At 38.8% G+C, this 287,496-nt stretch overlaps 11 protein-coding genes and 1 long non-coding RNA gene across 21 annotated transcripts; 4 read left to right on the top strand and 8 right to left on the bottom strand.

Annotated features, from left to right (window-relative positions):
* The first annotated feature begins 18,523 nt into the window (after nt 1–18,523).
* On the top strand, nt 18,524–75,858 carry LOC147177137 (uncharacterized). Its single transcript, XR_015094390.1, has 5 exons — nt 18,524–18,914; nt 21,238–21,279; nt 26,909–27,033; nt 50,953–51,078; nt 69,781–75,858. It is a non-coding gene; the product is annotated as an uncharacterized LOC147177137 (long non-coding RNA).
* Nucleotides 75,859–81,357: 5,499 nt separating this feature from the next.
* On the bottom strand, nt 81,358–98,402 carry dhx38 (DEAH (Asp-Glu-Ala-His) box polypeptide 38). Of its 3 annotated transcripts, XR_015094399.1 has the most exons (28): nt 98,133–98,402; nt 97,665–98,011; nt 97,253–97,431; nt 97,032–97,169; nt 96,575–96,728; nt 96,291–96,409; nt 96,106–96,179; nt 95,433–95,588; nt 95,194–95,355; nt 94,997–95,104; nt 94,744–94,862; nt 94,485–94,622; nt 94,211–94,397; nt 93,383–93,568; nt 93,150–93,290; nt 92,931–93,041; nt 92,392–92,508; nt 92,205–92,312; nt 92,016–92,128; nt 91,726–91,934; nt 90,815–90,969; nt 90,234–90,389; nt 89,874–90,008; nt 89,586–89,711; nt 89,393–89,488; nt 88,210–88,328; nt 85,550–85,734; nt 81,358–81,619 (listed from the first exon to the last, which is right to left on the bottom strand). XR_015094399.1 is itself a non-coding variant. In XM_086071741.1 (27 exons), the coding sequence occupies exons 2-27, from the start codon at nt 98,006–98,008 to the stop codon at nt 85,653–85,655; spliced, it is 3,729 nt and encodes a 1,242-aa protein (XP_085927867.1). In that variant the 5' UTR covers nt 98,009–98,011; nt 98,133–98,402; the 3' UTR covers nt 84,973–85,652. The 3 variants fall into 3 exon arrangements, 2 of the variants coding, with proteins under 2 accessions (XP_085927867.1, XP_085927866.1); XM_086071741.1 differs by lacking the exon at nt 81,358–81,619 and having other exon boundaries at nt 84,973–85,734; nt 97,253–97,428; XM_086071740.1 differs by lacking the exon at nt 81,358–81,619 and having other exon boundaries at nt 84,973–85,734.
* A 1,460-nt stretch (nt 98,403–99,862) lies between these two features.
* Nucleotides 99,863–104,950, top strand: cyb5b (cytochrome b5 type B). Of its 2 annotated transcripts, none has more exons than XM_086072227.1 (5): nt 99,863–100,330; nt 101,338–101,466; nt 102,933–102,955; nt 103,047–103,075; nt 103,191–104,950. In XM_086072227.1, the coding sequence occupies exons 1-4, from the start codon at nt 99,998–100,000 to the stop codon at nt 103,051–103,053; spliced, it is 492 nt and encodes a 163-aa protein (XP_085928353.1). In that variant the 5' UTR covers nt 99,863–99,997; the 3' UTR covers nt 103,054–103,075; nt 103,191–104,950. The 2 variants fall into 2 exon arrangements, with proteins under 2 accessions (XP_085928353.1, XP_085928352.1); XM_086072226.1 differs by having other exon boundaries at nt 99,866–100,330; nt 102,929–102,955.
* Nucleotides 104,951–110,831: 5,881 nt separating this feature from the next.
* LOC147177140 (histamine H2 receptor) lies at nt 110,832–116,172 on the bottom strand. Its single transcript, XM_086071908.1, has 2 exons — nt 115,394–116,172; nt 110,832–111,369 (listed from the first exon to the last, which is right to left on the bottom strand). The coding sequence occupies exons 1-2, from the start codon at nt 116,151–116,153 to the stop codon at nt 111,074–111,076; spliced, it is 1,056 nt and encodes a 351-aa protein (XP_085928034.1). The 5' UTR covers nt 116,154–116,172; the 3' UTR covers nt 110,832–111,073.
* Nucleotides 116,173–144,946: 28,774 nt separating this feature from the next.
* Nucleotides 144,947–178,436, bottom strand: cpne7 (copine VII). Its single transcript, XM_086070942.1, has 16 exons — nt 178,295–178,436; nt 176,595–176,833; nt 172,933–173,115; nt 172,749–172,823; nt 171,231–171,305; nt 168,540–168,623; nt 168,365–168,454; nt 166,082–166,180; nt 165,838–165,924; nt 165,320–165,379; nt 164,691–164,824; nt 157,590–157,644; nt 155,703–155,754; nt 153,209–153,342; nt 152,426–152,662; nt 144,947–149,027 (listed from the first exon to the last, which is right to left on the bottom strand). The coding sequence occupies exons 2-16, from the start codon at nt 176,766–176,768 to the stop codon at nt 148,878–148,880; spliced, it is 1,689 nt and encodes a 562-aa protein (XP_085927068.1). The 5' UTR covers nt 176,769–176,833; nt 178,295–178,436; the 3' UTR covers nt 144,947–148,877.
* Nucleotides 178,437–182,218: 3,782 nt separating this feature from the next.
* Nucleotides 182,219–185,427, bottom strand: rpl13 (ribosomal protein L13). Of its 4 annotated transcripts, none has more exons than XM_086072268.1 (6): nt 185,362–185,427; nt 184,771–184,888; nt 184,219–184,360; nt 183,509–183,682; nt 182,519–182,575; nt 182,219–182,430 (listed from the first exon to the last, which is right to left on the bottom strand). In XM_086072268.1, the coding sequence occupies exons 2-6, from the start codon at nt 184,872–184,874 to the stop codon at nt 182,272–182,274; spliced, it is 636 nt and encodes a 211-aa protein (XP_085928394.1). In that variant the 5' UTR covers nt 184,875–184,888; nt 185,362–185,427; the 3' UTR covers nt 182,219–182,271. The 4 variants fall into 4 exon arrangements, with proteins under 4 accessions (XP_085928394.1, XP_085928396.1, XP_085928395.1 ...); XM_086072270.1 differs by having other exon boundaries at nt 184,771–184,884; nt 185,362–185,404; XM_086072269.1 differs by having other exon boundaries at nt 185,295–185,400.
* Nucleotides 185,428–186,864: 1,437 nt separating this feature from the next.
* gcshb (glycine cleavage system protein H (aminomethyl carrier), b) lies at nt 186,865–190,960 on the bottom strand. The gene is made up of 5 exons (XM_086071587.1): nt 190,751–190,960; nt 188,950–189,029; nt 187,545–187,608; nt 187,331–187,462; nt 186,865–187,261 (listed from the first exon to the last, which is right to left on the bottom strand). The coding sequence occupies exons 1-5, from the start codon at nt 190,890–190,892 to the stop codon at nt 187,167–187,169; spliced, it is 513 nt and encodes a 170-aa protein (XP_085927713.1). The 5' UTR covers nt 190,893–190,960; the 3' UTR covers nt 186,865–187,166.
* An 844-nt stretch (nt 190,961–191,804) lies between these two features.
* kars1 (lysyl-tRNA synthetase 1) lies at nt 191,805–201,872 on the bottom strand. Of its 3 annotated transcripts, none has more exons than XM_086072173.1 (15): nt 201,758–201,872; nt 198,673–198,838; nt 196,987–197,131; nt 196,750–196,915; nt 195,870–195,963; nt 195,192–195,378; nt 194,444–194,569; nt 194,211–194,330; nt 193,936–194,098; nt 193,574–193,747; nt 193,366–193,451; nt 193,212–193,297; nt 193,000–193,126; nt 192,667–192,810; nt 191,805–192,457 (listed from the first exon to the last, which is right to left on the bottom strand). In XM_086072173.1, exons 2-15 carry the CDS (start codon nt 198,810–198,812, stop codon nt 192,383–192,385), a joined length of 1,833 nt encoding a protein of 610 aa, XP_085928299.1. In that variant the 5' UTR covers nt 198,813–198,838; nt 201,758–201,872; the 3' UTR covers nt 191,805–192,382. The 3 variants fall into 3 exon arrangements, with proteins under 3 accessions (XP_085928299.1, XP_085928300.1, XP_085928301.1); XM_086072174.1 differs by lacking the exon at nt 201,758–201,872 and adding an exon at nt 201,445–201,489; XM_086072175.1 differs by lacking the exon at nt 198,673–198,838 and having other exon boundaries at nt 201,758–201,858.
* An 825-nt stretch (nt 201,873–202,697) lies between these two features.
* nfat5b (nuclear factor of activated T cells 5b) lies at nt 202,698–243,078 on the bottom strand. 2 transcript variants are annotated; one of them, XM_086071922.1, is made up of 13 exons: nt 242,802–243,078; nt 225,745–225,867; nt 219,039–219,666; nt 217,478–217,664; nt 215,497–215,687; nt 214,976–215,148; nt 213,779–213,913; nt 213,639–213,691; nt 212,474–212,606; nt 212,205–212,273; nt 211,532–211,623; nt 209,835–211,434; nt 202,698–208,407 (listed from the first exon to the last, which is right to left on the bottom strand). In XM_086071922.1, exons 1-13 carry the CDS (start codon nt 242,872–242,874, stop codon nt 208,172–208,174), a joined length of 3,693 nt encoding a protein of 1,230 aa, XP_085928048.1. In that variant the 5' UTR covers nt 242,875–243,078; the 3' UTR covers nt 202,698–208,171. The 2 variants fall into 2 exon arrangements, with proteins under 2 accessions (XP_085928048.1, XP_085928047.1); XM_086071921.1 differs by having other exon boundaries at nt 209,835–211,437.
* Nucleotides 243,079–244,350: 1,272 nt separating this feature from the next.
* Nucleotides 244,351–266,984, bottom strand: LOC147177146 (polycystin-1-like protein 2). The gene is made up of 41 exons (XM_086071287.1): nt 266,448–266,984; nt 265,701–265,859; nt 265,429–265,617; nt 264,996–265,106; nt 264,715–264,862; nt 263,888–264,120; nt 263,396–263,806; nt 263,174–263,286; nt 262,345–262,480; nt 261,576–261,774; nt 261,332–261,443; nt 261,117–261,258; nt 260,247–260,435; nt 260,020–260,162; nt 259,483–259,662; nt 259,269–259,406; nt 259,042–259,191; nt 258,837–258,961; nt 258,609–258,729; nt 258,362–258,490; nt 257,415–257,640; nt 257,057–257,247; nt 256,747–256,977; nt 256,514–256,615; nt 256,262–256,440; nt 254,578–254,724; nt 254,283–254,482; nt 253,977–254,203; nt 252,682–252,895; nt 252,116–252,588; nt 251,662–251,758; nt 251,451–251,591; nt 250,350–250,535; nt 249,405–249,735; nt 249,182–249,315; nt 248,983–249,110; nt 247,071–247,231; nt 246,603–246,813; nt 245,244–245,345; nt 245,015–245,146; nt 244,351–244,942 (listed from the first exon to the last, which is right to left on the bottom strand). Exons 1-41 carry the CDS (start codon nt 266,785–266,787, stop codon nt 244,754–244,756), a joined length of 7,470 nt encoding a protein of 2,489 aa, XP_085927413.1. The 5' UTR covers nt 266,788–266,984; the 3' UTR covers nt 244,351–244,753.
* Nucleotides 266,985–267,660: 676 nt separating this feature from the next.
* Nucleotides 267,661–269,671, top strand: bola3 (bolA family member 3). The gene is made up of 4 exons (XM_086071646.1): nt 267,661–267,812; nt 267,889–268,012; nt 268,417–268,505; nt 268,718–269,671. The coding sequence occupies exons 1-4, from the start codon at nt 267,741–267,743 to the stop codon at nt 268,781–268,783; spliced, it is 351 nt and encodes a 116-aa protein (XP_085927772.1). The 5' UTR covers nt 267,661–267,740; the 3' UTR covers nt 268,784–269,671.
* Nucleotides 269,672–270,561: 890 nt separating this feature from the next.
* Nucleotides 270,562–285,638, top strand: vat1l (vesicle amine transport 1-like). The gene is made up of 9 exons (XM_086071542.1): nt 270,562–271,016; nt 272,851–272,980; nt 273,914–274,129; nt 275,531–275,673; nt 276,629–276,732; nt 277,859–277,914; nt 278,047–278,241; nt 282,838–282,921; nt 284,144–285,638. Exons 1-9 carry the CDS (start codon nt 270,802–270,804, stop codon nt 284,240–284,242), a joined length of 1,242 nt encoding a protein of 413 aa, XP_085927668.1. The 5' UTR covers nt 270,562–270,801; the 3' UTR covers nt 284,243–285,638.
* The last annotated feature ends 1,858 nt before the right edge of the window (nt 285,639–287,496 follow it).

The raw sequence follows: 287,496 nt of genomic DNA on the forward strand, positions 1-287,496 counted from the left end.
AAAGTTTTTAAATTAATTAATTAATTTATTTATTTATTTATTTATTTGTTTATTTATTCTTATTTATGTATTATTATTATTTTTATATGTATTTATTTATTTATTTATTTTAGACACACTTCTGAAATAACACATTTGCCCAAATGACTATTAATTATATGTTCTTATCAGTAATTAATAAATCATATTTTTGTAGTGAAGACACTGACCATGTTAATGAATTCTCACAGTAACTATTCGCAATGATTAAACAAGATAGGAATTAGATTCATTATGCAACACTAGTTTATTTCTATAAATCTTTGCAAGTGTTTTTTTTTATTTTTATGATGACTGATGACCCATATAACACTACTAGGTAATCACAATGTCCCAAAATAGGTAAGTTATTTTTAGAACACGCCCATAGGGTACTCATGGTCCATGGCGGCTACCTGGTGCCTCCAGGCACAATGCTGGTGACCCCTGCTCTACTACAACTCAAAATGGTGTCTATGGTGGCATTGGAGAGTTGCAGATTTGAATTCACCTGAAAGTGTAAGTTGGTCTCGTACCAACCCTTAGAAACTGGTCTATTGTTTGGAATGTGTGTGCGGGGGGGAAAAAAGTCAAAGAAAACTGAACAAGCAAAAGATGCAGTTAACCTCTTTTGTGCTTGCTGAGCTGAGGTCTTGCAAAGTCCGCCTGCAGGATCTTGCACAAGAAGTGTTTGGTGACAACAGCAGTTTGCATGACTTTAGAGGCATATTTTCTCAAAACAATTTCTGTCTGATATTGAATTGTATCTAAGAAGTTTTGCACTGAATGTTCTTGACGAAGGTAGCAGAATAGCACTACATCATACTGAAACTGATTATGGATGCAGTATTTTCAACATGTGGGCCAAAATATGACTAAAAACAGCAACATCTGAGATGGAAATGGAAAACAAAAAAGGTGTAGGTTGAACCTTCAGTTGAGAAAAGAATTGGTCTACAGATTGAATTCCATGTGTTTCATTGAATGTCGGCATTATTTTTAAACAATAGAACAGATGTCATAGAAATCAAGAAGCACGTTTAGAAATGCTTGTTCGACGTCTTATTCCCGCCTAGGGAAAGACAACAAGCTAATTATTCATATGTCAGAATTCTAGTCAGCATCTTTTTCTTCCCGTAGAATAGATTTTTGAGCATATGTCAGACGTGTTTTAAAAAGTGTTTGATGTTTACAGATAAAACATAAACCCAGCTGTAGCATCTCGCCACACCCAACCCATCCTTGTGTGCACAAGTCTCAAAAGCACAAATGTTTACTGTTATTATGAAGCAGCCATTGTTGTGATCGCTCGTGCGGTCTGTCCTCTGCTCCTAGTTTCTGGCTTTCGCTCATTTTGTGCCGCACGGGCAGGGGTGGGGTTGGGGGGGGGGGGGTGGGGTTGGGGGGGGGGGGGACTGATGCAGCCCGTCGCCTCTGCAGCCTTGTGATTACAAAAGCAGGGAGGGAGAGTGGTTCTCAGCAGGGCTCTGTTTTATATTCATCAAAAGAGCTGCCTTTGATTTGCTCCCTCTTTGACGTGTGACAGCATGGACTGCAGCACCACACCGCTGCTAAGGAAATCGTGCACTTTGCGCCCTCTCCCTCCCGACCCCCTTCACCCTTTCCCCCTTCTTGCCTTGCACCCACACCCCCCGAACCCAATCATCCCCAATACTGCAGACCGCCACTGCCCTGCGCCCCCACCTCCAACCTTGTAGCCAATCCCTCAGGCCAATGCAACCTTACCTTATTAATTTCTCCATTATTATCAGTATTGCCAATCTACACAAATCATCAGACATTTTCCAAGGTCATCCATTGCCTCCGCCTTTTCCATGCACCTCGCATCTTGAAAGCAAAAAAAACCAGACATGCTGGAAAATATTGAAGATAAAGACAGACAGTCTAGCTGATTTCAAGTCACAAAGAAAGACACACAAGGAACGCACAATCGAGCAGGATGATGACAATAACTACGGTAAATGTTACGGTAAAACTATTAATGCCTTGCACTGATATTTCATATGTTTTCTGTAGACACTTTGAGTGTAGTCATACTTTTGTCTATACGCCAACCAGCCATTACAAATGCTGTATCCAGTGCATGTTAAATAATAAAAGAAAAGAAAAAGGTAGGCCTACTTTTTTTTTTGTTTCTTTGATTCACACTGACAGAGAGAAAAGTTTTGGAACATTGAGGCCAAGCACTAATTTTTGCTGTAGATAAATATGAGATGCAAGATTGCCATGTGAGCTTTTATTTTAAGGCGTTTACATCTAGTTCTGACATACGTTTTTACTTTCGTAATACACCCTCTGTTCATGTGAGCTAATTTGTTTAAACATGTTTTATGTTTTGTTGCCCAGGTCTATAAAATTACATTGATGATTCAAACATTGAATAGTGCTGAAAATCTAAGCCCACTTTAGAAATAGTTTTGGCCTGTAAAGATTACAATTAGATAAGTTTAAGTGTAACCAACATTAAAACCAGAGAGCAGTCGAAATGTACTAGAAAGGCAAGCATTTGTGAATCTAAGACAAGACAGAAACCTATAGAACCAAAAAAAATCACAGCCAATATAAGAAATGGCCTTAAGAAGAAAGAAGCACATGGTGCACTATGTAACGGATCTTGAACGGTTAGATCAAATACAACAACGACAGTTGATGACAGAAACATTTTGAGAGCTGCAAAGAAAACCCCTCTAACAACTGTTAGATGCATCAGCAAAAATCTACAGACGATACAAGTGAAGGTCAGGATCATGGACAGAAGTACATTACGCTACACTAGATAATGAAAACAACTCTTTATCCAGAGAAATAGGACAGCCAAACTGGAATTGGCCAAAAAGTCCAATGCTAGTAATATGATGGCAGCAGAAAATGAACTTGGAAGATTACAGAAACATTTTCTCTGTCAATTTAATAAAAGATGCAACCAAATTGAATGTGTGGGATATCATTATGCAACAAAAAAACCGTCCCAAAACACACTGCCAAAAGAACTAATGAGTTCATGATGGCCAAGAAGTACAAGGTTTTAGACTGATCAAGTCAGTAACCAGACTTAAAGCCAATAGAGTATGCATTTTCCTTTCTGAACACTGACGCTGATGGGTGTTGTTCACTTTAATCGATTTAAATCTGGCCCAATAATTTTTGCTCAAAATGTTCCGTTACAAATAATATTAGTTAGTTGAGTATCATATCTCGGTCTAAATATCTGGAAATCAATGCTGAAATATTGATTGTCTTGTCTCATAATCGTATCTTGATGCCAAACCTAATCTCAGTTAAAAGGAAAAAAATTATTGACCTTACTGTTCCAATTCTTTTGGAGGGGAGTGGAGTGTATGTGTAGAGTGACCTTGAGTTTGACAAAACCTGTGTACCTTTTATGTTGACACAGAAGCCCATCCTATAACCACCCTCAAGTAGCATATCAGTCAATTCAGCTCAGTCTGTAATAACTCATGCTGCGATCACATACACATTCTACATACACACTCACCTCACTGTTCAAACATTGCCCTCAATTTCATTTTCACACACACACACACACACACGCTACAATATTTGAACAGGGCTACTCTGTACCACAGAGACTCAGCTGGTTATTAAGAGCATGAATAATTTAACAATTATTCAACTCTGCAAACACTGGTCAAAAGACTATGAGATACAAGTGGGACAGAATGTGTGAGCAAATGTGTGTGTATAGGATGGTGCGTGGTTTGGGTGTGTGCATATGTGTGTGTGTGCTTTTGATACATGAGGGGAAAAACTAAGGGCATTGGCTCTCTTATTCTTTATCCTTGCAGTGTTGGAGCTAACAAGGTTACACATAACCAAGGTTAGATCTAGTGCCTGTGACAATGAAGGCTGCATGGTGAACAAGTAACAAACAGCAGTAAAAAAAAAATAAAAAATAAAAAAGTGATTGTGCTGGTTGTGAATTTGTACTGTTCAGGCATAGGATGTAGGAGGGAGGTATTTTTTAATAAAGTAGTACACTACATTTAACTCCCCCCAAACCTTACATTCTCATGCTGTCCAGCAGATGTCCTCAGACATACCCTCATTTTGCCATGGGGTATGCAGTGGTAAGCAAGTTCGGTGGGGCAGTGTTTCAAATTTGCAGTGGATGTCCACAAATCATTGGGCCTCTTCACCCGGAGTAAATAACAAGTAATGCAACCAAAATGATATGAAAAAAAAAATGCATTATAAAATACGGGCGAGACTCACTTAGGTATGGGATCATACGCTGGCCTAAAAGCTTTTTGTTTGAAAAATACTCTGATGACTGAGTCAGTTTCAGTTGCCACACTTACACGGTCTGTATAGTTAATGAACAACAATTTGTCATACTTGCATGTAGTCTACAATGCAAAAATCTACTAGATTGCAGTCTCACAAGCACTACAAATAAATAATATAAATATAAAATGTTACATACCATTAAGATGGCCTGGGCTGACTCTTGTGTGCCTGGCAGATAGGACCAATGCTTTTCACAGTATAGCTCTAATTGCAGTGGCGGAGATTTGGCAGTGAATCATCGACACTCTTCCATATATTATCACAATAATGTCCCACAGGATATCTCATTTTTCCTTCACTGTCTGACAGATCCACTTATAAGTGTAGTTACTGTTACGTCAATTATATTGAGAGGTGGAGGCAAAGGTTTGCTTTGTGAATTTTTTAAAAGTGCACTGTATATTGTTTTATGCATGATAGGTCTGTATTATACGGTCATATTTTTGTACATCACTACTATGTCAGGGGTTTGCATTTCTCCATAGCCTCTTCTTTCTGCTGTTGACTTTGAGTATTTGATATGTTGTTTTTTGTTTGTCAAGGTTTTTTTTTTTTTTTTAACAAAGCTGAGTCTCTGAATCTCATCATAGGAGGGGACGCCAAATTCAATAGAAGGCAAATGGAAAAGGCTTTACAGTCAGTACATATTATCTGATGTAGTAACAGACATTTGTAGACTTGGCAGACATTTATATTAATATTCAGAATGCTGGTGGGAGTAAGTTTATCCTTGCCTCATCTTGGGCTGTACAACTTGTACTGTCCAGGGGTCCAGGTAGAAATAATGAAAAGCTACATTGTACTCACTTGGATATACCGGTACTCTTAAGCAATTTGAAAAATATAGTAATATACAGAATTTGAACAGTGGTGACTGGAGATTTGACTGTAAAGTGAATTGCTCAGAACCCAAACCGTCGATCGGCCGATGTTTTTTTTGGGGATTTGCGAGCACAAACTTGGGATATGAGAGCTGTCTGGTGGCAGGTCACTCGACTTACGAGTAAATATTCTTCACAAAAGAGGCTCCAAAATTGCCACTCTAAGTTGAAGGTAACTGTCAAACTAGACATTAGACAAAAAGACTTGCACGATACGTATTTAAATCAACCACAATTTCTCCACTATCTGATTGCATATGTGGAGGTGTTGTTACCCTTTAATTAAACAACAAATATCTGACCACAAACGTTGCTGGAACAACATATAGACAGACCATATAAGAATACTCACAGGCATATATTCTTTATCCCCTACAAAGAGCGACTAATTTTAACTGCCATACTGAGTAGCCAAGATGAACTGAGCCTCCATTACAGTACAGTACTCCAGTACAGTCGTGTCAGTATTGTAATGCCCCTAGGTGGCAAAGGCATACCCACCAGAATAAGCAGCATAATTGAAAAGGCGTGGCAGGAACAATTGAAATCTTATTAATTGTATTTAATTATGTCATTACTGTATGTTTTTATAATGTGTGATGCAATACAGTGCTATGTTTCTCATTTAAAATATGTTGCTGTTTTTTGGGGGGAAGCTGGAATGGATTGGTTGCATTTCCATTCATTTCAATAGGGAAATATGAATGTTTTGAGTTACAAGTGTGGTCAAGGAACAAATTAAATACATATCTCAAGGCACCACTGTATATGGATTAATGTAAAGTTTGTAGCTAAAAATATGTTCCATTATTTGATAGTAACATTTCCACATTCCTAACTGCCAAAAATTTATGAACCAATGCTATTCCTAAATGTAACATTTTGTGATATCATTAATTGCGGGTATAGAAGGAGGAAAGTTTAGTGCAAATTTAGAGGTGCAGTATATTTTTGCCAAAATACATTGGTAGAATTCTGCACTGTACTACAAGAGGTTACACTTTAAACTCAAGGCAACATGTTGGTTTCATATGCCTTGTCCCACTTTAGAATGTTGGATAATTTTAAATAGAAATCGAATGGACTGCTTGTGCCCACGTGTGACTGCATGTTAATCACTTTCTGTGAGTCTGTGCATGGTTATGTACAGATTTGTGAAAATGAAATGGAGAGACAAGCCGTTTTCTGGGCTGTGAGTGATAGCAGAGAGAATGGGTGTACAGATGCCGGCCTATGTACATCTGTTCTGGCAGTGAACGTGATTGTGTTTTGATTAGCTCTCAGTGGTGCACCAAGTTCAGGTCTTCCTGCAGATATCACATCCACATCGTTTTCCCAATTTGACAGCTGATGGGATTGCAGATGGAATGGGTGTGTATGAATGGGCCGCAATATACATAAACAAATTTATTTTCTAAGCCTTTCAACCTTTTTCTCTCTCTTTGGCTCACTCTCGTTTTCATTCCATTCCTCCGCCGCTTTTATAGTCAGCCACTGTGCTGAGACATTTTCGTTGCTTGACAACATTTTCTTGCGCATTTTCTACAAAATACTGTACAGCACTCAAATCCAGTACCATCCCATTTCTTCTCACCATTCCAAAAATTAATATCCATCCTGATAAATCCTGTACATTTTAGAGCCATTGAAGTGCATTATTGTGTGCAAACAACAATCACTATTGTTTATTATGGGTAAACTAAGTAGGCTATAGTTGTGTGAAATCATTTAGCATTTGAACACATATTTCACGTAAAATATTTTAAAATGTTTATATGTCTGACTTATGTCAAATCTAAACTGATCATGTTATATATTGTGTTCATGTAGGCTTTCAGTCATGCTTTTTGCAGAAACTTTTTTTTTTTAAGTTTTGGCAGAAGTTCAGGCACTCTGATCTCACATTATATAAAATTTGCAGCACAGATAGCTACCTCATGTTATCTGCAGAATAGTGTCCAGTTGATTGTTGTCTTTTGTATTTATAACAACCATCATAACAGCAGTCTGACACCAACACCAAATTGCTTTGATTTGTGACCAGAATGTAGAGCGCTACTGTCTTTTGTGGCCACGGTTGTGTTTTATCACCATTTTGCTCATTTTGGTGAGATTGTGTTTTCCAATCAAATAATTAGTATAATATTGGTTGGGTGACATTATTTCATTTAATGGGTCGTATTGCTTTGTTTTTGGAGGCCCAGAGGATGTGCTTTGAACATAATGGCGATAACGATAACGGTTTCCCTTTCATTAAAGAAGAAGGCAGTGAAATGTTTACTGTGCTGTAATTGGTTCCATCAGCATGCTTTGAAACGGAGGATTTAATCAATACTTCTAATTGCTCGTCCTTGACCATCAATCAAGGTCCCATTTCCCTCTTTTTTCACCTTTGTAAAACTTTTTGGGGAAACCTTTCATAGAAATTGTTTAATACAGCTTTGTCAACAATGGTCAAATTGATGAACCTTGCTGTGTGGCAAGTTTAATCTTAAAAGTACAGCTTCTGGTCTTTTGCTGTTTAGCTTTAACCTCAAGATAGCTGGGAATTAAGACACACAAAAAGCATTCACACCTTAGACAATTTAGAGTCTTCAATTAATCCACCATCCATGTTTCTGGAGTGTGAGAGGAAACTGCAGTACCAGAAGAAAAACCATGCTGGCACTGGACAACATGCCTGCATCGGATTTGAGCACACGACCTCTGAACTGAAGGCCAATTAATAATGTTAATTCCATTCAAAAGTGTACAGTAGTACAAATGATAGTCTGAGTCCTTCTACATTGATGACATAGCCTTACAGGTATATGCTAATAAAATTACTAAAGTTGACCTTAATTGATTTGGTAAGCAGCTGAGAAAAAAAGTTCATGGTTAAATAGCTAGCTACATCCGAACTCAACATGAGCCTTGTCAATATAAAATACTACTTCAGTAGGTAACACCAAACAGACAATGCAAATTATAAATATAGTGTCCACAAAATCATTAATTTACCTTACGATCAGGATCAAGTTCTCCAGGTAGTAATTTGCACCCTCAAGGAGCTCGGCAAGGTGTGGAGACTTCAGATTGAATGACTGGATGGGAAAAAAATGATGACGCAATGACCTCATGATAACCTCACAAACCAAATTGATAATTTGATAAAATAAAATATTAAACTTCACTTGGCAGATCCGTTTGGGAAAGGAGGAACATTCTGTACAATACTTCAAGGTGACTGGACGATGCGGCATCTTGTTTTGACCAATCACGGCAACGGATGAAAATGTCGTCTTCGGTCTCGTCTTAGGAAAAAAAGAAAAAAAACCTTCTTTATTAGATAAAAATGCACGAAGCGCGAAACGGTGAGTAAGTCTGCGAGAACAGAATTAATTAGTTAGTTAGGTTTGTTTGTCCCCGTAGTATTTGTGAACAAATACCGCAACAATTCAGGTTGCTGGCAAGGTTAACGTCATGATGTTTGAAACAAAGCAACTCATCTGCTGGGCCAATGCCATCTATACAGTTACAGTAAATAACAAATAACAGGTAAAACATTTGATAATCCAGCCGTCGAGTAGTTAAATAACCCATCTTGAATTGTGGGGTTTGAGCTAAAAAAAACAAAAAAAAAAAACAGGCAAAATATTCACAACACAGCACTTGGGTAGCTTAAACAACCCAACATTTTTTTTTAGTATGTATGCTACACTGAAGACTAAGAGAATTCATTAACACTATTTAATTAAGTTATCATATAGACAAATATATTATTATACACTGTACTGTATGTAGTGCTGCCTCACTACCCATAACGTCCAATACCAATTCAAAAGGATATATAACATAGTCAGTTAAGTCAGAGTATTAACATCTTTGTGTATTCAGCAGTTGAAAAGAAATGTCCATGTCAGATAGTGATGTAAATGTTATCCATTATATGATGGAGAGAAAATTAATTTTTCTTTCTTTTCAGCCCAGGCTCGTCACAAATGCAATTTCCACTTCTTTATAACATTCCTTTTACCATACCTTACAAGATCGAGGAAATGAACTAAGCAGAGAGTAGACCTACAGTATGCATTTTACTTCAATAGGAAAAGATGTCTGCTTTTGTTTGTTTATAAGAAAGAAGCGGGGTTACTATGCTGCTATTAATAAAAAATTCTATGGAGGTGTGACATTCATAGCTGTAGCTGAACTCCCTACTATTGCTTTGTAAATGCCTTTTCATTTGAAGATTATCCATCACCATTCTGTCAAACGTGCAAGTAGATGCGTAGGAAATGTTCTTTAAAGTATTTCTTGGAAATTAGAAAATAAAGCACTAACATCTCTTAATGTTATATGACTCATATAACCTCTATGCAACTGTTATATCAGAAATGTGCTTTATGTTAATGCCCATTTTTATGTTATTGTTTACTGCAGTGTATCAAGACAAGCAGAAAAGAGGATATCCTGTTGTAGAAGGCAAAAAAAATAATCTGTGCGGGAGCACTAGTCAGGTGACAGCACGTTCTCCTCATAGCTCGTAAAAGTTAATTAAAGAAAAAAAGATTTTTTATTGTGCTCTGTAGCTCAAGCGCTGTAGGCTCTTGGCATCTGCTTAATAACGGCCACTCCTGAAGCTACTGTCAAGAGAAGACCACAGCTGAGTAATGGCTGACTACAGATGTGTGTACTGCGGGAATGTGTGCCTTGGTCACTGAAAAATGTGTTTGTTATCTGTGATTCAACGTTTGAATTTCACTGTCACTTATTCACTCATGAAGCAACTGAAACACAAGCTAGGCTAGGAGCTAGCAGGCTATGTTGTCAAAATGGCCCTGTAAATAACACACACATGAAAACTACGCTGGCACTTGCAAACTAAATGTAAAAGCTTTATTTATTTGTTACTTACCATTTTGGTGTTTGCTATGGGTTTTTCTGATCACTTTTAGTACAATGTGTTGCTGAAGCTTCCAGTTTGAGTGTCAACTCTTAGTGGCCCAGCCCAGCAAGACCTTCCCTGCTGGTAATATATTGTATATACTGTGTGTGACATTACCAGAATTATGAGTACATATTTCTAATTAATATCTATTCAAGTGTTCCTCTTATTCTTATCACTTCTTTTCAGAGCTTTAAGATGGGCTGCACTCATGTTATTGCTTCCATCCAATCCGTTTTCAGCTTTGTGTTGCCAGGTAGAAAAAAAAAATCTTGTTTAATGGTAAATGGCATGGCAGTGAAAATGTCACTGTAAATTGTTAAATCTGTTCCCCCTCTCCCACCTTTTTTTTTTAATATAAAATAATAATTTAACCTCCTTTCCTCCATACTTTTACAGTCATTAAAATAATTTTTTAACATGCCGTAACACGTTTCTATGAGCTACTGTTGAATGCATCATTACTAGTCGCTGGGCACAAGATAAATTTACAGTATTTTAGTGGAGATAGGAATATTATGGTAACATTTAAGAAGTATTTGAGTACATCTAGGAGTGTTAAGGTATCATAGAAGTATTTGAGTGAATCCAGGTGGTTCACTATTAGGGAGTCTTTCTGTAAAATTTAAGAGTACTGTATTTAAATTACTTTTCTGGGAATATTTCAGTAGGTTTAGAAATATTTAGGTAACTTTTGGGAGTATTTCGATAGATTTAGGAATATTTTGGTACTTTAGGAATAATTTCAGTAGGTTTAACCGAGTTTGAACAATCCAAAAAATATATTTTTTTAAATATATTTTTATTTAACATCATTTGGTTAAGTTTATTTATATAGCCCACAAAAGATTCTCAAAGGGCTTCACACAACCACAGTTGATAAATATTAACGACATCCCTTGATCTTACCACAAGGAAAAAAATACAAAAAACATCAGGGGAAAAATAGGAAACATTGAGTAGGGGTGCAAATGTGGAAATCCCCCTTCCAGGCTCAGATGAGTATTTATGTCACTTTTAGGGCGTATTTCAATCGATTTACAGAGTACATACAGATATGGAACTTTTGGGGAGTATTTCAATAGATATAGGGAATGGATATCTAATGTGTGTGTGTTATTTTTCATTTACTGTATAAGAAAATGGATGGATGGATGTATTTGTCAGATGTCAAACACTGAATCCGGCATGATTAAGTTTATTTGTTAGTTGGCAATGATGCTAGCGTGATCTTAAATCTACAAGTCCTGCAAATAGGAAAGCACAAATGGGATTTAAAAAAAAATCTCCCACATCTTAAAAATAAATGTTCTTTCTTACACTGTAAAATGATAAAGAAACCCTTTGTGGATGTTCAGCTTGAAGCTGTAAATGCAGTTCTATCTCCGATATTCTCTCTTCTTCCTTTCTGTCTCCTTTACGGCAGGTCTCTCCAGCCCTCATTAATGCTAATTTATGCAGCCTGGCTGGCACAACACTCGCAGGGAGGGGTCCTCTTCCTTGATTACCAGCGGTAAGGGTAGGGCTATGTGAAGCTGGGGTGAGGGTGACCTGGACAGACACCTCATTTAATTTAATACATTGGAGCATGCAGAAGCGGGGGAGTTGAGGCGAGGGAGGGAGATAATCAAGAGGCTGGGTCCTTATAAATGTGCTCTGAGATGACAGAAGAGATTGGATTTGGAAACGAAGAGCAAAGCCAAGCGGAACACAGTTGATTGATTCCATTCAAGTGATTGTACTCACTGATGGGGAATGAGTTATTTTATGTATTTTTTTCTTCAGGGAGCAGGATCTGATGAAGACCCCCCCCCCCCCACCCCCCTTCTTTTCTTTTATAAATTCATCAGAAGCATTTTCATTACCTATTCCTTATTCAGCAAACATTCACCTTTAGGGCGCACCTTCACATACATAGCACATATTATGTTTCTCTTTTGCAGTGAAATTAAAACATTGTTACTTGTTTGTATTTATTTCGTTTAACACAATTGACAATTCCCTGTTTAATTCCACAAAAACTGCCAAATCATTGTCCACTAAAAGATGTCTAAAAATGTTGCACAGCCCAGGAAAGCCACATAAATTACCACAGATCCAGGATTTGTTATTATTTTTTGGGGTCCTAACTGACTCGATATGCTTAGCAGGTGGTTGGCAACGGACTTTTAATACGCTTCACTACCATCTAGAGGACTGGAGTGGAATATTAAAAATGTGATTTAGGGTTACCTTTTTTTTTGTTTACAGCAGCACGTTCGCTAATGGATATTCCACTTCCCACAATACTCAGCTTTGTCCTCTTCGCTTCATCTTATGTATCAGTGTCCTCTACTGAGTTATTTTCTTTCGTGCAAAATGTGTAAGATTTGTGTCACTAAATGCTCAGTAACAGGCAAAATAAAACATCTGCACTGTACAATATGAAATGAAAACAGCTGTTAACTAAAGCTGTGCTTCCACCAAGGGACACGGCACACTTCAGTTCACAAGATGGTACAGTTCGGATCAATAAACCTGATCACACTGGAATTTGGGTACTATAAGAAGTTTAAGCAGCAAGGTGATAGCTGTGTCAACTACAGTGGGTATAAAAAGTCTACACACCCTTGTTCAAATGCTAGGTTTTTGTGATATAAATAAGCTTCTTTTTTCTTTTCTTTTTTTTTTGCAGCAATGTGAACTACACACATTCAAACTCATGTTAAATGGCCACAGGATTTTAATGCCAGAGAAACAAAAGAAAGCTTATAAAGGAAAGGTTAACATGTTGCAAATAACCATTGTCTCAGATGTCATTTCCTCAGCATGCAGTCCCATGAGCTCAAGGTCTCAAGTGGTGGTGGTGCGGAACTGCATCACTCTCAGGTTAGATGAATGGCTCATATACAGTATAGCCCGACACTTGTGCTCCCAATTGTACATACCAATGCAAAATTAATGAAACCTTAACATTTTTTTGAAAACATGACTGATGGCAGACGAGAACCATCTCGTTTTTGTTTTCTTTATTGCTATGTTTGTTTAATGATTATGCTATTGAAGTGATTTGTGCACTTCACACTGTGACAAATGTCAGGAAATCAAATGGTGGCCATAACAGATAGATTATGAAATCCCCTGCCTGCTTAATTTAGCCTTGTCTCTGCCTCTTAATGGTTTAATGTGATTAAAGCAAACAAACTAAGCATTATTAGATTAGTCAAGAGGACTTGGAGACTTTGTTTCCGATAATCTTTTTTTTTTTTTTATGAAATGCTGCTTGAAATTAACATTGCTTTCACTAATTTGATTTTGTATTGCCACAAGAAATGCCAGACCACTCCAGTTTGCCTTTTGAGCTAAATGCTGGCGCAAGGTAAACATTATCATTCCTCTGCAAAGTTCACTGCATCTGATTGAGAGGCTGCTTTCGCATTATTTGTGGTTGCAGGTTGGGGGGGGGGGGGGGTGAATAGGAGAAACAAAGCATGTAAAACAAACTCAAACGAACACTGAATGTAATCTAAAACTGCATTGCAGACAATACATGTATTTTAGGGCAACAGAGATGAAAGAAGTCGTACTTTGACTTGAGAAGCGCCAGTGAGCGCGTCTTACTGGCAGTGTTTACTGCTTTGTTGTTGTAAAAATAAATCCTGTCAGCATAAACCGCCTTTGTGAGCTTCATTAATTGCATTTAAGAACGGACGCAATCTAGCTGAATCAGAACTTGCTTTCCTCAGCGCTCACAATACAAAGGCCCTGACGCCTCAAAGGCTAATGGAGGGTATAAACATTCCTGTTTTTCATTTACCTTTGAAAGTTTGGCCACATTGTGAATTAGTATAAAAACATTTAGCACCTTGCATTTTCCAGTCAGATTGAGTTTCTATTCACATTCTTGAATATTACATTTTGAATGGTAATCATAATATTGATAGATATTCTATAGATGGATGATAGGTTCTGCCAATGACAATGGAAAAAGTACCAGATATTTACTGCATGGGAGGACTGTTTTTTTTGTCTTGTATTACTCTTTTGATATAGGGCTACCTTTGCATGATGTATTATGTTTTTGCTGCAGTTTTTACAATATAATATTGTAATATGCTAACAAAATTCAATTAAGATGCCCCTGCCTGGAACAAAGCCTTTTGTCAGGCTGTCTTGTCTCTGAATTCCAGAATGAAACTTTAGGAAATCCATTTAACATGGCCTCTGCAGCTTTGGCTCTCAGAAAAACGCTTAAAACTGGAGGTTACTTCCACGCTTGTTTAATAACTACTCAGAGTACTTTAGTGAGTGTACTTCTGCCCTGGCTGCCAATAAACACTGAAGGACCAGGAAAGGTTTATCCTTTCTCATTTTGAAAGGATGGTTTCATTTTCAAATTGTTTAATGCAGTGAAATCTCCTATGCATAGCCTTTATTGTCAAACCTGAATAGTCAGTTCTGGTAAAAGGCTAAGCTTTTTATTATTATTATTATACAAGTTGTGGGATCTGTATTACCATTGGCCAATAAACACTTTAGGTCTTTATATTTCAGAAGTAATGTCACAAAAAAAAAAAAATCTCTCAAACAGCCTGCAGAATATATACTGTATAACCTTGTCAAAGTAATTCTATACTATTGCTGTTCGCTATTGGGTGGATGTCACACAATCATTTTAGGTTATCAATACAGTGGGGGATAGTGTTTGTGTACTGAATGCACTTGTCTTCTGTGTAACATTTAATACAGTTATTTCAGGAATATCTGCCTCTCTCTTACAGTTTTTTTTTTCCCAACCAAAGCCCCTTTTCCTCTGCCTAGTGGCAGGAGGGAACTTGCCATGCATTTCACGTTCATCCTCAAGTTCAGCCGTTGCTATGGTGGTTGCTAGGGATTTAGTCGAGAGTGACGTGACAGGTCCAAATGTTGAAGGTGTCCTCTTTCAGGAGGCGATGGAGGAGGAATGAGCAATCACCTCACAGTGATTCTCATTTATCTTTTGAAATATTGGAAGTGATTTCAAAAAGACAACACAGACGCAGCACACCGGAGCTGTAATTAAAAAGGGCAAGCCTTGGACAATTTTTAGAAGTGCACCTTTTCTACAAAATGTCATGCTTGTTCATTCAGTTTTCATCCACAGTATTTTCATTCCAACAATTCAATTCATTAAAAAATAAAATAAAAGAGTACAGGTAGTCCTCTAGTTACGAACAGCTGTATTTTGCGTGCAAGTTAATATTTAAGTGTGCGCCACATCATACATTATGGTACAGTATTGTACTGTAGTGCCCCTCTCTGCCACAACCGCGCCGAGCAGCACCGCGCCATTTGCGCCTTTCAACGACCTCTCTGTCCGGCGATGAACAGTTAAGGCACAACCTGGAGCCACGGGCCAGTGGCCATGGCGCACGCACTCTTCATGCACTCGATATTGGCACCACACTGTGAGTGCAGAGGCTCTCTTCGAGGAAGGATATTCATGAAAAGCAGCCCTCAGTCATCTTCTTTATCGGCCTAGTAGGAAAATATCTCTTCAGCTTCGAAATCAATTCAATCTGACTCGGCGGTCGCCATCTTGACTCGTCATACGCGCCAATCACATTCATGTGCACTTCAGGGACAGTCGGAAAACATATTTTCCTGAGACCATTGCACCCAATACGTAATGCATTCCACTTCAGCAGCCTCAAATGTACTCAACTCAATAACTCCTCCACCATGTACAGAAAGCATATTTATGCTGTGTAAAAATTTAATGTAGGAAAAGTGGTTCAGATAATGGATGATGGATGATGTCATTTAATGTATGTTTTTTTAAATGTAATTTACTGTATGTACTGTATAGAAAGTATATATCATAATAATGTTTTTTACATATTTTTATTATTGTATTATTAGTTTTTAAATTGATAAAATTTTAATTTACAAACAAATTCGACTTACAAACAACTAGGACTACCTGTGGTGATGTTTTTTAGTTAATTTTTTTTTTTTAACCTTGGCTAAACCTCGATTTACAGTAACTGAAAAATTGGGTGGTAGGGGTCATCCGTTAGAGTAAAGAGTGGGTAGTAACTTACTAGATTTACTCCGTTACAGTTACTCAAGTAACTTTTTGTAAAAAAAATTATACTTACAACGTAATTTTAATGCAACATACTTTTCTGGGCTCTCAGTTGGAGATAGGGTGAGAAACTTGGCCATCCGGCAAGGGCTCAGAGTAGAGCCAGATGAGGTGGCTCGGGTATCTGGTTAGGATGCCTCTTGGGCGCCTCCATGGTGAGGTGTTCCAGGCACGTCCTACCAGGAGGAAGCAGGACATACTGGACTATGTCTCTTGGCAGGCCTGGAACGCTTTGGGATTCTCCAAGAAGAGCTAGATGAAGTGGCTGGGGAGAGGAAAGTCGGGGCTTCCCTGTTAAAGCTGCTGCCCCCAAGATCCTACCCCAGATAAGTGGAAGAAAACGGATGGATGGATGGTTTCTGAGTGAATGAGATGAGTCACTGGGGCCCTGCCTTTGGATCCAGGCCTGAAAGTGAGGCTCATTGCCTGGTGACTGAGCCTGTGACGGAACCAAGCCTAAAGAGGTCTGACTCCCCGTGTTGGTCATTGTTTTTTATGTCTCTTGGAAAACGTAGCCTTAGATTTGTCACAAGGTTACTGGCCTCCAGGAGAATAAGAACTGTCCAGTGGTTCGTATAGGCGATTTTTATGAGTTCAGTACACACAAAACAGGATTTTAGGGAGATCGCTGTTGTCATGAAAACAAAGCTTTCAATCGTAATCATAAGCCTGAAACAGCAACAACAGCTGACTCAGCAGTACATTCAGACACCTCTGCCATGCTAGATGTGATTCGTGTTTAAAATTCTGGGCATGTCTATACGGAGCCCAGGAGATGAAGTGAATATATTTTTAGTCAGCTTATTCGTGCGATGAACGTCACACAGTATGCCATTGCACAGAATGAAATCAGCACACATTAGGCATTGGCATCATTGGACATGTTCTATTGTAAAATAAAGTGTCAAAACATTAGATCTTGTTGCACATTTCAAATGGCACAAGCTAAAAAGCTCAGTTTTTCCCATCTATGCTCAAAAAATGAAGTTGCATTTGTGTGTGGGCAAAAGACCAAAACAATGAAACATTCTGTATACAGGACTGTTTCTTTTTGACAACATACACGGATACTACGTATGTTCATGGCCTAAGTCTGCTGCAATCAATGACAGCCGACCGGCCAATAATGCCCACAACCCATTTCAAGAGCTCAAGGCCTGGGAGAGAAAGACCTGCCCTTCCTCCTGCTTCCTCTTCTACTGCCTTTCTCTCTTTTTTAGCTGCAGCAGCCATCACACAACCTTCGGCAGCCTTTTTAGCCCCGAGAAAAAAACCTGAAACCAGGATCAATAACTTAAGTCTTGTCTTCCTAATTGCTCATTGGTCGACATTGCCGCCAGACCATTTGTAAGTGCATGTTCCGCAGCGTAATCTTCGTCTTTGCCTCCATTTTGTAACACTTTCGACCCGGTGTTTGGCTTGCTCTCTTCTGTCTATGCCTTGTTCTTGCCACCATTTGTCTGTGTCCGCAATGGAAAAAACCTGACTTTACAAGGATCTGTTCAGTTATCTTGATGGGATGAGATTCCAATGAGATGCGGCTCTCTCGCGCAGGCCCGTGACTGCCAGGCTCCTCAGGTAAATATACGGATTTAATGACGAGCGGGGAGATTAGCTAGTTTCGCTCGCTGGCAATTTCGCTGAGCGCCAAGAAATTAGCTGGTCTCGTCTGGGTTTTTCTGAACGGCTTATTATATGATCTAATGCAGACACACTTTATGAGTGTGGAGCATGGCGTATGGAGAGGGCAGTATTGATTGTGCTCATTGTGAATTATGTGAATAGATAAAAGTGTGAGCGTGCATATATATTAGCCAATTATGAGCCCAGGTGCTAATGTAAAAATTCTGCTGAATAAATATGAAATATGCTTCTATCAGCATCCAACTTGTGTCTGCCCGACACCAGTCATTTGAGATGATAATTGGGATGGCGTGTTTGCCTTTTTTCCTGATGAGACGAGATATTGCGGTCGCTCTCCACCGCCTGGATTTAAATGTGTATTGATCAGTCAGAGTCTCAGGAGCTCAAATCAAAACAGCAGTGGAGCCTCCCCACACTTGTATATAGTTGTGCCTTGTTATTTCCCCCACATCATATTTTCGTGAAATCTCACAACCCACTGCCATAAAACACCCATTCTTGTGTCACCTAATTCTGCACATTTGCTGGTATTTGTTTTCGCCTCCTTTGTCCGTTATTAGCGCGCTAATGTCAGGATTTAAATGAAGTATTGATCAGTTGGGGAGCATAGAGAGAGAGCGAGCGATTGTGAGGCAAAGACAGCAAGACCAGGGTTATCGTGTGGATCGCACACAGAAAGAGAGCGCTAACGGATGAGACACGTTTTAAGTGAATCCGCAAAATAGCTTTTTGCATAATCTTTAATCATAATTCAGGAATAAGCACCAGGCTCTTTTGTTTGACTTGGAACACCTGTGATGCTTTTAACAGGACACAGATGGAAAGCGTCTCCATTTCTTTTTTTATTCAGGATTTTTATTAATTCCATGGAATACTTGCCAAGCCTGTAAGCAGAAGCTGAAAAGTATTTTTTCTTCCAGTTTGAGTCTCCATTTTGTTTGGCCGTCATTTCGTCGACGATGCCGCAGCCTCGGACGCACCGGGCAGAGGGTCCAAGGGAAGCCGAATCTAGGTCTGTTTGCCGTTCTCTTGCTGCCATCCTTTCCGTTTTCCCTCCCTGCTCTTCCTCTCTCTCTCTCTCTCATCATCTTTGGCTCTCTCTCTCCTCCTTCCATCCCATCCTCTCGTGTGATTGAATAGAGCATCATTGTCTTAATTAGTAGCCTGTTTATGTTTATTGTTGTTGACGCACCCGCTGGATTGGCTACTGGATGCCGTGTAGCTTGCCATAGACAACAACCTTATTCATAGCTGTGCGATTACATTTACGTAGATTCCTTCAAATTGTTTATAACATTGGTTTCCATATTATTGCTTTGCAATTTTTTTTTTTTTGTTACTCAAGATTTCTAAGCTGTATCTAAGTCCATCATAACTGAATTAGAAATTGCAGTCAGATCAAAGACACTAATCTTCTGTTTCATCAGCATTTTCTACAGCCCCCCCCCCCCCCCCCGACACAAACCAAGCAGCTCCAGGCCTGTACTTAATATACTGGCATTTTTTTAATCTCCAAAAAGATGTATGCATCCACGCCGCAGTGTGAGCAGGCTTTCTGCACAGAGAGGATAGGTTTGGTGGATTGATTTTCCACCTCCTCTCGCTGCTTTGCCTCCTTTTGTGGCTCAATAGGTTGGACAACCAGGAGCAGGGATGTCTCAGTATTATTCTGGAGAATGAAGAACAAACATGAACTCTAGAGGAACATAGTTGATTGCAGCTTTACCAATGGTAGCTTCAGAGCCAGGCCACCAGGTGCGGGAATTCAACGGGCAGGTACAGTGCTCTCTGCAAGGCCCGGGTTTTTCCTGTAGGCCTCAGAACCATCATGTTTCATTTTCGCATCTTTATAAGTGTGTTCTGAGCAAAGCAATGTTCCCCCCCCCCCCCCCCCCTGTGATAGTTACGTGTTCACTGAACGTGCTCTTTGATAGATATAATGCATCAATGGTGTGTTTTAATCAAATGATATACAAAATTCTTAAAAGATAATGATACTCAATTGTTTAATTGAAATTGTCAGGATGTTTTGTAAAATTGGGTTATTATAATTATAGTGGTGCTTTGAAGCTAGTTTGTGCTAATAGTTTTAGTTGACTTATTTAGCAGCATGAGAGGGAAAAAATCTGTGATAGACTAATTAGATACTTATTTAGTCACTGTTTGGTATCCATTATGCATAGGATTTATGAAATGATTACATTATAATTGAATGATTTGTTTATTTATTTATTTAACCTTTGCTTAGTCAGGCTAAGGCAATTGAGAATGGGGATATAGTTACCGTCCCTAACATCCCAAATGATCACATCATAGCACATGGTGAATAAAAAGCTCAAAACAGGCTCAAAACAGGTGCAGTGATCATTTATGGTATTGCTCACTAATTAAACGAAGATGTGCTGAATGAATGAGCTGAGTTTTATTATTTGTCACAGAGTGTGCCATTCATTTGGGGCAGGAACCTGAAAAGATGACCCAAAGTAGTGCAAACGTTGGCAATGAATATAGTGTGAACTGATGTTGAGCAGAGAATAGGAAGAAAAAGTTTGGAATTTACTAATATATGTTTTGACCACTATTTGATAAAAATACAGTTGCATTATGGTTCACAGTCATCTAACTACCTCATATGCATGTTCAATACATTTGATTTAAAAATGTTCCTCATTCAGTTAAACCATTCTTCCTGCATCGCTCCAAAATGCCTTTGTACAAAGGCCACACTTTAATCCTTCCATCTTTTATAGCACGCTACATATGCTTATTTCTCCAGAAACTACCGTGCCCTCTGTGTGATGTGTTGTCCCAGAGGCATCTGAGCACAGAGAAGTCAATAGTGCTCCAGGGCACAGTAAACCTAAAAGCTTCCTTCTGGCACTGTGAAGTTTGAGCTGACATTTAGGGGTGTTGCAACTTAGTGTAGGGTTTGAGAAAAGGTTCAATCGAGTGATCTTGAGCCCATGTGGTCAGCATTAACATCATGTTGGTTCTTGAGGAAGTGTCTTCTGAGGGACACTTGTTTTATTGCAACATTTTAGGATGACATTTACAAGATGAACATCAATATAAAAACACAAAAAATATATATTTTGGATGTTTTTTGTGTGTTTTATTTTGCATTGAACACCTTCATGTGCTTTCAAACATCATTGTTTGCACCGTGCTCCATGAAAAAATACAATACATCTAGACCTAACCTTTTATGATTTGCCTTGTCACACAAAAAAAATTAATAGAAGATCATCTGGGAGCTCATGGTGCAGCCCCATCTGTCTGCCATGTGTTATGCACATTTCCTTCTAACGATATGCTTGTCTCTTTCTTTACTCCAGGTGTAGCCTTTGTGCTACAGAGCTCAACTAGTAAGAACCCAGGTAAGATGGATCAAAATATTGGCCTTTAATTAACTGTCATAATAATATAATTAATTTATAATATGTTATTTTGTGGTTGTGGTTCTGCCCTCTGACAGTTCTTAATATTTTAGCTGCCTATAATATTTTGGTGGCTAGAGTAAACTATAGTATTGGCCCTTCCATATTATAGCACGTATTACAGCTTTTCTCTATAGGTTTGGCACATTTCTTGAAACTGAAATGACATTTTCAAAACTGCAAGCTCATTTGACTTACATTTGTGCACAACCTATACGTTCATTAGCAAAAGGATATATCTATCGCGAAACTGGTCACGCATGCTTCACTCCGAGTCAGTACTGTCACAACTGCAAAGATCCTTCTTAATTGCTTTGGCTCATCTGCATTCACTTAGTGCTTTTGCCAAAAAATAACTTGTATGATTTTGCACAACACTGTGGATCATCTGCAAGAGCTCATATTTCTCCCAAAACAGCCTATGTGTTAAAATCAAATGTCTATGTCATACAAGTAGTCAGTGCCCCCGCAATGCATCGTCCCTTTTGGCATTTTTGTTGTTTTGCCACAATAGCACTTGACTTCATGGGACTGTATTTTTTTAAATTCAACTCAACTCTCAACTCAACTTTATTCATATACATTGATTACTCGGGTAATTCCCCGCACCCCAAGTAGTGATGGGACCTATAGTGTGCAAAGCTGTTATTTCCTTCAAGCAACAGACATCTGCCAAATGGCGGCTGACTCGTCATTGTCACGTGAAACGCATTCCTGCGTTGCCATCTCCAAACTCAGTCACCTCCACTTTGCAGTAATTCCATCAACTTGTGCTACTTTTGCATTTCAACTGACTCCAAACCTTAGGCATCTTTTTCATTTTTGAGAATGACTCCATTGGAAGGAAGTAAATTGTAAATGGTCCGTCAGCAACAAATGTTTGTGCAGAAACACCTTGGCCAAACATGTGTTCCCAGTGTCGCAAATATGGTTTTAAATTTTAACATAATAATTGTAGTTTCAAGGCAGAAATTGTTGTGTCGATCAATTTTTGTGGTCGACCTAACCAAGTTACCAGGATGGAGTCTGGTCATTTCTGAGGCGGGGCAAACCTGAACAAACAGACAGTTGAATGGACCACTCGGCGAAAAGCGGATGTGACGTCAGAAAAAGCGACTTGTGCAAGTCATGGGAAGCGAGGTGAAACGCGACTTATTTTTGTAAATAAATGCTTCCAATGCCGTCAGCTGCTGGGTTTTAACGAATCTATGTGGTCATTTAAAACAGAGTTTAATGTTTAAGAATGTAATGCTTAAGAAACATTATTATCTCCGAATGTTTTGAGGTTGGACTTTCGCTGTTGTAGAGTGAGGTTTGTTCCGGAGAATATGTCACAGCAAATAAACTAATTTAATTGCACGGTTGTAATGTCATTTTCAGACAAAATGGCCGCCCACTGAGAGTGATAAAGACCTGTGGATTTTGCTGCTTAGCTCATTTTCCACAAACACAATAATAATCAGAAATCAGAATGTCGTTTTTAGACCAGTCAGGGTGTATACAATATATTGCAAAGAAAATGTTTGACTTGACTTCCTCTTTCAATAATTTTCATGAGAAATTCAGCAAGGTCAAGTAAATTCATGTGTGAAGTTTTGTAGAGATATGTTGAGAAATAATAAAGTTATACACTAATATTAATAAAATTATTAATATTAATAATAATAATAATAATTTGAAGTTGTTTCTTGACCAGATTTTTAGGAAACATATGGCAAAAGCATTCCCCAAAAGGTCATTTTTCCCCCACACAAAAAAAAGCTTAATTTCTCCAGAACGCGTCATTTGATTTTCAAAATTCTAGTTGCATTGTACTCAGGTTTAAGTGACATTTTCAACCAGACTTTCCATTTTGACAGATTTCCTTCATTTTTTTTCAATTAATTAGGGAATCCTGTCACGTTGTTACATTTCAAAAATGTTTTTCTAGATGAGATGGAGAAAATAAGGTAGTCACTTTTCTAATGATTTTTGCTTCTCTTTCTTTGACCTTTTGTTGACTTGAACTTGTGCACAGCCTTCTCTCTGCTTTAACGATGCATATATCCTATCTGCAGTCATTGGCTAATCCCAACAGTGCTAGCTCAGGAGAAGATTACTTCTTCCAGACAGAAAACAGAGAAGCAATGCTACAGTAGGGGGGATGGAGTTTAGAAAGAGATGCCTCAATATAATAATATCCAGACACATTTTGGAGGTCAGCACCATATAGGCCTATACAAAATATACTGTTTGTTATTGATGTCAATATTTCCTCTGTAGGAGGATATTACATATTTTACATTTATAGTGTAGCCTATTTTAGACTTTGTACAAAAGTAATATGTAAGTAAAGTTTCAAGACACAACTAATGGCACACAATGTATTATAAAGTCTGTATATATTACTGGATAGCCAATTGCCCACAAACACCCGTGCAAGTCGTTGAAGCCATAGGGCAGCCATCTTACTCCTCCCATCTCGCGAGCAGACTACTAAACTATATGTATACGTACAGATTCCATGCATACAGATGCCATCATATAGCCTACACATTGTAGGCTCTTAGTATCGGGCAAGGGGGCGGGGGTGTGGGGGTGGTTGGCGGGATGCTCACTATTTTTAAACAAGTGGACAGTATGTGCTGCTTTAAAAACTCCCTTTTTCTTTCAGTTCTTCAAACCTCCAATATTCTATTTGGCAGAGGCATCTTTTGTTGAATGACAGATATAATTATTTCATAAAAAATTATACAAGTTTCATTCTGTAAACATCATTAAGCATATAATTTATACATGTATTTAAGGGAAGTTGTAAAATGTCTGAGGTCCTCTTGTTTATGTTTAACAAATTTAAAACATCTTAAATCATGCTGTTTCTACAAAGTACCGTCTCTAATTTCGATGTTGTGAATGTATAGAATCGTATGCCGAGAAGCGTTTCTTGGGAGTGGTAATATGGTGGCCTCTCGGTTTTAAAAGTCATGTTCTATCGGCTATCCAGTAATATATACAGATCAATGTATAAAGTGAACAAACCTACAGCCATCACATTATGTAGGTGTAAAAAGCAGGATTACAGTGGATGACATTCAATAATTTTCAACAAAAACTTGCCTGTGCTGAAATGCTTCCTGATTCGTTCTTCTTTCACACTATCACAAACTACCAGTAAATTGATGTGCTGCCATCTAGTGGTCAATATTGGAATCAGACCCAATATAAACGAGAGACCAAAATAGAGTGTTCTGCCAACCAAAGTAGCAGGACCATGAACTTGGAACCTGCAATAGAGTGGGATTTACTTTTTATAGATATATATTCTCTCCAATAATGAATAATTAATAGTTTCCATGGTGATGATAATAATGATTTTTTATTTTTTGTAAGCCTAGTTGTAATATATCTTACCAGCAGCAACATGTCTCCACCAGCAAAAAATGTTAAATTTAAAATTATAGCCACCATTGAAAATAATAATTACATACAGATTATCCTGTGCAATTGTGTGGAGAAGCTGGTCGGATCACAAGCTTAAGTACTTTCTTCCGAAAAAGATTCTCAAGGGCTTGATTGGATCTTCTTGGCGATGGAAGGCTTCAGGTGTGAGTAAATGCAAGTGCTACGTGCAAGCTAAGTCCAGCAAGTGTTGTCATCATGCTGGTGGCCTGCCGAAAAGCCTGACTTTTAGGGCCGAATGATTGCTAATAAAACATGTGATTGAGAGGAGAAGAGAGTGAGAACCATAAACAAGCAGGATTGTGCCCTTTAATTTCAGCGTCTCCAGAGAATTGCTTTTGCTGTGCCTCAGAATGAGTCCCACACACAAGCAGTTTAGTTGTCTGCCCAAGGACTGAAATTTAATTTAGCTGCTGTGTTGTCAGTGAGCGTGGGTGTGTGTGTGTGTGTGTGTGCGTGCACAAAATGCATATGTCTGTCTGTCTGTCTGTCTGTCTGTCTGTCTGTCTGTCTTTGTTTGCATGAGTCAGTTTGGAACACAAAACTTGCTTTGCATGAACTGTAACAGTTTTTTTCCCCCTGTAGCTTGTGTGCAAGCTGCATTGTGTGTGTTTTGATTCTCTTGTGACTTAATCATTTTACACGGGTTGTTACAATACTGTCTCACGCTTCGGATGCACAACAGTGTTTGTTTGCTCTCTACTCTGCTCTGTTGCTTTTGGATTTTAATGTTTCTTCTGCATTTGAGCACTCGATGTGTTATCATTATGCTAACCTGTAAACTTGAAAAATGGCCCTTAGTGCTGTTGGCAGTTTGTTGCAGAACGTTCGGCAGCAATCTGTGCATGCTAATTGCATGTTGGAAAATACAGCCGAATTGTTCAGGGGTGGTTGCCTTGGTTTTTCACAATGGCTTGCAAGTTTTTTGTGTGTTTATAGTACAGGTTCCTGATGAAAGCCTGGAGCGTAGGCATATATCAGAGCTCCAGCACTAATAAAAGGCCAGCAAGCTGTGCTCCTCTCCTTCTGGGAACTGTACAGCTTTTTTCCCCTTTTTTTTTAACAGCTTGTCTGACAGCAAGATAAAGTGCCCTCCCAATTAGAAAAATATTTGGCCACATACCTACCAACAGCACTTGTAGGTATTTATTTTCCATGCCATTTGATTAGGAATACTCGCTATTTTTACAAGGAGCTTTCTTTCTTGTCGCCGAATCTTGGCTATGCACATGTTAATGTGGTCCCCATCACTTCACCCCGATGTGGTATAAAGAAACATCCCCAGTATTATTTTGGTGTCTTTCTTCTTTTTTTCGTCTAAGGTTTGGGCTGCACCCATATTGTGTTTTGGCACGAGTTTGGGAGCGATGTGGTGTTTGTTTTATATTTCATTCAGCAAGAAGGGAATCATATTATTCCCTCTCTCTTTCACTGTGCGTGTGTGAGTGAGTGTACGTTTGGGTTGATGTCATCCTAGTTGCCCTTGTCATCCATGTATGCCTCAGATATGTGTGCATGTGCATACGTATACTTAGTTGCTGATGCTATATAGTCCTCGTATCTGGTTAAGAACATTGTAGATGTTTTTCCTCCCCTTTTTTCCTGTGAGTGCATTAAAATTAAATTCTCTCTTTTTGTTGTGAAAAGAGGCACACGTAAAAAATAATTGGCTGGAGGAGAGAACAAAGGGCTGGCTCCTCTCTTCTCGCTGCACACCCCAGCTAGGCATTAATACCAAGCGTGCTGTATTGTTCCGCTGTCTGCAGCCAGACACTCAGCTCTGGAGAAGTCACTTTTAATGTCTGATAATCAAGGTGAATTTTCAAAAAGCTGCCATTTTCAAATGATGCTGTATATATTATGTGGAGATGGGAGTTCAGGAGCAGAGAGCTCCACTTAGAGGCTTGGGTCAAGCCTTGCAAAGTGAAAGAGAGACACCTAATGTTCACTGCGTGAACTGCAGGGTGATTATGGCTCCGTGGGGCCGGCTAGAACACTGCTGCCTTTTACCTATACTGTAATTAGAATATGATTTGTCTGCTTTGGAGCTTTCTAACTACCTCACTGATTAACTGTACAATATGGACAATATTGCAGCCTATCTGTGTGTGTCTCCTTTGTCTCCACACAGAATGGAGCATTATTGGGGGAACCATGCAGTCAGCAGCAGAGCAGTAGAGCTCCATTTCCCCGCCACAGGCCAAAGACTCATCTTCTTCTCGCCCCTCCCACTGCTCCTCATCCCCCCACCTCACGGTATGATTATTTCTCCTCCGCTCCACCGCCCCATTATATTCCAGGTCCGCAGTTATCCCACTCTCTTGTCATTTTTCATGGTATGTATTTCCCCGTGTGCAGCAATGCACATTTGCTCTCAGCCTGTGCAATATGTTAAGTATGTGGAAATATGCAGTGTGTAGAATGTAATGAGTGTATATTTATTTTCTTTGAGGAAAAAGCGGAGACTCTCACCATGTATCTTAACAAACATGACTGCTGTGCATGCACTCACCTCCAAGGCTTTTTACTCACCCGGGAAACCAAATTATAAATCTGAGGCAGACACACTTGTTTTTTCGTGCAGTGACTTGCATTGTGCTTCTACAAATATGCAGGTGTTTTGTTTCTACAGTATTTGGCCAAGCAGTATTTTCAGATATTTGTGTGTGCTGTACTGTTGCTTAGCTTTACGCCATGTACGCGCATGCGCCAAAGTGCGGAATCCATCCATCCATGCATCAGTTTTGAGTGCTAGTTGTCCTCATTAGGGTTGGGAGTCTGGTCTCCAGTCAATCACAGAGCTGAAGCATCTCATTACCTCCAAATAGTACACAACAATAACACATGTTAAAATTTCATCCACTGCAATAATAGTATCAAAAATCGGGCTTTACAGAAATCGTAATCAATGGTAGTTCCTGGTATGTGCGAAATGTGCGGGCCACACAGGGCAGCATTCCTCTACTACTCTCCTAAAAATGCTATGTTAAATTGTTTACTCTTAGCATCATGATGAGTAAATCATTGACGTTTTTATGGGGAATTTGTGGACGTCTTCAAGATTTTGCTAATAAACAATAAAATTAGAGGTTAATAGTTAAGTCAAGGAAGTATGGCATATTTGTTGTATTAAAAATCTATGTTTTGGGGAGGAGCTATGGTTAACTCAAAAGTCTCTGTTGAGTGCGGGCATGGGGTGATGCGCCAAATAGGGGTATTGTTGCACAGGGTGTCATTTAAGCTGAGCTCACCAGAGATCCAAATGTTCAGTTTTGACAGACATGGCATGACAGGAAAAGTCCTATCCATCTATGTGTCTTCTATACTGCTTAAGGTCGCGAGGAGCTGGAGCCTATCACAGGGGACTTTTGTCGAAAGGCGGACTGCAAACTGGACTCGTCGCCAGTCAGTCGCAGCACACAATATAGAGACAGACAAACATCCAGGGCCCTATTTTCGTGCCCAACTCAAGTCTAGCGCAATGCGGAGTCTGAGTGGAGTTTGCTTTATTTTGGTAATTTGCTTGACTAGCAAATTATCAACGTAATTTTTAAAGGCAGAATTGTGGATACTGCACTCAAATATGGACCCAATTAGACTGTGAAAGTGTGACAAATGTTTCAGCCAATGAGTGGAAATGCACTACAACGCTGTAGAATAGACTAACAGGATTTCAATTAAATGTGTGCTCTAACATACACTTAAATATCACCAGATTAAAAACAAAAAAAAGCTTATTCACTAATTTTTTTGGGAGTGTGTCTTGCTGTGAAAGAGTGCAAAGGCGTCAAAAGGTTATTATGGAACAACAAAATAGTAATGATGACAAAAACAAAATTTTCAATACTTTTCAAGTAGTTTTTGTACTCGTTGAAAGTTTTAAGATCAGTGATTGCAGCTTCAATAAAGCACATCTACCATAGTTGTAGGCTGTAACAAAGATCAAATAATACTGTACCTCCTACAAGTTTGAATGTGCCGCTGGCAGGGTTCCTGTCATGTCTGTGTAAATACTGCCAAACAACAACATGAAACTCAATTTCCATCCTTTTGTGTTGATTCATAAAAATGTGCAAAACTGAATTCATCTCCACGCACACAGCGTGGGTTCGCACCCAAGCATTTGCACCTGCTACACCTGGTATCCTGCCTTGATGTAACATTGTTTATGAATAACTTGCCTTCAGTGTGATTGCATAATAATCGAGCAAATCAAATGTGCGAGCGCTCTATTTGTTCCCAATAGCAGAGATTGTGTTATTTTTCCCTGAGTGGTTGGAGGGCATGCTTTCAAAGTGTTGATCTCAGCTGTGGTGCGGAATAAAGACAGAGGAAGGAGCCACAGGCAGTCTGATGTAAGGATGTAACGAGAGAGAAGATGGTGTTACTGATGTGGCTCGCTGCCAGGCTGGGCACTGTGCCCACGAGGAGGCAGCACCGACTGTGGCAAAGAGAACCGCAGACAGTAACAGGGCCCCGAATTCCAAGTGTTTGAGGAGAGGCAGGAGAGGGTTGAAGCTGACTTGCAGGTTTAGTCGGCATTTACATGTGAAGTAGTCAGGTTAAGACGCAGTCAGTGCGCAGTGAGGACATCAGTGGAAAGTGGCAGTCACCATCCCAGTTTTGGGTCAATGCAAATGAAATGATATGACTTCATTTAAATTAACCCATCAAGGGAGAGACAAGACAAACAGGTTGCACATTGATCTGCATGGGTTTGTCATCCTTTTTTTTTTTATATGTGAGCTTTCCGTTTGATATTTTATTGTGAGTTATACACTATTCTGCCTGTCAATGCACTTAGTAAACATGTTTTCAAAGGTGCTCCATAAAATAAGGTGCTACTTTTGTGTAAATAGTGCTGTTAGCTTGTATGCGTCTTCAAATCATGTACATTCGATCAAAGTAAGAATTTACTTTACCTTTTATTACAGTAACAGAGTTGCTAATCAGTAATTGTTCGTGTTTTTGCTCGTGTCCATGCTAGCTGTGTTAGCCGCTATGCTAACTCATCAAAAACAAACCACCTAGCTTTAAAATAAATAATAATAAATAATAAATAAACATATTTTACATGAGTAAAGGTTAAAATAGTTATAACTGAAAACATTTTAAAAATATGAATGAATAGAAGAGAGGACTTGCCTTTGCCTTGCAGTTAGCTTGAGCGTGGATTAGGCTATTTGAAATTTTATGGAAGGGACAGAAAATGCCCTCCAATAGTAGAATGACCTTCATATAAAGTCAAAGTATGCCCTGTTCTTAAGAGTTGATGATACTATTAGCACAGTTATTTAATCAGCTACAGTATCTGCTTTTTTTTCTTCTTTTTTTTTTGCACTTTACTGTTCCGGTCTATTGTTTCTTTGTGCACTGCTTGAGTAAATACTTATTCAACGCAACACAAATGTGATCTTTCAACTTCGTTTTCATTTACATAATGTCTGCCTTACCATACTGTATTATCGTTAGCACACTCTTTCTCTCTGTTCTTTAAATATTCCACACTCCCCTCAGCATAGTTCCGCATTGTAGACAGGCCGTCAGGATAAAATAAATAGTCTGCAGTTAATTATGGAAAGCCAGCTCCAGCTTTGCCCTGGTGATTTATGAAGTGTGTGCACACATTTTTCAACGCATTTTTCTTAATTTATTTTAAATCTGCCTTTCAGTTAATTTCACCACAAACGTCTTAATGATGTGAAAGACGGCTTAGTTAATGAGGCCACTGAGGTGAAACGAAAAGGCAGTACAAGGTATTTTCCAGGTCCTAGTCCCAACCTGAGTATGGATCCAATACAACCTGTTCCCAGATGACATCCGTGAAACTGATTTCCAGACACAATGGAAAATTTAATCCATTGCAGAGTCCAACTGTTGGTGTCCTAAAACGTTAAGTTAATTGTACCAGCAATATTCCCTAGGCGGTATTGTGACCCATTTTTGGCTTTTTGATGGTTCTGACCAAGCCATAATATTCTTAATGACATACAAGTGTAAAAATAGCTTGTATGATAAAACTACCCATATATAGCCTACAGTGAACTAAAATGAAACTTACCATTTACCAAAACTACTCACCCTTTGACATATAGAAGTAGAAAAGGATGATTGCCAAAGGCAAGTTAACCTCAATGCAGCATGTTTATTTTAACATTCGGAACTGTCATACAACTGTAAAAAATAAGAAATCAGCTGTAAAAAACAACAACAAAAAAACAACAACAACAACTTTAAAACAGGGCATGTTTACATCATGAACACTGATATCCTATCCTATGAGATACAAGTGACCCAAGTTACAAGTTTTTAGAGATACATGTTGTCATTCAGCCATTTTTTTTCTTTCTTGCTTTTGCTTGCCGTTGATAGAGAGAGTCTAGCGGCAACTCGGTTTCAGCAGGGTAAAAAGATAGCGTTCATATGTCATGTGACCAGCAGTTGACCAATCACAGCACTGTGATTGGTCAACAGCTGATTACTTATTTTTTACACTTGTATGACAGATCCGAATGTTAAAATAAACATGCTGCTTTGAGGTTAACTTGCAGTTGACCAATCACAGCGCTGTGATTGGTCAACTGCTGCTCACATGACATATGAACGCCATCTTGCATACCAGAAGGAGCAACACAATGCTTATTGAATTTAAATACCCATGCTAGTACTGCTTGTTTTTGTTCTCGTTTATCTCAGAAAAAAACATGCCGAGTAAACACTGCTGCTATGGAACTTGCAAAAACAACTCCAGACACAACAACCGTCCACATATGAAGGATGTAATTGTTTGTATTCGTTTCCCAAAGCCAAAAAGGGATAAATGTGAACGAGGGTCAAGTTGTGCGGACGTCCAAAAGACCCTTTTAACGCCAGCAAAGTGAAGCCTTTCACCTTCATACAGTATGTAGTAAACATTTTGTTGGGGGCCATGCATGCTCCTACAGATGACAATCCTGATCCCTTGCTGGCCACCACCGTCCCAAAGAGGTAAGCTTTCTTTTTTTTTTTTTTGCATTTGGCCCTACCCCGACTGCCAGACGACAATAATAATAAATTACTAGGAAAAATGCTCAAATGTTTTTGCCACTGTTGTTTACATGTGTCTAGCATAAGGTCATGAATATTAATTAAGTGTGGTGACGTGTATCGCGCGGCACGCTATTGAAGCACCAAAAAAAGCTAGGAAAAACGTTTTCATTCTTTACATTTAATTTGATTATGTAGTTACTGTTTGTTTTTCTAAAGTAAAATATTATAGAGTGCTATTTTTCTTCCATTAAAAAATACATTAGAATTTTTTTTGTGGCCCCCATATATTCGTGATTTGCTACTAGGGACTCACCTGTTTTTGTGCTCAGCCCCCCAAATCTATATTTAAAGGTCTTGCTTTGGTGCCATGTTGCGGCCAAGAAACTATTTTGAAGTGAATTTGGGAGCTTCATGTTGTGCTAGCCGCTAGTGATGGCAAAATGAAGCTTCATGAAGCATTTGCGATATTTTTTGACTCCTCTCGATGGCACTCATGATTCAAAGATGCAATGCAAATGTAATCCATTTTCATTGCACTTGCCTTTATCTTTAAACCAAGAGCACCATCTAGAGGAGTCAAAAAATATTGCAAATCCTTCATGAAGCTTCATTCATTCATTTCATTTTGCCATCACTACTAGCCGCCATCTACAGGAAATTATTAACCTTTAATGCATAAAAAACAAATAGCAAATGCAATTATATCCTCTCCCCAAACTCTTATTTTAAAGGTCTAAGAGCCATGAGAGACACAATAACTGACTAAACAACCAGTTAGTAAAATGCACACAAACTTACCTTTTGCAACAAAGCATTGCATCAATTTTTAGCAAAGCAGTCCTACTAAATTGGATCAAACCTTACTATGTTCACTTCATATTGTATTATAAGCATCCAGACTTTTCAATCTTGAAACAACATAATGCGGCAAGGCTCCCCCGCAGTGAAGAAGTGGTGAAATGACAGAGTCGAAGTGCCAAGAGAAATAATGGATTTGTTCTCAAGCTATTTTATACACTTTAAATGAGCAAATAATGTGTGCAAAAAAAGTAAAAAAAACAAACAAAAAAAACCAGATGACATAAAGAAACATTTGGACATGCATGGTTTTGCCTGGCAACGACGATATGTGATCATTCGTACTGTATTTCACCTGCATCAGCCGAAGGTGTTGTTGTGCTGTGGCTAACACAATGCAGGGTCACTAATTGGCATCCTCACACCCACCCACCATTTCTTCCATTTTATCTGGTTCACTGAGCATTTAGAGTGGAAGTGTCACTCGGTAGGACTGTCTAATTCACAAACATCACACCGCTCACAAATTAAGCCCGTAGTTCACGTTCACAGTCACAGAGTGACTGAATTAGCCATTGTTTTGTTACATTTGTGACAAATGTCCATACAGGAAAAACAGCCATAAAAGCCTCTGTGTTGCACAATGCGTGTGTGTAAGATAAACTGCAGTGGAGGTTTGTTGCTCTCTAGAGGCAGGGGGAGGCCTCTGGCTGGCAGGCTCGAAAATACCTCGTATGATTAGAAGCATTTCATCCATCGTTTCACCCGCTTTCAAATGAGGCCTATATCTCCTCTGTGTTTGTTATGCATCGTCGTTTTTGGCCAATTAGCATGAAGTGTGGTTATCTCACTGCTGCGACGACCCAGTGTGGGCTATCGGAAAAGCAAGGTTGTGCGCAAGCATAGTGGTCAGCTCACACCAGCCTTTCCCTATTAGGGACATCCGCTCACAGCTCTTTGCATCAAGATGCTCTCATTTACCACCTTCACATACAGCCATTTATCTCCCTTTCCTCCTTTCGCTCTCTCCTTGCTCTCGTTTTAATTTCCTTCTCAAAAACAGAGCCGGCATTAAGCAGCCAAGCATGGCTAGCTGCAATGTGTCTCTCCTCAAGGAGCGAAGCAATGATTTAATTCCTTCCTTCCTTCTCCGTCTCTGTGGTCTTCTCTCCCTGCTCATGCACACATCATTACACACCAAGGTCTCATTTTCATCTACCTGTGAGGGCACATGCAGGGCTTTAAGTCGTCGCCACGCCACGGCCATTGCTGACAATCAATACCTGTGGTCAGGACGGAGCACGCGGGGCTTCCTAAATAGGCCCTGAAGGTCCAGCCATAAAACACCTTAGAGGCCATACATGCCGCACCATAAGTCACCTTTTTACTTTGTCTCCCGTGACAGAATGAGCAGGGCTGAAAACATTGCAGACAGGTCAGCCATTGAGTCAGGAAGATAAGTAAGGGGTCAGAACAATCCAGCAATTCCTCTGTTCACTCAAACTGCTTAACTTTGGTAGTTTTATTTATTTATTTTGGCCTGCCTGAAGTACACATAACACATGTTTGAGGGCGGCACGTTGGGTGACTGGTTAGCACGTCCGCCTCCCAGGGCAGAGGACGTGGGATCGAGTCCAGGCTTCCGTGCTTGCGTTGGTTTTCTCCGGGTACTGTGGTTTCCTCTCACATTCCAAAGACATGCGTGGCAGGTTAATTGAACACTCCAAGTTGTCCCTAGGTGTGATCGTGAGTGTGGATGGTTGTTCATCTCTGTGTGCCCTGCGATTGGCTGGCAACCAATTCAGGGTGTACCCCACCTACTGCCCGAAGCCAGCTGGGATAGGCTTCAGCACCCCCCGCGACCCTTATGAGGACAATCGGTTACGAAAATGGATGGATGAAAGGATGTTCCGTTTGAGACACACTGTACAGTAGAAAGTGCTTCCAAAATGGCAGCCACTTGGAAGCCTTGCTATTATTTTAAATGAAGAAAATCAGGGCAATTCTGAAATGTGAACTTTTAAGCTGTGGATCTTTTTACTGAGAGTGCACTAATTTATAGTCACACGTTTTACAATGGAGTGCTTCAACAAAGGTCTTTCTCCACTGAAAGTCATTGTAGTTTCTTGACAAGAAGCGTAGAAGAAAAAAAAACATCCATCTTCTTGAATTTTAGATATGCAGCAGCTTGGCAGATGGTAAACACATTTTCAAGAAAGAAATACGTTGTCGGTTATAAGGTTAACCCTATGAAGTCTGAACCATAAAATAAAAACATATTAGTATTTCCAAAAATCAGAAAATACATATCCCACTATTAATTCATTTGCTCCCAAAAACGTATCAATACGCTCTCTTTTAAATGTTTTAAGCGTCCCAAAGACGTATGTATACATTATTATTATTATTTTATGCTAGAGCATACAGAAGGCTTTGATGCCGCCTCTGAAATGCAGAGAACGGGTGAAGCAATGGTAGTAATTACAAAAACGGTCAGCATGTGGCAGCAGAGTATAAGAGATCACCTATGGCCATGTTGCAAACAAGTTAATTTACCCACAGTTCTAAACAGATTTGTGAAAAATGATGAAACTTAGCTATATTCTAATGCTAATTGCAGCAAAACGGAAACAGATAGAAATGTACTTATTTTCCTGATGAAAATAGAGACTCTATAGGTTCCATATTTTTATAGCAATAGAACCCAATATTCTGTGGGCCTTGCAAAATCGGTCAAAATCCAGTAAAACAGCCGGGAGCGAAGGAATTGCTTCTGGGAGTGAATGAGTTAATAAGTATAGTATAAGTATAAGATATAAGTATCTCCTTTCTCAACTGGGGTGATCTTGCAAGGTCGCTGGAAAAGCCAACAGCTGGGTGATACTGCCCTCTAATGGATCATCTGTGCAATGCATGTGTCAGATCATATACGTCAGGGTTTCAATAGGAAAAAAATATTATGCTCATGAAATAGAGGGCTCAAAATGTCTTGTATTTAATATGATACGTTTGGAGGGTTAATCAACATATTTTTACACAAGTAAAATGTAGACAGACGCCAAACGGTCAATGTTTGCCAATTATTTTAACCTTTATGTACTCTAACCATTACAACAGTTGTAGTTGGGGGTCACATTGCAAGAATATGTTATACCTAGCAAGTTTTATAAGGTGAAAAAGTAGACAATCTGTGAAAATCCTTAGGCCTGTCGGATCTTTTAAGTGATCAGTACGAAAAAAACTGATAATGCAATTGGACTCGGTTCGCCAGATAAGGCCAAAGAAATCGCCAGATTAAATTTTTCATTTAGTTCCCTATTTAGTTTTTAAATTGTGGGAGAGGAATAAGTGATGTATAGGCCTGCACAGGGTTAGCCTGTGGCTTGTTGACAGAGACAGAACAATGAGCATGTTTCTCATCTTGCTTCGCCTCCAGCCGGCCTGTAGCCGACATTAAACAAACCGATAGCGAGCACTTTAATTACCTTTGCATTCACGTGCGCTCACGTTCCGCCATTTCCCACTTTGCTTGTGCAGATGGAGGGTAAAAAAGCCAGATAGAAGGTAGAGAAGCATAATTACTTATTTCACTAGAGTGCAGCAGAATGCTTGTTGGCAAATGACTCTAATTCCAAATGGTTAACAAGATTTTTCTTTTTAATAGAGCCGAATCCACGCAACGGCGAATGGTTTTCTTATTTGGAACCTTAATGACTTTTCATACGTTGCATTTCCAATAAGCAGTAAACTCGGGAATTAATATTGCACACTGTGTTATGAATGATGCAAATAGCAGCCAGATAGGAGAACTGTACCTTCATGTTGGCCTACAGTATATTTACTGTCACGTTATTACTGTTAGAAAGTCAGTGCCACTACAGTATATGTTGACATTCACTTTGGAATGGCTTTGATAAATTGTATAAAAATATATGTATAATAAAACATTTAGTGCTTCTAAAATGTGACTGTTGATGACAAATCTTAGTTGTATTTGCTTACATCTCATATACATACAGAACAAAGCTGTTTTGTTTCATTAGAATGCAAACATCCAATGATCAAAAATTATATCACATTTTTCTATATCTGACATCATATTTCCTTTCTTGCTAATATTCTCCCACCACATATACTGCTAGGCCCAATGGCAGCCCCCCCCCCCCCCCACCAAAACGAAACTTTGCATACCATATTTAAAGGGTTTTGCATTGAGTCAACTTTGACTATAATATACCATAGTTCCAACTTTGTTTCATTTTTTTTCTTCCAATTAACTTAGAGCTTTCCGTTAAGGATCCCCCCAATTGGTGGGCAAATGGCCAAAGTTGAATTGACTGTTGTTGTTGTTTTTTGTCAACATACAATGGCAACTTTTTTAAAAACTTTTTTTAACAGCGTTTTTCTCATTTAACCTGTCATTCTGGTAATGGTCTCTGATCCTATCTACATATCTGTAGGGGAAAAAATGTGATGATCATTACAAGACATAATATTTGCAAACCAAACACCAGCAGATAAGTGCAAGGGAATTGGAAGGGGGTGACTGCTTTCATTAGGGTGGAATATTAATGCAGCGAGTCTTTTCAGGTACCGATGGAGCTTGTTCTCCTTGTATTCTTGCTCATTGTGTGCAGCACTTACTTTGATGAGTGAGTCTGAGCTTCAAGTTGATTTTAATTGGGTCACCGTCTCGTCTCTGCTGTTGTGCTTGTGCTGTGTCTGTTGAACTCTTGATTAATTAGTTACAAAAAAAATGTCAGAGAGGTTTTATATGTTTCATATGTGCTCTTCCGATGTTCTACTTTTAGAAGCATTGATACCAAGCAATGAGAGGACATGCAATTAGGGATGGAAATTGCAAAGTACGTCATGATCTTATTATCAAAACAGGGACTGTGAAATAAATGAATGAAGAAAATCTATAGTTACACCTTGAGTCTTCATAAAAACAAACTGAAGCAGCAGGGCAGTGAATTTTGTTTTGTTTTTTTAAAGACAGACATGGATAAAATTTAATTGAAGAGGAGCTAAAGCACGTGTAAAATTTTCACACATTGATATATTTTGATTTTAACTCATTGGCTGCCATTGACAGCTATAGACATAAAAAAATTCATTTGAACTATTTCTATTAGTTTCACATTTTTTCCCACTTTTGTTAACAAGAGTATGAAAACCTAGAAAAAAATGTTATTGTACATTTAGAACAGATATAAAATGTGTGATTAATCGTGAGTTAACTATTGAAGTCATGCGATTAATTACAATTAAAAATGTGAATCGCCTACGCGACTAAAAAATAATAAAAAATTCGGAGTGTCAGGTGATTAAAATTTGTCATCGTAATTAATCGCATGACTTCACTAATTAACTCACAATTAATCACAAATTTTATATATGTTCTAAATGTACAATAAAAAAATACTCTTGTTAACAAAAGTAGAAAAAAATGTTAAACTAATAGAAATAGTCTATAGCCGTCAATGGCAGTGAATGAGTTAATATTTAATTATAATTACTTCATTTAGTTTCTTCAGGGTGAATCATCTGAGCAGTGTTGCGGCGCCCTAGTGACCTATATTGATGAGCCGCCACAGGCTATCGCACTATTTGTTGAAAAAGTTAAGGCAGTCTTAACATCTGTCATATCTGAATGGTTTTAGTTCAAATCCGATGTGGTGTGACCCAGTGACAATGCATGTTGAATGATTTTCCCAACTGAGTCCATGTCAATCCCCCCCCCATATGCATCAGAAGAATGTATTATTACAGATAAAGCCTCAGTGGATTCCATAAGACCCCCAATCCCTATCACGGTCCGACACAGACCGGTAGTTTATGGATATATTATTCCGACTCCTCATCTTCTTTATCTTCCCTCCCAGATTACCACCTTCTCATGTGTACGCTCACAAGCACACAACCACTGCTCGTCGCCCCCTGGAGGGCTCCTGTGTTTTCAAAGTAAAGACCACTTAGAGAATAGCCCCAGGCATTTGAATACCAAAGTGTGCTGTGTTACATATTAGAAGGCACTCTACAAGTCAGGAACATAAACACTCAGTAGCTCATCTCTTCTCCCAAGAATACACCAAATACCTCAAAACAGTGGGGAGAAAGAGGCGATATGGAACAGATAGTCTGTGGGGACGTGACCACATTAAGAAGCACTCATTGAGATGTGCCGATCATCAGACTGTAACAGTATGAGAGTAGAGGCTGTTTTAATATTTTATTAGTAAAAAGTCAGAAAATATCCTTCCAGGGTATTACCACAAAAGTAACAACATTTTGGAATATAACCGTATAGTCAGTTACTAATAGAGATGGTTAAAATGTCCGTAAAATCATTGCTTGCATATAGTTTAAAAAAAAAATATTACATAAATAAATAAATAAATGGAAACAGTTTGACCCACAAACAAATTCATTCTATTAGCTTTAATTAACAACTTAGAGGTCAACTAGTGCTTATACTGTCAGTTTATTTTTAATTCATACGTAAATATGTTGCTAAGGCTTATTAATCTTAATTAGATAGCAGCGAGAGTGACCTCCTGTTTTGCAAATAGTTATTCCACATGTAGTGCTAATAATATGCGGTCTATGTTAGTTATAAATGGTTAAGTGCATTTACATTTCACAATAAGGCTTCTTTTTACTTGTCACGAATCACTAGACGTAATGAAAAAATAACATTTTCAGGAAGCACTTTTTCTTTAGTATAATATTGTGACTGTAAGTTAAAAATGGTAAAAGCTTACAGTGACTTTTATCTTAAACAAGCCAGTTAGAGAGCCAACCCGCGATTATTAAATAGTTTTTTCATGTACAACTGGTTATTAGTGATTAATATTGATTGTATTTCATTATTAAGCTATTAATAACCTGGATTTTTTTTGTTTTTTATGTATTACAACTGCAACATTAGCTAAGAAGACGTTAGTGCTATGAGACAGCGTCAAGACTTTGATAGGAAATGTACACCATATTCTTGCTTTAAGTTTCTTAAAGATGTATTTGGGTTCACTGAATGACAACATGGAAAAGAGCAGCGTCAAGTGAGATGAAAATGTGTTGGTAGCAAACATCCGGACCTCCTTTTATAGGCAGACATCTTGTTAATGATCACAAGCTACATTCAATCTCTCAGTCAAGTAAATGAGGTTTGATCAGATACGCAAGCAGGCAGCTGGCTCACTATCTGTCACCACCAGCATGTTAATATTGGAAGAAAAACAACGTTATTAACAAACAGAGAAAGACAATTCTTTCTCACAGGCAGGAGGAGGAAGCTGTAATCTCAATTTTTAATGACCGCTCCTGTGTGACGACTTTGTCATTGTGTTTGGTGAAGGAAGCGAGCCAGGGCTGTCACTCTTATGTCAGGCTACACCCACTTTAAAAATAATAATAATAATCTATTGCTTCTGTAAATAGCTCCTGGAGACATTTCAGCATTTTAATAGATATTGTTGCTTGCTTCTTTTCAAAATGTGATGCATACATATATTAGAGGAATGGCATTATTAAAGTAATGTGTTCAGGAAGCCAGCGAGTTGTGATGTGTTCTAACCTCTGGAGGCTTATTATTGTATGTTAATATGCGAGATATATGTACAAAAGCATAAATGTATACCCCACATAAAAGTTATGCTTTAACACTATAATGTGAAATATTAGCTACAGCTCTTAAGCCATTTAATGGTTGAAGGATCTTGTGGAAGAACTTTGGAATGAAGTAAAAATGCAACTAGCTTTTATGTCCCGACAGTGGGTATAAAAAGTCTACACACCCCTGTTGAATAAAAAGATGACACCAAGATAAATCCATTCAAAACATTTTGCCCATTATTGTGACCTGTAACCTGTACAATTAATTTGGGGGGGAAACTGGAATCGGTTTGTGCAAAAATAAACTGAGATAATGTGGTTTGCACAAGTGTGCACACCCTCCTGTGTTCAGAATTAACAAATTGCATTAAAATTCATGTTAAATGGGATTCAGCTTTCCACTATTTAAAGCATCTCCTGATAAACCACAGATTAATTTCAGATGTTCTAGTAGAATCTTTAAATGGTGGCAGGTGTTTGCACACTCCCATTTACCATGATTTTGAATGTGATTGGCTAATTCTGACCACAGCCATATCCCTATTTATAAGCGGGTGTGAACACTTGCGCAACCAAAACTATTGCAGCTTATTTTTTCCCCTGTGTATTTTTTTCCCCAATTGACTTTTACAGGTAACAGATCGCAATATCACATTACCTCATTCACTGCCATGAATTCATTTTTTTTTTAATTATAAAAAATTAGGGGCGATAGGCAATTACATTTTTTAACTGTAATTAATCTTATGACTTCACTAGTTAACTCATGATTAATTGCAGATTTTATATCTGTTCTAAATGTACAATGAAAAAACAATCTAGGTTTTCATACTCTTGTTAACAAAAGTGGAAAAAATGTTAAACTAATAGAAATGAGTTCAAATGAATTTTCGACGTTTATAGCCGTCAATGGCAGCGAATGAATTGTTTTGTTGTTGTTTTTTAAAAAGCAGAAAAGATTCTAAAAATTTGGGGCGTCAGGTGATTACAATTTTAATCGTGATTAATCGCATGACTTTATTAATTAACTCACGATTAATCACAAATGTTTATCTGTTCTAAATGTACAATAAAAAAAATCTAGCTTTTCATACTCTAGAAAAAAAATGTTAAACTAATAGAAATAGTTCAAATGTATTTTTGACGTGTTTAGCCGTCAATGGCAGGGAATGAGTTAATGGTGAAAAATAAATTCAAAAAGATTTGCCTTTTTTACAAAAATCTGACATCATGTGTAGTGTGTAGTGTGTTCTAGGAAAAGCCGGTCACACATGCAGGATGTCACTTACAGCTCGAGTCCCTCTTCTATCTATATACAAGCCCACTTTTCTATGTTGCGATTTAGCCATGACCTTTGTATCAGGAAACAAAGCAACAGGGAAAGGAATTTGGACACATGGAAGAGGGAAAGCCAACATTTGCTCTTGTCAGCCCACCAGCAACCCTTTCCCTTCTCATCTGACAGACACACACATCTTCTTAGGGTACAAAGATGAACAGCGGTTTTCTTTGCATTTATCGTGACGAATTTCTCCACACACGTTCCACTTTGGTTGACCAATACATTTTGTGAAAGCGTGGCCTGGTGGTGTTGTTCTTTAATAAGTCCAGAGGTGAGGCAAAGCCGGCATGTGATCAGTCATCCTGTCAGGATCTTAGCCTCTGATTATCACCCAACATATTGGTGGAGGCTTTAATCTGCCACAGCCGCCTATGTCACGGCCCAGTAGACAAGTTGGGGAAAAGGTCACATTTCATGCCTGTTGAAAATGTGTATGAGCCAGAAAATTAGATTAGATTTTTTTTTTTTTCAAATGCAAGTGAACGGTTTTGAATAAGTCACTTTGAAACTTTTTAGGAGGAAAACAGGAGTCGAGAATTCATAGACGTATTAGATATACTGGTGTTGTCTGAGTCTGAGACCACTTGCAAAAACTGGTCCAAATGGTCACACGCTCGCCCATGGGCCTCACTTACAGACTTCAGAATGGATCTTTATTTACAACACAGAACTCGGAAACAGCTGATCAATCCATTTAGCCTTAGGCCACTGATTTGTCCGTATTTACTACAACAGGCAAAGAAAAGCCAGGGTCTTTTTTCCTTTCTCCTTCCTATTGATCTGGCGCTTAGAAAAGCTGCCCTGCTGTCTAAACTCTATTGATCCCTCCCTCTCAACGACAGCCTCTCGCAACTGTGCAGAAAAGGGACTGGATGAATTGAAATTTCATTTCCAGCAACTTGTTCTTGCTATTTTCACCCCTCGCCACCCCCCTGCACTATTTGTGATGTTGACCCCCACCCATCTCCACCAGACTATTGGGATCTTGTGTTGGCTGTCCAGAAGTGTGTGTCCTCACTGGGACTGGTTATTTATATAGCCTTAGCTGTCACAAAGCACTTTACAGAAACACAACACAGAACAAACATTAACAGCAATACAATAGCTACAATACAATATAATACAATCACAACAAACCAACATTTTTTTTTCATTCCTACTACATACGCTTTGATGTTTGAAGCAGTTATAGATGAAAGAGGAGAGAATCAGTCACACACACACACGTCTGCTACAAGCTAAGTTTGCTACAAGCTAGGTCGTAAACAAGCAGCTGCTGCGTCCGTGATGAGCACCATACGCACACACACAAAAAACTGAATGGTCCAATTTTCCAGTCCCATCTAAAGTGCTTTTCTTTTAAGCGCCAAACCTCCATCTCCTCATCCTGCGCACACCACCGACATTCTCGTGGTCATCCCCACCGCCATCCATCCAGCGCACCAGCGTCGACTGTCCTGCAGCGCCGACCTCTCTGCCGAGCAAAAGGGGCTGCGAAAAATGCTGCCTAATGTTTCCTAACACTAGAGTACTCACTGAAGGCACTGAAAAAAAATAACCATACAGTACTCCAATATTGAACATAGTGAAATGCATTATGGGAATATTCAAATTCCCATTCCCTCTGAGGGAGTGACATCGTCGTTTTCAGCACTGACGACTCACGTGTGTATTCAAAACGGCAATGGAGGAAGGAGAGAGATTTGCATTTTCAAGCTGAAAGTGCAGTCACTATTTTGACTTTGTGTCAGCTAAAAACAAAAATGTTAAAGTTTGTTGTACACTGTGCTGTAGAGTGTTTTCTACATTGTTCCAGTAACACCGTCAAAAAACAACAACAAAACTGATCGCAGGGTAGTATGCATTTAGATTGTGTGACTCCAAGACGTCCTCAAGCAATGTGTGTTATAAATGTTGAGTTTTCCCATTGCAACATTCATATTTAAATATGTCGTGTAAAAAAGTTAGCAAATTTATGTTACGTGAAATCCTTGAAAATGCCTTCTTTTTATAAGTCCAAAAGTTGTTTTTAAATTATTTTTAATGAAAACAAACGTTCTTAAATGTCACTGTCACCGGGTCTCTTTTTTTATATATATTTTTTTACTTTAAGCAAGGTTGTAGGTATCTGCTGAATGCAACTATTAAAGTAACTTGTAATCTAAATTAGCTATGTTTAAAGCAAGTAATCAGTAAAGTAGCTAAGTTACTTTTTCAAGGTAAGGTTCAGATCTAAAACCACCACCAGTCAGTTATTTCTGGATCATCAAAATGTACCATTAAGCTAAGTCTATAATGTCACATCAAGCTTATTAGCATATCATGCGCTTTCTGTCATATGTCATTAGAATATTTGCTTCATGTGTCTTATCACAACAACATTTACCTAAAAAGCAGGTTGTGTTTTATTAATTAACATTACAAATCAGCCATCGCCCAATTTCAAGCCCCTAATGTCAATTCTTATTGTAATGCATTCTCATTACTACCATTGTAACTCCTATTATGATAAAGATGATTATTCCATTTATGACGGAATTATGGTCGTGTTCCCCGAAGGCACATATTTGGCTGGGTCGTTGGCCAAACAACATTGAGAGCTGACACTGATAAAGATAAACACACAAACACCCCAGTGTGTCTGCTGTTGTGCCTGTAAAACGCTCCATCTGAATTGCATATCTGCCTCGCCACCACGCTTGTCATAAGCTGTATTAAGAAAAATGGTCACACGGTTTGACACAAATTGGAAAATGACATTTGGAAAACGCGGCTGTGGAAATTAGAGATATTAAAATTATACATCAGTGTCTGCAGTGCAGGGTGGAAAAGCGTGTGCAGGGGTTCCTACTTGTGTTTCCCCAATCGAGCTTCTTCTCCATGTTCATATCCTCAGCTTTATTTCTCTTTTTCTTAATCTCGCACACTTTGTCTTTCTCCGGAGGCGATGTAAGGTCACAGCCCAGGAAAAGTGGTTTTTAAATGCAGCAACACATAAGTTTGCCCCACAGGGACGAACCCACCCAGTGTGTGTGTGGGGGTGTGTGTGTGCGTGTGTGTGCAGCCACTGTTGTGTTTCTTGTCATCTTATTGCTCGGGCTTTCTGGCAGTAACCTGCTAATGTATCATCTCAGAGGTGTGATATGCTTTACGCAAAAGTAAGGTGTGCTTACACTTTTAAAAAATTGAGGTAGATTCATCTGCTGCCTTTTTTTTTTTTTTTTTTGAGGAGGCAAAATGACAACTGTTTTAAAAGTGGAAGTGTTAAAAAAAAAAAAGAAGATATTTTGGATGCATATGAATTTACTAGTATGGTGTTTTCTCATATTTGCGGTAAAGGGCTTTAAAAAAAATGCAATAGCCGCGTTCGTGAGAGTAATTTGTAGAATGGTATACTAATACTCACCTAAGTCAACTCGTGGTTTTCTAACAAATATGTCAAAATGTACTCATTTATGTTGAGTACTGCCCTGTATGTAAACATGTATGGCCTTTGCCTTGGTTTCATTGTTGTTGTTGTTGTTGTTATTTCCATTTTTCACACAGAACAGTGACTTGGAATGTTTTGACCTCCTGACCTCTCCTTTTAAAGGAAAATTAAGTTCCCACTTCAAAAAGAGCTGCCACATACTGTATGTATGTTGCCTTCAGGATGGAGGTCAGAAGCTCTTTTCAAAGCGAGTGCAGGAGGAAAACATTCATTGTCTATGGCCTTGAAGAATGAATGGTATATTCACATATGCTGGTCAAATATTTAGAGAATGGTCCGCAGTAATCCTTCATGGTTGGGAGAAGGCGGGAGGTCATCCATTTTAAGAGCAATCACTTTCTAAGGCCGGCTTCACACACAGTCATTCCAGCTTGAAATTTAATTTCCTTTGCAATAGCAAATTGTGTTCTCTATTGCCCATTCAAGCCTGCAGTCACCTCAGTATAATTTCTTAACACAGTAGCCCCCGAAATGTCAGGGAAAGACTGAAATATCTAATGACCGTTACTCTTGCAGCCTGCGGAATTGGAAATGTGGCCATTAGAGTGCTGACAAAAAAACCTTTGACCCTGTCTCGCTCAACATCTTTGATGGATATCATTCGAGACCAGGGGTCTATTTCACAAAGCAGGTTTAGTGAGAACTCTGGATCAAGAAACCCTGAAATGTGGGAAACTGCATTTTCCGTTTCAGAAAGGGAGGTAAATGAAACAAGAGAAAAAGAGGTAACTCTAGCCTGTTTCATAAAAAGAGGTCATTTAAGCTCTCGGTCATTTACCGTAGTAACAGCGTCCATGAACCAAACCTGGTCGGTTGCAGGTTTTTCACAATGAACCTCGGGGTTTTCTCTGAGGTTTTTAGCCACACACGGCATTAATTTCCTCATTCATAAAGGCAGCTGCAGCGAGTTTTTGCGTAAATACGCCTATAGTCTATAGCGTAAAGTCCACTTTTGTCACAAACATGTCCTTTTGACAACGACCCTATTGATGAAGGTGCCGCATTATTGCGCAGGTAATTAAATATTGGTCGTAAGATTGTTATCAGACCGCGCAGAGATATATGTTGTCATTTCCGGACAGTTTCGATTCATATCACAGTCCATCATCTACATAAATCCGTCCTTACATTTCCAACATTACCAGCCGTAGTCATATGCGCTCACATCCCAGCATATATTGTGTGTTGCGCTCCATTTTTTGAATAATGTTTTTTTATTTCATCTTAAGTCAAGTGCGCTTCCCCTCGGCAGGATTGTACCTAAATGAAATAAATTAATGAGTTACCATTCAAGTAGGTTTCCCCTGTAATATTATTGTGATTGCAAAGGACTACATTTAATTTTACGCATTGAGCCGCGCAGCAACGTTCTCCCACGAACCGCTACGGTGTTGCACTTTTTTTCGAAATTCGCCATGTGATCGCATTAAGATTTTTAGTTGAGGTCTTGAGGTCTCCCTGATTTTTTTTTTTTTGGGGGGGATTTGTTAGAATTGAGATGTTTCTGGGGTTGGGGAAGAATTCTGGTGGGTGGCCCGGTGGGTGGTGTCTCGTCGGTGCTGGATTTCACTTTCCTTCTTTGGTCCCCTTGGGTCTCCTGACGGCGGTGTTCGGTTTAGGTGAACGGTATGGGATTTTTTTTCTAATAGGTTTTTGGTGAGTTAACAAATACACGCACGCACGCACGCACGCACGCACGCACATACACATACTCACCCACATACAAAAAAAAATAATGCATATATATATATATATATATGTATATGTATATATATATATATATATATATATATATATATATATATATATTAAAAAAATAAAAATAAAAGAGCAATGATGATGACATTACCGAATGAACAATACTGAGCTCTTTAAAAAAGAAAAAAAAAGAAAAAACTAATTTTTAGTTGAGAGGGGTATAAAACAAACAAACACGGAAGCAGAGGCGGCACCGCGCTCTGCGCTTCCCCGTTGCCATGGTGACTCGACAAATCGGGCCTCCATTGATGTGGACTTTTTAGTGTAGTGGCAACGCCAGGTGAAATTACTCTGCGTTGATATAACTACCTCAAATCAACTGTCCTGGAACCAAAAATGCTGAGTTTCCTCACTCAACCTGTGTCAACTCGCTGTTCAGGGTTATTCTCGGTTTGTAGAACATGCTTTGTGAAATGGACCCCAGTCATGTTTTGATTATAAGTGAGAATGTTGTTCAATGCACATTGATGATTGAAAACATGGGAACATGAAACTTTCTCCCTATTGTTTGCAGGACTTCAGATTTTTTTTAAAGTCTACATTAATGTGAAAAAGTCAAGTCGAGCTCAACTAATTGCTAGTCAATTGGTCGACTAGTTCGTACTTGTGCATGACCAATGGCAATCAAGATTTATTCATCAGTCAAGGTGGATAATTAAATTCAGCACACTTCTCCGTTGCCTCCAGCCAAAAATGATTAGCGAGTCAACATCATCCTCTAAACATCATTGTGAAGTAGTAAAGTTGACTACCGGTAGTCTGTAAAAAACAATCATATGATGACATCCTCTATTTCAAGTCCTATAGAATGAAGCCCATGAAATGTAAATTATGAATGGAATTTAGAACTGAATATTCTAAAATCGCGTTTATAATAATAACAATAATAACAATAATAATAATAATAATCATATTTTAATAATAATAATGATAAAAATATTTATGTTTAAATAATATTAATAATAATAACAATATTTCTTTTTTAATAATAATATTAACAATAATAATAATAATAATAATTATTATTATTATTATTACTATTACTTTTATATGGAATCAAATGAAGCCATAAAGTCCTAATGTGCAAATCTTAATTTTATTGTCTTACAATTGCAGGTGAGGGTTACGAAACCCTTACAAGAGATCATTTTGATAGGCTAGCCAAATTCGCTGGTGGTTCACAAGGAAAGTATGGCATTTGAGTTGAGGTGTTTTTACAGCGCGCGCGGTAAACCAACGGCCTTCAAAGCACAGCACTTATTGCTGAGTGCCTCTGGGGTGGTTGGCCGAGATTACTCTCAAAACAAAGTGCGGACAGGTTGATTAATTGAAGGGTCCGCAGAGGTGCACAGCACAGTATATTATCACGCCAGCGAACACTCGCTCATTTCATCCGCGGTGGACTTTTATGGGCTGATCTTGCCACTGTGTGAGTTTGTCACTTCATAAAAGTGATGCCACCTCCTCTTTGGGTGTCGGTTTTGCAAAAACTTATCAGCGCTCTGACAGACGTGTTGTTTTAATGAAGTCTCTGCGGCTCTCTCACAACACAATACACAGATGATTGAAGGTCATGGCAGAAGCAATGTTTCCAACGCGATTCTATTTTTGTGGAGAATAGGATGGTGATTACTCCATACACTTGCATTTAGTTTTTTTTTCCCAGATGCAGTATGTGCCAGTTTGAGAACCTTAGCTCCAACGTGTAGTGCAGTTTCCGGGTATGCAGGTTGCTGAGCGTCTTCCACTTAAAGCTTTTGAACATCCTGAAGTCGGTCTGAAGTAAAACTTGATCACTCTCGGAAACATCTGCTGAAATGAGTTTTTGTTGCTGTTGAGTTATAATGCAGACCTCCAGATAGATTTGCCCAAATGCCTGCTGTAGGAATTGGGTGTTTTCATTAGCAGTTGTTGTGGCACGATGTTCAATGGCTTGGTTTGTCAAGATCAGATCCTGTTTGCATGAATTGTATTTTGTACAAAGCATTGGAGCAGTGTTAGGGACGTAAAGCTTCTCAAAGTCAGGGAGAGACAAACGTAATGCCCCCGATGGCAATTTTGCAACACTGCTCAATGTTAATTGGCAAGGCATCGGCTATGGAATAATGTGTCAACAAAAACTGCAAAACTGTCAAATGCCTCACATTTGTTTGAATGATACTTGAAACTGAATAGAAATGTCTCAGTACATATATAGTGACTTTTGGCAGGCTGTATATTGAATTTTGGTCCAATTTTGACATATACAAACATAGGGTTCAAAATTGCAGTGCAGTATCAGTTGAGGATTTGTTTGAAAATGCACATTTCACAGAATGGAACTATACTGCTCCAGATGAACAACCTGGTCTGGTCATGGTCCAAGACTGGCATTCGTTGGTTCAGAACCAGATCCTCGGTCTCTGGAATGGCCGTAAAGGTTGATGACTTCAATTTAGATCGGGACCTTGAATCTACTCAATTCTACAGTAATTATGAACAGGTCGGGGGTGATTGCTGTTGTGGTGGCGAAGGGGGAGGGGAGCTGGTGGCGGCGTGTCATGCGGTCATGCCCCTCATCACATCACATGAAAGGATTCTAATTAACTTCAACACCATATCAGACCGCAATCAACAGAACCACAGAGGAAATTAGTTTTTTTTTTTTCTGTGGCATTCATAAGCAAGGCGTTAAAATGTATACTAGCCTGTTTGTTTTTAATTAACATTTTGTGCTTAGAAGGCGTGTTAACAATATCCCTTAATGAGCTTTGTGCAAAAAGAGCCCAACAGAGGACAAGGGGCAACTACTTCCACTGTTTGTTGATGCGCTCTTCTTTATTCTAATATCATTCCAATCGTAATCAGTGTTTAACTCCTCATTCAGCAGGAACGTCACCTCCAGCACCTCCTTCCCATTTGGGGACGAGCACATTATACAGGCAATCCTTTCTTCATTATCACAAGTGGTAATGAGATCGTTCTTGATGAGGTCGTATAATCTTCATATTAGTGTGAAATTGTTTTAAATCCTTGTGTTGTCCTATCCATGTTGCACAAGATAAGACAAAACATATTCATTACATTTATAATCCAAGTACAAATGCTATACAAAATGGTGTATATGCTCCATTTAAAAAAAAAAAAAATGCTGCTAATTGTGATCACCCCCCTGCCTTCATTGATGGGTTCCGCTATCATTTGTTTTAGTAGTTTTGTCCACCGAGTTTTCTTAAACAGAACCTTGGGCCCATTGAAGACATTTTCCTCACTGCCCTTCTGTCCAAATGTCCCAAAAAGTGTATTTTACTTAGAGCACTGGATTGATCATTTTAATTTATGCCGGCTTTTTGCTGGTTTATTTATTTCCCCTTCCATTTGACTGGTCACTCGTTTGTTTTCCACAGTGTCCTTGTATGTCATAATTTGCACCAACCTGAAACATCATTGCTGAGAATTTTAGCGTTTCTTGAGAGAAGTTTAATCTGGTTTAGAGCTGAAAGGTGAATAATGCATCTCAAAGTGCTACACGTACTGTTTTACCATTAATATGCAGCTCGCGTTATCTACAGAATAGTTATGAGTACCAGCGAAAATGTTTGTGATGTTATTTATTTATGTTGCTCTTTTCAATTATTCATGTGTTTATTTATTCATGGAAGAACTAACTGAAATCTGAAATTGGAAAATTCATTTTTTGCTGAAGGGCGCTTGGCCCCACTCTATCCTGCCAGACACACACACACACACACACCCCCCCCCACACACACACACACACACACACACACCCACACACACACACACACACACACACACACACACACACACAAAATAAATAAATAGTGTGAGGTGGGGTGTAGGCTTTTTATTAATTTCTTATGTAGTATTTACTTAAACTCACCAGATAATGGCTCACTGAAGAAGGAACGAGTTGACAAAAAACAAGAGAGCTGAAGACTATCTGTTGTTGTCTTCCGTGTGTGACATTGGTTGTATCTATGCTTTAACGCCCTCCACTTGTTTTTGTCCATTGTCTTGGAAAACCTGGATATAGTTGAAAGTCAGTCATAAGAATTTAGATGGGGGAAAAAAGTCCATGGTCCCAAAAAATCTGTAGCCCTTACCAATGATTTAATTCGAATATTTTTAATACTCCTTTCAGGGTGATGGGTGAACTGGAAGCTGTGCCGGCTGACTTCAGGCGAAAGGCAGACAAGACAACACAAAGGACTGCTAACCAGCCAATCACAGAGCACGTATAGAGATTTGCTGCCTACACCGAATTAAGGTGATTTACATCATCAGTGTGTTTGAACATTCCTATTTTTCTGTAGTTTAGAGCAAACAGTGAGGCTGTAATGCTGCACACTAGTGATGGCAAAATGAAGCTTCATGAAGCATTTGCGATATTTTTTGACTCCTCTAGATGGTGCTCTTGGTTTAAAGATAAAGGCAAGTGCAATGAAAATGGATTACATTTGCATTGCATCTTTGAATCATGAGTGCCATCTAGAGGAGTCAAAAAATATCGCAAATGCTTCATGAAGCTTCATTTTGCCATCACTACTGCACGCCCAACTAAAAAAATGAAGTTTACATGCAGTTTGAGGTTCATGACTTTTTCAGCAGTCAGTGAACACATCTCCCCTAATATCACATAGAGCCATGCTTTTTGGAGAGAACGCATATACATTGTAACGATCAGTAGTATGGCACCGCACCACAAAGTTTGTTTGTTTTGCCTACGCAGCACTTTTTTTGTGACGCTTGGTAGCGTCAAAAATACTTTTTGCCTTTTAATAAAGTAAGTTACCTGTGGGCTTGCAGCCTATTATTTGTTTTGCACTTCTGCATTTTTTTTTTTTGCTATCGAGCTACGCCGTCTATGGCTGATCAGCCACCGCGCATTACAACATACATTTTCAATTCAGCTCTTTTTCCTTTTAATGATATAAATAGTGTGTTTAACAATACTTAAGGGCCACATTTTTGATAAATGTGTAATCAAGGCGCATGGATGTTTAATAAAATTCATTTTATTCCACCTCTATGTATACATTGCAGCTAAGTGTTTAGTTTAGTCTTATAACTTGTCAGTATGTAATGAATTGTGTTGTTGTGAGCGTCATGACAGTTGATCAAAGGTGTCACAATCTCATCTTTCAAGGTGTCAAAAAACAGCACAGCCTGAAAGTAATATGGAATGACAATTTGTATCTTTTAATTACAGCACACATCTCTGGGCATTGTACATTTATTCAAATCTGTATCCATCTTGATCGCTTTATAATATACTGTAGTTCTTTGGAGGGATGAATGATTAAAATACATTGATTCAGCAGCCTTATTTACATTCACCCCCCTCCGACACTCTTCGTCCTTATTTTTCACAATTAATTGTGGAGCGTGGCAGTTTGGAGGCTGAGGCACCGGTGACAATTTGTAATCAAAGCAGCGGTTCAAATTATTTATGGAGGCAGAGTGACAAGTTTTTGATGAGTTTGTTCTGCCTTGTGAGTTGATAGATACCCGTAGTTGACAGTGAAGCTGCTGACTTCAAGTGCCACGAGATGAAAGATTAAAATGGGCTTTTTTTGTGTGTGCGTGTGTGTTTTAGCCAGATCAAACCAAGCCAATGGTCACCCCTCCTCCACTGCTACCCACCTTCTCCCAACACGACCTTGGCTGCATGTGCATATGTAAGCATGCATGCATGACTGTGTGCTTGCATCATTCCCAACCTAGAGGGTTTATTAATTTTGATTGATGACTCCATTTATCTTTGGAATAACAATTCTCTAATACCCCTCACCGCCATGTCTGCAGCCATCAGAGCTCAGTATGGAAGTGATATTACAAACAAAATGAGAAATTTGCTATTTGACAAGGAGCTTGATAAAATGCTTTCATTGTTGGTCTTGATGTGTGGAAATGTTATGTTAATGATACCACAAGCCAAGCAGTTTTGTTGGAAACTAATCAGGAGACCAGATGCGGGATAGAATAGGAGACCTTTGACCTTAAACAAAAAACAAACTTTTTTTGTTCCATTGATGCAAAATAAAATAACAGCAACATTTAAAAAAAAAAAAGCATCTATCCATCCATCCAGCTAGCCACGAGAGCTAACTAGCTGCTGGTCTCTGTCTCTATCATTTAGATAGGAGAGGAGACTAAAACACTTATACTGTACAAAGTAAGAATCTGTATTGTGTTATTAGAATAAACTACTCTTTAGAGCACAAACATTCCTTAGTTGTCTTTACAGTGGAACCTCTAAGTTCAACAAAGTCTGTTGCAGAATGTTGTTTAGCCTCAGAATTGTCTACATTTATAATACATTTTTTGTTTAGTTTTTGTTTGTTTTTGTTTGTTTTTGTTGAAGTTTTGTGAGGGCTGTTGATTACAATTTTTAAATTGTAATTATTTGCCTGATTTCCTAATTAATAATCACACATTTTATATCTGTTCTAAATGTACAATAAAATATTTGTATCATATTTTTCATGCTCTTGTTAATCAACAAAAGTGGACAAATAGATTTATCTCATAGAAATATTGTTGTATCTTTTATTTCATGTATAAGTACTTTTTATAGTAATTCATAAGTTAAAAAGATACATTACAGTTAAAAGGAGTGTCAAAATTGAGTCAGATTTGTGTGGAGCTAAATGCATAGAATCTTTCTGCTACTAGGTGGCATTAGCGTTTTATGTTGGACGTTGGTGAGAGTAACAGTCTGTTATTCTTTTCAAATTAAGCGTAAATTATTAGAACATGAAATAATCCCAGTCCCCACAAATGTATTATTAAATTTGCAAAATTGTGTTATAGTGACACCTATGTACAACATCGTATGCCTTTATTTTGTTAAGTCTTATACTGATGTGCCTTCTCATTATAGTGATGCCGCTTTCCATCAAATGAGCCAGAAATAAAACCAATGATGCTATATGAGCTATCTTCTGACATTGCTGAATAAAATACTCGTCACGTTCAAAGAGCAAGTGACTTGGAGTATATAATATGTGGAGTTCCACTGTATTAAAAAAAAAAAAGCTTCTAAATTGTTTAAAACAAGCTAAAAAAAATTAAATGTGTCTCCTCTTTCAAACGCTGTGGGTGTGTCCACTGAAAACTTAACTTAAACTTAACCTATGCCCCACTTAATAAGGATGCTACTTTCATCAATTTTCTTAAGGCTATGCATTCCTACTTGTTTGAGACGTAAACGGCCAAGAATGTTAAGGGGGAAAAAAAGTTTTATGTCTATGTATCTCCATACTTAAAATATGTTTAATAATTATGTTCAAAACTGTATATGTAATGTGTTTAGAAACAAATCTCCTTCATTTACAAGGTCTCTATTGCAGTTACAAAATGGAGGAAGCAAAAAACTTTTGTATGAAGTGAAAGAAGGTAAAGAGGAGGGAAGATTGCTCCCTCCCCTTCCCCCCGAGACCCCTCACCTCACCCTTATTCGCCCTTTCGCCAGCTCTGAATTTCATCACAAATAGCCATGGGGTGTAGTCAGTGTGACGGGGGTAAGGAAAGAAATATCCAGTTAGAAAATGACCCCGGAGCTTAGCACTGATTGATGCGGTCATGTAATGTGTGTTGCTGTATTGCAAGCTGCCATGTTATGACTTACACTACAACTCCTCACGCATTCATTTGGAAGTCAACTCATGAAAATACATCTATTTTGCTGTATGTGTTATTTACATTATTGCTCTATCTATATTTCGCGGGTCTTTTCTATGCATTTTATTCAACATTTTAATAGGCTGCACACAAGCACAGGAGTCCAAATACATTATTTTTTCCCAGATAAATTAAAAAAAAAGTGCAATTTACTGTCAATTTTTTAAATGTATGCTCTCTCTCTGTGCTTGTGAACCTAGTCCCGTCTAAAGCTTGTGAGTTGTTATTAGAAAGACACACTAATGAAGTCATTATCAGATTTTGCTCATTTTGCGTAGCGTAATTAGCCAGAACCCTTAATGAGTTTGCAAATTGAATGAAAGCAAGTCTAATGACCCCCTCTACTCTGGAATGAAGAAAATAAATAAAAAGATACAGTGTTTGTTTTTCCACCATGTTACAAGTCTCCGTGATTTATTGTCACCCCAGGAGACATCTGGTAAACTATCCCTTATTTTTATAATGAATCATCAGCCAGGGGGAAAAACAATATTATCCAGTCTGTAATATTGTACTCTGGAGTCTAATAATCTAATGTACACCCGAGTCTGCGTCTTAAAGTGCCATCGGTGCTCTGGGAGAAGGGAGGTGCACATCTGGACAACTCACAATCACTATTTAAAAATGTTTATACTTCATCTTACCCGATGCAAGGACACACACAAGCACAAGCAGAATGCTGGAACAAATACATATATTTCTGATATACTCTCGGCAGCCCCAGTCTTAGGCACAATACACCCGCACAATCAAATACCAAGATTCACTGTGAGAGATATATTGAGAACTGACTTTACGAGAGCCAATATGTGCTTCTTGCGGACTCGTATTGAAACATATAAACACAAATGATTAAAAATATAACTTACCTTTAAATTCAGTTATAATTAGTGTGAGCCCTGTGCATGTTTTTCTCTTCAATGAGCTTCTCATTTTGTGTTCCGTAGCACAGCGTCAAGACGGCAGGCTGCAAAAAAATTGTTCTCATTATCACACAGTTGTTTCCTATGCATTACTGGACATAATAATTTGGCGACGTAGATGGAGTTCCCCAGTCCTGTGCTCGCACTGGAATTAATATTTATAATAATAATAATAATCATCATCATCATCATCATCATCATCATAATAATAATAATAATAATAATAAGAAGAAGAAGAAGAAGAAGAAGAAGAAGAAGAAGAAAAAGAAGAATATAATAAACTAGTGTGCTAGTTTTTAGTTAATTTAAAGTTCCTTTAACGGCAGTATTTTTTTTTTACGCTCGATTAATGACCGCCCCTTACTTGGAAAGCCTGTACACGTCCATGTCAAAATTGAGCAACAATAAATGTAATAATAATGCATACATTTGTGGCGACTGGGGTCAGAATTTCACAAGTTACTACATGTTAAAGATTAGCTGAGCTGTCACCAATGTCTTACAAATGCATTATGCCATCTAGTGGCAGAAAAATGACCTCAACACAAATCGATATAAGCCTCGTTTTGAACTTTAACCCAATTGTATTAATTATTATGAAATTACTGTATCAATGACTAAAAGATGCAGCCATATATTTATTAGTTTAATTTTTTTTCCACTTATATTATAAGTATGAAAACTTAATACATTTTTTATCGTACATTTTATTGTACATTTAGAACAGATATAAAATTTGTGATTAATCGTGAGTTAACTATCGAAGTCATGCAATTAATTATCATGAAAAGTTTTCAATCGCCTGACATCTGTAATTTTTAAGACTAGTGGTGATCAGACTGGCCAAAGCTAACAACAGAGCATGTCAATAGATTGACGAGTCGACTAATCGGTAAACAAGTTGCCATAATAAACTTGAGGGAATTAAAAATAATAATAATAAATACAAATTAAAAACTCCACAATTCACAGTTCAGTTCATTTAAGTTAAATACTTTTCCCTTTGGTGGTGAAAATTACTAGTATATAGAAAATAAAACATATGTGTAAGCTCTTCAGTGAAGGAAACAGTAGCTCCTTGACTGTTACACACTGTGGTAGGACGGAATGTTACACTTTCACTCTCGTCTCTTCTACACAATTACAAACTACAACCACAATAATAAACATGTTGTTAAATGAATACCTGCCTCCGTTACTAAAACTGCACTATGCTGTGAAGTTTTTCAGTATCTGTATTGATTCTCAACTATTGTTTTTTTTCTTTCATTACTGTTTATCAAATTCCCTTTCAGACTCTAGACACTTTCTAAATGAGAGTTGGGAGAATGTATAAGGTTTGTGTTTGTCATCATGGCTAACGAGCACAGTATGGGCTTGCCTTTGCCATTAAAACATACACAATTTTGTACATATCTCCCTTTTGAAGAAGGAGGGGGTTTCAATCAAGCACGGTCAATCAGCCCTTTGTTATATGCTTGCTTATCAAGAGGATGGGCTCGTACTGATTGTCATTGATCAGCAGTTGTGGCTTCCACAGCAGGGGAACGTGGCAATAAAATGTTCCAAAATAATAGCAGCAGAGGCCAGCGTGTCTGCCATTAGGGAATCCTTAGAAGAAGTTGAGATACATTCAATCATGCAAAAGGCATTTTTTCGGTGTTATTAAGTGCTTCAACAACCCGATTCAGTGTGAGAAAAGGAGGAATTGACGTTTTGCTAAAGTGGCAGCTTACTGTATATATACTGTTGTATTTGATAGAGCGAGCCTGTGCATCTGAAAGATTGTTGAGCATATATTTATAGAGCCGAGGATTTATTTTCTACTTTCAGACAAAAAGGACATTGATGGAGTGTAGTCACGCTAAAGGATAAAGAATCTGTGTTTTGATAGAATACAATAGGTAACTTTTGTCTAAAGAGTGGATTGCTACTCCATAAAGACTTCCACACTCATTTTTGACTCAGCTAACGGTCCTGTTGACAAATACGTTCTCAAATCTCTTCTTTTGTCTGATGCCATAGCTCAATATAAACAATAAAAAAAAATCATATGTATTTTCTCACACTCCGTTCCGCTATGTTTGTACTACTCTGAAGGTCCAGTGTCTCTCTTGGCCGTCTGAACTCTGGTCCCCTCTACGTTGAGAGCATAAGTAGGCATGTGTCAAGAGCTACTCTGTCAACTTGCTGGATGGGATAATCATGAAACTTGTTTTGTTTTGGTAGAGGTCATTCTCAAATAATGAATTCTCCCCATCCTGTTATACTACTGCTCATTGTCAAAAGTGTGAATAATCAATCAAAATTAAATTTTAAAAAAAATGTTTGAGTTTTTTTTTGTGGGGGGGGGGGGGGGGGCTATACCGTAAGTAGCTTGTTTTCAGAGCATAATACAAGTAAAAAAAAAAAAAGATAAAAAAAAAAGGAAAACTTTTGTTGCTTGCGTAACACACTTGGATTGGATCGACGTTCATTTTTTTGCACTTTAATGTTTTCTTTGTATCATATTAAAAAATATACATCAAAAAATGTGAGAAAAAGAAACCTTACAAAGGTGCTCGCAATGCAGTGTTTGTGTCATTGTTTGCAATGACCCTGCAGTAAAACATTCCGTCGTGCACATTGCAGCAGTACCGACAATGAGACACACTAGTCATTATAATAAATAACTTCGCCTGACGTTGGTCCAGGGCCAGGCAGAGTGGCTTTAGCTCCCACTCAGTATCTATCGCCAATGTACCTTGTGATTGACAGGTGACCAGTCCAGAGTGTTTGTTGCCCGCCTTTTGTCTAAAATCAAAAATGGCATTGGACACTCTAAGAAAAACAGTTGGGTCAAAAATGGACCGACCCTCTACTTGGGTCTATTTGACCCAACTATGAGTCAAGAAATAGGTCTTTTAAGTGTAAAACAACTCATAAATATTGGTCAGATCCTTTACTTTAAAAAAAAATGGGTCATTTTGTATAAAACAACCCAGAAAGTTGAGTTAAATTGACCCATAAAGTTGATCGGTCCATTTAAAAAAAATCCATAATTAGGTTACTTTTGACCCAACAGTTTTTAGAGTGAACAGGGGTGTGCAGACTTTTTATATCTACCCTATAATAAATAATCTTTCTGTAACTAAAACCCAAAGATTATTATCTTTGTAAAGAAAGACTTTCCGATTCATCTCTTGTTTTAGATCTCATTACTTGAATCCATTTACATACCCAATGTTGTTGCACATAATGTATCTTTTTTTTCTTCTCTTTTTCTTTTTCTCTGTGCCAATGCAACTGCCCATCATCATCTGCCAGGCCTGCGGCATGTTAAGTCGGTACCCACAGCGGTGACTAATTGTTTGTTATGTCAGTGCCTGTCGTACCCGTTTGCCTTAATGGAGTGTACTGTGGCGATCCATCAGGCCCGATGTCACCTGAAGTGGTTGCGTGTCAGCGGGGCGAGCGTGCCCCGCACGTGTGATTTACTGGCTGCCCGTTGTACCGCTCGCTCCTCGCCTCTTAGCCGCGCCGCCTTGCAGCTCACCCCTCTCCTGCACTTTCCTCAGCTTCCCCTCCCAGGCCAGATTGATTACCGGCGCGGCTGGCTCATGACACTCGCCATCTTCTGGCAACCTTTTAGTGCCATTTTATAGATGTTTAGCGCACCTCATTTGGCTATTTATACATCTGTAAGTGGCCATGAAATATAGATTTGTCTTGATGGGTGTCAGCGGCGGCACTGCGGAAGCTGAGCTCTGGCTGGCGCGTCGTTATTTTAATGGTGCGAGATGAAGAGGCCACATGTCGGGAGTCATTTTCAAACATGCATAAATGCTAGTGTTTTTATTTTCATCTAATGCCCACACTCATATTTTACTGAGTGCAATAAGGCAGCTTGTGTTCAAGAAGTGTTTATTGGTGCGGAGAGATGGAAATGGCGAGGTGAAAGCATACGCACACACACTATTAACTATGTGGATGTTCTTATAACAGTAACCTGGTGTGAAAGCTGTCATCCACGCACACGCAAGGTCTCACGGGTAATTAGACGCTGGCACGCGCTCGATGTGATGCGCGGCTTAATTGAATAGTTAACAACTCCATGGCCGGCCTGCGCACATTGGAGGTGGCACCTGCCAGCAAGCTGTTCTATACCAGCCCGTCGCATTGTTCTACTCTGCCTGGGACCGAATGTCAGCGTTGGCGCAGAGCCAAATTAGGGGCAGTGTTGTGCAGCAGGTGGGGAGATTGCTGGAGGGTGATGGCAGGCAGGTGCCCGCTCTGCCCTTCAATGAAGCTCCAGGAGCCCATCTGCACTTCCCCTCAGGCCTTTTTCATGGCCATGTGACAGGGAAGTGACGGTGCGTGCGTGTGTGTGTGGCCTGCGTGTCGGCGTTTGTGTCTGTTGTCCCATCTCAGGACTTAAATATGAAGTGGGTATGCGTGTGTGTGCGTGTACGTGTGCATCCAGGAAGTCCCTCCTCCCTTGGGCTTGAATATGAAGTGGGACTACGGTGTCCACCCCAAAGATAGGTAGGCTGACAATTTTAGCAAAGGAATCTTTTTGTCCCTACAGAAAGTAAACATAGTATATGTCGAAAGCTCAAAATATATATATCATATATGTATATATATGGCCACATTTATCCCAGGCACTTTAGACTCTATTGTGCATGTTTGACAGCAGACATAGACAAGACAATAACACAATAGACACAATAGACAGAGTACACTCAACAAATGAGCAATTGGATTTTATTTGTACATAATCAGATGTTGTTATTTCTATTCACAACAATATATTCTTGTCTCGAAGCAAAGCTAAATTAATTTAAATTATTTTTTATTTTTTTTAACTACCTCCAAAGTCAAAACCAAATCAGGACTTATTGTGAAAAATATTACTGAAAATATAAATATTTTATATTAAGTGTATATTATTCATTCATTCATTCATTTTTTCGACAAATCCCTCAGCTTTAACCCGATTTCAGCCAAATGCCTGTGAAAAATGGACTTGATCACCCCAAGCACTTAATTTCGGCGTTAAACCCGCTAGCGGTGTCGGTGTTAGCCGGTTAGCTTAGCAATAAGTATGGCTTCTCCATCTTTCCTCGCCACACCTTTGCGAAAACTATACTTGTTAGATGTGTAGCTTATTCGCCACCATGAAGGTGATAACTACTGAATCAAGAGTAAGTCCGCAACGTGTTTAGCCACACTAGTGGCCAGTGACGCTTGTTGCTAACTCACTGGTTGTGACTTGACAGTCAACCACATAAATCAGGGGTGTCCAAACTTTTTCCTTAAAGGGCCGCATACAGAAAATTGATGGATGCAAAGGCCACTAAAGACATTATTTGACTTTATTAAACAAAAACCAATCCATCAAGCAATTATGTATTATTTTGAGAAATCGTTTCACACCTTCAGCTTTGTCATGATTTTGGAGAGACCCACAGCCATGTGTCCAACTAGAATAAATCCATCAAGAGCTATATGTATTAAGATAACAATCTTTAAATCAGTTTTTAGTTGAGTTGAGCTTAAAAAAAAAAAAGTATCCTCACCCAATAGCATTGAGTGAGTGAAATGTTATTTTTTTGTATATGCCGTGGGCCGGTAAAAAAAAATGGACAGCGGGTCGCAAACCAGTGAAGCTTTTTGGGAAAGTTTTGGCAGTTTGGAAAAACTTTTAAATCTAATTCTCAGTTTTGCTATTCAATGTTTTAATAAGACAAAAAATCTCAAATTTGACCCACAGACTGCAATGCGAGATCAGCGCTTAAGCGCAGCAAAGCCGTAAAAAAACAAAAACAAAATAAAAAAGAGCAGCAAAGCCACACCACACAGCACGTTGCCAACCTTCACTTACGTATGTTACCAAAGTCTCCTTATACAGTATGTATAAATGACTGTAAGTCATTATAGACCAGAGTTTGCCAACTGCACAAGATTGTCATGAAAGACAGTTAACGCAGTGAATGTAGACACGTGCATAATGATTGCACGAGTTATGCATTGAGTTGTGCATTATGAGCGCATAATTGTCTCACCAGAACAGATTCAGTAGGAGCCGTCAATTTGGTGTCCATGTGGTGAAGCACTTTTGAAGGCTTATTGAGATAACAGCAGCCACATACACAGTATTATTTGCTCGGAGCGTGTGAATTATTACATATGTCATTCGGCTTCTTTATTAAATTTCAAGTGTATCAAATTTTCTTTTTTTTATTCAATTGTCATTTAAAAATTGTCATTTGTCATTTGTCAATTAAAAAAAAATGCTCATAATTTATCTTTCAATTTACTTCATAAGCACATGCATTCAAATCTTAGCATTCAGCTTTTCAGCATTCCCACGCAATTTCTGCAGAAATTGCACTTAGTCCTTTGTAATCTACTCAGTTTAAATAGACCTGGTATTTTCAAAGAAATGCAACTTTTTTGTTGTTGGCACCGCTAGGCTGAAGTCTTGTGCTTTGTTTCCATCGGGTCATTGAGTTTTTAGTCATTTTAGCTTGCGGGTTTCATTTGCGGGCTCATTTCTCAAAACGGTGACAGAGGCAAGCATGGGAAATAAGCACAGATGGAGTTTTGAGGGGACGCTTTTGTCATTTTTTAAAGAAAGGACAGATCATTATCTTTTTTTTTTTTATTCATTATACAGTACATAATTTTTAATCCATTAATACTGCACTCAGCTGTACAGCGTTTATATTTGTTGCATCCATCACACTGCACAGAGAACCAGTACAATATTGCACCCCTGAGCAGCATTTTGATGCTTTGCTTAAAGGCATGTATTCGATGTAGATTCCAGTCTACTAGCAGCCAAAAGTCTACACACTCCTGTTCAAATGCCTTTTTTGGGGGGATATAGAAAAATGAGACTACAATAAATCTTTGTTTTCTTTTTCTTTTTTCTTCTTTTTAATCTCCCATTGATGTGGCCTATAAATTGTACAACCCAATTGGAGAAAAAATATGATGTTTTTGAGAGGGGAAGTAAAAAAATACATAAAATTGAAATAATATGGTTACACAAGTGTGCACACCCCTCTCACTGGGAGATGTGGCTGTTTCAGAATGAACTAATCACATTCACTCTCATGTTAAATGAGAGCCAGCAAACAACTGTTACCATTTAAAGGGCCTCTGATTAACCCTAAATCCATTTCAGATGTTCTAAAAGGCTCTTCCTGACATTTTTTGTTGCTTTCTAGTAGATGCCTGAATGTGTAACCACATTATTTTATTATTTTTCCCCTCTCGAAACATTATTTTTAAATTGGGTTATAGATTACAATAATGTTTTTTAAAATGTTTTTCATGTTGGCCTATTTTTTTTATATCTCAAAAACTTGGTATTTAAACAGGTATGTGCAGATAAAAATGTGGAAAGATTAAGATGTAGAACAAAGAAATGTGTGAATGCGGTGGTGACTATCTGTGTATTGAATCATTCAGAAATCCCTTTAATTTTTAATGAGTGGTTTTGTGTGTGCTTTTGTGGTGAACTTGTGGCCACCAGTGCAAAGCTACATTTCGACACAATATGGACTCACATAAAATTCACTTGTAAATGCCTGAAATGATTTCATCAGGCTAAAAAAAATTCACGCCTGCATGAGCAAAACGTTCAGTGAAAAGAAAAAGCGCTTGTCAGGTCAAGCAAAATAAAAAGTAAAAGTAGGTTTTATACTTTGCAAATATTTTTTTCGAAATGCCTCTACTTTTTTTTTTCTTCAGACACAAATTGTGGTTTATTTTACTTGACAATGTACAAGTATGTTTTGTAGGAGTTATAGGCATTCGGAAGAGTAAGTGGGCCAGCTGATCAATAAGTGAATCATTTCCGTTACACAATTTGGTGTTTAACTTCCCAGCCAAGTGGGACGGGAGCATCTTAACCAGCACCTTGGCAAAGGTCTCGTGTTCGTTCATCCACTGGGGCCCGTGGAAGACCACCCGCCATCTGCCAATAGACATTAGGGAAGATTTAGTAATTAAGTGATAGGCTAAGGACTAAATTGGGTGTTTGAGGTCCCTACAGCCATGCAGATAGGGGATTCTAATTGACCGGAATATTGATTACCCTGGTAAGGGGTGTGCACAGTAAATTCATGAGCTATCGATTAGCTGTTAGACCTCCTCGCTTGTCAATGGAGGAGTATACTTTCCCCGCAGCTACAGTCAAGCGGTTTCGTTCGCATGGCAATAGTTAACAGTAATATTTCCATATTCTCATAATACTGACGATGGAGCCATGTGTAAAATTAAGTGCATTTAACAGATATTGTAGATTCTTCCACTCATGCAAACATTTTCAAAATTGCAAATTTTTACGACATATTATTGAATCAGCAATACAATTTTGGAGCGATTGAATGATCTGAATGAATTGCTATTAGAGCCAATCACAAGAAGGAGTCATGCAATATCAACAATTATGAAACTCTTCTCAACTAAAAAGAGAATTGCTGAACCAATTTAAGATTACAAATTGAATTGTTGACTAACTTAAAAAAAATGCTTCAATTGGTAATACATGATTTAATTAAGTTAATCCAAAGTAAATACATTAAGTATAATTATGAGATCACTAAACTGAATTCAAGTGAATAATAATTAATAATATTAAGTTTAATGAACTAATAATTAATTAAACTTAATATATTCACTTTGGATTAACTTCATTTAATTGTGTATTACCAATTGAAGCGATTTTTTTAAAAGTTGGTCAACAATTTAATTTGTAATCTTAAATTGGTTCAGCAGTTCTCTTTTTAGAGTGTATTTCCATGCGTCTGAGTCTTTTTAGCGCGTTGTAACAATTGGCGCCGGCGTCTCCAAGAGTAGTTTTTCGAGCGGGCTGTTCTAAGTTTCAAATGCAATGTTAAGCAGGTAGGCAACATAATTGAATATTCAATTACCACCCACTTGGGCGAGTGAAATCAAACGAAACATGACTTTTAGGTCGTTTCTGACTACCCTAAAATGGTTGGCACAGTTGATTTTAATTCATACTTTTGTTTGCCTCTTCCGCTAACACTTCCACTTCCATCACTTCAAAGTAAATTTTGCTTACGGTGTGCTCTCAAATTAAAATACATTTAAAAAAACTTTTAAATATTGAATACACGTTGTCAGAACCATCAACGCGGAGATATCGCGTCCTCCGCCTACAGTATACTTGAATTTACCTCAAAAGAAGAATGATCATGTATGACAAATTTCTTCCAAAGAACTGGGCAACTATGTGCTGAAAGTGATTTCGGACCAGTGTGGCGGTTCGCCACACGACAGTCTCTAACCTGAGTCATTTAGAGCCTATTACAAAGTGTCAATATATTGATCCAAACAAGTGTCTCGGTGTACTGCTCTGTAAACACGCCGGCGCTGTTTTTATCTGCTTGAATCTTATCAGGATTCAAATCTTTTTCTCTTCAATTCACTATAATGTGGTCCTACAGATTTGGAGCTAAGCATTTGAATGATTGTACCTTTAGTATAGAGCAGGGCTCCTGGCAACTTATTGTAAGCATTAGTACTTTTTTTGTTATTATTTTTCGGGAGGGGACAGAGAGATGTTTTGCCTCTTCTGCCTTCCCTGAGGAAAATATCATACAGCGTGCCACCCAATGTGCAATATTCCCAAAGTTTCACATTTGTTTTCTGCTGCTATTAATCACACTGGACTGTAAAATGGCAATGTTGTGGTGTCGAGGGCGAAATGAGTGGAATTGCCACGGTCATGTTCCCATCACTAAAAGCGCATCATTGCATGCACTTTTCTTGTGATTGAAGCAAGCTCACGCCATTTTCGCACCACTAAGTGTCACCCTCCAGCCATGCTCGCAAATTGAATTAGTTTCAGTGTGAATTTATGCTTCAAAACTAGTAATTATGTTTTAACCCCAGAGGAAACAAGCAAAATGCGTCATGTCTTCAAAAGTGGTGAAATGCGCTGATCTCTGATTAAACGGCAACCGATGGGACAAAAGTTGGAAGCGCAGCAATTTAGCAGCCATTCATCTGTTGGCAAATTAAATCACATTACACTTGACATCTTTTTGGAAAGTTTCATAAATCTGATGGAAAAAGTTGCTCTCTCAATTACCATGTGAAATTAATCTCCTTAATCCCAATTTGATCTTTTTCATGCGTATTAAGGGGTATCTCTCATCTGCCCACCTATGTGTTTTAAATCTCTGTCACAGTCTGGACGTGACTGTTGAACACCTCAGCAAGATGGAGAACTGATTCAAACAGAATGTCATTAATCTAATGCCTTTTTAAAGATAATCATTTATAATAATAATTTTTGATTGACTGTCAGTTTGTTTAGCACAATGTTTATCATTGTGTATCATTTGCCGTGTCGTGTGAATACGCTTTGAGATGTTTCTAATATTTTGTTTGCCTTATTGATCTGCATGAGTTTGTATTGCTTGCGACTAGGGCTGTGAATTGCCTAGTACCTGGCGATTCGATTTGTATCACGATTCATAGGTCACGATTCGATTCGATACCGATTAATCCCGATGCGAATCTATAAATTGATTATTGCGATTTTTTAACACTCAAATTTACAAAATACTAATCAGTAAACTTGTACGTGTACACTGTAAGATTTGTATGAAAATTTATTTATTTATCTGAAAATTCAGGTTACAGTCTGTTTCATGTTTGAACAGCACTGAAATAAAATATTAAGGCTTAATGTTCCATTAATATAACATTCTTCCATGCTTAATGTGTGAATCCTAACCCTAAGTAAGACGTTTTGTTTAATATTCCCATAAAAAATTGATGTTTAAAAATCGATTCGGCCGCATATCGGATCGATTCGAGAATTGCGCGCTGTAATATCGCGATATATTGCCGAATCGATTTTTTTCTAACACCCCTACTTGCGACCAAAAAGTGACCAACTGGTGGTGCTATCTGCTAGTGATGGCAAAATGAAGCTTCATGAGGCATTTGCGATATTTTTTGACTCCTCTAGATGGCACTCATGATTCAATGATGCAATGCAAATGTAATCCATTTTCATTGCACTTGCCTTTATCTTTAAACCAAGAGCACCATCTAGAGAAGTCAAAAAATATCGCAAATGCTTCATGAAGCTTCATTTTGCCATCACTACTATCTGCTATGATTGTCATGTTGACCAGCCAAAGACAGCAAAAGTGAGTGATAGTGATTTTATTTAACTTTTGTGTACAGAATAGTTTTAAAACAAAATCATTATTTAAGTGCAGTTTTTTTCCCATTTTGAAGAACATTGGTAAAAGTTCAAACTGCATAATGTTTTAGTTTTTTTCAAATTGCTAACTGGCTAAGAGGTCATGCAGTTAACAGCCTAACTAGTCTACTAGGCCATCTGAGCTCATTTCGGGAAAAAAAAAAAAGAGTATAATTGTGTTTGGTTTGTGGGCGTGTATTTGACTTGTTTCATGCAATTGAGTTGTCAGCGGTCAAATTAATGTTGGAAAAACGTTTTTTTAATGATTTATCCTGGTCAGATTTTTTTTAAATCACAAAAACCTATCATTCAACATATCATGGCCAGCCATCAAAAAAAGAAGTAAAAAATGATTGTGATAGATTATGTTTATTTTTTAAGCATAAAAGGCATGTAATAAACAAATATTAGAGACAGATAAAGACAGGACATTTTTATCGTCCTCAGGTAAGACTACACATAGAGTTTGGGGGCCCCCTGGTGGCTTGGGGGTCCTAGGCAGCCGCCTACTTGGCCCTATAGCAAGAAACGGCTGAGTTTAACCTTTACACAGACTACTGAAACACTCTCATACATTCCAATGAAATGCTCTCTCACGTCTTAGTGAAATACTCACAGCGCACTAATGAAAGGTCAGAGACACTACAGAAATACATTCAATTACTGTACTTTTTCTCTCACACGCACACATACACTACATGCCAATACTAAAATGTATTTACATGATACCGATTTTTTCCCCTCGCACTCAACAGAAACACTCTCACAAAATATTGAAACATTCTCAGACGCACACTAGTTTAATCTTCACACAGACTACTGAAATACTCTCATACATTCCAATGAAATGCTCTCTCAATACATTCCATTGGAATGCTCTCACACACCACACAACCACTACTGAAATGCATTCACATACTATGGATTTTTATCCCTCACGCAGGACAGAAACACTCTCACACAACACTGAAACACTCTCATATGCACTGCTGAAATTCTCTCATACACTACTGAAATGCAGTCACACACACTACAGAATGTTTTTGCCACACACTCACCAGGAGCACTCTCACACGCAATTTAAATGCCCTCATACACACTACTACTACTACTACACACTAAAATACTCATGTATTCTATTGAAATGTTCTCACACACTACTGGAATGCATTCACACACTACAGAAACAAACACTCTCATGTATACTATTGAAATGCTCTCACACACATGCGACTGAAATACTCTAACGCACACTACTGAAATGCATTCTCACACTACAGAATTGTTTTCCCTCACACACTATTTAAACACTCTCATACATGCTACGAGAACACTCTCATGTCACTACTAAAAGGGTTTGACTCCTTACTGAAACACACACTACTAAAAAGTCACATACTAATGACATTCTCTCATTCACATTACTGAAATGTGCTGCACACACTAATCCAAACAAAATAATAATGGTAATAAAAATAATTCTGAAACTCCCACACCGTACGGACATGCTTCAGTGTGTGTCAGAGGGGTAATCCTAAATTAGGCGCCTGTATTTGCTCCTTTATTCGTAATCACTTTCCTTCACTATTGCATGCTACAAATGCGAACGTTTGCCTCGTAAAGGCTTCAGTGCTGTATGTGCCCGAATGAATTTCGTGGTTTTCCTCATTCACTTGTGCTGCTTACATTGATGTGTGGTTACTCTTCACCGAAGGACTCCCATGTGTGTGCGTGCGCACAAGCAAGCGGTCGTCTGTCCTTTTGCTGGGATTAGGGCGGCGAATGCTGCAAGAGGATGATCAGACCGGGAGCACACCAGGGTTGCTGTGCGATCACAGAGGGATTATGGGGGATATGGTGCTGTAGTGCATTGCAGGGCTGCCTCCAGTTAGGCTCATCTCCGCCACGCTCCCCTCACACACCCCACTTTAATTGCCTTTGCTTCTTTCATTACTTTTATTGCCTCTCCTCTGCATTGCGTGCTCCCCGCCCGGGCTTGTGGAAAGGTCATTGTGATGGCGGTCGTGCGCGCGCGCGCACACACACGCACATAGACGCACGCACGCACTCCCTGACAAGCAGAAATTGGCTGAGGCGCTAAAGCCGGAGAAACCAGTGACACAATGGGGTGGCCACTAACACGCTGAGCAGATTTTAATCACATCTATAATTCACGACATCATACCAAGGTGGTAAGGAGACCAGACTTATAGTTGTGAATGCCATCTAAAAAAGGCGCATGACACACAGAAGTGACTTCGGGTTATTTTTAGATGCTGCTTATGAGGTTGGTAATCTAAACAAACACAATCTCTCTCTGTGATATTAAGGTGAAGGTGAAACGGCAGTGAGGCCGTGTTTGTTGATGCTATTATTTTGGTTGTTGGGATGACCAAAATGTTCTGGCCCCAATGCCAAGTAATCAGGACACAGTAGTGTTGTTTTGATACCGCTCTTTGGCCCCTGATACCGATTCTGATACCCAGTTTTGACTGATATAAAGTTTTTTTCTTGTTTTAATTGTAATTCTAAACTACTGAAATATTTCCAAATTGGCAACATTTTCTCTCCTTGAGGCATGCTATTTTTAATTTTTTTTTTTTTTTTACTGCGCTGCCATTGGTTCAGAGCATTCAAGGGCCAATAAGATGTCTTGGCTCGGCATGCAGTGAACATGTCACCGGTATCGGAACAACACTAGGATACAGTACTATAACAGTACTAGTAGCAATAATATAACAGTACTAGTAGTGTGCAATGTCAACTAGTGCACAGCTTGTCTCAGTAGTAACAAGTAGTTGTCCTATAGGACAAAAGTAACCCAAATTGGGTCAAGAATGGATCAACACAACTTTTTGAGTTGGCGAGCATACCCACTTTTTTTTTTTTTATTGCTGGACCTCCAAACTTATTCAAGTGTAAATTACTAATTGAATTACTTTTATTGGGTTTATTTCGTACAGAAAAAGAAAAAAGGGCTCGCCTTCAAAGGTGTGCTATTTTTTCCACATGAATTTTAATGACATTTACAAGACTCAGAAAAATTCCTTCTCCATGATTTACAGTCGGCCTCAGAATTCATTGAATCACGCCTATTTGGTGTTTGTGCACTTATTTCCAGGCTACGCTGCGTGGGCTTAAAGTAGAAGACTGGACGGGACCCACCCGAGGCGTGCTGAGAGAGTGAACCCCGGGTCTTCCCTGAAGCCTCCTTTAAGTTGGGAGATGCCGGAAACACCTCATCATCCAGGTGGCATCAGAACAGATGCCCGAGCCACCTCATGTTATGACCTCTCACCCTCACTGTGACATATCATTCTACTGTAGTTTTTAAGAGTTTGCTAACTTTCCATCTCGCCTCCCCTTGGCCAGACACATCCCTACGGAGAGCTACAGCATTTTAAACCTCCTCAATAAAATATGACTTGTCTCGCGGTACTGGGGTGAGGGTCATATGTTGATGGACGGGTGTCTCACAGTTATAAAACCATCTCCACTTGGCCAGCCAGCAGGTCTCAAATGTAAGCCAGCTTTCCGCTACCTGGTATTTGCTTGCATTACACTTCTACCTGACGTCCTCGAGAATGGAAAAGGAGGGAAATGTGGGCTGGTTGAGGGGATGGAGGGGAATTCAGAGGTGGAGAGATGTGAACCCAATCTGCTGTGTGTTGACTGTACTGATGAGGGGCTTGTGCTGAGACCAGCTTCTCCATCCCATCATTCCTTGTGTTTACTTTGAGCTAGACAGGCGACACACAGCGACCTCCCCACTCGTATCCTCTCTGAGATGGCCTGCATCAAGAAGAGACGCGCGAACCATTAGCATAATGCTGTGGTCCAAATGAAAAAAAGATGGCACTAGACAATGGTTCGTTGTAATATTTAATATTATTTTGTACCCCCCAGGCATATGTTTGTTTTTTCACTTTAAAAAAAAATAAAAAATCACAATTTTAACAAACTAGCAAACACAGAATCTATATGAAAACATCCAAAAGATATCCAGTGTGATATTACAACCAACACATTAATGGTTCAGTAAGGTCATGTGATACAAAAGTCAGCAGTGGGCTGAAAGCAAATCAGAGATTTATTGAGAATGATAATAATAATGATTTTTAGTGTGTGGGATTCAGGTTGAAGTCAGCAAAATTGGAAGTAAATTGTTCTTTTGTGTCCTGATTGCTTGATGCAGGAAGTCCCATTTTGAATGCTGGGTGTGGGGGATGCTACTCTCGGAGTACCGCCGCGCAGAGCTTGACCCCGTGCCTCCATTATATGTCATTAGTGGTACTTTCAGAGAAGCTGGCCAGCCTGAGACCTGACAGCCCCTCCTCGGATATTTAGCCATGCATATGGATGGATTTCTGATCCCTCTCATCCACCACCGAGGACGAGGGAATTAGGCCAGTGAGGAGGAGAGTAGGGGGCTTAAAGGGAGCATCCATATCTGACTTTAATGGCAACGATGGAGCTATTACTCCTGCTAAGGGGCGGCGCTCATGCTTCGCTGGTTGTTTGTCTGTTGTGGTGTCACACAGGTGATCAACACTGCGAAAGGGTCACGTTTGATGACCTTTCTGGGTCGTGCGCATTCACACAACCGTGCGTGAAAATAGATTAGATGCTTCCCCGAAGAGCTGTCTTTTAATCCCATGTTGTAATAAAATGTGTACCCATGATGGCATATTAAAATGCGCATTTCGCACTCGGCGGTGTTCATTAGCAGTTTACTCTTCCACATCACTTACGTTGACTGTGGCCCGTGATTGATGGAGGGGCAGGGGCGTTGTTGTTTATTTGTATATCCGAAAATGTAATATTCATGTTGCACGCTTTTGTGAGCAGACGTTTGCTAGATTCAGTGGAATGGTACTTGGGATTAGATTTTCACAGCAGATTGCTATTATTAAAGGGGAAAAAACTCCTTTGAGCAGTCATCTTCCAGGGGAGGCAATCTCTCTCGCTGCCTGAGTGCTGCTCCATGGCTCTTAATGCACTGAAGCAAAAGAGCTTTGGCCCACAACCTTTCACGCCTTCAACTCTCCTTTTTGTGATTGAATAGTTAATAACTATGAGTCGCCTCTAAAAGCCTGCTCTTCTTTTTTGTCTGTTTGGCCACTGCACCTGCCCAGTGGATGTCTGAATTCCTGTAGTCGCGACTCAGATGTTTAAGTCAACTAATAGGCGACCTCTTTCTGCACTAGTCTTACTTCCTCTTCTTATCTGACTCGTGTGTCCGCCATTCCTTTTCTCTAAAGAGAAACTCAGCAGTCTGGTTTGGTTTGTTTCTTCATGGTATTGTTTGAATTGGTAAATCCTGTTTAAGCTTGCATTTCACAGATAGTTGAAGCTAGCCTGGAAAGCCACACCCACTTTCTTTAAAAAGAAAATGGGTTTGGACAGGCGTCCATTGACAGCGATTCGGCACGGCCGGGAAAAAAATGTGTTTATTTGCGTGACGTCGTCTTCGTGATCAACGTCAGTCTTCACTATTCAAGTTTTCCCCGCAACAACGACATTCAACAACGACGTCATTCACTACTGTCTCTCAAGTAGCCATGTTGGCTTTTGGAAAAAAAAAAGACTTCAACGAGTTGCTTTTCTAACTTATCTCATTGGTTCATTACACTGTCTGTTAACTCAGGTGTGACTGATAGGGCGGTCGACCAGACTCACTCTCCGGCAAAGCCGCGAGTAAGTCTAGATTTCAAGGCTAGGTTGTAGCTAGGTATAAAGAGCATGGCCTCATAGCAACTCACCAATAAAATCAACAAAGTAAATAATGATGATAAAAACAAATTCGGGGGTAACAACATTGCCACAACACCAGACTGAGCTAAAAAGATTGGTTAATGTTGAGTGCTTTGACGTTTACGGCACTGTTGAACTGTCAACAACGATAGCATTTAGCATTAGTTAAAGTAATAACACAACCATGGTCACCAGATAGACTGGCAATTAAATTTGTCATGAATAGTGTCCCAGTTTTGAATTGACAAAATCTGGTCACCTTAGGTCAACCTCCATTTTGTTTGGATTTAGAACACCGCTAACCAGTGACGACCAGCTGATCAACGGGGGTTTGTCATTGTTTCAACAAAATGAAGTCTCGAAGAGCGCACATTTTTAGAGTGACAAGGTTCAGAGCGATGTGCCCAAGAACACACTTACGATGGCAAAGAACATTCATCAAAGCATAAACACCATAAATCTAACGTACACAATCATGAACTGAACCAATGAATGGCTGTGTTTAGTAGTTAAATAATTCCACACAAACAAACCACCTTCACATGAGGTTTGTCGATAGCATTAGCTAGCAAACTTTCTTAATTAACACACTAGCACAAGCTGATGTGACCTCAAACAAATGGCGGTAAAGCCCTTAAAGCTACTGAACGCAAAAAAATTCAATTTCAAATCGCTACTGTCTGCCACCTGTTGACGAAAAATGAAACTACACACACAGTTGTATACAATGCGCACAGACGTCACATTCGCAGACAGAGGGCGGGAAATTCGAACCTGAATCCAGTATGAAAACTTTTGGCCAGAGGCTTGCAGGAATACCTTGAAGAACTAAGGTGTCAATCTACTAATTCGAAGATGTTTTCGTCATGAATGGTTAAAATATATATATATATATATATATTCAACACAAACAAACCTTGACATGAGGCTCGTAAATAGTATTGGCAAGCAAAAGGCAAGTGCAATGAAAATGGATTACATTTGCATTGCATCTTTGAATCATGAGTGCCATCTAGAGGAGTCAAAAAATATCGCAAATACTTCATGAAGCTTCATTTTGCCATCACTACAAATTAGCCTAAGTAGCATGTTGGCAAAAACTAACATAAGCATTTCACAAACGGTATTGGTCACAAACTCACCTTTTGAAATGTACATACAATATTAGATGTTAGGAAATAATGCAAGCAAATTGTAATAGTAAAGTAAACTTTACGGTCTATTTGTAGCTGTATTGGGAGAGAAACATACACAAAGTTTTCATTTCAGGTGCTTTCATGGACCGCCAATGAAACAGGACATCTTGAAGGGGGGCACAAATTAAACCTAACAACACCAAGATGGTGGGAATGTAATACTGCCATTGCTTTGGCCTCAGCACAAAAACATTGAATAGGTATGTTTGTCAGTGAATAACAGATTGGTTGGAGAAAAAGAAAAAAAAATCAGCGTGAGAGCTATTGCATTCATCGTGTCTTTTCGTCTCTTCAGAAAAATATTTTTCAGTTAAAGAGAAGTTCTCTTACCTGGCTGACAATTTAGCCTTCATAAAAGAGTCACTTAAAAAATATGTTTTTTAATCAGTGACTTTGCGATTGCTGGACTCCCATAAGAAATAATCACACTATCATCATAAAAAAAGCTTCAATTACATTTTAAGATTCTTAACCATTGTGCAACATGACCTCTACAGCATCAAAAGAGTGCTGAAGACAACCATTAATAATAGAAAATATTCCAAAATATTTCTTCCTCCTACAAAAGACCTTTGTTCATTTGCAACAGCATTAAAAAAAAATAATAATAATCTGCCCACAAGTTAAGACATGTTCTGGCTGTCAAGCACAACTTGGCCAAAGAGAATCCTGGAGAAGCGACTGCCTTGGTGCAGATTTCAAGAACAAAAAGCCAAAAGTGCATTTAAAAAAAATCTGTTTTAAAAATGCCTGTATTCATTTTGGACATAGGCTTTAAAACATCATGTTTTGGGCTATTAAAGAACTTTTTTCATTTTTTTTTTGTGCTTCTGTGGCTTCTTGTATGCATTCAACACACACACACACACACGCACACACACATTCTCACTGGGACAGCTCATTAGCCCATCCTACGCTCACAGCTCTGGCAGAATGTGACCCTGCCTAATTGTGTACCATGCTCATTTGTTCTCCCTGCATGACGTGACGATTGCTTATTTATTCTCCTCAGGGCTCCCATCTCGCAGGAAAAATGATTGGCTCATTTCATTCACTGCACATTTATTCGAGCTTTATTTGATAAGCGCGTTCCCCCTCCGGCATTCAAATCCCTTCATTTACTCGTGCTTTGCAAAGTTTTAATTTCACCCGGGCACATCATTGCTCAGATTGTGTCGTGCGCTAATTATCTGCGATCCAGAAGAACTTTTGCACGTATGATCCTGTTTATTCGGGTAGAATCGAGCAGCACAAAAGGGGGTCGACATTAATGATGCAGTGTGAATGTTTGAGGAGGCAATTGTGTACACAAAGCTGGCAGACGTGCTCAACAAGAAGCTTAAGAGGGATTTGGACACCGCCGAGGCGCCGTCCGAATTAGCAGACCAAATTTGCATTGTGTTCTGATTTGACATCTAGTTAGAGGCCTGTTTCACAAATAAAGCCATTAAGGCTTTTGTTCCAGTCGCGTAATAAGGGAGTGCACAGAAAATAGGATGACAAGACTTGGCTGATTGGGAATTTGGTTAACAGTGTTACATGAGCCTTGGTCAAGTTGACTGGCTGTCTTCTCTCCTTCATGCAATTGTTGAGTACATTTACATTGAGCAAAGTCTTTACTTTCATTTTAGTCACACTTATTCAGCCGTTTAATGCCCCTCCCTGTTGACGTTTACTAAAACAGAGAAAATGACACACTGTGTGTTTAAAACAACCCAACCTTTACTGTAAACCAGCTAGCCTGACGTGCTGAAAAATCTTATTGAAAGTCTTCTCACGAGTGGAAGTTGACTACCAGACCGTTAATACAAATCCAGAATTACAATTAAAGGTGTATTCAAGGATCTTCTCGAAAAGTAGAAGTTAAACGTCCTTTTTTTTTAAATGCGCATGTGGAAGAACATCCTACCTCCTGCTCGTCCGGGGCAAACGCCCACTGTAAAAAGGGGAGTGATATTTACTTGAAAAAGCCTAGTAAAGGTTGATGCACTCAGAAAGTATGCTGTGAGATCATGGACCTACAACAATGAATGGCTGAATCCAAAGCTCAGCAGCTACATGCGAACCTTGCTCTGCAAGCTGAATTCTCGCGGGAGTTCACAAACTCCCGAGAATATATCTTGTAACGAGCCCGCTGATTATCACGGCCAATCACAAGGCGGTATTGTGTTTGGGGGCGGGATATGCAGCCGTGACGAAACCAGGAAGCGCTGACACCGGGGGAAACAAACAACCTGACATAGATGAATGGACGCTGCAATTAACTCATTCACTGCCATTGATGGTTATAGATGTCAAAAAAGCATTTAAACTATTTCTATTAGTTTAAAAAATAATTCTACTTTTGTTACCAAGAGTATGAAAACCTAGATTTTTTTTATTATATATTTAGAACAGATATAAAATGTGTGATTAACTGCCATTGACGGCTATAAACGTCAAAAATTCATTTGAACTATTTCTATTAGTTAAAATTGAAAATGTACATTTAGAACAGATATAACATTTTTGATTAATTGTGAGTTAACTATTGAAGTCTTGCGATTAATTACGAGTAAAAACTTTAATCGCCTGACGCCCCTAATTTTTAATAATCATCTCGTCAGGCAATTAAAATTTGTAATTGTAATTAATCGCATGACTTCACTAGTTAACTCACAATTAATCAAAAATGTTATATCTGTTCTAAATGTACATTTTCATACTCTTGTTAACAAAAGTGGAAAACAATTTTAACTAATAGAAATAGTTCAAATGAATTTTTGACGTTTATAGCCGTCAATGGCAGTGAATGAGTTAACTCACCGTTTCCTTGTTCAATGTTGAACAGCGAGGGCGTGCATTTTTCATCTGGTCATCACTGTAAATTGAATGACAGGATCGAGAACCAATCGTTAAGATGATCCACCCGGAAGACGCAGTGACAAAAGATTCTTGAATTCACCTTTAAAGAAGTCTTTTGTGTTTTTGCGGCTACCTGAGAGAAAAAGACTCACGGAAGTGTCCGCACCTTTCAGTATGACGCAACTCTTGTGTGGAATCGCCTCCTAATTTTGTAGCTCACCTTATTTTTTAAATCTATAGAAAAAGAATTGTTGTTTTCTGTATTCCTTCATTATGAGAATGTATAATAAATGTAAAAATCAGCATTTAATGTAGCTTTTTTTCTCTCTCATCAAGTTATCCTTTGTTGAGTTGCTCGAAAACAAGAAGCGCAGTTGATCAAACTCCTCGAGCCACAAACCCCGACGAGCCAACGCAGCCAAAAACTCTTAATGAATGCGAGGATCGCAGCCAAATAAAAGAATAATAAAGGCGTCTAAAGCTTAACAAGTTTGCCTTTGTTCTTCCACTCCACCCACTAGAATTTGGCTGAGTGAAAGCAGGCGGTTCTGAGGGCAGCTCGGAGAGTTCCATGCCCGTCGGCCTTCAATCACATGGGATGTCTGAGTTTGACAGTATAAAGTATTTCTTGGAGAACAAAATAAGACCCCTAAGCAATGGTGGATGAGCTGTTAGTAAGCACGGGGTCCGCAGGGAGGGAGACTAAGCGTGATAGCTCACTGTACACAAGCGTTGGTTAGGGATGATACAATGGACCAGGAAAAGAAAACATTATGGGATGCCGCAATACTCGTACATTCTTACTTTGACAGAGGCACGTTGGATGGCTATCGTTTGTGGCGTTCAACAACCTGACGCAAATGGCAGGAAAGTTGAGAGTGATGAAAAAACATGAAATGTATCAGCTGAATTGAGACGATTGGACTCTTCTTGGTTGTTCAGCTTTAATTCTCTTAGGCAACGAAAATGAAGTGCGCTGTGAGAGTTCAGCCATTTTTTCCACTCCATATTCAAGTCTTAAGTTTTCTCATGATCTGTCGCGGTATCTATGACAGGCCATTGGGGGGAAAGTCCTTGAGCCATGCGGTAGTGTTAATTTTGTCAACCATTTCTAAACTTACAGTAGTCTCAGTTTTAGTCCAGTTTCAATCACGCTTGTTAGTTTTTATCATAATTAGTCAATCTCATCCCGCTTTTATTTAGTCGACTACAAATCTAGCATTTTAGTCTTTATTTTATCCATCCATCCATTTCCTTGACCGCTTATTCCTCACAAGGGTCGCGGGGGTGCTGGAGCCTATCCCAGCTGCCTTTGGGTACACCCTGAACTGGTTGCCAGCCAATCGCATGGCACACAGAGATGAACAACCATTTACACCTATGGACAATTTAGAGTGTTCAATTGTCTTTGAAACGTGGGAGGAAACCGGAGTAGCCGAAGAAAACCCACACAGGCACGTGGAGAACATGCAAACTCCACCCAGGAAGGCCGAAGCCCGGACTCGATCTCACATCCTCTGGACTGGGAGGCGGACGTGCTAACCAGTCAGCCACGTGGCATGGTCTTTATTTTTAGTCCTAGAAAACATAATTTTATTCATCTAGTTTTAGTCAACAAAATCGTCAACGTTTTGGTCTAGTTTTCGTCAGGGCAATCATTTTTTACCCCTGTATATTTTTTTGACAGCAGATAATGTTGAACATTTAAAATCGAAAACTATTTCACTTACAGTTTTCTCTTATCTCTAACTTCACACACAATTAGAGTAAGTCAACAAGTGGCTACCATCGATCCATGCTGTGAGCTAGTAAGTTAGCCAGCATTAGTTAGCGGTCAGATAAACATTATTGTTGAAATGTTATAGCCGTTGGGTTAATGTTACGTTATAACTATAATTGACTTTATTTATTTATTTTTTAACCTTTCACCGTGAATCCACCTACTGTCTGTCCCGTGTTGCATGTTGCCCTCGCTAGCTGCAGATTTGAAAGGGGAGGTGTCACATGACAGTGTCACATGACAGATTAGCAGAGCCAAGGTTTTACAAAATCATATAAAATTTGTCTCTTTTTTGTTTGTGAACTAAAATGTCCATAGATTTTAGTCCAGTTTATATTAAGTGAAGTAGATTTTCGTCTCGTCTTCAATAGTCGAGAAACATGCATACTGATTTAGTCCCAGTTATTGTTTATTAATAAGGGTTTTAGTCCAGTGAAAAATGTGTGTTGACAAAATTATTTTTGTTTAGTTTCGTTGACAAAAACACTAACGTGCGGTTTATCACAACCGCAAATATGGTTGATAAGTGAGGCATCCCATTGGTTCACTATAAACATGGAGGGATTAATTGCAACCTTTCACTTAGAGGACATTATTGGTTTCCACCCTGGTTAAATCAATAAGACGTAATATGTCTAACATAGCAGTCGATGTGCTACGCTTAAGATGTCATGGGAAACTAAAGAATACCAATAATTGTTGATAATAGGTCCAATGTCCCCAAGCAATGAGCAACACTCAAACAATCAGCTATAATACATGTTTAATAACTTAACATATGCAATGTTTCATGATTCAATCTGGAAAATGTGTTGCCATGGTAGCGTCTCGCCATACGGGCCTTTTCAGATTACTGCTTCCTTGACATGTGCGGGACATCGCTAACTTTCTGTCACGATGTCAAGTCAAGTCTGTCTCTCATTGCTACAACCGTTGACGAGCGTGGTCTGTTTAGAACATGAAACCAGTGATTCTCAAAGTGTGGCACGAGGGCCTCTAGTGGTACATGAGCTCCCTCTGGTGGTACGCAAAAGCATCACTGCCTAAGTAAAGTTCACTACATTTTTTAAAAATTATTTTAAAACATTTTTGTGATTATTTAATGTACATTATTTTGTTAGTAATGTCAGAAAACACAAGGCATTACCGTATTTTGTTATCACTCATGATGGTGGTACTTGAAGATCGAAGTATTTTTTAGGTGATACTTGGTCAAAAAAGTTTGAGAACTACCGACATAAACAATGTACAGCGGCATATTGAATAGGGCTTGCGGTAGGTCTGAAATTCCCTTTTTTGGCAGAAAATAACATTCAAGATACATTTTTAGCATGTTTTAAATTTGAAAGGCGCTCATTGTTATGCAACTTCATATATCGACATAATGACATACTGTAAGTGGCCTGTGAGTTCACATAAGGATTCCTACGAGTCCAACTTCAAAATTGTGCAGCAGTTGATCAAATTCTATATCTTAAACCACCATTTATGTTTTATGATCTTTTTCGAAGCACAAAAAAAAATTGCCTGTAAAATCATTATTATATATATTTTTTAACATTTATGATTAATGGGTTTAATTTTGACCACATTTTAAATGAACTACATGAATGAGAAGGGTCTTTCAGCTTTCCCCTTTAATATGTTTAACACCACTATCAAAGTGCCTCTGGTGTCGTCAGTATATTAAAATGTGTATCCTTCATTTGATACCATTTACTTCCCATTTTTAAAAAAAAAAATAATATTGTAATGATTTCATTTTGTCACAACACATTATTTGATAAAGCAAGTCATTTTGACCATGTATATTCTATTTTCACAATCATGTTGACTATTCAGGTGTCCCTGAAATTGCTGTCCACCCTGTCATGTTGGGGTAACTAACAAACTCTCTGATGTTTCCGGAATTTTGTCTTCCCTCAATTGAGGCTGAAACAGCAGATAGTAGCTGCAGAAAAAAGATTTGCATTCATTTTTTTGTAATGTTCCTCATGTCACGCTTATAAACATGTCCACTCTGTCATAGTGAAAAGTCAATTGATATAAAAACCTTTCCAAAATTCGAAATACTTTTGTTAAACTGTACACAGTCAGCTTGATAGCAAATCATGTTGCTAATTGAAGGTCCACCATGTGCACATTAACTCATTCACTGCCATTGACGGCTATAGACGTAAAAAAATTCATTTAAACTATTTCTATTAGTTAAAAAAAAATAATTCTACTTTAGCTAACAAGAGTATGAAAACCTAGAAAAAAATTATTGTTAATTTAGAACAGATATAAAATTTGTGATTAATCTATAGTTAACTAGTGAAGTCGTGATTAATTACATTTTAAAAAAAATGATCGCCTGACGGGCCTAATTTAAAAAATATATATTAAAAATAAGGGCAGCTTAATCAATAATTTTATATCTGTTATAAATGTACAATAAAAAAAATTCTAGGTTTTCATAAAAAATTTAATGAAATTAAAAAAATTAAAACTAATAGAAATAGTTTACATTTACATTTTTGACATCTATAGTCATCAATGGCAGTGAATGAGTTAAATGCTAACATTAGCCTAAAATGTCCACCCTGTCAGCAAGTTCACATATTTTGATGTTTATATGTACAATAGATTGTCTTTTTTTTTTTTTAATAGAAATGAAAATCAAGTGTGGTAGCTTGACAAATATACATTCCTAACAATTTAACATCCGCTAATACAATGAGCCTGATGAATTTCAATGAAAATTTGCTTTTTTTGGTCAAATTGGGAAGTCTCAAAGACAAAGAAGAGATGGTGATATCTGATGTTGACGCAATAAATACATTTTAATTAACCAGATCAGAAAAATGTCTACTTTATTTCAATGCAACGGGATTCATGACAATAGAAACGTGCTCAGTATGCTGGATTAAAATATGCCATAGTTTGCCCATGCCTTCTTTAAACATTGTGGAAACAAAAGCAGGACGTCGCTGCCTTGTTTAAATTTCAGTCATAAACCACATGTGGGCCTTAACACTAGAGGGTGGGATGTTTTTTTTTGGGGGGGGGGGGGGGGGGTTGTACCTTTGAAAATTCAATCAAGTGAAGGCCGTCTCCTGCTGGGTGACAGGGGGCTGAAGTTTCCATCGGGCTTGCTGTGCACCTAATGCAACCTTGGATTGTAATTGCGTCCCAGAAGGCTCTTCATTTACAGGCAACAAAACCCATGCATGAGCGACAAGACAAGAAAATGTCTCCTTCTCCGCACTGCAGCAGTTAATTAAAACAGCTCTTGATTCCTTGATGTTGTCTCAACAGTCTCACTTGTTCTCTTGCGGGTATTACATTTCGTGGCTGTTGGGCAAAAATCCTCGCATCTCCAAAATCACTACTTCTCAGGAAATCTAAAAAAAACAAAAAAAAACATCTCGCTTAAGTTAACATTATATATTGTTGTAACACCACAACATAAATTTGCTAATATATTAAAACAAGAATGAGGAAGTGGCAGCGTGTTACAATACATCATGTGTGCAGATAACATGAAAACAGGCTGTGGTTATTATAGTTAAGGAAAATAAAGAAAATAACGAAAGGTGACAAAACATTTTCGCAAATAAAAAAAGAGTATGAAAAAAAAAACAATAACTGAAACTACATTACACTAAAATTACACCTTTGCTGTAGTCATTCTCAATTATAGCCATACATAAGCTTTTAAGGTTAATTTTAAATATATTAATTTCACCTCACTATATTGATGTTCATTTGCTTCTTCCTTCCTCTTTCAATGTACAACTTAATTTTATTTTTCTTTCAGTTTGATCTGATTAGTTGTTCTTGTGCTATTTTGAACTGAAGAGTTATAATAACATTTAAAACAATTATATTTGTAATGCTCTGTACATTTCAAGAGTTTATTCATTCATTCACTGCATGTTGTGATGCTTCTTTGTAATCTATTAAACCACAGTAGCATTGTTATGCGCTGCTCTTGTTGCACTTCAAAAATACCCTTGTAAAAAACTAAAACTAATAATAAAGCTATTATAAAACTAACCAAAATAAAATATAAATAAAAAAATAAAAAAATATGAACTAAAAAAAAACTCAATAAAACCAATTGAATTTGAAAAACAAAAGTCATATTTTATCAATCTGAAGCAGAAAAATAGTATTTAATTGTGGAAAAATACAAAATTTACCATATTTGGACAAGCAGTGTGTGCACGTGCATGTACGTTCCTAATTCTTCCTTCAAATCATGTTGTGCGACATCTTGATTGGCGTGGCAGACGAGCCAATTGAAGAGGTGTGGCCTTCCGCCCTAATCCTCGGCTTTCTATCCCGGTCGCCCCCACAGGCCATCTTAATTCCCTCCATCATTACAGGGGGACTCCTTGCGGAGAGCTTTGGGAAAAGGTGACTGCTGACGATGTCATTCACACCGACTATTTCCAAATGTCAGCCCGTAAGCTCACGATTGGCTCATTACAGTTGGCGCAGTCCATTTGATCCTCGCTTTCGCCTGCCATTCTCAATCAAGTCCAGTGGGAGAATGGGAGGAGGCGGCCCCTCATAATCATGCTTATTTGCATGAGCGCAAGCGAGAGACAGTTAATCAGGGGACAACAAGGAAAGGCTGCCGGGAGAAAGACAACTTGAAGGAATGAGGAATGGCAAACGCGCCAGCATTTTTATTTTATTTATTTTTTTGCCTTGCTAGTTAAAAGGTATCAGTCGCGAGACATCAAGAAATGTCAGCGCATCACGCAGGCTTTTTGCTCAACAGTCTTCTGACCTGAAGATTTACATAGAGGCCCACACATGATCCACCACCCACATAGAGGCGAGCACTTCATCTAAAGCGCATCGGCGTCTTTTGCAGCTGAGGGGCTTCAACGGCAAATATCACTCATGTAGATGTGTGACATCTTGGCGGGGAACGGGGGGGGGGGGGGGGGGGAGGTTGACGGACTGAGGCTTTTTGGCTCCCTCTCTGATCTGCTTCACTCACTCACCTCCACGTCATCATCGCATGACAACAGCTAGAGTAACCATTTGACTTGATTGTGATCTTGCAATCATTTCACACATTTCTTAATTCATATTTTGGACAATGCTACACCTTTTTTTTCTTCCAGAAGGCAAGTTTCATTTGTTGCTATCTGGCGGAGTATTCGCATCTAAAAAATAACTACTTTTCAGGAAAAAAATTGCTTGAGTTGTCATCACTGCATCGTTCAAGTTGGTACAGTAGACCCCTGCAGGACTGGACTGGACATCTGGGGTAAAGGGCAGATGCCCGGTGGGCTGGCCTCTTTTGGGGCCGATGCAGTGATTTTTAAATATTATTTTCCTACATTTTACCCCAAGAGACTGGGCCACAATTTAGAGGGATTAGTCTGGTAATCCAGTTCGAATATAGATCACAAACTGAAAAATCATCAGGAAACATCAGTGGTAGAACTACATGTAAGGCAGGAGGGGCCGATGCACCCAAGTCAAAATGTCAGGGCCGATGCCCCTGGTATTTGCGGGGGGGGGGGGGACCAGGCCAGCATGTGACTTGCAGAAATATCCGTATAACTGATGCACATCCATTTGAGATGTTTTGAAAATAAAACATTCCAACAGTGCCCCCAAATACTTTTTTGTAGAGGAATTCCTTTTTTTGTTTTTGGTTGAAAACACATATTGATCGTTTATCGACATTTCCAGAAATGTTTTTGGGGGTTAATCCACCCCCCACCCCCCTTCTCCTTCAATATACAGTAGTTAGTCATTTGGAAATTACCTTTTAGGTAAATTTTACTCCCGGTTGCTATCCCCCAAAAAAGGGGGGAAATGGCTGAAAAAAATGGCTAAAATGGCTGATATGTCCAAGATGCAACTGTCATGATAACACCATTTCCCAAGCTTCGGTCCAGCCTCTTTTTATGGTTATGATTTAAGTTATGATTGGATAGTAGCAGTCAGTCAGCATGTACACTGTCCAACTCCTGATTGGTTTACTTTGACAATTGTAAGGGGGGTCCAAAGTTGAGCGTGAGTGAGAGGGTAGGATCACGCGAATAAAACCATTTTGAGTAAGCACGTGGGGGGCGGGGGGAATGAAAATTTGACTTTAATGCAAAATAACTTGAGTCTGCAAAAAACAAAACTTTTGCACCCACAAAACAAATTCTTGTAGGCTCAATACACATTTTTGTGCTCAAAATTTCACATTTTGTTCGCATGATTCTGGCACAATTCTAACATGATGACAGAGTGTGTTGCTGTGATGCCAGACAATGCATCAAATAAGGACAGGATTTAGCTAGCGGAGTGATTTCCGAGTACTAGCAGCAATAGACCAACCACTAGTAAAACCATTTATACTTCTTCTTGGTAAGCCATAAGCAACCACTTCCAAATATGGGCGAGCACTAGTGATGGCAAAATGAAGCTTCATGAAGCATTTGCGATATTTTTTGACTCCTCTAGATGGCACTCATGATTCAAAGATGCAATGCAAATGTAATCCATTTTCATTGTACTTGCCTTTATCTTTAAACCAAGAGCACCATCTAGAGGAGTCAAAAAATATCGCAAATGCTTCATGAAGCTTCATTTTGCCATCACTAGCGAGCACCATCCCTTCACGCAGCCTGTAGTGAACACCAAAAAAGCAAGTGCAGTGTGAAAAGGCCTTGAATCAGCAATGCTGATCTTGCATGTCAGACATTGTGAGACGCTTACGATAACTCAAACCACCTTGGATTATTAAAAATAGCAACATTTATTGTTCCATTTCACATCAATGATTGAAAGTCCGTCTGTTAATGTCCATGTTAAAAAAAAAAAAGACAAAAAGGCCAGTTCATCTGGATCACTGCAAGTTGAGTTTGCGCGTGTCACATTACCAACAACATACAAAAATGAATGTGGAAAACAACTTTTGAGTGTGAAAAGAACATTGTTGACGCTTAATCTGATGTGGAGGTGTTGCAAAGCTTTTTCATATTGCAGGGGGAAAAAGTAGGCAGGTAAACTGCGTGTGGCGATACAAGTGCGGCCACACTTGAGGCCCAAGTACATTGTGAATAGTACTTAAGTGTGTGGAGGAGCTCTTTATGACAACACGGGACGTGGTCAAAACAAGGGCTACAATCGACATCATTAGACAAATAAAGACATTTAAATGGATGTGCCGCCCTAATGCCCACAAGGACATGGTATTTTTTGTCTTTTTACAATTATTGTAGTCAATATACAGTAAGCTCATACTGTAGCCATCCTATATTTTTCACTGAAGAAGCTCTTTAAAAAAAAAAAAAAAAAACGGGCCTTGCCTTATACAAGTTCTCTCCCTAGTGGCCTATACATGAACTGCAGGTGTGTCTCCAAATGGCTGCGGCGTGCCCGCACCGTGGATGGCCCCTCCCAGTATATCCTTCACAATCCAAATCGGGAAGGGGTGCGTCGGGGTGTCATGGGGGCCTCTTCTCGTCTCCCCGGCGTGCATATTCTCAACGACCTAAAGCGGAGGAAAGACAGAAGTTATGTATTTGCACCTTGACCAATGAGCAAGAAGAGGAAGAGGTGCGAGGATGACTGCAAGAGTAGCCCGAGAAAGATACATGAGCGCGTGATGCCATCAGGGAGCGATGAGGGTGAAAGGAGGAGAGGATGAAGCCTCACTCTGAGAGTGTCATCCATCTTCTTTAATCACAGACGCTTGACAAGCTCACACACACACGAGCCTCTTCTCATGAGACTTTAATAGAATTCCACAGAACAAAAGCCATGAGGAGAACAAAAACATTTGTCACTAAAATGCATGTCATTGACATTGATTCCCACCCCCCTTCCCCCAAATTCAGTATGCTGCAACTACACAGCTAAATACTTGAAATGTATCCACCCATCCATTTTATTAGGGTCAAAGGTGAGCAGAAGCCTATCCCGGATGACTTTGGGTGAGACTGGACTGGTCAACAGCCAATCGCAACCGCTGCTATTTGAGAAAATTCATGAGTAATAGACTCCATCCCAAAAAGTGTTGTAATTCCCCATAAATGCCACAAGATAGCAGAGCAAAGCACTTTTTTTCCTTTTATTCACAGCTATGTTCTCACGAAATAACGCTCTTCCCCAAAGTTCAACATAGTTGCTTGCCACCATGAGACCACTAGATGGTGCCAAAGCAATATTCTTATATTGGACATGATTTTGGACCCATGTTCAATTAAGTGGTCCAAAAATGATTATTTACTGAGGACAAATTATGATTTTTTGTCATCTAGTTATGCCAACATACAGTGGCATGCTAAACTAATACTCTTCCATTACATGCTAGAAGGTACAATTCACCCGTTTATCCACATATTGTCATCCATAGAGCACAATAAGTCAAACAGGCGCAGATTTCACACTGAAGTGAAATTGTGAGCAAATTAAGATTGTCCTTATTTTATAATATCAGCCAATCTAAATAAATGCCATTTTAATGCAACTCATATACACCCCCCCCCACACACACACACACACACACACACACACACGTATACATACATATATGCAGATGTTTAAATATTAGGGTTGTAAGTCCATTTTTAATCGTAATTAATAGCATGATTTCCATAGCTATTGTACTTGCAATTAATTGGAAATTAATCACACATTTTATATCTGTTATAAAATGTACTTAAGGAATATTTTTTTTTCAAGTTTTTCATACTCTTAATTGACAAATACAAATATGGCTGCATCTATTATATAATATTATTAATAATAATATTTTTATATTATATTTGAAGTTAAGACATTCGCCGTTAAAATCCGGATGAAACATTGAGTCAATAGATTTGTGTTGACTGATTAGGTAATTTTTCTGCCACTGAGTGGCATTAGTGTTTCATGTTGGATGTTGGTGACAGGAACAGTACATTTTTCTTTTCAAATTCAGAGAAATTAGCATTTGGAACATGAAGCAACTCATGGACACCAGGCCATTTTGTTCATTGTAAACTAGTCACCAGTCCCCAAAAATATATATTATTATCACAATTGTTATTGCCAAATTGTGTTACAGTGACTCCATTGCACAATGTTGTATGTAAAATAAAGCATGAACAATAATGTCTTTACATCCACTGTATTTAATGCTTTTTTATATGCAATTTAAGGCCTTAATTTTAGCCTAATCTATTGAATGACTCAAATGGTGTGCGGTGGGATTGTTATTGTAAAAAAAATAATAATAATAATACATGTGCGTGGGCACAATGAATGTTAGGAAAGCAGTTTAAGGAACTCAACTCTCCACTACATACGCCCAGTTCTTCTGTAGTGGGCATGAGCACCCAAAACAAAAGGAGTGTGTCACTCAGCCAGTTGATGTGAAGTGTGCTGGTCAGCAGCAGTCGGATGGTGAAGAAGTACAAAGAATTAGGAGGTGGTCCCAATGAAGGCTATCGAGACCACAGCCATTATCACACATCCCACTTGCTACCTAAATCTCATTCTAATCCCTTTCCTCCAGTCTGATTATTTTTCCACAGATTTCACACCCACGTGCTCACACAAATGTAGATAAACCGGTGTTTTAATTAACAATAAAGTTAGTTTTTAAATCTGTCGTTAAAAGCGTATTTCTCTCTGTAAAAGCTCGGGAATGAGTGTGAAATTAATTTTGGGGTCTTATTTGAAAATGAAGGTTCCCCCGCTTTTCTGCGGCCCAATTTAAATTGCTGCAGTAATGGGGGTCAGCCAGGAGTCAATATTATTTCTTTTTGTCTCGTCTGCGGGGACCAGAGGTGAGAAAAGCTCATCATGAAGAGTGAGAGAGTTGGAGATGAGGAAGGGGCGGAGATACGGCCTGGCGCCAAGGTGGCTAAATGAAACGCTTCTATCTGTGCGCTGCATAAAGAATGGAGAGGTGAGTTGTTGCGAGGGAGCGAGGGGGGCACGCAAAAGCGCTGTTGAGGAGGAGGAAGCATCGGCCACTTACTTGACGTTGCCGGTGTTCTTCCTCTCATTTTCCTCGCGACGGCTTCGGAGCTGCTCCTCCGCAAACACCATCTCTTCCTCCATGTTGGTGATTTCCTCCTTGGCACGCCGACGGTTTTCCTGAAGGGGATGCATGCCAGATGAGGAACAATTGGGAGCATTGATAGGGGTGGGGGGTACACGATGGTCAATGTAGTAAATAATTGAGCAAATGTATAAATAAATTAGGGGTGTTAAAATTGATGTGTTAATTTTGAGTTAATTTAAAGTTCCTTTAACGCCAGTCATTTTTTAACGCACGATTAATGATCGCCCCGTACTTGGAAAGCCTGTACTGGGGGAATTTCAGTCACATGTACACGTCAAAATTTAGCAGCAATAAATGTAATAATAATGCATATATTTGTGGAGACTGGGCTCAAGTTGTATTTTACAATTTTAAAAATGTGCAGAATTTCACAAGTTACTTCATGTTAAAAATGAGATAGCTCCTAATATGAGAAGAAAAATGCACTGAGCTGTCAGTCTTAAAAATGCAATTATGCCATCTAGTGGCAGAAAATGACCTCAACACAAATCAATATCAACCCTTTTTTTTTTTACAGTACATCTTTTTAATTTTAACTTAATTTTATGAATTTTTATGAAATGACTGTATCAATGACTAAAAGATGCAGCCATATTACTATTAGTTTAATATTTTTCCCACTTTTATGTTAACAAGAGTATGAAAACTTGTATTGTACATTTAGAACAGACATAAATATTGTGATCAATTATTAGTTCATTATTGAAGCCATGGGATTAATTACGATTACAAATTTTAAACACCTGACACCCCTAAAATAAATATAAATAATATAGGTATAATAAATAAGTAAATATAATTTGAGGTTTTGAAAATGAAGATTTTTGAAGCAATTTACACTATAGATCAGGGTTCGAAGTCCAGAGCCCTGCAAGTTTCCGCCTACCAACACACCTGATACTAAAGATCAGGATCGTTATCAGGCATGCTGATGAGCTGATTATATGAATCAGGTGTGCTAGTGGGCGGAAACATCTAAAACCAGCAGTACTCTGGACCTCGAGGATTGGAATTTGTGAACCCTGCCATATATGAACTTGAAAGTGGCTAGCGCAAACACACGTTTGACAAATCAGAGGCAGCTACAAAACCTCACCTGTCTGCTTCTCCCAGCGTGTTTGATGCTATAAAACATGGGCCCCAGTTCGGCCAGCCACTCGCCATCCACTGCAGTTACACACTGCATGTACTCCTACAAGACAAAACAAGGAGTAAAAAAAAAAAAACATCAGTGATGAGAAAGGCTTTTCATCCATGTCGGTGGTGGTTGTGTCGTTCCGAGGTTTCACCTTGGTAGTCATGACAAGCTCATGGTAGATGATGTAGTCGGGAGTGTATCCCATACCGAACAGGGAGCTGGTCGGGTGAAGGTGACACGGCATGCCTGTCCTCACGTTCACATATTCACCAATGCCCTGGGAGCAAATATGCCTTTGATTAATAATGTGCAAAGTTTTCAACTCCCTCAGACCTTAAAGCTTTTCATTACATGTTTTATCACCATCGTTATGTGGCTGTAAACGTGCCACTACTCCGTACATGTGACATACTACCTCTGGAGCAAACAAGAGCAATACCTTGAGCTTGGCAGCCTGGTGGAAGTAAGCGGCACAGATGCACTTCCTGATGATGTCCCAGTCTGAACCGCACGACATTAAGTTCATCCTCTGCTGCACCATGATGTCTTTTAACTGAGAGCGCACCTCACGCACCTGGCACACCACATCATATGTTCACTTTAGCATACTTCACATAATTGTTCTGTCAACCTTATACAAAACAACTGACATGTTCATCTAGCCTTAGAGGCTATAGTGGCGCTTCTTTTGGAGGAAGTAGCTCAATAAACACTCAATTAAAACGTCAGCTCTTAATACAAATCTTCCAAACAAATAGCACATCATGTTAGCATGTGAGGTCATGGTGCATCCATTAACCTTGCGCATGGCCTTGGTGTGAATGAAGTGATCGTTGCACCAAATGCTGGAGTAATTGTTGTTTTTCCACTGCGTGTAGACGTTAAGGTAGGTCAGGTGGTCACTCTCCGGCACGGAGAACTTCTCCCTGACCTGGTCGCTCTCCTCCTCACGGCCCTGCAGATACACAAACACACGCAACATATTTATATATTATTAAGTAGTCTCTTATGTGTGTTTAAATTGTATTAAATTACAATAAAGTCCAGCATTCAAAAACAATATAATCACTATAAAAGACAAAACAATATCGAAACAAGATCGAAATGCTGGATGAATGTCACAAATATGCGTCCCAATCATTTGAAAGAATGAGGATGACATCAGCGCAATTCATCAAGTACAAAAATCCGTTATTTTAAAAAGTTTGGGATCAGAAATATATATCAAATATAATACTAGCAAAACTTCTCAGGCAATTTTACCTAATAGATTTGTTAACAAGCCAACACTTTAAATTGGTGAATAATGAGTAAAAAAGAGAAGATGACGTGCAGACAGAGCAATAATATCGATTTGTGCAAAAATATCAAACGTCAAACCTTGGGTCTGTAAAAGATGGCCGGCACAGACAGCATGGAAACGATGATGAGGATGTCGGCACTGCAGCCCATGTCGCAGGACACAATTAGCATCTTGGACAACGCCGGATCGAGGGGAAATTCCACCATCATTCGGCCTGTTGGCGTCAAAGAACCTGAAAGCACAAGTGATTATGTCATACGTAAAGAATAATTAAGTGTGTCACGTGTGAGCATGTATAAGAAGTTGATTTATAAGCTTCTTTTCCATCAAACGCTGGCTAGCATGAGGAGAAGCCAGCATAAAGACACATATTTTTCTGTCAGTGTACAAGAAGGGGATGAACTACTGACAGTTAAGAATACTCGAGGGTAGGGAGAAGGAGCAAGATCAAAAAACGTTGCCAGCTCTTGATTTGAATGATTAGACGACAGCGTCTAAGAAGCTTACACTGAGGGAGAAGCAGGGCAGCCGGTTTAGGGCAGGTAAGACTTAATCAGAGATAATCTGCTGTTAACACACCATACAGGGAATCATCAAAAGTCCCTTCTTATCCCCAAATCCTTAAATCCTTGGAATGCGGTTGAGGATGAGATAGAAGTGAGGCTCGACTGGTTGAATCAAACATTGGATCGGTTACCAGGCAATTAATAGCTCATCCAGCAAAGCATGATAAAATGTATAGTACAGTTACAAATCTTCATTTTGTTCTCAAAAACACATCTAAAAATGTAAATTAAGACATTCTTAAATTGTCAAAACACCTTAAGGACAGACGGACAGGACACAAATTGGAAAAAGGAAGGGGATTCAATGCAGTATTTGAGGAACGTATTTGTTGGAAGTAATCTGGAAAGTCACCACTAGATGCCACTAAATCTCTTCACCTTTTTTCAATTAAACCTAGGCAATTACAACCCCTTTCACGCACCAGTGTTATCGAGCGCTCCCAGGATCCAAAGCTGGTACATGGAGTTGAGCATATTGTCTTCGGGGGGCGGGTCCATAAAGTGGAAAAGGAGTAAATCCTGAACACCCAGCGACTTCAGCAACAGAACCACATTGGCCAGGTTGGTCCTCTGAATCTCTGGTATGGTGGTGGTCAGCATCTCATTCTTATAAGCACTCTGAGTGTAGAGCCTGAGTGGAAACACAGGGTTGAATATATGATTAACAAATCCAAATCACAACTTTTCAGTGCGGACAAAACAAATAGAATACCTGTAACACTGCCCTGGTCCTGTACGACCTGCTCTACCCGAACGCTGGTTCGCATTTGCCTGGCTGATGGGATATACTTGCAGGGCATCCATTCCAATGCGAGGATTGAACACCTGCTCATAGATGCGTAAAACAACTTATAACAAGCCTTATTACATGGGAGGAATACTGCTCGAAGAGTATGGTTACCTTAAGTTTGCAGTATCCAGCATCCACAACAAACATGATACCATCCACAGTGAGGGAAGTCTCTGCTATGTTCGTAGCAACGATACATTTCCGAACACCATCTGGGGCCTGAGAGAGTGAAGAAAAACAACCATGTTTAATCACTAGTCTCCATTGCACCAACACATAAGGAAAAATGAAAAGAAACCTTCTGGAAAATTTTGGCCTGCAGGTCAGAGGGCAGCTGGGAGTAAATGGGTAGCACAGCCAGAGCAGGAGCATTGTCCAACTCTTCCAGTCGCTCCACGATCTGATCTGATGTTACCTACGACGACAACAGATACACTTTATATAAATCTGAAGGATTATTATTATCCATCACAACTTCCAATTAGTGGCCACAATATTAGATACACCTGATCCAATACAGGTGTATGGAAAATTCTGCCTTTACAAAGTGTAGTTTTTCATTCCAGAGTTACATATTAATCTAACAACATGATTGTTGTTCCTTACATGATTTACTATTTTCTTGAGATGGAGCATTTTGGGGTTTTCATTAGCTGTAATTTAGCTATCATCATCAAAATTATGACAAAAACAATCCTGAAATATTCCACTCTGTGTGCAGCAAATCTATATAAAATTCCCTTTTTGATCTGAACTATTGAAATAAATAGTTATCCACAATATTGTAATCCGTTTTTTGAGATGCACTTATATATACATAGTTGCCTTGTCTGTCACCTCAATATCCTCCTGACCCGGCATGAAGATGAGGACGTCTCCAATCAAGCCACTGAGGTGGATCTGCAGGGCCTGTTTCACTGCTGCCTCCACGTAGTCTTCCTGAGGAGTCTAAACAGCACAATATATATATATTTTTTTTTTTATCACAAAAACCATGACAATCAATCTTCAATGTACATTTTATAGAACAAAGGCAAAACTCAAAACCATACATACCTTGCTAAATAAAATGTCCACTGGAAATGTTCGTCCTGGAATGTGGAATATAGGTACGTTGCCGAAAAATGCTGCAAATTTGTCCGAGTCCATTGTTGCTGATGTAACAATGAGCTTCAAGTCTGTGCGACGAGAAACAACCTGGTAGAAAGGAGAAAAGAAAAGAGAAAAGAAATGAATCATGACTTCCTCATGTGTTGAAAACCAAGCAATCGTGGCAAAAGGGAACGAACCTCGCGGAGCAGACCAAACAGCACATCAGTGTTCAATGAGCGTTCGTGAGCCTCGTCCATGATGACGGCACTGTAGTGGTCCAGGTCCGACTCCCTCAGTGACTCTCTGAGCAGGATACCGTCCGTCATGTACTTGATCATCGTTTTCTCACATGTGCAGTCCTCAAAACGAATTGCGTAGCCCACCTGCGGGACACAAAAGAATCATTTTTGAGTTTCAATCTGCGAGAACACAATTCCAAAATACATCCATAAATGCATTTAGAGGATTCATTGTCATATTCCTAATACTATGTATTATTTATATACAGTTTCTAATTGCAGCATGGAGTTTGGCCCACCCTTCCCCTCCCCAGCTCATGAAGTGCAGCACCGTTTGCGCGAGCCGTGCACGCTTAGAACTCTTTGCATGCCAGCATGTATGTGACCTCGTTCTCTCTGTGGCGTGCAACTCAAAATATACAAAAGAGTGCAAGATGAATTATTATTTTTTTTTTATGACAAATTAAAAAACCTTGCGTATTTCTGGCTTATTCCACTATGTGGCAGTGTTCTCTTGCTTATGAAACATTAAATGTCCTTCTCCATACTGCATTTCCTCATTATCCCTATTCCCGTAGTGGGTGAGCTATTTGGGGGGGGGGGGGGGGGGGGTCGCAGCTGACCTTGAGTGAGAGTCCATGTTATCTGAAGCAACTCCACTTATCAAAGTTAATATTGGTGGTGGTGGGGGGGATATGTCAGGCGTGGTCTTTCTATCCACACCTCAAAGTCAACAAGGCGTACACATCACATAAATGCCATCTAGTTAGGCTAGTTTGCCATCACCTCTTCTCCTAGGTTGGTGCCTATCTCCTCGCTGACCCTCTTGGCCACACTCATGGCGGCCACTCTGCGGGGCTGAGTACAGCCCACCATGCCGTAGCTGGTGTAGCCATCCTCGTGGAGGTACTGCGTCAGCTGAGTGGTTTTCCCACTACCTGTTTCGCCAACAACAATCACAATGCTGTTGTCCCTGTGGGGGTCAGAAAGACATATTGGTCATATAACTTCAGTAGAAGAACTGAACCAATGAATAAAGTGTCTTTGAATGCGTGTGTACCTTATGATGTTAAGAAGCTGCTGCCTCACAGCAAAGATAGGCAGGTACTGTCTCTGCTCCAGAAAGCTTTTCTTCTTGGCAAAGTCACTGCTGGCAACGCTCTTTTCTTTCATGTGATCTGCGAACTTTTGCTCCGCTCTATAAAATCAAGCAAAAAGAAGATCTCATTGAAATGAATACAACTGGTTGAATAAAATGGAGATTACGCTTCTGCAAGTAAGACATGGTCTCTGCATTATGGAAGGCCAAAAAGACCCACTTGTAGTCTACTTTGCCATCCTCGCCAACCTTTTGGCCTCCAGCATCGTCTTCTTTCTTCCGGATGCCCATGATGTCCCCCAGCTTAGTGCCGGCCAGTTCCCAATGTTTGTGCTGTGCCTGAAAGCATATTTAAGTATTGTGACGCAGATTAAAACATCTTCTCACACACATCATCATCTTCATTATAATAAATAAGCAACCAATATAATAATGACCGCATTCTAGCCTTAAAATCTTTGTTAGCACGCTACCTTTTTGCGTTCTTTCTGCTCACGGTGTTTACGAACAAGCTGACTGCCCTTGCGGGAGATGATGGCCATGTCCGAGGTGGCGTCTTTCACAGGGATGATAGGTTCTGGCTGTGATGACAACGCAAACACGTTGAAGCTAAAACGTTTCAATAACTAGCTCGTTTTCATGTTGTGAAGCTAAGCCAATCTTGCTTTACCTGTTTGGTGAACACTATTCTTCCATCCAGGAAGGGAGGGACCAAATTGTGAACCAGCAAGTGAACCTTCGTAGCATTGTCCTCCTCAAAGTCTTCGTCCACCTCCAACCTCTGCACCACGCCACTTGTCAACATTCGGTTGGTCTCCCATCGCTCATTGTCCTATGAACAGGGAAACATCATCTGTTAGCAAGACATAGCTAAATACACACACGCACAATTCACGAGCGTTAATAAACCTCATTGATTTGACGTTTCTGGGCGGATATTCGTTTCTGTGTCTGCTTCTGAAGAATCTGCTCTCTCTTCTTGACATATTCCTCAGATGTAGTAGTGAAAGGATTGTGGAACTCGTCATAGCCTTCGTCCATCATGTACCAGTCTCTGTCAGCTTGCTGCAAAAAGTGGATGAATCAGAATTACAGATAGAAATAGAAATATATAGATCAGGGATGCACTGATACTGTACGGCTGTACTCATACTCAAAAAAATGCTGTGATGCTACGACAGCAATATCACAAGCCAGACAGCCGTGTGGCAATGGTTTGATGATGCATCACTTCAGTCTTGAAGTTTTATTTTATTTCGCTTTGTTTTAGAACTAAAATACCTTGTGTTAGAGGTTAAGGCAATATTGTTAGAAAACATAGATCTGATGGATGTTAAAATGTTAGTAATGACATGTTACTCTAAAAAGTGTTATAAGTGAGACTTACGACATGTTCAAGAAATGTTTGTGTTTTTGAAAAATGTTATTTGACTATAATGAAGCACATTTTCACCAAAATGGAAAGACAAAATGACATTACCAGGAATATATGGCATTATACTTGGTGTTGTTGCGTACTTAAAAAGGTACTCATAAAGTGGTCTCAGGGCATCCCTAATAATGATAATGTCAATAAACCAACCTTCTGATCTTCTTCCCACTGCTCTTTTTCATCCTCGTTGTCAAATGAAATTCCAGTCCCACCGTCCTTTTTACCTACAATAATCAAAGTAAGGTATTGTTAAAGAAAATTGGTTTGGAAGACACATTTACCATAATATTGCATTTTCAATCTATTAACAATATTGGGGCATGAACATTTGTTACCTTTTCCTTGGGATAAACGAGGTGTGGAACCTAAATGCTTCCTGTCATTGGCCCACTCGTTGTACTTGTAGGATGGGGTGGGGAGGGGCGTGTCGTCAGCGTAACGACCTCTAACTGACCTGGAGTCACAGCAGCGATGACAATGCAAAAGATTTAGGCATCATGTGATAATAATCCTAACCCAAGTGTTAAAATGTTACAAGATGTATCATGACCACCACATCAAATATATATTTAAGAGAGTACTTGCTAAAGTCATTGTATATTTCAAATTAATTGTTCACCTGTCTCTTCTCTCGCTCTCACGGCCAGTGTGCCGACTCCGGTCCGATTCTTTTGCAGAGGGCGCAGGGGAGGGAGACTCCCAGTGGGAATGCCGTGAACTAGCATAACCACTGTCGTCTTCTTCCCAGTTGGAGCGAGAAGGTGTAGAACCATCTGTTTAAAAAAAATATTCATTTGTTTTTAGTATGTAGTTCATAATGAGGAGGCTCATCATTTTAGTCATTTGAGGCTTGTGAATGGAATTTATAAGCCAGTAAATGTATACTCAAAATTGCATGGCATATTGCATTTTTCTATTGTGTCAAAAAATACACCAGTATTATTGTTGACAGTGCGATACAGAACAGCCAAATGGACTTCAAGGTCAAATGAATGCTCATGTACTGTAGCTTTCCATAATCATATGTATTCTACAATTTTGCACACATCTACTGTGAAAAAAGAAAAAGAAAAAACCTCTTGGACGCTGTTGTGGCGTTAGTGGTTCATCCCGCCTGCTACCCCGACTGATGCGATCCGACCAGCCATCTCTCTGTGAGCGCTCGCTGCGATGCGAACGCTCCGAGCGGCTGCTGGAGCTGTCCACTCGGACATCTCGGAAGAATAAGGAATGTTAGCATCACAGCTGAAAGCTGAGAATCAGCTACAAAAACAATACAACATCTCTTTGTAATCACCTCTTTCACTCCGTCGATCTCTGCCCTTATCTTTATCTCGGTTCTTGTCATCCTTGGAGGAGATGTAGACGCCTTGCTCACGTCTGTCTTTTTCTCTCTGCTCGTGTCGGCGACGGAACTCCTCGCTGACTCCTCCGGGACTGGAGGGTGTCTCTGAGCCACTGGAACGGTACTTCCTGCTGGCGTGGAGAAAATAAAAAGATTACAGATACACTTATCTACAGGTTGCACATTCGATGTTCAAAGTTTTCCAAAATATTATTTTGTATATTTCAGATTCAGATTCACTTCAAATTCTCACAAGAATATCCATGTTTTACAAGGTGACTATTTCCTTCATTAAAAATTATGCAAATCCATGAGACAAAGGGTCTCATGTTTAACTATGCCAGTATGTGCTGTGTGCACTTACTTCTCTTTTTTATCCTGTCCATTCTTCTCATCATCTTCATCATCATCATCATCATCATCATCAGAGCCTGAATCACTTTTGCTCTCTTCCCAGTCCTTGTATGAGGAGACCCTGGATTTTTTTCTGGCTCCGTCATCGCCACTTGCGTCACTTTGTTCCTTATTCTCTCGCTCTTTCCTTTTCTGGGCCGCCAGCAGATCCAAGCCCAACAGAGAGGTGCGTGGAGTAGGAGCACGGAAAACATGATGCTCTGCAGCGGCGCTCTTCTTTTTGACTATCAGTCCTCCAACTTGGACATTTGAATCAGTCCCCTCCAATCTATGCATTGAATCATCGTCATCCATTATCTGCGAGGGAAATGTATATGTTTATAAAAGGTATTGCGTACGGTGTAGTCGACGTTAAATTATATATGACATTTTAATTTATACATATAATAACAGCGGTCCAACATGAAACTTAACTTACCAAAACGTGGCGAATGCCTGCTAGCTGGTTAGCTACCTGCCGTGACAGGGAAGAACGTCAAATACTCAAAGCGTGCTTCTTTGCGGCTGAATTCATGTAACTCGCACATAAAATTAGAGGGGGGAACTGGGGTTGTTTAAAAAAAATCCACAAACATGCGTGGTGGTTGCGAGATCAACAATTATTTTGACAGCACGTTCATCAACCGAACGTAACTGTTTACAGACAAGGGAGCCGCCATTGCTATCCTTTCTTCTTCTGCTGCTACAATGTGGGCAGCCTGCGCACGTTTAGTACATTGCTGCCCCTCAGCTGATTTAGTTATCACCCAGTGCTTCGCTCTGAAGTTCTTTAACACTCTTTTGAAGCTCTATGGCCCAATTAATTCAAGGATAATAATAATAATAATAATAATAATAATAATAATAATAATAATAATAATAATAATAATAATAATAATAATAATAATAATAATAATAATAATAATAATAATCTATGCTATGTAACATCGTGATCACAGCGTGCATGACGTCGCTCACATTTGCGACAAGCTGAGTTTGAACATAAAGGGACAACTGTAGTTCTTTAACAGCCGTCTGTTGGCGAGTAGCACATAAAGAAGGCGATTCAATTCTCCTGTCCATAGAGTGTTCTTCTTCTTCTCTCCATATCTCATCCGGGATGCATTCTTCGCCGAGTGGACATCAGTGGATAAAACGGCATCCAGTTGTTTAACCTGCATCCTACCAATACTACTATTTAATTTCCTTTGATATCGACATTGGCCCAGCAAGAACCCCACATCGTACTCACTCATCTCCAATCTGTAAATCATTATAATCATTTAATTTACAATATCTAGCCGTGCCCTACTTCCATCCTGCTTACATAAGCAGCCTCATTTCCTTTGAAGTCATTTTTTTATCACTTTATTTATTATGAACGGGTCAATGTCAGGTTGAGACCACAGCCAAATAAATGGAAGATGAGATTTAGTTGCAGATCTACATATAATCCGACATTGCTATCCCAGTATGAAAGGGGTTGACACAAAGGTAAAACAAACAAAGCTTTAGTTAAATAATCACTGACAACATTGAAAAGTCAAGTCATCTTTATTGTAGTAGATGTTTAGATTATTTCCCTTTAGAAATACACTTGGGGGAAAAGGCACAATGTATATTGTAGTTAAACTGTAATGAGTGAGGTCAAGTGTAAAACACTAAGTGAAAGGTTACAATTTAAGTTTATAGGGGAACATGCCTTGAATATTTTAAAAGGGTGGGATCGGTGTTACCTACAAAAAAACTATCCTATAGGTGAAAGGTTACAACTTAAGTTTATAGGGGAACATGCTTTGAATATTTAAAAAAAAAGGTGGGATCGGTGTTACCTACAAAAAAAAAAACTATGTTCTAAAAAAACAACAACCAGAAAGCTGATTAAATTTTTATTCAGAGGGGGAAAAGGTTTCTGGGGAAAAGGAAAACTATCCATTTGTATGCAAAGGTATTTAGATGTTTTTGCAATGCGGGGCCGAGCAACACAGACATTTTTATTTTTTTCCATCATCAGCAATAAATATTTCGAATACTGTAGTGTATACCTCCTTATACTCGGATCTCGAATTTCAGTATGCGTTGGAGCTGCGCAAGTTTGACAATTTAGATCATGTGATCATCAAGTAGCTGAATTTGATTGGTTCTCACTTCATACGACACAACTTGATTGGCTAGCTGTCAAGGTTGCGCCTGGTTGCCAAATAGTACGGACGTCATTGGTCATATCTCTTATCTGCTGATGTACGGGGGCGTTCGGACTGGGGGTGCTTTTAGTTTACACAATTGCTTTGCAAACTAAAGTTTATGTTGTTATCCTTCTACGATATTTGTCGTTTTTCCGTATTACGAGCCAGTTTTGCTAGCGTTGAGCCAACGTCCGGTTTTCCTGAATCAAACACTAACGAGCCGCTCAGTCGCTATATTGTTTTTCTTGCAGCAAAACAAAAAATAGGTGAGGAAATGACCGGCAACTCTTTAAACGAAGACAGACCTACTAATCGCGAGGAAAATAGCAAAAGCCTTAAAGGCGATGTCAAATACTACACATTAGAAGATATACAAGCCCATAACCTGAGCAACGACACATGGCTCATCATCCACGATAAGGTTTATGACGTCACGTTGTTCCTCGAAGAGGTAAGGCACAGCTTTGAAAAGTTGAGTAATGTATTTTTGGGATAACTGTGTCGTTACTGAGCGTTTTGCTTCTAGTCTCGTAATTTCGGCTATGGCTACTTCCTGGAAGTAGCAGAGGTTCGCTTCGTCATATAATGACGTCAAACACACTGGCCATTCAAAATGCAAACTGCGCATGCGCAGCATGCACGTTGAGCCTCATAACAAGGTTACTTCAGTTTATGGTGCAGGTAAAAGAGCAATTTTCAGAAGTGGACGTAACTGGCGCACTGTTTATTATTCTTTACAACTTGCTTTATTAGTCATAAGACGTTTTACTAAATGTTTTTGTGAATTCATTTGACCACCATTTTGTTTGTAATCTCAATGGTCAGAGCTAGTTAGCGTTGGTTATTTCAAAAGGTGAGACCAAAACATTTATGTATAAAAGTCTGATATTGTTTATTGTAATACAGATTTATTTATTGCTTGTTTGTTAAATAAAAATACATGAGAGAAAATGTTGAAAAAATATGGATCATCTCTTATTAAATTGCTATTGCAATACTGTCGAAAAATAAATAGCAATTATATATATATATTTTTTTTAATTGTCAAGCCCTTGTGGTAAGTCAGTAAATGTTCTCTATATAGCATTTTTCACTGTAAGGACTGACACAGAAAGTGTTTGACATAGTTATAGAATCGTCATACTTATATTTAATACAATCCAAATAAAACCAAATCAAGAGGATCTAATTTTACTGGAATGCCTGCCGAAACAAAAGTATTTGAACTGCCATTTAAAAATGTCCACTGAAGTGGCAGCGAGGTGAAGGGCAAGGCTCAATTACTTTTATTTTTTAATCTTGTGTGATGCTCACTATTTTAAGAAGTAGACCACATTGGCCTAGCATGACAACAGAGTGACACCAAATTTCTTCCTTCTTTTGATCTTAATCAAAAAAGAAAAATGCCTAATTGTGGGTCTGTTTTGTGATGATATTTTATTTGTTCTGTGTCCGTAGCATCCGGGAGGTGAGGAAGTGTTGCTGGAGCAGGCCGGTGCAGATGCAACAGAGAGCTTTGAGGACGTGGGTCACTCCACGGATGCCAGAGAGATGCTGCAGCAGTTCTACATCGGCGAGCTTCACATTGTAAGTTACGACTTGGGCTAGCGTTGACAGTGTTTGCTTTCATTCTGGAAAAAAATAATAATTGTGCTGTATCATATAGCAGTCTATGGGAGTGCACAAGTACAATGTAAATGATTGACAGCTTGTTGGTCACACCTGTCTCTGATAAGTTGGAGTAGGGCTGGGCAATATGGCCCAAAAATAAAATCTCGATTTTTGCAGTCATTCAGGACGATTACAATTTTAATCTAATAAACCCAACAAACTTTTATTTAAAGGTTTCATTTATTCAAAAAGAATTCCTGTGCAAAATGTTAAGACAACAATAATGTATACTGGTTCTAAATGAGTTTTAACATAAATTTAGCATTCTTAGTTTGTGCTTAAATGCCATAATTAAGTTAGTTGGCAGTTATTGTAAACATGTCTTGTAAACCACCCATCCAGCATTCTCTGCCACTTGTGCAAAATTGCAACTCAAAAAACATTTGACTGTAACAGAACATAAGAACAACATCTTTTAACTGCCACACGTTATCAAAAAAAACAACCCAGACAGTGCTAGCCGATTTCGAGTATTTTAATTAATCTTTCCAGGCAAACAGAATATTGTGTATTTTTACCACATAAACATGCTGGGTACCAAATGAAAGATCGCGTTCCATTCTTTCATTAGACATTTTTTTTTCTACCTTATTCCGTTCTTTAGTAATCATCATTTGAAAATAGGTAATTTGAGTGACCCTGAGCGAAAATTGAAAAGGAAAAAATTAGCTTTTTGTGAAAAGATACATTTTCTGCACAACAGTGACTTTGACAGTAATATATATATATTTTTTAGTGATGCTTTGTTTATTAGATTTGATGTGATAAAAGCTTTGATCATTCATGTCATCCTTGAAAACGTTCTATTTCCTAAGATCCGCCATGTTTCACTGCAATTGCATGCACCGGCAGAACATTGAAAAGAGATACAATGCCGCCATCTGCTGGCCATAGTTAGTGTCTGTTTTGTGGTTTTTACACCCATTCACATAAGGAGCGCTGCACAAGACGTTGCACTGCCCATTGAGAGAGAAAAAACATAGTAAACCTCAATTAACGTTTTTGGCAGCATTCATTTGGATTTTAGTAAATGTCATTAAACGTTTTTGGCGGTAAAAGAGTTAATAATCCAGAAGACAAAATACAATTTCACGATTTAGCAAAATTTCAACTATTCAATTTTGAAAATGACGATGTATCGAATTCATTTGATTTATTGCCCAGCCCTAGGTTGGAGCGCGGTGAGTTCTTAAAAAAACTGAAAACCCCCATTTAGATGATTACTTATCCTTTTTGATATATAGGCCTAGCTCTGGTATTTGATCACATTGCATTATGCATTTGTACCTAATATTGTGGCCATATTGTGTGGTGTCTTGTGTACATATTGTGAAGTTGTCTGCCAACAGTGATCTAAACATCCTGATTTTCTTTGCAGGAAGACAGGAACAATGAAAAGCCAGAGGTAAGAAGAACATTTGTAACTTGAGAGTTGCAAACCAAACAACACTTAACGAATTAACGTCTTTGTTTTTATTTTCCGTTTGCTGCTGCAGGATGTAAACGTCTCTTCAGGAGAGTCGAGGTTAGTTATCAAAATCTCCGCCGTACAGCCGTGTCGTTTTCATGACGTTATGACATTATCACCATTGATGAATGTTTAATATTCTGAAGATGTTGATTTTCTTTACCCACCCCAGCAACTCCTGGACCACATGGGTGATACCAGCCATCGTCGCGACCGTCATTGGCGTCTTGTATCGCTTCTACGTCTCCTCTTGAGTGCCCACATTCCCATTTGATCTCATCCGCATCATCTGGAGGCCTTGAAACGTTTGACCAAAACCACCTCGCACAGTTTACCCCTCGAGCCGTCTGACAATAGAGGAGGACGCAAACTGTTCGTCATCCAGCCCAGCAAACCGGCAGTCGAGCAGAGACTATTAAACCCACTGCCTCCAGCTTCTTCATTTCATTATCTTTTTGCCTGTCCTTGTAATTGTTTGTATTTAACTATGCATCTGTTTGACTCAGTTTGGTTTGCGTTAATTTGATTTGGCCGCACAGAAGAAAGAATCAGAAACTTCAAACAGGAGGAAACTAATCAGCATCATAGTATCATTTTACTGATTTGAAAATTTTTGTTTTATAACTGCTACATTTCAACTGCACCAATCTGCTGTCAGACTTGATTGCATCCATCATGGACTGTTTTGTTTTTTAATCATCTGTTTATGCATAAATTAATCATTAACATTACAGTACACAAGTTGTGTTGTTTTCCTATTTCCATGAAAATAGTGAAATAGATTGCAAATCTATACTTGTCAATGAATACTACAATATATAAGCAAGATTTGTCTTACTGTTCTTGTGTCAAAATTGTATTGTATGCATCGCAAAACAATATTTTAGTACTTTAGCATGATGGTAGAAAGCGGGTTATTGTCTTAACTCATTCACTGCCATTGACGACTAGACGTCAAAAATTCATGTGAACTATTTCTGTTAAACTTTTTAATTTCATGTAATTTTTTATGAAAACCTAGAAAAATAATTGTGTTGTACATTTATAACAGATATAAAATATGTGATTAATCGTGAGTCAACTATTGAAGTCATGTGATTATTACAAATTTTAATCTGACGCCCTTCATTTTTTATATTTTTTTAAATTGTAATAATCACATGACTTCACTAGTTAACTAACGATTAATCACAAATTGTATATCTGTACTGAATGTACAATTTAAAGCAATTCTAGGTTTTCATACTCTTGTTAGCAAAAGTGGAAAAATGTTAAACTAATAGAAATAGTTCAAATGAATTTTTTACGTCTATAGCCGTCAATGGCGGTGAATGAGTTAAGCCATGTCTTCAATTTCTGAGTTTGTTCAGTATCATCAATTTGAATTCCTTCTGTCTGCAAAGCTCAGGATATGTTCAACGCTTAAGTGTGAAAAATATCTGGAATCTTGTCATCAATCAGTTTACTGCCAGTTTACTGCCTTTTTTTCATATTACAGCTATACCATTCAATGCATGTTGTTCACCTTTGAAATAGGACATTTGTAATCTGCCTGCTAAATTTCAGAAATTTGGGTTATAACTTGCTGCTGCTTACACACGATCATAGGATTTACAGGAGTCTACATTTACTGTGCTGACGGCTCTTGCATTTTCGTCATCTGCCATCTCATGTCGTTTAAAAGCCTGACTAAAATAAATATTGGGGGAAATAAATATTCTGCACGGGTTTAATACTGTGATAATCTCCAAAAGGCATGTTCGGTTAACTCTAAATTCTCATCGATGTTCATGTGAATAATTGTCTACATGTTCCCTGCAATTAGCTGGTGAATGTCACTGTTGCTCCACATTCCTTTTATTCAGTGACAAGATGTCAATGCCGCCACATCAGTATGTGTGGTCAGATTAAAAGTTTTTTTGACGCCCCGAAGTGGCTGTGTAAATACTATTTGTAAAATTGTGGCTACAAGGCATTGATTAATATCCTCTGTTGTGTTCCCTCTTTCTTTAAAAAAAGAAAAAGAGGATGTCAGTGACTTACGGAAGCGTATTGCATTCACTTGAAAAAAACAGTCCTGTTTTTCTGACAAATTTTTTGGGGGAGCTTTGTTGTTTTGAGTATTTTTTTTCCTGTTTTTTTTAATATATATTTTTTTCTGTTTAAAAAAAAAAATTCCCTTGTTTCACTGAATAATTGTTTTATTTTTTTCTGAGTAATTTTCCCTGTTTTATAAAATAATTATTTTTCAGTTTTTCTGAATATACTTTTTTCAGTTTTTCTGAATATTTTTTTAAAGGGGTTTTCCCTCAGAGATTAGAGAACAAACCACAATACAGTATACACATTCATTCCTTTATTGAGAACCAGTAAGTAAACATCTTATTGCATATGGAGGTATGCGGTAAAGCGTCCGCTTCTCTGCTATTAGCGAGTCTGCAACAAGTCACTTGGAGTTCAGAGGTAAAAAATAAAAATAAAAAATTACTCCGAAAAGCAGAACACCAGCTGTTTTTCGGAATAACTTTTTTTAATACATTTTTTCTGTTTAAAAAAAAAAAAAAATTGACAGAAAAAAATTCAGTAAAACAGAAAAAAAGAAAAATACAAAAAAAACAAAGCTTCCCCCAAAAAAGAGTTGTTTTTTCCGTTTTTTTTTTTCAAGTGAATGCAATACGCTTCCGTAAAGGACAACAATATTGGCACACCTAGAACATGGAACCACTTTGCGGTTGTAGTAACTACACACTGATGAAATAATGGTGTGTGTCTGTAGGTGTTTTCGTCCATTCATCCAAATGAATATTGGTGAGGTCAGAGGTCACCGAGCGCTCACAATCTCTCTTCTAGTTCAAACCACAGGTGTTTGATGGGGTTTAGGATTGATTGATTGATGACCTCTGGTCTTTTGACAGTAATTACCTTTGACCTATGTGACGTGTGGTAAAGGTGAGTTATTATTTTTGTCTACAAACAAATAAATATAAAATAGTCTTTGCTTTCATTGGCTATCTTAAGCACCTGTCCATGGCTAGCTACCTCCTCAGCTCACACTACCACACGTTACAAATTAATATACAGTGATCAAATGCAGTAACTTACATTGAAATCAGCATCTTTTTTTTGTGTGATAAAAAGTGTCTAAAGACCAATTTAAACCAGCACACGTACACATGCACATCAATGTTAAAGACGCCTGGGAGGTTTACGTATTGTTAGCCTAATAGCATAATTGCCTGAGACGTTTTCAAAACAACAAAGTCACCATATAAGAAGAGTCCAGTTGTCTTGATTCAACCTTTACAGATTTTTAGTACCTCGATAGCGGAGAATCTTCAGTCATACTTTTTTTCCCTCCATTGATACTCTGACATTAAATTACAAATGGCTAAGGTAGGGTAGTTATGCTATAAGGCTAACGATATCTTCACACAAAGAAAATCTGTTCTTATGGAGCTCGAGTTGGAGTAGCAAAGGTGTGTACTACTCACAATGCCAAGGCACCTTTTTATAGAGACCAATTAATCATATCAATCCTCATTTGACAGAAATCACACCCGATGTCATTACATCATCAAGGCCAATAATCTTTAATCATTGATTCTATAATTTGACATAATTAGCAACAAATATCATGGAGGTCAATCATTAACATTTAATTGCAATTTGATAGGTTTGTGGTGACGCAAGCAGGAGAATCACTCTTTCATAGAAATGTCAGAAAGGTCTTTAAAAATCGAAATGAAGATGAAGAAAGAATCAGAATTAGAATCAGGGCTAACTAGTCCTATACTTGATTGATAATTAATTAATGATTTATGAGGCGAGACTAAACCTTACATCCAAACCCGTGAGGTTATATTGCATTACTCACTCTGACCACAAGGGGGCACTACTAGCTCAATGTTTTAAGCTTCTCAGTAATGTTAAAATGCTTATGAAACCCACTCAAATGGAGACAGCAGGTAATATCAGTGGGCGTATTACATGCAAAGCCGTCACACATGGTTGAAATTACATTACGACCTGAGGACGAGCAGCAATTGGCACCATTTTATCCTGACCATGTGCAGTGAGATGATACCACCTGTGCTACTGAACGACAACATAATGAACAAAGTGAAACGGAACTCTCACTTTACATTTAAATTATGTTTCCCATTTAGTATCAAATTTGTGCTCATCATCACTTCCATCCATGACAGCAGGGATGACTGTCCAGAATGTTGCACCCCTGTCAGAGAGCACCTGTGGTAGACTTCCATGCCCTCATCTAAACATGAGAGCCTGTCAATTATTTCAACAAGAGGCGAGGCTGCTAATGCACATCAGTCCTGGGAGGCTGGTTGCAGCAAAGCCCACGCCACAAATGACTGGAAAAACACTTAGAGATGCCATGAGGGGTGTGTGTGGGGGTGTGTGTGTGTGCGTGGGGGGGTCCATGATCTTTGAAAGGTCAGCGGATACATGTTCGCCATGATTAGTTTTTGCACAGACCAGTGTTAAGATGATATTTCACATTTGCACTCAGGGACTCGGGAGCTCAAGACACACCCCCACGTCGAAAGGAGCATGACAGATTTTCTGTTCGCTGAGAAAAATCCCTGGCGTATTATAAAAGCTTTGACAACTGCCTAAAAGCTTCACTAAAACAAGCCATTTCTCTCCTGAAGGACTGGGAGGTCATTTAGGAAAATTCAGATGCTGAGTCACCTTTGGTGTCACCCAAGCTGGAAGTTGGCACACTTGAACCGGATGAAAAGTGCAGCTCCCCCTGACATTAACAGGGCAATACATGCTATAATTAAAATTTCCACCATAACCAGTTGGGAGCAGATAACACTCTGTCACACTCCAATCTCAAATAATTATCTTTGAGGCTTAAAAAAATTATTTCATTTTTTTTTTCAATTTTCATTGCCATTGCTAAATTTCTCTCTCATGCACTGTTTTGCATTTGCTAGTTAACAACCAATCAGAATGATTATCACCGACGCCGTTTTTCATACTGCGCTTGGTGGCTTCATCAGATCATATCTAAAAAGCACAATTCTAGACACGGCTTTTTACTTTAGGTTTGTTCCTGCCTGTATACATCATAAATGTGTGTTGAATAAATGTGTTGAGTAATATTCTGGATATGTAGGTTGTATGGTAAACAAGGCTTGCAATGTAAATGTAGTGTAAAGGCACTTAATTTGATTGAAATTGACTGAAGGAATCTAATGATTTAAAAAAAAAACCGTTCTGTTAGAGATGCATTTGATGTGACCCTTGGCCAGTTCCCCTCCTGACTACCATGTACCTCTGCCAATGATGTGGTAGAATGGTCATCTCCCAACCCAAAGGTTGTGGTTCAATCCTCAACCTTGACCATGTCCAAGTATCCTTGAGCAAGATACTGAAAAAACAACGCTATTCGATTTCTTATGTAAAGAACAAATAGCCGGTGGAGGGCAGCATATAGAATTTCATCTCGTCTCGTGCAGCCCACTTGCTTCTGCTGGATTTCATATTTATTGATCTGATCTCTGTCTGTTTTAGTGCAGGTGATGTGACTTTATGTAGAGTAAATGCAGTGTAATGCCTTGGATCTACTGAGCTCCAGTAAAGAAATGGGATGAGAAGCAGAAAAAAAAAGAGCAGCATTCTGTCAAATACCAATGGCAGATAACAGATAGCTCGTTTGTAAAACATACAGCATCGTTTCATATGGGATGATGTCAACTTGACTTCTCAATTTGATGAAACCCAAATTTACCAAATGTATACTACAGAGCAACAAACAGATGTATTTAATGTTGTGATGAGTGTGTAATATTTTGATAGTGAAGAGCACCAGCCAGATAGAGAATCATAAGCTGGTCCCACTTCATATTGCTGCACAGCTGACTTTCTCATTTTCCTCCACCATCGGTGCCCATTAAAACATCATACATTCTTCTTGGGTTATTAAGAATGTCGGCCTACCAGGACGCTTTCAATTTACCTCTAAGAACTTCACAGAAGTGCAATTACAAACTCCTGTATTCATCTTTATGCTTCCGGACGGAACGTTTGCAGTAACAAGAAAGCAATTTTCACTTTACTTTCCTGCAACAAAAACAAACTATTAATAATAGCACTCAGACAGTTCAGAACTCTGCCAAGGCCAAACTGATAAGTAGAGAAAACACATTTTGTTTATTTTGTTGTGTTGAGGATATCGATGAAACTACTTTGCTGATTTCCATAACACTTTGTATTGGGATGGAGCACGGGCCAAGGAAAAAACAATTTAATGTTGGTTTAGCGCCAGTTTTTTTTGGTCTCAGTCTAATAATGTGTTGCGCACAACCTGCATACGGTGCAGTATTTTAAGCAGCTCACACAGTTCAAAAGGCATAATGCTTTATTTATTTGATTATTCAAAACCCATATATTAACAAAATTCAATCCCTTATTTTACAAACAAAATAATTTAAACAAAAATCTCACATGTAACGTTGACATTTGTGAATGCGCACATGATGGTGCGACACTTGCGAAGGCTAAAATACATTGCGTTAAAGAGCTCAAAACGTATGTCCTCTGTTGGACGCCTCCGCTTGCATTACAAGCAGCGTTCACAGCAGATGTCACTATGACGAGGCCCCCGGGTAGCCAAACGTTGGATGGACAGATGAGGAGCTTCACAGGAAAAGCAAACAACCTCAGAAGTTCTCAGAGTTATCTTGTGGCAGCACAGCCGTGGTTGACCTTTCTACAGTGTCACTGCTTAATTACTTTTCTCCTTGCATACGCTCAAACGGTGTGACTTAAAGGTTAACCTCTCCCAGCTGTTATATGTCAACATCTCCCATCCTCGCGTTTAAAAATGAGGACGAGGCGGATGGCACACAAACTGACTGACTTGTTCAGAATGTGACATTAAAATACAAATTTTGTGCAATAAAGTCAGTTGGCCTTCGTGCTGCGCAGGCTGGGATGGAGCATGACTCTAAAACTACTAAAAAGGTGGTTTAAGAGGTGTTCACTGACAGTGCATTCAAATCCTTGCAACACTGTGGGACGGGTTCGGGGAGTAAAACAAAACAAACGGACAAACAAAAAAAATCCACAGGAGTTATAAAGAGAACACAATCTTTTGACTACATGTTCATAAAAGGAAATAAAACAAATAAATGAAATTATATTTCACAGTGCACATCTGCAATTATTTCAATACACTTGTCGTCACAGCCGAGTGCTATGGAGAGCCCAAACTGCCAAAATTTAAAATGAATAAATGACTAAATCAATTATTAAATCACTATCCGTTTTTATTTTAACTTTTAGTAATTTATTTATTTAATTTTAATTTCAGTTTTGGTCCATACTGCCAGGACGAAATGTAATTCAAATGAGGGGACGGTCCCAAGTGGGTCTTGGGTTGGACTCCGTCATTGCAAACTGCCTTTCATTTGTCCAGTGAGCGGGTGGACGAGCAAGGAAGTCTCGCCGACTTGAATGTAGAGCTCCAGCAATGACAAGATAGTCGTCCATTGCTGGAGTTTTCCAATGCAAGCCGGCGAGACTTCCTTGTTCGCCGAGAAAGCAGTTTGCAACGGCGGAGTTCAAACCAAGACACACTTAGGACCGCCCCCTCATTTGAATAACATTTCATCCTGGCAGTATGACCAAAACTGCCAAATAAATAAATAAATAAATATATATATATATATATATATATATATATATATATATACACACACACATATATATATACACACATATATATATATACACACACACACACACACACACACACAGTATATATATTGTTGTTTTTATTTCCATTTGTATTTATTTTGGGGGCTTTAATTTTTCGAATTATATATTTTTTATATCCGTTTTTATTTTCACTTTTAGTCATTTATTTATTTTTGAATTGTGGCCGTTTTGGTCCTCCATATAGTACGAGCATCAAATCATTCGCAACTCAAGTCCACTTTGAATGCATTAACCAGCGAAGTAGCTGCAGTCATTTTAAAACACAAATCCTCTGCCGTGCCCATTTGCCGCTCCTCAAAGCTACTAGGCTATCGTCATCAGCGTGCAGGTGGAGGAAACGCTGGACGAGCGCTCATGAACGCTGTTGTTGTTATCCAGAAAGCCCGATCCAAACGGAATGGAGGGTGGTCTGCAGCATCCCAGAGTGCTGACCAATGCCGGACAGAGAGCGTGAGCCAGTCTGTGCGTGATGAGGTGGAATTTGTGTCGGAAACTTTTGTTGATCCAGAAGTAGAAGATGCAGTTGAGGAAACCATTGGACGTTGGCAGCCAAACCACCACAAATTCAATCCACTCCGGGACAGAACTACCCGACAGAGCTGCGGTACAAAACGATATGAATCAGCACACATGATACGTAAAACATATCACCTTAATTCCTAACATAATGGCCAAGGGATGTTTGTTTCAAACCAATACCAGTATCAGTGCTCAACTATTGAATAACCACAAATACCAATACAAGCACCGATACCACTAGTACATTTAATACATAACATTTCCCAAAAACAAAACAATGACAGATTATTTTAAGGAACGCCTATATATCCCAATAGTTTTCCTTAAAAGGGAAGTCAACCTTAAACATTTCTTGACAATAATGTTATATGTGACCTCACTAGTCTAAATGTGACATTCTGATTAATATTAATTGGTGGAATATGAGTTATGCGGCAAAATCCAGCATTTTTATCCATCTCAGCTGTCGACTGAAGATGATGTCATAGTTTCTCTGGGCTCAGGCAACAACCAATCACTGCTGACCTGTTTTCTGAAGCTGAGCTGTGATTAGTTGTTACCTGAGACCTGAGCAACTATGATGTCATTTTCACTCGACAGAGCAAGTGGCAAAATGGGCGCCAACTGATATTGATAAAAACTGTTGGATTTTGCCGCTTGTCTCATATTCCACTAACGCAATATTAACCAAAATACCGAAAAAAACATATTGTGCAGATTTTTGTATTTATTTATTTTTGGGGGGTTGATTTTCGCTTTTAAATATTGCATGAAATGAATGGCAATTTTCTATTCTTCTAATTTGTCATTTCTAATTCCTGATCGTAAAAGGGCCACAAGAGGGTGACTGATACTGCTATCGGTCGCTGTTGTGAGTACCCATAACTTGAATAAGGCCCGATACAGATACCTGGTATTGGGACTTGCCCATCCCTATAATGACTGAGTGGTTTTTTTTTTTACATAAGCCTAATAATTATTCCTCAACATCTACTTGTGATGCCGTACATCCTCACTTTACTTGACATTACACTTTGTGACAGAAGGGAAGCCCGGCGGCTGTCTCAACCGGTACTTTTTATGAGTAAATCAAGTAATGGACAGATATACAGTAGCGGCACAGGTATTGGTGCATTTCTAATAAAATGTAAATACTATTAAGCACTGGAAATTGGAGGTACCTGTACTGCATAAAAGGTTTACAGTACTTCCTCAATGGTAAATTATATATACTTTGTTTGTGAGACCTTGGAAAGCTACAAGTCTATGTACAACTTTAATTATTTGTATTTATTTGTCCAAATACATCAGGACCTCCCCATAATACGTCAAACATCGTCTAGATCAGAAATTAGCTGTCCATAGTTTCAAATAAGGAGGTGGGGGTAAAAAAGTAATCATTCAGACAGCAGCACATTTAGGACTGATCTTTGCAGGGATTTTCCTGTATATCAGATTAATGGCAAGCGTCTTTGGGAAAAGGTTTTCATTTCTAAAAATACTCAGCACTAAGCCAGTCAGTCTTGATTATGGCACGACAGCAAAATGGCTGAAGTTGATGAGAACATTTCCAAAAAGGCACGACTCATAAAATTGGCCTTAAATCAGTGTATACATGCAGCCCAGGCATCCATAAAAAGGGCCATTCAACCAAGTCTTATAATTGATGGAGAGTGTTGCAGACAGGGCATAAGCATGAAAAGCATGACTTAGTTAAAATCAAGCAATCCAAAGACTACGCGTGTTGAAAAACACTGGATATGACTATTTCTTCAAGGAATTCTAAATTTAAGTTGTGATCATGTCACTATAGCTGGGCTTACTTTTTACTTGCTGCATTTCCTCCTAAAACTTTTACTGGCTATTGTTAAATGAATACCATGTTCCTGTTAAAAGTACAACATTGGTACAGGCTTTAAAAGAATGTTTACTCAAAGATTGCAGCAGAATCTACAAGCAACCCACTCATCAATAACAACCATAAGCTCTTGAAGATAAACTAGGTCTCAAGAGGGACAAGGACAATGAAAGAAAGTAATGCACAAAATATACAAAATGTCAACACGAGCTTAATCACAGAAAACACCAACGTCAGGTAGACTTCTAACATTTTGCCTCAAGACATAATTAATCCCTCAATTGACTAACACGTTTCCTGGTTCGGTTTGGATTGGATTGCTATTTAAAGCAGTCCTCCTCCATCATGCTGACCCAAGACGATTAGCGTTAAACGGGATCTTGTCAAAAAGAACTGAGCTTACAGTGTCACTGACGGTTTTTAATGCTTTGTTAACTTACATTAGTGACATATAAAAGTGTGTTTCAATTTGCGTATAGTAGCAGTTAAATATTTAAAGTTGGGGTGCTCTTTTAATTGGAAAATAACATTATTTTGATATTCTTGCATCAGAAACATTATTACTTTGGTTGAAAACAGACAATGGCATTGAAACAGTCTCTTGCCCGGCCACAAAGTGCCATTGGTGTTTTTATTGCATAATAATCTGGACTGTTAAAACTGTTATGGCTGGCTTGTTCTCCATCTTTTGTTTCCCAAAAAAAAGAAGAGAAACGATTAATGTTGCACTCCCCTTTTTGTACATGTCGTTGTCTTAGGTTCAACTGGTTAAAATATGGCAAATGTTGTTAAAGGCTTTTAAAACGACAACAACAACAATACATTCTCTTTACTCTAACATCTTTTAACTCATTCACTCCCAGCCATTTTCACTGAAACAACCCCCTTTGCTCCCGTCTGTTTTACTGGATTTTGACTGATTTTGCAAGGCCCACAAAATAATGTGTTCTACTGTTATAAAAACATGGAACCTACCAAAAGAAAGATTAGAGTCGCTTCTCATATCAGGAAAAATATATATATTTATATCTGTTTCCGTTTTGCAGCAATTAGCATTAGAATATAGCTAAATTTCATAATTATTCACAAATCAGTTTAAAACTGTGGGTAAATTAGCTTTTTTTAAATTATTATTTTGGCCTTGCTTCAGTTCATTTGCTCTGCTGCCACCCGCTGGCCGTTTTTGTAATAACTACCATTTCTTCAACTGTTGTCTGCAGTTGAGAGGCTGCATCAAAGCCTTCTGTATGCTCTAGCATAAAAAAACATAAAAACGTATACGTAACGTCTTAGGGACACTTAAAACATTTTAAATAGAACGTATTTATACATTTTGGGAGCAAATGAGTTAAAGTGGGTCACAATAGTTGAGAACCAACAGGGGTGTCCAAACGTCTTTATTTGGGGGCTGCATACGAAAAAATGGAAGATGCCATTTAATTTTAATTATTATTCATTTTGGTGTTTACAATATTGTTAATTTAATTTATGTAAATTCATGTTTGTATTTGATATTAATAATTGAAGATGTCATTTTTGCATGTATACAAAACCTCAGGTTATTTCAGAGCGCGCACTTTAATTTCCGGGTTTGTACTTCCAGTTCAAAAGAAGCTGGATTGACCTCGTGTTCATGACTTCAAGAAATCAAGACTAATTCCCTCTTTTGTGGCAGCAGCCAACAAGGTATTTTTTGTTTGTTTTTACTGTGAATTTATTAGCTACTGTGTTGACATGTATTTTTTTTAGTCTTTATACTTATTCATGTGAATATCATTATTTCTGTACAGTTTTCACAGTCCTGTGGAGAATTTGAAGCCTTCATTAAACCCGTCAAAGGAAGCTAATTGAGTTTGTCTTGCCTGAGAGGGAGTTACAGTCACAGTAAAAAATAACGTTTGACATCTGCTATGTGAATGTGCGGTTTAAAAATTTTTTTTTTTAGAAATTGTACCTTGACACATTGCATAAAGTGGAAGTCACAATATTTGCTTCATAAATTAAAAACTTTATTAACCACATGATGACTATTGCTATTATTTAAGTCATAAATGGTTTATTTGTATATTTGCATATCTAGAAACACTCTAAATATACTGGGACCAGTAGCACCCCATTTTTACAAGCTATGGTATACGCCGTGCCACTGAACAATGGATGGCGGTTTGCAAATTGGGGCCCTGGTTTGGACACCCCTGCTTTAGAAAGCATTTTTGACAGCGACCTTTCTACCAGTGCTTACTTACCATTGTAGATCATAGCTGCCATGCACGGCGTCCAGCAAGTAAAGTAAGCCGCCATGACGGGCACCAGCACCCTGGAGGCCACGTTGTGTCTCCTCCGGTGCGCGCGCTCCAACTGGCGCAGTTTGCGGCTCTGTCTGCGGGCGGCGCACCACACTCTCGTGTTGGCGTAGGTCATGACCGCGGAGCACGGAAAGAAGATGACACAGGCCAAGCTCAGCGAGTAGCCCACGTTGGTGGAGTAGGACGGATTGCAGACCAGCGAGGCGGTGGAGAAGTGGACCTCGATGATGCCATCCGGGAAGCATATCGGCGCCAAGAGGCACGGTGGGAAGCACCAGGAGAAGGCGATCAGGAGCAAAGTCCGCCTTCTGGTCATCATGGACGAGTACTTGAGGGGGTAGAGGACAGCGACGTACCTCTCCAGGCTGATAGCGGCCAGCGTGTACATGCACGTGGAGTACACGGTGGCGTTGCAAAAGGCCACCAGGTGACACAGCTGGTCGGGTCCATCGGTGTAGTCCTTGAGGAGACTCACCCACAAGTTCAAGGGCATGACCAGCAGCCCGAAGGCGGAGTCCGCGGCCGTGAGAGAGAGCAGGAAGTAGCGGGAGCTCCTCGACCAGCCGGCCACTGAAGACGTGATCACCAGGAGGACCGCGATGTTCCCCAAAGTGATCATTACCCCCAGAACGATGATGACGCTCACCTTGACGGAGCGGTGGTCAAAGTCCGCGCTGGAGAAGTTAAGTGAGGCGTTCATGGTTTTCCTTCACAGAGACATTTTAGTAGCCAAATTCATCGGTGCGTTCAACGCAGCAAAGCTGCCGGCTGACGTTTGCAGGAAGGTCCGCCCTGCAGCTTCTGGCAGCCATTTGCACAATCAGCTGCACACGTGAAGCAATTAGTGCAGGGCAGGTACAAGCTGCCTCCCAGAATCAGTGGCACTTTCATTTTATTTCTATCCTGTTCAGGTTTGCGCCCCAAAAATATACACGAAAGATGAGAAAACAAACATTCTCATTCTTTACAAAACAATTTGGGATATTGGAATTTCAGGTGGAATTTCAGGACGGGCCTAAAAATCCACTACCACCTTTCTAGCAGAACCAGATTTGAACCTCTAAACTTTTAAATGCCCGTCCAACTTTTTAACAACAAAGTTTTCCATTTTCAAGAACATCCACTTCTATGTTTTTCTGTGAGTCTTCCAGTCTATCACTGTTGCTGTTGCAACCTACTGATGACACTCTAAGCTCAGTGGCTCCCTTGCATCTGAGAACATCCTGTTTCAAGCCTCACAACAGCGAGGGCCATGTTGATCATTAGTTTGGTGTCGTCTTGGTATCATAATGTGAAAAAATTGAACAGCATGATGAAGAGAACTGTTACAAATTGTTGTAAAAATAAATGTTGTAAATATTGTCATTCAGCTTCTTGTTAGGAAACAACAAGCTGTGCAAAAAGTACAGCCACAGTGTTTGAACATGTGTATTGAAAAGCCTGAAATTTTACCTGAAAACTGAATATCCCTAACTATTTATGGGTGGTGGTATAAAGTAGGACCTAATGCAAGTATTTGTAGTGGAACATGAAGTTACCAACTTGGCTGGTTCCATGAGACCATTTGTGACTTGAAACGTTCATAAATTAAGGTAATGTTTCCCACTGAAATGAATAAAAATGCAAGTGATATGTTCCAGCCCCAAAGTTATACTGAACCTTTTTTGGGCTTATTTTTACCAGCGTATTTAAAAATAAATATACTGGAGGGAAATAATAATATTGCCCATTAACTTTAACTGAGGAAAATGGGGAGGGGGATTACAACTCCTCGATTGAAAAATAGTCTTCTTTCATAAACCCATGGGAAATTCTGATCGAAGTGTCTTTTTGTTTTTTTCTGTTTTTAGTTTTCAAAATCATGCCTGTTTCTTTTCATTGATAGATTTTGGCATGCTGATCCAGGGAAATTGGTCTTTTTATGTTTTAAAAAAAACTCATAAAGGTGGATGTGGAATTAAATTAAAATTGAAAAAATTAAGTTCACTAAATTGTGTTCATTTTTATAATTTCCTTTTTCTAAGGAGCCATTCTGACTATTTAGTGCTTTATTTGTTTGGCAAAAGTTCAACGTGTCAACATCGAACCTACTTCTGCATTCATTCAACGCGGCTTCTTCTGGCAGCTGATTGGGTGAATGTATTATACATAGGTAGAACTTCCGCCTCGCGACATGTGGACGGCTCTTTTGATGTGATTACACTAGTCGTTAATTCAAAAGATGGTCCATTTCAATAAATAACATACAGTGTTTTTTGTTTTCGAAAAAAGTGAAATGATTTTCAGACTGCTTTTACCACATGATTCACAAACACAACCGCAATTAGATTTGTGTTTGGGTGATCAAGAATGCGAAGGTGGAACTTCCGCCTACATTTGCAATGGAGGGATACAACTAGTTTTCAGCAGTGTGTATATGCGCGTTGCCAATAATGGTTACGAAGAAACACACGATTCACCCACCCGTCCATATCAAGACCGTTCATATATCGAAAATAGTTTAAAAAAGTACGTAAATAGAGGTCATTTTTTAAATGAAAATGTTGTGGATAATCCAATTTGTTCGTAAAAAGGATGTTCAAAACTCGAGGTTCCACTGTATTGAAGTTGTAGCCAGTTTTGTCAAAGGCTTTAGAACTTTCTTAGAAAAGCTTTTCCTCCCCTAATATACAAAACTTTCATCCATTCCCTGTATAGCCTGATCCTGATTCGAATGTCTTATGAATTGAAGACTATACTGTATATACCTGTACTGTATAGGTAAGAGGTGATGCATGTCAGTATGCTAACCCACTGAAGTATTCCTTGCCGCTTAACTTTTTTTTCCTTTCATGTAGAACTACCACTCAGAAGATAAAGGTCACCCCTGAGTATTCTTTTGCGACCACTTGATTGAGCTACAGGTGCACGACACTGTGACATGATTCATCACAATTTAGCCATCCAACAATAACGGTGAGCCAGTCAACAATAAATCATCGCCGAAAAATAACACAGAGAAAATGGTATGCATGTTGTACAACATCTAAGCAAGCCTGACATTTCCTAACCAATCAATGTCAAGTTTCTGCAATCGCACATCATCAATCAGGTTTGTGTCAAGCTCCAGTTACACAACAACAGGCTTTGGCGCTTGCACTGCTACAGCGGATATTGGATATTTACTCACCCATTTTCAAAAGATTTGATTTGATTTTATTAATTTGAGTTGTACAGTTTATTGGTCACATTAATAGTAAAAAAGAAAAGAAAAAAGTTTTATTTATTTGATGTCATTTTGTATGTCACAAAAACCTGGCATTAGATATAGGGGTGTGTAAACCTTTGATACCCACGGTAAATGGAGGCCGCCACCTGTTCACCTCCAACAATCATGGCACAACAAAGGGAGGAGGAAATATGGTCCCCCACCAAGCAATCTGTTTTACAGTTTGTGACAGCCAGGTGATTAAAGACGATATATGCCGGCTTTCTCTGATCGCTGTCAGCCATTTCCCTGCACCCCCAGGCATGGTAATATAACCCATATACAGCCATGCAGCCCTACATGTGTCACTGTGGCAATTTATATGAGAAATACGAAGAATGACGGTTGTTTTTATGTGTTCACATTTTGACAAACATTGTCAGTTACAGAAGGTCTTATTTGATATAGCAATGTGTTTATTATTGCTGTTGTACAGTAGTTTGGAGTGGAATAAAGCGCAATAACCCAATTAAGCTAATTGTTAGCAGCTCTGAATGGGACTGGTTTTAGCTGTCATCTTTAATACATTTCTCCATTGAAATGAATGGAAATGCCATTAACTTGTTCTTTTGTAATGTGTTTTTAATTGATATGAAAAAATATTGTATTTCGTAAAAACGTATAGCATATTTAAAAAAATATATATAGTACGGTGTATATATACAATATAGGATAGAATGAGTGAGTACCAATATTATACCAGGCATTGGTATCAAATTGATACCAGCCTTTTTTTTTCAGGTATTGGATACTCATGGAGGCTTTCAATACCAGCCACCGGTACTTAAGGCAAAAAAAATAATCTGACATCAAGTACGTCCTTCTCGGCTTAAGATTTACTTTTATATTTCATGCTTTTAAAGCCTCATGGTGTGCTTTGTGTAGGAGTACATTGTGAGTGAAAAAGCTATCAGTATGCATTGTTTATGTTTTTATATCCCGCCTCCGTAAAGAACATCCCGGTTGCCTTTTTCAAAGAAGAATAGTGACGGTATGGAGGGGTATTACTTCTCCCGCATGCCCATAAGGTACTTAATAGCCAGACTTGTTGTCTGTTTTTTGCGTTATTTCCGTTATTTATCTGGTCCTGAATGTCGGGCTGACGCCACAGGTGGTATGCGTCAATCACATTGGCCAACGTCGGATTGATGTATAGAGGCTTTAAGATGTTTCCCATTGTGTGGTAGCATTCAGCAGACTTTAAGGCAAATTGATGTATTTGTTTTAAATACACAATTTTGAATTTGTTGTATTTAAAGTTTGACAGTAAAGTTCAACTAATGAGTTGAATTTAACAGAACTTCAAAGAATTGTTCACTATCTGACAAACTGCTGCTTGTTGTGAAGTGAACTGACTTCACTTTGATCGTACAGCGCTCATATCTATTTCCCCCCCTCCTGGTAAGTTAAAATAAAAAAAATAAAAATAATCAGCCGAACAATTGGTAATATCTCAAAATCCCACTGTGCTGTATATACTGTGTGACTTAAGTAGAATACAGCAGCTGCTATAAGTGTGCCATATAAAAGGGAATACAGTTGACCCAGTATGGACGCTAATGCCCTTTCTGGCAGGATCCCTTTGGGGGGACACTGACAGCTACCTGCATTTTGATGTATTACTTCCTCACTGTTCCAAAGAGTGCCTCATGTCCAACATGATACTGTAGATGTTGGACTTTTGCTCTGGGATTAATATTCTTTTCTCATGTCCCCTCGACCCGATTCCCTTTTTTGATGTTATGAAAGGCTGTGGGAGCATCAGTGATCTGGTGCTACATTGTGTTCCTTGTTACTGAAGGGGCATGTGTGACTGGCCCGAAAATGTACTTTACATCAAAACCAGCATGAGAAGGCAACAGGCTACTTCCTGTTGGTCGCTTAGCAACAAGTGGCAATCTTGTGTCATCGTTCCTGCGGCGCACAAACTGCGGTTAGTAAGCGTCATGATCCATTCATGAATCCATAACTTGGAGGCATTTTGCTGGGTTGCAAACTTGAGTGTTGTTGTTTTTTTCATGGGACAGAGAGAGATCGCATTTTGTGCGTGTTTTTCTGTTGGCAGCATACATGTGGGTGTGCACACAAGTGGGTCTTGCATGTGTAAATATAGTGGATCCCAGGCGAACACGGACACAAAAGGGAGGGAGAGCTGATATATTTGTCCATGCTTGCAATTGAATATCCTGTGAGTGGGCGGACTCCTCCACTGGCCACCCACTGTGTGCAGAGCTTCCCAATGTGGAGGACGGTAGCCATTGATTTGATTTGTCTGTATGTGTGTGTGTGTGTACTTGTGACTGAGCGAGTGTTTGTGTGGGTAGCAACAGTATCTAATTCAGCCAGCGTGGCTTGATGGATGATGTTTAGGAAAGATTGCGAGGCGGCGAGGTTTGATGGACGATTGATGAAAAGCTGACAGGTTGTCTCGCTGATAACAGGCCTCAGCCAACTCGGACAAAACGCTTTTATGTGTCTTTACACCCATCTGTATTCACCTTGGAACTGGAAGTGAAGGCCATCCTGTATTGTTTTTATATGGGAAAAGTTGGTGAGGCACCAACCACCGAAATGCATAGCATCATAACTAAAGTGCTCTTTTTTCTCCCCGATTACTCTTCTAGCTATGCATTCCCCAACATACAAACTCTGAGGGAAAACTCCTTCAGGATATTAGTGCTAAGCAAACAAACAAAAAACTAAAGCGGCCAACCAGAATGCAGTTCCAGACACCCACCACCAGGTGCTCTACCAATAAGAACTGATGGGGAAGGAGACGGACCAGTCTAGCTTTCACCCATAGTCGGTTCGAACATGCTCCAGTTTCCCTACGCCCTTGAACAAGATACGTGTTGCTGTTTAGTATTAATGAATGGGAGGAGACACTACCTGCAGTCACAAAACCTCCACAATGGGGTCATGGCGACTGAAATCTAAAGTGTTTATTCATAGATTTAATGGCTCACAATCAGAAGGATATTTAAAATCTTCTATAATTCAACAAATGACATAAAACAATAGGACAAGAAACAATGGAGTGCTAAAAATGCTGGGAGAGGAAAAAAACAAAATAACACCCGTGGTAATTTAAGCATCCCATATTGATATTGTTACACAATATATGCAATGCCATAATGCCTCTGCTTCCCTCCTGAGTCCAAAAATACCAGTAACAGAGAGTGTACAATTTGTGCCTTGCAAAATAACCTTTCCCAGCTCAATTTGGACAAACCAGGATTGCAAGTATCATTAGAGGTGCAAATGATCACACATTGGTCACTTTGGGGATTCATTTGTTAGTTTAATTTGCCATTCACTTTCAGCATTGATACACTTAAATAAATAAATAAATAAATGCTGCCTTGTTTTCCTAACCCACTCACCGGATAGCTGTGGATTTTGAGCAGATTAGGTTACTTTTTGGTTGGGTTAATTATTTTGACCCAGATTGGATTGAAAATTGGATTTTGGCAGCTAAAGAGCAGAAGCTGGCGAACAGCCATTTTGGAATTTTGTTGTGCGCTGAAGTTGAAATAAATGTAATATAAACTTACAACTGAAGTAATGTAATGATATACAATATATGATGCATAAACTGTTTTACTTCTTTACATTCAAAATAATTGTAATGAAACTATGTTTTTATAAAGTACAACATTTTCTAAACATATTTTTCTCTTGTATATGGTCTGCAGTGAACCACTGCTATCTACAGCTACAATCATGAACATTTTGGAAAATGAGTATCTGTTAGATATTGCCAAATAAATTAACATTACTATATTGTGAATGGAAAAATGTTGATTCCGCTGATACAGTTATTGAATATTTTTAGCTTATGTAAGTGGCCGTAATGTTGTGGCTGATTGGTGTATTAACAAGATGTTGGTTTTCAAACCACAAAAGAATAAAACCGAACACCAGCAACTGAACCCACAAAGCCTGTGACAAGGCTGGCAACCTTGTCTCCTTTGTGATTGCTCCTCGTTCAAAGCCAGGGTCTTCTTCTTTTGTCAGTTTCTAATGATCGCGCCAAGAAATGTTTATCCATTGACGTCATGCCGGCGTGCGTCAAACTCTGGATGCTGAGTAACATGCAGTGACTCAAAATGAGTTGCTGTGTTAAAACCAGAGCTACAAAGGCCGCCTATTGAACAAAACAATCTTCCCTGCAGACTTGCTCTCCTTTGAAAAGGCCAAGTTTATCAGCAGTCTATTCGTGTCGGCATAGAGATACGACAAATGACGCTTTGGTTGGCATTTAAGCATAACATATTTAAGCAGGTCATCTTGTCAAGTATTTGGTGGTCAAGCTAATATCACGTCTGCTCCACAGCAATCATTCGAATGAGAAAGACAAGTATCATACCAAGATTTTACTCTTGAGACGCACAAAAAGGTTGACCTGTGATTGGTATTGTCACAGTGCAAATGAAAATGGTCCTGTTGTTTCTTAGTACATTAGACATATTTGAAGATAATTGCTGAAAACGTGCTAAGAAGGAGAACTATGTACACTCTAAAAAGAGAATTGTTGAACCAACTTTAATTGCTGCAAGTGGTAACACACGATTGAATAAAGTTAATCCCAAATTAATATATTAAGTAAGGGTGTCAGGTGATAAAGATTTGTTTATTGTAATTAATCGCATGACTTCAATAGTTAGCTCATTATTAATGGCTAATTTTTAATCTGTTCTAAATGTACAATAAAATGTCCAATAAAAAGTTGTCATACTCTTGTTAACATAAAAGTGGGAAAAAAACAAAAAAAATATGGCTACATCTTTTAGTCATTGATAAAGTAATTTCATAATAATTCATAAAATTGAGTTAAAATTAAACAGATGTACTGTACTTAAAAAAAAAAGGAGTGTGATATTGATTTGTCTTGCGGTCATTCTTCTGCCACTAGATGGCATAATTGCATTGGTAAGATGGTGACAGCTCAGTGCATTTTTTTTCATATTAAGAGCTGCCTAATCTTTAACATGAAGTAACTTGTGAAATTCTGCACATTTTAAAAATTACAAAATACAACTTGACCTTAGTCTCCACGAATATATGCATTATTGTGTGTCTGCTGCGTTGCGATTGGAATCCCCCAGCACAGGCTTTCCAAGTAAAAAATAAATAAATAGTGGTGTTAAAGGAACTTTAAATTAACTCAAAAGTAACACACTCATTTTGACACCCTTAATATTAAGTTTAATGAACTCAATTAATTTAAACTTAATAACTTCATAATTAATTACATTTTACTTGGATTAACTCAATTCAATTGTGTGTTACCAATTGTGTGAAGCAATTTAATTAAGTTGGTCAACAATTTTCTTTTTAGTCTTAAGTTGGTTCTTTTTAGAGTGTTATAGTCTAATTTTCAGTTGTGGAGATATAGAACACAGTGAATTGACTCTAGCATCAGCAAATTCATTTAACTCGATGATGGTTGAGGATCCTGAATTCTGTGTAAACTCAGCCATGCAGGTCACAGTAACCCAAAAACGTTGAATCATGCTGGTGCTGATGTGTAAATGTTACGTGCACTTGCCTATTGGTCCCTTTTTGCCCTTTTGTCTATTTGAACTACGCTCTCAGATAAACACTGATTTGTGATCTTGTAAGCACATTCTATGGTCATTTAGATTTTTGATCAAGCAGCTTACTAGGAACATCACTGGAGGGAATGATAAGCTATTTTAGACTGATACGCTACAAAGGGGGAATTTGTATATCTTCATTAAAACGTCAAAGTGGGCCAATCTGAGCCATGAAACACGCCAGGGCTGAAAATGACTCCCACTCCGGCCCTTATTCACACAATGACAGCGGTGTAAATTTAACAATGTTTATTCTTGTGTGTATTTCTATTCGTGTCATCGCTTAAAATAAAATTTAAAAGTGAGGCGATCGAGTTGTGGTTTCATCCTGGATTATTAGCTGTCATTATTTTCCGGTCCGTTTCTTATGAGACATTCTCCAAAGGGATTTAGTTGAATGATAAGAGTGCTACACTCACGTGCACTACACACTCTTTGCTCATCTAACACCACCACGCTGCACCGCTTCCTGTTGTGGATCCTCTGCTGTTTATCTGTCGGAGCAGGTGCTTGCCGAAGAATCTCCCGGGATTTCAACTTCGTCCGAGCCTTTTGTTTACCATTCATATTGGTGCCCTGTTCACACAGCCTGTAGCTGCATCCTCAATGTGTCACAGCAAAATAGAAAATATGGATTTCTGGAAACCATACAAAACACTGCTTCTTTTTTTTATCAGCAAAAACAGACATTGGACCATTGTGGTAATTGTTGCATACGGCACACATGGAGCTGTCATTCTATTGATAGTTTTTACATTACCTAACTTGTTGCTTTCATTATGGGTTCATTTGGCTGCTGTATTGTAATTATTCCTTGCCAACATTCTTCCATTTCCACCATGTTTGTGATGCACAAAATTACATAGCGACCTGTTGGAAGGACAAAATGTTTGTCTGTGTGAGTCACAGGATCCTCTCACAGAATTGAATTACTCTTCTTCTCGATATTTTTATTTCTTCATCAATTTTTTTTTTTTAAATCAAGTGAAAAACGGCATCCGAAGTTCCATTTAAAATGATCATACAATCGGAAATGCGGCTTTAAACTTCATATTCTGTACATAATTCATATTTTTAGTGTTACCAAAGACATGGCTGACGTTTACTTCGAGATTGCCGTCTTCGCCGTGCGTGTGCTCTTGAATGGCTGCGGTGTGGGCTGAACATTAAGCCACTCCATGGAGACATACTGTTGTATGTATATGCAATTATTTTCATGTATGAGCACATTTAGAAGGCTTTGCAATTAGGGAATGTACTTAATATTGTTATTCTTATCATTTAAAATTGAGCTCTACAGTGAAAAAATTTAAGCTTTTCAACGACAACCATTGTTTGAATGCCATAAAAAAAAAACATTTGTATATGTACAGAATTAAGTAACTAACTATAATTATAAAAAACTTGTATGAGCTTTTGAGGTTGATTTGGCTTTGGCAGATTTTATGATACAGGCACAACTATGGTCCAATTTACTGTGTATATTTTCACTTAACTCAACCTGTAATGCTTTTTAAAATAACAAATGATCTGGTGTGGGGGGGGGGGGGGGGGTTATACTGTATAATACATAATACAATTTAATTTAAATTTCTGCAAATTAAAATGCAAGCTTTTTCAACTACAGTATCTTCATCTACGTCATCAATCTGCCGAATCTACGTGGGCCTATCTGTCTGTCACGAGACTGTCCTAGCTGTTTTTCAGATGTCTTGAATTTGTTTTTGTTACATAACAAAGCCCATACAGCAAGAATGGTTTTAACCACCTTGGAAGCATGCGCTTATTGCACTTCAAAGTCTGTGGACTGTTATACAGTATTTGATTTGTCAAAGGTCATTCATCTGCTAGTTTGAAGTTAATACATCTTTTTTTAAATGATATATTTTGATGAGTTTTTACTACACAATACTTTTGAGACATACATTTTTTTATCTTGCATCCAATAAATAGCTCGTATTAACCATTAAAAAAAAACAGAAGGTCATACCAAATCTGAAACAAAAAATGCATCATGACGATAGCGTACACATGGAACATCTGCCAAGTTTGTAAGGTGTTCAATGTTGATGTAAATGTGATCGATCGGAAGCAGTCACCAACATTGACTTCATTTAACATAGCATAATCTTAACCTTTCGTTCTGCTCAAGTCTCATGAGAAAACGAGTCACACAAACATTCACAATCAATTCTGCTGCGCTTCTGTTAGCATTTGCGGAAACAGTGTCAATTATCACAAAGAATTACAATGGTGGCAATATGGTTCATAGACCTGTGACTTGTTTGAGCTAAGAAGTCAAGTTTCAATAATACTGTATCTTAGCAATATAAAGGCAGAAATTCTCTACAGAAAGTGGCATTAATGACTTATTAGCAAAGGCATACACGGCAGATAATCTGAGATAAAAGTGGGTGAGGTGCACCTTTGGACTATTTCTAAATTTGACGTTTCACAGAACCGACACGTCATCTAAATAATCTCCATCTACAGTAGTGTAACAATAATTCCCAAGGAAAGTTTGGACAAAAAAACTGCACGTAACCATGAACAGTAACATCATCATCCACCTAGCATAAACACAATTTTGAATCATCCTAATTATCCAAATGAAGTCGTAGATGTCATAGATGATTACATTGGCAATGGAAGAAGCGCACATTTTATTTTGAACAGGCAAAATGAGGTGGGGAGAACTTTTCTGAAATGCCAACAAAAATGATTGCGATAAATCGTATATTAAGCAATGCAATTCTGCCAGTCACAAGAAGGAGTCATGCCATCACATATGACAAAACAAAAAAATGTTGGCTCAGTCATATCTCAAGGCACTATAGCTTACAGGCATTACAGCATTTTGTTTTTATATTGACATTGCATCTCTTTTTACTAAACTATTCCATTTACTCAGCCTGTCAATCATTCGATCTATCTCACGTCTCTGTGACTTGAGCCAAGATTGGAAATGGGCACAATCTTGACACCATCAATTCACATGATATCTGCAACAAACATTTGTAAATGTCAGACATACTGACTTCAGGTGAGATGTTGGCGGAAGTTTGTTTGTGCCGGGGGCGGGGGGCATTCGGATTGACAGAATCTGAGGGAGAAATTTTTCATCTCATCTCAACACATGAATGGGCCTCAGCCCAGATATCGGAGAAGCACGAAACAGATGAAAGGCAGGAGCTAAATAACTTTAATACGATTTTATAAGTTCTGCTATTTTATTGCTTTCTGTTACTCATGCCCCGCAATATTGAATGATTCACCAAAATTATTTTCGTTGTTACAGTGAGCTCATATTTTGTCACTCTGATTTCCTTTGTTTTTTTTATCATACTCGAAGGTCACTGAGTCATAACCCTCTGAGAAGGTGAATCTACTGTTTTGTCATTAAAATTCTGCATAGATCTGAGAAAAAGAGAAATATTGACTACTATAGTGACCTTTTAATGGCTTTGGGAGTGAGCAGAAAGAGCGTTGAAAAGCTTCTGGAACTCTACATGGAACCAAATTCTCCAAATATCAACTGTACCTTTGAGAGCTGAATGACTTTATGTTTGAGTTCTTATTTCTCACCCAAATCTTTTCTTACTGACAATAGAAGGAAAAAAAAGCTTAAGGCTGTTAGTCTATTGAGAATGAGCTGACAGAACAGACGCTTGATGGAGATATGCATTGATAAAAAAAAATATATATATACACTGCATTGCTAATAGCCTGTGCAGCTAGTATATTTCCAAATGAACTCACCTTACACCTGATGCTTGCACAAGCAATGCAAATCATACAAATTCAAACTCTCAAGATAAACTTCTACATTTTAGTATTCATAACAGGTAGTGTGCACCTTCCCCTCGTAGTGTGCGCATGGCCTCCAACAAGCTGCTTGTCAAGAAATAAAAAAAATAATGCATGGTTAAGAAACTTGCTTAGCTGAATAGCAAATAGAAGAAGAGATGCATAATTAATAAGACACAGGTCATTATTTTTGCATATCTTTTTAATTAAATCACCGCTTGCACATTTTGAGTTATCATCTAGCGGAAATGCAAAAGTTGGCTTTAATATAGCATGCAAGACACCGTGTGGATGACAATCACATATGCAGTGGAACCTTGATTTACAAACTTAATTTGTTCAGAAACTCTGCAATCCAAAATATTTGCATTATTAAACCATTTTTACTACTAAAGTCAATTGAAATAGAATTAATCAGTTCATCAAAAACATCTATTTAGGGACAAGTTAACATTTAATTCAGTCATGTTTTAACTATATTATTTTAAATTCCTATAATGCAAGTGCAGTGTTAATGCTCACAATGTGCATCATATATTACATTGATTGAAATCTGTCTCGTTTTAGATGAATGTCTGTTAAAAAAATAAAATAAAATAGTGGCCTCCGCCCTAATGAATTAGTGGCGCATCGCCGAAGAAAGTCTTGTCACCGTTTAGCTAGGGTTACCATGACCCCAATATTCTTAGAAGAGCCGTGCTTGGGGCACAGTATGCTTGCTCACACAAAGTATGGTTTAATTGCTGCAATATTTCAGCTTGCCAGCTACGATAACCACGACTTTGCATAATAGGAATTAGTCGGAATGACTCAAAATAAGTCCAAAAATAATAAATGTGTCAGGAATGTTGCAGTAAGGCAGTGCTGTATAATGAAATTATATATATATATATATATATATAGTAAATGGATGAATGCAGGCCAGCAAGGGACAGGAGTTGGTAAATCATTTTTGGTGTGGATCCAAGATTTAGTCTTTTAATATTGATTTTTTTGGATTTATAGGTCAATTTTGCCACGTTTGTGAGTTTAAAAAAAAAAATGCATGAATTTTAATGACCAAACTTGTAGAATGATGTGATATTTGGTACAGACAATAATTGTGATGTTTTTTGGGGCCATTTGCGGCCATCTGCTCTCCATGGGGTGCCATTGTAGTTATTAAAAAGCACAATAATTATAGTAGTAGTGTTGTTGTTGGCTTAAATATTTTGTTGATTCATAATTCTTGATGGTCAGCAACGTTGTGTTTAATTTAGGCAGGGTAGCCGTAAATGAGGTTATACAGCACATGTGGGATTAAATTGAATCATGCCTCGTGAGTTTTAGCTTCTTGCAGATCGTTAGCCTAATAGCGCTATCAAGTCATATATATATTTTTTTGAATTTCTGGATAAAAAATATGAATAATAATCAAAAAGTAGTTTGCAGTTGTCTCACTTCAAGTTTTGCAGATTACAAAAACCTAGATGAAGACGTTTTTTTGTTTTTTTTAGAAAACATGACTTACAGTTATGCTATTGGGCTAACGCAATGCTAAATACAATCAACAAAACAAACATATAGTTCAGAACACAGGAAGAATGAATGTAGCCGTCCATCTTCCAAAAGTGACAGCTTCTCTAGCACGTGGTGAGAGGAACCATAGAATTGCCATGCCTAAGACGGGCAGGCCAAGGTGTATTGAGCTGGTTTCTCACCCAAGCCCAATCACATACTGTGGAAAATCAATGGCATTGATTGAAGCGTTGTTGAACATGTCATCAAGTAAAGGACACAATCAACAACTGGTCCAAATAAACTGAAAACAAAGCAAACAACAGGAAAGACAATACGTTTAGCTTGTGGACACGGGCCTTTTATGACAGACCGTTCCTCATGTTCATTCACAGTTTGGTCACACCAGTGGTCATGATGTAAGTAAGTACTTTAGTAAAAAGGATTCATCCACACACTGTTCAGTAACAGAACTCTTGCACCGATGGGGCGGTTCTTGTGTCTTCATCACTGTCACTTAACAGTCCTGATTGATTGGCTATGCAATGATGTGATCTTTGTTATCTTCCACAGTGACAATGACAAAAGAAATGTTCACATACGTTGAAAGGCAAGGGAAATCCTCGTTTGACTATCATGCAATGTGTTTCTTTTACTGACGTTTGTGTTATTTGCAGATGGTTTCTGGTGAGGAAATGAAGCATATTTTGGATACAATTACCGCAGAATTTAAGAAAGAAAAACATGGCTTGATAAAAACAAGTTAGCAATAATTTGCTAATAATAAAATAGGGAACTGCGTAAGATTTCAAATTGAAGATGTATATATAGAAAGAGTAAATGAGATTCAATTCCTGGGGGTAATCGTTGACAATAAAATCTGCTGGAAACCACACATTTAACATATTGCATCCAAACTTTGTAAAAGCATCTCCATTTTAGCAATAGTCAAACATTTTCTCAAACAGAAAACATTAAACATTCTCTACTGCTCTCTAGTATTACCATATTTAAATTATTGTTCGAAAGTTTGGGGAAACACTTACAAGACATCATTACAATCTCTGTTTCTTTTGCAAAAAACAGCTATAAGCCCAGGATATTTCCACTGCACCAATACACTGTTTTTACAATCTAAAACTGTAAAATTCTTTGAGCTTGTGGAATTCAATACTATACTTGTTATAGGAAGAGGAAGTGTTTGTGAATGAAAAATAACATTGGTTGTTGTTGTTATTATTATTGTATTATTATTAGTATTGTTGTTATTGACAAGGAAAAAATATGCATGTATAAGTATGAGAATGTATGCATAAGGTACACTGTTTAATGCATTCTACTATTATCACAATTATTATAATAACCTTTGTTGTTATTAATCAAGATACATTAGCTGTATATTTGCAGTTTTTTTTGTTTGTTTACTATTTATTGTGTAACGGATGTTAAAGGGGTAGAACCTGATAAGTTTATACTTCTTCCTACTCCTTTTCGAACATGTATGTGTAAATGTGTAGCTTATGACTGGGTGAACCACTGCAAAGGTTTCTTATGTTGCTTTTGTTGCTTTAATGTTGTGTTTGTTGTTTTATATGGTTTGTACGTTTTGTCTTCACACATGTACTTTTATAACCAGTCTGGGTTTTTTTCATATACATGATCGAAAAAATAAATAAATCTGGTAATAAAAACAAACACATCTGTTAGCTGGTAAGCTAGCATTGCTAATCCTTATCTTGTGCCAGCCCCACACCAAACATTAAATAATAAATAAATTGTCATTGTCTACTACACATCATCAACCATTATAAACAGTTGTACTTTGAAGATATTATATACTCTGGAGGCAATTTAGGTTGTTTGTTAAATTGTTGTTGTTAGCCTAGTAGCATCATTCTCCAAGTAATTTTAAGTTACTGTCACAATATGAATAAGATACAAAATTACCAAAGTATTTGCTATAACTTGTGTTATGTTTGCGAAAAGTCTCAGTCATTCTGATCATGGTATTCCGCAAAGGTTGATTTGAGGCAACTGGACTATTTTTTTGTTGTTGAATTTGTTCTTTTTTGTTGTTTTCAGAACACATTAAAATATGGCAATTATTGGGCTGGGGTAATGACATTTTAATTTGATTTGTTTTTTGCTATCGCCACACTTGACACACGGAATCTGTTTTTTTTTTAATGGTTAGGTGATATTTTCTTATTACTATAACAAACAGCAGCTGAATTAGACTGGTTTTGACGAAGATCAGTGATAAAAAAAATATTTTAAAAAGAGGCTGATTTTAAAAATTTCCAAATGTGACCTTCTGATGGGAAAGGGGGAACAAATAAAATGCAGAATCCTTAATGAATCCCTTAGGAATCCTCCATCTAAAAGTTAGATCCATCGAGCCAGCCATTTTGAATACCACATATACTGTTAGGGGTTCCAGGGTGCTGATGCCAGCTGCATTGTTTGATAGCGCCAGCCAGAGGGAAGGGGCTGCAAAAGATTGTTTGCGGTTTGGGCTAAGTCCATGAAAATTTTTCCTGCCCTTATCATTAGAGCTCACCCAATTATTCGTATTAACGTATTTGCGGGTATGTTCAAATGTATTCGCAAGTAACTTCAAACGTACTCAGCAGCCCAAAATGTTTACTCCACATTGGCAGCTCTACGCTTCCGTACATTAGAGATTACTGTACGACATAGACAATGCATTGAACATAAATTAAAAAAAAAAAAAGCCAATTTCTCTCGCTGTTGTAAATTTAAATACTATAGGTCAACTGTTCTGCCGGCAATTCATATCCATATTTCTGTAAATGACGATTCATAATAATTCATAAATCATTCTGCCAAATATGGAAATTGGACTTAAATAATCCACATCGATGGGGCCCTATACATTTCCTATTTTTTGCAGCTTTCCGTCGCCGTTTTTTTTGGTCCTTCATTGTAGCAGCACCAAACCAGACTGTGATGGATGAACACAGAAGTGACTTAACTGAATGCTGTCAAGACGCGTAGAGTTGGTGTAAATGTCAAGTGACTCGCTTGACTTGGATGCAGGCAGCGTGGGCGCTGCCAGTGTGAAAGTGACTGCAAATGGTGGTCTGTCTATATTTGCACTGTGATTGACTAGCGACCAGTGCGGAGTGGAGCTCGCCCTTCACCCAAAGTCATCTGCGGTTGGCTCCGACACCCCCAACAGGATTTGTGGTTTAGCAAATGGATGCCTAGATAGATATCAAATACAAAACAAATGTTTGTATCAAATTCAATGATTTCCCAAATTGTTTGGATTGTCTTTTGACTTTGCTGTGCAGTATTCTTATTCAACTAGACCAAACAAAAAGCATGACATTGCTTTTCCAGGTTGCGGATTGACTGAAAGCTTTAGTTTAATCATGGGCTTTATAAGCAGATCAAATAAACTGCATACACAGTGTGCTGATGAGCAGCAATGTCAGCCATCGACAGCTGTTGAAAAACTGATATGGAAGGCTTGAACTCACCTTCCAACTAGAACTGCTTGTTTGTTTGTGCACTACAAAAATAAACCGCCAATATTGTTGATTAATCATACTATCCTGTTAAAGCAGTGGCAATAATTACACATTACCATTTGCATGAGGTAAGAATTTTTTTTTTGTTGTTGACTCAAAGCATATTATAATCCACCTCAAGGCCCAAGATGAATTTTTAATTAAAATGGCTACTCGGACCCCGTGTCTCCCTTTGGGACGTTTGCAAAGCAGGGAAGCAGTTCGATGTTCATGAACGTGGCAATGACTGTTAATACAGGTCGCTACCTGCGACAATGGAGTCCGTTTACAATGGGCTAGCATTCCCACAGGAAGCATGACTTGATTGCAGCACTTGCGCACGGGTAAACATTTAATGTGGCAGCAAGTGCATGATGAAGATCCTAATGGGCCTTTCTGCGTTAATCACGACTCGCCCTCGGGTAATTTGGAGTTATTAGCCACTATTTGTTTGCACATGGGAAAGACGGTTTAGGATTGACTTAGAAACACGACCTTATGAAAGGCATTCCGTAGAGATTAATTAAACAAGCACCAAAAATGAAGTACAAGGGATTTTCTTGTAGCATTGTTTACATTGCCATTGACTAAAAGTGAGATGTATGTTAGCTAGCCTCCTCATTTATTTCTCATATTACACAGCTATTTACTGTTACAATTGCCCACATAGGTTTTCTGCAGAGTAAAAAAAAAAAGGGGGGGGGGGGGAAGTCTATTGTGCTATTTTCTGAGGTTCTTATACTGTGCAGGAGGGAAATGAAAAGATGGCTATGTGGTGCACCTTGATAGCTGCGATATTACCGCCATAGTTTCAGTCAATTACTGCACATCACATGATGGCATAGGGCATTGGAGTATAGGCCATTAGGGCCACTTTCAAGCAGTGAAGTCTTGGGAGCGAGGTGTTTGGAACGTTCACTGGACCTAATACCGAGGCTAAAAAAGACAAGAGTCCAGCTGTGTTGGCGTCAATGGGGACGCTCGAGAGCTGAAGAAGAGAAATTGACCTTGAATCAAAGGTCACCAGCCAATGAAATCGTTGCTGTGACCTGTTCTTGTCACAGAAGATCACAGGCTGCCAGAAAATGCGTAATACTGTGGTGCCTTGAGATGTGAGTTTCATTCATTCCATGACCAAGCCTGTAACTCAAAATACTTGTATCTCGAATCATCTTTTTCTATTGAAATGAATGGAAATGCCATTAATTCCTTGCTTGCTTCGTAAGATGTATGACAACGTGGAACAGTTGACGGCTCGCTTTGAAGAAATGATCACTAATTCAAAGCCCATTGAGAGGTCCAGGCAGAGACTCAAGGCTGACTAAAAAATTAAAGTCAGTTTAACCTAAAGGATTTTATATCTCTGTTTAGGCATTTGCGAAGGCAGTCATATGTCCTGGATGTTTATATTGCCCAGAGGGTAACCCACACAACCCCCCCCCCCCCACCTTATCTCCCTTAACCATTCCTTCTCCTACGCTTCGTGCCAATGTCAGGTCTCACAAGGTCGTCTCCACGGCAACCAGTGTTTTGGTGAGATGGCCGGGACCGAGAACACGGACTTACGCACACACGGACATGCTACACCTGACCTTACTAACCTTACGACACTATCCATATGTGCAAGAATTCAAGTGGTTGTTTGATGTGTATTCACGTGGCTGTGTACAAGGCTGTTTTTACCCCTCCCTTTTCCTTATGTTTTTCTTTTATATCTGAGAACTCGGGGCACCTTTTTGGCGACCCGTCAGGCCTCTTGTTTTCTCTCCCGTTGTTGGTCATTTTGTGTAGTGAGCCTGTTTTTTTTTGGGGTCACTAGTGAAATAGGCTAAGTTTGGGTGGACATGTGATTAAGGAAATAACCAAAGACAAATGTACCAAGACAGCTCAAAATTGAATCAGTAAACGTAAAAAGGTAAGCAGGTGAAAGAATTTTGGCATTTAAGAAATTGGCTGGCCAACAAGACCAGGTGAAAACAATGAATTGCAGCAAGTGACTAATTAATTCCATGATTCAAAAATGAATACCAATAAATCCAAAATGGAAAAACACGATTAAGTTGAAATGATAATGAATGTTCGCTGTTGTAAATGCGATACGGCCCTTTTCTCTTTTATTTTGTAAGTTCAGGAGTCTACTTGATGCCTGAAGTGAAATTAAGTCTCTAACTCACCTTCACACCCGGAGAAGCTTAATGGTGCCTATTTGAAAAGTGTCAGGAAAAGCAAAAGAAATCCTCGTTTTAATCAGTAAGGGTCAAAGGAACAAAGAAGCAAGCTCATAATAATCTTTAATTACATTTTTAATAATCAGACGAGGATCAAGACCTGTCTTTAATAGACTTCGTCTTTACACACACTTAAATAGTAACTGAACAGACGCTTATGACAGATTTTTTTTTTTTTTTGATGTTATGTGATAAAAATTACAAAGCTGTATACATACAGCCAGTGAACACGTTCCTTGTCTTGCATTGACAATTTTTAACACCTCTCTTTTAGGGAATACTTTTTGTACTAGCTTAACCGATCTGAATGGATATCCAGTACAACTTGGTCGACATCTGCGCACCGTCGGTTAAACCTCCAATCAATTTTGCTGATTGCTATTATGTGGACACCTGATAATGTTAAGAAAATGTTTCATTTCTTCCATTTGGACAATTAACAAACTCCTCGTTCTTCTCAATGCCAGTGAACCAGCAGGCAGTGAATCAGTAAATAATTCAGGTACTTTGCAAAAGCGATTGTGAATAAGGCTAATTTGAGGTTGGGAGAACAATCCTCCTAATGTTGATTGCAGATAACACACACATGGTATCAGTGTGCGCTGTTAGGAGGCAACCAGTTAGATGCTAAGCACCGAAGAAAATTAAGCCCATTTATCATGGACACAAGCGACCAGTTAGTTGAGGTCGTAAACAAGTCCATCACTTTATTCCCTTCACATTCACCAATCAAGGCGATGGGCAATGATACATGAGGCTGTACATCTTTGAATCTGTCTCATTAATAAATGTCATTGAAGCAGCCATCATTTTTTCTCTGTGTGTTTTTGAGTTAAGTTATTGATGCAGTTATTGATATGGCCGATTAACTGATGCAATACAAAAAAAATCAATAACAACAACTATAAAGTCAACAGTTCTGCTCAGGAGCAGGGGCGGGCATCAGAAATTCTCTCCAGCATGTCCTGCATCTGTGATCTTGTTCTTTCGGTTATGAATTAAAATTGATATTTGAAATATTGCCTTACAAGTAATAAAACATGTTGTAATGGTAACAATTGGTATTATCTCTGCAGTATTATAGTTTAATAAATAATAAACACTGTTTATCAATGAGAATACGTCTATAATGTTACACAAAAGATTGCATCAAATGTTTTGGAATCTTCAGTTTATTTTGAGGATAAAATCGTTTTTCTTTGCTCATGACATATTTTTCAAATAACACTGTTGGCATCTTGGGATATGCATTCCATCATAGCATTTTAGTCTATAACAGATGTTCATTTTCTGATAAGATGGCACACACACACACACACACAGTTATGACCCCTGTGCTGTGGAGCTGACTCACAAAATGGCTGACAGTGTAATGCACACGTGCGCGAGTGCATGTGAGAAAGGCTGCCAAAAGCTGCACTGTGAATCCATATGTGAGCTGTCGCCTACTGTAATTTATACGTCACCACTAAGCATCTTGAATGAGCATGATAATACAAATATCCAACCATCCATCCATTTTCATAACCGCTCATTCCTCACCAGGGTTACAGGTAATATATATATATATATATATATATATATATACATTCATCTAACAAAGCAAATGTAATAATCCATCATCCCACTCGTGAAACCTAAAAGTTGAAGCTCACTGATCCATTCAATACACAATGTACACGTGCGCAGTGACACCAGTGATCAGCCCGTGCACACGCCCAGTGGAACAGCTGAACACATCATTTGCTAATCATCTCTATGCAGCAGTCTCTGAAGACTGGCATTAGCTGCATCCTCTAACCACCACAAAGCATTAGGAACAGCCTTTATATTAGTTCTGTACAGTATTATTATTTTCTTTATGCCGTGCTATGTAAGAATGGCCTTTGTTGGACAGTGGTGTGTCATTTGGAAAGAAGTGGCGGTTTAAGGAGAATTACATAAAAGTGAGGAGTCAAAGGAAAAGTCCCAATCTGCTGCTTGTATTTTGAAATGTTTCACTGATTCATGTTGCTGCCTCCACTGACGGCATCATAAGTTGGAGCCCTTGTTGTCCCTCTACATGCTTTCTACAGGCTTTAAGACTTCGTCATTTCACCCACGCCAAAAAAATGAACAATTTAATTATCCATTGAACATCATTGTATTAAGACTCCCACGCTTAAGTTAAGCAGACATTATGTATTCAAAACACCAAAATATGTGAGCTTGCTGTCAGAAAGGACATTTTGACTAATGCAGCATTAAAGGGCACACGGTGGGTTCTCACATAGCAACACTATTCAGTTAGCAAGTTTAACAAAAGGTTTAACAAATGTATCTTGAATTTCTGCAACAACGAAAATGGTATCAATCGATATTTCACCATGAGTAGACAAATCTTGGGAACATCCAACTATCATTTTACCACTTTTTATAGCCATTTAAGGCTAAATCCACAGACACACACAAAAAGAAAAGAAAAGCCTTAGCAGTTAGCATGCTTATCTGTGACCTCTCCCACTTCCCTTTTTCAACATTTAGTTACTCCTTGACTTCTTATAGTAATGATTTGGAATAATTGTTGTATACCCTAATGGAGGCAAGGATTCAGAAATCGAGACTTTAGCCACGGTAGCTTCATGCTCACATGGTGCCTTTTCCAATTAGCTAACAAGTTAGCTAGCCTAAACCACTGCTAATCAAAGAAGAGAGAGAGAAAGGCTTTTATTCATAACCTGTAGTCTAGACCTGAAGTTCCAATGTAGCCCTACAGTATTTCAAATTGTGTCGTATAAAGGGTTAAAGTTTCTGAGTCCCAGCCGTGTTGTTTAAACAAAACAAAACAAAAATGTTTCGATGACAGAAAGTTCAACACAAGTAAATGCAATTTTCCAGGGAAGCCAGCACACTCGATACTGGGACCTTAAACTAATTGGAATTATTTACCTATTATTGTTTTTGTCTCCATTGTTTTAAGTGGCGCTGTGTGTGTCCTATTGAGTCAACATTTTAGCTCTATGGGGGAAAAAAAGGATAATTCAACGAATTCAGCGGTTAGTACACTGCACAAAAATACTGTTAGGGATTTATGAATATTTGACAAAGAAAATGCTTGTTATGAGCAAACTCATGTTGAATCCTATTAGCGATATTTCATTAGTTTTTTCACAAGCTGACAAGTACAAAGTTGGTGCTTTTAACGTGGGGCTTCAGAAATGCAATACCTGTTGGTCCCATTTTGAGATTAAGAAAATGTCTAGGTTTCGATTTATAAGGTGTATATTTTTTTAATTGTGCAACTGTGGACTTGAGTGGACTCCACAGAAAATCCCTGATCTGTTCAGATTTTTTGTGGTCAATGTGAGGGGAAATAAAGTTAGAACCTAGGAATTTTTGATTCTAGGTGCTTCAAAAGGCCTGAATAGATATTATTTAATATCAATAGGGTTCTAGTTCTGACTCTTTAAAAGAGATCGGTGAAAGATAAGCTTCTTTGGTAATTTTGTTTCAGGTCAATCAGACTTTATTTATAGCACTCATACATTATAATGCAGCACAAAGTGCTTTTAAAGCAAGGACAACAAAACAAACTGAACCCAGTGCCACCCACATACATAAACAGATGCACACCAACACACGCACGCACACACACACACACCACGGTCAGCAGTTTCTAGTTTGCAGTGAGAAAACACCAGAGGCTGGATAAAACCAATATAAGAAGAAGAAGTTAAAAAGTACATAAAATACACAACTAAAATGATTCAATCAACTAAGTAAACTAAAGGACTAAGGGGAAATATACAGTATTATTAAGAAGAAATGTAAATTGAAACTATACTTAGATTTAATCAAAATTGAGTTTTAAGTTAAGCCCCCCCCCCCCACCCCCCAAAAAAAAATCACACTGGAAGCTGCTGTCAGATCTTCAGGGAGGCTGTTCCACACATGTGGAGCATAATAATAAAATGCTTTTTTTTGTAACTTTAGGAATTAATAAATACATAAATAAACTACAACAACTTCTATTTAAAAGCCTGAGACTTGTCTCTTGATGACATTACTGAGTGGCACATACATTCAGTTCACATGAATTATCATACATGAATATTCATTAAAACTTCCAAATATTTGTCTGTTGTTGCTAAAATAGAATTAAACCCAGTTAAATACAGTACCAGATCAACCAAATGAATTTTGTGAATTTATCAGTATTCCATGAATAGCAATACCAAAAATTGCATTTAATTCTAATGAAACCGTGTCATTTGCAACCTAACAAGTGCAGTCTTGGTTACTGTGTTTAGCTCTAAAACCAGAATGGAATTCCTATTTTTGGAAATGAAAATATAAATAAATAAATCCATAATATTAAAACCATTCCCCTTCCAAAGGGGCTTAACCAATACAGTTTTAAGAGCAGTTAGGAAAACACCCGTCTAAAGAGAATATTTTACAATGATCAGTAACTCATCTAAAAAGTCTTCTTCTTTTTTATTATTATTAAGTAGATAAGAACAGAAAGTTAGATGACAAACAATTTCACCAAACTTTACAGCATAAACCAGGACTTGTTATCAGTCAGTGAACAATCTCACTTTTAAGATGATAGGTTGAAATGTTACTTTTTGACCTTTTAATCACAACTAACTATAAGTCATCATTTGCAATTTAAAGTCAACAGGATGCTTGCTGGCAGTTCATAAAAGATGTTTCCTGGCTGAGAGTGACATGTGTTAACTTTTTTTTCATCTCTTATACATTGGCCATTTTATGGGGGAAATGCCATGAAAAAAAACTATACAGTCCTTTCTTAGTATGAAAATAATAATAATAAACAATTTAAAAGACTGAATATTTCGAAGCGCTTCACAGATCAACCTGAAAGATACTATAGGGTCAGATATCCTTTCAAGTGAAGTTTTTAATTGGACAGGGAACATCATAGAACTGGTTGTGAATTGTAACATGGTACATGATGCTGACAGCAAATATGAACTGAGTTGCCATTTGACCTCAGGAAGACGCGCACGCGTTTGTGTCGGAGAGAGTCCTTGATGGATCACCATGGTGAGCTCAGGAGTGCTACGCAAAGCATGGAGGGTGCTTGGACATCAAGGCTCTTTCTTACAAGTGCTACTTCTCAGAGAAAATCTACTCTCTCCTCCTGACATCTCCTCAAAGTCAAGCTCAAGTTCATTCATTTTCAGGCTCGTGTAAATAAAGCATCATTTTGGGGTGAAAAAATGTATTAATGATTCAAAATGATTTCAGATGGGTCCTACGTATCAGTGTTTGTGTTATATTGTGTACAGCGGGGATCCTGCACGAAGAGCGGGGGATAGGATAGGAGTCATGTGAGCGCGAGATCAGTGGAGCTCGCTGGAAGCCTTTCAAAGGTGTGCGACGCTCCCTTGGGGGAAGGGGGAGACAGCTAATTACCGCTGAGATATTCCACTCCCCGCCTCCTATTAGTCATTTCCTCGTTAGTCAGGCAAACAAATGCAGAGGGTGACACTTCTCATTCATCGGGCCCTTCTGGTTTTGCCTCAGAACCAAACAACAGATGGTTTGAAAGCAGTGGCGGAGCCAGACTTTTATAAATGGGAGGGGGGGGGGGGGCAAGGATACTTAGTATATGTATCCAAAGATTATGCCAAATACTTTTTTTTATAAACAATAAATTTCAAATGTTGAAATATATTTAAGTACAAATTATAGACCTTTTGCACGTGACGTCACCGCCCTAATGGGAATGCCCCTTCCGGGACGGCAAAAAGAGCCACTGGCCTGTATTGTAACCATTGAATCTGGTACAGCGTAAAGTCCTTCATCTCGTCAATTATCTCATAAAATGGTTAAATCTTGCTGTGCGGTCGGTTCTACAGATAGACAAGGGGGTAAACCAAATATTGCTTTTTCATCGCATACCCACTAATGTAGACAAAAGACGTTGATGGATAGCAGCAATCAACAGAAAGGACTGGCAGCCCACAAAGTATTCACGGATTTGTAGCGATCATTTTTTTTGCGAGGTTAGTAGATAAATGTTCATACATTTTACTAGTAAACGTCCACTCTAACAACAGAGGTATCGAATTACGTGTTTCAAATCACATTAACGAGCCGGATAGTTAGTGTTAGTTGTAAAACGTACCTTCTTCAAAACTATTAAGTGCATTTGACTGTTTAATAATGGGGGATTTCGTCTTTGTGCTTGGAATCATATTCATGAAATGACTGCATAGCTTGCCACTACGATAATTTTTTTTCTTCCATGCTGGTCAACATAACATCATCACAGCGTTTCAATATAGAACGGAATGTGTCAAAATAAGTCAATTAGCATGATGAACACGTTTTACCTTTGCGTAGCATCTCGTCCCAGAGACCGCCAGCGATGAGCTCCGGTGTAAAACTGCCATTGATTCCATAATGATATAGGTCGTGCGCTGTGAATTTCGGCAAAGTCTGCGATTTGATTAACTTGGTAAAAACAGCATGCAACAGAAGGTAAGGGGCTGTTTTCAAACTAGCGATCTCCAACTTAAGTAAATATGGCGCTCTATGAGTCCCGACTAAATGTGCAACTTCGACTGACGAGCGACCTTCGGTTCAAGTATTAGATTCCATGGCTCGATGGGCAATAATAACTTTTAATTTGTAAAATAGCAGTCGCTAAGTCACTAAGTCGCTCCGGATCACGTCCACTTCCATTCAACAATCATTTCCTTCCGCCGTCCGTCATAGGGCAGTCACGTGGTCACGTGACGTCGGTGCAAATGGTCAGTAGCACATGTAAGCGGTTCAGGAAATGCATGAATGGATTATAGCACACAGGAGATTTTTGCCCATAATGTGCTGGAGAAAACGTGCAATATTCGAACAACAAACAATTAACAGTGTTTAACATGAATAAAATTCGCAATTTGTTTCGTTTAAGGAACAAATCATATTTTCTTGTTTAATTTTCCACACACCCTATGAAAAAAATGTGTTACTCCTAGCACTTTATTTACAACCACATAATGTTACTAATGTTATTGTTTAATAATAATGCTATTAAATCTAGCTATTAAACCCCCCACTTCTAGACCAAAAACATTAGGGCATATATACTAAGTGCTAAGCTGTATTCTTCAAGCTGTTTTGTGTGTGATGTTTAAATCTCTTATTTTGAAATCTATTATTTTAATTTGGAAGGCCGCTCCGTACTTCTGTTTCCTGTTTCACATGTTTTTCATTCAGCTCATGGATTTATTTTTAGCTTGTGCAAAACAACTTTAACTTCGTCCAAACGTTCAAAACAATCTATCTGAATATAAAATATTTTATATATACGGGGAAACCAACACGACATTGCCAAAAACGTGTCATCTTGATGCACTGATCTGAAGTGTCTTGATGGGATTCTTTATTTTACTCTCTTCTAAGTGTATATATTACTCCAAAACTGAGTCAATTTGGTCCCACTCTAAATAGTCAAATTGACTGTATATGAGTACCTTGTTGCAAATATGACACAGTTGGCTTGGACTGCCAGACAACTAAAAGAGATGTATCCATTTTTTGGTGAATCTTCCTTATGTTTAGTCATTTAAAAAATCCTGGATCTGTGCCATCATCTAATGACATTTCCAAATGGAATCCTAAAATATGGCGTGAATGCTTGTCGCAGCACTTATGGACACCTTTTTTTTTAGGTTTTATTGCTAGTACCTGTCATTAAGCTGTGTTTAATTGTCCCCATGAATCAGTCCAAGCAGACCAAAAAAAAAAAAGTAGGGCACAAGATAGGCTGAGGGTGATGAGGTTTCAATCGATCACCTGCGTCTCCGCAGGACAATTAGTGGCCTCGCCGACAACCTCAGCCATGGTATTTAACACTGTCGACTTTTTTTTAAATTTCCCCACAGTCCGTGGCGCATCCTGTATCCGTGTCCCTGAATCTGACAAAAAAAAATGAAGGCCTCCCCACAAGTAGGTGTCGCCATGGAAACAACCGTTTTCCAGTGCGCTCGACAATAGCTGCTACATGAAAGGAGCTGTCTGATGGAAAAAAGACTAGGCTCGGTGCTTCATGCCATCCACTAAGTGCTCACATCATCATCAGCAGCATCCAAAGCGCGCGGGGCCAATGCGCACCGGATACCTAAAACTATGTCATCAAGCACATCAGCACTCCTGTGATTAGCCGTTTGTCAGCGCATGGCGAAAACGGTCTTTTCCCCGCGTTGCACCAGATGTGAGTAAGTATACAAGATAAAGGCATTTAAGTATGGATTTGTCATCGGAATGATGAGACGTGGCTCGTTTCATATGGTCAGGTTTATTTACATAATTGCAAGACAAAGAGCGTCAACTCCACATTTGTGCAAACGTAGGCTTGCAAATCACAAGCACACATTTCATCGAGTCAAAAGACAACATAGCACAGGTTAACAATCAAAATAAGCATGCACAAAGTCCCTTTATTTCCTTTTTAAGAAATCAAATCTGCACAAATGATGCATGGGCTGTTTCGTACCCATGTGGAATGTTGCATTTTTGTGATATGAGCTGTAAACTGTGTTTTGGTCAGTAACAGGGGGGCAAAATGTTTGGAAACGTATTACTGGGAGACTTGTGCAAGGGTAGATAAGCAGCTCAGTGGAAGCCATGCAACTTCTTTGAATCCACATGCTGCTTTTATTGCAGCCACAAATTCACCTCATCGATGTTTGCATCAAAAATTATTCATGACCGTCACACTTTGGATGGACTTTCAATTGCGGAGAACTCACTTGTCATTTTGATGAAGCTACTCATCCAGAAAGCTAAATTAAGGGTCGTTGTAAAAGCTTTGTAAAACGTTTGCAACATTTAATGTATCTCAAAATTCAGAAAATGCTCACCAGTGCAACTCTTGTTGTTGATGTTTGGACTGATAAATGTGTTAAAAACAAATTTTGCACTGAGCAAATGAAGAACTCGCTGTAATTTGAGCAAGGACATCGAATGTTGTTCGGGCTCAACCGCCATCATGCATGATTTAGTTTTGCCATTAATATATTGAGATCCAAACCAATGTATGTGTATATATTATGGATCACAAAAGTCACGGTTCGGATTACGGATTTGAGTCACGGATCGGATCATTTTTCGGATCAGCAAAAAATTTAAGATAAATAGTACTTTGTCTTCATTTATTTTGTTAAACGCTTTTGCCCATTAAAAAAAAAATCTACTCAAAATGTCTAATATGACATTTTAGGATTTATGAACACAACTTTATGTGCAATATGAGGCAGATACATTCTTATTTTATACATGGTCCGTGTGTAAAATAACAAGGTATTAAAGTAATATATATATATTTGATATTTTGAATGATTTTTTTGTTTTTTAATGAGCAAAAGTGTTTTAAAAAATAAATGACAAAAGTTATGTGTGTGTACACATACATGTATAGATATTATACAGTACAGTAGTGATGGCAAAATGAAGCTTCATGAAGCATTTGCGATATTTTTTGACTCCTCTAGATGGTGCTCTTGGTTTAAAGATAAAGGCAAGTGCAATGAAAATGGATTACATTTGCATTGCATCTTTGAAACATGAGTGCCATCTAGAGGAGTCGAAAAATATCGCAAATGCTTCATGAAGCTTCATTTTGCCATCACTACAGTACAGTATATATTATATACATATATGTATAGATATAAACATTGTATACATTGGTATGTGTGTACATTTACAGTACTAACAAGCTCATTTATATATTGTAAAATGACAACAAGAAAGTCATTGCATCATACCCTCTCAAACTGATGTGTACCATATCGAATTAAATTGTAATCCTATAGAATTGAACCAAATTGTTCCACTTTAAAATGAACCATCCTTAGATCGTATTCCAGGTATTGAGATTAGATATACACACCCGTAGTAACCGTTAATCCACTTAATCGCCGTGTTGGTCGTTTTAATGAATTCCAGTCCATATAATCAGAGTCTGACCAGCATGCTGTTGGTTTTCAATCTCAGAGCTTATTTGGACAGATTTGCCCAAAAGAACCCTTGAATATTTGTCAATGTTTACAATCCCTCACCACTAACTTGACGCTAGACGTTTATGAGAGAGCGGCAAGCTGCAAACCGAGATAAAATGTTATACAATATTTTTCACCTTTCTGATGAGCATTTGGAAGTGACACACGCTTGTGAGAATGAATGAAACTTTTTACACAAGGGCAGCAAATTTGCGCTGACATGCTGAGATAAGTCAAGACAACCTCGTTCGATAAATTGCGGTTTACTCCAGCTGGGTTGTTTTTCTTTTTTTTCTTTTTCTTTTTTACCATCCGTCCCATCCTTATTGCACACCAGCCACATGAAGCGTTTTCTTTTTATAGTTACACGGCCAAACTTGCTCCAGGATCATTTACATTGGTACAGGTCCATATCTAGGCCCACCGGATCGATAGTCCTCGCTGTGTGATCCGCTATGACAGGCCAGTGCTCCACAGTTGGCTTCTTCAAAGCAGTCCAACAACACCACATGCTCGTGTATGAGCGTGCTGTGCACCCACCAGTCAATAGCGTGCATCAAGGGAAAGAAAGCTGGGGGAGCTCCAGAGGACAAATCAAAGTCGCTGTAATATTTGTGCGCGTTTGTGCGTGAAAGAGAAGGAGCTGTAAACACAGTGACAGTGTCATTTTTCAAGTTGACTTTTTGAGCAAACGTGCACTGTTGGGGCAAAAGAAAACACTCAGCAGTTATGCAAAGGAATCCCTTGAAGACTTGATGGAGGAAATCCATCCATTTTCTTAACCGCTTGTCCTCACTGAACACAAATATAAACGCAATACTTCTAAAACTGCACAATTAAGTTGGATTGTCTTGGCAAAGTAGAAGTGTTCACTGTCTTAGGCTTAGACAGATTTATGAACAATATGTGAGAAAAGTCATATCTTTTGAGTTCTGGCTCATAAGAAAATGGGAGGAAAAAAAACATAAGTATGATTTTAATATTTGTGTTCAGTGTATGAAGCCACTTAAACAACAAATTCCCCACAAATGAGCCCAGTCATTTTTTTTAAACTAAATCCTACTAAATTCTTATGAGGAAAATGTGAATAATGTTACTTTAATTCAAGTTCAAATGCAAAAAAAACCAAAAAGTTTTTTAAAGTCACAACTGACAAAATATGTAAACATACGGAAGCGTATTGCATTCACTTGAAGAAAAAAAAACAGTTTTTCTGACAAATTTTTTTGGGGAGCTTTGTTTTTGGAGTATTTTTTTCTGTCAAAATAAATATTCAGAAAAACAGGCTGAAAAAAAATATTCAGAAAAACAGGGGACTTTTTTTTTAACATAAAAAAAAAATTAAAAACAGAACCAAAAAAAATTTATTCAAAAAAATTAATTATTCCGAAAAACAGCTGGTATTTTTTACAGTAATTTTTTTTTAACCTCTGAACTCCAAGTGACTTGTTGCAGACTCGCTAATAGCGGAAGCGGATACTTTTCCACATACCTCCATATGCAATAAGATGGTTATGTTTACTTACTGGCTCTCAATAAAGGAATAAATGTGTATACTGTATTGTGGTTTGTTCTCTAATCACTGAGGGAAAACCCCTTTTAAAAAAATATTCAGAAAAACTGAAAAATAATTATTTTATAAAACAGGGAAAATTACACACAAAAAAACTGAAAAAATATATTCAGAAAAACAGAAACAAATATGTTAAACAAAAAAAAATACTCAAATAAACAGGGGGAAAATATTCCATAAAACTGAGAAAAAAAATACTAAAAATATCAAAGCTCCCACCAAAACTTTGTCAGAAAAACAGGACTTTTTTTTTTCAAGTAAATGCAATACGCTTCCGTATAAACAAGCCCAACGTGTTTAAAAAAAAAAAAAAAGGAAAACTTCTTTTTCATGGCGTTTTGCGTGCCGCGGTTGAGGAGGTATGTGTCATTCTGTAGTGAGAGTTTGAGTTAATCCCAGACAACTCACAAGTTCACTATCTTTGCATCTTATAACTGGTGACTAAAGTGGCACCTTGCTTGGCAGCCTATGCTATCATTACGTGATGTTTAGTACAATAATAGAATGAAATTACCTATATATAGCGCATGTAAAAAAATCTACACACCCCTATTCAACTGCTAATTTTTGTGTGTGAAATAAACTGACAACAAAATAATTCGCTTCTTCCATCATTAATGTGACCGACAACCTGAATGACCTATTTTTATTATTAATATTATTATTTGTGATTTGAACAGGGGTGTGTAGACTTGAAATTCTTAACTCATAAACTCTCGTTGTATAGGCACACTACTGACTCTATAAAACAAGTTGCACAAAATAAAAACACCTCCAACATTAAATTATGAGGGAATGTAAACAATACTTGTTGATATTTAGCCACTTGACAAAGTTAGAAAAACTGGGGCCTGTCACATCTTGACGCGAATAGATCAGAAGCAGTTTCACAAACGTAGACGATAATAACCAGAGTTTTTGGTGGTAAATGCTTCATATCCTAATCAACTGGGAAGTAGCTCATCATTATCGAGAAAATAACATCTAATACACGTACAAGCTGTGCCAGGCTGACCGCAAAAGGTCATAAGCGCTGTGAAGTCTTGGGACAAACCTCATATTCCGGTGCTATTGTAGTTCTTCATCTTTCCAAGTCAAATCAGTCATTTTAAGGAAAATCAGTTAAAAAAAATGTCATCCATTGATTCTGACGGCGGAGTATCATACTTGCATTTCCAGTGCTATTTACAATTCCTCGTATACTCTAGAGGACAAACACAACTTGCAGTGTTCCATGATGGATAATCCATGAAGAAACATGAAGGGGGAGTGTAGTTATCCACCAACTGTCTGTGAGAGCATGACGTTTGCGAACCACACATAGTGGGAAATTTCAACATGTGTCATCCTCATGAAGGTTCGATCAATACATAGTGCCCTTAAATGAAGCCAAACACATTCAAGTACCATGTGATGACTGATGGTCCGTGTAGCAAGCCCACAATGGAAAAATGTACAGTCTCGCCTTTCATTGCAGGCCCCTGTGATGAATGTTTCATAGCGCGGTGGCTCGGGTTACTTTTTGACATATATTTTTAAGCTATGATGCTGGAAGAAAATAAAAATAAATAATACAAAAATTAAAATAAACAGAAGAAGTCATTCAGGGCCGGTGAAGATGATCAGTCCTCCGTCTGTGATTAACGGATGACAGATTGGCTGGCATGCACAAAGCCACGGCAAAGAAATATAATCCTTCAAACTTCCATCGCAGAAGCCAGGAGATGCGCTGAATCCACACCGAGCTGAAAAAAACGTAACTCAAAGTCCCAGGTGAAAAGTTGACAAAATCTTTTGTAGGGAGGGGAATAAATGATTAACGAGGACTTGTCTCATCTTATCCCAGGGGGCCGGCATCCCTGCTCCGTCTCAGTTTTGAGGGACAGGTGCTGCTCTCACAGATCAGGGGCTTGTTTGGTGGAGTTACTCTGTCTTGGTGGCAACTGGGCTGATGATGGGCGTGGGCAAGTCCCTGACTGGACGCATTGGGGGGATGGCCTTATGGCTGTAGTACTCCACAACCTGCTTGGGCACCTCTGCCAGGACACATTTGGCCAAGGCTGCTGGTGAAGCCTGCAACACAAGGATTGAACAGCCATGAGACCTACTCAAGTTCATTTATTGTGAAAGCTGCAAACTCTCACCCTTTTTCCAACCCTAAGGGATTTCACCTGTCAATCATCGCACGGATGATGATAGACTGACAGTTAGTCACACTCGTGACTTTCCCACAGCTGAGAGCAACGAGAGAAATTGGCTCATCTAAAATGCAATCGCTGTTATTTTTTTTCCTGATACCATCTGTATTCATCCATTCATTTTCTTTACTGCTTGTGCTGAAAATGGAGCCTATCCCAGTTGACTTTGGGTGAGTCAAGGGTACACCACAGACTGAGCACCTGTCAATCACAGGACTAGCAAAGGAGGTCCTTTATTTCCCTCACTGCAAGGTTGCACGGCTCATATTTATTATTTCTAATTTAAAGTCAATCTAAAACATTTACAGACAATAATATGTAATATGTGACCTCACTCGTCGAAGCATGACATTTTGATGAATATTACATTTGTGGAATATGAGTTATGCAGCAAAATCCAGCCGGGCGGCCATTTTGCCAATTGCTGTCGATTGAAGATGACATCAATGTTACTCAGGGGTCAAGCAATGACCAATCACAGCTCACCTGTTTTCTGAAGCTGCTCTGTGATTGGTTGTTACCTGAGACCTGAGCAACATTGATGTCATCTTCAGTCGACAGCAAGTGTCAAAATGGCTGCCCCCTAAGATAGATAGAAACGGCTGGATTTTGCTGCTTAACTCATATTCCACTAATGCAATATTAACCAGAATACCATATTTAGACTAGTAGGGCTACATAGAACATATTGTTGTAAAAAGGAAAAAAAAGGATGGTTCCTCTTCATGACTCCCTTGAGATTGGGAAACATGAAAAATAATTATATGGAACCAATTCGGTTGACTCATGAGTTTGGTAATGTACGGTGAAATTCTTCTTGGCCAGGAAGTGACAGATGCTCAGGACATTTTGAGCAGTCTGTCGTCTCTTCTCAGGAACTAAACCAAGCAAACACCGCTTGATTTGCGTTTGTGTGGTGGTTGGCCTATATTGGAGGGGAAAACACCCGTCCTGGAACTTTTCTGACATAGCTCATATTACATTAAAATGTGATTTTTAATTGTAAAAACAACTTTTGCACCCTTCTGTGCCTATTCTTATTCAGCAGCAGTCAACCATTAACTGTAGTCAAACCTATGAACAATCTACACACAAATGCCTAAAACAATAACAAAAATGTGTCGCTTTGACTCTTTAATGCAGCAACTTTAGAGACGAACGTCTTCTGCTGATAGCAGCATCACAGTTGATGTTTCTAAAAAACGATTGCGTGCGTCGTCATCTAAGAAAATGACAAATGTATTTTCAAACCCATAGGACATGAGCGGAAATGTCACATTCATTCATGAATGTTGGCGCACACCGCTTTTATCGTGTACGTGTGCGAGTGTGTGCGTGTCGCTCAAGATAATGAGCTTGATAACGCTTCTCCAGTAAATTGCACTTTTACTGTGACCATTGGAAACACATTATTCTCATAACCTGAATATACGTCAAGCAGAATGTTGAAAATACGCTTTTTGAGAAGACTGAAGAGAAGCAGTTGGTGCACTTCTTCGAAGTACTCGCCTGGCATGCAAATGACAGCGAACTGCGATGCTTTTGACTGTTGTCGTCTGTATGTTTTCCAAAAAGGCAAGAATTGCTGTGTTGCCATGTTCCTCCATTTTAGTTTGCCTTTCCTTGTGTATTTACGGTGGCTTGTGTGCCGGTTTGGCCGTAGGGACGGAAAATATTGTGAAAACACCGCAGTGAAATCAATGTATTTAAGTTAGGCTTGTTTAGCGAGTGCCAACGTAAGATGGCCGCTGTACATGTAAGCAGTTCCTATACTTATGCTGCATTCGAGGATGGTCGAAAGTCTGACTTTTCCGAGTTCAAACCAGGAAGTGTGTACAGGAATGCCAACCTTGAACTCGGAAATTCCCCGACTTCACCGGCGGACTACAATGTGACGTCACTCTACATTTGCGACCGTTTTGGAAACACAGACCGTAAATGGTAAAACACAATTTACTCAAGTATAAAACTAGATGGATTTCTTCATTCATAAATATTTGACATAACTTTACGTAACCCAACGTACGACAGTGTGCCGCTATCTCCCTGCATAAAATTATACGGTGAACTACTGAGCTGTATGGAATGCTTATGAAATAAGATAAAAACAATATTGAAGCAAAATTGCGAGAAAGTACGTTTGCTGGAGGTCAAAATTAACTTTGAGGACTACAATAAAAAACAACTTATCACTATCCGCCATTTTGGTTGTTTACTTTCAGGTCGGAACTCGGAAAAACCAATTCGGATATATCCGACTTCCGACCATCCTCGAATGCAGCATTAAAACACGAATATTTCTTGCAAAAAGCGCATGTGCAGAACACAGACCAGTGATCATTTCATACGATATTTATATAACCAACTATTCGGGTTAGAAAAGGGGTGAACCCGAATAAGAGCATATTCTGTTTTTTGCGTGTATTTACATGACCTTTTCAAAACCCATATTGTCAATATTCGTGTTTTGAAGTGGTTATTGACTGCATGAAAACATTGTCACTTGACTGTCGTGATTGTGCTGACTCCACCCCAGACTCATTCGTCCAATCACATTCAGACCCAGTGTTACACACAAACCAGGATAAACCACCCGTTGTCAGTTAATATTTAAATCATTTATTAAATACTGATGTTTATGTAGAATTACCGGGCCATTCTACTCATTTCAAATGTCTTTAGAAAACTGCTAAATTTATATATATATATATATATATATAATAAAGCTTCTTTTTTTTATATTTACTTTGCCCAGTAGTGAGTTACTTTTTCATTATGAAGTAATTCAATTACTACCTCAGTTACTTTTTTGAGTAATGAGTAACTATAACAAATTACTTTTATAGAGTAACATTCCCAACACTGTCTTTTGCTAGCATTAGCTTTTCAGATAGGCATGTATAGGACTTGTGCTTTTTCTAATGGACAAATGTTGCTCGTGACTGTGCTATCAGTCTCATTTTTCGTCAAATATTTCCACGAGCTTGAGGCCCAGCTGCTAGCTTGCTGCACTGACCCACCACCATCCTCAGCTGTTGCTTTTAGCGAGGCCTCCTCTTTGTTCATGCCAAAAACACAGAATCAGACATTTTCGATTTGGTTATTGAACCAAATACACAATCGAGATAAGATATAGGACATCTTTAGAAAACCTGATCATCATCACATGCTGCATAAAAACTGTTTGGCCTGCTGCAAGTGACACGCAAACAAATAAATAGACAGATTAACCTCGTGTGTGAAAACAATTTGTCCTTGACAGAGGTAACTCACCGTCTTGAAGTCCCGGAAGGGCACGAATTGCACGATGTCCCGAAGGACCGGCTCGCCCTTCGGTGAGCGCAGCACACCGTCATCGCCATCTAAAATCTGCATGTCGGTGAAGTCTGCGTTGCCGACTCCAACGATGATGATGGAGAGAGGTTGGTAGGAGGCCCGCACGATGGCTTCGCGCGTGTCTGCCATATCTGTCACCACGCCGTCAGTGAGGATGAGCAGGATGTGGTATCGCTGTTGGGTGATGGAGAGTGTTTATCAAAAGTGTTGTCATCAGCCTCATTACGCAGGATGCGCTTAGGGGTGGTTAAGAGCACTTTGAACTGAGTGGTGTCATCAAAAGAGGGGGAAAAAAAGTCTGATTTGTTGTTTTGTTGTCTGCGTACCAGATTGTAAGCTGAATATTATTTTTCTAAGTAAAAAAAAATAAAAATCCCTGAAGGCCACATGATAAAAAGAAGCATCGACTTTTGCGTAAATAACGAGACAAAAGTTGATGTGAGCTTAACAAACAGTAATATTATAATTTGCTTTTTGCGTCACAAAAAAAATGCCAATAAAAGTCTATGCACCACAAATATTGCATTAGTATGTAAGAGCAGTACGAGATAAGAGAACAATACTGATTTATTTATAAAGGTTTTCTTTCTCATCTACGCTTCTGGCGTCATTACTGTAAAGAGCGAGTTAAACCGCAGGCTGTTCACTTGAGGGACTCAGCGGGAGGCAATATAACAAAGGCCGCATTCCATCCATATGTATGCGTGGAGGGACACTCACAGAGGCGTCTTTAATGTTGCCATCGCCAGCTGACAGCTTGGCTATCCTGTTAATGATGGGAGAAACATTGGTGGGGCCGTACAGCTGGATTTTAGGCAGGCAGTTCTGGTATGCCTCGACCACGCCTTGGATCTCTGATCAAACACAACAACACAAACAAACCTCAGTCAATAATAAGGAGGAAGCTGCAGGGAGCAGCGTGATGAAGATGGGGAATGTTTTCGATGATGACAATTTCACAAGGGCAAAACCCCACAAGGGACCCGAGTCCTTGTGCTGGATGATCCTATGTGGACTCCATGAAAGCATTAGTGGGAGTGGCTCCCTGTTGTGATATCATCAATCAAGGCTTCTATTGGTCAGGAAACATTATTCACCATCAACCATTCTTGTTGAACACTCAAACAATACTCATTGAATGGAATGAATGGAAATGGCATTGGGACCTTCCAACTTTCCCCCATTAGATGAGAAAAAATGTTGGACTGTTTATTTAAATGAGGAAAAATGTCACTCTGTAACAGGGATGGGCAACTTAAATGCTGGAGGGGGCCACAATTATTCATCAGTGCTACCCGGGGCCACATAACACGTACTTCAGAACCAGATGTATGAAAAAAAAAATACAATTTTAAATATGAACAAAATATATGCTCTTAATGCATTGCATTTTTATAATACATTTCTCAATGCATGTATAAAATATCCACTACCCTAACCTAAACAACAAATCAAACTGCAAAATAATCACAGACTGTGACTTGACTTATTTATTAATTGATTTAATCATTTATTTATTTATTTATTTTCCAGTGCGAAGGGCACTCTTGCACACAAATGTCCATTCAAGGAAGGCTCAAAACTGCTGAACAGCAAATCCACTCATGTTGTGCATTTTTTTTTTCATAAAAATCAACTCACTCAAAATTTTAATATTATTGAGGTACTATGTTTCTCCTGAATATTATTCCAAATCCGCAAAAAAATTATTTGGCCTACTCAGGTATATGTAGTATAGACCATCATGTCTGCCATCTAGTGGTGAAGGGTGATATTACAAATTCAAACTACAGTAACATGTTTGGGTGGCGGGTGGATCGGAGCGTGGGAATATCATTTCCATCGGCTCCGGTTCCCCTGCTCCTAATTTTAATGCACCACACACACACACGGGGGTGGATGGGGGGCGGGGGGTCGTGGGGGGTGCGGGGGTTGGGGGCCGGTGGGGTGCCTGGTGGGCCTGCAGTGCCCCGTCCTGCTGCGTTGGGCCGGGGGCGCGGGCCGTGTTGGGGCGGGGGGCGCTCCTGCTCCTGGGTTTGCTCTCCGGCCGGTGGCCCTGGCGGGGCCCGGGGGTCGTCCTTTGGCGTTGCCGCGGCCTGGGGGGCCCTGAGGTGTTGCGCTTGCTCTGTTCCGGCGGGGGTCGACGGCTCCCCTCTTTGGTGGAGATTTTCATGCATGCCAGATCCACCACACCAGCATCTACCGAAACTCAGACACAATCTGTTTCCTCCTCAGGTTATTGAATCGGTGGAGGCTGGTGTCTGCGGATCTCACGCGGCTTCATCTGTCCTTCCTTCCTTTTCTCGGTCTCTCCTTTGGTCTCTTGAGGCCTCCCTGATTTTATGTTTTTTGGATTTGTTGGGGTCTGGATGTATCTTGGGCTGGGGAGGAGTTCTGGTGGGGGGTGTCTGGTCGGTGCTGGATTTCACCTTCCTTGGTTTTCTTTGGTCCCCTCGGGTCTCCTGGTGTTCGGTTTAGGTGAACGGTATGAGATTTTTTCGAATAGGTTTTCTGGTGAGCTAACAAATACACGCACGCACGCACGCACGCACGCACGCACGCACGCACGCACATACACATACTCACCCACACACACACACAAAAAAATAAAATAAAAATAAAAATAAATAAAAGAGCAATGATGATGACATTTCCGAATGAACAATACTGAGCTCTTTAAAAAAAAAAAAAATTCAAACTACCCCTGCATACTCACAGTTTGGCACCAGATTACTATTATTTTATTTATATTTGGGTTATTTTCCGGTTTTTTTGCAGGAATTATTTCCCTCTCCCCATTTTCCATGGGAAACATATATTTAAGGTTTATTAGTGTGTGTGTTTTGGGGAGAATTTTTGTGGTTTACTGTTCTCAGTTAAACTAGAATGACTGGTGATGGATAATAATTATCGCACCATCATCATATAAAAATGGTGTCAAGAGATGATACGTGTAAATGTGGATGCTCTACTGTGCTAGGGATTGGTATAATCACCCATACTAAGTGATTGTTCAGAATATGGTTGACTGTTTGGTAGTGATTTCTTTCTTTCTTTTTCTTCTTTCTTTTTTTAAAACCTTGGAGCAATTAGACATATAAAGAATAAGGTTTCATATAACTCATTGTTTCCCCATAGCCAAAATTCAATCAAATGAATGTTGAAGTACAAATCAGCAATGGGGCATTATTTCCATAAACCAATTCAACCTTACCTTCACATTCATCATCTTCTGGATTGAAATTGATGGCAAAGTCATGAGACACCTGTAGAGAGATACGGTCAATTAAAAATGATTGTGTATTTACTTACAATCTTGTCCGTTTGATAGCAATTGAAGCATGTGTTTGAATGGGATTAATCTTTTGTGAGTATTTTGTCATGTAAAAAGCTAAGCAAAATGTATGAATTTATTAGTTTAATTAATTTATAACTTTAAATTATTTAATATCTGAGAACATTTTTAATTCTTAACATTTGAGTTTGTATTTAAATGAATGAATAAATAAATACATAAATACATAAATAAAACCATTAAAGAGTTATTTCACTTCCACGCAACATTAGTGAGGTGTTCAACATGAGGTTCTTATAGAGATTCTATTTGAAGTGGAGATTTGTTGGCATTGACCTATCATTTTTCTTTTTTTTCTGATAAAGCAGAAAGGGGAAAGGAGAAGTTACTGGCGTCAAAAAATATATATGTATTTTTGAAACATTTCAAAGTTTTAAGGGTGAGTGCAGATTTTTGAAAATTGAAATTTAATTTTGGCCAGGCTCCACAAACATCCACCATTGCCCATAAGCTTCCATTACGTGTTAGAAAAGTAAAAATTTGCAAGGGCAGCAATGTTTTGAAAATGCTGGTTGGTAAAGAAATACATAATAAAATTCTGTATATGTCATAATTTTTTTTCTACTCAAATTTGCATGGCTCGTTATCACAAGAATTACTTTTGTTCACATGATTATTTGTCACTGAACTGAACATAAAACTAATGTATTGAAAGGACGCCATTGCAAACTGCCAACACACAACGCAACACCTGCTCACTATTCTCAACTACAAAAGTGCCACACGGTGAGGTAAACAGGTTCATGTGTGGAAATGATCACTTTAATTCTATCTATAATTCCAACATCTGCATACATTTTCAATATAATCCTTCCTGTCAATAAAGCCCGTTTCTTCCCCCGAAAGCAGCAGCGAGTGTCAGCCAAAGCAAGCAGCTGGCTGCGTACTTGCTCTTTAAATGATTCAAAGCATGAATGTAAAACGCAAATATAGATAGATAGGAGAGGATGCTATTATAATGAATTATGCTTTTCTTCCTTTAGCTGCTACGGTCGTCCTTTATTGCGCACTGCACAGGTGTGACTAATACCATCAGTAATAAAGAGGCGTGACAAATGACATCGGCAATGCACAAGTGTGACTAATGACTTCAGTAATGGCCACTTGTTCAGGTGTTCCACTGTGATGTTTTATTGTGCGGGGAAAAAATCTTATTGTCATTCAAATGCTCCTAATAGTAGCCTATGGCTCCATAAATATCCAAGCAAGGACTCAAACGCAGAACCTTTAACTGTGAGACAGACAATATGCTATAACCATAACCATATGCTTCAATTTGCCCAGAATTAGTTGTTACAGACGGAAATTTCTGTCAACATGAAAAACTATTTGTGTGTGTGTGTGTATGCCTCTCTCGTATCATTCTACTCCCCGGAGCCGGAGTCAATCACGACAGGCCTGCGGTTGCCTAAGTCCAATTTACTTAGAAAAATGCTCTCCCACTTATGAGTTCTTGAATGTAATGAATGTAAATTGAGCATCACCACCAAGGGGTCTATTATTGGAGCCCGACACGTTGTTTTCTCAGAACCAGTTGATATTCCAAGGTAAGGGTTTAATGAATAAAAACAACAACATAATTAGTTTTAAATGAGAAATTGGGATTGCATGACGAATTGTGTTGTCAATAAAAATTTTATGGAAATCATCATGTGCAGGTTGTGGGTATGTGGAAAAGCAGCTGCATATAGAGTGTGCCTGAAGTGAAGGTCAATTGAATGCGGGAGGACAAAGGCAAAAAGTCACCTCATAATTCGGTGGGATTCTGGCACCAAACCCCAAGGCGGAAAATCTTTTGTCACTGGAAAGAAAAAAATGGAAGAGAATCTATCAGGCACATATAGTGGAATTTGCGCAAGCTTTTGACAGTAATCTCAAACATATTCATAGTTTATCCATCTGTTCACATCGCCAAGGTCAAACCTCCTGCTTGTTTGCATTTCATAAATGTTAAAAGCCTGAATTACAATTTGAAATTTCTCCCACGGCCCCCGCAGGCAGCTGCTGCGCCTTCTCTTCTTCGCAGTCTTCATCCTCTCCACTTTCCCTCGTGTGCGCGCTTTAGATGATCTTGATAATAACGTAACATTGGGAGCTCATTGTCATGCCGCCAGGTATTAATGGCAAGATGAAGATTTAAGGCCGGCCAGATGAAATGAAGTGATGCATTCAGGGCTCACTGTCTTACGAGTACCGGCTGCAATTGGTGCGCTCATTTTTGTCAACAGGCTTTATGTCAAACAAATACATCAACAAGGTTTAGTGACTGAGATGCAAAGTTGTAAACAATAACAGGAAGTGAGCATTTTTAATATTCTAATTTCCATATTATAATCCCCTTAAGGGGAAATTCAACGGACTCATTTGTAAACTTGTTGAACACCACACAGAGAACCAGATCACAAAACGAAATTTATTTATGATTTTTTTATGTACCCGTCGCTAAAAAAGCAAAGTGTGAAGAGTCTCTGTTGCTGAATTGTACCAATGCACTCGATAATGCCAAGATCCTTTCAATTATTCAAACTCTCAACATTTTTTCTCCCGTATTTCCTCTCTTTGTATTATTAGACTTTGGCTACGTTGGCAATCTGCTTCTTACTTGACAATCGCACCATGTTGTCTGTGGTTCAATAACAGACAAACCGAAACATAATAATAATAATAATAATACAATACATACTGTATATGTTTATATATAACTTGACTATCCACGTCAAAAGGTCGTCCTTACAGGTTTGTCACCAAATGTCATTAGCGTTTATCACATCTATAGTATCAAAAACAAACCAAAGCTATTCCTGATGCAAAGGATCATTTCAAGGTTTTCTTGACTCATTTCTGTATTTCTTGTAAAATGTGACTTGAATAATTTTTTTCAATGGCTATTATTAATTTACCTCTAACAACCCCCACACCCCTTTCCAAGCAGAAAACTGGCAAGGAACTGGCAAAAAAAAGAAAAGAAGAAAAACTGGTAAAGAGGAAAGTATAAGCAAAACATTTCTATTTGGACGTGTCGCCATCGCACAACCAGCACAGATTTTGACAGATGGAGGCAGTTTTAAAAGTTTTAAGTGACATTGAAATTGAGTCATAAAGTGGATTCCCCGCCCCCACCCCACACTGTTTTTGGTTTGCTTGGTTGGACTTGGCTGTCTGTCTCGCAAGCCATTTGAGTGTAACTTATTTTTATTTCGCAGTTAATGCACTTCGCAACCGACCTCATGCTAACCCATCTTCAGTTCCTACGTGATTGAAATGTCGATAAGAGAAAACATACTCCTCAGTGTGCATTCTTTATAATAGGGTTACTCCATGTTCCGGTTAAAAACAAACAAGTGGGTCAATACCACGACAAAGTCCTCATTAGCATCTTATTAGAAGTGATCTAATATTTGTTATGCTATCTGTGAAATAGCTGGTTAGATGAAAATGGAACCACACCACCGTCATCAAGTTTGTGAAAGATGGTTTCACACAGTCAATGAAATGTTTGGTTTGGTTGTCTTTGAGTAATTTGGCAAAACATAATAGCTAGTATCCTAACTACCATCAGTTTAAGCAGAACTTAATGCTAGTAAGTGTTTCCCCAACTGTAAAACCCCTAGGCGGTATTGTGACCCGTTTTGGCCTTTTTGATGGTTCTGACCAAGGCATTTCCAAATAAAATACTGCCCATGGGTTAGGTCTAACAACCAGTAGTTTTCACTGTAAACTTTAATTTGTTAGCCCTAAATCTATGTCCAAAATTGAAGTTAAAATCTGGTACTGCACTGGATAGTCAATTTTAAGCACACAATTAAATAGCCAATGTCTTTCCGCTCATTATGCTGGTTGTCCAAAACCTGACCCAGACTCATTTATCGCAATCTCCTGAACTAATTAATGGGCCATTTCCTCAATGACCTTGTTAAATATGTCTGAATTTCCACCACGTCTATTTTTGAATGAATTTATCTGTTGATATGCAAATCACGGCTGGAGTTTTGTCTCCCTTCCAAGCAGTTTACCTCAGGTAACATCTTTTCGACTGACACTCATTCAAGATATGGTTGTAGAGAAGATGGCTGAAATCATTCGTTGAAGCGAGTTACACTTTTTTCTCAATCGCGCTGCTTTGGTCAGATGACATAGAAGAGTATCTGACCAATAATATGGATCTTTTCTGACTGGTGTTGTGCAATTGAGTCAATCTGTGTTGTGCTGCTTGACCAGATGGAGCATTGAGTGAAAATGAAGACTGCTAAATTAGCTTATTAGCGCTACATGCTAGCAACTTAGCCATGGAGTGGTTTGCACCCATATCGTTAGCATAATAGCATAAGCCCAAGACAAGTCAGTTTTGACCGTTTTGGAAAACAAGACAAATGATCAAGCGCTTTCCTTTTTTTTTTTTAATCGACATTATGACAGCAAGTAAAAATGACTTACGCCATTAAGCTAACAATACATTTGCCACTTGTAGCCTAATTATAAATTGTTTAATGTATGATGATAAGAAACAATGACCATGATGCTTACTTACTGTATGTTGTTTGAGTTGGTGTATTAAACTTAAATAAATGTTGCAATCGTTTTTCTCCTGACCAAACTTTACTGCAGTATGTTACTCGGTCCCATGAGAACAAAATGATTCAAATGTGTAGCTCGTTTCATAACCTTTAAAGCAGCTGATAATAGCAACCTGCAGAATGTAGTAGTCACCACTGAAAGAATGCTGATTTGTTTGCTGCGATACATTTTTGGGGGGGAGTGAGTCAAGCTGCGCAACCTGTTCCTATTCAGTACAACATATGCTCATTCCAAATGTGAGCACAGTTTTGCAATAATGTCACAAACAAATAGGATTCATTATCCAGCCACGTGATATCATTGCCCACATAACCCTTCAAAATCTATATGTTGTATGTGAACACGCAAATCATTTCTATTATACTATTATACCAAATAGGGTTTGCAGAGAGGTGGTCTTCTTTTTTTTTTTAATCCCACTTTGTCAGCACGTGGAGCATAATGGCACACTCAGCAAGGTAAATGAGCCTGTGCCCACACAGACAAAAGCTTGTCATGTTAGCTCCATCATCCTCTGCAAGGACTCGAAAAACCCACATCACCTCTATTCTCGAAAGGCTAAAAGGTTTGCTTGCCCGCATTTTTGTACCTCTATAGTTTAATATTGCGGTGGAAAGGCTGACTACATCCTTCACTCCGAGACCCTTCAGATGATGAAGATGCTCTTGTGTTTCCATGTAAACACACACGTAGATAAACTAAATGACAAGTATTCATTCACTGTCTCTAGCGTTATCTCTGGGATGCTATAATTAGCCAGACAGTCGTCCCCTGATATTCAATAGGAGGATCTGCATAAATCAGGATCCAGTCTTAATCCTCATCTGGCTTAGTTTCAACAGAGGAGGGAGGTCTCGCTCTAAAACAGGTCATCTGTTCCCATTAATCGACATGTTCCTGATAACTGACATTGTGTGTTTGCAATCATTTGAATATGCATCACCATCTTTCCTCTTCAACGTGGACGTGTCAAACTGAGGCCAAAACAAAAGCAAAACCGATTAAGTATGCTTCTTCCGTGATTCACGATGCGATTCCACTCCCCGGTGCGGTTGTGTTACTTATTATTGTACCACATGTGATGTGTGCGTGGTTGAGGGTAATGAGCCGATGCAAGCAAAAGCGGATGAGCGCTAGTTGTAACAAATGCGGAGAAAAAACCCTTATCACACGGTTATCCACATGAGGAAGCACATGGAGACAGTAACGCTCCATATGAATAGCACGGCGTACCGATCGGTAGTGATGGCAAAATGAAGCTTCATGAAGCATTTGCGATATTTTTTGACTCCTCTAGATGGCACTCATGATTCAAAGATGCAATGCAAATGTAATCCATTTTCATTGCACTTGCCTTTATCTTTAAACCAAGAGCACCATCTAGAGGAGTCAAAAAATATCGCAAATGCTTCATGAAGCTTCATTTTGCCATCACTACCGATCGGAACATACTGTACCATTAGCATAGCTTGTCACAACAACTCAGAAACTAAAATGCTTTTCCAGCATAAAGTTGAGAAAACAACGATTGCTCTCTTTAGATGGAAAAGTGAAAATGATACCGTGCTATTTATCGTTCTCCTCACGGGCAAATGCGTTTCAATAAATAAACGTATTAATTAACATCAGTAGTTCAATTTAAAAAGTGAAACTTAATATAATGTTGATGAGAAAAGAAGAAAGAAACTATCAAGCGTATTCAGCTAAAGGTAGCGTTGCTACACATTGGCCAATCGGCACCATGTTACAAGTGTTTATTAAAAGCTGTCCACTTTCGTCTGGTTTAATGTGTTATTCCATTCAGCAGGCAGGAATTTAAACCAATTTCCTAATGTGATAAATGCACTTCACATTGACTGCACTACTCAGCAACACATCGCTGATTTTTATATATTTAACAATCACACTTTATTGATCTGCCATATGCCCCCTATCATAAATGTAATGCCTCGTGTGTGACAACAAAGATCTGATAAGAATTAACAGTACAAAAGAAATACACTGGTTGCCATTACACGCAAGTTATGCAAGAATGAACCATTAAATGTCAGTGAAATCATTTCGTACAAAGTACTAATAAAATGGGATTTAAATGCCAATGGCTGATCTAAAGGTCAAAATGACATATTTCTAATATATTTTCCCAGAAACACACGATCAAGTGCTACAAGCAGCGTGTACAGAATATTACAACAACGTTCGTGACTCTGCTGGTCTGCAGATTAGCTTCACGGAACCGTGCCAGGCCAGCACAGGACCAAACAGACCTTGTGCACCTCAGACAATAAGTGATTCGCAACCATTCCACAGCACCAAAAGGATTGACGTAGACGCACAAGCCATGCTCAACTGCAAAGTAGCACTTCTGTACAAGAATGAATGAAAGGAAGGTCATGGAGACAAAAGATTTTGCTGTAGGGCTGGGTGTATTAGTCTTTTGGGGGCCCAAGGCAACAAACCCAGTCATTGGGCCCCGTAAAAATCCATAAAGTAAAATGTTGAAATGATCACGATAGGTTAAGCATTTTGATGCGTTTTTAAAAGCATGTGAGTTAAGACTCAAACAACAACAATCCGTTTTTATGAGAAAACTGGGGGCCCCTGGAAACTTTGAGGTCCCAGGAAATTGCTTGTGTTTGCTTAATGATTTTACAAAAACTGTGGATTGTAATCATACTTCATTCTCAGGAAAAGACTCTCCAGGCATATTTTTGTGACCTACAAAAGTTTTTAAAATTGTCACTCATCACAAATTGTTTAGTTGTGTCTTACATTTCTGTTTGTCTTTTTTTTTTTTATGTATAGTACATACATTAACACATTACAACATAAGACATTGATATTTACACACTTCTCCCTAACAAAATAAATTAAAATCAATAAAAAGTTTTAAAATTTTTCTCTCTGTTGTAAAGTTCAGCAAAAACTAAAGGATGAAGTATTGTATAATAGTCAAATGTATTTTGAAAATGATCTGTGTGACATTATTTACGTGTGATTAGCATTTAGCTAAAAATTAGCACGTTAGCTCACGAACATTAGCATGCTAGCTTAACTTATAGCAAACAATTGGGGCACAACATTTGACTGTATTTTATTGTATAACAGCATTTAACTGCTTTTGTGTTTGTTGGTCCAGCTTTACGCATGCTTGAGTCATTTCTAAGGTGAATACAATTGAAAGAATCATCAACAGGTGTTGATAATTGAATGAGTTGTCTGTCTAGCTGTAGCGGGGACATAGCAAGGGCAGAATAGTTGTCTATTTAAGACGTTGAATTAACTTCATACAGTAATTTTGCCCTCCGGGTGAAAAAAAAATTCAGATACATTAATATTGTAATATAATTATCACTTTCAAAGAACCGAAACTTGTATTACGGTAAGCCAACATAAAATATGACATTTTAAGATGTACATTTGCCAACAGCAGTGTTTCCCAGCCATGACCTGGCCAAGGCACATCATTTACGATTTAAGATTTAGCGCACACCCCCAAATGAAAATTTGACCCAAAAAACGATACACTTAAATAGCGATGATCTTGTCTTAACTCATTCACTCCCATTGACGGCTATAATTGTCAAAAATTCATCTGAACTATTTCTATTAGTTTAAAAAAAAAAAAAAACTTTTGTTAACAATAGTATGAAAACTTAGAATTTTTTATTGTACATTTAGAACAGATATAACATTTGTGATTAGTCGTGAGTTAGCTATTGAAGTCAAGCGATTAATTACGATTAAAAATGTTAATTGCCTGACGCAATTTTAAAAAACAAAAGAAAAAATGATTACAAATTAGGGGCATCAGGCGATTAAAATTTGTAATCGTAATTAATCGCATGACTTCAGTAGTTAACCACAAATGTTATATCTGTTCTAAATGTACAATAAAAAAATCTTTGTTTTCATACAATAGTTGACAAAAGTGGGGAAAAAAATGTTAAACTAATAGAAATAGTTCAAATGAATTTTTGACCTCTATAGCCATCATTGGCAGTGAATGAGTTAATATACTCACAAATTTACTTGGTGTAAAATCCTGGCCTGCTTCGTTGGAACACAAAGTAATTATTCCATTGTATGAATGGCAACAGGTAAATATACAAGTTGATTGTTCCTTCGTCTATCAAGCAGATGAGCATTTAATCATTCTGCCTGTCGCTATACGTCGCTGGCATAGTTATATGAACAAATAAACATGATTTATTAATTAATTTTCAGGCTAATTAAATGTTAAATGACAACATAATTAGAAGTGCCTCAAACCTGTCGTAGTCCTGGCAGATCTCACCCACAGCTATCAGAGCCTTCAGGTACTCGTTTGGCTGGTAGGGGTTGATGTAGTGCAAGGAGCAACTGTTCCTGGGGTCTCCGTTGGAAGCTGTGAAGTCAATGGCGACCTGGCGAGGACGAGAATAGTGCGATTTGAAAAGCACAGGGTCAACAACGCAACCGTTTATCGCCAGAAACGATTATGTCAGTTCATGTCAGCGATCCATAAATATGCAGAATAAAAGATGTGATTGGCGCCAAGTTGTTGCTCTTTATGCGCCCACGCAGATTGAGCACAAATTCCCCTCCGTTCGGATTCTGACAAACTTTATGTAACGCGGCGGTGGTCGGTATTAATATTCATTGCTTCGGGAGTCCAACTGATGATGGAAAAGGCGCACAAGAGGGGGCCCACCAAAGGGCACAAGTTGAAGGAGGCTCAACTGAATCCCCGATGCTGCCTACAATAACAATTGTAACCGTGCACAGGGAGGGAAAACGAAGTTGAACAATTCTGACTTTGAACAAAGCACATTGTGTGTGATGCAAGCCTATTGTCAGTTCACACAGCGCAAGCAATTAAAATGGTGGCGACAGCCAGGTGAGAAAACAGCATCATTTACCGTAAAGTGAATCTGGCATCCGCCCATGATGTAATCCAAGAAGGAGTAAACTCGATGGAGCTACGGGAAAAGAATAAATATTTCTTTCAGTGAAAATAAAAAACTTTAAGTGTTGAGTGGGTGCTCGCCATCTGCTTATAACCATCTGTTTAAGGCAAACACTGTCATATTGAATGTTGTAGTTTTGTTAAAAAGAAAAAAAAAGTCAATTTTAATGAGATTTGAAGCACAATGAGAAATGCAGGCTCACTAAAAAAATGCTGGGTTATATACGTGTCTATAGGACCCAGTGGCAATTCTAGCTTGAGTGGCACCACACATATTGCACATACCCAAAACTGCCTGATAGGAATGCATGGGAAAATCCATAGAAACTCAGATGGGATGTTTACTATCATGCATTTGTTTGCTGAATTTGATGCAATCTTGCAGTCCGTTTTTCTAAGTGGTATCATGTGACAAAAAAAAAACCCTGTTTTTTTTAGGCTAGTCAGTGTCAAGTGAAACTCAAATCTTACCTTGACATCATTTAAGATGACAACGCCTGAGTTTTTATAGTTTCTTTTCTTCTGTTTGTACTTGGGATTCACACAATCCCATGTCACCTGAAAGATTAAAAAAAAAAAAAAAAACGACATCATACATACTGTAGGAAATATGCTTTCGCCACTTGTTGAGGCAGTTGTTTGGTCCGTGAGAGGTTTTAACGATGAGATGCTAATAGTGACATAACTGTCTCTCCACCGCCTCTGCTTCACTGACCTTATTTCCGCTGGAGATTTTCTGCATTTCTCTGAAAGTAGCGTAGAACTCTCCGATGAAGTCATGCTTCCCCCTGGAGTCGTAATCCCACACGAGGCACTATAGACACACGCACACACACACACACACAACACTTTTCATCTTCTTTTATTTCTGTTTGTCAGACCCGTACGGCCATACTGTAATATTCATCACTTGTTACACCGACACAATCTAATGACAAGCACTCTATCAAAATGATGCCTTTACAAAGACAATAATTGTTTTGACACTGTTAAAAGGCTCCGGTAACTGCGCTGTGATTGGTCGTTGAGCTCGGAGCAAAATGTGATGTCATTTTCAGTCGACGGCAAGCCGCAAAATGGCTGCGCCCTGAGATGGATAACAAATGAGTGGACTTTGATCCTTAACTCATATTCCACAAATGAAAAATTAACCAGAATGCCATTTTGACTAGTGGAGACACATACAGCATATTATGGGAAACAAATGGGTTTGCTTCCTCTTTAATGCTGTTCAATGCAGGAATTTGAATTTCAAATCGCTACTGCCAAGTGTAGCCAAAAAAATGAAACTGCACACTCCCTTTATCACATACACAATGTACGTATGACTTCACATCCGCAGACAGTGGTTGGGAAAGTTGAAGCCAAATCCAGTCCGAAAACTATTGGGTCTGAAAACTCTAAACTATTAAGTGTTAATCTGCTAATTAGAAGATGTTTGGTCAAATAAAAAGCCTATTGTAAAGATATTTTGGGGCAAATTTCTACACTGAGCAGCTTTAAAGAATATGAATGAATACATTCTAAAAATTGTATAATTTAAATCAAATTAAAAAGATACAAATCCTTAGAAATACAGTATGCCGTGATTCATTTTTCCGTATGTAAAACTGTAGTTATTATTTAAAAACATGAGAACATATTGAAACAGCTGCCAGTATGATGCAGCACCAATATGAACCACTGCAAAAATAAGTCACTTTTACTTCTCTGTATCAACATTTAACTTTTGCAATCGATTCGTCACAAATTGTTTCTATCGGACACTTTACAAAAGACTTTCAACACCTCACAACATCTGATATTGTTGGAAGACTATAACACGTTGTCTTCGTACATCTGCGCGGGTCCGACAATATGAAAATGGGCTGGTAATGGAAGAGCATAGCAGCTAGCCTTGCTAGCTTCGATTATTCCGAGCTAGTCTTAAAGGTTTCAAACCGGTGGTACCTAAATGTTATGTGTGAACTTCATTCATCATAGAAGTTCTAAAAATATACAAGATACACCAACATTGCAGCACTAATGTCACATGACATACACATACTGAAATATATTACCAAAAACGAGACCTGTGGCAAGTCCATCCTCAAATACAATCAAAGCCCAAGTGACATAAAAACAGTGAAAGAGGCATGCTTCATTTTTTTAATCTGCCTATGATGCCTGATCATAAAAGGAAAAACGGTAATATTCCGGCAGATGGGTTGCCAGAAAAATATTGTGAAATAACAGAAAATTACTTTCTCGTAAAAAAATACGGTAATTTTCCGGCAGCTGGAGTGGGCGCCAGAAAAATACTGTGAAATAACAGAAAATTACTTTCTCGTAATTTTATATTTTTTTAACGGTAATTTTCTGGCAGCTGGGGTGACCGCCAGAAAAAATATTGTAAAATAACAGAAAATGACTTTCTCGTGAAAAAACAAACAAACAAAAAACAGCAATTTTCTGGCAGCTGGGGTGACCGCCAGAAAAATATTGTGAAAAAACAGAAAATTACTTTTTTGAAAGATTAATCACATTGTTGTTGTTTTTTTGTCATATACTGTTATATTACATACAATCTTGTTAAAATGATTGTTAAAAACTGTAACTGTAACGGTAATTTTCTGTTATTTCACTGTATTTTTCTGGCGCCCCAGCTGCAGGAAAACAATTTTTTTATTTTTTTTTCTACAGTGCAACGCATTCATTGCGTAGTGACGTAGAATGGCGGCAGGCTCTCTGCCTAGCAATGTGAAATGCCATGACAGTCCTTTAAAAAAACAACAACAACAACAACAAACTTCAACTTGACTTTCATCACATTATAGCCAACAACGAAAAATGTTTTTGACTGTTTGGAGGTTTAGTACTGGCTCATACCCAATATTGTGGCCATTGAACATATAACTATTGTACCACCGGCAGTTGCTATTTCTCATTTCCTCGCTTTTATGATTCCAGCTGAGTCAAAGCATGAAAAGAAATTGCAATATTTTTGGGGGTCGCTCACCTTAAGCTTCCTCTCCTCATCACAGCTGCACAGGGATATAAGAGACACTTTGAAAGGCTCCCAAACAGGATTCAGGTTGTTCTTTATAACCTGTTTGAGGAGGAAGACAAGACATTCAGCCACGTAATTGTCAGGAGGGATGTCAACGACTCAACCATAAAGATGATAGCGTTACCTCCGTTCTGTGAACAAGCTGCTCCGTTTCATCATCGTTGATACGATAGATTTCCAGAAAGGGGTCAGACTTGCTGAAAAGGTCCTGAGGAAGCAGAAAAAGGAGACGTGACTAAAGTGTCTGGCCGAGAAAAAAAGAAGAAGCTGAAAATGAAATTGAACAGTGTCATCTTTTTCATACATCATTTGGCTGCTTTCTTTTCAAACTCATCACGAGGCTGAGGCAACATTACCAAGAAGTGTAAAATAATGATGGGTTATTCCAACAATCATCTCCATGACATTTGCAAGCAAATATCAACGAGAGAGCTTGTTGAGGTTGATTTATGGCCGCTGATTGCGGAGGCAGATGTAATTGTGTCTGTGATTAAAGGTCAGAGAGAAGCAGCACAAACATTGACTGCGCCGCGAGGTGCCTCCACCTTCGGAGAAGCGCGCGAAATGATCGTCGATGGCGGTGTTTTCACACGCGAGCTTCCACATCGCGCTATTCCGCTTCGATATTGCCAATTAAATACGCGGCCACAGATCATTGTCTCCAACAACACACTTCGGCGTATTGCAACTTATAGCTGGTATATTTACAATATGGAAAGCTCACTGAGAGAATTTACATTTCATTATTTTGGAAAATAGCTCCAAAACTGCTAACCCGACTGACATGAGTGGGGAGGGCAAATATTTTATATTATATTTTTTCCTTTCCTGTTTATGGTTCGTGCAAGTGCGTGTGTTGTCTTGTACAACAAATGAGACAGTTAAGGCTGCATTTCCTGCCACATTAGCCCGATACCTCTCCTGAGGGACAAGAGCGTAAGGAGCTGCAGCATCCTGTCTTTGTTGTCATAGCAACGGACAGATCGGACAAGTCCAAATGTAATCTCGGGATAATTACAACGAGCTGAATGAATGATCAACTGGCACAAGTCATTATGTGTAAATAGGATATTTTATTGTTAATTCCCCCGTGACGTTCAGTGTAATTGCCTGAGGGTGTGGGTGTGTGTGTGTGTGTGTGTGATCACTCCAACCTGTTGCCACACACACACACCCCCCCCACACCCCCCCCCCCCACACACACACACACACACACACCTAAAAACAACAGCTCGTCAAGAATAAAACTACTCATTGTAAGTCGGGTCACTTCACGTATCTCAAGGTGCGGAATGGAAAGTGTGAAATCAATCCTGCTTGAGGAGGATCTAGCGCAATGATATAATCGATGAGGACGACAACGAGAGGCTCAAGATCATGAGGTCACGAGCTCTGCTAAAAGTGGCAAAGAAAATTACTTCCATGCGCTGTATATGACTTTAACGTGCAGAAATGGACAGTTTAGATGCTTCTTTTGAGTTTTAACATCGTCATTTGAACAGTTTTAATTTTGTCAAGAAATTTTAATTTATTTCAAGTTATAGTCTTTTGACTTAAATCAATTCATGTTGTTGTCATGATTTACTCATATGATTGTATTTTAGTTTTAATCCAATTAAAAGATACATTTTTACATTTCAACTTCGATATAGAAAATTAGAACACGCCTATTTGTAATTGTAGTTTAACATGCAAGACACATTTAACACGACGTCTTTATTCAACTTTGTTTCAATGAAATATGTTGAACTGACAATAGGTTGTCTTAAAACTTTTTAATCAAAAAATGTTTTGCATAATTGCCTGAGATTAATTTATTTAAAAAAGTGTGTTTCATTCATCCTTATGATTAAATTGTCACTACGTTGTTTTCGTTCTAGTCATTGACAAAAGTGTCAGTCGTTTATTTATCATCATCGTCTCAATCAATGGCTTTTATTTTAGTTTCCCGTTTTATTTTCATCTGGATTTGACGAAAAATATGACGAATTATTACTTTTTTTTTGTATCTTCCCCATGGCCCAGAGTCCCAAAAACATTTTGTGTGTGCAACAACAAACAACATCATGTTAATAATATGCAAGGTGAGCTTGATATTTAGCATCGCATTTTGGAAGCCGCCTATTGTTTGTTCCCACGCTGACAAGCACAACGATTTCAAAACCTAATCATTTTCTTTCCTAAAATAAATTAGGCAGGCGATGATTGAATTAAGTTTCAGTAGCATAAGATTCTATCAAGCAAATATCACATGCAAAAGAGGACGTGATTTCTAATCAAGGCCCTCGATCAGCTCAGTCTCAGGAGCGGCTGTAAAGTGTAATTTTGGATTTTTTTTTTAATCAACACTGTGTGCAAAAAGTTTTTTTTTATCCAGTACTGCCGAGATGCTCTGAGCCGAGCGCACAAGGCTCCTCCGGAGAACATGAAGCACTTTCACAGCATCGCAGTTCAATTGGAAATAAACTCCAGCTGTCTTTTTGATTGAAAAAAAAGAAGAAAAAAAAGAAGAGAACTAAATCTGACAATGTGATGAAGAACAGCTCAGGTCAGCATTGGCCATCTCTGATGTGAAATTAGATGTGATACAATGTGTTGATAGCGGCGCCTTACGATACGAGTGACGTGGGTTACAAGTGTTTTGAGATACGAGCTGCCGTTTGGCTAACACTTTTTTATTTGTTATTTTACAGAATAAACCGAATTAACACAATTGCGACAGAGATTTTGCTACAGCTCTGCCATTGAATCACATTCGATTGTTGAATGATAGATGTGCATGCAAAAAATAAATAAAAATGTGCGCCCCGCTCACCTTATCGTCAAGCTTCTTGGCACAGAAGGACAGCTCCACATAGCCATTATTGCCGGAAATTTCCTCCGCATGCACCTGAGAGGAGATAAGATTTCATTTTACGATGTGACATATTTAAGACCTTCACCACTCATGCAAAAGATACACGTGACCTACGCTTATAAAGTCAACGTCATGCTAAAAATAACAGTCGGTGAAAATATGAAATCTTGTGACACCTTTTATAATCATTGTCACTATTACATCCACACAAGTGACCAGTTCACCCATGCACGACTGGTCGCCAGTCACAAGCAGGGAACGTCAACGAGAATCAACCGCAGTCCGCTTATGGAGCTTCATTTTTCATCAAAAGCGCAACCATAACGGCGGTTTTGTGGTAGACTGCGGATAGTGAAGTGTTTCATTAAACTTTTAATTAAAACTGCTTTGCCGGACACTTAAAACAAGACATGAGAGCACTGAAGGGCTCCGATTTATGAATGTATCTGTCTGTTAAAGGGATGTCGAAGGTACACGCGCGGAAAAACACACTTAATGGGCCATTGCCTAATAGCTGCTGCATTATGGGGACATGAATTCTGTGAGAAATGAGAGTTTTCCGTGACGTGTGGTGTAAAGAGACTTCTATTAACGTCAAATACTGAATACCAAAACTGAATAGCATACACATTATGATTGTCATAAAAGAAAATATTTCAGCCTTTTTGCCTGCTAATATAAAAAGGAAAACTTCAGGATGGAATAAAAAGTAATAAAAGGACTTGGAGCAATTTATGTTTATTTTTTTTAGAAAAGCATTAATTCACCTGCGAATTTGCGTGCGTTTTTAATTGATAAAGCCTTTAAAAATTAAAAATTTACACACCTCACTAGTCTAAACATGACATTTGGATTAATATTACATTTGTGGAATATGAGTTATGCAGCAAAATCCATCTCAACGGGCGACCATTTTGCCACTTGCTGTTGACTGAAGATGACGTCACAGTTGCCCAGAGATCTGGCAACGACCAATCGCAGCTCACCTGTTTTGTGAAGCTGAACTGTGATTGGTTGTTACCAGAGACCTGAGCAAACTGGGATTTCATTTTCACTCGACAGAAAGTGGCAAAATGGCCGCCTTGTGATATTGATAAAAACTGCTGGATTTTGCTGCTTAACTCATATTCCACTAACACAATATTAACCAAAATACCTTATTTAGACTAGTGGGTCTGTACTCTGCAGAAAACATATTACTGTCAATAACTTTTTGCGGGGTTGACTTCTCTTTAATAAGGAGAATCAAACTAAGAGAATTCAGATTAATAACCCAACAAAAGTTAATGAAGACAGATTTGACCATTTGTGTTGATGAACTACTCAAACTTATTTTTATTAGGAGCACCAAAAGTCTAATTTCTGGAGTCGGATGAATGATGATCTTTTGGGTTGAAATGAATGTTGCAACTGTGAAAAATGACAGTGTGTATATCTGCTGACAAAGTAATGTGGTTACAAGTTTAAATGATTTACCGTGATGGTGGATTTGCCAGCATATTTTCCATACTTGAGAAGTAGCGGCTTCACCATCTTCTTTTGGGCCACAATCTGCAGAAAGCACGGAACGATTGGCTCAATTACACATCCCCCCCAAAAAAACAGCGATTCATGTGACGAGCGAATGATTCGACAGGATTTGTGTGTAATTCCCACGTACCTGACCGAGCGTGCACTCCACCCCACCCAAGAAGTCATCATCACGCGTTCCGATGCTGTGAGTGCCGTGGATGTCGTACACTTCGAATCGCAGCTTCTGTACTTCCTCAAAGTAGTAATCCAAGGAGAAAACCTTGGCGAAGACAGGGTTCAAGTTGCTCTTGATCACTTCTGTCCTGTCCAGCTGAGAGAAAATATACCCAATTCAACTTTTGCACGCTGCTGACATTTCCTTTACATCAATCACGACTGAATCGATGTCAGAAGGGAGAGGCAGCCTTTGGTCGACCAAAGGGTCAGTCACAACTTTGCAATTATATTCTCACAAAGGAGAGAGACGTCATCAAACAAATGTGCTATTATTGAGCTGGACCCAATCTCTTATCACGCTCAGTCAAGAGGAAGATATGAGAGAAGATTGGAGGATTCTGACATTTAATCTGAGTACACAGACGACGTCCGTGTCTGACTTCGACTGCCTGACAAGAAAGCTGAGCTATCTGAGGCCCCATCTGCTCGTCCCGGAACATTTTTGCTCTCCCAATGCATAAATATATCCAAACTGTCCAGTGTGATGAAGGTCAAATTCTCTAAACACTAATAGATAGATAGATAGATAGATAGATAGATAGATAGATAGATAGATAGATAGATAGATAGATAGATAGATAGATAGATAGATAGATAGAGAGAGAGAGAGAGAGAGAGAGAGAGAGAGAGGGATGGAGGGAGGGAGGGAGGGCTGGAGGGAGAGAGAGAGAGAGAGAGAGAGAGAGAGAGAGAGAGAGAGAGAGAGAGAGAGAGAGAGAGAGAGAGAGAGAGAGAGAGAGAAAACAAAGACCAACAGAGGAAGATGGAGTGGGAAGCCTGATGGGTCGTCCAAAATGGCAACCTAATTCCATATGACGAAAAAAAGAGAGGAAATAATATGAACGGAACAGAGTATAGAGGTTTTCTCCAGGTACTCCGGTTTCCTCCCACGATCTAAAAACCTGCATGTTAGGTTAATCGAAGTCTCCAAATTGCCCATCGCAGTGAATGTGACTGTGATGTTTGCCTATATGTGCTCTGTGTTTGTATTTGAGGAAAACCGACACATGGTTTAAAATAAATCACAAGGGCCGCGCAAGCCGTGCCCCGCGGCGCCGGCTCGCGGAAGCCATCGGCTCCTCGTGGAAGCCGTTCGTCAGTGAGGCGGGCCATCGAGGGACCTTTGCGAGAGAGAGCGTTGACTGGCTGGTCTCACCGGCGGCTAAGCAGGGACCTCCGCTCTTTCTCTCACGAAGGTCCGCCGCCGCCCATCCGGGGCCCGCCAGCTTCTGCGAGCCAGCAGGCTCCGTGGAAGGACCACCATGTAGGAAGCGGCAACCGATTTTGCCGAGGCGGGCGAGACAGAGAATAATGTCATTAATTATGCCTGTTGTAATGGCATTTTGTACATAAAAGGTACATCTATTGAAACTGAAAAGCAAAAAAGCATGTAGCCTATCAATATTTCTTCAGGTGCAGACATGAAACACAGTGTGTAGACTAAAGCAGGTTGGCCACGCCCAACTCATTTTGTAAACAGAAGCGCTTGGAATCAGGCGAGCTTTGGCCACGCCCACCAAAATCCGTCCGTTTGAAACTGGGCTCACAGTAGTCCATCTTGTGGAGCCTGCATTTGTACAATAAGGCGAAATTTTACCCCAAAAATATTTTGGATACAGTATTAGGGCATCCAGTGGATGGTTGTTGTCGCTGCAAAACTCATGTTAGGACACCTTTGAACATGGCTGTAGACTGAGCATAAAAACAGCAAATAAGTGGGGGGTGGGGGTGGGGGGGTCAGCAAATAACAGAGGATATGTTACCACCACAAAAATCCACAAATGTGTGGAGGATAGCCACGTCTCTTCATCATTTCTTTCCTCACCATCCTCCTCCTCCTCACATTGTGCCATCTGGATGGACAGATTTGGGATGAGTTTGATGAGTCTGTTTGTTGATGACACTTAATCTAGGCAACAGAGGATGGGTTCGTGCCAAAGAATGTGATGTTGTTGTAGGTATGAAGCGTCCGCTACAGACACGTCCCTGCCATGGGAAATTAAAGTTCCTTTTAATCAGTTCTTCTCAAAGACTTTTATCCGGATAGTTTGATCAACCACCAGCGTGGTACCCTTTGACGCACGTCAACATCTGTTTTTTGAACACATTCATTAGCATGGACACATGAAGGTTGTTTACATGCATCGGCTGGTTGGCAACAAATCAAAATGAGCATTTCAGCTGGAAATTAACCGAAAGAAAAAAGTGAGTAGTCTCTGAAGAAAGTTGCATGGTGGCGAATGGTGAAAAAGTCAACACACCCCTGTTCAAATGCCAGGTTTTGTGATATAAACGAATCACTAGTACACTAAAACATGGTGATGACAGCATCATGCTTTGGGGCTGTTTTTCTTCAGATGAACTAGGGCCTTAGTCAAGGTGAAGAGAATTACCAACGGTTCAAAAATAACAGTCAGTGTGAGCACAAATCCTTCATGCGTTTGTGTCAGGAAAGGCCTACTAGAACAGCTGAACTTTATTTAGGGTTAGGTAGAGCAATTTAGTAAATGGCGGCAGGTGCGTGCTGACTCCCATTTAACATGACTTTTGAATGTGACTTGTATACAGTGCAGGTATAAAAAGGTGTGTACACTTGTGCAACCAAAATTTATTGCAGTTTACTGTTACTTCTTGAAAAAAAAAAATCAATTGAGTTGTAAAGGGTTTAAGCCATATTAATGGTGGAAACGTTTTGAAATTATTCATCGTGATCTCATTCTAATATCACAAAAACTTGGCATTTAAACGTGTCGACTTTTTATGTAGACATTCTGCTGTGTTCATGCCACACTGAACTCAGGTCAGTTATTCCATTTGACAAGCGTGTCTCAGATTACAGCCAGAAAAATCCATATCTGCCCTCATTGCTCCCTGCCAAGGTTTTTTTCCCCATCATTCTGAAAATTTGCATCTAAATACACCATATTCATAGGCAGTAATCTAAAGTTAGTTTTGACATCCAATTTCCTTCTTTTCTTTTTTTTTTTATTAAAAGAATGAGAAAGTTGTAACTGAATAACCTCCATTGTTGTTGGCATATGCTCAAAACTTAACAGTGAAATGACAGACTTGCCTCCTACACTCAGCCTGGGAGCAGTCCAAGAAAATAAACGTTGAAGCTGGAGCACAACTTAAGCGCTCTGTATATTAACAAGTCAAAACACTCTTAGTAGGAAATCGTATGAAAAACTGAGCAATTTATGACCTGGACCAGGACACCAACAACGATGGAGAATTTAGATTGAATTGAATTTACACAACGCGCATGTTTTTTTGGAATGTGGAAGCACAAGAACATGTAAACTCAACACAGTAAGGATGGAGGGTTCGAACCTCGAACCAACCAGCAGTGATTTAGACATGCTCATAACTAGTCTAATATACTGCCGGGCCAGAGAAAATATGAATTTACGTAAGATCGATTTAGTATGAAAATGAGTAAAGAGGTATAAAATTGTGGCGAAATCATTTTTTTCAAAAAATTAATTTCTCTGCGGGAAGCCCTACAATCCCACACAATACTGACATTAGCATCCACCAAAACTATGACAAAATAAAATCAAAGTTTTTCACCTCCGTCCACTGTCCGTTGGTCTGTACCATGAGAATCACGCAAGGGTCTGATTTATTCAGAGTGTCTCGGTCCAGTAGAGCTTTACAAGACACCCGCAGCTCTACTTTGGAGACGCATGTTGCCGGACCACCGAGACTGGTGGCGGGGGAGGTGGCCTCCTGAATGTCATTCATCCTGGCCCGGGGACGAAAGGAGCAGCCGAGCAGCAAACAAGTAGTAGGAGATGTGCTCTGTAAAACTGTGAGGGATGAGAACAGGAAGTGGTTATAGGCAAAGGAGGCTGACAGGAGACAACTGAGCAGAGATTCCTATTTGGTCCCAAGGGGGACTTTTGTGGGGCATATTATTTCACCTCTTATGAGGGGTGGTTGGAAGCAGGCTTTTAGGGACTCTCGATTACATTCCTAGATGGATACAGTCGTGTCAAAATTATATACAAATATATATAGAATTTATTTATTTATTTATTTATTTATTTATTTATTTATTAAGAGCGAGTGAGAGAGAGAGAGAGAAAGCAATTATCTGATTAAAAATATATATATACAAGTGCATTTTTAATTAAAATTTAATTTAAATTTAAATAGTATTATATTATATTGCACTCTACAAAAATGTATAATAATTTATAATAATTATGCTAATGTTTTTTTTGCAAGATGTCTTGCTTCAATTCAATAGATATTGTTCCACTCCTTCCGGTGTGCTTGTCTTGGCCACCTAGGGGCAGTATAATACAGTATCTACTCTCAGCTCCTGAGTAAGAAATATTAGTCTAGAATGCATGCCCCTGATTATTGTTATAATATCGATCTATGTGTTGTGCCACGTAAGCCGAGTAGAGTTCACTACCATCATACAGCACTCCTATCTCAAATTGTTGCTTGCAAGTCAAAGCAGAAACAAAATCCGAAAGGCAGCTTGTATCTCAAAAGGTTGTTTCTCAAGACACCGCCGTAGGCGATATGGATTATCGAACAAGTTTATGCATCCAGACGTGATTATTTCCAGCTGATTTCGGGTGCGAGGAGATGGACACCCTGAAGTGACACAGAGTAGACATTCGCATTCACACATTTGCACACTTTAGCAATTCGTGCAAAAGGAAGCCAAAGTGAAGTCACACAGCCACAGCGAGAACATGCACACTCCATACAGCTTTGAACCTGGAACCTGAGGTAACAGTCCTTCTCCACTGCATGACAACTACATTGATTTGCTTTCAGTGCTACTCACATTAATTCTCTGGGGGAAAAAAGGCATACATGTTGCAAACAAATAATAGTATTTTTCCCAACCACAGTACCATCTGCTGGATCTTTTCCCGCACTGCCACATTGAAATATATATAAATATATATATATATATATATATATATATATATATATATATATATATATATATATATATATATATATATATATATATATATATATATTAAGCGTGGACAGTGCCGGGAACCAAATGGTGACCCAAAAACTACTCAGAAGAGCTTTGCAAAAATTCTCAATTAACACGGTGCATCTGTTTCTGCTAAACTGGCAAGCAACACCAAGTGAGTCAAATATATATATATATATATATATATATATATGACTCATAAATAAAAAATATTTTTAAAAAACTCAACATTTACTACTCTGCTTCCAACATATGACACCAATATTTCTAGTAAAGACAATAGAAGACGTCTACTTACTTATTTGTCCAGGGGTTCAAAAATCCAGGCTCCTCATTCCCTCAGTGAGATACATTCATGTCACTCTTCACTCTTTATTTACTCTTCTCGTAGTGTGCCACGTTTGGATGCTCTCCCGTAAAGCAGCAGCTTCATTTGCCGCCCTCATTGGTCGCCACGGTGTGTAGAAAAAAATGGAGAGAGAGAGAGAGAGAGAGAGAGAGAGAGAGAGAGAGAGAGAGAGAGAGAGAGAGAGAGAGAGAGAGAGAGAGAGAGAGAGAGAGAGAGAGAGAGAGAGAGAGAGAGAGAGAGAGAGAGAGAGAGAGAGAGGGGCTGGGCTTGTTCCCTTTTTACACGAAGAGTTGGAGTTTAAAAGCAAGCCTGCATGCTTGGTAAAAACAAATGAGACATGCAAATTCACACTAAATATTCAAATAAAAGGACAGGAGCCAATGATGCTGTGACAAAAACAAAAAAACACTGCAAATTCATATTCCATGCTTTCTACATCTTCACTTGATGTGAATCGTTTTAACTCACGTGTCAATCAAATTTGCATCATGTTGCTTTTACAACAATGAAACTCATGCACAAGCCATACATAATGATGCTGGTATATGTTGAAGAAATCACGTTGCACAGACAAAAAAAAGAAGAAGAAGTACATTAGTGATTTGGGGATGTTATAGCAAAGAGTTCCTCAAATCAAGATTGCCAGGTGCATGTTTCTGCGCGAAACTGTGGATGAGACGTGCATTTCCCGCATTCATGATTTGACCCACTGCGAGGCTCTTTTCTCATTTAACGGCAACATGAGTTGTATAACGCATTGTTTCCACGCAGTGTTGATGTATGCTCCGCAATACACCCACAAATGCATTATTTTCATGAATTTATCTCAACCCGTTGCGTAATATTTTTTAGAGCGTATGGGGGATTGGGAGGGGGGGGGGGGTGAGAGTGGGGGCCGTAGGTGACCAAAGACAAACAAGAAAGTGGCTGCAAATTGAGACAAAAGCACAATTTGGAGATGTGTCACTCAAGCCGGCGTGTGGCGCCGAAGAGAAAGTGGAGACTTAATTGAAAGCACTTTCAAACAAATCCTGTTTTCAGTGGCCTTGTGCGGAGAACATGTTTGTTTGTTCCCTTTGATTTTTCCACTCAGAAGCATTTCGTCTTGAGTGCGGCAGGCAGCGCCGTTGGCTTCATTCCGCTAATCAGTCAAATAAAAACATTGATCCAGCTCCATTTATATCCTTAAAATGGACCAAGGCACACTCAACAGAAGGGGCACAATGTCTAATTTATCAACTAATTTACGTCTTATGTTTAATTTATTTACTTCCTATTTAATTATGTCTGTCAGTATAGTTCTTAAAATACATGATAGTACACGGTACTACTTTTCTTAATAAAAATGTTTGCTTGTTTGTTTTTAGGGATAACGGATTAATGGCATTCCCATTCATTCCAATGGGGAAAGATGATTTGAGAAACAGGTGTTCTGAGTTACGAGCATGGTGACAAAAGGAATAAAACTCGTATCTCAAGGCACCGATACAACACATTTACACTCAACACAAATCTAAAGGGTATGAGAAAAAGTTGAAGATAACGGACTGTTTTGTTTTTGTAAATTACAAATAAAAACGTAAAAAGTTCAATGTTACAATCTATCACACATTTTTTTTTAAATATGTTTTATGTAGATAAATGTTTTTACTTTTTTGCATGAATTTTATTTCAGTGTTACAAGATATCCCACAGTTTTTAAATTGTTTGGATTAGTCAGAATATCAATTGAAAAAACACATGCATACAAAATATTTTAAAGAGGCTTTAACTATTTTTTAAAATCACGCTCCTTACATTTATTAAATACACTTAAGTTGAATTTTACTTTTAAGTTCAATGCAGTTGCATTTTATCTTTTGTGTTGAAAGTATGTATTTATTTAACTTTCAGGTGCAACACATTTTGATTAAGTTATTATTTAAGTGCAGGTTTTGTTTGAATTGACAACCTTTGTGTAATGTTAGGTGTAGGGTTAAATTAATATTAGTATTATTTTAAGGTATAAAACCTCTACTTTATACTGTATGTTTGTACTTGAAGAGCTTTTTTGAGGTGGTGCTTCATGAAAAATGATTGAGAACCACTGTATTAGAAAATGATTTATATACACCAAGATTATTATGGAAAACAATCAAAATACAGTTCACTCATCGTGTGTGCTATTGAAAAAAATACAAGTTAAATTCATTCTAAAACTAATAAAAACTCAACTTGAAGCATTTTCCAAATAAAGCATAAAAAAATGACAAATGCTCTAAAAATGAATGAAAGCTAACTGAATACGAAAATCTAAACAAAATTAAAACGATAAAAACAAATCTCAAAATATTCTAGCCCATGCACACAAACACAGCTTCCATCCCTGCCTCCTCGTTGAGTGAACTGTCTGCTTGGAGGCACACACCTGAGCCCTGCATAAATGAGACCCATCTGAGGCTCCTCACAGGATGTTCTCTGCTCTTCAACATGGTTTATGCACACATGCCCCCTCCCAGGCATGCTCGCGTCCTTGTCGTCACTCCAGCAACCCCGTCTGTCTAATGTTGCGTTTGAGTGGCATCCCACTGCAGTGGCCCCCGCGGTCTCAAAGGGTAGGGCTACATATAAACATGAATGTTTGTAATTAACTCATTCACTGCCATTGACGGCTATAGACGTCAAAAATTCATTTGAACTATTTCTATTGGTTTTAATTATTGTAATTAGTTTAACATTTTCCCCCCACTTTTGTTAACAAGAGTATGAAAACCTAGAATTTTTTATTGTACATTTATAACAGATATAAAATGTGTGATTAATCGTGAGTTAGCTAGTGAATCTATGCGATTAATTACGATTTAAAAAAAACAAATTTTTAGTAATCTTTTTTTTATTTTAATTAATCGCATGACTTCAATAGTTAACTCAAAATTAATCACAAATTTTATATCTGTTATAAATGTACAATAAAAAAATCCTAGGTTTTCATACTCTTAACAAAAGTGGAAAAAAATGTTAAACTAATTAAAATAGTTCAAATGAATTTTTGACATCTATAGCCGTCAATGGCAGTGAATGGGTTAAAAGACTAGTCACACATTGGGCGGAAGCCGCGCCAATGAGATGTTATAATGGCAATCCATTACCAGGCTTGGGTTTTACCAGGACACTATCCGCCTCATTTTATCCGGCAGTCATCAACATCATCAAATACTGTAGCACTCCTGACTCCCAAATACTGTTTCGAGACACCCAAGACAGGATCCAATTGAATATGACACCGCTGAAGCAGCCTCATAGGCTGCACATTATGCAATGCATTCTGAGTGTGACTCCGCATTTGCTGTCAACGATTTACATTATGTACGCCTGCATAAGCAAAGGCCCTTCCTAAAGATGTTAATTATGTGATTGATGCTGTCAGGGAGGTATTGCTTGTACATGACAATGTCTCAATTGCCCTCACTCGATACCGCGCTCGGTCAGGCTGTTATTTGAATGTGAGGGTGCGGTCAAGGTCTGCACTAAAAAAATACCAACCATTCAAAATTTTATTAAAGCCAAAAGCAAAAAAATGAAGACTAGACAACCCTGAGATTGTATCCAATAATGTGCCAAATGCTCCCTTGTCACTCTTACGCCATCTATTGACATAAAACAAGTGTTGCAATGAATGCACATTTTCTTTCTAGACTATTTAACTCTTTCGTCATTATTTATTTTCAAAATTGCATACTTTTAGAGTACTTTTGTGCAGTCCACAGCAACTTTGACTGATGCTGTGAAACCAACTTGTAGGGGAAGCGAGCACAGAGTGCTGCATTCAATGACATGGTTGCCCAGGCCCTTGAAAAACATCTGGCATCAGGAAAAACCTCAATGACAACAGTCTCAGGTTCAACTTTTTCAACACTTTATTTTGCAAAGTTCCAAACGAACAACTTTTACTTTTTCTTCTCCACATCCTGCTCAGCAGCCTCTTTAGCTCTCTTGGCACGGATACCAAAAAGACGGGCATAAGAGCGGGCCATGCGCAGGCTGGCAAAAGCCTTGAAGTTCTTCTCATCTTCTGAGATGACTCGGGCCTTCTCCTTCTTGTGTACCTGGAAGGACAAAAAAAACACTATCAACACCTGGACAATCTGGTTAATGGGCTTAATGGTCATGCTCAAGCTAATGCTTGAAACTCACGGTTTTGATGGGCATCACTGTTCCTTTGTGCTGGGTGGCCATCTTCAGTTCCTCCTCCTGAACACAAGAGTGTTTGTTACTACTTGGTGACAATTACATCTCACACCTACTAAGTACAACTTTCAAACAATCTTATGTAAACCGATACCCAATCCTTACTTCATATACTGTTTGGTTGATTGACATATCTTAGAGTGGTACATTTTGACACAGGTGATATTTTTACTCAGTTATACAGTCAGAATCCAATATCAGCCCATATGTATTTGTATAGCAAAAAAACAACAACTGTTCATTTCAGTGTATGACACCTTTTTTTTAAGTAGGTTTGGGCATTCTTTGAATTTGGATACTTTCGTTTCCGATTCCTCGATTTGATTCCGGTTCCTAACAATTCTCAATTTGATCCTTTAAAAAAATATATATATATATATATATATTTGCATGGCTAACCAGTTATGGAGGGGACGAAATTATTCAAATTTGGGTTGTTGTTTTTTTATGCGCCATTTTTACTGTTTGAACTTTACTATGAATTTCTCAAAATGTTATTTTTAACATTTTTTACATTACTAATCAAACCCATGAACTTGAAATTTTATCAAGAGGGCTTTGTTTTTGAGAACCTCAAAAAAATACAATGCAGCAGGTACTTAAAGCATGCGAAAGGGTGCACATAAAATGTTGGTGCGGTTCTTAAATGAGCACCAGAGTTTGGTGCTATTTTGTTGTTGTTTGGTGCTAAAAAAAACAAATGACAAACACAAAAGATGTATTTGAGGTGGACAACAGCAGAGCTGCTGTGCACCTGCGACACCGCTCAAGCAGTTGAAAGTGCTATGCGCCGCGCTAAAAACGTTTTCTTTTCATTTGTGTTTCTTCCGTGCGGCAAACTAGGAATCGAAACTTTGCACGCAATGTTAGCCTGGTTCCACTCGATTCCAGAAAAATCAACACTACGGAATCATTCACGCCACATGAGGAACTTACAGTGCTGTCTCCCTTCTTAGGAGCAGATGCCTTCCTGGGGAACAGGATAAGTTTGGAGCGGTACTCCTTGAGGCGCTGCACGTTGGCCTGAAGAGACTCCGTGGACCTGTTACGGCGACGGTGGTCCACAGAGATTCCAATGGTGCGGGCTGTCTTCTTGTGGACGCCGGCAGCCTACAAGGTGGAGCAGGGAGCATTCAGAATGATAAAGTAAAGTTTAAGTACCACTGATTGTCACACCCGCCTAAATGGGGCGAAATTTGTTCTCGTCATTTGGTGATCTAACCCTCCAATTCCCACCCTTAATGCAGAGTGTCAAGCAGGGCAGCAATTTTGTAGTCGTCTACATCTTAAGTGTTGAAAATGGCTTTCTCTGTCTGATGATACAATGTTAATGGTTGAACAAACATGGCGGGTTTTTTTCTTTCTAAATTATGACTATTTTGGAGGTACAAGGATTCAGCCCCAAACCAGCAATATGTTAGTCAACTGACAGCAGATTGCAGGGAGTAACACCGTGACCATTTTTTTTGTTGTTGCTGGTAATTACAAACGTGCATACATGACACCTGTGAACATTTTGACAAGAAAAACTAATCCATTAGGCATTATTGCAAACACTGTGCTCTTTAATAAGATATTTTCGCCTCATTAGAAACTGATTATCTGATGCAAAATCATGTTAAGGCACAAAAATCCTTTGGAATTACCTTAAGCTCCTCCAGGGTGAAACCACGTCCAGCACGGACCTTCGTGTGGTATCTTATCGTGGGACATCTGACCTGTGGCCTCAGCGGCCCGGTGACAGGACGGGGAGCAATGCGACGGGCCTTAGCATGGCGAGCCTTTCGCCTGACAAAGACAACTATAGGTTAAACTTTTATAAACCATACAGAGCTGCCCAGAAATACATTGCTGGATTGACATTCACAATGTTTACAATTAGTGTTTGCAGGGGATAGAGACCAAGTGAATAGCAATACCAATACAATATAATAATCCTATACAGTACAGGCTTCCCCTCCAGCGTTTTATTAGCCCGGCAGCCCACCAAGCTTTCTTGCACAGTGTTTTCCATATGTGGGTCAGACTTTCTTGCAATGTCAAAGTTTTCATGCAGCGATTAAAATACATATTCTGCAATTCCAATATTCTTCTAAAGCGTGCCCAATATTATATTGCTCCATGTAGCATGCATTCAAACTCACTTCTCAAATGTGACACCCTAGTGTAGTTCACTACCGTTGACAACATCCACTCACCTGCGGAGCTTCCTGGCTGGCTGGTTGAACCAAGTGCGAACTCTTTTCTGCCAGTCTTTGTGGAAGTGTGGGTTCAGTATCATTCCATTCCGGCTGGGGGCCATGGCTGCCTACCTTCCTTAAAAAATAAATTAAAAAAAACAGCGGGGATGAGAATACTTTTATGCCGGTACTGCACCACCATGCATCTGTACCGAGCAATGGCTGACAGCGATAGCAAGTTAGCCAGGCTAGCGGCGGGCTTACTGGAAGCTCACAAGTTTAATACACTACTTTAACAATGAAAATGGCTGGGAATTTCGGTCTTGTATGCTTTTGCTTGTTCGCACGCACGTTCATTTATGAACAAATCAACGCCTTTACTTTTAATGTGTTAGCAGCGACGCTAGCAGTCACGCTTACTGCTAGTGACATCGCGACGAAAACAGCCACTTTTACAGCCCTCAACTGAAAAATCATTGTCAATATTCACCTAAATTCAAAGGTGAGAAAGCGTACTATTGAGTGAAAGACATTTAACTTACAAACAGTACGTGTATATAATGGATTGAACGGGATTCCACTAAAATCTGTAGAGGATATTTTTCATACCTACTAGGGAGGAAAATGGCCGAAAGGAAAAAGGAAGAAGACTGCTGGTGGATTGTGGGATACGCATCAACCAGCCAATCACCGAGCAGTATGTAAACAAAGAGTGTATATAGCGTTCAAGGAGTAGAGAGCAAAGATTGTTTGGATACGTGTGCGCACGTATTTAAAATTAAAATAAATAGATGAACAAATACATAAATAAATATTAGAACCGTCCATCTATTTTCTGAACCGCTTATAAAAAATAGTATAATTATAACTTTATGAATGTTGTGCAATTTTTTTTATTATGGGAGGTCACCGGAATTGATTTACAACACATTACTTGGGACACCTAAAACTCTTAGAACGTGTTTTATGTCGTAGAAAAGAACTAGTGATTGAACATTGAAGAAAGAAATGCACTCGCATGTAGAGCCGACAAATAGATAGGAATTCTAAGTAACATAAAACCGTTTTTTTTGTGAGCTAAATATAATTCAAATGTGCATAATGGTTGCAGAAAAAAGAATGTACAATCCACATTAATAAAATGTGCTGTTCAATAAATACACATTGACCCTGTCGTTACAGAACACGTGGCCATGCGTTGTACTTTGAATGTATTTCCCCTGTTTGGCCACTAGATGTAGACTTTTATTTGGGTGAGTAACTATTTGTAACTCTCTCTCTCTCTCTCTTTTGACCTGCTCTCATTCATCTGTACTATCGACTGCAACTTGTTGGTCATGACAGGAAACAAAAATTCATGTTGACAACATGGAAATAAATTCTAAAGACGTGTGCTGTGAAAAGTCTGACATGCGATCAAGGACATACTCAAATTCCGGTTATCGCTAAAGATGTTCACATTGTATCTGTTGACTTTGAGGACTTCTGCGTGTGTTTTCCAAGTATAACTAGATGCTTGCAAGTTGCAATGTCTTATTTAAAAAAAACACACACACAAAGATAATCTGTCTTCTTTGATGGAGAACAACAGAAACAGGAGCTGATTTACTGTTGAGAGTCCGATGTTCAGAGGATTGGGACTATATGTTAGACAAGTTATTAAAATGATTATCAAAATAGTTGTGAATTAATTTGTCAAATAATTGTTGCACCTCTGATTATTATACAGCTTGTCTTAGACGAGGGGACTGCAGCATCAAAAGCCACCATCAACGGCAAACTGCTGATAAAAGGAACCCGTTCTGATAAAGTTCCGCTCTTCCCGTTGAAGACCACAACGTGCGAGAGCGACCGTTTGTGATTTTAAAAGCGCTGCCTCATTAATCATTAATCAAGTGACCTCTGCTCGCTCTTTCTATTTGCAACTTAGAGGGCAAAGGTCAAGGTGCATGGACTTAATAAGCAACAAGAAGCACCTGGGACAGGTGCACGCACCAACACCCGCATCAGCAAAAATAATATGCTGTTAGCATCTTTTCTTTGAACCCGGTTTCACTGTGACAATCATCGCTTGATGTTCGAGTAGGTGAAAAATAAACTTGAACACATGCATGTGTTTCTCCTCAAAGGGAAATGAAAAGTTTTATTTCATGAAGTTGACAGCATTTACAGTCACTGTCCAGTTTTCCATCTCATTTCAAAATCAGAAGCTTGACCCAACAGTCCCAAGAGCCCTTATGTGCTTTTCCCAACTACCGGCACATGAATCTGTATTTTAGGATTGACAGACGAAAATTATTCTTATGGCACTTTTTCAGTATGACAATAAATAGCACAGAGGATGAAGGATGTTGCGGGACGTTGTTGAAGTACAAAAGTAGCACTGTGAGCTGATTTTTTTTTTTTTATTATTATTATTCCAGCGATTTGATAAAATGATCATACGCAGCTTGATCCATGAGGCCTTGCAGCTCATCCGGCTTTTCGATTGTCATCTTGATGAGCCAACCTGAAAAGAGAAAGGTCATGGTAGACTACTTGTTTCCTGTCGCACATTGTCTTAGCGCGAGATGCTCACCGTCTGTATAGCAGGCTTTATTCACCAGTCCGGGATTTTCGGCCAGCTCGGTGTTGATTTCCTTCACTTGGCCTGTCAGAGGCGAGTAAAGCTCGCTGGCGGCCTTCACGCTTTCTAAGGCACCAAACTCCTCTGCAACGCAAAACATGGGAGACACACGTCTTATCTCCTGCGGCACGCTTTTGCACAAGTGTAGCACGTGGGCCAGTCGTACCCATTAGCTCAAGGCTTTGGCCGACTTCGGGTAGTCCGCAGTACACCACGTCACCTAAAGCTTCCTAAAAAAAAGAAAAGAAAAAAAAAGCCAGTATAATAAATAAAGCTTAAGCTTGCGAGAGCAAAGCAGAAGGTGACAAGCGACGGGGAGCCCGAATCACAGAACTCAGCGACGACCACCCTGCTGTGGAAGTTAAACGGTGGTCGACAACACTCGATGCAACTATCACAACGGCTTTTTTTTTTTTTTTTTTTTGCATATTATTGAACTCAATGATGAGTTTTTAAATTGAATGAATTATTAGTTCACCGCTAGATGGCGCTAAATATTACACACCATCTCTTTAATCAACAAAATAATAGGCAGATTAATTGATTGTAAAATGAATCAATTGCCATAAAAAAATATTTATATGGTCTTCCTATGTGGTATATTTTCACCTATTACGGCTGGGTTTGCAATGTATCCCAGGCAATATATGGAGGGGGTGATATGGGGGGGGGGGGGGCATCTGACAAAACAAGAAATACATAATTCAAAGTTGTCAACACATGACTAAAAATGTATAAATCCAATTCACACGTGAACTGTAGTGTTGTGAATGTCCGTAATAAACTGGATATTAATGACGTCGCATTTTGTCTGTGCACTCACTAGCCTGAACACGGTATTCAGATCAATATTATGTTTATAGAGTAAAAATTAAACAGATTGACCCTCCATCTCAAGGGGCTGCCATCTTGGCCTTATACAACTGAAATAAACGTTAAACTGTCCCTCAGGCTTGCGTTGCCACCATCACCTTTTTTTCCCCATTTCATTTAACTGAACCCAAATAGAGGAGTAAATGGTTGTGTGTAATTCACCACAATAACAATGACAAGGAGAAAATCTTACAACCACAATGTTGCTACGAGACAAGCTAACAGTTAGCCTAGCTTCTTGAGATACAAATGTAATTTTGATCAGGTGACATTAATCCACAATGAGGTAGCTTAACTCTTTTTCTTCTTTTTTTTTAAACATTGAAAAAATTACTTGACTTTTTTTTTGTGTAAAGCACTTTGAGTTATTATACCATTACGCGGTACATGCCACTGTCAATTTCAACAAGACAAATATTCTTAAATTATAATAAATATAAACCACTGAGCATTAGTCCAACATAGGAACGTAGCATAGAGTTTCAGCATAATAAAGTGACCTGCGGCAATATTAATAAAAAAATAAAAAAATAAATAAAACGGACGTTTCTGCAGGAGAGGGCAAAGTACAGCGTATAATAAACGAGACTGCAGCTTCTGAACCCACCACGCGCCAATCATCATCAAAGCTACGGACCAAATGTGTCACAACCCATCATAAATGAATGATTAGCGAAGGGAAAAAGACAAAGGCTTACCTGAGCGTAATTGCTGATACCGACGGTGCCAATGTCACCTTCTACTCGCACCCACTCGTGCTTATCTGTGAACTTTAAAGCTGTGCAAAGAACAAAGCAAGAACAAAGATCAATGGGTAAATTAATCAGTTCATGGCATTTTTTTTCCCCTAAAAACACATGTACAGTCGGTGGAACCTCAAATCAGTTGCACCATTCAGAATTTCACAGAATTGTTGCAGAAATTAGGCCTTTATATTTATTTAATATCGGTTCATCTTTTACTAATTCATTTACAGTAGCACACATTTTTAATACTACACTTTAATGGACACATTTCTGTGCGCCTTAAGTGTGGTACCACATTGCACCACAACACGCCAGACAGCACTAGAGGTCAAAATTAACTTCAAGTAACTACTAATATCCAATAAGTAAATTTAGCCAAATAGCAGAAAGGACACATAAAATATAAGCGTATGCTCTGTTTTTACGCTCCTTTATGTTAAAGTACGAGCTATGCTAAATTTGTTAGCCCACCTATAGTGTTTTGCATATTATGTTAGCAATGAGCCAGTTGAGAATGATATTGTTTTGATTGAACATTTTGGCGTTTACATTCACAATGTATAATCCCCTTTTGTTTTATGTGTAGGCGGCTGGTGGTTAGCACATCCGCCTCACAGTTTTCAAGTTGGGGGTTTGAATCCGGACTTCGGCACTCTTGACATCTTATTTGGGGAACTGTGCGAGCAAGTCTTTTTTTTTTTTGTTTCCTCAGAGGGATGTTTTATACATTTGCCTCCGCTAAAATGGGGCTGAGCAATCGAATTAATTCGATGCATCGTCATTTTAAATTTGCTAAATCATGAAATCGAGTTGTCTTTTGGATGATTAAAAGCTGTTGTTCTTATGTTCTGTTTCATCCAAATGTTTTTGTAATTTTGCAGAATGCTGGATGGGTGGTTTACAATAGCTACCAACTACATTACATTATTGCTGTGTGAACAGTTTGCACAGGAATTATCTTTCGAATAAATGAAACCTTGAAATAAATGTTGTTGTTTTTTTAGATTAAAATCGTAATCGACCTGAATGACTGCAAAAATCGAGATTTTATTTTTGGGCCATATCGCCCAGAACCTACGCTAAGATGGATATTTGAACCTTCAGTTCCAGTGTGACACTACTACTTGGCCAGAAGTATTGAACACCGGCGTTTGCTGATTGGTGAAACTTGTTTCTTCTGGTTGCGGTAAATTACACGCTATGTAGTTCAGGGGTCTGCAGATACCAAGTTGAACAGTGAGTATTTCTAAAATGAATTAGAGCAGTGCTAGTGTTTCATCCCCCAGTGCTGGCACCATGTCAGCATGCAGACAAATACAGGCTTGAACCAGATTGAAATATGTTGATGCATGACTGGGAGACCACAGTCAGGGATGCTGTCCCCATGTGAAAAGGCCTGGATACAGCAAGCCTTTTACACAGAATTCTTGCACATTTACTGTAAACACCGTATGCTACAGAAACGTACTTTGTCATGTGCATGCTGACATTCATTTACTTACGTTAGCTGGCATATGTTTAATGAGTTGCTACATGTTGCACGACCCGACACATTTGTTGGAATTAACAGTAGTCAACTTGATTGGGAAAAAAAACTGAAGCTAAGTTGTACGTTGAACGTTGAACATAAGCGTAGCTAACAGGCTTCTGCTAATCATAAACACGAGTTTAAAGTTTGTCTGGCCAACTAGTCGAACGTGATGTGCACTTCCGTTTGCAATTTTTAATCCCAATTCCCAAGTGTTTTTTTTACCTTCGGCGCGGGCGGCCGTGGTGCTCAGTGTTCTCGCCGCCCATAGCAGCCGTGTCGCCGGGAAAGCCGCTGCGGGAGCCAGCTGGGGAAGTCCGGAGGGGAAGTTTGCGAAGAGGCACCGAAGCGCCGCTCTCATCGCCATCTTCACTCCGTGTGGGTGCGCGTGGGAGCCCGCTCACATACACTTGACCTCGGGAGCGCGCATCATCAACTAGGGTGGGGACGGGCGCTCGTATTTGCTGACATCTAGCGGTCAATACGCAGATTACAGTCACAGTAAGACAACGCGGTATGCAGCTGTATGTAGTTTTTCAGCCACATCAGACAGGGCCATTGAGATTTCTTCCAAAACGTAATTGTATTAATTCTATTTCCAAGTTACATAAAAGTACAAAGCTATTCAAAAGAAAAAACGTTTACTTTTACTGCGGGAAATTTTTCTTTTGACATTTTGTTATCACGTCCCTTAACCAAAGTCAAAATTATGAGAAACATCAGTTTTATTACGTTTACAGTTACGAATGTTTTTTTTTTTTTTAATGAAAAGTTGGGGCGATTTTTTTTTAAAACTGGCAGTAAGCCGTTCTCGGGGAATGATGGGAAATGTAGTTACAAAGGGACACCCCAAAAAAACGTCAAGTGCGCAATTTGACACTTGATTGAATCAGATTTTTTTCTGTTAAGAGTTAACTAATAAAAGACAATCATTTGTTATTTTGACTCCTTAGCTATACTTATGTGTTGATCTATTACAAGTTACAATTCAGTACTTTTAAAGAAAAGCTCAGGTCTACTCTAATGCATTTTTCACTGGTGTGTATGGGTTGGTAGTGGCAGCGTCAAAGGGGACATCTTGCACATGACGCCATGTAATTAAGTACTGTATAACCCACTGCTTGGCTTGACAAGAAGCTGAACTGCAAAAATCACATTTTAGTAAGTCATTTTGTTAAGTTGCCTACAGTAGCACTCAAATTGACCCACTATTGGATTAAACACTAATAAATTGTCATAAATAATTAACTTAAATAGTATATTAAAAACTAAGCGACAATGAGAGATTCATAAGCGCTTTATTCAGATGCACTTGACTAGAGGACTGACTTTTGGAGTCTGCTGTCGACAAAAAACATAAGCAAGACATGAAGAAGTGATGGCAGTATTGGGACTACAAAATATTACAGGTACTTCTGTTGAATTTGAATGCGTGTCCACTCCAGATTTCAAATTCAGACAAGTCAGACTTGAGCAACAACTGACTACTTAATAGAATCTTGATGTATATCCTGAAATATTATGTCTTCAAAAGTATGATCAACAGGATGTGCGTCACTGATCAACCAATTAGTGTCTGGTTGACAATGAAGATTAAAATGTATACTTGTTGACAAACAAGTAGTACCCAACAAATATGATCACAGAAATTGTAGAAAAGATCAAAACAAAACTGTATTTGTTATGATTTAACATTTAGCCTTGCAAAAATGCAGATCACCTGCATAAATGACTGAGCAAGCAAGCCTTTGACACCGTTAAAAAAACAAAACAATACCAGCAGACCTCACACATGACCACTGACATAAATGCTTCTCCAAGCCTCCTTGAAGGAGAGGAGGGTCAGAGGTCAGTACATTACACAGAGGTGCCTTCTGCAGTAACGTTTGTTTTGTTGTCGTCGGGCTTCATGGCTGGGAAGAGCAAAACCTCCTAGGAAAGAACACACACAAACAAAAAAGGTTAGGGATTATTTATTTTATTTTTTTACAAAATATGGTCCTATTCAGCATCTATCAAGAAGATTGATTAATTTAAGATCAGAGAAGTTATGCGGTTGTTGACATTCCACTTTAAAAGTCAAACAGTTGCCACCATTCATAACAGTAGTCAAGTCACTACATTCCACAACAAGACGTTACCTTGATGTTATTGGAGTCAGTGAGAAACATGGTGAGGCGGTCAATGCCCATTCCCCATCCGGCTGTCGGTGGGAGACCATATTCCAGTGCCGTGCAGAAGGTTTCGTCAATGAACATGGCCTCGTCGTCACCCTCGGCCTTGGCCTAAAAAATAGAGTATTGTAATAAACAACATTTGATTGCAACATTTGGCCACAATATTGTGTCTCTCTTCTTTGTTGACTTTATTGGCAGGGCAAGTTGTAAGCGACAACAATGTCACATTTATTTGAATGTTCCCAACTTGTGTTTCAAATGTAACACCGCGCCACAGTACACTCATTCTTTACACACCTTGGTTTGCTGCTCAAATAGCTCCCTCTGTCTAATGGGGTCGTTCAACTCTGTGTAAGCGTTGCAGATTTCTTTCTTCATCACAAAGAGCTCAAAGCGCTCCGTTAGGCCTTTCTCCGATCGATGCCTATTGGAAAGGAGCATTTCAACTGTCAGGCAGGAGCATTTCCAAACTATTTAGGACCGATTTGACACGGGATGCTTCCCCTCACCATTTTGCTAAGGGGCTCATGATTTGAGGGTGATCACAGATGAATGTGGGGTTGATACAGGTGACCTCCAGGAAATCTCCCACAAGCTGAGGAATAACAGAGTGGTTCAAGCATGTGTCCTATTATTAACTAATGAATAAAGAAAATAAAGCACCTTGTCAAGTAGGCGGGCAGTTGTTCTTGGTGGAGGACATTCAACTCCCTTCTGGGCACACAGGTCATCAAAGAATTTACGTGTCTCTGAAGAGAAAATGGGAAGAAAGGCATAAGGACATCATTTCTGGATAATTACAGTACTGTGCCAATCAGAACAACAACAAACAAACGTAAATGTCTGTCCTCAGACCCAGTCGCAATCTTACCGTCACTGTCGTAACTGTCAGTGGGAGGAAATTTGACTCCCATTTGCTTCTCAAGGTCATGCGTCATGCTCACTCTTCTAAATGGCGGCGTGAAGTCAATCTCATAGGCTTCTCCTTCTGGACCATCAGCGTGGTAGGTCACTTTGTATCCTCCCGTGATGTGCTTCACCATGCCTGAAAGGAAAACGCAATACAGACTAAGTATTGCATTGCTGTTGTCACGGCGATGTGACAGGTCAAAATACTGCTATCTCATGCAAGCAAGTCATCATTGAGCGGACTAACAAAGTGCTTTTACATGGTTAAAATACAGATATTTTTTTTCAGTCTTAATCCCACACAAGCATCTTATTTCCACGTACCAGAAAGAAGTTTCTCTGTTATGTCCATCAAGTCGTGGTAGTCGGCATATGCCATGTAGAATTCGCAGGTGGTGAACTCCGGGTTGTGAGTGAGATCGATGCCTTCGTTCCTGAACTGACGGCCAACCTCATACACTCGATCTATCCCACCCACAACAAGCATCTACAGGGAGAACACAGCGTATAATGGAAGAAATGTTATGAGGCTACAATCAACAGAAAATAATAATTCCATTGTAAACTGATGATTTTCCTCGGAAAATACTGCACATTACCTTGTGGTACAGCTCAGGTGCAATCCTCATGTACAGGTTCATATCCAGCTCATTGTGGTAAGTTACAAATGGACGGGCTACTGCTCCACCAGGAATGATGTTCATCATTGGAGTCTCAATCTTAAGACAACAGTAAATATGACAATGAATTTCACTCATAAGAAACATTGGGGAGGAACGGAGAAAAAAATTAACGTGCTTTACAGGCTGTGATAAGTGTGTCAAGCCCTTACCTCTAAAAATCCTAGTTGGTCCAAGAAACTGCGCAAGTATGTGATGATTTTGGCTCGTGTTATAAACTTCTGCCTCACGTAGTCATTTAAGATAAGATCCAAGTAGCGCTGACGGAATCGTGTTTCCTTTAATAGAGCCATGAGAATAATCAAAAAGATGACAAACAAAAATTACCTCTTCCATTGATAGGTCTGGTGGATCACGTTTTTTTTTTAATGCAGCTGTTTAGGGAGTTTGTGATGTTTAATCTACGAGTCATCTCAATCAAAATTTTGGCAAGTCTTTAGTCCATTATAATCAGTCATTGTTTTGTTTAATCCAAACAGAGGTCAAGGTTCTGTTCCCAAAGCCTATTAGCTGGTGCGAACAAATGTATTTATTTATTTTTGAACTGTGGTCAATCACCTTCACTAACAGAGACCTGGCACATGGGCATCAACTATCGAATATTTTGATAATCAAATTACTCAGCCAAAATTAGATTTTACGTTATTGCTCAAAAAAAATTCGCGCGAGGTGCCGGTTATTACTGTTTTTCCCCCTTAGAGTCGCCAACTTCAGGTTCCTCCATAAAATATCTTTGACTGTGTGTGACAGAATTTCAATGAAAAAAATAAGTGAAAGCCGTATCATATGTAAAACAGGGCATACAATAACAGGTTCCGCTGTATTTCTAAACAAGTGAGCCTTAGATCCTTGTAAGACAATAACTTCATATCCAAATGTGGTTATTGTGACCTGTATTACCTTGTCTTTAAGTCCAAAGTGGAGGTGAGGCAGCATGTGGAGACAAGGCGAAAGTAGTTTCATCTCGGTGGGGATGATGGACAGCTCCCCCTTTTTAGTCTTTCCGGGGTTTCCACGGACACCGATGATGTCACCGCGCCTGAGCTTGTTGTTGATGGCAATAAAGTCTTCCTCAGACTTGTAGTTGCTGACGAGGTGAGGACAAACTCAATGTTAAAGCAAGAAGTTGGAGAGTCCATGACTGCCTTCTTTTTTTCTTTTTTTTTGCCATCAAAAGCCTTTTCTCAGTTTTGTTTTTGTTATAAAGTTTGAGGTGTCACAAAAGCAAAATTTATTAGCATCAATGTTGTTCTGTTTGACAAGTTTCTTCTCACAAAAAATATTTTTTTCCCTATGCTTTTTGATCATTAAACAATGTTTTTGGTGAAATTACCTCATGGTTTAATGCCGATTACTAAAGTATATACACCTTTTTTTTCTGGTGATAAAGAATGTACTTTTTGTTTTGACAGGTTTAGTGTTTATGTCGGCACAGAACACAATATTGTAAGGACATCGAAGTAGACAAAATGCAATATGGGAAACTGCTTTAAATATGTCTGGCAATTAATTGGTTAACCAATAAAATACATAAACATAATATTCAGACAACAGGGATTTTACTCAATCTTTCAGTACCCGGAGTTTGCCATAACTTGCAGCTTGGTGCCTTCGCCTCGCATGTCATAAAAGAGCAGCTTGGCACCAGATGCCCTCTTGGCATGGATGCGGCCTGCCAATCATAAGACAAGAAGAAAAGCGCTTCTTATATACACCTTTAAATCCAATTAGGGATGCACCGAAATGAAAATGTTTGTCCGAAAACCGAAATGCCGGAAAAAAATTATGCCAATTTTTACTATCATTGCATTTATTATAATTAATTAAAGTTATAATATTATTATAAAATATTTATTTAGCACTGACATTTTAACCAAGCACAATATAAATGAAAATGTGCCCACACCGCAGACATGTTGGCTAATGGTATATTAAACACCAAATGAGGGTTGAGCATTTTCTGGCGGTGCGATTGCACTTTATAGTCAATGTAGTTCGCACAGGCGGGCACGGATGCGTGAGGCGGGACAAGGTGCGGCGCACTTAAAATTGGCACATTTACATATTCACCAACGTTTAAAAATAAATAAATACATTTGTTTGCACCAGCTCATCGGCTTGTTTCCGTGTTTAAAACTGCTGATAGCAATAGTATAGCTTAAGTATAGCTTAAGTATTTAGCACGGCCATCGGGATTCCAGTGAAAAAGTGGAAGCGTTCGGGGGTGGGGGGGCTCTTAAAAAAAGGGTGGAGGCGCTGCGGGAGAAAGAGTGGCTCACCAGTACTGCATGCAGTACACGGCAGTTCTGTCTTTATTCGATCCGCTAAAATGTACACCAAGCGATGTCCCTCTCCCCCGGTGTGTGCAAGGCCATTTTCGGCCGCAAATTTTCGGTGGCCTAATATTCGGTGCATCACTAAATCCAATCATTTCTAATGGATTCCAGCATTACAGTACCTGACACATTGAGAACAACATCTCTTAGCTGTTCCCCTGGCTGCAGATGATTGAACTTCTCAACGAACTCTGTGAGCGACAAGTCAACGTGATACTTGTGTGGATACGGGTCATCAGCTGTACCCTTCAGCTCTTGAATGGCCTGGGTGCGAATCTTGTAGTATTGCTGCATTTGAAAGCAAACAATGAAAATAGGGCTCAGAAGGGTGAAAGCCAACGCTCATACAAGAATCTCACATTTGGGTCGAGCGTCTCCTCGTCCACGGCAGCAATGTCCGATGCTGCGCAATTATCGGATTCCTTCTTTTGCTGGAGCTGCTCTTTGGCTTTGGCTTCTTTCTCCACAGCCTTCTTCTCTGCTTTTAGTCGCCTCTTCAGCTCACTGACAAGACATGAAGAATCCAAGAGGTCAACCGTTAGCAGGTGACCCAAGATAAGTGACATCCAGGGGAAATGCACTACAGATAATATCTATACCATGCTCTACCACTAGATAGGAGTAGGTGCAATTAAGCTGTTGCCATTTATATGTATGAATGCAGCAGATACCTGTAGGGACTAGGCCGCCTGCGAATAGAGAAACATCTGCAAGTAACGCTACCCAATCAAGTGTATTGGGAAAAAAAAATGCTTTTAAATGGGGGGGGGGGGCTAAATAGGCAGGGATATACATCGCCAATAAGTCTAATAAAATGGGGCTGCAAGCCCCCCCTCAAACTCAAAGTAGAAAAAAAGTGAATACTACTGTACAGCGGTTAAACAGTTTGAAATCATCATGATTTTATTCATTGCAGTTCCTTCTGGCGTGTTCCACTTAGCCACCAAGAGACAGTAGCGTACAGTCACACAGACAAACAAAGGTAATTACTCTTCAGTAACTCAATAAGAGAAGATAAGCAGAAAATAAAGAATACATGCATGTTGCAGGGCTGGGTGATGATTATTATTATTATTATTATTATTATTATTATCGGTCAGAGTTAGACATCACACCCTATTGCATCATGTTGTTTTCGCCCTTCATTGGGTTTCTTGACATTTGTTGTAGCACTGAGTAAAAATGCTTTTAACATTTCTGCCATATCGTCAAGCCCTATGCGCCACTATTATTACATCGTCTGTAATAAAGTGAGACTGCACTCTTTTTAAATAAGCATTGCTTCATGAGTTATAACTACTGCAAGATCGATGCTCATTTCGGCAGCCTGTCTATATATAGCCTTCTCCATTCTCTGTTAACATTAAACTAATGGATTTGGAAAAGTTACGTGGTTATTCATGCAACATCTAATTTGATTAGGTTTAGTTTGACAGTAACCTTCATCTGGGAATGCCTTTAAACAAGTTGAAGCATGTTTGCAGCTTGGCTAGCCTAGCACTATCTGCTGAACTTGTTGTGAAGTGTGTTTAGTTCAATGTGTAATGTCACGTGCAATGTTGTTCACTCTCGGAATAGACCAACGATCTGAGGCCTACTTTAACTTGTTAGCAGGCTCATTATTGCCATAGGACATGTTATTGTTTTGACCGATTGTGACTTCATGGTGATGCTCCGCATCACATTCGGCAAGAAATCACCAGAGTTAGCACGCCTAAGACAGGGATCCTCTTGACATCTATCTACTTCCTGTATCATCCATAGGTGCTAGTTTGCACAATAAATCTTACCGTGAGAGCTGCACTCATTGAGACGACTGGTTATTTATTTGAACAAATCTAAGCTACACTTCCATTCATGAGCGTACGCTACTCGCCTATAGCACGCAGAACGCCAGGCTCAGGGGACATTTTATCAAATGCATTTTGTATTGATATCGATACTGATATTGAATTATCACCCGGCCCTAATTAGAAAGGTACCCACATTGACCCCGGTGACAAAAGGTTGGTTGTTATTCTCTCTCGAAAAGAAAAGCCACCAACCTTTTGTCACCTCTCCAACGGTTCCCACAAATTTGGGAAGGCACTGCAGCTGTGCAAGGATGTGCATGTTTATACCACTGTCCCCTGATTTCAAAGGCTTGGCACAGCTGCTGCCTGACTGCCCTGACCAGGCAAAGCATGCCGAGCCACCAGTCAGAAGAGCAATCTGGGGAAAAGAGATATACAGTATACAGAAAATATACAAACAAGGCATACAGCAAGCAGAGAAAGTAGCCATTTTTCATTGTAGAACGCGGGCTCCCTTTAGTGGCATGCAAAAGAATAGTAAACAAAACATAATGCTACAGTGACAACTTTATTTTTTCAAATCCTGTGCAATTAACTCTTTGACTGCCAGACGTTTTCAGAAAAGGGATGCTGTGAGTGCCAGCCGATTTAAGCATTTTGACTGATCTTTCAAGGTCCACAGAAAAAATTCTGTTTGGACTATGGAAACACACATACTACCAAAAAAAAGTTTTTTTCTACCTTATTCCGTTCTTCAGTAATCAACAATAGAAAATGGTTAGTTTCACCCAAATGCGCTTGTTTTGGACCAAAATACGGAGAAATCAAGCTTTTAGTGAAACAATATTATTTCACGCACTCTAGTGAATTTTACACTTCTTTTTGTCCATGAATGATGCCACAAACACCTAAATAGTGCTTTACTTCTATACAACACTACCACCAAGAATGAAAAAGTGTTTTTTGATAGCAAAATACATTTACTTACATTCAACAGTGTAACAATTTGACAACAATTTGGCAAACTATTTACAAAAGTGTGCAACTGTGGTACTATTTACAATTATGTGGATGTTTCAACGACAGTTTTTCTTTTTGTATAACACTCCCCTGCGTGCAAGGAGACGCAACAGCATTTGCACAACAGATTAGTTTCACTGCGATTGCCTCTTCGCGTGCAGACGCTACACGTTCTTGCCGGCCGTTTTTTCCGGGGAATAGCAAGTATATACTGCAGTGTGTGTTGCCATCAAGTCTACTATCAGGACCATGCTACGGTTACGGTGGTGTTACGTCTGGCTTCCTCATGTCCTTCAGTTGCTATACCGGGTGGTAAGAGATGTTCTGATCCATCTTATCCACTCCATTCATGGTGGCATCGTAGTCCAGAAACAGTGTCTTCTCCGTGATCAGACTGTACCCGCTCCTCCGATGAATATGCATTGGACTCGGGGTACTCTCCATCGTCCGATCGAATGTCCGCTTGTGCAGAAGTGCTCGGTCGGTTGTGCTCCGCGTTTTCCGGCGTTAGCATCGCTAGCCGGTGAGGCTTTATGACGTGAGAACAACGGCCGCGTCAACGCTTCCAACTTCGGCGTCAACCTCGGAGTCACCATCATCATCGTCGTCATCAATGCGCTTTTTAGTATTGATCGATGCTTTCCGTCTTTGAAAAAAATGCTCAAGCGTGAGCTGCTTGCAACCGGTCGCCATTGTTGCTTCATCAGCCATTGTCCCCTCAACACTCTAGCTCCGCCTCACGTCTTCTACTGACGCCCACCCAATCTTGTCCAAAGAGAGTCATCGCTGCCATCTAGGGGCCAAAACGAGTCATTATACTAACTAGATTTACTTGATACTTTCAGCACAGCTGCCCAAGGCTTTCCTCCACCCGTTTCCAAAAAACAAAGTGAACGTCTTTTAACGTCTTTGGCGCCCCTCCGTAGGTTTTTACTAAACGTGATTTAACGTTTATGGCAGTCAAAGAGTTAACGTGTTTATTGAAGAATAGAAAATATAGAACGGTTATGCTGTTAAACAATATAGATGCATCTGCGCACAGATAACACAAAATTACTGGTCTGACATTGCCCCGACGACCACAGCTAGAAGGGGGAACCAATTAAATCTGGAACGGAAGCAAGTTGAACCCTAACACGACAGCCTGCACATCACGCTAAAATAACCTGTGGACATTTCTGATATTCCCGCAATGCAAATGCTTCCTTTATACAGTAAATACAAAAGGTGTATTGCATTGCTTTTGCCTGTGTCTAGCATACATACACGGCAGATTGTTATAGTCAAACGACAGTTCATCACATTTTGAAATCAAAATAATCCTCACAAATCAAATTACAACAAACCAAAGTCTAATTTTTATCAATGAGCGGAGAGCGTCCTTTCACCGACTACTTTGACTTGTGACATAAGCTAGTAATTGTCCATTCACGGCCAACCTACCGGAATCACGGTCGAAATAAGCAAATAAATAAAATAGCCGTTATGGCAGGTCAAGATTTGATCGCTCAGGCAATTGACCAATCACAGCCCTTCACTGCAAAATAACGCAAGCAAGAGAGTTGCCGGTTACGGCAAAAATAATCCGCTGCCTATTCAATTGATAAAGTGCCGTGTGCTCTGTTATTATTTACCAGAGGGCATTAGTGAGCACAATATGCAAACGGCGACACTAAAACATCAGTTGACAAACAACGACAACGCAAACATAGGACTATACACTATTTCTTGTAAAAGTCATACATACTCTACTGTACACAACTAAAAATCATACATACTCTACTGTACACAACTAAAAATCGCATTCTTTTTGTAGATAGCTAGCACGTGTCTGTGAATGTTGCTAGCACAATCAGAGGAAGGTCAGAAGAAAAACAACTGAATTAAAACGCCAATATCCTAAATAATACTCTCCTACGTTAGGTACTATACGGGCAAAACCGTATTAAATATTTCAATACTCCAGCGTTGCAATGTTTAAAGAAAGCCAAGTCCTAAATTTACCAGGTTGAAGTGAGGACGACCTTTCTTTTAGTACATTATGGAGCTTGTAGTTTTACTCGCCCATAAAACATTATCTCACTGTGGGTTACTCGTAATTTTAAAAACTACATTTCCCACTAACCAAAGAGCACAGAATCCTGGGAAATGTAGGCTAAGAACATGCCTGCGTATGGGTAATTTGTTTCACTATCGTTCTTAGATGCTGTTGCGTCTGCTACCTATACTTTACATCTCTGTGTCAGCAAATACGGCTAAAAAAGAGGACCCGAACGTAATTTGTGTTAAAAGTAGATGGAAACCGCATAAAACTCACTTTTTGCTGAGTTTATCGCCGTCCGCCGCTGTTACGTCAGCCATGATGGTCCTGCTGTTGCGCGTTGAAAGATCTGAGCATGCGCGCAAGGCAAGCACATAAAAGCCATCAAATCGTGGTGCATTATGGGACTGTCGGAATGTTCAAAGACGCGGAGAATCTTCCTTGAAATTGCTGTGACGTGTGAAGTGATGTGTCCGCCATGTCATAATGGGGTAAAGCCGTAATATTGTACAATTTGCAAGAATATCCATTCATCAACAATGTCATAATCAAACGAATGAACAAATTTGTTGATTATACATAATACCAACAAAAAATATAACATCCTGTATGGGGGGGGTAAAGGGGCTTGGTAGAGGCAGGGAGAGGGGGCTAAAAGGTTTACAAAGAAAAAAACCAAAATGTTTACATATATTACAGGCTTTGGTAGCCTTGGTACATCACCACCAGCATTTTCTATTTCATCAATGGAGGCTGAAACAACAGCTAGTTGCAGTCATGATTTTTACAATTATGTTTCATAATTTTTATTGTGTGTACAGTAGTTGGTTGTTAAATAGCAATTGGTTAAAAACAAATGAGAAATTTGAACGATATTTGTTGAACAGTACACAATCAGCTTGTTTACTCATGTAGCCATGTGAATGTCCACCTTGTACACAAATTACACATTTAGCAAAAATGCCATGTCCACCCTGTTATTGTCCACCCCGCCAGCAAGTCAACATATTTTTGTTTGCATATAAATTGTAATTTTGCTGTTTGTTTGTGTCATGTATAAGTCTTGAGGCAATTACTGATACTGACTTTTATACTAAAAAATTAACAAAAATAATTGTAATTTTTGAACAGCTTTCCAACTCATGAACATATCTTTAATATTTTTATTTTAATATTTATATATGTGTTTAAAAATAATAATAATTAAGAAGCTTCACAATCTTGTATAGGTTTAATACAGATAGCAGCAAGTATACAGAAAAATGAATCCCAACAAAGGCTGAACATACAGATGTATTTTTTTTCTTCAAGTGAATATATGACAATTGTTCAAATGGTTTGAAATTTAAAAGAAAAATGCACTCTCTACTTGGCTGGATTATAAAAATGAACAGGAGGAGTGGTTGGGTCAATTGTGCTGGGAGATTTAAAGGTGAAACTGTGAGATGCAGAACAATTTATACAGAAGCATTTTCTCCACAAGAATTAACAATTAAATGTGATTAATCAGAAGCTTTCTCCCCCGCAAGAATTAAAAATGAAATGCGATTAATCCAGTTTTCCTGGTCCCGGTACCTCAAAGACACAAAGGCATCAAACAGTTAAGGCACTCAAGCAAAGCGTCAGAGAAAAAGCTCAAAATGCTTAAATAACGGGGAGAAAAACTATTTTGGTTCCCGTCATAGTTTAAAAACTGAACGGTTACATAGAAAAATATATATATTCAAAAACTTAACAGATCTACATTTACAGTTTTGCTGCATAGCAGTTTCAGAAAACATGTGCATCCATGTCCACACAAACGCATTGGATACTTCAGTACAAATGGGATAGATGCATGACAGACATTTCATAACAAAATTCATCTATCACATCCCTGCTGTAGATCATTATTAGCACATTTTAAAGTGTCTTGGCTTGCACCTAGTCTATGACATGCACATTTATTTACAGTACTGTATTGTAGGAAGCGGTGCCTTGCGATACGAGTTGAATTCATTTCATGACCACGGTTGTAACTGAAAACACTCGAAACTCAATGCATCTTTTCCCATTGAAATTAATAGTGTTCCATTACTTTGTTTCGGCCTTACCCTCCAAATGCATTTTCATAAGAAAAAACAACACTCCTTAATAATGTATTTTTTATATTGCACTGTTTATTGAGACATCCCAACTCCTCTTAGATAATCAATATGGCACTAATATTAGTCATTCAGTGGCTAAATATTGAAGCGTGAGTACTGTTATAGTGACCTGTCTACATGTGTTTTTTTTTTTTTTTAGCAGGAGCATTAAGCTAGCGGACTGAAAGGCTAATACTGTTAATGGGGTTGTTTTACATACACAAGATGTAATTCTTTAGTTTAGGTTTAGTTTGAGAGTCAATTTGAACTGGGAGTGGCAATAAACAGCCTGGAGTGTCTTTTTTTTTTTTTTGAAGAAGAAGAATTGTTCTCCATTTGCCCGAGTGCTGCTTATTATGAAGGGAGTTCACTGCCACCATCTCGTATCTCAAGGCACCACTGTACTTGGAAGTTATATTTTGAAGAGAGGTTTGAGCAAACTACACTTTAAATAGTCAGCCTGGTCAAATAAACACCTTGTTCTATTTAAAGTAATGTATCAAAGAACTTCAATAATTTCTCTCGCATATTAAAATATGTACCTTCCCAGTGAGATGATTGCAACCATTCTCTACAATCACAAGTATTCATGCTACTCTGACATCTTATTGGTCTGTATTTGTCATAATACTGAAAGTTGTTGTTCCAATTTTAAAAGGATAATCTGTGAAGTTCGGTGTAATTTGCTTCAAAAAACTTTGGAGTGTTCTTACAAACAGACATGAAAGTGTCATTTTTGTTTTATAATAAAAAGATGAAAACATTTTTGTGTGTCAATTGAGGATAAGCGGATATGGGCTCCAAACCACAATAGATTAATTACCATCAGTCACAGTTCAAAAGATCTAAACCAAACTACACAAATAAATACATACGGCAAACTATTTTACTAAACCAATAACAAAAGACTTAATGGAGAAACAAACACAACCATAAATATTAAACAATAGAGATCTTCAGTTTCACAAGTTTAAAGAGAGCCAATGACACTAGCTGTCAGGTGTCCTTCTGGAGTTACGTCCCACTCTAAACAGCTCTGCTAAAAGCAGCACAAAGTCACGCCATTAATCACATTAGTCAAGGTTACACTGTACTATTTCTACTATCATCCAGAATGCTCTATTTTGCAGGTTGGTTATTACAACTGTGCTAGGAACACAGCGATTTTGAAAAAAAAAAAACTGCACTCAAAAAAAACAAATTCTAACTTTTGTTAAGAATTTTGTCAGAGACCAGCCCATGAAAGTTTTAAACCGAAAAAAAAACAAAAAAAACCAGCAGGATAAAAATGTCACAAATAAAATGAAGAATAAATGTTTTACTATTTGATTTTTACATATATTAAATGGAAAAGCTGGGGGGGGGAGATATGCAAGCAAACGGGCCATAAAACTCGCCCGCCATCAGGATCTATACAAAGCCAGCCAATACTCGCAAACTACTTACCCAAGAATGAATAAAGAAAGTTAATACGCACAAACTGTACTTTATCATTAAATAAATCCAATGCATTTGTAAAGTTTGAAGGTCATTCAAAGAATACCCCTATCGAGAATGGAAATGAAATCTTACAGTATGTATATATATATATATATATATATATATATATATTCTACACATCCCTGTTCAAATGCCAGGTTTTTATGAAGCAAAAAAAAAAGAGGCCATAATAAATTATTTAAATAAATAAAATTATAAAATAGTTTATTTAAAAATTTAAATACCAGAAATTATTTATTTAAAACATTTCCAACATGAATGTAGCCTCTTGTAGAAATGTTTTTTCTTTTGTTTTATGATATATTTTCAGAAGGGGAAGTAAAAGTGACAGCTTAAACAACGTGGTTACATAACTAATTATTTTCTTATATTGGGACATGACTATGTTCAGAAAAATGACATTCAAACTCAGCACCAGAGACAGCACACACCTTCACAATTTAATGTGTTTGATTAACCCCCCAAATTTTCCAGATTTGTTTTTTTTGCTTTCAAACAGAAGCCTTAAGGTTTTGTATTATTATAGTTTTTATTAAATGTATTTATTTTGTACAGTGGAACCTCGGAGTTTGAACGTCTCGGAACTCGTACAAATCGGATTTCAACCCAAAAATCTGAGTAAAAAATGCCTCGGCGTTTGAATTCATTTTCGGAGTTTGAACACGCAAGCAAAACAAGCCGAGTGAAGCCGAGCAATGCCGAATGCTCACGTTGCGGTAATTGAGAAGATGCACTGCTCATTTCCAGTCAGATCGTGAATACTCTTGGAGGGTCTCCATACATTTGCGAGTGCATTTTTATTTTTCCAAGGCAATTTTCTTCGCCATGAGCCCAAAGAAAGACAACAGTGCCAGTGGCAGCAAAGAAAAATATACAGTGCTACGAACCACGGGGTAATTAGGAAGGAGATTATCGCGCCGTTGTAACTACTTTTGTAAATACTGGCATGAGGACCCCCCTTTAGCTGTTCACCAACATGCCTGATGTAAACAACGCACGCAAGGACCGCTTAGTAGTCTAACAATATGCCTAATGTAAATACACAAACTCAGCACTGAACTAAAGCAAGCATTAACATAGCATTTATCATCCACTGATGCCATCACACCACAACAAAAAAGGTAAGGTATCTTTTATTGTTTAAAATACTGTACATAGTGTACATAGTGTACATGTTTTTTTTTTACATAAATAGAAATTAAAATGGGAATTTTCTGTTTTTGGAGCTTGGGAACGGATTAATTGCATTTACATTATTTCCTATGGGAAAAAATGTTTCGGAGGTTGAACAATTCGGAATTTGAACACTTTGCAGGAACGAATTATGTTCAAACTCCAAGGTACCACTGTATTACTGTCATTTCTAACTGTTAATAATTCCTTCCACTTTATTGAAGGCCCATGTTGCATCTGAAGAAAGATGAATGGGATGATGATGATGATGAAGATGAAACATGACGCTGTCACTATGCTGAAGTTATGGTATTCTTTTGGTCTGTTAATTATAAACACAGCCACATCCCCTTTATAAGAGGGTGTACACACTTGTGCAACCACACTATCTCTTTTGTTGATTTGTACTTCCCATCTTGAAGAGATTGAGCTTTAAAAGTTATAGGCCACAATAATGGTTAGAAAAAGTTTACAAATGATTTATCTTGGTCTAATTTTTTTACATCACAAATATATGATTAGCATTTGAATAAGTGTGTGTAGACTTTTTTTTTCTTATATCCACTGTATGTAACACACATTTCTCTGGAGTGAAACAGTGGCTCAGGTAGCAATTATTTTGTCCAAATTCTCAGATCATTCGAGCCAAACAAATTGACTGGCACAAGGACAGTTTTGTCCACTTCCTTTTCTCAGAGAATGCCAAACAGAACAGGCTGTAGTGTTGAAATTCACGCAGTGGCTTGTGTGCGCCTCATACATATTGTGCCTGAAAAGTCACACCTCGAGCTGGATGCCAAAATAAAAAAACAAACTAACAGCAGGAATTCCTGAAACCCTTTCAGCAGAGACAGCAAAGCAAACTATTTCCTGGCCAAGGCAAGCTTCTGAACCGCAACGATACAACAAGCCTTGGTTATGCGTACCTGACGCAAAGTGAGTCCATCAATGTGACTCCAAAGGACAAATAACACAATATTGAACTCGTTTACATTTCATTATTTGTACTATAGGTAGACACAGTCTAATACAAATATTCTGTCAACTACATCCTTTGAAACACTTTTGCTTCAAATGTTCCTCATTCATCTCAACTTCAGTGCTACCTTTTGCTAATAATGTTACATTTTGAGACGCGATAGTAGTATGGCGAACAAAGGAATCCTATAAGAACATCATGTTGGTCATTTTACCCATCTTGAAAAACAGGCCATTTAATCAAAGTAACTAAAAATCATTTTTCACTTCAGTCGTCACCACTAGACATCAGACAGATGATTTTTTTCCTTATGTCGTCCACGACGCAAATAAATTAAAGCCTAATTAAAGTGCTTTTGCGCAACTTAGTTTCATCAACCCTCCTGTGGCAAACAATTAGGCTATAAATATGTCAAAACTGAAGGATTTACAATATTTGGCTCACGTTGAGATCTCAAGTACTGCTATAAAGGCACAAATGTGTCGACATTGGTATTTTGTAATATATGATATTCACTGCAGAGTTTCTCTCAATACACTTTCTTTACGCCTTTCAACCACAGGACCGCCTTATTACATTCATACCACACTCTGTTCAAACTTTCCCTCACTTCTACTTCACCATCTTGAAAACATTTCGATAACCCTCTAGTCATTTCCACATACAGACATACATTTTTCTCTGCCTATCTATCTATTTCACTCAAATAGCTCACGAGTTTTCAAAGGGATGTCTTTTTTTTTTTTTTTAATAATTCTGAGCCTAAAATAAGATCAAATCAAATCTTAAATGAGCAGAACACAATCTGTTGCTCATTCTACAAATGTCTGCTAATATTTTGACCTCTCATGCACATTTGATAAAATAATAAGGAAGAAACGGAAAAAACAAATCCACGGACTTCTCTGGAAATTAGTATGAACGTGTTACGCCGTTTCCCGGCTCTTGGCTGACCAGCAGGCTATCGATCTTCTCCATGCTCTGAGAGCCTTTCAAGCCGCTCTGCGCCGTCACTGACTGTGACAGTGACTGGTTGAACAGCGACTGAATGCGGGCCTCACTCTCACGTTGGTTTTGACCAGACTGGCTGATGGCTATGATCTGATCAGACAGCGTGTTTCCTGCTGCGCTCATCAGCTGACCACATTCTGTAGGATGGAGAACACAAAAGGGCGATCAGGTTTGATCTATCCAATTTATTATCCATTTTCATTGGGCAACGGGATGAAACGATAAAAATAGGTTTGATTGTTTGTTGTGAATCCTTAATATCTTCAACTTTAGATATGCCTTCGTAATCTGTAATGTACCCTTAGGGGGGGAAAAAAGAAGGCAACTTATTTCTCGAAGAATGTTAAGAGACCAAAAACCTTGATGCAGTTTTTGCATACAGGTTATCTGAGTGCCTTAAGTAATTGTCCAGTTCCACTCTTATTGGTACAGAGACAAAGTTTAAATATTTGTGTTATGAAGCCCAACTGATACAACATTAAATTTAGAATGTGAAAACAGTTGAAGGACAGCTGACATTCATCATTCCTACCAAGATATTAGATCTTTTAAATCCACCATGTGTGGATTTATAATATAACAACAGGGATGTCACGAGAACGACAAAATCGTCATGTTACGATATTGAAGACAGCACATCAGTTAAAGTGGAAGTGAACGTTAAACATTTCTTGACAATAATATGTTATATGTGACCTCACTAGTCTAAACATGATATTCTGATTAATATTACATTTGTGAAATATGAGTTATGCAGCAAAATCCAGCCATTTTTACCCATCTCAGGCCATTATGCCACTTGCAGTCGACTGAAGATGACATCAATGTTGCTCAGGGCTCAGGCAACGGCCAATCACAGCTCACCTGCTTTCTGAAGCTGAGCTGTGATTAGTTGTTACCTGAGACCTGAGCAACATTGATGTCATCTTCTGTCAACAGCAAGTGGTAAAATGGCCGCCCCCCTGAGATTGAAAGAAACTGCTGGATTTTGTTGCAAAACTCATATTCCACGCAATACTAACCAGAATACCATATTAAGACCAGCGGGGCTGCATAGAACATATTACCCCCCACCCCCCAAAAGAAAAAAAAGTGACGTTTTTTTTGAGGGGGTGCAACAGTTTAATTTTAATTAGGCATGTTTTGGACATCTACCTAAGACCCACAGTAATGACCAAATGATTGGAAAGTAAGTTTGACTTCCTCCACAAATTGACTCAATTCACAATGAATGCATGCATTAGCAAGGAAGTGCCTCAATATTAAAAGTGTTTTTAGTGATTGTAGGTCGTTTATGTACATTGAGGTTAATGTTACTTGTACTATGAGCTATAATTATGACTTCAGCTAATTAGCATTGTATAGACAGATGGATAAACGTGACATTTATATTCAATTGCGTATTTTTTGGTCTACAGAAACCACACAGCCAAATTAAACAGTCCAAAGAGAACATGTGGGGCTGAACCAGAAAACCTCAAATTCATTCTGTTTTGGATTATTAAGTGGTTAGAAAAGATGTTGCTATAGCAACAGTTTTAAAGGCAGCTATCGAATTGCTTACCATTCTGAATTCCAAAAAGGAAGAGTTCAGATTGTTGAGGCTGGCTGGGCTGACCGATGGTCCCACCGACTGCAGACTGAAACAGAGTTCCTGGCTGCTGAACAGGAGATGAGGTGGTCGTCTGGAGGTTCGCCACACTGTTCGGTGAGGCAAACATGGCCGACTGTGCGAGCTCCTGAGACATGAAGAGCCCCACGGACCGCTCCTGCCCATTGTTTGTGGCATTTCCAAGTTGCATTGGTTGCTGATCCTGAAATAGCACTTGCTGGCGCGCATCATTAGGGTTACCTAAGGCCATGGGCTCAGATTGGACCTGTTGGTTTACCGTCACCATGCTGGCCTGTGAGAAAAGCTGGGATGCGTTCTGGGGCTCTTGGGAAACCAGACTGCTGCTGGTCAAAGGAGGCATCTGCCCCTGATTGCGGAAGAGCATATTGGAAGTCGGGTCTGTGCTGGGCAGTGGGTTGTTACAGAATAGTAGCCCAGCTGGCTGCTGTTGAGCTGAAGACAGCGTGTTTGCAGGTGCATGCTGAGAGATGTTCTGAAACAAACATTGTTGCGGATTTGCCTGAGAGAGGGCCTGAGGCTGGGAAGGCTGCTGCTGCTCCATTTGTGCACCTTGTTGGATTGGAGAGAGCTGAGTCTGAGCTTGTGACTGAAACACGGATTGTTGTTCGGGGGAAGGCGTTTGCAGAGCACTGAGGAAGGCCAGTTGCTGCTGTTGGGTACTATTGGTTGGAAGTTGGCCTGGAAGAGACGTCTGGGGAAGGAAAAGACTCGGGGTTGAAGGTTGCTGGTCCGGAGAGGGGAGAGCTGTCATAGGGTTTTGAAAGAGCACTGCCTGCACCTGCTCTGGAGTGTGTGAGGCGTTCTGGCTATGAAACAGACTTCCTTGGGGATCGTGCGCTTCAGACAAAGGACTGGGATTGTGGAACGCTGGTGGTGAGGGGTGTGAGGGCGACTGCTGGAGGAAATTGGTCTGAATAGAGAGCAGATCCGTGGTCTGCTGAAAGAGAGTTGTTTGTTGTTGCTGCTGCTGAGCTTGTTGGAAAAGTGACGCCTGGTTTGGCAGAGCATCTTGTGAGGAGCCCTGTTGCTCCACATTCACATGCTGCATTTGGATTTGTGATTGGAATATCTGTTGGTGTAGATTCTCCAACACTTGCTGCTGCTGCAGTTGCTGCTGATGAATTTGCTGCTGCTGCTGTTGCTGAAGTTGCTGGTTTTGGATCTGCTGGTGCTGAATATGGTGCTGCTGGTTGGTCATGGAGTTGTCCGTCTGAAACGCTTCAGGCCTAAGTTGTCTAACTGCCTCCTCCAACTGGGCCACTTCATCTGAAGGGAACATAGGCAGCTGCTGCTGTTGAGGTCCTGGATCACCACATGGCATCACCGCTGGCCCAGAGCTGCTGACTTGCCTCTCCTGCCCAAGACCCACTCTTGGCTGGATTGGAGCTAAGGCCTCTGTGTTGGTAAAAACTGGAGCCTGGCTCTTGTCTGGCTCGCTTGAGGACTGCGGTAATGTGTTGGAAAATTCTCTGTTATTTAGATGGCCTGTAGACATGTCTGGGTTCTGCTGGGCTGGACAGAGGTCCAATGTCTGCTGGAGAACCAATGAGAAGTTCAAACGTTAACATAATATGTTGTTTGTAAATAATAATTTTTAAAAATCAGTTAATGAGGTTGTAATCAATGACCTTGAACACCCCAGAGGTTTGGAGGTTGTTGGTGACCTCCATTGGAGTGACTTCTTCTTTCTTCACTTGAGGCAACATACGAGGCATCAGAACTGTGACAAGATGTACAGGAAGTTTAACCACCAATTAGTATATATCTGCTATAAGTGGTTCTTAAAATACACAACCGGGTTGAAATACAATTCTTAATTCAAATACCCCTGGAGCCATACAATTAAGACCAAACACACTCACAAAAAAAATGCAATCTTTGAACCGCTGTTATGCATAACCTCATGAGAATGAGATGTTTAAGTTCCTTCACCAAACAGCTGCCACCGAGGAGCAGTTGGCGTCACGTCTTGAAGAAGGGATCGCTAATTCGGCTAATTGAAGCCCTCCTGACATGCTAAAGACTCCAGATCAGACCCAATTGTTGTTGGCCTACTCCTAAAATATTCGTTATCTGGCTTGCTTATATCGACCCTGCTCCCTGTGTTTTCCATAGTGACGATCAATCTTCCATCGGTACCCGAAATCTAAATATTATTCTTATAATGTGATTATTATATGAATGTATGAAATTAAAGGGAGAGTACATTATTGTTTTGTTGTTGTTTTTACACCTCATTGTTAACTGGCTAACTTTGATAAACCTTAGCTCATAAAATGTTTACAAAGAAAGAATCTTTACTTTGACCATCAAAGGGACACGTCTTCACTGGAGATGATGTCTCTTTCTTCACAAAAACTTCAGTGTTTGCTGCAAGAGAAGGTAATCACACGTTCACACATGACTAGGAAAGTGCACTGTGAGCCGTAGAGCCATGATGGCCTTTTGGGCTCGTCCTGAATAACATGGAAAAAACACGTACTTTATTGTATCGTTGTGCTTATAAATTGACATACCCACGTCAACTTATGAGCACAACTGAAGTTCAGAAGAAACATACAGAAACAAACCTGAATCTGGAGTGTAAGTAAATGGTTGAACATCGTGGGATCTGCCAGCATTGGTGACCACAAAGATACCCACGCACACAGCAGAGGTGATGTTTTGGTTCTGGTAAGGTGGAACCTTCACTATCAAATGATTCTTGGGGCGCAACATGAAGTCAAGAAAAAGAACAAATGAATAAATAAACACATTGTACATTTAGTACATTACAATATTGAACATTTCTATTAACACCTTCTTGATGGCCTGTTTGAACAGCAAGGCAGATCATTTATACAATATAAGATAACAACACTTTCCCGTAAGGGAGTAGAGCATGTTTTAACAACCGGGAAATAGTTTTAAGGTCAGTCATCAATTCTGAGGATATCCTTTATTGTCCTGCCACACAATCCACTTGAAGTCAGCCAATGCCAATTCATGTTTTGTTTTTTTTGCAATCGCTGCCTTTCTTCTAACATTCAAAACCACTATCTTCTTCAGGTAAATTTTACATGAAGCAGCCACTTGCCGTTATATTTTAAAAAACTACATTTTATTTTTAACCCGTTCACCCCAAGTTTATTTAGGAGTAGAACTCTCTTACAAGCTCATAATTTGTCATTGCTACAAATTACAATTAAGAAGTCTACCATTCGATTGCAGACTACCCATGCATGTTGAATCATCGCATGTTTTCTGTCAAATGTTCTCTTTGTTTATGATTTTTTAAATAATTTTAATAAGCCTAATGACCTATCCGTCCAACCATCTACCTACCTACCTATCTATCCATCCTGTTTGTTTTTGTCTGGCTATTTTGCCCTTTTTTATCACGCGTGTGATAAAAGTTTGTTAGCTTTAAAAAAACATGTTGATCTCACTGGGATTAGCTTGTTAAATAAAAGCTGTTTAGCAGGCTACATAGCTAAATATTCATGCATTTTGTTCCTTTGGAAGGCTTTGTTTACAAGAGTAAAGGTCAAAACTGTCAGTGTTGAAACACACCTCCGCGACTGTGTATTTAGGTCACAATACAAAGAGAGCACTCAAACCTTTGAACCAGCAGCCATATAAGATGATTACATCTAAATCACCATACAAATCCCAAGTGGCTTCTACTTAGCTTATTAATGGTTGCCACCAATTACTTGGTTCAAATTAAACAAGAACAATTACAGTAAGTCTAACCTGGTGAAACAACTCCATGTCAATTTCCGCTTCTGCCTTCCAAGGTGTTTCATCTGAAACAGAATAAGGTTCTTCAATTAGAATTGTTGTTGTTTTGCAATTAGAATCTATTTTTTAATGTAAAATCAGGTGTTTCCTACCTGACACATTCTCTTGAAATATGACTTTAGCGTCTTTGAGAAAATTCTTGCCAATGATGAAGAGCTCCTCTCCGCCCCTCACTGAGCAGCTGTGTAGTGATTTCTTCAGAATCTCAGGCACTCCCGCCGGTTGAGCTGTTGAGATACGTACAATATGAAATTTCTGAGAATTAAATGCAGCCTGGGTGGCAAGGAACACAAGATGTGCTGATAATACTGGCACTCACAGCCTAAACATGAAATGGACATTTTTAGCATTCAAGCTGTATATTATTGTTTATGTTGTTCCAAAACAAGGACAATAAAATGTGGATTTAAAACGACTTATTAGTCTCTGAATTCATTGTGAAAGTATTTATTCAGTGAAAATGAGAGGAAATGTGAATATTTAATTTGCACACCAAGTTACAGCGTGCGGCCATAAAATTTCTGATGGTGCCTTAAGATTTTAAGTTAGCGGTCACTGTGCTCATAGTTTTAAAAAAACCCAACAACTTTAGGCTGGAGCCCTGGTATGTACTGAATCGAGGCTGTAAGAATTTCAGAGGTTTTCATCCACAATTGCCTTTTTTTTAAATTACAGTTTGTCAAGCATGACATATTCGTGACAAAATTAAGCCAAACATAGACAAGCCAGTTTACTTTCCCCTAAACCGGATAATACTGTTTGAGAACAAGTACCGTTCTATAAACCTGTTAAGTAGGAATAGATACGATTTCATGTTGACACACAGCATAGCTTAAACAATGGTTCTTTTTCAAAGGAGATGTTTAAATGTGCTAGATGTAAAACACAACAACAACACCCAAACATACATGTGCATGTGTTTATTCATGCACTGCACTTACTGTATATGGAAAGATACTACTGCGTTGCGTGTTGGTTCAGCGTACACTGCATCACGCTCCTATTGTTTCGTCCTTCCTTTTAATTCCTCCCATGTCAGTTCTACCAAATTAACTTTCTTACTGCCGTAACCGTCCTTCCTGTTTATAAAGCTCGCCACACCCTCATACTGTTTGCATTATCACACATTACAGAAGAATGAAGGGATTTTCTCTTTAATAAGCTTACATCACAATACACACAATGCAGCGCCTTCTGACCAAAGAGAAAAGAGGGTAGGTTGTAAAAACAATTGTATGTGATATTCACACATTCCACCTTCATTGACTGAAACTAACAGCTTTACTTACTGCAAAGGATGGAAGACGACAACGTTTGGAGTGTGAGCACTGAACCGTCCGGACGTGGGATGTTGACCCGAAACACGAGCCTCGCACGCGTGCTTTTCTTCTTTGACCCCGCCACCCCGATGCGAGCCTCCACATCAGCATTTCGGAGCTTCAAGATTCCCACACAGTCCACACTGCACAAAGACCCAGTGTCAGTTTTGGGAAAACATGCAGCTTGAGTAAAAAAAAAAAAACGGCAACTGTTTAATTGTTAATGAAAACTGCAAATAATTCGGTTTGCGCTCAGATCTAGCCTATTTGAATTTTCAAAAAAGCATGAACTGATGAATTTAAGCTTTAGATATATGCCATACGTGTATGCCACACGTAAGCAACATTATGAGTGAACTTACTGGCAAAGTGTGATTTATACATGGTGCCCTTTAACATTAAATCACATTTTGCCATGACGTGAGAGATTGTGGTTTAACAATAAAACACACAAATGCTCAGTGTGCTCACCCCAACAGCAAAATACGTACGCTAAGTTCATGTTGGTGCTTGGGTCCAAGGGGACTTCAATGACTGTCGTGCCCCCAATGTCCACCTCTTTGCAGGCTGTGGTGTTGCGGCCGGTCACTCTGCAAGCTTGGTAAAATCCATGTGGCCTCACCCGCTCTGCATCGTTTCCCACAAAAACTTGCAAAATGACTGGCTCATTCACACCCTCCAGCTATAAAACATATGTAATACAAAATTTAGTATGGAGGACCAAAAGTGCCAAAATTAAATGAATGAATACACCATTCAATAATTAAATAAATGTGTCATGAAACAATTAAATGTGTCATTTATGAATTAAATATGGAATTAAATAAACCAATAATTAAATAAATGTGTCATTCATTTAATTACCTACATCTATAAATATATATGTACAATTATTTCAGTATTTATTGATTTCATGTTCCTGTGTTGCAGCGTTTCATGAATTTCTTTCAAACTTGCCCGTCAAAGTTAGTGGGCGGGGCTACGGTGATGGATTTTTTTTGCTGATATAGTGATCAAGGCTTGTTATTGTGCAAAACCAACATAACAATAAAAGCGATATTTCTACAATTTCGCTTAAGTACAGTTTTGACTTTTAGGTGTTTCCATTGATGAGTGATTTGCTTCTGAGGCGTAGTTCTCGTAACGTCCCGCCTCGACTCTCGCGAGATCTCACGGTTCTTGTAGGCGGTCACGTCACGCTATAACGGCTCCTCATGAACGTCACGAGAATAAATAGTACGTGTGTATGGAGCCGCGGCCGCCTTGGCTCAATAGGACTTGTTGTCCCCTCAGGAAGCAATTTCGACACAAAAGCCAGTGGCCATGTACTTCCACCTTCCTTTTACCGGGCGGGGTCACATGACTACAGGAAATGCGAAAAAAGTGACTTCCATTTCAACACGTCTCAAAAAGCACTTCATGACAGCGTAAATATGAGTCTAATGGTAACGCACCCATTGAGGTCAATAGCGCCACCCAGCCTATCGAATTGTGTTTAGTAGCTACTCACTCTGCATCAATTTATTGTTCTGAAATGGATTTGCTTTGACTTGGTGAGCAGGGTGACCAATCAGGTGTTAGGACCTGCCCACCAAACTTTGATGAGTGAGTTTGACAGATAAAATAAATTCATGAAACACCACAACAGTGACCATGAATTAATTAATTAAATAGAGAAATAATTATATATATATATATTTTTACAAATAATCATAGGTAATTTAATTAATTAATGACATTTAATAACACATTGATTTATTTAATTCCATATTTATTTAATAAATTACACATTTAATTAATTAATGACACATTTATTTAATTATTTAGTGGTGTATTCATTTATTTAATTTAGGCACTTTTGGTCCTCCATAATTTAGCACATAGAAAAGCATGTAAATGCAGTAAACTGGTCACATGTTGCAAGGTGTTAACTTCTTTAAGTTAACAGTTAACTTCTTAATTGGTAACTTAACAGTGTTTGCCAATCTTTAATGAGCTAAGACAAATATTTACATTACATTAGTAAAATCTCACAGCAAACCCTCAAATTAAAATGTCACAAAATGCACTGTAAAATGGACATACAAGTGCTGTATTGTGGCAGTGAATGCAGATAGTAAATCATTCCTGAAAAAAAGAGGCTTCAAGCTGGTTTAGGCCACTCCCACTTAAGGTTTACTGTCAAGCTAAACATAATACCAAGAGAATTATACTTTGTGTATTTCAAAAACCACATAGATTTGACTTGGAAAAGTCTGCTTAGCTTCATGTTAACAAACCATGCAAAACGCCATTGAAGGGCTAACAAACAGCATCAGTGTTATAACCGTTTAAGGAACGGATATTTGAAATAGAATATAAGCGGAGTTAAATTTGGGTGGCTAACATCATGTTTTACATCCCTTCACGCCTCTGTGAAGAATTTGCTTCACAAGGCTGCCCAGAGATAAACAAAATGAAATCAAAAGCTACCTTGATGGTAGGGAAGCCCTGCTGAGTGCGGTCCTTCACAGACCCTCTGCTGCCCTCAGTCAGGTAGCGAGCCCGGTGCTGAGGCTCAGGCTGAACAAGGATCTTCAGCTCCTTCTGTTCACTCTTAGATGGGTACTGCATGGCTAGAACTCCTTTTTGATGAGGCACCTGAGCATTTTCTTGTGGACTGCAAAAAAGAACAGAAAAAAGTATACATGTATTCCCTTTTAGTGCTTATTTTGACTTTTTTATTCTTCACATTTCTGCGGAACAATTTTGAATTGGTATGGTATGGTAATTGTGACCCCCCCCCCCGAAGTATAGTGATTTACAATGTGATTATTTTTTCAAGGTTCTTGTGACTTTTTTTTTTTATCAAACAAGCAATAAATTAATCAGAATTACAACATCAGATTTATTTAGGGTTGGGCGAGTACCGATTCCAGGATTGTCTGCCTCTTAAAATAAAAAATAAAATAAAAAAAATGCTACTAAATTCATACAATTTTAAGAAAAAATACTATATTGGGAAATATACTGTATATAGGTCTGTCTTTAAAATGATCTGTCATTGTTGCTTTGAGGGAAATTTTAAGTATCAAAAGTATTTCTGGTATTGGGACCGGTGACTAACCAATAGTTGAGTACTGAGAAAAAAAAGGGGTATGAATATCCCTAAATGTATTACATATAAATGTGTCTTATAGGTTAGCTAGGCCTTTGCTTAAATAAAGGCAAATGAACCATGAATTAATATGAATGGCAGTTAATTTACTGCATCTACTTCAATTACAGTTTTTAACTTACTAAACTATGACACCTTCACTAAATACAAACTAACTGATGTGGTGTAAACCTAAATAACAACATCATAAATCAGATTACAACAATGCAAACAAATACAAACTTTTCATGCTTCATGAAATAATGATATGCAAACATGTGGGCTGCACTTCTTATGTACTGAACGTATCCAGATACTAAATAAATAAATATATAAAAAATAAAACCTAGCGCTATGAAAATGTTATTTTACTACATTACAATGTCCAATTGAGCTTGATAAAAAATGTCAATGGTTTTTTTTTTTTTGCCGTAATTGCACCCACTTTTTTTCTTTCTTGCAACTGTGAAACCCAAACTTATTTACCCAAAACATCAGCTGATCGCCCTCTGGACAATGGCCAAAGCCAACAACATTCCCTTTGTTTTCTCACCAGAATTTCCTACAGGATCAATAAAATCTACCTACCTAAAACAATCAGTGGCGAAAGTGCTCCACAGTTGCCATGGCGCACGAAGAAATGCTGACGCCCTTGATCTAGCAAGTGAATTGTATCTGTTTATTTAATCGGCGCTGCTTATCCTTGGCCTTTGACAGAGCCGCTGTAATTTACAGTTGGCAACAGTAGCTACTGTTTGTGACTGCGTTTCAGGCAATGGGTGGAGCACTGAATAACTTGAATGAATGTTTGGCTGATTTTGGTGGCCTAATCCTCACAATCCTGGCCATGGGGCTGTTGTCATTAGACACCATATATTTATTGACAGTTGTACAAACCTTCCTTTTTGTCCAGTCTTGTTGTCCGTGCCGAGCTGGGAAATGACAAAGTGTGGCCCTTTGGCGCTGTCCGCATCAAAAACATCCATGCTGGCTTCACTGGTAAGCAAAGACTTGGGCCCCGGCCTTTGTCGTGGGGTGCGTTTGCGTGACTTTCGTGGCACCCCTGTGTTGTCGTTGTAAGAGGTTGTGCTCATGATACTGAAGTTGGACAAAGAGTCCTCCATCCAGATGCTGTTGCTGTGCTCCGAGTCCAATGACGTTTCTGCTTGACAGGACATGTGACTATCGCTAAGAAGGTCTTGCGGAGGCGGGGAGATGTTCAGTTCGGTGCGTCGTTTCGGGGGCATCATTTGCTGATGTGGCTGATCCTCTTGGGATGTCACACCTAACCCTCCTCCAACTTCGTTGGTGGGCAGGCAATGACTACCGCCATTGCTGTTGGCACTCCCACCTTCGGCACCAAGGGTCTCTAGTACAGCTCTGCAAGTTCTGTTTTTGTTCTCTGGGTCGACATTGCCACTGTAAATAGGGTCACTGGCTGAAGAGCTGCAATGTTTGGCGGAGCTGGAAGAGGTGGGAAAAGCACTGCGGGGGCCATCCATGGTCATAGAGGAGGACATGCCATCTACAGTGCAAATAATTGGAAGGTTAATATCATTTCATATAATGCTGTCAATTTGCATTTCACAACTTTGTACTGTGGTGCCTTGATATACGAGTGACTCACGCTTCTCCAGGTACGAGCCGACATTCGGCTGATTTTTTTTGCTCCGAATTGCGAGCAAAAATTTGAGACATTCGCCGTGTGGTGGCAACAAACTCAACTCAGTACACTTTAAATTAAGCAGCAGTTTGGCCAATAGTTAAGAATTCATTAAAAAAAAAGAGGCTTCAAGCTTTTTAATGCCACTCCCAGTTTAAGTTTACTATCAAACTTAACGTAAAATAGAGAGTTTAGACTTTAAACAACAAATTAAACACAAATATTAAGTGGATTTACAATATTATGGGGTGTGGGGTTGGGGGGGGGGGACGGTGCTGCAACGGATTGATGCCATTTCCATTCATTTCAATGGGAAAAGATGATCTCAGATGAGCGTGATCAACGACAAATTAAACTCGCAAATCAAGGCACCACTGTAGCTTATCTGCAATCTTCTTTTGTTTTTTTGTTTAAACCATTACAGGGTCTCCCCTTTATAGTGGCTCTTATGTATGTACTGTGATGAATTCTGTTAATTGGATCCTTTGATGTGAATAATTGTAAAAAAAAAAGTATGATCTGCCATACAGTGTTCGATTAAAACTGTGCTATGGACAATCCGAAAGTTACAGAAGTCCACTAGCATGCACCGCTAATGACTACCTACATCTCTCAAAAAACCATATTTCTCTGCTTATAAGTAGGGATGCACCTATACCAGCGTCAGTGCCGAAACTGTACATCTGTACTCGTACGAAAAAAGTGACGGAGGTGACATGGCTATGTATTCCTACTTTTATAGCCACCAGAATATGTTTTCTTCGTCGACCTACTGCATTTACTAAGATAGTGCCTCCATTGTGTTCAAACACTACCTAACTGAAATGCCTTGCGTTGGAAAAACATGAAGTCTTAAAACATCAGTGATGACAAACTGTTACTCTATTAAGTGTTTCAATAAAATAAAGCACATTTTCTCTACTGTAAGATATAATGGCATTATTAGGTAACAATACTACTGTTATCGGCGAAATCAAAGTTCTTATTTTGAAAAAAAGTGGTATTGGTACATCCCTACTTACAAGTTAATGTTATGAAAGTGATTTGGTTCATATTATTTAAGATAAAAATGATAAATAAAAATGATGATTTTTATAGTCATTACCAGACACGACAATACCTAAAATTACTGTATGAAAATTTAAAGAAGAAATTAACCTCACCACTACAACTGAGCCTATTCAGAACAATAGCATGCAATAACTCCTCGAGCCCCTCCAACTCCTACCGCATCCCCGGTGACCCTATCACATAAGGGCATAAAAGTAAAAACAACTGAGTGTAGTGAGAATCAACGGTGATGATATTTTGGGATGCGGCTATAAAAAAGAAAAACAATTATAGCGTTAGCATTACTCAATGCTAACGCATATATAAAAAATATTTATATGTATACAGTATATATAGTAATGTTCCCCTGGTTTAAATAATTTATTATCTAGTTTATGATCTAAAAGTGGGAATGGTTTGAAAACCCCCCAAAACAATCAAATTAGCACTAGCGAGTGATTTATTTCTCCATAAGCAAAATGTGGCATGCCAGTCATCGGCGCTTGAATTTAGGTTTAAAAATTTGTTTTGCCTGGTTGGGACTGAACGCAGCCACAGAGACAAAATAAACAAGCTTCTGACCTATGAAGCAGAGAACTGCAGACCATTTTATATGCAGACCCTCCCTGCTTCAGAGGGAACTTCCTGGAATAAAAATGAGACAGCGAATGAGCAATAAGGGCTGAAAGTGTACAGCATAAAAAATGGTCAGGTTTCTGAAGAAACAAACACAAGATGTTTTGTTTGTAAAAAAAAGAAAGAAAAAAAGTCGCTCCAGCATGCCTGCACACTGTAATTTAGAAACAATTGATGAGAATGTGTAAGAAGTGGGAAAGAGTGGGGTGAACTTGCAGTTAGGGCTGGGCAATTAATCAAAATTAAATTGTGATTTTTGCTTCTCTCGATTTTAAAAACATTGGGTGACTAGGTAATTGTGAATGCACCACATTTTTCTCTGGACTTACAAAATGGTTCAGCCCCTATATAGTGCTCTATAATGGAATAATGTGAAGATTCGAACACAGCCAGAAAACTTCTGGGAGGCTACACATTGGGCATTGTTTGGGGAAAAAAAAAACGTTTACCAATGTTTCAGGTAATTAAAAGCTTTTTAGTATTCCACGGCCAATAGACATTTTTCATACATTTTTTAATGGCTAAATTTAGCTGCTGTGGCTTTAAATCAGGTGCGCTTGAAATTAAAGTATGTGATTCTGCCCTTCCTGAGGATGTTTTAAACTGTTTAATGACACCCTAGTTGAAGTTCACTGTAGAACTAAACACACATTAAAAAAAAAAATTACATACAAGACATGCTTTGTTTAAAAAAAATATTGCCAGTGCTAATGCTATTGTCAGTATAAATACCATTGACATGCTAACGTGAGTTTAGCATTAACCTCCGTGAGTGATATTAATTCAAATAATGAATATTCACACACAACAATACGCAAAAGGACATTCTCCCAATATGTGAAAAACGCGTTATATTAATAGAGTTCAAGCGCAACTTTTTTTATTGTATTGTTCCCATGCATGGCACAACAGTGCCCCTAAGAGGTCAACGCGTGCAAAACATAAACAGCCGGTATTTATTTTTCTTTACTATTTTTAGTATATTCTTTTGCCGTATGTTTTTTTTTTTTTTACTAATTTAGTTTCTGCTTATTCAATATATATATATATATATATATATATATATATATATATATATATATATATATATATATATATATATATATATATATATATATATATATCAAATGATATTTACAGTTGACATTTCAAGGATTCAAGGGATTTTTTTTGGTCGTACCAAGACACATTTCCACATGATATGACATGCAATACAACACCCGAAGCACCAGTAAGTCCCACGACTTACTGCAAAATTTGATTTAATAAAATATGATAAAGTGATAAGCGAGATGCTTATATACGGTTTGATTATGTGCAAAGATGCAATGCAGCAAAGATGTGGCTGCAGCAAAATTAAAATGCAAGAAGTTTGAATTTCACATGATATTTACAAGGTCATTTTGTGCTTGACAAAAAGAATACAGTGTTCAAGAATAAAGCGTTCCACATGCAGGGATGAATGAGCACGAGACCATTATGGTAGTTTTGAGTAGTTGAGTTTTGGTAGTTGAATAGATCTTTTTTTTTATTATTTGTTATCAGTCAAACTACTTTGTAACTGTGATTTTGATTAGTTTTGCCATAATCACCCAGCCCTACTTGCAGACTATAAAGAAGTAAAGCTGCTGCTGCTGCTGGCATTATAAACTGTTTGGGGTTTCATGAGTTTGCAAGTGGAGCAAACTGTTAATAGAAAAAAAGGGGTGGAGGGGCACAATAGAATACATCAACATTATTCTCAATCATTGAACAAAAATTGTTGCATGAAAGAGAGAATAGCACTGGAAACGTAATCATCATAATGTATACTGAAAAAATGTGTTATTGCAGTACTGTCTAAACAAAAAGGGGGATAATTTGCAGATTATGTTAAGAAAATACCAACAACCATTCATTTTCTACCGCTTGTCACATTCAGTCTCACAGGACTTGCGCAAAAGTCTGAAATCATGTTTGTGAAAGAAAAGCACAATTTTACTGAACATTGAATACAGTGATTGAATGAGAAATATTGTTGTTTTAATAAGGCAAATTGCTGTTTTCACTGGATCACTCAGCTATATAAGAATGTGTGTCTATTGTTCTCTTTTCCTTTTTATTAGTCTTTCTTGGCAACTCTGCCTTAAAAAAGCCAGAATCCAAGTCATATTTTCAAGGGACTTATTGTGTTGTAGCAAGTTGAGAGTCATCTGTTTCCTCAAACATGAGACTATCAAAGTATCTGCACCCCCCAGCTCACTCATGTGCATTGTGACCTTTCTGTTTTGAGTGATTTTGGAGATCCAGTGAAGTGTTTAAACTTCAGTAAAAAAAGAACACACGATGATTTATGTTATCTGCAGGTTGTTAACATGCATGAAAAGCCCTTTACTGTAGTTCTCTGTAGAAGTAGTGTAGAATGGACTAATGGATATCTACACACTTTGCTAAAGTAATGTGAAATTATAATGACATTGTTGATTATTTCAATTTATGCAGCACAAGTCTCACATTTTCAAATGAGATTTTTAATTATTAGCTTCTTTTTTTAAACACTGTAAACCTTGGATTAGTAGAAATAGCTGCTAAGTAACCACCAAACAAGCCCATAAAGTTTATGAAAACTTTTAAAATCTTTAATCAAAACCATAACCTGTTGTATCATTACTTCTGACCACATGTGACATGTTTTTGTGGAACCCACGTATGCATGAATGCCAGAATAAAGACAAGAATGTGGGGAGTGGGGAGCACCGTTTTTCCCAACCACACGACCACTATTGTTTTCTGGAGTCATAGATGTTTTGCATTTGTCAAACATCATGCAGGGATGCAACATTTTCAATAAAAAAAAATAAATTTCAGGCTGTGTTCAGAATTCACGATATAATAAGTTTGCCATGTGCAGTAATGTAAGTTATCCCCTACAGTGTATACGGTAGTATCCTCAATGTATCCCCATGATGCATCTTGTAAAGTAGTGAACACCCAATGTTCACTTGAAAAGCAATAAATTCCATCATGCATCGAGCTGATACAGAAAAAAGAAAATGACTGGCGAGGGAGCGCGGTGCAGGGTTACATAAACATATATAAAGTAATTATAAATATAAATATATAAAGTACTTTGTTTGTATTGTCAAAAATACAATCCACTTAAAAAATGCTAAATGTTTATAATTTATGTGTTCAAAATGTATTACTGAAGGGTGACATTAGAGCTCAATTTAAAAATATGTCAACTTAAGGGAACTTGTTATTAAAATGTTCAGTGATGCTGCTGACCCTGGGAACTTACTGCACCTTTTGGTTTTGTTTGAAATTAAAACAATGGAATGAAAGTTTAATATTTCAATTATTTTTGAAATTTGGGGAAAACATTATTTACTGTAGAAATTAAACTATAGGGAGCTAATTCCTTGTTTAAGGTAATTTTTGTTTTGTTTTTTATGCCAATATTGTCCCTTTTACTGCAAATGACAGAATATCCATCCAAATATTCGGCCTCCTTGACTACTAATAATTGGTATGTATCGGTCCCTGAAAAAAACGTATCAGTCTATAGTACAGATGCCACAAGGTGGCAAAGTTGGATTTTTTTTTCCTTTGACGCCCTTTTACTGAAAATTATAAATATTCGGCCTCCTTGACTACCCTTGACTACTAATACTTGGTAGGTATCGGCCCTGGAAAAAACGTAACAGTCAGATGCCACAAGAAGGTAGCAAAGCACTTAAAATGGAGAGGACCACAAAGCACCAACATCATCCAATCATTGACTCATGTTACATAAACAAACGTATTCAGTAGTTAAATCATTTAAAACCAACAAACTACCTTCACATGAGACTCCATATCATTAGCAAGCACACTAGCCTAAATAAAACACTAGCAAAAACGGACATAACATCACATATAGGCAAACAAATGCAAACTAGCTTTACCCAAATGGTATTAAGTCATGAAAATTACCTTTTGGAATTTACACACAGTAATAATGGTTAGGGAATACAGTGTACCCACGCTATTCGGGACCAGGCCGGCCTGCGAATAGCAAAAATCTGTTTACAGTCACTGAATGTGATTGAAAGTGAATGAATTTGAACACAGCCAAGAATCAAAGCATCAAATTTAAAACTTCAGCATAATGGAATGCAAAAGTGTTGTTTTTAATGCAAGAGGTGATGTAATACCACCAAGACAGTAATTACACGTCTTTTGTTTTAGTTAATTGTGTACAACTTGCTCAAAAAAGAAAAATAACAATCCTACCTGAAGCTAAAGCAGCTGAAGGGGGCCCGGCCTCTCCACCGCTCTTTTGGCTCATGGTTAATTGGTTCTGCTGGATGTTGGAAGAAAACTGCAGCTCTCTGGGCAGAAGGTCATACACTAAATCTGGGGATGCAAAATGTTTAACATGGGAATTAACTTATGGGCACATTCAAGCACAAAACACTTAATAACTACAGTAGGCTAGTTCAATTTGATCATTTCTCAATTGTCCCGCGGGGCAAAATGTTTTCATCTGTGGAAGACAACATGAATTAATAAACAGCTTGTACTCAGGGACGTTATAAATTTAGTTTTGTAATTTATTAATGACCTAAGTAGCGTCACACAAGTGCCTTGTTAGTATTAGCCATTGCTTGGTGCAACAAAATCCGTTATTAGAGTGTTTTAGAGATGATACTTCTATACTGCATATTTAAGGCTAAGTAAGCTATGTCCGCTAATGGAAGCAGCGGGTGTTGTTTTTCAGAATAAAAGAATGTAGGAAATGATAAGTGAGGCAGGGAGCCTACCCCGTTTTTTTTTTTTACACTTATTGGTTTATTTCTATGAATTTTTTACTTTTTTTTTTTTTTACTTTTCCAATGTGTTTATAATGGTCGTTGATTATACGCAGATTCTCACAATTTGCAGGCCGACCTGGTCCCGATTCCCCACAAAAAGTGGGTGATAACTACATATATTTCCTTTATTGTAGCTCTTCATTTACATTTAAAAATGCATCCAAATAAATCCTGATACATTGTGTTAATTTAATTCATGTCAAAATGGAAACATCTTTTTTGGCTAGTAGTTTCATTGTTTAAAATGACAATTTTTCATTTTGCTTCAAATATTACGGTATCATCGCATGTGTCCTGACCAACCTCGATAACTCACTGAGGGGGAAACAGAATTGTAGTGCTGCTCCAAATTAGGATTGTGCGGTTCTGAGCTGAGTAACTCGAAGTGTTATCCATTCTAGTTATCATAAGCAAACCTTTCTGAAACAATAAGTTACAGAGAGCTAAGATAATCATGTCTGTGAAGATGTCCACTTGAGTCCAGTGAAATGATACCAAACGCGTATCAAAATGTCAAAGCAACTGAGGCGCATGAACAAAAACAGATCTTGATGCAACACAGGGCTGCCCACACTTTTCCCTGTCCACTCTATGCCTTGGGTCAACACATTTACTCGTAGCCTGATTCATCATCCAAATATTATGCGCAGCCATTAAAGTTGCCCGACTCTCTTCTCTTTGCCAACCGCTGGCTTTAATTACTTGCAGCTGGGCCCTGCGGTGTGGTGTATATGTCAGGTACTTAACTCTTCCATTGTTAGATCTCACCGTGTATACTGTACAAAACCCAAACCCGGGACGTACTGAAAGCAGCCTGTGCTACATCATTGCAAAAGCCCTTTAGTCTCTTACAGCGCAGAGCAGATGAGCAGGGAATGCTGATTCCCAGAACTCTGAACTTCATACAGTATATTCAGGCATCGAATGTTTTTCCCAAGCTCACATACCCGCCACCTCCTATACATAAACACTCTCCCCCCAAGTCTGCATCTTTGTTTAAAGCTCTCTTCTTCTCGGGGCTCACTCGCAGTCTTGCACATGCAGAAACATGTGCTCCAAGTGGGCAGCCCTTCCTGTAAACACATTGCCAACCGCACAGGCAGAAAATATGTACACTTCCCTCCACTCACTGGTCTCGCATCACTGGCTGGACTGTCTAAAGTGTTTCCACAAGTCCTGGATGTTTTGAGAGAGTTCTGGCTGAACATTTGTTTCCTTGTAAGCAGACAGAGTGCAATTCTTCATTCGCACGTGACAAAAACACTCACCCTTTTTACGTCAACTGTATAAACAACAACAAACCACAGCACTTTATGCTTGAACTTAATAGTAGTGATGTTACTGTATGTACACTTCCCACCACGGAATACCACTATTGCATTCTTCATCACAAAGTTTATACTCACTTAACAGATTTAGATTGTTGCTCATGTAGGTAAAATCAGGTATGTGCGTTGACTTTGCTTCATCAAGCATACTTCGCATTGCACTCTGGTGCCAGTAATATTATTAACACAGAATAATACAGGCAAGTATTGCTAGTCATTATTTCACCATCGTACCTTGTGTCATGCTGAGTAAGACGTGCGGGATGAAAAAAAAACTAAAGCATCAAAAAAAACACACTCACCATGTGACTGGCAGGACACACTCCCATTCATTCCGTTCACATTCCTGCTGCTTGCTCTTACTAGCCCGACACCAAGGGTGTGGCACGTTTTTGGGGGGCTGATTAAAACCCCTCCTCCACTGCACCTACCTCTCGCTCTCTCCCCTGGCTTGTATGCAATATACCCAACAGGTTAGCATGAATACTGTCAAGCAGAAAGACAGCCATTTGTTGTTGTTGTTTTTAGATTTACCTTTGGTGTCTTGCCTAATTTGTAAAGTGATTAGAAGATCACTGTGTCAATAAATTGGGGCTGGTGTTTGCAGCAAAGCTTGTGCAACAACCCTGAAATGTTTACAGCCAAGCCTACATGATGGCTGCCAGGGGCTCCATAGCAACACATATCACCGGACAAGTTGAAATCAATCCGGTAAGGATACTAAATGCAATCATTCATCTGAAGAAACAGAACAAAGTAAAAAAAAAAAAAAAAAAACACATTTGTAAAATCTCCCTTCAAATGATCTTTTAGGGACACAACCGCATGACTAAAAATATAACAACTTTGATACACTGTTCAAGATTCATTTGTGTAATTTTCCAAGATTCCCTGTAATCAAGTGACATAATCTATTCTTTATTCTGGTTTAATTTAACTCTTTTAAATGTTGATCGTTAATTTCCTACAAACAATTAATGAAGTCTATTAGTGGGTTCATCCAGTCGTCTAACCATTCATCATCAGGTTGCATCTCGGAGAAATTAGCATAGGAACCCTTAATGTACCTCAACACTAATCAATCTTCCCAAGCAGTTATACAGTAAAATACAGCCAAGTATTGCATTGTTCCAAAAAACAACCATAAAAGCTGTTTTGTTTTTTTAACACCACAAAGTACACCCGAGAGCTGCTAAAAGGTGCAGATTGAAGTACAGCAGAATCTCAGTTCGTATGCTTCAGCCAATATGGTTTTTGATGATTCTTTTCGTCTATATTTTTGGGATTGTGTCAGTCAGATCCTCAAAATATGCATGCAGTATAATAATACAGGTTGGCTGCGCTTGGCTGGCGACCAGTCTAGGGTGCGGCTCTGCCACTACTCAACTCACCCTCAACCTTAGTTAGGTTAAGTATTATGGATAATAACTAAAGGAATGTTTGGCGGCTTTCAAAAATGGCTGTGCATTGATTGAAATATTTCACTTTTGAATGTTGATCAGCTATCATGGTTTGTGTGTTCAGCGTTCCTTGTCTTTCCCCTCGTCTCGTTATGTGTAACCACGTCCGCCTGTGTGTGTTTTCCCCTCGTGTGGTCAACCAATCAGTGTCCTCAGACACTTGCGTCTTCCCCAGGTGCGTCTTGTCAAGTAATTAGCAGAGAAGTATTTAGTTTGTGGGGTTTGTTCAGTCGGTGTGGGTGCATTATCGATGTTATGTGTGGTAGAAGTTTGTGTGTCTCATCTCGTCACAGCCAAGCCTTCATCATAGCCACAGCCACAGCCACAGCGCCTGCCAAGTCATAGCCACTCCACAGCTAGTCAAGGCAAATTCAGTCCAATCACGGCGACCAGTCCAGTCACATCCTGTCCAGTCATGGTTGTCTGCTTACCTTCTTTTCTGTGCTGCATTAAAGTTCCACGTATTGCACTCGATTCCTGTCTCACCACCGTACTTCCCTGCATTTGGGTCCATTATCCCTCAACCACTCACGTCCACCACGACACTCCAGTCAAGGAGTAAAAAAAATAAAAAAAAGCACACAAAAAAAACGTTTCCTTTTTTTTTTTGTCTTTGTGAGTGTTAAGTTGGTCCTTCAATTATTGTTATCTGTAGTTTGTTTTCTTTTTATTGGAAACATAAACCTAAAGTTTAAAAAAGACAACAGAACAAAAACAAACAAAAACAGCTGTATACGAAAAATACAGAAGTGGTACCTCCACAAAATAATTCACACTTTTAAAGTTTTGTGGCATCAACAATCAATATGTCAAACATTCTTTGGCAAAAGGTCAATGAGATCAGTGACAATTGATTGCCATCATCCTTAAAATGCTTCACCTTTGAAGAAATACATACCATCCAACACAGGGAAGCAAAGCCCCATACATTAAATTTGTGGTATGGTTTTATGGCAGGTACACTATGTTGACTAAATGTAACACAAAGGAGTGTCAAACTACAACAACAACAAAAACGAGTTAGGCAGGCACAACACGGTATGTAGTATGTAATATGTACAGTATGCGTAGTAGTCCATCCAGCCATCCATCTACTTTCTATACAGCTTATCATATTCTGGATCAACTTTGGTCACCAGCGATTCAAACTTTGAATCGGAACAAAATCAGCCAGTTGCCGAACACCGCGTGACAGTTCAGTTGATTTCAGCCATATTGCTCGGAGTGCAGTGGGCCAAAGAACAATCGAGGGGCATCTCAACTAACGTGCAAGAAGTAAAAAAATAAATAAAAAAAACTTAAAAATCGTCTCAGTCCATCCTTATACCAAAAGCGATTCAGAAAATTAGGAGCTATGTCATAGTTCTATGAAACAACATCAAGCGCAACATGAAAGCGGAATTCAAACTATTTACAGAAAGCAACATACACACGCATGTGGGTTCAACAAAAAATGCCACCCTCACACACACACACACACACCTCTCCAGAACAGGCTGAATATCTACACAACCCTACTACTGGTATCAGTCCTATCAGAAAATGTCAAGCAAGCAGCCACAGTGTAATAGAACTAATGGAAAACGGAATCTTGCGTCAGCCCAGCCATTTCTATCTGATTCACAGGAAAGACATGCTGAAGAAACAGGAAAAGACTTTAGCAACAAAAGGCACGCATACGCATACACCAACATCGTGACATCATCAAGACACGATGCAAACTCATTGAGTCAACATTGAGGAGACATTATTGTGAAACGTAATGCAAAAGATGTGCCCAGCTAGCAAGTAATAGCATGTCTTAAATGTAAATGACTTACTGATAATTGCTTTAGGCAAAATAGTCATACGTGACAAATCAAATATAAGCTTGCTGATGCGTGTACAGTCATGGCCAAAAGTTTTGAGAATGACACAAACTATTGGTTTTCACAAACTTTGCTGCTTCAGTGTTTTTAGATCTTTTTGTTAGATGTTACTGAAATATAATTACACATTTCACAAGTGTCAAAGGTTTTTATTGACAATTAAATGACATTTATGCAAAGTGTCAATACTTGCAGTGTCTACCCTTTTTTTTTTTTTTTTCAAAGACCTCTGCAATTTCCCCTGGTATGCTGTCAATTAACTTCTGGGCCACATCCTGACTGATGGCGGCCCATTCTTGCATAATCAATGTTTGGAGTTTGTCAGAATTTGTTTGGTTTTTGTTTGTCCACCGGCCTCTTGAGGTTTGACCACAAATTCTCAATGGGATTAAGGTTTGGGGAGTTTCCTGGCCATGAACCCAAAATGTTGATGTTGCTCTCTTATGGCAAGGTGCTGGAAAATAAATTGTTCGTCACAAAACTGTTTATGGATGTTTGGGAGAAGTTGCTCTTGATGGATGCTTTGGTACCATTCTTTATTCATGGCTGTTTTAGGCAAAATTGTGAGCAACCCCACACATGAATGGTCTCAGGATACTTTACTGTTGGCATGACACAGGACGGATGGTAGCGCTCGCCTTTTCTTCTCCAAACAAGCTTTTCTTCCAGATGCCCCAAACAATCGGAAAGGGACCAATCCCTGGGATCTTTTGCAGAATATCAGCCTGTCCCTGATGTTTTTCTGGAAGAAAAGTGACTTCTTTGCCGTCCTTCTTGACACCGGGCCATCCACCAAAAGTCTTCGCCTCAGATGCACTCACACCTGCCTGCTTGCATTCCTGAGCAAGCTCCACACTGGCGGTGCCCCGATCCCGCAACCGAAATCCACTTTAGGAAACGGTCCTGGCGTTTGCTGGACTTTCTTTGGCGCCCTGAAGCCTTCTTCACAGCAATTGAACCTCTCTCCTTGAAGTTCTTGATGATCCGATAAATGGCAAATATGGACTTAGCAAATAATTTCAATTCATCTGACCACTGCGCATAACATTTTGGAGTACATTCAAATTGCTATCATCAAAAATTAGGCAGTGGATTTTGTGAAAATTAATATTTGTGTCATTCTCAAAACTTTTGGCCACGACTGTATACATGTAAATGATTGGAAACAGGAGGTCAAAGTAAACCAGACACGTTCCTCGCATGGCATCAGCTGAGAAATTCTGACCAGCGGCTTTTAGTTTACTCCGTAATTTGATTTACTGAAATCGTTCCAAATTGATTTTGGTTTTGACAAGGCAATTGAATGGGGAAAAAAACAACTTGTGGCGTAGAGAATTAATGCTTGAAAACATCAACAACAGATTTGAGAGGCAGATTTTCCGGTTCACAATAAAAACAAAAGAAAAGTGGAAATTAAAACAACATAAAAACGGGTAGTAACTAACAAGTGAACATTTAGCTCACAGTAGGATGATCATATTCAATCCTAAGGCACTCTGGAAGTCACAAGAGAAGAGTGAGAATTCCAGTCTATAGAAACATAAAATAGTAAGTGAGACGCCATCTCAAAACAATCACAACCTTGAGGCAACAGCAGAGAGATCAGATTTGCCGCTCAAACAGGCAACAAGCCTGGTGAACTTTAAAGAGATGGACATAAATATGATCTCGCTGTCTCACTTAACTTTAAAGAAACAGCTGTGACAAACTGATGTGTGTACATAAATAAATGAGTAAACATTTATTTCAAATTAAAATACACGTTTACAAACCTGTTTTTGTGACATTACAAAATTAGACATCTGTCATTTTTACTTGCTCACAATAATAAAATGATGATGCGATTAAGAGCAGTGTGTAGTTATTACAGGTGGTAACACAAGCAACCTGAATGAATGTAAAATGTAGTTATCATGAGACAATATAATAGGGGTGTTAAAAAAAACGTATTCGGCAATATATCGTGATTCGATATGCGGTCGAATAGATTTTTAAACATCAATTTTTTATGGGAATATTCAACAAAACGACTTACTTAGGGTTAGGGTTCACACGTTATGCATGGAAGAATGTTATATTAATGGAACACATAATATTTTATTTCAATGCGGTTCAAAAATGAAACAGATAGCAACAGATTGTTATATACAGTGGTTCAGTTAGCCTAAAGTTTCAGATAAATAAATACATTTTCGTACTAATCTTACAGTGTACATGTACAAGTTTTATGGATTAGTATTTTCTAAATTTGAGTTTAAAAAAAGAAAATCGCAATAATCAATTTATAGATTTGTATCGGGATTAATCGGTATTGAATCGAATCGTGACCTATGAATCGTGATACGAATCGAAAGGTACTAGGCATTTCACACCCCTACAATATAATATGTTATAAAACAATATTTAGTTAACAATGAACAAAAATGGTGAAAAACAGTCTGGTAAGACCTCAATATCGTTTTAGGCCGGATCGTAATCTAATTGTCCCATATCAACTACCAGACTAGCTACTATGAAACTAAACTAGATCATGTGGTTTAGTGTGTAACCGGTGGCGGCCATCTCGGGAATCGAACCCACTCCATGAGCAAGTCTCCGGCGTATGAGCGCAGCGTGATTCCTGTGAGCTAAAATTCCACTGTCACAGCGCATTTCCAAAATCCTTTATTTAAAAAATAATAATAACCCAATTAACACATGTCTAACATTGTGGAGGTTCCGTTCAAACTTCTGCTTTTATTAATAAAATGGCTGTTATTAATGATCATTTTCCAACATTGCAATACCTCCATTGTATGTCAAATTGCCTATAACGCAGCAGTGTACAAAATAGCAATGAAAACGCATTATATAAATTGTTGGTGCCCTATTGTTATTGTGGTGACAATTGGAATTTGCTTTCATAGCATTCATGGTATGTGTGATTCCATCCCAGATGTGTCCTGCGCTGCACTTTTCCATGTCCAACCGCAAAGTTGGCTCTATTTTGTACCCCATAACTGGTAGAGGATTTTGAAATATATTGTTTTGGTTGATAACTAGAAAGTGTTCAATTGGGCTGTGCGCGAATCGGTGGTGACTCAAGTAGAGGAGCGAACCAGAATTAAAAAAAGAATTTTCAGATATGAGTCAGAACGGGTCAAATTGTCGTAGAGGAATATTTGGGTGCCAATACATCTCAGTATGAGTGACGTATTGTAGCATTGCAGAATGAAATTCTTCAATGACAACAAAAAGGATTATTGTTGGACGCAACCATGCCAAAACAACAACGCTTAACTATTCTAAACGCTAAACTCATTTTAATCTAAAAATAATAAATAAATTACAAATACAAATTTTTATCATCATCAACATTATTAATTTCAATGAAGGTAAGAAAAACACCAGTCCTAGTACTTTTCTGACACCTTGTCTGAGTTTTTAAAACAGTGGGACAGTGCCCTCATACACCCCCCCTCCCCCTTGTTTTTGAAAACAGAAACAGGATTATATTGTTGGTTATCGCCTTACAAGTACTCTACTTTCAACTGCTACGACTTTTACTGCTATGCCCACAAGGCTGTTAGATCACATCTCGTCTGGCTGCCTGCTGAGTTGACAGAGAAAAAAAAAGGGAAGATGGAAAAAAGGGTATTGAAAAATAGCAAGTATCTATCACTGCAAAGCAATTGGTTTAATTTCTACCAAAGTTAATATCAAATAGGCGTACTAATGAGGTCGAGGTGAAAATAAACGATTAACTGTCCCCTGGCTCAGCATCACATCAGATAATTATCTATCTTTCCCGTGTTTCAAGTACAAGTCTGTGTGAAGGCAGAGTGACATGGCCGTAAAATAAAATCTCTAATCACCACCCCCCCCAAAACAAATCTGATTTCCGATTTTAATAAATGTTTTCCTCTTTCTGAAAAATAAAAACAAATAACAATGACACTATTTAAAATGTTGAAAAAATAAACACAATCCTAATACATTTTAATGACAATAACAAGCATTCTCTTTGGGATTAATATGTTCAACACTCCCATCCAAAATTAACCTGTATCAAATCAATATGGCCTAAAAATTACAATTAATCCATTTGAATTGCCTATCCCTAACATGTGCCAAAAATAGAGCAGAATTAAGCCAAGCTCACTTTATTTGCACAATTTTTCTTTTACATTAATATTATTTTTTTAGGGGTATGCCCAAAAATCGATTCTCATAAGAATTGCGATTCTCATTTAGTACGATTCAGAATCGATTTTAAATGTCCCAAAAATCGATTTTATTTAAATTATTTTATACTATCTTACCTTTGTCTGTGTGTGCCTTTATTTGGAGCGCTGTTCATGTTGTCCCCGGTGTGGCCACTTAGGGGCAGTGTGGTTCCACGCGGTCTAATACACTGTTAAGTTGTAGCCACATTAGAGAGTAGAAGGAAAAAGTCACGACCAAGTTATTCAAATAAAAGTTTGAGTTTCTTTTTCAGCGTGGAACCGTTCTTTTGAGTGATAAAAGTGACGCGAGTAGCGCGCTAAATAGCATTAGCGAGTCAGACTGGAGTAGATCATTACAATTCCTTCCACATTTATAGATTGAAGCAAAAATCATTGTCAATCAAATCATTTTGAATCAAAAATCGTTCTTAATAAAAAAATTATTCTGAATCGAATCGCAGACCCAAAAATCGGAATCGAATCGTAAGACATTCAAAGATTCCCACCCCTATTATTTTTCCACTTCATTGACAGTACTAAATTGGAGGCCGTTACTTTTTCATACTTGTATCACAGTAAAAGTTATAATTTTCACTAGTAATTATATTTCTAATTTATGTTTTTCACAGAATCGCTAAGAGGGAAAACATTTTTAAAAAGTTACATATTTATTATTGGGAAAGTGTTGATCCAAAATTATTATTATTATTATAGTGTTTGTTTGTATTCATTCTGTGTTTTGTTTTTAAAAAAAAAAGCACAGGTTGAACCTCCACCTTTCCTGCTTAGTTATTTCAGGATGGGAATATTAGACTGCAGCGAAGACCCCTTAACTGCAGCCAATGGGAAGAGCCTTGACGGCCAACGTTACCCTCACTTAATATTAGATGACGTCAGATGCATCTTGCTGCGGAGGGAAACGTGAGGCTTCGATGCTAGATCTCACACCTGCTCTGGGTTTTTCACAGCCGATTGACAAATCCAATGTCACATGATAGGAACATTCATCCATAATGGGACATAAACTTAAGTTATGCATATTGAAAATGTCCATGTCAGCTTACTCAAGGCTGGTTACAAATGACATACAACACTACTCTACATAAGTTGAACCTTGGAGGAGGAGGAGGAGTTGACATAGATGCAACACATTCAAAGCAACACTTTCCATCAAAACAAATGAAGTTCAAAGGAAAATAACGTGATTATGTGCCGAAACAAGTCGGTTTCATTCACATCACAAACATCGTGCAGCTGGTGGAGCTGAAGAAAATGGACAACACCTAAGGCACAATTCCTGACCACCAGCTCAAATTGGAGTCTGGTGATGGCCTAATTTAGTTGTCATAAAACTGTTTTATAAAATTGGATACACTTTGACAGTGGAACCTCGACATTTAAAATGTTGTATAATTTGAAAACCAGTCAAACTTCCCTGGAAAAACATCCCTGGAAAAATAAAATTAAAATCATTTGCCCTTTCTTTTTACACATTTAATGGTTGTTAAAAAAAAATTATGCATGAGGTCTTTTATGAAGGCCTTCCTCATTCATCACTAAATCACGGATGTTTTATTGCTTGAACGTGGTTAATTTTTAACATTTGTGTGGCTGTTAAGAATGTAAAGACATTATTTAAAGTCAACCCCCAAAAATGTTTCACAATAATATGTTCTATGCAGCCCCACTAGTCTACATGCGGTATTCTGGTTAATACTGCGTTAGTGGAATATGAGTTAAGCAGTTTTTTATCAATATCAGAAGGCGGCCATTTTGCCACTTGCTGTTGAGTGACAATGACATCACAGTTGCTCAGGGCTCAGCCAATGACCAATCACAGCTCACCTTTTGTGGCAACTGTGATGTCATTGTCACTCAACAGCAAGTGGCAAAATGGCCGCCCCCTAAAATGGATAAAAACGGCTGAATTTTGCTGCATGACTCATATGCCACAAATGTAATATTAATCAGAATATCATGTTTAGACTAGTGAGGTCACATATAATATTATTGTCAAGAAATGTTTAACATTGACTGCCATCCATTTTTGTCCATGGAGGCGGCCATTTTAGCCTCATACCACCCTCTGCTGTAATATACTGAATGTCAAACTAGCACTGTGCAATTTAATCGTGATCTGACTTTTGGCTTCTCAGTCTCACAATCATTAAAACTAGGGCAATTAATCAGCTGGACTAGGGCTGGGCGATATGGCCAGAAAATAAAATCTAGATTTTTACAGAAATTCAGGACGATTAAAATTTTAATCGATTTTAATCTAATAAACCCAACAAACGTTTATTTAAAGGTTTCATTTATTCAAAAATATTTCCTGTGCAAAATGTTCAGACAACAATAATGTATACTGGTTCTAAATTAGTTTTAACATAAACTTAACATTCATAGTTTTTTTCTTAAATGCCACAATTAAGTAGTTGCTAGCTATTGTACGTAAACATGTCTTGTTAACCACCCATCCAGCATTTTGCCACAAAATTACAATTTAGAAAAACATTTGAATGTAACAGAACATAAGAACAACAGCTTTTAATAATCCAAATTCACGATTTAGCAAATTTTCAACAATTCGGTTTTTAAAATGCCGATGTATCGAATTAATTTGACTTATTGCCCAGCCCTAAACTGGACGATTAAATATTTCAGCAAAAATATGTGGATTTTTCGGCCTAATGCTACATTGCTACATTCACGGCAATAGCGGGGGAGGCGTTTCCAGCGGCGCGATTGCATTGTAGTCAATGGACTTCGCACGGGTCAGGCGCGATTGCGCGCCGCGTTTGGCAGGTTTCCGGCGAGCGTTTCGCTACTTTGCCCATTTCGTCGGCGTTGGCGGAATTGAACTTTTGCCGCCATCGGTGCCAAAAGCCAATCGGTGTCACCAAACACGCCACACAGCAGACAGAACACAGGAAGTGGTTGTGTGCGGAACGTGTAGCATAGCAATGGACGATAGCTTGATCGTCGCGGTTTTCAGGCACCCGGAGCTGTACGACACCGTAAGCTACGTGTACCGAGACAAAAAGGAGATTGCTTGGAGGAAGTAACGCGGAGGTTGGATTATCTGGTGAGTTTGTTTAATTGCCGAAGTGTGAAGCAAGCTAGCAACGCTACAATCAAGTTAGCACCACCAACCGAAGCGGAAATCCCTCCTCTTCCAGCGTAGCATCGCGATATTTTCGGTTTCAGTATCAGAGGTCGATTAGCATTAGCAAAGGGACTGTGTTCGACCTTTAAAGTGTCCATTGTATCGTACATATTGTCCAAGCGTGTCCATAACAGGTTAATCCACTCGTATATTGAAACATGCGGCTGAAACAAAGCCACAAAGTGTGCAGTAAATACCAGAGCAGGTGATATTTTGACCCGAACAAGATTTGTCTTTTTACTAGAGTTTGTTTAAAGTCAATGATTACATCAATGAGATTCAAAAGAAGGTCAAGATGGTGAACAATCCCCCACCACACTTTCTTTGGCATCAAACATTGCCGGTACGACTTCAAGGCGAACATTCTGATTCACATTGAGAAAATACAAAGCATGTAACGATCTCAGCCTGTACTGGAGTGAAAGTCAGTTTAGGCTCATATCGTTTTCACGTGCCAGTCTGTTTAGACGAGCGCACGTTACAGAAAGTCATGTTTGTCGACGACGCACACCACAGTGTCATACACGGCGCTAATGTTTCTTAAGCAAACCAAATTCAGATGGCTCGTTATCAGATTGATGGCAGAAATGCAGTCATTGTAAAATGTGAGGCCAAATCTGGTGATTTACCACAATTTGTTTGTTTTTTTTCAACATCAGATATCAACAACTTTTCTAGGAAATCAAGTATTTCGAAGCACATGCCTGCCAGTTTACTTAACACAGCAGAGTCAATATTAAGACAGCAATTTAAGCCAGGGTTTACACACGCACTGCGCAGCCAGCCCTTTAATGATTGACCAGCCTTTGCTTGGGTGTCAATATAAGAAAACTATTTAAGAGATAGTTGCTCTCGCAATCGAGAACTTCACAGAACTCATGGAAAGCTGGGATGCTTAAACATTTACTGTGGAAGGTGTTTTAGATGTCCATTAGGTTGACAAAATGTTGCAGTTAGGGCTCCAAGCTATATATTTTTTATTATTATTAGGAGCACAGTGGCCCCTGACATGACATTTTAGGGGCACACGTAGAAAATTTCAAGTCAACTTTCAAATATTCACTCCAATCATTTTCATTCTATTCCTGAAAAATGCAAGCTTTTTTCAGCAACAAAAAATATTCAAGAACATATTTTTTCAAATAATCATCAAATTGTGGTGAAAATTTTATATGCACGGTCTCAATTTTAGGAGCAAAATGCCACCATTTAGGGACAGCATGGAGCCCTGCTGCAGAATACTATCTTGGTAGTCATCTGGGTAAAAAAACAACTCAATCAAATAGGTGTGGCATCCAAAAAGGCTTCAAACTAATTGCCCTTTTGGCAAGTGTTCAAGCGGCTTTTCATAAAACATTTTAAAACCATCCATGCTCTTCGTTTCATGCAGGCAAAACTACTGCTGGGTATTTTGGCACCACTAGTAGAGCAGAGGAGGTGACTAGGCATGCACTACTATTTGCGCATAGTAGTGTTAGTAGTAGTGTTTTAATAATGTACAAGTAGGCTAAAAATAGCACTGGTATTGGGCAAGGTTATTTATATGGGAACAAAATAACTCAAAGTAAAATTGAAGAGACATTTTCATAAATGAAATAAAACAAGAGTGTTGAAAAAAAAATGTAGAACTAACTGAAAGTACATTTTACGTTTCTAAAACTAACTAAATATAAGTAAAATTGTAGCAGAAATGTCATTCCTTTTTGTCTTTGTCAACTCATTTCATAAATGAGCTTCCGTTTTGTTTTTAAATGCATTTATTTCCATATTAGTGTATAGCCGCAAGGAAGGAATGGTAAACCGTCATTTGGGAATTGTACTTAACTTTATTGCGATAAACTTTTTCACCTTTTCTTTTCTTTTTTTTTTGAACTTGACAAATGCTCCATTTATAAAAAAATATATATATTTAAAAAAACTAACACTAACTAACTAACTAACAAAACTCAAATGACGCATTTTTCCATTAAAAAGTCACTAAAAGATTTTGGGGGAAAAAGTCAAAATGAAAAAAATAAGTCATAATTAAAAAATACAAGACTATTACAACCCTGGTAGTAGGAAAACATCTTACTAGTAAGTGCAGCTATCAAATAGGCTTAGAATTGATTGTCCTACCAATTACCCTATCGAATAACCACATAAAAAATATATTTTGCATTATTAACTCTTTGACTGCCATAAACGTTATAAAACGTTTAGCATAAACCTAGGGAAGGGCGCCGAGGACGTTAAAAGACGTCCCCTATGTTTTTTTTTTTTTTTTTCAAAAACGGGTGCAGGAAAGCCTTGGGCAGCTGTGCTGAAAGAATCAGGCTGATCTGATTAGTCAAAGACTCGTTTTGGCCCCTAGAGGGCAGCGATGACTCTCTTTGCACAAGGTTGGATGGGCCGCCCACCGTGGGCGTCAGTAGAAGACGTGAGGCGGAGCTAGAGTGTTGAGGAGACAATGGCTGATCCAAGCCACAATGGCTTGACCAAGCAACCGGTTACAAGCAGCTCAGCTTGAGCATTTTTTTCAAAGACGGAAAGCATCAATCAATACTAAAAAGCGCATTGATGTCAACGATGATGATGACAACGAGCTCTACGCCAAAGTTGGAAGCTTTGGCGTGACTGTTATGAACACGTAGTAAGCCTCACGGCTAAGCGCGGCTAGCGCGGCTAGCGCGGCTAGCGCTGCTAAGGCCGGAAAACGCGCACAATAGCCGGCCGGGTACTTCTACACAATCGGACATTCGATCGGGCGATGGAGAGTTGGCATCGACCAATGCAGATTGATGATGATGATGAAGATGAAGCTCTACGCCAACGTGACTGTTATGAACACGTAGTAAGCCTCACCGGCAAAGCGCGGCTAGCGCGGCTAGCGCTGCTAAGGCCGGAAAACGCGCACAATAGCCGGCCGGGTACTTCTGCACAAGCGGACATTCGATCGGACGATGGAGAGTAGTCGAAAAGCATCGACCAATCCACATTGATGATGATGATGATGGTCAACCTCGCCGGAGTTGGAAGCTATACGTGGCCGTTATTCTCTCGTCATAAAGCCTCACCGGCTAGCGCTGCTAACGCCGGAAAACGCGGAGCTGCACAAGCGGACATTCGATCGGACAATGAAGAGTACCCCGAGTCCAATGCATATTCATCGGAGGAGCGGGTACAGTCTGATCACGGAGAAGACACTGTTTCTGGACTACGATGCCACCATGAATGGAGTGGATAAAATGGATCATGCAAATGCTGTTGCGTCTCTTTGCACGCAGGAGAGTGTTACACAAAGAAAAACTGTCGTTGAAACATCCACATATTTGTAAATAGCACCACAGTTGCACACATTTGTAAATAGTTTGCCAAATTGTTGTCAAATTGTTACACTGTTGAATGTAAATAAACGTATTTTGCTATCAAAAAACACTTTTTCATTCTTGGTGGTAGTGTTTTATAGAAGTAAAGCACTATTTAGGTGTTTGTGGCATCATTCATGGACAAAAAGAAGTGTCAAATTCACTAGAATGCATGAAATAATATCGTTTCACTAAAAGCTTGATTTCTCCGTATTTGAGTTCAAAACAAGCGAAATCGGATGAAACTAACCATTTTCTATTGTTGATTACTAAAGAACGGAATAAGGTAGAAACAAACTCTTTTTTTCTGATGAAAGATGAAAGTCCAATCTTTCATTTGGTAGTACGTGTGTTTCCATAGTCCAAACAGAACATTTTCTGTGGACCTTGAAAATCAGTCAAAATGCTTAAATCGGCTGGCACTGGCGGCATCCCTTTTCTGAAAACGTCTGGCAGTCAAAGAGTTAAACAAAAGTTTGATGTGAAAAGCTGGTATAATCATTGTCCATTTGGAGTCACCTTCCTCTCATTACACACAGTAATATCTGTGACGTTGAGTATGTGTGGTTTTATGTGCAAAATATTAACTAGTACTATTTCATCATTATAGTACGTATTAGTAGTAAACAGCTGTCATCTAGGACAACTACTCATCACTACGAGTGAGACAAAACTGTGCACAAGTTGACAACTGCTTGCTCCTTGCATTCGAGTTCGTCCAAACTAGTTGTTCACATTTAGCATATCACTAGCAGCATTTCACTTAAAGAACTAGTGCCACAAGTTGTCAACTAGTGCACAGTTATATGCCCTACTAGTTTACCAAAGGCACTACACTAGTGGGAAAATACATCACTAGTTAAAGCCGATCTACTATCGTAGAAATTAACACAAGCGCTGCGAATTGTTAACCTACCTGGGGGCTTGTTTAGGCCCCCATGCCGTTCACACACACGCTTATGTTTATGGGTCAACCCGTGTCCAAACTGCATTGCTTTTCAGTCAAATAACCCTAAACTGGTTTGACCGGTGCGAGGTGGGCTTTCCACTACAGGTGTCAAGCCCAAGCACTCAACAGTAAAAGCGTGACGAGAGTTGTTACCTTTGGAGCAAAGGGATCCGGGCAAACTGAGGTCGAGCTCCCCGCTGAAAAGCGCAACGAAGTCAGAGGGCATCGCAATCCCTCAAGAGGGCGGAAGCCAGGCACTGTCGGGCAAAGTGACGTCACGGCACGCTCTCCACTGACCGGTGGTGTGAGGAAAAAGAGAGGAGAGTGGGTTGCAAAACAAAGTGTCCCAACTTGTGTTCACGCCGCCGCGCCCACGTCTTTCCAGCTTGCCAAACGTGTCCAGTGTTTTTGTGTCTGTCTGCCCTCTCACTCAGGGAGTCGGGACTCCGGATTACACACACACCGTCGCTCTCCGCCCCTTGGTCCGCCCTCTCAAACCGCAAGGATCCCGTGCCATTGGCAACGGGAGCCACGCCCACGCAGGTGACGCAATACGTCACACCACCAACAGACACTTCATTAGGTACACTTGCGCAACTGGCTCCAGGTGACGGAGTGGTACTGTCACCATGTTTGTACGTGTGCGTGTTTGTTTTAAGTGTGTGAAAAAACAAACACTTGCGCAACCCGACGCGGTTTGTTTCCCAGCATTCGTTGTGCAGTCCACATGTTTATATATTGTTTCATGAAACATGAAAAGTGTAAGTGATAAAACCATAGATTTGTTTACATTATTGTTGCAATCTGATTTATTATAGCTTTCTTCCTTATATTTACACCACACTTGTGTTAGAATTTTGGGTAGTTGTGTAGCGAACGCTTAAAAGACTGCAAGGCAAAGTGTTTAATAAACGAATTGAAGTAGATAAAACTCTTTCATATTCATTCATGTTTCAGTTTCCTTTATTTTAGCATAATCCCAACATATTTGTAAAATACATCTAAAATACTAATATTGCTTGTGCTTAAATGTACTCTAAAAATGGATTGGTTAAAAAAAAAAACTACCAATCTAGTAGGTTAAGCTCATATTGGCTTGATTAACCAATAGATTGGTCAGACATTGACCATTCCGGGTGGTTACGAGCATACCAATTTTTGTGGTTAGCCAAACAACCAATAAAATTGGTTACAATAGAAAGTAAGTCGATAGATCACTTGGAAATATATTTCTTGTACCAATGTATTGTATTCTAAATGTATGTATTAGTTATTATGATTGCAATATATTTATATAAATGGTGATAAAAATGAAAATGTGTGTCTAGATAGATCACTAGGTGTGACCAGCTCAGTGGCCTAGTGGTAGAGTGTCTACCTTGAGACTGGGAGGTTGTGGGTTTAATCCCTGCCTCCTCTGCCTCCCTGCTTGACACTCAGCATTATCAATTGGAATTGAAGAGTTTGATTCATCACCAAATGATTCCCGAGCGTGGCCCCTGCTGCTGCTCACCGCTCCCTCGGGGGACGGGTCAAATGCATAGAATGAATTTAATCCCATTTAGGTACGTGTGACAAACAGTGGTACTGCGGGATTGCCGAAAAAATGTCAGCCTCTAACACAGATTAACCTGGCTCAATCACCAATATATATTGATTGAAAACTGTTCATATCAGTTTTGTGTTCCACAATAAAGCCATTCGATTATTGGTGAATACATTTTACTCTACTGAAGTGCAAGTTAGTGGTTTACAGAATGACAACAACATTTTCAGGAATTCAGCGGTCTCACAAAGATGCGCTTTTAGCAAATATTATTCTCAACGACAGAATCACGATCATGACCAAAGTTGCCTTTAAAAATACAGCAGCATAAAAGCAACGCTTCAAGGTATACGATACATATCGATTCCTACCTTGTCTAATTAATTCAGGTTCACTTACGTTCGACATATAAGAAGAATATACAGTAGTTGATAAATAACGTACTTGCAAGGGCCCTGACATGCTGTCAACATGGCAAAGTAGCAAAGAACGACGCAAACCATGAAAAGCAACAACAGAGCAAAGCACACACAGTGTGACAGCATTATTATAATGTTGACTAAAGTAGAACATAAGAGTCCTTGCCATCACCACCTGGAGAAATTGTGGAAATTCCGTTATTCGAAGCGCATGAAAGTCCGGCCTTGTCAGTCAGGCCGTCGTCAGCTTGCTTACTCTTGCATTTGATTCCAAACAGACTGCCAAGTTTCATCATCATCATGTCCACAATCTCTTCCTCCTCGGATGGCTGCAATAAATCACAATCAATTCAGTGCCAGTATCAGTACAGAGCTACATGTACTCAGAGGGAGGGCGTTACCTTGTGATGTATCTGTTCTTGACTAAATGCCACAAGGATGACGGAAATGAAGAGGTTGAGCACCACAAACGTCATAAACACGATGCAGGAGCCGATGAGGAAGGCACCCAGGATCGGGTTGTAATTCAGAATCTTTCAGATACAACAACAAAAAAAGATAATGATAGAGTATATTGAGATGCGGCTATTATTATTATTATGTCACAATCTGAGTGAGCCGGATTTTTACCTCATCATAGTTAAATATGCCCAGTTGCAGGCTGACCATAGTCTGGGCAGCATCGAACAGAGTGCGATAGGAGTACAGCTTCCACCCATACATCAGGTTAGACTGGAAAACAGAATGACAACATTATATATAGGCCAGGGCTGCACAATTACGTCCAAATGATGATCAGGATTATTTTTGATCAATATTGTAACCACGATTGGTAACCACAATTATGGGAGGGAAAACATCAGTATTTTTGCTCCACTTCTTTTCAACAAACACTATTTAGTAGGGGTGTGAATTGCCTATTACGTGGCGATTCGATTCGTATCACGATTCATAGGTCACGATTCGATTCGATTAATCCCGATACGAATCTAAAAATGTATTATTGCGATTTAAAAAAAACCCCTCTAATTTAGAAAATACTCATCAGTAAACTTGTACATGTACACTGTAAGATTTGTATGAAAATGTATTGATTTATCTGAAAATTCAGGCTTATAACTGAGCCACTGCATTTAACAAACAGGTTTCAGTCTGTTTCATGTTTGAACAGCACTGAAATAAAATATTAAAGCTTAACGTTCCATTAATATAACATTCTTACATGCTTAATGTGTAAATCATAACATTTTGTTGAATATTCCCATTAAAAAAATTGATGTTTAAAAATCGATTCGGCCGCATATTGAATCGATTCGAGAATTGCGCGCTGTAATATCGCAATATATTGCCAAATCGATTGTTCCTAACACCCCTACTATTTAGACCGTTTTCAGAGCAAAATTAAACTAAATTTCATTTCATTTCAGAATAAATAATAATAATTGAAAAAAAAAATGAAATTTAAAGAAGATTTTAAAAAATTAACCACAGGCTACTGAATAATATGCTATTATATTATGTGTTCGCCCCCTGGTGGTTGGCTGACTACTGGTTGTGCGTTTGATTAGAGGTGCAGCAGAGCCTCCATTTTAAATATATGCAGTTGTAATTGTTATATCAAGTTCTAGTTCTTTGTAATTTAACATCCTTATTAATTAATTGTTTTCATATTTCTTTTCAGATAACCGTGGCATATAATAAAGAGAACCATACACTATTTATGACATGTAAAATTAGTTGCACTTATTCAATACTATTGTTTAGCAATACCTACTTTTGCAACCTCTCCCTATACTTTATTTTGTAAATAATCTATCTATCAGGTAGCTGTGATGTCATCAAAATAGTTCTCAAAACCCTTAAGGGAGATACATATTTTCATAGCATCTAAAGATGATCATGATATGACTTTTGGGGGTGCTTTGTTCACAGAATGTCAACAAACTAGAAAGAAAAACATGATCTCTTGCAGTGTGGGAAACTGCTCACAGCGATAGAGTAGGCCAGAAACATGATGGTCATGACCACCAGGAAGCCGGAGATATCGGCCCAGGCTCGCTGGAGCGTTGCCGTGATCATGTGCAGCTTCGGGTTGAGTCTCAGCAGGTGCCACAGTTTGATTGTGGCCAGCAGCACCAGGAAGGCAATCAAGTAGCCCAGCACGGCATCAGCCTTGGCTGTCTCGTGGAAACTGGCAAATCTGGAGACAATACAGCGTTATTTTACTATTAATAATTACATTTGAGTTATATAAGACAGAAGTATATTGCTGAATCTTTATTTTCTGGTGTGGCAGCAATACACTTCTGTAATATAGTCGCATAAAAAAAACCCCCACAGAATCCTCACTTACTTTGCTTGTGCAAACAACACAAACACAATGAGAACAACAGGATTTGTATTTGTTACATTTGAAGATAAGAACGTTTCCAGAGTGCCACAATGCATACAACTTACTGGTCTTTGTGATTCTGGTAGTACTCCATGTCTCGCTTCCCCAGCAGGGTCCTCTTGATAAAGACGGACAGTGCGCTCCAACTGAGAAGTATGATCGCCAGCTCAAGCAGATTCAATTTACTCTTGAAATAAGCCCATCTCTGTTGCTTCATCAGCTTTGCCTGTCGGCACATTTGATTTACGGTGGAACCGTGACATACAAATGTAATTTCTTCCATGACCAAGCTCATAACCTAGTTTAATCCTTTGATTTGTTTCTCAAACCAACTTGTTCCACTGAAATTAATTAAAGTGACAGTGTGTGTTATTTAGCGCCATCTCATGGTGAACTAATCGTATGCAACGATTTTGCCTCAGAGAGACCCATTTCGAAAGGCTACCACCGATTACTGCAGTGGGAGCGGGGAGCAAGAGTGGCTAGTGGTGGTTACTAGACCTACAATTATATTAACTCATTCACTGCCACTGACGGCTATAGACGTCAAAAAATCATTTGAACTATTTCTATTAGTTTCACATTTTTTTCCACTTTTGTTAACAAGAGTATGAAAACCTAGAATTTTTTTTATTGTACATTTAGAACATATATAAAATGTGTGATTAATCTGGAGTTAACTAGTGAAGTCATGTGATTAATAACAATTTAAAAAATGTATTGCCTGATGCCCTTAATAAAAAAAAAAGAAGAAAATATTATTAAAAAATTAGGTGCGTCAGACGATAAATTTTTAAAATTGTAATTAATCACATAACTTCAATAGTTAACTCACAATTAATCACAAATTTTATATCTGTTTTAAATGTACAATAAAAAATTCTAGGTTTTCATACTCTTGTTAACAAAAGTGGAAAAAAATGTGAAACTAATAGAAATAGTTCAAATTATTATTTTTTACGTCTGTAGCCGTCAATGGCAGTGAATGAGTTAAAAAATATAGATGTATAGAACATATTTTTTGCATATTATATTATGAAATTAATAGTCGCTTTTAAAATGAATTATTAATTCACCACGAGATGGCGCAAAATAATACACACTGTCACTTTCAAATGCCATCAATCCGTTTCAGCATCCCCAAAACAACACCATGTTTTGTTAAATATAATGTAGGTACATAATGTAAATTATGAGAAGTGAATAAAGGGGCCACCAAAAGATGAAGCTTCCACGCACCTTTTGAATGTGTCCATTCTTTTAAAAATCTGTTAAGTTACCAATATACATTCATTCATACAAAAGAAAAATATCGCTCTTTGTTGAAAAATATTAATTAAAAAAAAGAATGTATACAAATAAACTGGTTTTATTCAGTGTAATCAAGCCGAATTCACACACGCACGCACGCACGCACGCACACCCACTCACACACCCACACACAAGCACACAACAGCGCTGTGATTCTCAAAGTGTGATATGAGTACCACTCCCTCTTGCGGTAAGTAAAATAATTACTGAATTAAATACAATTAACATTTCCAACATTAACTTATGTACAATAAATGTGCTTTTTAGGACTATAAGTGTCTTTTAATTTTTGCCATTATGGTGGTACTAAATAAAGCTAACTAAATATTTTTTCAGGTGGTATTGGGTGTAAAATGTTTAACAACCACTGCCTTGAAGCCAGAGTGGCCTAGTGAGTGACATCAGAAGCTCAGGTTGGCAATTTACCACATAGTTAGTTCAGGATTAGAGTGTGCTTAAAGCTCCTTGTGAGTGCTTTCATTTTGTATTTACAATTGTGCTCACAAGTTTGCATACCCCTAGGGTATGTAAATGAGCATAACTTTATGTGGTTGGATGCTTATCCTATTCAAAAAACGTGTGGGAGCGAACCAGTGAGTGTGGATCTCCCTTTTTTTCCATTTCGCTCAAGCAAAACGACTGCAAATACATCTTCAATATACATACCTGAACAAACATGTAATACAGAATGAAAAGGAAGTAGATGGCTTCAGAGGCCATGACAAAGATGTGGAGGCCCCCCGTCGATTGGTAGAGGCGAACATTCTGGAGCTCACTGCGGAACTGGAAAGCTCCTGGTGTGAAACGGGCAGACATTAAAAACATGAGGTGTTCCTGTCATCGTTGTGGATTGTTGCCACTTTACCTATGGCAGTGGTCTCGAGCAGGAGTGTGACAATGCAGAAGAGGTTGACGTTGGCGTTGTACACGGTGAACTCGACAAAGATGGCTTGGGTGTGCGCGTCAAACCAGCGGTTATCATACAGATACTGCAGAGATCTGGCGGGAGTACATGGTTGATTTACACCTATTATATATCGTTCAAAACTTTACGCATGATGTTAAAATGCACAAGTAGTTTCAACTACCTGCTGGAGTTTTCTAAATCTGGTCCGAGATCCACCACAAAGCCTCCTCCCCGGTAGAGCATCGTGCTTCCCCAGATGGGGTAGGCCCTCAGTTGACCCTGGGACTGGTACTTCCAGGGACTGGGGAGGTTCACTGATGCATTATCGGCCTGAGAGTAACTCCAGCCTGCGCTGTAGGAGCCCATGTCCTCGGACTCCCATGAGTACAGCGAGTGGCAGTCATGCACAGAATGTTGCATGCCACGTGCCACGCGACAAGAATTTTTCTGGACCCTCAGCTGGCGAAGACGAGCGTTACCCACCAGTTTTGAGTTTCCGTCTGTGATGTAGCCTGCGACCAGCAAAAAGAAAAACACAATTAGTAATGGGATTTACAATAATTGAATAGGTTTTTTAATTCCCATGCAAAATTCACAATCTGTAGTCTAGAATGACATTTTTTTTACGTACAAAATTGGGGAAATATTTCAAAATGGACACGTGCAAAAGCATACAGCACCTGGTACTGCCATCCAAGTACTAACCAGGCCAGACCCTGCTTAGCTTTCAAGATTGGACGAGATCGGGCGTTCTCGGGGTAGTATGGCCGTAAGCAAACAGAAAGCCCACAGTTCCTTTATAGGCACCGCTTAGCCCAACTTGGCGGGATAAATAATTTTTGCAATTCTTTTATTTGGTATTCTACTCCCTTTTTGCACACGCAAGGGACACAGATTCTTGGCTTCTTCTTTTTTTTGCAGTTAAATGTTACTGAGCAGCTAAACTACGTGATTGAAAGTTTACTTTCAGGGCTCCAGACTAACTTGTTTTTACTACAAGCACAGCGGCCTCTAACCTGAAATTTTAGGGCCGCAAGTATAAGCTTTAACATTTTGTGAGTAGCGTATAAATCATACCACGGAATGTATTCTCCATTTTGCCACGTTAACACCAAATTAGCATCACCTGGGTGTTGTCCAAACAAGTTGCTGAGCAGAGTTGTGTTAGCCCAGTTGAACGCATCTTGTATGCTCATGGTGTCGGCGATGCCTTTGCTAAAGCTCTGGCGAATGTGCTGGGTCAGGAAGTATGCATTGGGATCCCGCTGTCCGTACGCCACCAGAAGCAACATCCACATGAACCCCATGTAGGCTGCATGACAAAACATGAGTAGAACTGTTCTGTGACCACAGGGCACACAGAGACAAACAACCATCCACACCCACAATCACACCTATGGACAATTTGGAGTGTTCAATTAAACCCACGCAAGCACGGGGAGAACATGCAAACTCCACCCAGGAAGGCCGAAGCCTGGACTCGATCCCACCTCCTCTGCACAGGGAGGCGGACGTGCTAACCAGTCAGCCACCGTGCCACCCATAACATACAGTAATGACAATTAAATCGACTGCAAAGAATGAAAGATTTGGCCGCATTTTTTTTGTTTCATTTCAATAGACATTGTGCTGCTCCTTCTAGTGTGCATGCCTGGGCCACTTGGTACAAACATGCATACAGATATATAAGTAGATTGAGTCAGGATAAAGAATGTAATGCTTGTGATTATTGTTATGTTGTCTGTCTGCATGTGTTATTTTTGTGTAAAAAAAATAAATAAAAAAAATACAAAAAATAAAATAAATAAAAAAATAAAAAAATAAAATAATAAAAAAAATAGCTGTTTAAAAGTTTAAAACTACAGCAATATTGATGCTAGTTTGAGCCCATCTTTGGCATTTCCCATTATGTGTTAGCATTAAGCTAGTGGATTTTAGTAAGCCAAAGTTAAGTCGATAATATGTAATTTTCTTTGTTTTATGTCAAGTTTGACAGTTAACTGGGAGTGACAATAAACCGCTCGCTATCTGCCAAACTGCGTTGAGTTGAGTTCACTGAGACTTTCAGTGCTTGCATCTAAAATTTTTGTTCGCAAGTCAAAACATACAATCAGCTGAATGACGGCTCTTATTTCGTGTCACCTTTTAAGGGCATATTGTACAGCAATCTTTTATATCCTGATTAAAAAAAAATTAAAAAAAGAAGCAAAGTAGTGTGTGCTCCTACCCAGAATCTCCTTAATGAGAGCAAAGACTTTCTGCTCTTTAATCATGTTGTTCCTCATCTTCTCAATGTCCGTCGGAGGCGGTGGCTGGTAGAAACTGCACGTGCTGTCTCTCCGCGCTGCTCGCACCCCATCAGGATCATCTTAGCATCACAGTAAAATCATAGTTTGCACATAGCAGTTCAGCACAAATGGAATGCACCGATAAGATACCAGAATTCTTAAGGCTGTCGTCAAGCTGAGGCTCTCCGTATTCTTCCTGATCCACTTTCTTCAGAACAAGGGCGAAGAATGCAGCAAAGCCAAGAACCTGCAACAGACATTTGCTTGAGTTATCTCACAAAAGTGAGTACACTCCTCACATTTTTGTAAATATCTTTTGTAAAGTATCTTTACATGGGGCAACACTGAAGAAATGACACTTTTCCACAATGTCAAGTAGTCGATGTACAAAAGTGTAAATTTACTGTTTCCTTAAAATAACTCAAAACGCAGCCATTAGTGTCTAATCTACTGGCAACAAAGGCGAGTACAGCCCATATGTTGTTATTGTGAGATGCTGGATATACAAAGAAGAGAGGCCATACAAAATATTGACACTTTGGGGCCAATTTGGACATTTTCACTTAGGGGTGTACTCACTTTAGTTGTATTGTGTTGCCCTCACCTTAAGAGGTTGTGTGATGAACAAGCTTTCAAAGAAGGACACCACCATGGAGATCAGCCAGCTTATAGAACGATCTTTCCCATAGGTCAGCCCATACATCATGGTAAAATAACCAGACACACCGCTGGTTGCTATCACCAAAATCCAGCCTATAAAGACAAACCACCACGGCAGGCCCCCTTGACAACATTTCTTGCCAGTGCCTTTGCTGGCACTCTCTTCTGGACTGGGACTACGCTCCGATTGTTCGCCGTCAAAGCTGTGTGACGGCAGGTGAAACTCGAGCAGGTTCTTCATCCCCTGGACTTGCTGCATGGCTTTGTTGTAGCTGTCTGGGTTTGGAAATCGGGAAGATCCCAGGAAACCCAGCTTCTTCTCAACGTGACGCAGCTGCCTGTATAGATACCTGCTGTTGTTGCTCTTCTTCTGAACCCCATCCGAGGTCTTCTCTGGACTGCCCCAGACACTCTTTTCTGCACATTTGGAAATGTGCAATTTAGGGTTTTACAAACCCGACTGTATTCACGGAAGATAAAACTAAAGTATTTTCATATATTGCGGCTTACCTTGAAGATCAACTGCCCCTAGACTGAGGATGGAACGTTCTCTTTTGGCGGTATCGGTGTAAAAGTCAGAGGAAGTTCGGTTTTGCTGCCTGATGATGTCTTCCACAAGAGACAAAAGGGTGTTGATATCAGTCTGTTGACCAGGTCGTAGGTCCAAATGAGGCAGGGGACTCTTCATGGCCTTTGATAGCGACTGGGCTATTCTTTTTATGTCCTGATGGAGAAACCAGGAAAAGTTGAGAATATTTTTATACTAGTTCTGACCTGCATGAGTACATATTTAAATCTGTATATAGTGTAAAATCAAAACCGTATTTTAATCAATTTTGGTGGCTACAGGTCAATTTAGTTGCATTGGGAATTAGAAGGGCAGTGAACCACAAGATCCAATTAAAAGCGCTTTGGTGGGGGGGAAAAAAAGCTCACTTTGTGTCAGTTACAATTTCGTCGCCGAAAGATTTTTGTCATGAAACTTTTTTTCAGACAAAAATGAAACGAAAACTAAAATAGAAGCCTTTAATTGAGATGATGACGATAACTAAAATTGACTGACAATTTTGTCAATGACTAAAATGAAAACAACACAGTGACGAAAATTACATACAAACATAATACATTCATTGTGCAGCTGAAATATTAATCTCAGGCAATTATGCACTTTTTTTAATTTAGGCGAAAACTAAGTTTTAAGGCATGTTGTTAGTTCAACATGTTTCATTGAAACAAAGTTTAATAAAGACACTGTTGTGTGTGTGTGTGTAACTACAGCTCTTTGCACAAATTCACTACTTCCTGAACTTAGCACCAGCCCTTTATTGCCTGTCTTTCAAAATTGGACAAACTGATTGATCCAGGTGTGCCCGACCTCAATAACCACGACGACAAAAGCCAGACACACCTGGATTAATCAGTTTGTCCAATCATGAAAGACAGGAAATGAAGTAGTGGATTTGTGCAAAGAACCCATTAGGTGTGTTTTTGTAGGTTTTCTGTATAAAAGTTGAAATGCATGCTGAAGGAAAACATTGACTACATTTTTATTTTGTCGACTAAAATTGGATTAAAACTAAAATACGTTCCAATGACTAAATTATGACTAAAACTTTATGACTAAACACATTTTAGGTAAAAGACTCTTGTCAAAATGAACACCGCTGTGTGTGGCTACACTAACTTTGAGATGCGCAGCAGAGTTCTCTAAAGTTCATAAAATACATTGCTAAAAGCCACATTCTTATTGAAAAGGGAAAAATTAGGACTATAGAACAATTGACTGACGGGAAATATTGGCTCACCTTCAGCACCGTGTCTGGTGTAATGTCCTTCTGCTCTTTCAGAGGGGAAGATGTCTGCGAGGGAGACACTCGAACTGTCTTCCCCTGCTTAGTCTTGTCCGATTTTGGAGCTTTTTCCCGAGGACGAGTGTTTCTAAAGATGCTCACAATGAGGAGATTGATAGGAAACATGATGATGGAACTTTGAAGACCAATCATGACCTGTTGCCAGGTAAACTCAATGTGACCTGCAAACACATACACAACGGCTAATTGTGTTAGCGCAGTCAGTTAGTGAAGCAAATGCCGTGTAAAATGAGATCGTACCCAGATCCATGGTCTGCTCTGAGGGATCCGTGGGGATGCCCCAAAACATGATGCTAGTCAACATGGTGCAGAGCAGCAAGGAAAAGCAGCAGGACACCCGCTGCACACGAGTGAAGGTGCTGCATGGGGGTCGACTGATGACCGAGAACCAGATGTGTCCATCACGGAAATCCTTAGCTGTCTTCATGAAGAACAGATTGCTAGAAGGGAAAGAAAAAAAAACATTATCGATCAAAGGTATGAACCATTTTATTTGTGGATTATGCGTCATGATCACACTGTTAGCTGGTCGCACCTAAATCTCTTGAGATCCTCCTCAGTGGCCACTGGGAAGACCTTGTCAAGGGCGCACTCTCCCACGTCCACAGCAAGCCAGGAGTTACAAAGAAAGTGCCACTTCTGACCACTCTCTAGATCTTGCACCATGACTTTGTTGACATACCTGCAAGTAGGATTCATTTCTCCTCATTTCATAAGCATTTCTCAATGTTGCCTGTAGTACATGTGGAAGTCACTTCTTTTTTTTTGTCCAACAGATTCTAGCCTCTATTGTTCTGCCATCAATCTAATCTCGTCAATAGTGCTGGCCGATGTCATTTAACACTAGTAAAATACATTAGTAATATGCAGGCTTGGGGAGTAACGGAATACATGTACTGCCATTACATAATCAGATCACAATTTTTTTTTCACGGTATACCTTTAGTTACAGGAAAAACATGTCATCAGATTACAGTTACATTTATTAAAAATGGGGATTACTTTGAGGGATTACAATTTCTACGATGAGAGAGAGTGCGAAAGAGGGCGAGAGAGAGAGAGAGAGAGAGACAGAGAGAGAGAGAAAGAGAGAGAGAGAAAGAGAGAGAGAGAGAGCGCGGGCGCGACAGAGCTATCTATCTATCAATCAAACTGAGGTGTGGTTGCTTTCAGTGACAGTTCGAAAACAGCATATGGCCTTCAATCAATCAATCAAACAATCAAATAATCAATCGCCTACATGCTTTTTAATTACACAAGGATTTTTGCTATTTGTAGTCTGCCCGGGTCCCTATCACCCGCAAATAGCAGGGGCACATTTTATAGAATATATATTGTGGTAATATTTATTTTTATTTTGTCTTCATGAGCATACTCAATATTGGAGTAATCCAAAAGTAATCCAGTTACATTACTTTAATAGTATGGTACTTGGTACAAATTTTTTTAGCAGGTAACTTGTAACTGTAACGGATTACATTTTAAAAGTAACCCTCCCAACCCTGGTAAAATGACTGCTTCTTAACTAATCAGACTAAAATCATAATCGATAATGTCAGTATTTTTCCATCCTCTAACTGGTTGGTCAGAGCAAGCCAAGTTCGACTAGCCACACATCTCCAAATCATGTATGTGGTATTATTATATTACATTTTTTGTATAGCATTGATTATTTTCACAACTGTGACGTGATAGTGGTGGTGTTCAGAGCTAGTACAGGAGAATTCAACCCCAAAAATAATCATTCTTGACAATAATATGTTCTATGCGGCCCCACTAGTCTAAATATGGTATCCTGGTTAGTAGTACGTTAGTGGAATATGAGTTCAGCAGCAAAATCCAGCAGTTGTCATCAATATCAGAAGGCGGCCATTTTGCCACTTACTGTAGTTGCTCAGGTCTCAGCCAGGCAACAACCAATCACAGCTCAGCTTCAGAAAACAGGTGAGCTTTCATTGGTTGTTGCCTGAGGTCTGAGCAACTGTGATGTCATCTTCAGTCGACAGCAAGTGGCAAAATGGCCGCCCCCGAGATGGATAAACATGGCTGGATTTTGTTGCATAACTCATATGCCACAAGATTAGACTAGTCTTGTCACATATAACATTTTATTGTCAAGATTTTATGTCAGATACGTCCTCACTGAAGGCCCAGGTACCAAATGCAGTGCCTGCCTCTGAGTTTAACAGCACAGTCAAGTGATCATCTGAACGCTGTACCATGCAGGGTGTGTGCCTGAATTGTCGTGCCACAGCCTGATGCTTTGCAGCTCTCCAAGGGAAAAGTGCGTGGTCACGAGAAACACATCCTCTCCGCCCCTTTCAAATAGAGGTTTCTCAGCATCCGTTAGGTGGTGGGGCTCGCTTTCCCCTTCTGTTCCCAGCAGGGTTATCGTCACCTGCAAATGTTTTGCTTAAGAGACGCGAAGATTTGCTTTGTCATGTGTTCAAGGGCAGGATCATGTGACTGACCTGCGAGGAAGTGGATGCACCATGGCGATGCCCTGTGCTGATTGTCAGCATGTAGCAGTATTCTGCCAGTGGGTCGTTATCTTCAAGCACTGTTATCTTGACCTTTAAGTTCATACACACATTAGAAAGTATGTGTGTGTAGGTGTTAAAATAAAACGGAGTTCTAAATGAACAGTGTCTGAAAAACACAGCATATATACAACCAAAGTTGTATTTTTTGTTTTTAGGTTTACCTTAGCCGAGTCCTGGATGTCTTTCCTGCGAGCCCATACAACCACCAGAAGATAAGCGCCGAAAATGGCCCCCACAAAACACACAACCACGGGATTGTTAAAGAAAGTGGCGAAAAGCTCTGCGGTGCGTGACACGTCCACTAAGTTTGGCATGACAAAAAAAGAGCTGCCGAAGAAAGTTAAGTGATTACACAGACACTGAGTGAGCAGAGGTGTCGTGAGTGGGCCGACCTGTAGAAAGAATAAAGGAAACCCAGCTGTGGGTGATGCTTTTCAAAAGTCACCTATATAAGATGCTTTTCACACTTACCCTGCAACCATCTTCACTCCAAGTCGACTCTTCTTCATCCCAGTACTTGCACTGGGCAGCAATGGTTACAATTCTGACGGTGGCATTAACAGATTTGACGCCTGGTTCTACGATGGGCTTCAAGACAAGGAAGTGCACACCTGTATCTTCTGTTCTGTCTTTAGGACCGAGGACCCAGGTATATTTTTCCTCTGTGGTAAATGGCATTAATAGTCAAATTCATTTGCACGGGGATGTGAGAACTAAAGTTACGTTTATGGCAACATGACAAACTGTATACTGGTCTATAGATGCTGTATTGCTAAGGCTTCATGCCACTGACCGGATCTGGCTTCTTAAGAAAAAAATGATAACATACCTTCTTTCACATTTTCCAGCGGCATCTGGGTTTTGGCCACGTAATCCTCTGTTGTTGGATAATTATTGTACCCCAGCAGTAACACGAAGGTAATGTTTTCAGAGGGCTCCATTTTCAGCACCAATGTAACATCGGGTGAGGGAACGTCAATTATTAATGTGCTAAAATTGGCCAGGTCCAGAACTGTACTGTTCTCTTGCCCAACGTCCGGCCTGGGCAGGAGAATCTGAAAACCCCAGTAACGCAAAAACACATTAGCGTGGATTCTAATACACATCAGGGGTGTCAGACGATTACGTTTTTTAATCCTAATTAATCGCATGACTTCAATAGTTAACTCACGATTAATCACAAATTTTTATATCTGTTCTAAATGTACAATAAAATATATATTTTTCCAAGTTTTCATACTCTTGTTAACATAAAAGTGGATAAAAAAAATAAAAATAGAAATATGGCTGTATTTTTTAGTCATTGATACAGTAATTTCATAATAATTCATAAAATTTAGTTAAAATTAAAAAGATGTACTGTATGGTAAAAAACGAGTGCGATATTGGTTTGTGTTGAGGTCATTTTTCTGCCACTAGATGGCATAATTGCATTTGTAAGACGTTCAGTGCATTTTTCTTTTCATATGAAGAGCTACCTAATATTTAACATGAAGTAACTTGTGAAATTCTGCACATTTTTAAAATTGTAAAATACAACTTGAGCCCATTCTCCACAAATATATGCATTATTATTCAATTTATCACATCTAAATTTTGACGTGGATGTGTCTGCTGCATTGCGACTGGAATTCCCCAGTACAGGTTTTCCAAGTGAGGCGCGGTCATTAATCGTGCGTAAGAAAAATTTGTAGCATTAAAGGAACTCAAAATTAAGTCAAAATTAAGGCTCTAATTTTGACACCCCTCATTTTTAATGTTGCTTATTTATACTACCTCAATCTCTTCAGGCAGATTCTTAACAGGGATGACAGTGCCGTTCATTCTTGTGAGAGAGACCGATCCCACCGTTCCCGAAATGTTTCCACCTTTCCAAGAGTACGGGTTCTTTTCAAAACTCATCATCTATGAGATATTACATACAGCATTTATGTAGTAGGATGTATGCATAATTACCATTGAAAGGCAGATAAAAAATAATCAGCTCATATTTTCTCCATAAAATGGCCTACTGTTCGCTTACTCTGACATCCACAGGCTCATCTGGCGAGAGAACATCAGAAGGCAGTGCGGGAAAGGAAAATCTAGAAGCACTGCTCCTCTGGATGTTTATATCCTGCATCTGCATGCTTTCTGGAGACACTCTACAGAAAACGCAAGCTTATTTGCAGTTTCAAGCATATCAAGGTGTCTCAACTACAATCACTGGCTGTATAACAATCTGTATATGTTAAAGACAATCCGCTCTTACCTGTTTACATACACACTGATCTGATTCGAGTCAATGATGATCGGATCTCCATTCAACTTTTTATGATTCAACAAGGCATTCTGTACATTACTCATTCCAGTCAGAAGGGAATTGGAAACTTTTTCCTGAACAGAGCATTTTTTTGTAGTTGGGACTTCAGAAAACGACAACAAACAACCGCAGCAATTGTCGTTTTTGCTCTTACATTTGACGAAGCATTCAAAATATTACTGGCTGCTTCAACAATTGGTGCAGCTCCGTCCACAACTTCCACATCATCACGACTCCCATCCTGGCTAACACTGATAATGTTGAGGGAAGAGCTCAGGTCAACCAACAGTGAGCTTGCTTCTTCCTAAAGTGTCAACAAAAAGAAATGGGAGTTGATCAGACTTGAATAGCACGGGTGAACAATCTCAATTTGAACTGTACCTGGGCAGCTGGACTGAGCTCATCTGAGCGCTGCGTGAGTCCAGCTACAGCTCTGGCCGTCACTTGCACCTCACGACTTGTGTTTGACGGGGAATCTAGCAGAACTGTAGTCATTTTGGTCAGCATCTGCTCTCTGAGCTGGAGTCAAGCGAATGATGCGTTGATATCACGGGGCTCAAGTATTACAGGACACAATGCTCTCCTTCCTCCATACCTTCTGCCTTGCATCCTTCTGATCCTCATCAGCGTCGGTGTTGAGCATGTCAGCTACAGAGGTGACTATTTGGCCAAGCGCCTCAGCGGAGAGAAGACCGTCCTGCTCCAGCTGGGAGACAGTATCTTCTAGAACTGACTGGAGTGTGCCCACAGAAGCACTGGAGTTGTTTTTCTCAACCTTTGAGAAATATATACAGTACACTCTAAAAACAGTTGAGTCAAAAATAGCCCAAATATGGGTCAAAAATGAACCGATCCTCTACTTGGGTCAATTTGTCCCAACTTTGAGTCAAGAAATGGGTCTTTTAGTGTAAAAGAACTTGGGTTATTTTATATAAGCCAACCCAGAAATTTAGGTCAAATTGACCCATGAAGTGGATCGGGCCATTTTTGGTCCATAATTGGGTTACTTTTGACCTAACTGTTTTTAGAGTGTACATTTTAACCTTATCAACCATGCAAAATCCCCCCAAAGAGGTTAGTTTGTCTGTTCTGAGTGTCATTCTAATTTCCATTTCTTATCGTGGGTGATTACCTGAGTGTGGACAGTGGTGGTAACTTCTGTATATTCATTTTTCACAGTCACCACAATAGACAAATTGTAATTGTTCTTTTCGTCTCCAACTGGCAATAAGATAGATTTCACAAATTCTTTATCACTGCAACGCAGATGTTTGCCTTCAAGACAAATGAGCAGGTTGGTTGGTTATTCATTTGAACCCACAACTGCACATGACACACAGCTAAGTTGCATTTTCTCACCTGTGTCTGTTTTAAAACAATAAAGACAGCCTGAAGAACAGAAAGAACTAGCTTGGCAGGTGATATCGAAGGAGTCAAGCACAGTGCCCGATAGTGGTAAGATGCTGCACGTTGGTTCTGAGGGGGTTTGAGTTGGTTCTGGATCCGGTATGGGTAGGGTGTACTTGGCATAACCTCGCTCCGATTTTCCTGTTTTGACAAAGACACATTGTTTATCTCATTCACTGCCATTGACGGCTATAGATGTCAAAAATTCATTTCGATTTCAATTAGTTTAGCATTTTTTATGAAAACCTAGAAAAAAATATATTGTACATTTAGAACAGATATATAAAATTTGTGATTAATTGTGAGTTAACTAGTGAAATCATGTGATTAATTACGGGGAAAAAATTACGCCCCAAATTTTTAATAATCTTTTCTTCTTTTTTTTTTTTTTTAAAGAAAAGATTATTAAAAATTAGGGGCGTCAGACGATTACATTTTTTAAATCATAATTAATCGCATGACTTCACTAGTTAACGCTTGATCAATCACACATTTTAGATCTGTTCTAAATGTACAATAAAAAATGTCTAGGTTTTCATTCTCTTGTTAACAAAAGTGGGGGAAAAATGTTAAACAAACAGAAATAGTTCAAATGAATTTTTGACGTCTATAGCCGTCAATGGCAGTGAATGAGTTAAAGAGCGTACACAAAGCTATTGTTCAGGTTTTAATAAGACTTGACCTAACTACAAACTGGTCATCTTACAGTCCAAGAATTATCCCTGTGGAGTGTGGTTTAATTAAGGGACAGAAGTGGACGACTACCGTGTATTGTGAACGAATTTCCGGCAATGCAATCAAAAGATGAGTTTAGAACCTCACCTTGAGCAATCACAGTAATGTTAAGCAAATTGTCCCTCGAATATTTCAGCTGTTGGCTGTTTACGAGAAACTCTGAGTTGCCTTCTTGCTTCTTCCTCAGTGGCCTCCTTCCTTCTTGCGAGTAACAGGTTTCAAGTTCATCCTGGTAATAGTAGAAATTCATTTTTCGCAGTGGTCATGTTAATGACCGACAAAAGTGGCTGATTCAGACTTGCCCGCAGTGGTTTTGGATCCTCCATGTACCAGTCCACATCTGGGCACGTCCCCTCACAGCTCAGTCTCAGCTTTACAGGGTTGCTCACATTAATTGAAGTGCAATTATCACAACTGTATTTGGAAAGATGAGTAACCAAATAGCAAAATATGAATTTCAATGATATACTGCTGAAACCATCACAAGTACAGCACAAAATACATCGTTTAGACAAAGAATAACTGGTCTAAATGACATGATTTTACCTAACGGAGACATTTTTTAGTTCTTCTGGAACAACACTGATGCACTTGGAAGCTGAAGCTAGTTTGACCCATTTCCTAAACCAGGCTGTTTTCTTCACAATCAGAGTGTAAACAGCCATCTCAAATGGATTCGGAAGGCACTGTTTGTCAATCACGAAAGTTCCATCATTTGTTTGGTTGCTGCATTTGCAGTCTCCTCCTGCAAGGGAAGAAAGAGAAGCAAGACAAATGCGGTTAACAGACAGTTTACATACATAATGTCAGCAATTAAAAGTTCGAGCCACAACTTTTGGGCAGCATCTTTCCAAGTAAGCATAAGATTAAAAAAAACAAATGCTCTTGATAGTTCAAATCGTATTAAGCTTGATTGCCATCCCTGTATAGCAGGGGTGGGCAAAGTTTGTACTCAGGGGCCATGTTTGATCTTCAAGTCAGACAGATGGGACAGACAGATGTAAAATATGTACAATAGTTCATTTCAAGGATTAAAATCATAATTCATGCTCGTTGTAATTTGTAATCAATTCATAATTCATGTTTTTTGGGGGGATAATTTTACTAGTATCTATGTTATTCTTTAAGATAAATCAAAGAACAAATGATTTTATGAGAGAAATAAATAGAAATGAATGCATACATGTATTTTTTTGCTTAATTTAAAGGACAGAGTAGGCTGTTTATGACCACTCTTTTTGCATACCTTACAGTACAGTAGCTTGAAGGTTTCATGTTATTAGACTCTTCCAGGAAGGGGAACAATTGTACTTACTACATTTCCACTTAAATTTGAGTCCTTTGCTGGGCAATGACGCACTTCCATTAATGCTGAGGGTGACGTTTTGAGTGGAGTCAACAACAGACTCTGGAGTGGAAATAAGTTTCAAGTCATACGACTCACCATTACTCTGAAAATGAAAATAAAGTATTGTAACTGCAATAATAGAGCCTGTACTATTATTACATATTACATTGTTTGTGGTTTACAGAGGTGCTGTTTGTAATTTTGGCTGGATTCAAAATACAGTAAATAAAAAAAAATAAAAAAGTCTACACACCCTTGTACAACTGCCTGGTTTTTGTATTTATGGAAATATTCCAAGCTAAGGTATATTTTCCACAAATACAGCACATCACCAAAAGAACAAAAGTAAAGGCAGGATAATGTTTTGGAGCTGTTTTTCTTCAGTTGGACCTTGAGCAGGAAAGTCAACAAGAACATCTGGACTTTATTTGGGCTTCACTATATACACTTCATATGGTGGCTAATTTTGAATATAACACACCTATGTATTCGCATCTTCATTTTGTACTTATCATCTACAATTTGCTTTTAAACAACTGAGTTCTACATGATATAGGTCGCATTAAACGTAAAAAAAAGAAGAAAAAAAAGGGAATTATTTATTTTAGTCCCATTTATTTAACTACAACCTAGAATCCTAGAATCTTTTTAAAGGCAGAGTCGATAATACAGCAATTGTAAATGAGGAACTCAATAGAAGAGGTCACAATGTGGGGAAAGTTAGTATATGATCATAGAAGTTAACAAAGTACTCATGCTACTGTCCATTACTATACTGTAGTTGTGCAGTACATACCATGTTGTCAGAGTCAGAGTAGTTCTTGCATGCCAGGAATATGCTCTCGAGGCTCACATTAAAATCAGATGTTGAGAAAGCATTCACAGCTTGCACATTCAATTCAAATGATCCTACATTAAAAATAAAAAAGTTATTCGGAGGCTGTCAATACTCACAGTATATGTATGAATCAATGCTAAATCATGCTTGTTGTAGAGAAAATGAGAGAAGATGGAGTACCTTCAAATGGTCTGCCAAAGGTATACATTTGCAAGCTTCCATTGAGCATGTCTCTGGTCTCGGAGTGAGTGACATTATTGACAGTCAGTGCAAAGAGAAGCTTCACAGGGGCTCCACGCTCAAGCGAGACGCCAATAGTGAGGTCACTGGAATCGGGACACTGGTTGTCCGCTGCTATCACTGAGGCCTGCAGCCCCTCAACAGCCTCCAGCAGACACAGCTCAAATTGGGTGGACACTGTTTGGCTGGTGACCTTGTTCGAGGCGTTTAAAGTCAGGTTGTTACAGCCACGCCCAAACTGCTCCATTGCACTTGCATTCAGTGTAATGTTGTGGGGTGTTATCCCTTGATCAGCCGAAGAGTTTGCAAGTAAAAGGTCCTTATATTGAAGGACGTAACTAACGTTGGTACCTGTTTTGAACAGAGAATTCTCGCTCATTCAGTGTTATTAAACATTAGAACATGTTTAAGCTGCAGTTGAATAAGACTTACCACTCTCCACTGTGACCTGAACATCAACAGGCCCTCCACTGTAGAGCAGGGTGCAGTTAGTGCCACCTTCTGACGTGTTGGTGTCATAGCACTTGATTTCTCCTAACGGACCCACCGGCTCCTGAATGTTTATGGATTTTTGAGCTGTCACGTGCCAATCGCTGGTGGAACACTCCACGGTGACCACGAAAAGTCCAGGGGTTTTGAATTCGTGCATCACTGTGCTTTCCATTCTGTCAGATAATATAAAAGAGGTTGAACAATGCTAACCGTCTATGCTAATGCTATTACATTTTTATGCCTGTCATTATGCAATATTGGCATAGATAGATAAAAAAAAAAAGATATATTATTTGTTGTATATGAATAATTAATTTATCACCAACTCAGTTGGATACATTTCCTACTGAATTTGCCACTAAGCAGTCACATTCACGTTATGACCACTTGGACAACATAATAAGAGCTGCCGCGGTCCACATCTGTCATAATGCTCCATTTTGAACGACTGTGAGTGAACATAATTTATTTGTTCCATTATTATTTATGCTGTAAAGGCAGAAAATTGTCACTGTCGGGTGGAAACTCCTATATCCGACTACAGTATTGTCAATTTTGCATTTATTTCTTTTTCAAAAGTGTTGAAAATTGCTTACTCTTTTTGATGATGCAATTGAACAAACATGCCTTTTATTTTAATTACTAAAAAGTGATTCCGCCTGAAATCAGCGGTATACAGCGATGATCTTGGATATCAATAGAGTGCAAGTGGTCATAATGCTGTGGCTGCTAAGTGTGTATCTAACGTATTACGAATTAGGACTCACTCTTCTGGGGTGATGGAATCAATAGTGTAGCCATCTCCAGCATTCAGAGCGCATGTAAGGTTCCCCACATAAGGCTGCAGGAGCCACTTGATATTGATAGTGACATTATCAAACACTGCCGCCAATTTGCTCATCAACAAGTGGAGTCCTGAGAAGAAATCACATCACTCAATATAAATAAGCACACAGTTTCATTTCCAAACTTATGAGCTAGACTCGAGATATTCAGCACTAACATGTAACTTATATTGAAGCAGAAACATTAAAGGAGTATATCTGACCATCTTTGCAGCCGTACTCCACAGACAAATAACTTCCTAACCGAGGACAGGGTTCACCGTAAGATCTGGCGTCTGCTGGCGCTTGGCAAGCCTGCAGTCCATGGCAACCGCCTGCAACGACACAAAAGGCAGAAGGAGTAGGCAATGATGTTTCAGAAGTCAAGATCATTTGTCCAATACAGTGGAATCGCCAAAGTCAAGCATGACACCGAATGACTTCAAAACTGATTTTCCCATAAGAAGTAATGTAGTCAATTAACCCTAAGCGGTACATGGAATGGATGGGATTTGTACCATCCGTAAAAAAAAGTATATTTACAATTATTGCAATCCTCTATAACATTATGGTATTTAAAAAAATATATATAAACCACCGTAACAGTACGCACAGTATGACCATTTGTTTATTTTTATTATACGTCCATACAAATACCTTTCACAGAGTCTGCGACATCTGTCCAAGTGCACTCCTCCTGCGGAGTTGAGGGTGTGGTGGTGAGTTTGGTCCGACAGTAGTGAATTGTTTTACGACCATAGAAGCTGTCGCCTATCTCTATGACTTGACCAGAGCCGCATTGCAAAGTGGCGTTTTGCCCATCACATGCAATAGATCTCCTCGAATCTGAAACCAAACCAAACCAAAAAAATCATCAGGATTGGATTAAGCATAATCCAAAATACTATTGATCGGCTGTGTTTATATACCGAACTGGCAGATGAAGCTAAATTCCTGAGTACAATTCTCTGACGCTTCCCACCGAAAGCCAGATTTTTTGAGGATATGTCCACAGGTTGCTTGTGCATCAGGCTCATTCAACCATTTATTGTAGCTGACATTTGAACCATCCAGCCATGCCAGTGTAACTAGAATTGATAATAAGAAAGGGGGGAACCACATTCATTATTCCATTTGATTAAAAAAAAAAACACACTTCACATATCGGTATGCTCATCCGAAAGGAACATTTTGTGGCTCAAAATTACAACACAGCAGAAGGATGTAGAACTCATTATTGATAGTGACTCATGTTTTGTCAAGGGAATTAAAGAGGAAATTGTAAATCACGGAACCTGACGGTAGGCTTCCTAATAAGGCAATGTAAATGATAAATAATTGTGGGCTCCTTCAGCGACGTACTGTATGTTCTGGCTGCGTGTCAACAGATAAACTCAATTATGCTTGTATGACTATAGTAAAATAGATCATGCTAAAATAGGTAATAACTATTAAAAATTACTTGATATATGCAATCACAATATGAATATGTATAAGAATGTATATGTATAGTGTATTACCCAGTGTGGGACAACTGAAAAATCATCTATCCAAGGCATTAACAACATTTTTAAACTATTCAAGCCATATAAACTAGCTATAAGTTGCCAAAAACAAGTGTCGTACACAAAGCTACATTTTTGCAATGACTGGTTAGGTTTAACATGACTTCTCACCCTGTGTGGCAGCAGTGTCCAGAGTGAGGTTTGGCGCAGCAGGCGCCAGTCCGAGCCACCAGTCCTTCTTTGGATCGAGGTGCCTCTTAAGGAACCGCTGGGTCTCATCGTTCAGGATGAAGGCTAAGTGTCCTCCTCCTCTCTCGCACCATTTCTGGGCACCAAGGAAAGTACGATGCAGACCCACAAATTTATAGCAGGAGCCATTAAAGCTCTCCTGGTATTCGGGGCAGGAGACAGCATCTGGTTCTCCTGCAGCAAAGCAAGTCAAGCTGAGAGACAGAAAAAATAAAGTCAGGACAGCAAAAGCAGTCTGGTCCATCTTTGTGCACCTGCACATCACTTGCACTCAATGTGGTCACAACATGACTTTAAAGGACAATGACGTCAGTGGCTCTGACAAAAGCGTGCACTTTAGAGTCATTTCTGACATAAGGATAATTTACTCGATGCTTGTCTGGCTTTGTGCTGTGCATATAACTCCTGTGCACAAACAAAGCTGTGGGCTGTTCTGAAAGGAGACAAAAGCCAACAGTCAACACCCAGTAATGGCTCCACAACCTGCAGAGAGAGATAAGGGTGTCATTCTGACCAGCTACAAAATGTTTATTTTACCTTTAAAAGCAGTCAACATTCATCTGTTTTGTCGATCTTTTGTTGTGGAGACCAAAAGTGTTTTCTGTAAAGTCTACCAGTATTATGATGATTAATGTCCATTCCCAAGATCTTTTTTAAGGAAGATTTTCCATATCTAAAGCAACAAAATAACAGCAGTGCATGAAAAATAAACTGACAGATGTATCTTTTTTTTTTTTAATGCATCTGTTGAGAATGTCCTGCATTTTTTCTTATGGGACCTACTATTTGTAGGATGGATCCCTGCATTATTTTGTGTCTTCTCCTGAAAATACAAAATCTATTTTTGTGTTTAGTGTTGTCTACGAGTATGAGGACATGGTGGTTTTGTTTTCTTTTAAAAGCTTAAGGGGTTGATTAATAATTAACGACAGTAGCCACAGCAATTTTAAGAATTTATCGAATATACAGTGTAATATACTTTAAATAATACTTGCAGTAACAAACCAAACTAGAAACGTTGTTAGTCGGACTGGTTTCGAGTTGTTTATACTGTTGACGTGCTCACACCACGAGCACATTAACAAAAACCTAAAACTAACCAAACATACCCGGATGTATGATGTGTGACGTCATATTAGGGGGACGCTTGTGATAGGACATGTTCGATGTTTTCATAAACAATTCGCACTAATCTCGCGAACAAGTACACGTAACATGCAGAGTATGTTGGCTTGTAAGGGAACAGGAGCTGTCGTAGCTGCACTTCGAATTATTTTCAGAAATCAGGTAACTGAGAAGTCGTACTTAAAAAGGTTAAATGGATGACACAATGCTAAGTGTTGTCTAACGTTCTTATCTGCAGGCTGCCGTCCGTGGGCAAGCTTGGAGGTGTCTGTCCACACAAACTAACGGAGAGGTCCGCATCGCGAAGGTACTCAAAGAAAAGTTCCCACTGGCGTCATCGCTGAAAGTTGTAGATATATCTGGTATGTACATTCAAATCCTTCTTAGTAAACGACTGGTGTATATTTTGAATTAAACGAGACATTTAATTTAACGCGGTTATCAATTCAAATGAGCCAGAAGTAGAAAAAAATAATTCTCGTCCTGCTTTTATACATACCGGTGGTTAGATGTATAAATATTGTAGTGTACAAATAAATACTGTTACAGTACCAATAACTTTTTAATCGGGATGCAACCCCATTTCAGTATTGTGCCAAGACTGCACGGCCGCACTGTACTGTATTCATAAACCGTAAAACTGCTACAATACTACAGCACTGATACCACTTTAAAGCCTGACATGTTCCTTCCAGACAGCTGGAGTAGAAACAATGTCACACACCCTCACCAAATAACACACATTTTAATGTGATCTTGTGTCCAGGTGGCTGTGGGGCCATGTATGAAGTTCACATAGAGTCTAGTGAGTTCACCGGGAAGAGGACTGTTCAGCAACACCAGCTTGTCAATCAGGTAACAATTATAATAGTCATTATCATTTATTATATATTCACCAGTCTATTGGGGACACCAGTTAAATGAAAACGCATCCATATTCAACCAGTGTCCCGAATGTTATGTTCAGTGTGTGTATTATAAAGATGACTTCTACAAGGATTTTTTAATGGGTAATTTGTTGTGTGCTTAAAACACATCTATTTCTGTGTTTTGTTTGTGTTCCACAGGCACTGAAGGATGAGATTCAAGGAATGCATGGACTAAGAATATTCACAGATATCCCCAAACAATAATTCTACTAAAGCAATAACACAATAACTCCACTCATTGTTCATAATTCTTGCTATGAATCAAAAATGTAATAGGAGATATTAGTGAACTTAGTACATCCTGCAAGTATAAATGTGAATTTGTCAAATCGCTTAAAAGGGACAGTGTGTAGAAAAGAAAAACCCCCCGCTCATTTCAGTAATATGCAAACCCAAAAAGTTCTATAACATCAACGTACATTTTTTAAAATATAATTGTAGGTCTAGTAGTAATCGCTAATTATATTACATCACGTTGCTATTAGTTCACCACTACAGATAGATGACACTGAATTCTACACACTGTCTCTTTAAGGAGGGGCATTTTAATGAAAAATATGAAAATGCATACTATAAAATATGAAAATGATGGCTGCATACGCACAAAATGTCAGATTACTCTCTTGAGTCTCATCTGGTTGGTAGAGCTATTTATGAAATTAAGTTAATATAGAATTGCTATTTTGCCTGTGGTTATAAGTCAAATATATTCTTTTAAAGGTGGGGTCTTAAGTTTTGACCGTTTTTGTTTGGAAACAATTGAAAATGGACTCCTGCCATGGCTCCGCCCAGAAACATCTCTTATGGCAAAACACAACAAAATGGCAAAATACAGGCTGGGGTGGGGGGGGGGGGGTGATTGATGACAAAATCACCACCACACATTAACAGAAGCCCAGAGGTGTTGATTGAGAAGTATTTCATGTGTTTACGAAGTGTTTATTTTTGAGTGAAAACTTAAGACCCCACCTTTAAGGTCCTAGTTTGTATCACGAGTCCGTCAGCAGATTGCATATAGGCCTATTGTGTACATTCACCCAGGACTAGTCATACAGGAAATATTTTTTGTTTAATAAAGCCCTCTATACTGAACTTGCTCAGTGACGTGGGGTGATGTTCATGACCAGTGAGGCACTGACTCCTCGGCAGTCGGCTATAACAATATGAGCCCAAGATAGAAGATTAGCCTATACTGTATTTCAAATTTGACCGCAATTGTTTAAATTGAAGTCATAATTGATTTTTTTGAATAGGCCATATTTGTTTTCAAAGCTTTTACCGTAATTATTCCTAGATCAATTCCATACTGTTCAACAATGTCATAGCACAAAAAAACAGAATGCAGTATTGAATACTGTCAAGTTCATTCTTGTTGTTTTTGTTTCTTTTCATTCTCTTTCTCTCTTTTTTTAAATAAAAAAACCCATTTGCTCTTACCTTTATATGTAATATGTTATGAAAGCCCCGATTTATTAAATTACCCAGGTGTCTTATATGTCACAACTTGATATTGGGAACTGTCATTGGAGAACTGCCATGGGAAGTCCGTGTCAAAATCGGTAAAGAATTTGACGATTTATGTGGTTACCTCCACCTTTTTTCAGCCATCCAAGGAGACTGGTGTTTTATGCTGTGCCGTCCCCTGCTGTCGAATAAATTTGACGTCAAAATGTCCTGGAGCTCACCTTGCAAATGTCAATGTACAATTAATGCATATTTCAGTATATTATACAAACGGATTTCAGTCGTGTGCATGAGAGCATTTCGGTTGTAAGAGGTCATTCGGAATAACGTCCATGATGGCGTGCATACAATGAATGCACTTTTGAAGGATGTGTGCAGTATATTTGATTTCCAAGCGTCGCCGAGGGCGTCACACTTGTTGAATGACTGGCCAAACTGGAGATTTACGAGTCCCATTAAATTGCATATAGAGCGCCCTTCCAACAGATGGCGCACTTGACACTCAAGCGAACACAAGCGCCACTAATTACGCCCATTTCGTTGAAATGACTAATTAATGGTCCTTATCCACCAGCTGAGATGACAGTAATAGCAATAACATGATCCCGGGTTTGGACACGCATTCGTAAGTGGATGGGGAATCAGACGACGGGCTGAGTAAGGCTGGGCTGCCGTGCACAGCGCCACGATTGCGGGCTGCAGCGCACATCAGTGAGCCGTGAAGAGGCGCGGAGAGTCGCATACAGCCGGGCTCCGACATGGCTCAAGAGGGGGCAGATATGACGGAGGAAACCGAGTGCATGATAGAGAAAGACGCGGGGAAGAAAGCGGGGAGCGGGGAATCTTCCGCAAATGTGAAAGAGATGCGGGCGGTGATGCTGTCAGGCTTTGGAGGGCTCAACAAACTCCGAGTGACCAAGAAGCTGATGCCCGAGCCTCAGCGTGGTGAAGTGAAGATCCGCGTCAAAGCATGGTAAATATGACCACATTGTTACTGCTTTGTTTTCAATGTTAAACGTGTTTAAAAAAATAATAATCACATCACATACATGGAGTACAGTAAGACTATCGCAGAAGCCACAGGTGCCCCCCCCCCCTTCACTGTTGTCAATCAATCAATAGACTATATAAATCACATTCAAGCATTCGTTTAAAAATAATTCAATGCATACATTGTATCTACAGTATCTTAGCCGCTGCAGTTGGCTTTTCACAACAATTGGTGGCAAAGTTTGGGAAGATACATTTGTGATCTTTTGTATTCAGAGAGACTGCGTTGATGAATGTGGCCTTGCATTCAGAACCCATGACTCATTGTCCATGGCAATTGCATAAACGTGATCATAAACATATGTAGACACTGATTTTATTACTCAATAACCTGCCCACCAAGTTGATACTGTCTGTAAGGTATTATTCATAAGTGTTTGTTATTGATTGTAGTGACAAAGGTGTATAATTGCATCATAATCAGGCTGTGTATATTTTTTGCTATACAGCAAGTTCAGCAATTGAGGTAAGCAAGAAATGAATGCTGGGGATTCGCATGCTCTCCTTGTAGTCGTGGGGGGGGGGGGGGGGGGGGTGAAATACTCAGATACTTGCTAGCATAGGGCGATATCAGATTCTGATGGTATGATAACCGTGAGCAAAAAAATATTTTGGTATCATGGACGATATTCCAATCACAGCTCTAAACTTTTGTTATAATATTCTGAAATGTTTCCATTTAACACACTCTGTAGGTCTGCATGTGAAAATAAAATAAGCATTTGAGTTGTTCTAAATAAAATAAAAATGTAGTAATGTACAACAACAAAAGGGCTTACTATTTCTCTGATATTGGCCGTGCTAATTGGCTAGTTAGCTAGTTATCTGCCTCAGTAGCAAATACAGTATTTATTTCACTAATACTAAACACACAAACTCCTGTAGCTGGTTGCAAACGTTCATTTCAAGACAGCGTGAGAGTAATGCAATAATGTTACCTTGAATTTGTCGAAGTGTGATGGGTGGTGCTCTCGTAAATGTGGTACCATATTGTCCTTTCTCAATTTCATTTTTATAACTTGTATTATTACCAAGAAGCAGTATTGGATTTCATTTGACTCTCTTTATTTTGTAATTAACACAAACAAGTAACATGACAGCACATCCTGCTTGTATATAATGTATACGCACCAGACCCTCTTTTCTACTGTATGTACTTCTTTTACACAGTGCCCCCTAGTGTTCAGACTGAGACACCACATGATTGAACTATCTTATGTTACAGGCTACATTTAGAAAAACATGCAGTTGGATGTTAAAATGTCAGTTCTGACAAGTTGTTTCTCTAAAAAGTATTATATTTTGTCATGTTCTAGAAAAGTGTGTGTTTGTGACTAAAATTTGATTAAAACTTAAATAAAAGGCATTGTTATCATAATTGCAAGACATAATGCCATTAGTAATTATCAGTACTCTGTTGGCGAGTACTCAGATTTAAGTCCTCACACTCGGTCTGGAAAAAGTGCATCTCTAATGAATACCTCTTTGGCAGTGTCAATCAAAACAGGCTAATTATTATCTTTCTAAAGGCAGACTTCTATCTCCTTGGGAAAATAATAGAGCCTCAGAACTGTGAGGCAGAAGATCTGCTAACCAGTTAGGGTGCTGCGCTACCTGCCATAATAATTGATAAGTCAATTATTTCATTGTTAATAATTCTGTCAACTGTATGGAATTGATTGAAGAAAAATAGCACGACTCCATTATGGCACAACACATTTATCACACACAATGATCCTATGTATTGGATTTTTCAGTGGTTTAAATTTCCTGGATTTGATGGTACGCCAGGGGACTATAGATAGTCCTCCTAAGCCACCTCTTGTTCCTGGCTTCGAATGCTGTGGGATCGTGGAGTCTGTGGGTGAGAACACAGAAGGATTTGAGGTAGGTCAAACTGAAGCATGCTCCCTGAGTAATACGCAAATAGCCTATGGCCCGCGTATTAAGCGGATCCAAGAGAGGTAAATTCAATCGCAGTTGACATCTCGATTGATTGGGATGTTGGGGTGGAAAAACAGAGAGGGGAGTTGGAATGAAAATGACGCCTCAGATTCAGAGAAGAAAGATAGTTGCCATTATTTAAAGTCCATGTAAAGTGAAAATATGTAATTTGACATCAGAGAACCTTGTCAAATTTGGTTAATTTTATAAAATGAGGCTTGAAAAATAAAGCCTTTCTTTTTTGTCAGGATCTGGAAAAATGGATGCTACTTCAGTTAGTATCTTTCTTATGCCTAATCTACATGTTTGAGCCGTGAAAATATAGCTGCTTAAAGCCTTTGGTGGTTGTGGAATATGTAGAATATACTCCACTAAGACATTTTAGGAGGGGGAATTCCACACTGTGATAACAAGGCGCTCTCGCCAGGGAAAAGTTTGTGTTCACACACTGGCTTTAAAGTTTAACTTAAAAAAAAAAAAAAACCTTCTTGCTTTTATTCCTTCCTCTATGTGACATGCACACTCACGGCTAACAACGGAGCTCTCTAACGCGGTGACACTAGTGTATTTTTGGTGTGTAGGCATAGCTAGCTAGCTAACTGCACGTCACAGTTGTGCCAGATAACCGCTGATGTGAACAAAGGTGCTCAAGTTGTGATGGCAAAATGGGTCACTCGGCGTCATTTTAGCAATGCCCCCCCAAAAATCGGTTAAACAGAAATGCTGAAAAGCAGTCCAATGTTCCACAATTGACTAGCCTACTACATACTTCTCAGTTTTGTATACGTATTGAGCGTTTATCTTCAAACACGTATAATGTACCGGTATTCAGAAACCAATCTTTGAATTCGCCGTTGCCACCTCTGTTTCTTCCAGATAGGAGATCGAGTCATGGCTTTTGCCAACTACAATGCCTGGGCAGAAGTTGTTTGCACACCTGAAGAGTTTGTCTACAAAATGCCAGACGAAATGACTTTTGCAGAGGCCGCAGCATTTGCTCTGAACTTTGTCGCTGCCTACATGATGCTCTTTGAGGTCGCCAAACTCAAAGAGGGAATGTCGGTGCTGGTGCATTCAGCTGGGGGCGCTGTTGTAAGTCACTCTCTTTCATACAGTTCATGCATGCCACAAAACATCCTTGCGTTGTTACTGTAGCTTGATGTGTCAGTCGTGGACCACATTATTAGGTACACCTGCAAAACAAAGTTTCAGAACTGCAATATTATCCGGTTCAATTAAAGAGAACAAAAATAGTAACGCTAGCAATACAAGCTAGCATTAGCATTATGAAAACAAGATGATGTTAGCCGTGTGGCATGACCAATTGTTAACTCATTTGCTCCCCAAAACGTAAAAATACGTTCCATTTTTAAATGTTTTAAGAGTCCCAAAGACATATTTATACGTTTTAATGGTTTTTTTTAATGCTAGAGCATACAGAAGGCTTTGTTACAGCCTCTCAACTGCAAAGAACGGTTGAAGAAATGGTAGTTATTACACAAACGACCAGCAGGTGGCAGCAGAGCAAAGGAAATAAACCAGAGCCATGTTGAAAAAAACCCTCAATTACTCAGAATTCTAAATAGATTTGTGAATAATGATGACACTTAGCTATATTCTAATGCTAATTGCTGCAAAACGGAAACAGATAGAAATATACTTATTTTTTCCTGATGAAAGAGATACTTTAATTTTTCAATGTTTTTATAGCAATAGAACACAATATTCTGTGGGCCTTGCAAAGTCCAGTAAAACAGCCGGGAGTGAAGGGGATTGCTTCTGTGAAAATGACTGGGAGTGAATGAGTTTTACTAGAGTGCCACTATCACTGTAATACTAATTGTTATGAACGAATAAATTCTTTATTCCAAAGATGTGTGCGAATGACATAAGGAAAAACAACAACTAAACAGACAAGATAAATAAAAATAAAGTAAAATTGTACATATTCAAAAAGGAGTAGTTATCAGTTTGAACTTGTATTTGATTGGAATGATAACAATACCTGTCGAGAAGAATTGTTGCTAATTTCACATCACCTCTGAATCCTCACAGCTGCCTGTGGGCTCCTTTCATTCTGTTTCTGTTTATTATTATGTTGTTGTTTCAAAAGAGGGATGAACATTATTTTTTTTAATTTATTTTTTGCCCAGAGGTGTAGTTTCAGCACAGTACTTTAAGCCCTTGTTATCTGGTCAGTACGAGACTGGGATGGGGCTGCATGGCAAAATACTGGATTTACAATGCTTTTGTCATACATTTAAAACCAATTAATATGAGACTTTATTAAAATGTTGAAAACATCTGTTCATTAATCATAAAGCCAGTCACAGTAGCGTTTCAATGGATGCTACAATTTAGATGCATTTGAGAAATACACCACTCTGCATAATATTGATAAATATGATTTCATGTGCAATTATGTATTCCACTCTGTTGTGAATTAGCACTCTGGCAGCTGCTGATGCTGACAGTTGTCATTGTTCTCTCCAGGGTCAAGCTGTGGCTCAGCTGTGCTCCACTCTACCTAACATCACCGTCTTTGGGGTCGCCTCAAGTTTGAAACACTCTGCCATCAGAGATTCCGTGACTCATCTCTTTGACAGAAATACTGATTACATACAAGAAGTCAAGAAGTAAGTTTGAGTTACAACATATAAATAAGAAGCCTGTATTCTGGATATTTTTTTAAACTATCAAGAATCGGCTGCTTGTTGTGAATCATGGATTTCACAGAGCGAGATTCACCTGTCGAGTGGTTTGTCGTCATGGTCACCATGGCAACAAAGAACTAATCCCAGTGGCACAGTGGAGGTCTGCAATTGAGCCAAATCAGGGGCTGATTCATGATAGCATGGATTTTGAAATTGAGGGATTTTATTTCACAGCCTGTTCCACTTCATACAGCTTTAAAAATAACCATTTTTTCCCCCTGTCAATACAATTGCCTGCATTCTATATGTGTATACATAAATACATAAATGTAATATTATGTAGGTTTAAGTTGCAATCAACTATTGTTTCATGTGTGCTGCCTGCATATGAAGAGTAGTAGTGGATTAATTTGCCTTTCATCCCTCTGCACCACACATTCCACCCAGGATCAAGACCAAAGTACAATTAAATGAGTGTGTTTTACAAAACGAATCACAAGACCACCAAGCAGTTTCGGTGTCCAGGTCTTAAGGAATTTAGGTCCCCATGAGAATGGCATACCTTTCATTCTTTTTATAGCCCTGCTTTTAATCATATTTATTTTGGACTATTCATAACTTATGGCTGTGATGACCATGGAATAGAAGAAGGTGATGCAATGATGTGGGTTGTTGTATATCACAAGAAATCAAACTTGTTGTTCAGTGATTTTAAAGGGTGGTCCATATGAATGCCACTAGTAGACTCCTACAAGTGCTTGAAAGAATCACTGCCCAAGGACATATCAGTTACATTTAAGTTCCATACATTTGCATTTAATATTTCATAGCTTTTTGCTTTTAATCATTAATTTAGGTGCAGTTTTGATGTTATATTTAATTATCATTATCATTATTTCCTTCCCCCCGACAAACCTTCACTTTGCTCCTGTTTTAGGATATCTCCAGAGGGAGTAGACATTGTAATGGACTGTCTATGTGGAGAAAACACAGCGAAAGGCCTCAGTCTGCTGAAACCATTGGGAACATACATCCTCTATGGTAAGAACTATACACTATAAAAAGTACTGTATATTTATCATTGAACGTCACTGTAGCATGATGCACGCTTTGAACATAACACTGAGCTTAAATTTAGGAACGTTTTAAAAAAAGAACAATACTGCATTGATTGTAACGTGTAGATCAATGAAAAAAACTTAAATATTAAGGAAACGGTTGATGATTAAACGTAAATTGTTATGTGTGATGGTTTGCGCCGAGTATATAGCCATGGACGGGCGCTACTGAATAGCCAAATTACGGAGCAAAAATGGGCTGAATGTCTACTTAAAAAAAAAAAAAAGAGATGTTTCTTGGCACTATCACAAATAAGCGTAGTTTACGACTGCTCAGTTCCATGGCAGAAAATACATTGAAAGGCAAAATGGGAAAAAAAAGATAGGTATAACAAAACATAGAGGCGCCACCATGTGGCGCGGTGCCATACTACGGGTTGTTACCAAATGTGTTGTACTTAAAAGTTAAACACAACTGAAATGCGATTAAGAAATCTACTGTAAATATATAGTGGAAAAAATATATATTTAAAAAAATCAGGCTATATGGCATTCTAATTTGTTTGGTTGGTGATTAAAAAAAATAAAAAGTTAAACATTGTAAATTTTATTTGTACAGTGGTGCCTTGTGATACAACTGATTTGTTCCGCAACCTTTCTTGGAACGGAAAATACTCAAATCTCAATTCATATTTCCTGAATTTGACGCTGCTGGGGAAAAGAGTAGCTTGCCAATTAAACCTGATTTAAAAAAAACCTCATTCTACTGTCACCTGTCTAAGCTTGAATAACTAATGCTCCATACATAAAACATACCCTGGGAATAAAACATATTCTCAGTCACATCTGAGACGCTTATCTAGCCCCTGTTAATCACTTTAATTGTCGTCAAACCTCATGAATTAACCAACACAATTACTAGCCAATTAACGATTAGTGCTAGTTATATTGCAAAGGCATGCTTGCACGGACCCTGAATTGTAAAGGTGCCAATTGTTCCTCCCTCCCCCCTCCTCAGTCTTCATGCTTTGCTTGTTATTGTCCAGTCACCTTTGCCCATGCAGCCATTTGCACAGCACACAACAATCCTTTTATTTTTGCTTTTTCAGGCGCATCGAACATGGTAACTGGGGAGACAAAGAGTTTCTTCAGCTTTGCAAAATCTGTGAGTCAGAAATTCCATCTGTCATCGTCATTTGAAGCACACAGCCCCTTAACGCCATTTTATGACAAATGAAACACTCAATTCTCAGCGGAATTGCATATCTCTATGACACATGCTGTTATTTCTTCCAAGTGGTGGCAGGTGGAGAAGGTGAACCCTATTAAACTGTACGAGGAGAACAAAGTCATGGCAGGATTTTCGTTGCCCAACCTCCTCTTCAGGCAGGGAGGATCCGATTTGGTGAAATCGGCGATGGACAAACTCTTGTGCCTCTACAACCAAAAGAAGATCAAGCCAGTGGTGGATTCTCTGTGGGCTCTGGAGGAGGTAAGAGCCATAATCAAATTGAAGAGGTCTGTTGTAAAAGATCAATCCTCTAAGCCACTAATCATGTTCAGGGTTGCGGCAGGGCCAGGAGGCTATTAGGGCAAAATGCAGACTACATCCTAGACTGGTCTCCAGTCAGTTACTCGTGACTGGGGCGTTGAGTACACGGAAATAAGCTATGTGAACCACGACGTGACTAAATCACCAAATAGCGGTGACAATTTTCTAAAAGCAGTGTACACAACTATTCAAAAAAAATCTTTGCAAAACTTTTAACATGGCTTATAGACTGGCCAAAATGCCAAATAGTCAGTATTAGCGTAAAACCTTCAGGCTTCTGCTAGAAAGCCTACTTGAACAACTGAACGTTATTTCAGGCTATCAGATTCTTTATTTTTACTTCCCTTCTCAAAAAGACAAACAAATCCAATTGAGTTGTTATGGGCCATATAAAAAAAATCTTGAAATGACTTAACCTGGTCACAAAAACTTGTCATTTAAACAGGGGGTGTGTAGAGTTCTTATATCCACTGCACGCATCACGGACAGCAAATAGTCTGATGCCATTCTAGATTTGTGTGGGATGCTGTCAGCTGCGGACGTTCTCCCACAGATGGCGGTTGGTAGGTTGTGCATCTCCCTACTGCACAATTACTTCACTCCCACACAAAACCCAATGGACCATACATCAATCACTTCACCACAAGTCACGAGTTGCTGGGTTGAAAACACCTTAGCCTCACACGGCCTGAAATACGGTCAATGCCCCCGTCTCTCCGTCGTACAGTACCCACCAACCCTCACTTATGTACAACATGCACGGCAAACTCTAACTATGATCAATAATAATTAACAAAAAATACAATCATAGTGCATAGACTTCGACTTAGCTTTATTGTCATTCAGTAAATACATGGTACCTTAGCTCACAGTATATACTGCATGTTCAGTACATAGAGCTATTTGTGAATACTATTTACTTTGCTTGAATCTTTTACTTCTCAAAGTTCTGTGACAATTGTTCATTTTTTGTATAGTCATTCCCCACAGGCCGTAATTTAGGCTCCCCTGATCTATAACTATAGTAATCCCTCACTTATCACGAACCCCTCGTGATAGACAAAAATCTGCAAAATAGCAACCATATAACAACAACAACAGCATGTTACTTTTAATGTGTACGGCTTTAAAATGTGACCTATTGAGTCAGAGTCAGTAACTGAGAGTGTAGAGTTGGCCAATTAAGTTGGCTCAAAATAGTGATGGCCATCGATATGAACTTAGGTAGATCCGACATGCCACTTTTGAGCTGCGTGTGTAGCGCGATGGACAATAAGGGGCAACATTTAGGAATGGTTACTTAGCTGGGTACTAAACTGGCAGATTTTTTTTTTTTAAACTAGAGTATTGATAAGCCCCACTCTTATCGATTCTGTTAACAGCCAGCACCACAGATGGCTAACCTTTAGGCTAACCCACTACAGATGGCTAGCTGTTAGCCACAGATGGCTAACCTTTAGCTAGTCTATATTACTGTATATGTTGAGTTCAGTTGTGGCCATTGTCAGCTCCTGAATTAATGTGCTTATTGCATGTTAGTTTCCATACCGTTTGTTCAATAACGTCATTGAAAGTGCACCTGGGGCTATGTTTAACCTTGACCAACTAGCTAACAATTGTTTATTCTTCTGTAGACATGCAGTTGTCACATTGTACTTGATCTTTTTCCTTTTTTTAAGTGCGAATATTCTTTGTCTTTTGTGCACTCTTTCCTTCTGGCTTGTATATATCGCTATAGTAGTCAAATTGATTGCAACAAAATTATGCTATATAGCCCAAAAAATCCATGATATGAGTTAGACGTGCCATTTAAAGATCTGCAATACCGTCAAACTGCAAAACGTGAAATGCATTAAGGAAAGCGAAGACTGCATTCCCTATACAGTCTTATTAGAGGTGTTATGAAAGTAAGGATGAGTCATCGCAAATGTCAACGCAATTATCTGTTGGTTGAATATGTGGGAAAAGCGTCACTTGCCGGTATTGATGTGTGGTTTTACGGTGGTTGTGATGGTGCTCTGGTACAATAATAGAAATGACCATCAAACCATCCAATTTTCAGTACCACCTATACAGTAGCAACTGACCTTGGTGAATGAGTGTGTAGCATAAACCAGAAATTGAGTTAAGCCCATGCCGACTGTGTAAAACGTGAACTTCAACGACTACTATACTACTAATGCACTTAATTGAAAATACTAAACAATAAAGAACCAGATGATCTCGAACATGTTTACGACCATTTTCAACGCATACAGCTGTTCGTGTTTTCGCAAATGTTTATTTGAGAGGGACGTTGTTCAGTTTTTAGTACTGAGAGTACTGTTGCAATATTTTTGTTTTTGTTTTGGCCAAGATATGTTGTGTTGAATGTCAGTGCTATTGAAATCCCCCCTATTTTTATTTATTTATTTATTTGCAATGGTTCACCTATACTGCCTTACAACTTACAACTGCCCAGCATTCCCTGGGCGCAGACCGCATCCCAGAACGGATATGCTAAGGGACGAGCGCCGGCGCTAAAGTGAAGTAAAGTGAGGGAGAGGACTGCATGGGCATGAGAGTTGAACTGTTTCCTTCCACTGATCGTTATGGGGAACCTGAGGTTACTTGCCAACGGACTATCTAACATCTGTTAAAAAAAACTGCAGTTGTTTCAGTGGACACTTAAGTCATGTTTCTCTTTCTTAACTGCAATAAATTTCACAGATTTGGTTAAATTAAAAAAAATATGGCTTTTCCGACCACGCCCTCATACATCTTGAGACTACCAACAGGCTGATGTGGAATTTGTTTAGTTTTGTGATATTATTTCATTATGATTTATGTTCGATCATTATTTTAGCATCCCCCCCCCCCCATGGGGCTAATTCTCAGACTCCAAGGTTACTGTATTAACCTTTTCCAAGACAAAAATAAAAATATAAATAATCTGAGTTTTTGACAAAATTACCTAGATCAATTATGCACGGAATCATTATTGATCAATTGATATGTTGCCCCCCCCCCCCCCCAAAAAAAAAAGAAAAAAAGGGAAAACAAATGAATGGGATGTGAGAATGAACTCCTGTTACAATGCCATTGTTGCACAGGGCAGAATAATGCTGCCTGGAGGAGTTGCCGTAGCTGACGTGTTGTTTTTCTTTAGACCCATCTAATCACTTGTTAAGCCTTTTGCCACAAGAAACATTTCACAGCCTTTGATTTGTATCTCTCAGGGAAAGACTGCAGATCCCTAGTGGTGTATGGAATCGGTGGTGTAGTGGTTCGCATAGCTGCCTTCCAAGCAATTGACCTTGGTTTGATTTCCAACCAATGCATGTGTTTTTGGCAATGTTGCCTCTGTAAAGATTCACTGAGATAGCTTGAGTGTAATTTCTGTTCAGGGAATCCTCCGTATTCAGGGCAGCCCATTCATTTCAATGTGCACTATAGACATGTCCAAAGCACTCTGGATTTTTGATTCACCCCAATCAACATGGACATGAGCAGGCCTTGTTGCTCTCTATGCACAGAATAGCTCTGCACTATTCCAGAATGTCACATCTTGACATGCATGTATTTTCAGCATCCCCTTTGCTGACTTTAGGTTTGACTTTTTTTTGTGGTAGAAATGCATTTTGTTTTGGTCATGAAACCTTGGCAAAATACGGTGGCCATTTAATGAATGGGGAGGGGAATGGCGTGGGAAGCATTGTCAGGGCCTCATTTATTCATGTGCCTGGAAGGAGAATTTAGAGCATGATTGTTTCTGTGTTGACTATGGTAACCTTTTCTTGCTGCGGGAGTGAAAAGCTACGTGCGTCATTGCATATGACCGGAAGCTGTGTAATTATTATTATTAGTATTATTTGGAATCATCAGCTTTCGTCAGAAATGATGAATTTAGAAATATAAACATGATGATTTAGTGTTTTTTTCATGATGTAATCTCTTGTCTGGATAATCTATCCTGCAACAAAGCACGAGACAAAGCTTTTGACCTATTTTCACTCTTGGGTGGTATTGTCTTCAACAAATGAATTTAAGAAACACAATGGCTTGCAAACAAAATGGGACATTCATTAATGACCCTTTAATGAGGTAAAATATGTATTTTGTGTGACCTATTCCCCTCATTGAGTTTAACAATAAAGTAAAAACAACGCATCGCCATTTTAATTTACAATAAAAGCTTGAAAATCATTCAAATGGTAGACTTGCCCTAATAAAGAGAATTGTGTCTGTGTCATTGCCATTGTGAAGCCATCTCACTTACTTTACTGGTCTATAAATAGAGGATTAGTGTTAGCCCTATCATTAGTTCTAATGTTCCAGTTCAGTGCTTTTAAAAATATGTACTTATCATTGTAGCACTGCACATTTGCTTATACTTATACCCATGCTGATAAATGTACCGTACTTAAATTAGGCTAAGTGAATTCATTGATTACATCACAGATTATGCCTACCTGATGTTCTTTATCCACTGCAGTGTATTTGAAGAATACATTAATAAATAAATAAAAATAATGACATTGACTTTTTTTTCATCAGGTTAAGGAGGCCATGCAGAGAATTCATGACAGAGGCAATATTGGAAAACTCATTCTGGATGTCGAGAAGTCACCTACTCCCTTGGTAACAGTAATTTCTCTTAAATTCACAGTGAAAACACATCTGGATGTAATAGTAACGGATATGTTGATATTGTATATTATTCTTTGATCCACATAAGACTTAAGAAGTTTGGATTATTGTACAGTGGTGTATTGATTTATGAATTTGTTTAGTTACTTTACCATGCTGGTAACTCAAAACACTAATTTCTCAAATCATCTTACCCCATGGAAATGAATGGAAATGTCATGAATGTTTTAGTCCAATAAAACAAACAAGAGCTTAAGTAAAAACATTTTTTTTTAATGAAAACTAATTGCAGTCGAAAGTATACACACATAAGGTAAAAAAAATGTTTGTGCATTACACTATATTTATTGTGCGGCTCTCCTCAGGGCGCAGAATGATATGTACATACGGCTAAAAATGACAAAGATCACAACTAAACTGCAGTACATTTAACCCCCACCACGAATAATTGATGGGAAAATAATAATAATGTAATCCCCCAAAATTCTTAAAAATAAATAAATAAAAACGCTGATAAACATTCAATATGTATTTCCACAAAAATGTTAGAAAAAATGTGAATATGCAAATCTATGTTTGACGAATTGTAAGTACTGTATGTTTGGGTCTACTGCAATATAAGTTGTTTTTTTGCAGGGTCTAGTGAATATATATGTCAGTTTTGCCTGTCTACATGTGTTGCCACACTGTTTGTATCCAAATATTTGTTGTTTAACAATGTAGCATTGATGCTTGTTTCGCTAGCCCATCTATGGATTTTTGCATTGTGTGTTAGCATTAAGCTATAACACTTTCATAAAGAAAAGCTGTGTGGTGCTATGAATTATGCAACAGGTAATTGTCTTTGTTCAGTTTGAGAGTAAATGTCAACTGGGAGTGGCAATAAAGAAGTTTTTTTATTTTTCACTGACACCATCTAACCCTTACATGTTAAATTTTTGCTTGCAAACCAAAGAGGTACCACTGTATATGCATACAACAATATATGATGAATTATAATAAATAATAGAAAATGCCAATGCAAAACTTCAAAAAGTGGTTAGTAAGAGGAGATCAAATGTAGTTATGTTTAAAATGTAGAAGCAGTGTGTTGTGAAAAGGTAAAAATGTCTAAATATTCTAATAAGCGTGTTTTTCTACTTTTGTGTTGAGTGAGTACTTTGCTATTGGGTCACTGATGGACCAATAAATCCTTTTTGCCTTTTTCCATCAGATGGCCAGCGACAGCACTGAGACCAGTGAAGCGGGTGAGGAGGAAGAGGAGCCTGAGGGGGACAATGACAGCAAAGAGCGCATGCCTTTTATCCATTAGAATTCATTTAAAATGCCATGAGATGCCAGGTTTACCATAAAGGGTCACTCTGAGAGAGTTGTGCAGTCTTCGTGCATGTATTGTACTCATTTAAGTATTCATCATGTTTGTTATTTGTTGTTACTTGCATATAGACCTGCTCAATTGTATGCATGTGCAAAGTGCATTGTTTGGTTTTAGTTTTGCAACAATCTAGTAAATACGTTTAATTCATGATACGGATTCATATGCATTTGACCTTGCTGACATTCAACAAATAGTCAGCTTTAAATTGAATAAAATCAGTCAATTTAACAAAAAAAAATAAGCTAAAAAAAAAAACTCCCTGTACTTGATAATGACGGATGAGGTGAAATATTAGTGATGGTAGAAATGTGTAATTGCAGAGGGTGTTATTTTTAAGCATCCCTAAAGATGGCCACCTCATTATATAATGGGATCACATGTGCCTTGTGTTTGATACTTGAAATGTTTTCCCTTAATGTCAGGCTACCAAGTGAACACATGTAGCTCTAATCAGGATTATTAAAAGTCATCAAAACTAATCATGTTGTGCACTGACGGGAATGAAGTTTAATGATATCTTTATTTGTTTACACAGCAATTGGATTGAGGAAAATCAATGTTATTACCAAACATTTACCAACATGAGTATTATTTGTTACCTGATAACAAAAATGGTGACATTTTTAAAATACTGGGATCCAGCAAGACTTTTATTAGAAAAGACAACGTTTCTATGTGTGTTACGACAAATATGAGAAACAAAAATAAATCCGAATCTCATGTCTCGGAGGACGATGATGATTTCTTCCGTCAGACTGCCAGTTGAGAGGACTTTTTATTACCTGTCTGGCCTAAGTTGTTGTATTTACTTTCTGGTGCCTCAAAACAAACATGCCCTGAGAGATTGCTTATTTTTAGAATAAACACAACTCATCTAAATTAGAAATGCCATCAAATGCAGGGAATACTACAAACACCCTCATGACTTTTAAATATATCTAAGAGAAAACTTGAATCGCTTTTCACATTACCGGATGTATTTTCTCAAGTGCCAACTAACATAGAAAGGAATATTGTTTAGGGCAGAAATAACTTCTAGATATAAGTAAGAAGATGTATGTTTTAATGTAGGTAGTTTTGAAATCCATCTCAGTATTGTGTAGACATATTCAGTATACGATATGTTTGTTTGCAAGAGACGAGGAAAAGGTGCATGTTTTGGAATGTGTGCTTATGTTTATGTTAATGTATTGTCATAATTCATTGAAAAAAACAAACTGAAAAGTATTTTGTTTGTTGGTTTCTCATCTGTGGTCTCCTACTTTTGTCCAGTCTTGCAATCTTTCATTGTGGACTTTGTTTACATGAAAATAAATGGATCTGCAAAGTAGTCAACAATGGAAGTTGTCATTTTCTAGCTTTGAATAAAACAATAATATAAGAATAGAAATAAATGCAGCTGTAGCATGGTCTGGTTGTTTTCACATATGCCTCACAGTCCTCAAACCCACTGGTGGGTGCATGTGACGTCAGGGAACAAATTTTTTTTTTTTTTTTTGCTGTACTAGAATAAAGTGTAAATGCACACCCACTACAGTAGGTGGCAGTGGCACTCATTTTCAGAGAGTGCGCAAGGAGTACGGGTTGGGTGCAAAATATTTTCTTCTTTTTTTAAACAAAAAAATTACTGTGAAGCCCTGCTGTAATGTAGTATGTGAGTATGAATGGTTGTTTGTTTATATGTGCCCTGATTGGCTGTCGACCATTTCAGGGTGTACCCAAAGTCAGCTGGGATAGGCTCCAGCTCGCTCACCCGTGACTCTAATGAGGATCAGGGCAATAGTCAATAAAAGGATGGCTGACTAAATATAAAGTGGTCATCAGTACCAATTCAGTATGTACCCACTGCTCAAGATACACTCGATTGCCAAAATATTCAGTGCACGTACACAGTGAAAGCCAGTACAAGGGAGCTGTATCAAAAAATTATGTCTGGTGTAAAACAGAGACCCTTTTATCACTGTATAGCTACATGTCGTTAAAACAGCATATAGTAAAATAATCCTTTAATGATGCACAGAGGGGAAATTCAAGTGTTATAGCAGTATAGGGTAAAGCAGTACAGAGCAGATTCTTAAAAATAAATAAATAAATAACAATAATTAAATAGAACAAAAATACAGATAAGAAATTGTTACATACAACTTTTCTGAAGGATAAATATGTGTTGCTGTTGTTGTTGTTGTTGTTATCCGGGGGCAGGACATTAAAATAGGGATAAGTCTATGCAGTGGTGGTCCTAGCTTGAAGTAGACCCATGTAAGACAACCTTAGACACACATTGATTAAATTAAAAAACACACCGGAGTGGATCTTAAATTGCCTTTAAAACGTGTAGGCAAATAATAGTACAGCAACAGCAAAGAAAAAAATAGAATGTGCTTGCCGTCTTTATGTTTAGGATTCATATCTGCTTCCCAACAGTGCGCTTGATGCTTATGATGCTGAGGCCGATTAAAGATTCCTGGTTGACCTTAGGTGGGTTTTTATTAACTATGTAAGGTTAAGTGTGATAGAAAATGGATGGATGGAAGCTTAGATAAGGAATCTCTCGGGCAACTGCACAAAGGGGTGTCAATTCTCCAAACGAACGCCAATAATTGAGATGTGTTTGATGCATACACGATGGAAAACCATTCCACATAGTATTTTTTTTTATGCCCACCCTCAGGCAATGTCGCCGTGCACATGCCACAAGCTGCCAACGAGCATATATGGCTGAGTTTATTGTATGAGGTTGGTTGGAGGGGGTGTAGTTGTGGCCAACACTGCTGTAGTACAGTCTGATAGGTAATCAATCAATGAATCGATCAATCAATCAATAAATTTGATAAATCAAACAAAATACGATGGTGCCTTGAGTTACGAATGACCAGATTTATGTTTTTCCTAATTACAAGGAGTCACTCAGCTGATTTTTTTTTTTTTTGCTTTGACTCGCATATAATTATTATTTATATTCAGCAAATTTACTGGTTGCAAATGTGTTTGAGTAGAAAATATCCAAAATTTTAGGGGGCAAAATGCAATCATTTAGAACAGGAGTTTTAAACAAGCTATGGTAGCCAGTGTGATTAAAAAAAATAATAATAATTAAAAAATAAAAATAAATAAATAAAAATAAAGGTTGCACTCACATTAAACTTTGATGTCAAGTTAACCTGCCAAGAGCCAGACTGATAAGGTGA

The sequence above is a fragment of the Leptonotus elevatus genome, chromosome 3, assembly GCF_054856555.1.
Source record: "Leptonotus elevatus isolate MCC_2025b chromosome 3, RoL_Lele_1.0, whole genome shotgun sequence".
NCBI classification, from domain to species: Eukaryota; Metazoa; Chordata; class Actinopteri; order Syngnathiformes; family Syngnathidae; genus Leptonotus; species Leptonotus elevatus.

What these genes read in the sequence shown, in the direction of transcription:
- dhx38 (XM_086071740.1), bottom strand. Translation starts at nt 98,008, where the DNA reads ATGGATGACGATGATTCAATGCATAGATTGGAGGGGACTGATTCAAAT. An exon ending in GCCACAACAGCGTCCAAGAG is followed by an intron (nt 96,729 to 97,031) that starts GTTTTTTCTTTT and finishes TTTTTTAAACAG; the next exon opens with ATGGTTCTACACCTTCTCGC. An exon ending in TGTTTGGTCTGCTCCGCGAG is followed by an intron (nt 93,291 to 93,382) that starts GTTCGTTCCCTT and finishes CCTTTCTACCAG; the next exon opens with GTTGTTTCTCGTCGCACAGA.
- cyb5b (XM_086072226.1), top strand. Translation starts at nt 99,998, where the DNA reads ATGTTGTTATCCTTCTACGATATTTGTCGTTTTTCCGTATTACGAGCC. An exon ending in TCACGTTGTTCCTCGAAGAG is followed by an intron (nt 100,331 to 101,337) that starts GTAAGGCACAGC and finishes CTGTGTCCGTAG; the next exon opens with CATCCGGGAGGTGAGGAAGT. An exon ending in ACATCGGCGAGCTTCACATT is followed by an intron (nt 101,467 to 102,928) that starts GTAAGTTACGAC and finishes TTTTCTTTGCAG; the next exon opens with GAAGACAGGAACAATGAAAA.
- LOC147177140 (XM_086071908.1), bottom strand. Translation starts at nt 116,153, where the DNA reads ATGAACGCCTCACTTAACTTCTCCAGCGCGGACTTTGACCACCGCTCC. An exon ending in GGCAGCTATGATCTACAATG is followed by an intron (nt 111,370 to 115,393) that starts GTAAGTAAGCAC and finishes TTTGTACCGCAG; the next exon opens with CTCTGTCGGGTAGTTCTGTC.
- cpne7 (XM_086070942.1), bottom strand. Translation starts at nt 176,768, where the DNA reads ATGAATGACATTCAGGAGGCCACCTCCCCCGCCACCAGTCTCGGTGGT. An exon ending in CCAACGGACAGTGGACGGAG is followed by an intron (nt 173,116 to 176,594) that starts GTGAAAAACTTT and finishes ATTTTCTCTCAG; the next exon opens with CTGGACAGGACAGAAGTGAT. An exon ending in TCATCTTAAATGATGTCAAG is followed by an intron (nt 165,380 to 165,837) that starts GTAAGATTTGAG and finishes CTTTTCCCGTAG; the next exon opens with CTCCATCGAGTTTACTCCTT.
- rpl13 (XM_086072268.1), bottom strand. Translation starts at nt 184,874, where the DNA reads ATGGCCCCCAGCCGGAATGGAATGATACTGAACCCACACTTCCACAAA. An exon ending in CCAGCCAGGAAGCTCCGCAG is followed by an intron (nt 184,361 to 184,770) that starts GTGAGTGGATGT and finishes TGTCTTTGTCAG; the next exon opens with GCGAAAGGCTCGCCATGCTA. An exon ending in CTAAGAAGGGAGACAGCACT is followed by an intron (nt 182,576 to 183,508) that starts GTAAGTTCCTCA and finishes TCTTGTGTTCAG; the next exon opens with GAGGAGGAACTGAAGATGGC.
- gcshb (XM_086071587.1), bottom strand. Translation starts at nt 190,892, where the DNA reads ATGGCGATGAGAGCGGCGCTTCGGTGCCTCTTCGCAAACTTCCCCTCC. An exon ending in CACGGCCGCCCGCGCCGAAG is followed by an intron (nt 189,030 to 190,750) that starts GTAAAAAAAACA and finishes TTCTTTGCACAG; the next exon opens with CTTTAAAGTTCACAGATAAG. An exon ending in TAAAGCCTGCTATACAGACG is followed by an intron (nt 187,262 to 187,330) that starts GTGAGCATCTCG and finishes TTCTCTTTTCAG; the next exon opens with GTTGGCTCATCAAGATGACA.
- kars1 (XM_086072173.1), bottom strand. Translation starts at nt 198,812, where the DNA reads ATGCTTTGCCTGGTCAGGGCAGTCAGGCAGCAGCTGTGCCAAGCCTTT. An exon ending in CGTTGGAGAGGTGACAAAAG is followed by an intron (nt 197,132 to 198,672) that starts GTTGGTGGCTTT and finishes ATGTCTTGTCAG; the next exon opens with TGAGCTGAAGAGGCGACTAA. An exon ending in AACAGAGAAACTTCTTTCTG is followed by an intron (nt 193,748 to 193,935) that starts GTACGTGGAAAT and finishes TTTTCCTTTCAG; the next exon opens with GCATGGTGAAGCACATCACG.
- nfat5b (XM_086071921.1), bottom strand. Translation starts at nt 242,874, where the DNA reads ATGCCCTCTGACTTCGTTGCGCTTTTCAGCGGGGAGCTCGACCTCAGT. An exon ending in AGCACCAACATGAACTTAGC is followed by an intron (nt 215,149 to 215,496) that starts GTACGTATTTTG and finishes GTCTTTGTGCAG; the next exon opens with TGTGGACTGTGTGGGAATCT. An exon ending in CCTTTTTGGAATTCAGAATG is followed by an intron (nt 208,408 to 209,834) that starts GTAAGCAATTCG and finishes TCCATCCTACAG; the next exon opens with AATGTGGTCAGCTGATGAGC.
- LOC147177146 (XM_086071287.1), bottom strand. Translation starts at nt 266,787, where the DNA reads ATGTGCAGGTGCACAAAGATGGACCAGACTGCTTTTGCTGTCCTGACT. An exon ending in TTTTGAATGCTTCGTCAAAT is followed by an intron (nt 258,962 to 259,041) that starts GTAAGAGCAAAA and finishes TGCTCTGTTCAG; the next exon opens with GAAAAAGTTTCCAATTCCCT. An exon ending in GGAGTGAAGATGGTTGCAGG is followed by an intron (nt 256,978 to 257,056) that starts GTAAGTGTGAAA and finishes TTCTTTCTACAG; the next exon opens with GTCGGCCCACTCACGACACC.
- bola3 (XM_086071646.1), top strand. Translation starts at nt 267,741, where the DNA reads ATGCAGAGTATGTTGGCTTGTAAGGGAACAGGAGCTGTCGTAGCTGCA. An exon ending in GAATTATTTTCAGAAATCAG is followed by an intron (nt 267,813 to 267,888) that starts GTAACTGAGAAG and finishes TCTTATCTGCAG; the next exon opens with GCTGCCGTCCGTGGGCAAGC. An exon ending in AACACCAGCTTGTCAATCAG is followed by an intron (nt 268,506 to 268,717) that starts GTAACAATTATA and finishes TGTGTTCCACAG; the next exon opens with GCACTGAAGGATGAGATTCA.
- vat1l (XM_086071542.1), top strand. Translation starts at nt 270,802, where the DNA reads ATGGCTCAAGAGGGGGCAGATATGACGGAGGAAACCGAGTGCATGATA. An exon ending in AGAACACAGAAGGATTTGAG is followed by an intron (nt 272,981 to 273,913) that starts GTAGGTCAAACT and finishes TGTTTCTTCCAG; the next exon opens with ATAGGAGATCGAGTCATGGC. An exon ending in TACATACAAGAAGTCAAGAA is followed by an intron (nt 275,674 to 276,628) that starts GTAAGTTTGAGT and finishes CTCCTGTTTTAG; the next exon opens with GATATCTCCAGAGGGAGTAG.